This window comes from Rattus norvegicus, chromosome 3, assembly GCF_021556685.1.
Source record: "Rattus norvegicus strain SHRSP/BbbUtx chromosome 3, alternate assembly SHRSP_T2T, whole genome shotgun sequence".
Lineage (NCBI taxonomy): Eukaryota > Metazoa > Chordata > Mammalia > Rodentia > Muridae > Rattus > Rattus norvegicus.
Window position 1 is genome coordinate 8,515,053 of NC_141536.1, and position 288,358 is coordinate 8,803,410.

Genomic DNA, 288,358 nt, shown 5'->3' on the forward strand with positions numbered 1-288,358 from the left:
TTAGTGGAAGCAGCGGGGAGAGTCTTTGGAGACCCCGATACTGCTATGCCCCTGATTAAACAGTTGGTCTAGGGACAGTGCACAAAGGAATGTCGAGCCGCTATCACTCCTTACAAGAACAAGGGACTTGAAGCTTGGATGAAGGTCTGTAGAGAAATAGGGGGACCTTTGACTAATGCTGGACTTGCGGCTGCTGTTATGCAGATGACGCAGAGAAAAGGAGGAAGCTCAGGACCGTGTTTTAAGTGTGGTAAACAGGGGCACCTAAAAAGGCACCTAAAATGTCCAGAAAGGAGAAGTCTAGTCAGCACAGGAAGTGGCCAATGGCCAAGGCAACCAGGGCTGTGCCCCAAGTGCAAAAAGGGGAACCATTGGGCTAATGAGTGCTGCTCGGTAAAAGACATCAATGAGCCTCTTAGCTCAGGTTTTGGTGGAGCATGTCCAAAAAATGGACAGCGGGGCCCACGACCCCAGGGCCCACAAATATATGGGGCAGTCGAGAATCAGGATGTAGAACAGAGCCACAAGAGATGTCTGTCCCTTCGCCATCCGAGGGGCCAAGGAGAGCTACTAAGGGCTCCACAGGACTGGACCTCCGCTCCACCGCCAGACTCATACTAACTCCTCGGATGGGGGTCCAGTTGATAGAAACTGATTTAAAAGGACCTCTTGAGCCTGGCACAGTAGGGTTACTTATAGGGAGATCATCTACAGCTTTAAGAGGACTGCATGTCCATCCAGGAGTTATTGACCCAGATTATACTGGGGTAGTCAAGATCATGGTAGAATCACTGAAAGGGATTACTGCCATTTTTTCTGGGGACAGAATAGCCCAACTATTACTTTTACCTAGCCTTCATGAAAGATTTGCAGCCCAGTCTAGAGAGAGGGGAGAGAAGGGTTTCTGTTCCACAGGCTCCGACCTTACATTTTTAGCCTTGGGTTTAGACCAATGCCCAGTAATGGAGCTAAGGGTATATGGTAAAAGGATCCTAGGACTGTTGGATACAGGGGCCGATAGAAGTATAATAGCTAAGAAAGATTGGCCCTCTGGGTGGTCAGTACAGGCCTCATCTCAAACATTACAAGGTCTCGGTTATGCAAGAGCTCCTGATATGAGTGCAAGACAACTGAGTTGGAGAGATCAGGAAGGGCATTCAGGAGTTATGCAACTCTATGTGTTGGATTTGCCCATTTCCCTTTGGGGGAGAGATTTGCTGAAAGATATGGGTTTCAAATTGACCACTGAGTATTCTGAAACTTTACAAAAGATTATGAAAAATATGGGCTATTTTCCCGGTAAAGGAATAGGGAAATACCTGCAGGGTAGGACTAGCCCTATAACTGCCCAACAGAGAAAAAGGAATCAGGACCTGGGTTTTTCCTAGGGGCCGCTGAGGAAGGCATTCCCATTACCTGGAAGACAGGGGAGCCAGTGTGGGTTCCTCAGTGGCCACTTTCCTCTGAGAAGCTTGCTGCAGCTAAAGCCCTGGTAGATAAACAGCTGGCTATGAAGCATATAAAACCATCAGTGTCACCTTGGAATACCCCAATATTTGTGGTTAAAAAGAAGTCAGGGAAATTGAGACTGTTGCATGATTTACGAGTTATTAATCAACCGATGCAAATCATGGGCCCAGTGCAACGCAGGCTTCCTCTTTTATCCTCTCTGCCAGCCTGTTGGCCTGTTGTAGTGATTGATATAAAAGATTGCTTTTTCTCCATACCTCTTTGTCCAAGGGATAGTGAAAGATTTACTTTTACTGTTCCATCACGCAATCATGAAGAACCTGATCAAAGATATGAATGGGTGGTTTTACCACAAGGTATGGCCAATAGCCCTACTATGTGTCAACTTTTTGTGGGCAATGCCATTGCCGCTTTAAGACAGAAGTTTCCTGCGCTGAGATGCGTCCATTTTATGGATGATATCCTTTTAACTGCAAAAAATGAAGAGATTGAGCTCTCTGCTCCCAAACCCCGTGGGAGAGAGACCTCACCGCCTGATCAAGTGGGCACTCCTGAGGCTGCAGAGCGGAGGAGACCACCAACACTGCCCACCCCTGCCCACATCCCTGGCCCAAGAGGCAACTGTATAAGGCCTCTGGGTTCCCGTAGGGGAGGGCCCGGGAGCGGCAGGACCCCTGCGCCTGAGACACTGCCGGAACCTGAAGGAAACAGACCGGATAAACAGTTCTCTGCACCCAAATCCCGTGGGAGGGAGAGCTGAACCTTCAGAGAGGCAGACACGCCTGGGAAACCAGAAGAGACTGCACTCTGTGCACATCCAGGCGCCAGAGGAAAACACCAAACGCCATCTGGAACCCTGGTGCACGGAGGCTCCTGGAAAGAGCGGCGCAGATCTTCCCGGTTGCTGCCACAGCGGAGAGGACTTAGGCAGTACCCCACGAGCAAACTTGAGCCTTGGAACTGCAGGTAGGACCAACTTCTCCCCTGCAAGAAACCTGCCTGGTGAACTCAGGACACACAGAGGCAAAATTCCTCTAAGGCCGGGCACTTCCTGTGTTTACCGGAAGTCCCACACCGGCGGATCCCGGACCGCAGCAGCTCTCTGCTCCCAAACCCCGTGGGAGAGAGACCTCACCGCCTGATCAAGTGGGCACTCCTGAGGCTGCAGAGCAGAGGAGACCACCAACACTGCCCACCCCTGCCCACATCCCTGGCCCAAGAGGCAACTGTATAAGGCCTCTGGGTTCCCATAGGGGAGGGCCCGGGAGCGGCAGGACCCCTGCGTCTGAGACACTGCCGGAACCTGAAGGAAACAGACCGGATAAACAGTTCTCTGCACCCAAATCCCGTGGGAGGGAGAGCTGAACCTTCAGACAGGCGGACACGCCTGGGAAACCAGAAGAGACTGCACTCTGTGCACATCCAGGCGCCAGAGGAAAACACCAAACGTCATCTGAAACCCTGGTGCACGGAGGCTCCCGGAAGGAGCGGCACAGATTTTCCCGGTTGCTGCCACAGCGGAGAGGACTTAGGCAGCACCCCACGAGCAAACTTGAGCCTTGGAACCACAGGTAGGACCAACTTTTCCCCTGCAAGAAACCTGCCTGGTGAACTCAAGACACAGGCCCACAGGAACAGCTGAAGACCTGTAGAGAGGAAAAACTACACGCCCGAAAGCAGAACACTCTGTCCCCATAACTGGCTGAAAGAAAACAGGAAAACAGGTCTACAGCACTCCTGACACACAGGTTATAGGACAGTCTAGCCACTGTCAGAAATAGCAGAACAAAGTAACACTAGAGATAATCTGATGGCGAGAGGCAAGCGCAGGAACCCAAGCAACAGAAACCAAGACTACATGGCAACATCGGAGCCCAATTCTCCCACCAAAGCAAACACGGAATATCCAAACACACCAGAAAAGCAAGACCTAGTTTCAAAATCATATTTGATCATGATGCTGGAGGACTTCAAGAAAGACATAAAGAACTCCCTTAGAGAACAAGTAGAAGCCTACAGAGAGGAATCGCAAAAATCCCTGAAAGAATTCCAGGAAAACACAATCAAACAGTTGAAGGAATTAAAAATGGAAATAGAAGCAATCAAGAAAGAACACATGGAAACAACCCTGGACATAGAAAATCAAAAGAAAAGACAAGGAACTGTATATACAAGCTTCACCAACAGAATTCAAGAGATGGAAGAGAGAATCTCAGGAGCAGAAGATTCCATAGAAATCATTGACTCAACTGTCAAAGATAATGTAAAGCAGAAAAAGCTACTGGTCCAAAACATACAGGAAATTCAGGACTCAATGAGAAGATCAAACCTAAGGATAATAGGTATAGAAGAGAGTGAAGACTCCCAGCTCAAAGGACCAGTAAATATCTTCAACAAAATCATAGAAGAAAACTTCCCTAACCTAAAAAAGGAGATACCCATAGGCATACAAGAAGCCTACAGAACTCCAAATAGATTGGACCAGAAAAGAAACACCTCCCGTCACATAATTGTCAAAACACCAAACGCACAAAATAAAGAAAGAATATTAAAAGCAGTAAGGGAAAAAGGTCAAGTAACATATAAAGGCAGACCTATCAGAATCACACCAGACTTTTCGCCAGAAACTATGAAGGCCAGAAGATCCTGGACAGATGTCATACAGACCCTAAGAGAACACAAATGCCAGCCCAGGTTACTGTATCCTGCAAAACTCTCAATTAACATAGATGGAGAAACCAAGATATTCCATGACAAAACCAAATTTACACAATATCTTTCTACAAGTCCAGCACTACAAAGGATAATAAAGGGTAAAGCCCAACATAAGGAGGCAAGCTATACCCTAGAAGCAAGAAACTAATCATCTTGGCAACAAAACAAAGAGAATGAAAGCACACAAACATAATCTCACTTCCAAATATGAATATAACGGGAAGCAATAATCACTATTCCTTAATATCTCTCAATATCAATGGCCTCAACTCCCCAATAAAAAGACATAGATTAACAAACTGGATACGCAACGAGGACCCTGCATTCTGCTGCCTACAGGAAACACACCTCAGAGACAAAGACAGACATTACCTCAGAGTGAAAGGCTGGAAAACAATTTTCCAAGCAAATGGTCAGAAGAAGCAAGCTGGAGTAGCCATTCTAATATCAAATAAAATCAATTTTCAACTAAAAGTCATCAAAAAAGATAAGGAAGGACACTTCATATTCATCAAAGGAAAAATCAACCAAGATGAACTCTCAATCCTAAATATCTATGCCCCAAATAAAAAGGCACCTACATATGTAAAAGAAACCTTACTAAAGCTCAAAACACACATTGCACCTCACACAATAATAGTGGGAGATTTCAACACCCCACTCTCATCAATGGACAGATCATGGAAACAGAAATTAAACAGAGATGTAGACAGACTAAGAGAAGTCATGAGCCAAATGGACTTAACGGATATTTATAGAACATTCTATCCTAAAGCAAAAGGATATACCTTCTTCTCAGCTCCTCATGGTACTTTCTCCAAAATTGACCATATAATTGGTAAAAAAACGGGCCTCAACAGGTACAGAAAGATAGAAATAATCCCATGCGTGCTATCGGACCACCACGGCCTAAAACTGGTCTTCAATAACAATAAGGGAAGAATGCCCACATATACGTGGAAATTGAACAATGCTCTACTCAATGATAACCTGGTCAAGGAAGAAATAAAGAAAGAAATTAAAAACTTTTTAGAATTTAATGAAAATGAAGGTACAACATACCCAAAGTTATGGGACACAATGAAAGCTGTGCTAAGAGGAAAACTCATAGCGCTGAGTGCCTGCAGAAAGAAACAGGAAAGAGCATATGTCAGCAGCTTGACAGCACACCTAAAAGCTCTAGAACAAAAAGAAGCAAATACACCCAGGAGGAGTAGAAGGCAAGAAATAATCAAACTCAGAGCTGAAATCAACCAAGTAGAAACAAAAAGGACCATAGAAAGAATCAACAGAACCAAAAGTTGGTTCTTTGAGAAAATCAACAAGATAGGTAAACCCTTAGCCAGACTAACGAGAGGACACAGAGAGTGCGTCCAAATTAACAAAATCAGAAATGAAAAGGGAGACATAACTACAGATTCAGAGGAAATTCAAAAAATCATCAGATCTTACTATAAAAACCTATATTCAACAAAACTTGAAAATCTTCAGGAAATGGACAATTTCCTAGACAGATACCAGGTATCGAAGTTAAATCACGAACAGATAAACCAGTTAAACAACCCCATAACTCCTAAGGAAATAGAAGCAGTCATTAAAGGTCTCCCAACCAAAAAGAGCCCAGGTCCAGACGGGTTTAGTGCAGAATTCTATCAAACCTTCATAGAAGACCTTATACCAATATTATCCAAACTATTCCACAAAATTGAAACAGATGGAGCCCTACTGAATTCCTTCTATGAAGCCACAATTACTCTTATACCTAAACCACACAAAGACCCAACAAAGAAAGAGAACTTCAGACCAATTTCCCTTATGAATATCGACGCAAAAATACTCAATAAAATTCTGGCAAACCGAATTCAAGAGCACATCAAAACAATCATCCACCATGATCAAGTAGGCTTCATCCCAGGCATGCAGGGATGGTTTAATATAAGGAAAACCATCAACGTGATCCATCATATAAACAAACTGAAAGAACAGAACCACATGATCATTTCATTAGATGCTGAGAAAGCATTTGACAAAATTCAACACCCCTTCATGATAAAAGTCCTGGAAAGAATAGGTATCCAAGGCCCATACCTAAACATAGTAAAAGCCATATACAGCAAACCAGTTGCTAACATTAAACTAAATGGAGAGAAACTTGAAGCAATCCCACTAAAATCAGGGACTAGACAAGGCTGCCCACTCTCTCCCTACTTATTCAATATAGTTCTTGAAGTTCTAGCCAGAGCAATCAGACAACAAAAGGAGATCCAGGGGATACAGATCGGAAAAGAAGAGGTCAAAATATCACTATTTGCAGACGACATGATAGTATATTTAAGTGATCCCAAAAGTTCCACCAGAGAACTACTAAAGCTGATAAACAACTTCAGCAAAGTGGCTGGGTATAAAATTAACTCAAATAAATCAGTTGCCTTCCTCTATACAAAAGAGAAACAAGCCGAGAAAGAAATTAGGGAAACGACACCCTTCATAATAGACCCAAATAATATAAAGTACCTCGGTGTGACTTTAACCAAGCAAGTAAAAGATCTGTACAATAAGAACTTCAAGACACTGAGGAAAGAAATTGAAGAAGACCTCAGAAGATGGAAAGATCTCCCATGCTCATGGATTGGCAGGATTAATATAGTAAAAATGGCCATTTTACCAAAAGCAATCTACAGATTCAATGCAATCCCCATCAAAATACCAATCCAATTCTTCAAAGAGTTAGACAGAACAATTTGCAAATTCATCTGGAATAACAAAAAACCCAGGATAGCTAAAGCTATCCTCAACAATAAGAGGACTTCAGGGGAAATCACTATCCCTGAACTCAAGCAGTATTACAGAGCAATAGTGATAAAAACTGCATGGTATTGGTACAGAGACAGACAGATAGACCAATGGAATAGAATTGAAGACCCAGAAATGAACCCACACACCTATGGTCACTTGATTTTTGACAAAGGAGCCAAAACCATCCAATGGAAAAAAGATAGCATTTTCAGCAAATGGTGCTGGTTCAACTGGAGGGCAACATGTAGAAGAATGCAGATCGATCCATGCTTATCACCCTGTACAAAGCTTAAGTCCAAGTGGATCAAGGACCTCCACATCAAACCAGACACACTCAAACTAATAGAAGAAAAACTAGGGAAGCATCTGGAACACATGGGCACTGGAAAAAATTTCCTGAACAAAACACCAATGGCTTATGCTCTAAGATCAAGAATCGACAAATGGGATCTCATAAAACTGCAAAGCTTCTGTAAGGCAAAGGACACTGTGGTTAGGACAAAACGACAACCAACAGATTGGGAAAAGATCTTTACCAATCCTATAACAGATAGAGGCCTTATATCCAAAATATACAAAGAACTCAAGAAGTTAGACCGCAGGGAAACAAATAACCCTATTAAAAAATGGGGTTCAGAGCTGAACAAAGAATTCACAGCTGAGGAATGCCGAATGGCTGAGAAACACCTAAAGAAATGTTCAACATCTTTAGTCATAAGGGAAATGCAAATCAAAACAACCCTGAGATTTCACCTCACACCAGTGAGAATGGCTAAGATCAAAAACTCAGGTGACAGCAGATGCTGGCGAGGATGTGGAGAAAGAGGAACACTCCTCCATTGTTGGTGGGATTGCAGACTGGTAAAACCATTCTGGAAATCAGTCTGGAGGTTCCTCAGAAAATTGGACATTGAACTGCCTGAGGATCCAGCCATACCTCTCTTGGGCATATACCCAAAAGATGCCTCAACATATAAAAGAGACACGTGCTCCACTATGTTCATCGCAGCCTTATTTATAATAGCCAGAAACTGGAAAGAACCCAGATGCCCTTCAACAGAGGAATGGATACAGAAAATGTGGTACATCTACACAATGGAATATTACTCAGCTATCAAAAACAACGAGTTTATGAAATTCGTAGGCAAATGGTTGGAACTGGAAAATATCATCCTGAGTGAGCTAACCCACTCACAGAAAGACATACATGGTATGCACTCATTGATAAGTGGCTATTAGCCCAAATGCTTGAATTACCCTAGATCCCTAGAACAAACGAAACTCAAGACGGATGATCAAAATGTGAATGCTTCACTCCTTCTTTAAATGAGGAAAAAGAATACCCTTGGCAGGGAAGGGAGAGGCAAAGATTAAAACAGAGACTGAAGGAACACCCATTCAGAGCCTGCCCCACAGGTGGCCCATACATATACAGCCACCCAATTAGACAAGATGGATGAAGCAAAGAAGTGCAGACCGACAGGAGCCGGATGTAGATCGCTCCTGAGAGACACAGCCAGAATACAGCAAATACAGAGGCGAATGCCAGCAGCAAACTACTGAACTGAGAATAGGTCCCCCGTTGAAGGAATCAGAGAAAGAACTGGAAGAGCTTGAAGGTGCTCGAGACCCCAAAAGTACAACAATGTCAAGCAACCAGAGCTTCCAGGGACTAAGCCACTACCTAAAGACTATACATGGACTGACCCTGGACTCTGTCCCCATAGGTAGCAATGAATATCCTAGTAAGAGCACCAGTGGAAGGGGAAGCCCTGGGTCCTGCTAAGACTGAACCCCCAGTGAACTAGACTGGTGGGGGGAGGGCGGCAATGGGGGGAGGTTTGGGAGGGGAACACCCACAAGGAAGGGGAGGGGGGAGGGTGATGTCTGTCCGGAAACCGGGAAAGGGAATAACACTTGAAATGTATATAAGAAATACTCAAGATAATAAAAAAATAAAAATAAATAAAAAAAAATAAAAAAAAATAAAAAAAAAAGGAAAAAAAAATGAAGAGAGTTTGGATTTAGCATATGGAAATTTAGTTAAATTGCTAGAAGGTAAAGGATTGACTATTGCCCCTGAAAAGGTACAAAAGGGCAATCTTGTAAATTATTTAGGAGCAAAAGTAAGCCCTTATATCATTATCCCCCAGAAGGTTGAATTGAGGAAAGATAATCTTAAGACTCTTAATGATTTTCAAAAATTACTGGGAGATATTAATTGGGTCAGATGTTATTTAAAATTACCAAATTATGAATTAAAACCATTGTATAATACTTTAGTTGGGGATTTGGCCTTGGATTCTCCTAGACAATTGACTGATGAAGCAAGGGAAGCTTTAAAGAAGGTTGAAAAAGGATTACAAGGCGCAATTTTACATCGATGGAAGGAGGGTGCAGACATTGTGCTATGCATTCTAGCCACCTACATGCAGCCCACAGGATTGTTGTGGCAAGATGGCCCTCTGCTTTGGGTTTATCCCAGAGCTTCTCCAGCTAGATCAGTAGAGTATTATCCTACAGCAGTTGCACGATTAGCCCTGAATGGGATCCAACAGTGCATACAATATTTTGGTGTTTCCCCAACCTCGATCATAGTGCCCTATACAGGTCAGCAGATGAAGATCTTGTGTGGCACTGTGGATGATTGGGCTATATTATGCTGTGGATTCCATGGAGAGATAGATAATCATTATCCAAAACACCCTTTGCTATCCTTCTTTAAGGAACATCACATGATCTTTCCTAAGGTTACCTTCAGTGTTCCTATACAGGGGGCGCCAAACATTTTTACAGATGGATCAAAAAATGGCTGTGGAGTCTATATGATTGACCATCAAGAGCCAATTTTGTGTCAATATCAACTTGGCTCTCCACAAGTAATTGAACTCAAGATTGTGCTGAAATTTAATGTAATTTAAACTCAAGTGTTTAAAAATTGTTCTTTTGCCTTTAATTTGCTCTCTGATTCATCATATGTTGTTAATACAGTTAAGATATTAGAAGTGGCTGGCCCTACTAAAATTAGCAACACAGTATGCCAGCTGCTGAGGGAACTTCAGGAATTGATTTGGGAAAGAGGTTATAAGTTTTTTGTCCAACCTATTAGAGCTCATACAGGCTTGCCTGGTCCTCTCAGTGAGGGAAATGATCTTGTGGATAGATGTACCCAAATGGAGTTTATCTTCTTAAGCTCATCATTGGATCAAGCCCGACAGTTTCATCAACAATTTCATGTGCGTACTAAAACCTTACAGCAGAAGTTTCATCTGTCTCGAGCAGATGCTCGACAGATAGTTTTAGGATGTCAACAGTGTGTCACTTTTCACCATCCCCCTAGTGTAGGGGTTAATCCTAGGGGCCTCCTACCCCTAAAGATTTGGCAAATGGATGTAACTCACATATCTGGATTTGGGACTCCAAAATGCATTCATGTTTCTGTGGATACTTGTTCAGGTGTCATTCGTACTACCCCTATGAGTGGAGAAAAGGCACGCAATGTTATTGGATACTGCCCAGAAGCCTGGGCTGCTTGGGGAAAGCCTCAACATTTAAAAACTGATAATGGCCCAGCATACACTGCCCAATCTTTCAGATCCTTTTGTAAACAGATGGATGTTCAGTTGAGCCATGGCCTGCCTTATAATTCCCAAGGACAAGGTATTGTTGAGCGAGCTCATCGTACGCTAAAGGAATGCCTAATTAAACAAAAGGGGGGAATAGGCCATGGTAGAACCTCCAAGGAACAGATATCCTTTGCCCTTTTTACTCTTAATTTTTTTCTTTTCTTTTCTTTTTTTTATTATTAACTTGAGTATTTCTTATATATATTTTGAGTGTTATTCCCTTTCCCGGTATCCGGGCAAACATCCCCCACCCCCTCCCCTTCCTTATGGATGTTCCCCTCCCGACCCTCCCCCCATGCCGCCGTCCCCCCAACAGTCTAGTTCACTGGGGGTTCAGTCTTAGCAGGACCCAGGGCTTCCCCTTCCACTGGTGCTCTTACTAGGATATTCATTGCTACCTATGAGGTCAGAGTCCAGGGTCAGTCCATGTATAGTCTTTAGGTAGTGGCTTAGTCCCTGGAAGCTCTGGTTGCTTGGCATTGTTGTACCTATGGGGTCTTGAGCCCCTTCAAGCTCTTCCAGTTCTTTCTCTGATTCCTTCAACGGGGGTCCTATTCTCAGTTCAGTGGTTTGCTGCTGGCATACGCCTCTGTATTTGCTATATTCTGGCTGTGTCTCTCAGGAGAGATCTACATCCGGCTCCTGTTGGTCTGCACTTCTTTGCTTCATCCATCTGGTCTAATTGGATGGCTGTATATGTATGGGCCACATGTGGGGCAGGCTCCAAATGGGTGTTCCTTCTGTGTCTGTTTTAATCTTTGCCTCTCTATTCCCTGCCAAGGGTATTCTTGTTCCCCTTTTAAAGAAGGAGTGAAGCATTCACATTTTGATCATCCGTCTTGAGTTTCATTTGTTCTAGGCATCTAGGGTAATTCAAGCATTTGGGCTAATAGCCACTTATCAATGAGTGCATACCATGTATGTTTTTCTGTGATTGGGTTACCTCACTCAGGATGATATTTTCCAGTTCCAACCATTTGCCCACGAATTTCATAAAGTCATTGTTTTTGATAGCTGAGTAATATTCCATTGTGTAGATGTACCACATTTTCTGTATCCATTCCTCTGTTGAAGGGCATCTGGGTTCTTTCCAGCTTCTGGCTATTATAAATAAGGCTGCTATGAACATAGTGGAGCACGTGTCTTTTTTATATGTTGGGGCATCTTTTGGGTATATGCCCAAGAGAGGTATAGCTGGATCCTCAGGCAGTTCAATGTCCAATTTTCTGAGGAACCTCCAGACTGATTTCCAGAATGGTTTTACCAGTCTGCAACCCCACCAACAATGGAGGAGTGTTCCTCTTTCTCCGCATCCTCGCCAGCATTTGCTGTCACCTGAGTATTTGATCTTAGCCATTCTCACTGGTGTGAGGTGAAATCTCAGGGTTGTTTTGATTTGCATTTCCCTTATGACTAAAGATGTTGAACATTTCTTTAGGTGTTTCTCAGCCATTCGGCATTCCTCAGCTGTGAATTCTTTGTTTAGTTCTGAACCCCATTTTTTAATAGGGTTATTTGTCTCCCTGCGGTCTAACTTCTTGAGTTCTTTGTATATTTTGGATATAAGGCCTCTATCTGTTGTAGGATTGGTAAAGATCTTTTCCCAATCTGTTGGTTGCCGTTTTGTCCTAACCACAGTGTCCTTTGCCTTCCAGAAGCTTTGCAGTTTTATGAGATCCCATTTGTCGATTCTTGATCTTAGAGCATAAGCCATTGGTGTTTTGTTCAGGAAATTTTTTCCAGTGCCCATGTATTCCAGATGCTTCAGTAGTTTTTCTTCTATTAGTTTGAGTGTGTCTGGTTTGATGTGGAGGTCCTTGATCCACTTGGACGAAAGCTTTGTACAGGGTGATAAGCATGGATCGATCTGCATTCTTCTACATGTTGACCTCCAGTTGAACCAGCACCATTTGCTGAAAATGCTATCTTTTTTCCATTGGATGGTTTTGGCTCCTTTGTCAAAAATCAAGTGCCCATAGGTGTGTGGGTTCATTTCTGGGTCTTCAATTCTATTCCATTAGTCTATCTGTCTGTCTCTGTACCAATACCATGCAGTTTTTATCACTATTGCTCTGTAATACTGCTTGAGTTCCGGGATAGTGATTCTCCCTGAAGTCCTTTTATTGTTGAGGATAGTTTTAGCTATCCTGGGTTTTTTGTTATTCCAGATGAATTTGCAAATTGTTCTGTCTAACTCTTTGAAGAATTGGATTGGTATTTTGATGGGGATTGCATTGAATCTGTAGATCGCTTTTGGTAAAATGGCCATTTTTACTATATTGTTCCTGCCAATCCATGAGCATGGGAGATCTTTCCATCTTCTGAGGTCTTCTTCAATTTCTTTCTTCAGTGTCTTGAAGTTCTTATTGTACAAATCTTTTACTTGCTTGGTTAAAGTCACACTGAGGTCCTTTATATTATTTGGGTCTATTATGAAGGGTGTCATTTCCCTAATTTCTTTCTCGGCTTGTTTCTCTTTTGTGTAGAGGAAGGCTACTGATTTATTTGAGTTAATTTTATACCCAGCCACTTTGCTGAAGTTGTTTATCAGCTTTAGTAGTTCTCTGGTGGAACTTTTGGGATCACTTAAATATACTATCATATCATCTGCAATAGTGATATTTTGACTTCTTCTTTTCCAATCTATATCCCCTTGATCTCCTTTTGTTGTCTGATTGCTCTGGCTAGAACTTCAAGAACTATATTGAATAAGTAGGGAGAGAGTGGGCAGCCTTGTCTAGTCCCTGATTTTAGTGGGATTGCTTCAAGTTTCTCTCCATTTAGTTTAATGTTAGTGACTGGTTTGCTGTATATGGCTTTTACTTTGTTTAGGTATGGGCCTTGAATTCCTATTCTTTCCAGGACTTTTATCATGAAGGGGTGTTGAATTTTGTCAAATGCTTTCTCAGCATCTAATGAAATGATCATGTGGTTTTGTTCTTTCAGTTTGTTTATATAATGGATCACGTTGATAGTTTTCCATATATTAAACCATCCCTGCATGCCTGGGATGAAGCCTACTTGATCATGGTGGATGATTGTTTTGATGTGCTCTTGGATTCGGTTTGCCAGAATTTTATTGAGTATTTTTGCGTCGATATTCATAAGGGAAATTGGTCTGAAGTTCTCTTTCTTTGTTGTGTCTTTGTGTGGTTTAGGTATAAGAGTAATTGTGGCTTCATAGAAGGAATTCGGTAGTGCTCCATCTGTTTCAATTTTGTGGAATAGTTTGGATAATATTGTTATGAGGTGTTCTATGAAGTTCTGATAGAATTCTGCACTAAACCCGTCTGGACCTGGGCTCTTTTTGGTTGGGAGATCTTTAATGACTGCTTCTATTTCCTTAGGAGTTATGTGGTTGTTTAAATGGTTTATCTGTTCCTGATTTAACTTCGGTATCTGGTATCTGTCTAGGAAATTGTCCATTTCCTGCAGATTTTCAAGTTTTGTTGAATATAGGTTTTTATAGTAAGATCTGATGATTTTTTGAATTTCCTCTGCATCTGTATTTATGTCTCCCTTTTCATTTCTGATTTTGTTAATTTGGATACACTCTCTGTGTCCTCACGTTAGTCTGGCTAAGGGTTGATCTATCTTGTTGATTTTCTCAAAGAACCAACTTTTGGTCCTGTTGATTCTTTCTATGGTCCTTTTTGTTTCTACTTGCTTGATTTCAGCTTTGAGTTTGATTATTTCCTGCCTTCTACTCCTCCTAGGTGTATTTGCTTCTTTTTGTTCTAGAGCTTTGAGGTGTGCTGTCAAGCTGCTGACATATGCTCTTTCCTGTTTCTTTCTGCAGGCACTCAGAGCTATGAGTTTTCGTCTTAGCACAGCTTTCATTGTGTCCCATAAGTTTGGGTATGTTGTACCTTCATTTTCATTAAATTCTAAAAAGTCTTTAATTTCTTTCTTTATTTTTTCCTTGACCAGGTTATCATTGAGTAGAGCATTGTTCAATTTCCACGTATATGTGGGCATTCTTCCCTTATTGTTATTGAAGACCAATTTTAGGCCGTGGTGGCCTGATAGCACGCATGGGATTATTTCTATCTTTCTGTACCTGTTGAGGCCCATTTTTTGACCAATTATATGGTCAATTTTGGAGACAGTACCATGAGGAGCTGAGAAGAATGTATATCCTTTTGCTTTAGGATAGAATGTTCTATAAATATCTGTTAGGTCCATTTGGCTCATGACTTCTGTTAGTCTGTCTACGTCTCTGTTTAATTTCTGTTTCCATGATCTGTCCATTGATGATAGTGGGGTGTTGAAATCTCCTACTATTATTGTGTGAGGTGCAATGTGTGTTTTGAGCTTTAGTAAGATTTCTTTTACGCATATAGGTGCCCTTGTATTTGGGGCATAGATATTTAGGATTGAGAGTTCATCTTGGTGGATTTTTCCTTTGATGAATATGAAGTGTCCTTCCTTATCTTTTTTGATGAGTTTTAGTTGAAAATTGATTTTATTTGATATTAGAATGGCTACTCCAGCTTGCTTCTTCTGACCATTTGCTTGGAAAGTTGTTTTCCAGCCTTTCACTCTGAGGTAGTGTCTGTGTTTGTCTCTGAGGTGTGTTTCCTGTAGGCAGCAGAATGCAGGGTCCTCGTTGCGTATCCAGTTTGTTAATCTATATCTTTTTATTGGGGAGTTGAGGCCATTGATGTTGAGAGATATTAAGGAATAGTGATTATTGCTTCCTGTCGTATTCATATTTGGATGTGAGGTTATGTTTGTGTGCTTTTCTTCTCTTTGTTTTGTTGCCAAGACGATTAGTTCCTTGCTTCGTCTAGGGTATAGCTTGCCTCCTTATGTTGGGCTTTACCATTTATTATCCTTTGTAGTGCTGGATTTGTAGAAAGATATTGTGTAAATTTGGTTTTGTCATGGAATATCTTGGTTTCTCCATCTATGTTAATTGAGAGTTTTGCAGGATACAGTAACCTGGGCTGGCATTTGTGTTCTCTTAGGGTCTGTATGACATCAGTCCTGGATCTTCTGGCCTTCATAGTTTCTGGCGAAAAGTCTGGTGTGATTCTGTTAGGTCTGCCTTTATATGTTACTTGACCTTTTTCCCTTACTGCTTTTAATATTCTTTCTTTATTTTGTGTGTTTGGTGTTTTGACTATTATGAGACGGGAGGTGTTTCTTTTCTGGTCCAATCTATGTGGAGTTCTGTAGGCTTCTTGTATGCCTTTGGGTATCTCTTTCTTTAGGTTAGGGAAGTTTTCTTCTACGATTTTGTTGAAAATATTTACTGGTCTTTTGACCTGGGAGTCTTCACTGTCTTCTATACCTATTATCCTTAGGTTTGATCTTCTCATTGAGTCCTGGATTTTCTGTATGTTTTGGAGCAGTAGGTTTTTCTGCTTTACATTATCTTTGACAGTTGAGTCAATGATTTCTATGGAATCTTCTGCTCCTGAGATTCTCTCTTCCATCTCTTGTATTCTGTTGGTGAAGCTCGTATCTACAGCTCCTTGTCTCTTCTTTTGGTTTTCTATATCCATGGTTGTTTCCAAGTGTTCTTTCTTGATTGCTTCTATTTCCATTTTTAATTCCTCAACTGTTTGATTGTGTTTTCCTGGAATTCTTTCAGGGATTTTTGTGACTCCTCTCTATGGGCTTCTACTTGTTTATTTATGTTTTCCTGGAATTCTTTCAGGCATTTTTGTGATTCCTCTCTGTAGGCTTCTACTTGTTCTCTAAGGGAATTCTTCACGTCTTTCTTGAAGTCCTCCAGCATCATGATCAAATATGATTTTGAAACTAGATCTTGCTTTCCTGGTGTGTTTGGATATTCCGTGTTTGCTTTGGTGGGAGAATTGGGCTCCGATGTTGCCATGTAGTCTTGGTTTCTGTTGCTTGGGCTCCTGTGCTTGCCTCTTGCCATCAGATTATCTCTAGTGTTACTTTGTTCTGCTATTTCTGACAGTGGCTAGACTGTCCTATAAGTCTGTGTGTCAGGAGTGCTGTAGACCTGTTTTCCTGTTTTCTTTCAGCCAGTTATGGGAACAGAGTGTTCTGCCTTCGGGCGTGTAGTTTTTCCTATCTACAGGTCTTCAGCTGTTCCTGTGGGCCTGTGTCTTGACTTCACCAGGCAGGTCACTTGCAGCAGAAAAGTTGGTCTTACCTGTGGTTCCAAGGCTCAAGTTTGCTCGTGGGGTACTGCCTACGAGCTCTCCGGGGTGGCAGCAACTAGGAAGATCTGCGCCACCCTTTCCGGGAGCTTCCGTGCACCAGGGTTCCAGATGGCGTTTGGTGTTTTCCTCTGGCGTCAGAGATGTGTGCAGGGTGCAGTCTCTTCTGGTTTCCCCGGCGTGTCTGCCTCTCTGAAGGTTTAGCTCTCTTTCCCATGGGATTTGGGTGCAGAGAACTGTTTATCCGGTCTGTTCCTTCAGGTTCCGGCGGTGTCTCAGGCGCAGGGGTCCTGCCGCTCCTGGGCGCTCCCCCATGGGAACCCAGAGACGTTATACAGTTTCCTCTTGGGCCAGGGATGTGGGCAGGGGTGGGCAGTGTTGGTGGTTTCTTCTGCTCTGCAGCCTCAGGAGTGCCCACCTGACCAGGCGGTGAGGTCTCTCTCCCACGGGTTCTGGGAGCAGAGAGCTGCTGCGGGCCGGGATCCGCGGGTGTGGCACTCCTGGTAAACACAGGGAGTGCCCGGTCCTAGAGGAATTCTGCCTCTGTGTGTCCTGAGTTCACCAGGTAGGTCTCTTGCAGCAGAAAAGTTGGTCTTACCTGTGGTCCCGAGGCTCAAGTTTGCTCACGGGGTGCTGCTCACGAGCTCTCTGCGGCAGCAGCAACCAGGAAGATCTGCGCCACCGTTTCCGGGAGCTTCAGTGCACCAGGGTTCCAGATGGTGTTTGGTGTTTTCCTCTGGCGTCAGAGATGTGTGCAGAGTGCAGTCTCTTCTGGTTTCCCAGGCGTGTCTGCCTCTCTGAAGGTTTAGCTCTCCCTCCCATGGGATTTGGGTACAGAGAACTGTTTTCCGGTCTGTTACTCTTAATTTTTTAATTTTGGACGATGATGGCCTTTCTGCCGCTGACCGACATCAATGTCGGGTGGGCACGTTGAAAGGTTATGTGAAATGGAAAGATGTGATCACTGGCTTATGGCATGGGCCAGATTCTGTGTTGGCATGGGTGCTAGGGCCTGTTTGTGTGTTTCCTCAGGACTGGCAAGATCCATTGTGGGTCCCTGAAAGATTGACCAGGAGGTGCAACAAGAATGAAGATTCTGCTGTTGCTGACACTTCTTGGTGTGACCCAAGTGCTGGTCCAAACGAAGCCCCGGTGGGGGATACTATTGGTGTTCCTGAGACCCATGCCGATACATCATGACCGTTAAGCCCACTCCTTTAATTTGTCTAAACAGTTGTTAAGTTATCTTTTGGGTAATTGGACTGGAGAATTCGATTTCTTAATGGATCAGCTATGTGTAGCCATCGTGACCGTGAACTCCACACGTGCGGATGCTGGACTGGCTGTGGGATTGTCATCTTGGATTGCTGCTGCTATGAATCATCTGAGGGAGTGGGCGGGTATGGGAGCCCTAGCTGGACTCTTGCTGCTGGTCTCCCTAGTGAGCCTGTGGTGTTTGTGCAGGATGAGGTTCGTACAGAGGTGGCATGCGGCCATGGTCGTGCAGGCATTTGCAGTCATTGAGGCAGGACAGTCCCCCAAGACGTGGCTAACAGTCATGTAAGATATATAGCCACCCTTACTCTCCTGGGTCCCTGTTTCCCCTGGCATAGTCCATCGTCCCTGAGCATATCGAGTGACCCTACTCAGTGACAGGCAACTTCCCTTCTCACCTAAGACATGGAGCCTTGAGGAGGACAAGGTAATCCTACGATGGGTACACGAAAGGACGATCCTAAGACAGGGGGGTCGCCACGCTCAGTATATGCCAGTGTCGTCTGGGTGCCAATAAAACAAAAAGGGGGAACAGTAGGGAGCTTCGAGGTCCCGTGCCCCGGGGATGGCGCCATTTTCCGCCTTCTGCTCCTTGAGAAAAACAAGTCCTTATTTGGCTGTTCCTGCTTGGCCTGGTCGCTTCCGCATAGATACCTATCCACTATCCCCACATGGCTTGTTAGGATTGGCCAGCGCTAGCTATTTAAGTTTGGTGTGGGGATTCCCCGGGGTCAGAAGATTGTATCAAAGTTCCTGAGTAAAACTGCTTGAAGAAGACCTTCGCTGGTCGTGTCTTCCTTGCTGGTCGAGGTTGGGTGCGACAAGTATAGACTTTTGTTGTAGGATCTGATAATTTTTTGAATTTCCTCAGTTTCTTTTGTTATGTCTCCCTTTTCATTTCTGATTTTGTTAATTTGGATACCCTCTCTGTGTCCTCTCATTAGTCTAGCTAAGGGTTTATCTATCTTGTTGATTTTCTCAAGGAATCACCTCCTGATTTTGTTGATACTTTGTATAGTTCCTTTTGTTCCTACTAGGTTGATTTCAGACCTGAATTTGATTATTTCCTGCCTTCTACTCCTCTTTGGTGTATTTGCTTCTTTTTGTTATAGAGCTTTTAGGTGTTCCATCAAGTTGGTAATGTATGCTTTCTCAAATTTCTTTTTGGGGGCACTCAGAGCTATGAGTTTTCTTCTTATTACTGTTTTCATTGTGTCCCATAAGTTTGGTTATGTTGTGCCTTCATTTTCATTAAATTTTAAGAAGTCTTTAATTTCTTTATTTCTTCCTTGACCAAGTTGTTATTTGGTAGAGTGTTTTTCAGCTTCAATGTGTTGGTGGGTTTCTGTCTTTTTTGTTGTTATTGAAGACCACCCTTAGTCCCCGGTGATCTGATAGGATGAACAGAATTATTTCAGTCTTCTTGTATCTGTTGAGGCCTGTTTTGTGATTGATTATATGGTCAATTTTGGAGAAGGTACCATGAGGTGGTGGGAAGGAGGTATATTCTTTTGTTTTAGGATGAAATGTTCTATAGATATCTGTTAAATCCATTTGGTTTATAACCTCTGTTAGTTTCTCTATGTCTCTATTTAATTTCTGTGACCATGATTAGAGTTGAATGTTGAAATTTCCCACTGTCATTGTGTACTTTGAGATTTAGTAAGGTTTCTTTTATGAATGTGGGTGCCCTTGCATTGGCAGCATATATATTCAGGACAGAGTGTTCATCTTGGTGGATTTTTCCTTTGATGAATATGAAGTTTCCTTATTTATCCTTTTTTAATGACTTTTGGTTGAAAGTCGATTTTATTTGATATTAGAATGGTTACTGCAGCTTGGTTCTTGGGACCATTTGCTTGGGAAACTGTTTTTCCCATCTTTTAACTCTGAGGTGTGTTTTCCTGTATGCAGCAAAGTGCTATGTCCTCTTTACATATCCAGTCTGTCAGTCTATATCTTTTTATTGGGGAATTGAGTTCATTGATGTTAAGACTTATTAAGGAATAGTGATTGTTGTTTCCTGTTATTTTTGTTGTTAGAGGTGGAATTATGTTTGTATGGCTCTCTACTCTTGGTTTTGTTGCAAGGAAATCACTTTCTTGCTTTTTTTAGGGTGTACTTTCCCTCAGTGTGTTGGGGTTTTTCATGTATTATTCTTTGTAGGATTAGATTTGTATTAAGATATTGTGTAAATTTGGTTTTGTCATAGAATATCTTGGTTTCTCCATCTATGTTAATTGAGAGTTTTGCTGGATATAGTAGCCTGAGCTGGCATCTGTGATCTTTTAGGGTCTGTATGGTATCTGCCCAGGATCTTCTGGATTTCATAGTCTCTTATGAGAAGACTGGTATAACTCTTATAGGTCTGCCTTTATATGTTACTTGACCTTTTTACCGCACTGCTTTTAATATTCTGTCTTTGTTTTGTGCATTTGGTGTATTGATTCTTATTTGATGGGAGTTTTTTTTTTCTGGTCCAATCTATTTGGAGGTCTGTAGGTTTCTTGTATGTTTATGAGCATCTCTTTTTTTAGGTTAGGGAAGTTTTCTTGTATAATTTTGTTGAAGATATGTACTGGTCCTTTAAGTTAGGAGTCTTTGTTCTCTTTTATTATCATTAGATTTGATCTTCCATTTTGTTCTGGATTTCCTGGATGTTTTGGGTTAGAAGCTTTTTGTGTTTTACATTATCTTTGGCAGTTGTGTGAATGTTTTCTATGGTATCTTCTGCCCCTGAGATTCTCTTTTCTATCTTTTGTATTCTGTTGGTGATGCTTGCGGGGTCTTGTTGATGATGACTCCTGATCTATTTTCTAAGTTTTCTATCTCCAGGGTTGTCCCTTTTGTGAATTCATTACTGTTTCTTTTTCCATTTTTAGCTCCTGGATGGTTTTGTTCAATCCCTTCATCTGTTTGTTTGCATTTTTCTGTAATTCATTAAGGGCTTTTTCTTATTTACATATGTTGTTCTGTATTTTTTAAAGGGGATTATTTATGTCCTTCTTAAAGTCCTCTATCATCACCACGAGATGTGATTTTATTTTATTTTCCTTTTTTATACATATTTTTGGATATATTTCTTTATTTACATTTCTAATGTTATTCTCTTTCCTGGTTTTCTGTCCATAAGCCACCTATCCCCTCTCCCTCTCTCATAAAGGCATTCCTCCTCATCCATCCCCCCTTACCAACCCTCCACCCCACATTCCCCTGCCCTAGGGGTCCAACATTGGCTGGACCAAGGGTTTCCTCTTCCACTGGTGCCCAAAAAGTCTATCCTCTGCTACATATGCAGTTGGAGCCTTGGGTCAGTCTATGCATATTCTTTGGGTAGTGGTATAGTCCCTGGAAGCTCTGGTTGGTTGGCATTGTTGTTCTTATGGGATTGCAAGCCCCTTCACTTCTTTCAATCCTTTCTCTAATTCCTCCAACAAGGGTCCCGTTCTCAGTTAGGTGGTTTGCTGGTAGTCTTTGCTTCTGTATTTGACATGCCGTGGCTTTGTGTCTCAGGAGAGATTTCTATCCGGTTCCTGTCAGAATGTACTTTTTAGCTTCATCAATTTTATCTAGTTATGGTTGATACATGCATATCTATCTATCTATCTATCTATCTATCTATCTATCTATCTATCTATCTATCTATCTATCTATCTATCTATCTATCTGGGCCACATATGGGGCAGGCTCTGAATGGCCGTTCCTTCAGTCTCTGCTCTAAACTTTGCCTCCATTTCCCCTCCTATGGATATTTTGGTTCCCCCCCTTTTTTCCCATCTTTATTAAATTGAGTATTTCTTATTTACATTTTGATTGTTATTCTCCTTTCCTGTTTCTGGGCCAACATCCCCCTAACCTCTCCCCATCCCCTTCTGTATGGGTGTTCCCCTCCCCATCCTCCCCCCATTACGAGCCTCCCCCCTAAAAATCACGTTCACTGGGGGTTCAGTCTTGGCAGGACCAAGGGCTTCCCCTTCCACTGGTGCTCTTACTAGGATATTCATTGCTACCTATGTGGTTGGAGTCCAGGGTCAATCCATGTATAGTCTTTGGGTAGTGGCTTAGTCCCTGGAAGCTCTAGTTGCTTGGGATTGTTGTTCATATGGTGTCTCGAGCCCCTTCAAGCTCTTTCAGTCCTTTCTGTGATTCCTTCAAAGGGGGTCCCGTTCTCAGTTCAGTGGTTTGCTGCTGGCATTCGCCTCTGTATTTGCTGTATTCTGGCTGTGTCTCTCAGGAGCGATCTACATCCGACTCCTGTCGGTCTGCACTTCTTTGTTTCATCCATCTTGTCTAATTGGGTGGCTGTATATGTATGGGCCACATGTGGGGCAGGCTCTGAATGGGTGTTCCTTCTGCCTCTGTTCTAAACTTTGCCTCCCTATTCCCTGCCAAGGGAAACTACACTGTACCACATTTTCTGTATCCATTCCTCTGTTGAAGGGCATCTGGGTTCTTTCCAGCTTCTGGCTATTATAAATAAGGCTGCTATGAACATAGTGGAGCATGTGTCTTTGTTATATGTTGGGGCATCTTTTGGGTATATGCCCAAGAGAGGTATAGCTGGGTCCTTAGGTAGTTCAATGTCCAATTTTCTAAGGAACCTCCAGATTGATTTCCAGAATGGTTGTATCAGTCTGCAATCCCACCAACAATGGAGAAGTGTTCATCTTTCTCCTCATCCTCGCCAGCATTTGCTGTCACCTGAGTTTTTGATCTTAGCCATTCTCACTAGTGTGAGGTGAAATCTCAGAGTTGTTTTGATTTACATTTCCCTTATGACTAAAGATGTTGAACATTTCTTTAGGTGTTTCTCAGCCATTCGGCATTCCTCAGCTGTGAATTCTTTGTTTAGCTCTGCACCCCATTTTTAATAGGGTTATTTGTCTCCCTGCGGTCTAACTTCTTGAGTTCTTTGTATATTTTGGATATAAGGCCTCTATCTGTTGTAGGATTGGTAAAGATCTTTCCCCAATCTGTTGGTTGCCTTTTGTCCTAACAACAGTGTCTTTTGCCTTATAGAAGCTTTGCAGTTTTATGAGATCCCATTTGTCAATTCTTGATCTTAGAGCATAAGCCATTGGTGTTTCTTATCTGAAAGACTGGTTCAGGTCATTCAGTTATGTTCTCTGGACTGAGGTACCTGGCTTGGGATCAAATCATTTTGGTTAAAGTAACTCAGAGGAGGACCTCAGTTGTTTCATGGGCTACTGTGGGTGTAAGATTCTGATTCAGAGTTTACTGCTTTAGTTTTCAAAATTTTTTTGAGTAGCAGTAGCCAACACAGCTTTTAAAGAAGTGGGTCATCCTGTGGCTACAGGGTCCAAATATTTGGACAGGTGTGTCACAAGGCATTTCCATGGCCCAAAGTTTGGGTAAAAACCCTCTTGTTTTTTTTTTTTTTGTGGACAGATGGAAAGATTTTGAGACATTTCGTAGTGCTGGGAACAGAGACAATGCCAGAGAGCTATTTTTAAAGATTCAAATACCTTTGATGTAGTCTCAGTGCAGATTAGGGTTCAACCACTTTTTGTGTTGGTGGGTAGAGGCCTTGCTATTTTCACAACTCTAGTATCCAGAGGCAGTGATACCTGGCAGTTCCTAAGAACGCTCAAACCTATCTTAGTCATTGGAGGTGAGATCTGAAGGACAGCAGTAATTCTACTCTGAGACAGGCTTCTTTGCCTCCATTCAACTGGTGGTTAAGATAGATAGCTTCTGATGTACAAAGTTGGGTTCCTTGGCTCACATTTTGTACTCCAAGGTCTTTGACTCTGGAAGCAGCCATTCAGTGGCCCTTGTGTAATATATTTTCCAGGAAAACTTTTCACAGAAGAGCAGGATGTCAGCAATTAGTATCTCATCAAACATCATTGGAGAAATTTTTTATATCTTTGCGGCAACCTTTTCCTTGTAACTTCCCTACTGTAACAACCCTCTGGATCTGTCCATTTAAAAGCAGAAATGAATTGATTCACCTCTGCCAGATGGGAGGCTGAAGAATGCATCTTTCAGGTCCAAGACAGTATAGACCTGCTTCTCTGGAAGAATTGGACTCCTGAGAATCAGAGGTCCCAAGTTTCTTTATAGGCAGGAGAGGTGTAATCCAGAGTGACTGACTGGGCACCAGGGTGCCTATGTCTTAAGCTGGGTAAAATGGACTGCAATTTCTCTCTTCATTTCCAGGGTATTGTTTAATCTGGAAAGAAGAAGGTCATCTGGTTAGTTGAACAATTAAATATAGGAGATCAGTGTTAGGGCAGTCCTGGGGCATTTGTTTCTTCCCATACCCCTGGAAATCTTCACTGCCAATCTGAGAGATAATCTAACTGTATCCTTCGAGTAAAGGCAGAACTTTCAGCCAGAGAATTTTCTTTTGACAGAGGGTAAGACACCAAAGTTTTGCTGGGTACCTGTAAGTCTGAGTCTCATTATCAGCAAAGGTGTCAGTAACTTTCAAAAGGTCCGTCTCAATCAGTTAACTGCTGTTAAACACTTTTTGAGCTATCTCCAGCAACTGGGACCTACTTATACCTTTAAAATATTCTAACTTTTATAATTCCTCTCTAATGTTTGGGGCTGACTGGGTGGCAAAGGAAATCTTTTAGAAGCTTTGCTTAATCCTTCTGAAAAAGATCTAGTATCAAAGTACATCCATAGTCAATATTGGATGGAAGAGGAAACCTGCTATTAGGGCTCCACTACCCGACAGATTCCTCTCTCCCAGCTGAGGAGTATGTTTTCTATCGTTTTCAGAGATTGTTGGTTTAGAGTTTCCCAATTACATGGATCATTGGCTAAGAAGTGGCATAAATCATGAAAGAGAAAGGAGTAAAACTTTTCGTTTTCCATGGGCTCAGCCAGGAGAAAATTTTCTCTTTCCCAGGGCTGCATAGAGCAGAGAGAAGACAGAGGGAGTGAGAGGCTTGGGGAACCACCCTCCTTACAGTGTGCATTCTGGCAGGAAGCCCCTCCCCACCTTCACAGAGGGACCATCTCTGACCAGGAGCAGGAGTCAAGCAACAAAGCAGACAAGTCCTCCTGTTTCCAGGGTGGAACAGTTTGAGGTTTGTTTTTCTTTTTTTGGAGGGAGGTGTCTCTGGGCAACCTGGGAGAGACAAATTTATTTGGGTCCCCAACAGGATGGGGCATAGGTTTTAAGACAGGGGTTCTCACAATAGAGAAAGCCACTATTCAGCACAGAGAAACAGAACTTACAGAAACACATAGAAGGGGGGGGGAGGGAGGAGGGAAGAGGGAGAGGGAGAGAGAACCAGGGGTCCGGCACATGTTCAGAGATGTCTCATTCGTCTTCCTGACCCTGGATGAGTGACAGTATCTGACCTCTCCTATGTGTTCCGGTAGAAGGCACCTTAATCAGACTTCCCTCCAGAGGTGACAGAGCAAGTGACCTCCTAATTTGTATCTTTTTGGGTGGAGGAGTCAGAACTCTCCAAAGCTTTAGGCAGAAATTGATAAAAGGAAGCCATGGGGACCTGGAAGGTCTCAAGTTGTTCACCCCAAGAAGTTCCCTAACAAACATTCTTCTGAGATCTAAGGGGCTCTGAGACACTTGGTGTCTTGAGGGCTAGTCCCTAGAATCATGGTGGGATTCCCAGAAATGCTGTGTGGTCATTAGAGAAGAGTGCTTGGAAATGGGTTTAAGCCAGTAGAAAGCCTTATTAGCTGGCAGGTGACAACACTGGGGTTTTGGGATCCCTGCCCAGCACTCAGACTTTCTCAGGGTTAACTTTTAAGCATAAAACCCATGTTCTAGGTTGACTTCAGTTAGCAAGAAGAGTTAGCCAGAAGCAGAACTACAGAAGCCATAAACTAGAAGTTGTACTTTCCCAGAACTATAGACTTTGATGGATTATGTCTTTCTTTTCCTTCTGAGGTAGTGATGTCTGTGTGCCTTTTATGGCCTGAATGGTCCTCCCATCATGGTCCATTGTGCTGAGATCTGGGGGCCTACTAAGGTCTGGTGACCCAGTAACATACACAGGCAAAGGAGTCATACATATAAAATCTAAAGTAAGTCTATGGAAAAATGGCCAGCCATGGTGGTACATGTCTTAAGTTTTAGCTCCTTGGAAGCTGAAGTATTTAGATCTCTGTGAGCTTGAGACCATCGGGTACAGATAGTAATTTTCAGGCCAGCTGAGACTACATAGTGAGTCTTTATCGCCCAAAATACCTCCAAACAACTGCCCCAACCCATGGGGCAGTTCCATGGGAAGATGAGGTGCAGAACCAGCTTGTTTCTTGGTCCTAGAAAATTAGAAAGTGCAAGCTATATGCATTGGTGGTGAGGGTCATATGATTGTGGGGTGTCTTGTCTTTTTTGGGGTTTATGCAGTTGTCACCTCTGAACTAAGAACCTGTTGTCCTCTGGAGCTATCTTCACAGAGGTAGCTTCCCTTCTGTACAACTGCGCCCTCTGCTGGAAGCAATTATCTTTGTATTCTGTGGGCTGTGAAGATTCTCTCACTCTTCTGATCCTCTATTCCAGGTGGGGCATCTACTACTTTATCAGGAGAGTAGGAGGCAACAGCAACACTGAAGCAGATTGAATGTATTCTGAGATGAATACAGTACTGAGTAGGTATGATACTGAGTATGTACAATACTGAATATTACAGTATTGAGTAGGTATGATACTGAGTGTGTACAGTACTGAATATGTACAGTACCGAGTAGGTATGATACTGAGTATGTACAGTACTGAGTAGATACAGTATGGAATAGATATAGCACTGGATAGGTACAGTAATGAGTGTTTACATCACTGAATGCGTACAGTACTGAGTATGCACTGTAACGAGTAGATACAGTGCTGATTAGATACAGCACGGAGGAGATAGAGTACTAAGTAGAGGCAGTACTGACTAGATATAGTACTGAACCTCAAAGAAGACCATGTTATCAGCACAAAGGAGATTTTGTTTGGCCCACAGGGATGAAGGGCAGGACAGGAGACAGAGGAAGAGGGAGAAGGGGACAGGAACAAGAGAGAGGGAAGAAAAGTGGCAAGGGAGAGGGGTAAGTGATATTTGCTCTGGGGGACAAAGGATTGTCTCTGGATAGAGAGGAGAAAGACATTTCCCCCATGTTAGGATCAGTTCTTTAAATTTAATTGGGTTTGCTAAATAGGCGAGCCAAAGGGGACTTAATTATTTATTTATTTATTTATTTATTTAGTGATTGATTTAAAATTTTTTTAATGAAATACTAAAATGATTTTTAAAATAGTCTTCCATATGGTGCACATTTGGTATACAGACATAAATATAGGCAAAACAACCATACATGTAAAACAATTAAATGATCTTTTTTCTTTTAATTGGATTTTTAATTTGCATTTCAATGTTATTCACTTTCCTGGTTTCCCAGACATAAGCCCCTTATCGCATATCCCTCTCCCTTCTTCTATAAGGGTGTTCCCTTCCCCAACACTCCTTTCAACACCCCCCACATTCCTCTACACTGGGGGGTCCAGCCGTGGCAGGATCAAGGAAGGGCTTCTCCTTCCATTGGTGTCCAATAGGCCATCCTCTGCTACATATGCGTCTGGAGCCAAGGGTTTGTCCATGTGAAGGCTTTGGGTAGAGGTTTTATCCCTGGGAGCTCTGGTGGGATGGCATTGTTGTACTTATGGGGTTGCAAGCCCCTTCAGCTCTTTTAATCCTTTCTCTAATTCCTCCAATGGGGATATCATTCTCAGTTCAATGGTTTGCTGCTAGCATTTGCCTCTGTATTTGACATGCTCTGGCCGTGCCTCTCAAGAGACAGCTATGTCTGTATCCTGTCAGCTTGCACTTCTTAACTTCATCAATCTAATCTAGTTTTGGTGCAGATATATGGGCCACATGTGGGGCAGACTCTGAATGGCTGTTACTTCAGTCTCTGCTCCAAACTTTGCCACCACATCCCCTCCTATGAATATTTTTGTTCCCCCTTTTAAGAAGGAGTGAAGCAGCCACATTTTGGTCATCCTTCTTCTCGAGCTTCATGTGGTCTGTGGATTGTATCTTGGGTAATTTGAGCTTTTGGGTTAATATCCACTTATCAATGAGTGCATACTATGTATGTTTTTCTATGATTGGGTTACTTCACTCAGGAAGATATTTTCTAGTTCAATTCATCTGCCTATGAATTTCAGGAAGTCATTGTTTTTAACAGCTGTATACTACCCCATTGTGTATATATACCACATTTTCTGTATCCATTCCTCTGTTGAAGGGCATCTGGGTTCTTTCCAGCTTCTGGCTATTATAAATAAGGCTGTTATGAACATGGTGGAGCATGTGTCCTTGTTGTATGTTGGAGCATCTTTTGGGTATATGCCCAAGAGAGGTATAGCTGGGTCCTCAGGTATTTCAATGTCCAATTTTCTGAGGAACCTCCAGACTGATTTCCAGACTGATTGTACCAGTTTGCAATCCCACCAACAATGGAGGAGTGTTCCTCTTTCTCCACATCCTCGCCAGCATCTGTTGTCATCTGAGCTTTTCATCTTAGCCATTCTGGCTGGTATGAAGTGGAATCTCAGGGTTGTTTTGATTTGCATTTCCCTGGTGAATAGAATGTTGAATATTTATTTAGGTGCTTCTCAGTCATTCGATATTTCTCAGCTGAGAGTTTTGTTTAGCTCTATACCTCATTTTTAAATAGGGTTATTTGGCTCTCTGGAGTCTAACTTCTTGAGTTCTTTGTATATTTTGGATATTAGCCCTCTAACAGATGTAGGATGGGTAAAGATCTTTTCCCAATCTGTTGGTTGAAGTTGTGTCCTAATGACAGTGTCCTTTGTCTTACAGAAGCTTTGTAGTTTTATGAGGTCCCATTTGTCTATTCTTGATCTTAGAGCATAAGCCATTCGTGATTTGTTCAGGAAATTTTCCCCAGTGCCCATGTATTCGAGACTCTTCCCCACTTTTTCTTCTATTAGTTTTAGTGTACTTCGTTTTATGTGGAGGTCCTTGATCCACTTGGACTTGAGCTTTGTACGGAATGGTAAGGATGGATGGATTTGCATTCTTCATGCTGACCTCCAGTTGAACTAGCTCCATTCATTGAAAATGCTATCTTTTTTCTACTGGATGGTTTTAGGTCCTTTGTCAAAGATAAAGGGACCATAGGTGTATGTGTTCATTTCTGGGTCTTCAATTCTATTCCATTGATCTATCTGCCTGTCTCTGTACCAATACCATTACAGATTTTATCATTATTGCTCTGTAATACTTCCTGAGGTCAGGGATAGTCATTCCCCCAGAAGTTCTTTTATTGTTGAAGATACCTTTCACTATCTTGGGTTTTTGGTTATTCCAAATGAATTTGCAAAATGCTTTTTCTAACTCTATGAAGAATTGAGTTGGAATATTGATGGGGATTGCATTGAATCTGTAGATTGCTTTTGCCAAAGTGACTATTTTTACTACATTAATCCTGCCAATCCATGAAATGGCAGGTCTTTCCATCTTCTGAGATGTTTTTCAATTTCTTTCTTCAGAGATTTGAAGTTCTCATCATACAGATCTTTCACTCACTTGGTTAGAGTCACACTCAGTTATTTTATGTTATTTGTGACTATTGTGAAGGGTGTCATTTCCCTAATTTCTTTCTCAGCTTGTTTATCCTTTGAGTAGAGGAAGGCTACTGATTTGTTTGAGTTAGTTTTCTACCCATCCATTTTGCTGAAGTTGTTTATCAGGTTAAGTAGTTCTCTGGTGGAACTTTTGGGGTCACTTAAGCATACTATCATATCATCTGTAAATAGTGACATTGATTTCTTCCCTTCCAATTTGTGTCCCTTTGACCTTCTTTTGTTTTCTGATTGCTCTGGCTAGGACTTCGAGTACTATATTGAATAAGTAGGGAGAGAGTGGGCAGCCGTGTCTAGTCCCTGATTTTAGTGGGATTGCTTCAAGTTTCTCTCCCCTTAATTTGATATTAGCTACTGGTTTGCTGTATATTGCTTTTACTATGTTTAAATATGGGCCTTAAATTTCTGATCTTTCCAGGAATTTTATCATGAAGGGGTGTTGAATTTTGTCAAATGCTTTCTCAGCTTTCTCACATGAAATGATCATGTTTTTTTTTAATCTTTGAGTTTGTTTATATAATGGATTACGTTGATGGATTTACATATATTAAACCATCCCTGCATCACTGGGATGAAGCCTACTTGATCATGATGGATGATTGTTTTGATGTGCTCTTGGATTCGGTTTGCCAGAATTTTGTTGAGTATTTTTGCATCGATATTCATAAGGGAAATTGGTCTGAAGTTCTCTTTCTTTGTTGGGTCTTTGTGTGGTTTAGGTATAAGAGCAATTGTGGCTTCATAGAAAGAATTTGGTAGTGCTCTGTTTGTTTCTATTTTGTGGAGTAGTTTGGACAGTATTGGTTTGACGTGTTCTATGAAGGTCTGATAGAATTCTGCACTAAACCCATCTGATCCTGTGCTCTTTTTGGTTGGTAGACTTTTAATAACTGTTTCTATTTCTTTAGGTGTTATGGAGTTGTTTAAATGGCTTATTTGTTCCTGATTTAACATTGGTACCAGATATGTGTCTAGGAAATTGTCCATTTCCTGCAGATTTTCAAGTTTTGTTGAATAAAGGCTTTTATAGTAAGATCTGATGATTTTTTTTGAATTTCTTCTGAATCTGTAGTTAAGTCTCCCTTTTCATTTCTGATTTTGTTAATTTGGACACACTCTCTGTGTCCTCTCATTAGTCTGGCTAAGGGTTTATCTATCTTGTTGATTATCTCAAAGATCCAGCTACTAATTTTGTTGATTCTTTGTTTAGTCCTTTTTTTCCTACTTGGTTGATTTCAGCCTTGAGTTTGATCATTTCCTGCCTTCTACTCCTCTTGGGTCTATTATTTCTTTTTGTTCTAGAGCTTTTAGGTGTGCTGTCAGGCTGCTGATATATGCTCTCTCCTGTTTCTTTCTGCAGGCACTCAGAGCTATGAGTTTTCCTCTTAGCACCACTTTCATTGTGTCCCATAAATTTGGGTATGTTGTATCTTCATTTACATTAAATTTGAAGAAATCTTTAATTTCTTTCTTTCTTCCTTGACCAAATTGTCATTGATTCAAGCATTGCTCAACTTACATGGATATGTGGGCTTTCTGTCATTATTGTTGTTATTAAAGACCAGTCTTAATCCATGGTGGTCTGATAGGATGGATGGGATTATTTGTGTCTTCCTGTATCTATTGAAGCCTGTTTTTTGACCAAGTATATGGTCTATTTTGGAGAAGGCACCATGAGGTGCTGAGAAGAAGGTATATCCTTTTATTTTTGTGTTGGAATATTCTATAAATATCTGTTAAATCCCTTTGGTTCGTAACTTCTGTTAGTTTCTTTATGTCTCTGTTTAATTTCTGTTTCCATGATCTGTTCATCGATGAGAGTGGGATGTTGAAATATCCTACTATTATTGTGTGAGGTGCAATGTATGATCTGAGCTTTAGTGAAATTAATTCTTTTATGAATGTAGGTACCCTTGCATTTGGAGCATAGATATTTAGGATTGAGAGTTCATCTTGGTGGATTTTTCCTTTGATGAACGTGAAGTTTCCTTCCTTATCTTTTTTTTATGACATTTGGTTAAAAGTCAATTTTATTCGATATTAGAATGGCAACTCCAGCTTGTTTCTTTGGGCTATTTGCTTGGAAAGTTGTTTTCTAACCATTTACTCTGAGGTAGATTGTCTTTGTCTCTGAGGTGTGTTTCTTGTATGCAGCAAAACGCTGGATCCTCTTCACATATCCAGTGTGTTAGTCTATGTCATTTTATTGGGAAATTGAGTCCATTGATTTTGAGAGATATTAAGGAATGGTGATTGTTGCTTCCTGCTATTTTTGTTGTTAGAGGTGGAATTATGTTTGTGTGTTTCTCTTTTGGTTTCATTGCTAGGAATTTATATTCTTGCTTTCTGTATGGCATAGTTTCTGTCCTTGTGTGGGAGTTTTCTATCTATTATCCTTTGTAGGGCTGGATTTGTGGAAAGATATTGTGTAAATTTAGTTTTGTAATGGAGTATCTTGGCTTCTCCATCTATGTTAATTTAGAGGTTTCCTGGATACAGTAGCCTGGGTTGGCATTTGTTTTCTCTTAGGGTCTGTTTGACATCTGTCCAAGATCTTATGGCTTTCATAGTCTCTGTTGAGAAGTCTGATGTAATTTTGATAGTTCTGCCTTCATGTGTTACTTGACCTTTTTCCCTCACTTCTTTTAATATTCTTTCTGTGTTTTGTGCATTTGGTGTTTTAACTATTATGTGACTGGAGAAATTTATTTTATGTTCCAATCTATTTGAAGTTCTGTAGACTTCTTGTGTGTTTATGGGCATCTCTTTCTTTAGGTTAGGGAAGTTTTCTTCTATAATTTTGTTGAAGATATTTACTGGCCCTTTAAGTTGGGAGTCTTCACTCTCTTATATACCTATTATCCTTAGACTTGATCTTCTCATTGAGTTCTGGATTTCCTGACGTTTTGGCTTAGGTGCTTTTTGCTTTTAGCATTTTGTTTGACTATCATGACAATGTTTTCTCTGGTATCTTCTTCCTGTGAGATTCTCTGTTTTATCTCTTGTATTCTGTTGGTGATGTTTGCATCTATGACACCTGATCTCTTTCCTTGGTTTTCTGCCTCCAGGGTTTTCTTCCTTTTTGCTTTCTTTTGTTTCTATTTCCATTTTTAAATCATGGATGGTGTTGTTCAATTCATTTACCTGTTTGGTTTTGTTTGCCTCTAATTCTTCAAAGGATTTTTTTTTTTTGTGTTTCTTCTTTAAGGGCTTATACTTTTTTTTTACTTGTGTTGTCTTATACCTCTTTAAGGGCGTTATTTGTGTTGTTCTTAAAGTCCTCTGTTATCATCATAGATATGATATAAATCCAAATCTTGCTTTTACCATGTTTTTGCATATCCAGTATTTGCTTTGGTGGTAGACCTGGGCTTTGATGATGCCAATTAGTCTTGATTTCTATTACTTAGTTTCTTGCACTTGCCTCTCACCATCAGGTTATCTCTGGTGTTAGCTTGTCTTGTCTCTGACAGTGGCTTGACCCTCCTGTAGGCCTGTGTTTCAGCACTCCTGTAGACCTACTTTCTTTTTTTTTTTCTTTTCTTTTTTTAGGAGCTGGGGACCGAACTCAGGGCCTTGTGCTTGCTAGGCAAGCACTCTACCACTGAGCTAAATCCCCAACCCCCGACCTACTTTCTTTTAGCTGGATCTAGGCACAGAGAGCTGCTCTGGAATTTTGTGAGCTGATGACTCCAGGTGGGTTTCTTGGCCTAGAATAGTCCGTCTTACCTCTGCTCTCATGTGTATAGGCACTCCAGATGACTGGCTTTCATCTCTTGTTGTGAGCAGAATCCCAAAGTGTCCTTCTGTTGACTGCTCCAGATGGCACAGATTGACTAGGCAGTTCCCTCTTATCTCAGGAATGTGGGCAGAAAATAATTGTCTCCTCTGAGTTCTCAGGATTGTCTTCACTTCTGAGGGTTCAGCTCTCTCCCCCATGGGATTTGGGTGCAGGGAACTGTGGGACTGGTTCAGTTCAGTTCCAGGCACAGGCAGAAACCAGCAGGTTCCTGCTACTGACTGCTCCTATATTCCTGTATCCAGAGACCACTATGCAGGTTCCTCTTGGGCCAGCAATGTGAGCAGAAGTGGGCAGAAGTGGAAATCTCCCCTGAGCTCTTAGGATTGTCTTCTGGGAGTTCAGCTCTCTCCCCCATGGAATTTCAGTGCAGGGAGCTGTGGGACCAGTTCAGTTCAGTTGCCATGTCTTAAATAATCTTTAAAATGGGCTTCCACGTGGCCTTTTAAAAAATTGGATATTTAAAAATTTGCATTTCAAATGTTATTCTCTTTCCCAGTTTCCTGTTCATAAACCCCCTTTCCAAGCCCCTCCCTTTCTTCTATGAGGATGTTCCCCCTCCCTAAGACACCCACCCCTTTCCACTTCCCCACCCTGACACTCCCCTACATTGGGGAGTCAACCCTTGGCAGGACCAAGGGCTTCCCCTCCAAAGGGGACTTTTGGTTGCTGGACTTCAATATTTTGCTAGCTGGACCTTGTTAGTTAGCCTCAGGAAGAGGAAGAGGAAGAGGCCAACTAGGGAATAGAACCACAGGTATGTTTTTCATTTGAAATTTCCTACATGTCTTAGGGTTTCACTGATGTGAACAGATACCATGATAAAGACAACTCTTACAAAAACCATTTAATTGGGGCTGGTTTACAGGTTTAAGGATTCAGTCCAGTATCATCAAGGTGGGAGAATGGCAGTGTACAGCATAGGACAGGTGGTGCTGAGAGCTCTACATCTTCATCTGAAGGCCACTGTGAGGAGATTCACATTCAGGCAGTGAGGATGAGAGTATTAAAACCCACACCCACAGTGACACAGCTACTCCAACAAGGCCACACCTCCTAATAGTGCCACTGCCTGGGCCAAGCATATACAAACCATCACACCACACTTATTAGTTACTGAAGTCAACCTTGAAATCTCTAAGGAGACTTGCAAATCCAAATAAAATAGGGATGCTTATACATAGCAGAAGCTAGATAAGTTACAAAGTGACAGGAACAATTAAATGTTAACCTGAGCAACATCGAGAGAGTAATTATTTGTCAGCTTGATATTAATAAATCTGAAGACTTTATTTCAAGGGAAAGTTCAACATATGCAAATTAAAAATGTATCACATAACATAAATTGATTTAAAGATAAAAATAAAAGTGATCATCTCAATAGATCCAGAAGGCATTGACAAAATGCTTCATGTCTTCATGATAAGAATTTTAGAGAGAGTAGGATTAGATAGAATAAACCCCAATATAATAAAAGCTGAATGAGAAACCAATAGTCAAAGCCATTCTAATTGGAGAAAAATTAAAGCAATTGCAATTTGACTCAGGAATGAGACAGGAGTGACCACTAGTCCCACTCATTTTCAAGTTATGCTTGAAGCACAAGCTGGGGCTTTCTTTAGGAGTGTAATCTAAAGGCTTTCAGCAAGGAAGATGGAATGGGGAGAAGGGAAGACCTTACAGAGCCATGATCAAGTGGACAAGTGTCCCTTCAGAACACAAATGGACACAGTATTGAGTTAATACAGTACTGAGGAGGACAAAGTAGTGAGTAGATACAGCACTGAAGTGGACACAGTACTGAGAAGTTACCATACTGAGTAGATACAGGACTGAGTAGATACAGGCAGAGGACTAGACTCTATACTTTCAAAACCTCCTGAACCTTAACTCTGATGTTGCAGGGATGCAGCTAAGGGTACCATGTACGCTTCTGGAACTCTCCAATTCCTGGGCTCTATAATGCTGTATAGATAGTTCCAGAACTGAATCCTGCGGTGGCCTTGGGCTCAGAGTTAAGTCTAGGTTTATACTCATGTGATGAGAACTGTCCATGGCTCCCCCTCTGTGGGATAATCTTCACTTATGCACTTCCCAGTTTAAGCCTAGTTTCTCGTTGCACATAACAGTTGGTTTGTCAATGTCTGGCTCTCCTGTTCTCCATAATGGAGGCCTCATTCTTGTGCATGCTCCTTGATTCAGACCCTGTGATTTCTCACTTTTAAACAAGAGTCTTCAAAAGATGGCACCTAGCCATGGCCTTCTTGTCAGAGTGGCAGTGTGGGGCTTCCCTCCACCACTGACCTGAAAACTGGAGGAATCACTGTCTCACCAAAACTCCAAACTAGATTTGAGGCTTGTGAGGACTGCAGGTCTCTCCTAAGGGGAGGACTCCTGACCTTCATCTGGCTTGCCTTTTGGAAGTGGTTTCTGTTTCCTCTCCTTTGCCAGTGTGTTGCCTGGATGAGGCTCATCAGCTTTCTTTTCCCTTAGTAGGTCTTCCCCTCAAGCCCCACACTGACTCCCTGTCATTTTTCTGTAGCCTTTCATGAGTTTTCATTGTGCTTTCTATGCTTTTTTAAAAATTCTGACTCTCAGTCATTGGCTCACACCAAAGAAACCTGCCATATCATATGGACAGCTCCACTTCCTCCTCTTTCTATACTGTGGGACCTCAGCCCATGATACATTGCACAGGGAAGAGTGCAGATAGAGTTTTAAAGCAGCATGAAATACAAATGGCCTCCAGGTTACTCTTGGTCCTTGGAAATCTCATAAGCTGTGCCTCCCCTGACCACATTTTAAAAAATATTCATGGTCTTCCAAACTTTGACCAAAATGGGCCACCAAACACCGTGTACATCATTCTAAGGATTCTGTAGTTCATATCTTCACTCTCTTCCACCCTTTTCACTCAAATTAGTTCCAAAGCCCTTCAAATTACATGGTCAGGCTGATCATGAGGACTTGTCATGTTTCCATTGAGTTCTAGCCAGGTGGAACCATACAATGAACACCCAGTGCCTTGAGATTTGGACTTGCTGAATTGACTCTTTGTAAGAGCCAAGTAAGGAACAAACTGAGTAAACTGTTTGATTAACCTGTCAGGCAAGGACTTCCTGGATCCTGTGGCTTACCTTTCAGAAAAACCTTCTCCAACAGATCCCTGCACCCAATCCCATGGGGGTGTGTGTGGAGAACTAGACCTTCAGAGGGGCAGACACCCCTGGGAAACCAGAGGAGACTACTTTCTGCCCACATTCCTGACTCAAGAAGAAAACACCTAGCACCGTCCGGGCCCCCTGCACACAGGGACCTGGGAGAAGTAAGGGCAAGACCTTTCTGGTTCCTGCCCCCAGGGAGAGGTGAAAGCCAGTGGACAGGAACGACTACACGCTTGAGAACCGAACATTCTGATCCCATAACTGGCTGAAAGAAAAACAGGAAAACAGGTCTACAGCAGTGTGGACACACAGGCCTACAGGATGGTCAAGCCACTGTCAGAAACAGTTAAGACAAACTAACACCAGAGACAGCCTGATGGCGAGAGGCAAGCACAGTAACCCAAGCAACAGAAATCAAGACTACTTAGCATCACCAGAGCCTAATTCTCCCACCAAAGCAAACACTTGATAGCCAAACACACCAGAAAAGCAAGATCTAGATTTAAAATCACATTTTATCATGATGATGGAGGACTTTAAGAAGGTCATAAATAACTCCCTTAAGGAAATACAGGACAACAGAAGTAAACAACTAGAAGCCTTTAAAGAAGAAACACAAAAATCCCTTAAATAACTACTCGAAGAAACAACAAAACAGGAGAAAGATATGAACAAAACCATCCAGGAATTAAAAATGGAAATAGAAACAATAAAGCACAAAAGGAGACAACCCTGGAAATAGAAAACCTAGGGAAGAGATCAGGAGTCATAGATGTGAGCAACACCAACAGAATACAAGAGATAGAAGAGAGAATCTCAGGAGCAGAAGATACCATAGAAAAGTGACACAACTGTCAAAGATAATAGAAAATGGAAAAAGCTCCCAGCCCAAAACATACAGGAAATCCAGGACACAATGAAAAGATCAAACCTAAGGATAATAGGTATAGAAGTGAGTGAAGACTCCCAGCTTAAAGGGTCAGTAAATATCTTCAACAAAATCATAGAAGAAACTTAGAACAGAGACTGAAAGGAATGTCTATTCAGAGCCTGCCCTACATGTGGCCCATACATATACAGCCACCAAACTAGATAAGATGGATGAAGCTAAGAAGTGCAGGCTGACAGGAACTGAATGTAGTTCTCTTCTGAGAGACACAGCCAGAATATGTCAAATACAGAGATGAATGCCAGCAGCAAACCACTGAACTGAGAACGGGATCCCCATTAAAGGAATCAGAGAAAGGACTGAAAGAGCTGAAGGGGCTTGAGACCCCATAAGAACAACAGTGCCAACCAACCAGAGCTTCCAGGGACTAAGCCACTACCCATAGACTATATATGGACTGGCCCTTGGTTCCAAATTCATAGGTAGCAATGTGTACCTTTTAGGGGCACCAATGGAAGAGGAAGCCCTTTGTTCTGCCAAGGCTCGACCCCCAGTGTATGGGCTTGTTGGGGAGGGGTGATAATGGGGTTGATGGTGAAGTGAACACTCATATAGAAGGGGAATGGGAAGGTTTAGGCAGATGTTGGCCTGGAAACTGGGAAAGGGAATAACATTTGAAATGTAAATAAGAAATACCAAATTTAATAAAAATGGAAGAAAAAAACCTTCTCCAGTGTCTCAAAAGTTCCTAGGGTGAGAGGTTTTCCATGTATAGAATATGGCAAGGTGTGCAAAGTACCCACTGTTTTCTCAGGTTCCATGAACCCTGGCATCTAAAGAGACCCAACAAAACCAGAAAAGTATCTCAGTTTAATGTCACAGTTTAGGTCACTGATTATTCTGGGTTATATTTTAAAAATTTTTTTCTCCATCTTTATTAAATTAGGTATTTCTTATTTACATTTCAATTGCTATTCCCTTTCCTGGTTTCCAGGCCAACATCCCCCTAGCTCCTCCCCCTCCCCTTCTATATGGGTGTTCCCCTCCCCATCCTCCCCATTATCGCCCTCCCCCCAATAATCCCATTCACTGGGGGTTCAGTCGTGGCAGGACCAAGGGCTTCCACTTCCACTGGTGCCCTTGCTAGGCTAGTCATTGCAACCTATGAGGTTGGAGCCCAGGGTCAGTCCATGTATAGTCTTTGGGTAGTGGCTTAGTCTTTGGTTGGCATTGTTGTTCATCTGGGGTCTCAAGCTCCTTCAAGCTCTTCCAATCTTTTCTCTGATTCCTTCAATGGGGGTCCCGTTCTCAGTTCAGTGGTTTGCTGATGGCATTTGCCTATGTATTTGCTGTATTCTGGCTGTGTCTCTCAGGAGAGATCTACATCTGGTCCCTGTCGGCCTGCACTTCTTTGTTTCATCCATCTTATCTAGTTTGGTGGCTGTATATGTATGGGCCACATGTGGGGCTCTGAATGGGCGTTCCTTCAGCCTCTGTTCTAACTTTGCCTCCCTATCCCCTCCCAAGGGTATTCTTGTTCCCTTTTTAAAGAAGGAGTGAAGCATTTGCATTTTGGTCATCCTTCTTGAGTTTCATGTGTTCTGTGCATCTAGGGTAATTCAAGCATTTGGGCTAATAGCCACTTATCAATGAGTGCATACCCTGTGTGTTTTTCTGTGATTGGGTTACAGGATGATATTTTCCAGTTCCATCCATTTGCCTATGAATTTCATAAAGTCATTGTTTTTGATAGCTGAGTAATATTCCATTGTGTAGATGTACCACATTTTCTATATCCATTCCTCTGTTGAAGGGCATCTGGGTTCTTTCCAGCCTCTGGCTATTATAAATAAGGCTGCTATGAACATAGTGGAGCACGTATCTTTGTTATATGTTGGGACATATTTTGGGTATATACTCAAGAGAGGTATAACTGGGTCCTCAGGTAGTTCAATGTCCAATTTTCTGAGAAACCTCCAGACTGATTTCCAGAATGGTTATACCAGTGTGCAATTCTAAGGGAGTTCTTTATGTGTTTCTTGAAGTCCTCCATCATCACGATCAAATGTGATTTTAAATCTAGATCTTGCTTCCCTGCTGTGTTTGGATATTCAGTGTTGGTTTTGGTGGGAGAATTGGGCTCCGATGATGCCATGTAGTCTTGGTTCCTGTTGCTTGCGTTCCTGCGCTTACCTCTCGCTATCAGGTTGTCCCTGGTGTTACCTTGTTCTGCTATTTCTGACAGTGGCTAGACTGTCCTATAGGCCTGTGTGTCAGGAGTGCTGTAGACCTGTTTTCCTGTTTTCTTTCAGCCAGTTATGGGAACAGAGTGTTCTGCTTTCAAGCGTGTAGTCTTTCCTGTCTATTGGTCTTCAGCGGTTCCTGTAGGCCTGTGTCCTGAGTCCACCAGGCAGTTCACTTGGAGCAGAAAAGTTGGTCTTACCTGTGGTCCCGTGGGTGAAGTTGGTCCTGGGGGGCTGCTTTTGCGCTCTCCGTGAGGGTGGCAACCAGGAGGGTCTGTGCCACCTTTTCCCAGGGCCCTGTGCCACAGTGTCCCAGATGGCGTTAGGTTTTTTCCCTGGAGTCAGAAATGTGGGCAGATGTAATCTCTTCTGGCTTCCCAGGTGTATCTGCCCCTCTGAAGGTTTAGTTTTCTCTCTCACAGGATTTGGGTGCAGGAAGCTTTCGACAAGGTTCCTTCAGGTCCGGGCAGTGTCTGGACCGCAGGGACCTGCTGCTTGAGTGCCCCTATCATCCGGTTCCCAGAGGCCCTATACAGTTTTCTCTTGTGTCAGGGATGTGGGCAGGGGTAGGCAGTAGTGGTGGTCTCTCCTGCTCTGCAGTCTCAGGAATGCCCACCTGTCTGTGCGGTGAGCTCTCTCTCCCCTACTGGTATCTTTTTCTGTACCTGCCTTGGCATCCCAGAACAGAGGTGGCAGTCAGTGTTCATGAACTTGTCCTTCAAGGAGCTCATAGGAGTCCAGGCCAGTTTTGCTGAGAAGGGGAAGAAGGAAGCCAAGGAGAGGAGTCTTCATGTTTCTGAGTGGCTAGTAATATTCAGGGTGGGAGAGAAGGGGTGATGGGAGGGAGGGTTGGGCAGGATCTCCAGCCCTCAGCTTGTCAAGTCAAAATAATTTTGTTAGAAAAGAATAGTCTTAGTGTTGCACAAAGCAAAATTAATTCTGCAAGAGAATTTTTTTCTAGAAGTGTGTGCTACCTGGAGCAAGTACACGGGAGTACAAAGTCCACTTAATTTTTACTCTAGCTCCAGTGGTGACCATGCCTCACCTCACTTGTGGGCCTGGACCTTACAATCCAATGATGTTGTCTAATTCCTAACAAAGGGTAAGAGTGTGAAAGAATCAACAGAACTGCACACCAGAATTTTACAAGACGGGGGAGGTTAAGGATGGAGTATTGACTCTAGATGGTTCATCACCTTAGATTGAAATAACTCATTTATTACTCCCCATCTTTTCTTCCTGTGGTAAAATACATAAGACAAAACTATTATAGTAACCATTTTTCATTTCTCCAAAACAAAGAAAATAGATTTTTTCTTATTTCTCTGTATGATGTGTACACATGGGTGTGTATGAAAGGTTCAGAGGGCAACTCTATGGAGATGCATCTCTCCAAACTCATAGGTTCTGGAACTCAGACTCAAGTCAAGCATATGCAGGACGGCTCTTTTTATTGAGCTATCTCACTGGCCAGTCTGAACAATTTTCAGTGCAAATCTTGGTGTCTTTAGACATATTTATATTAAGTGGGACCTCACCATAGTTTATTTGCCACATTGAGTTTGGGGTATGGAGGAAGCTCTAGGGAGGGTCTCTGAGACCTGAAATGTACCATGCTCTTATGTAGTGCTGCCAGTCTGTCATATTTTCATGGTAGGGCCTAGGATAGTTCAGCTTTAGGGTTGTATATTTGGATAAGCTCAGGGTGCAGGTGAGTTACCCCAGGAGTGCATTGGTGTTGTCGAGAGTCAGGGGAGCAAAAATAATGGAAAAGAATGATCAGGGAAGCAAAATCAGAGGAGTGTGGAGGGCTGGATGCCCGTGGGAGCCAGCCTATTCTCCACTGGGTCAGTCATGGTTGGTGGGTAAACTCTAAGAGGACAGAAGTTTGGAAAGTTGTGAAGTATATACAAGCTCATTATTTGCTTTGATCATGTTAGAAACTACTAGAATACCAAATGTAGCAAAACAGAGTGACCCAGCATTTTTAAGCTGTAATGTAGTCCAGGTAAGTAAAGCATGTGGCACCAGGCAGAAGGGAAGTGGAAGGAGCCACAAGGACACAAAAAAGGGGTGTGGTGTGGACATTACTGAATCCAATAATAATGGTTTTTGTTATAGGAACCCAAAAGCATATAAAGAAGTAATGTTTGAGGCATTGAAAAGGACCATAAATTATCGTTTTCTGTATTTGAATTGATCATTTACATCCTTTTCTTATGTGATAGGAAAGTAAGTTAATATATGGGGTAATAGACCTTCAGAATTGAGATGGCAAATTTTTACATCTTTTGAGGCTAAGGCAAGGCTCACTTAATGCTGAATGTCTGTAGGAAGTACATGTGTGTCCAAAATATGAAGGAATACAATTAAGTTACAGTCAGCTTTTGTTAGTTCAATATTTTGAAAAGTGTTATCAATTGTAGTATCAATTGTACATGTCATAAACTGAGCATCAAGAAAACACAGAGAGGTTAAATTAATCATTCCCCGAGGAAAGAAATTTCCACTGATCTCCTTGTAGAGGGTCCTAATTATTAGAGATAGGTGGAAGCATGGTAAACGTTTTTTTAATCCTAAAAGGCTAAAGAAGTATATATGTGGTTCTTTAAATCTCTCAGTATAAGAGGGTAATCTGTAGGAGTGACTTTTCTTTTTCTTTTTCTTTTTTTCTTTATTTTTATTTTTTTTTAGTTTACTTTAAATTTTTTTTTATTAACTTGAGTATTTCTTATATACATTTCGAGTGTTATTCCCTTTCCCGGTTTCCGGGCAAAAATCCCCCTCCCCCCTCCCCCCTCCCCTTCCTTATGGGTATTCCCCTCCCAACCCTCCCCCCATTGCCGCCCTCCCCCCAACAGTCTAGTTCACTGGGGGTTCAGTCTTAGCAGGACCCAGGGCTTCCCCTTCCACTGGTGCTCTTACTAGGATATTCATTGCTACCTATGAGGTCAGAGTCCAGGGTCAGTCCATGTATAGTCTTTAGGTAGTGGCTTAGTCCCTGGAAGCTCTGGTTGCTTGGCATTGTTGTACCTATGGGGTCTCGAGCCCCTTCAGGCTCTTCCAGTTCTTTCTCTGATTCCTTCAACGGGGGTTCTATTCTCAGTTCAGTGGTTTGCTGCTGGCATTCCCCTCTGTATTTGCTGTATTCTGGCTGTGTCTCTCAGGAGCGATCTACATCCGGCTCCTGTCGGTCTGCACTTCTTTGTTTCATCCATCTTGTCTAATTGGGTGGCTGTATATGTATGGGCCACATGTGGGGCAGGCTCTGAATGGGTGTTACTTCAGTCTCTGTTTTAATCTTTGCCTCTCTCTTCCCTGCCAAGGGTATTCTTGTTCCCCTTTTAAAGAAGGCGTGAAACATTCACATTTTGATCATCTGTCTTGAGTTTCATTTGTTCTAGGCATCTAGGGTAATTCAAGCATTTGGGCTAATAGCCACTTATCAATGAATGCATACCATGTATGTCTTTCTGTGATTGGGTTAGCTCACTCAGAATGATATTTTCCAGTTCCAACCATTTCCCTACAAATTTCATAAAGCCGTTGTTTTTGATAGCTGAGTAATATTCCATTGTGTAGATGTACCACATTTTCTGTATCCATTCCTCTGTTGAAGGGCATCTGGGTTCTTTCCAGCTTCTGGCTATTATAAATAAGGCTGCAATGAACATAGTGGAGCACGTGTCTTTTTTATATGTTGGGGCATCTTTTGGGTATATGCTGGATCCTCAGGCAGTTCAATGTCCAATTTTCTGAGGAACCTCCAGACTGATTTCCAGAATGGTTGTACCAGTCTGCAATCCCACCAACAATGGAGGAGTGTTCCTCTTTCTCCGCATCCTCGCCAGCATCTGCTGTCACCTGAGTTTTTGATCTTAGCCATTCTCACTGGTGTGAGGTGAAATCTCAGGGTTGTTTTGATTTGCATTTCCCTTATGACTAAAGATGTTGAACATTTCTTTAGGTGTTTCTCAGCCATTCGGCATTCCTCAGCTGTGAATTGTTTGTTTAGCTCTGAACCCCATTTTTTAATAGGGTTATTTGTCTCCCTGCGGTCTAACTTCTTGAGTTCTTTGTATATTTTGGATATAAGGCCTCTATCTGTTGTAGGATTGGTAAAGATCTTTTCCCAATCTGTTGGTTGCCGTTTTGTCCTAACCACAGTGTCCTTTGCCTTACAGAAGCTTTGCAGTTTTATGAGATCCCATATGTTGATTCTTGATCTTAGAGCATAAGCCATTGGTGTTTTGTTCAGGAAATTTTTTCCAGTGCCCATGTGTTCCAGATACTTCCCTTGTTTTTCTTCTATTAGTTTGAGTGTGTCTGGTTTGATGTGGAGGTCCTTGATCCACTTGGACTTAAGCTTTGTACAGGGTGATAAGCATGGATCGATCTGCATTCTTCTACATATTGACCTGCAGTTGAACCAGCACCATTTGCTGAAAATGCTATCTTTTTTCCATTGGATGGTTTTGGCTCCTTTGTCAAAAATCAAGTGACCATAGGTGTGTGGGTTCATTTCTGGGTCTTCAATTCTATTCCATTGGTCTATCTGTCTGTCTCTGTACCAATACCATGCAGTTTTTATCACTATTGCTCTGTAATACTGCTTGAGTTCAGGGATAGTGATTCCCCCTGAAGTCCTTTTATTGTTGAGGATAGCTTTAGCTATCCTGGGTTTTTTGTTATTCCAGATGAATTTGCAAATTGTTCTGTCTAACTCTTTGAAGAATTGGATTGGTATTTTGATGGGGATTGCATTGAATCTGTAGATCGCTTTTGGTAAAATGGCCATTTTTACTATATTGATCCTGCCAATCCATGAGCATGGGAGATCTTTCCATCTTCTAAGGTCTTCTTCAATTTCTTTCTTCAGTGTCTTGAAGTTCTTATTGTACAAATCTTTTACTTGCTTGGTTAAAGTCACACCGAGGTACTTTATATTATTTGGGTCTATTATGAAGGGTGTCGTTTCCCTAATTTCTTTCTCGGCTTGTTTCTCTTTTGTGTAGAGGAAGGCTACTGATTTATTTGAGTTAATTTTATACCCAGCCACTTTGCTGAAGTTGTTTATCAGCTTTAGTAGTTCTCTGGTGGAACTTTTGGGATCACTTAAATATACTATCATATCATCTGCAAATAGTGATATTTTGACCTCTTCTTTTCCGATCTGTATCCCCTTGACCTCCTTTTGTTGTCTGATTGCTCTGGCTAGAACTTCAAGAACTATATTGAATAAGTAGGGAGAGAGTGGGCAGCCTTGTCTAGTCCCTGATTTTAGTGGGATTGCTTCAAGTTTCTCTCCATTTAGTTTAATGTTAGCAACTGGTTTGCTGTATATGGCTTTTACTATGTTTAGGTATGGGCCTTGAATTCCTATTCTTTCCAGGACTTTTATCATGAAGGGGTGTTGAATTTTGTCAAATGCTTTCTCAGCATCTAATGAAATGATCATGTGGTTCTGTTCTTTCAGTTTGTTTATATGATGGATCACGTTGATGGTTTTCCGTATATTAAACCATCCCTGCATGCCTGGGATGAAGCCTACTTGATCATGGTGGATGATTGTTTTGATGTGCTCTTGGATTCGGTTTGCCAGAATTTTATTGAGTATTTTTGCATCGATATCCATAAGGGAAATTGGTCTGAAGTTCTCTTTCTTTGTTGTGTCTTTGTGTGGTTTAGGTATAAGAGTAATTGTGGCTTCATAGAAGGAATTTGGTAGTGATCCATCTGTTTCAATTTTGTGGAATAGTTTGGATAATATTGGTATGAGGTCTTCTATGAAGTTCTGATAGAATTCTGCACTAAACCCATCTGGACCTGGGCTCTTTTTGGTTGGGAGAGCTTTAATGACTGCTTCTATTTCCTTAGGAGTTATGGTGTTGTTTAACTGGTTTATCTGTTCCTGATGTAACTTCGGTACCTGGTATCTGTCTAGGAAATTGTCCATTTCCTGCAGATTTTCAAGTTTTGTTGAATATAGGCTTTTATAGTAAGATCTGATGATTTTCTGAATTTCCTCTGAATCTGTAGTTATGTCGCCCTTTTCATTTCTGATTTTATTAATTTGGACACACTCTCTGTGTCCTCTCGTTAGTCTGGCTAAGGGTTTATCTATCTTGTTGATTTTCTCAAAGAACCAACTTTTGGTTCTGTTGATTCTTTCTGTGGTCCTTTTTGTTTCTACTTGGTTGATTTCAGCTCTGAGTTTGATTATTTCCTGCCTTCTACTCCTCCTGGGTGTATTTGCTTCTTTTTGTTCTAGAGCTTTTAGGTGTGCTGTCAAGCTGCTGACATATGCTCTTTCCTGTTTCTTTCTGGAGGCACTCAGCGCTATGAATTTTCCTCTTAGCACAGCTTTCATTGTATCCCATAAGTTTGGGTATGTTGTACCTTCATTTTCATTAAATTCTAAAAAGTCTTTAATTTCTTTCTTTATTTCTTCCTTGACCAGGTTATCATTGAGTAGAGCATTGTTCAATTTCCACGTATATGTGGGCATTCTTCCCTTATTGTTATTGAAGACCAGTTTTAGGCCGTGGTGGCCTGATAGCACGCATGGGATTATTTCTATCTTTCTGTACCTGTTGAGGACCGTTTTTTGACCAATTATATGGTCAATTTTGGAGAAAGTACCATGAGGAGCTGAGAAGAAGGTATATCCTTTTGCTTTAGGATAGAATGTTCTATAAATATCCGTTAAGTCCATTTGGCTCATGACTTCTGTTAGTCTGTCTACGTCTCTGTTTAATTTCTGTTTCCATGATCTGTCCATTGATGAGAGTGGGTTGTTGAAATCTCCCACTATTATTGTATGAGGTGCAATGTGTGTTTTGAGCTTTAGTAAGGTTTCTTTTACGTATGTAGGTGCCCTTGTATTTGGGGCATAGATATCTAGGATTGAGAGTTCATCTTGGTGGATTTTTCCTTTGATGAATATGAAGTGTCCTTCCTTATCTTTTTTGATGACTTTTAGTTGGAAATTGATTTTATCTGATATTAGAATGGCTACTCCAGCTTGCTTCTTCTGACCATTTGCTTGGAAAGTTGTTTTCCAGCCTTTCACTCTGAGGTAGTGTCTGTCTTTGTCTCTGAGGTGTGTTTCCTGTAGGCAGCAGAATGCAGGGTCCTCGTTGCGTATCCAGTTTGTCAATCTATGTCTTTTTATTGGGGAGTTGAGGCCATTGATGTTGAGAGATATTAAGGAATAGTGATTATTGCTTCCTGTCGTATTCATATTTGGATGTGAGGTTATGTTTGTGTGCTTTTCTTCTCTTTGTTTTGTTGCCAAGACGATTAGTTTCTTGCAGAATAGCTTGCCTCCTTATGTTGGGCTTTACCATTTATTATCCTTTGTAGTGCTGGATTTGTAGAAAGATATTGTGTAAATTTGGTTTTGTCATGGAATATCTTGGTTTCTCCATCTATGTTAATTGAGAGTTTTGCAGGATACAGTAACCTGGGCTGGCATTTGTGTTCTCTTAGGGTCTGTATGACATCTGTCCAGGATCTTCTGGCCTTCATAGTTTCTGGCGAAAAGTCTGGTGTGATTCTGATAGGTCTGCCTTTATATGTTACTTGACCTTTTCCCCTTACTGCTTTTAATATTCTTTTCTTTATTTTGTGCGTTTGGTGTTTTGACTATTATGAGACGGGAGGTGCTTCTTTTCTGGTCCAATCTATTTGGAGTTCTGTAGGCTTCTTGTATGCCTATGGGTATCTCTTTTTTTAGGTTAGGGAAGTTTTCTTCTATGATTTTGTTGAAGATATTTACTGGTCCTTTGAGCTGGGAGTCTTCACTGTCTTCTATACCTATTATCCTTAAGTTTGACCTTCTCATTGAGTCCTGGATTTCCTGTATGTTTTGGACCAGTAGCTTTTTGTGCTTTACATTATCTTTGACAGTTGAGTCAATGATTTCTATGGAATCTTCTGCTCCTGAGATTCTCTCTTCCATCTCCTGTATTTTGTTGGTGAAGCTTGTATCTACAGCTCCTTGTCTCTTCTTTTGGTTTTCTATATCCATGGTTGTTTCCAAGTGTTCTTTCTTGATTGCTTCTATTTCCATTTTTAATTCCTTCAACTGTTTGATTGTGTTTTCCTGGAATTCTTTCAGGGATTTTTGTGACTCCTCTCTATGGGCTTCTACTTGTTTATTTATGATTTCCTGGAATTCTTTCAGGGATTTTTGTGACTCCTCTCTATGGGCTTCTACTTGTTTAATTATGTTTTCCTGGAATTCTTTCAGGCATTTTTGTGATTCCTCTCTGTAGGCTTCTACTTGTTCTCTAAGGGAGTTCTTCACGTCTTTCTTGAATTCCTCCAGCATCATGATCAAATATGATTTTGAAACTAGATCTTGCTTTTCTGGTGTGTTTGGATATTCCATGTTTGTTTTGGTGGGAGAATTGGGCTCCGATGGTGCCATGTAGTCTTGGTTTCTCTTGCTTGGGTTCCTGCGCTTGCCTCTCGCCATCAGATTATCTCTAGTGTTACTTTGTTCTGCCATTTCTGACAGTGGCTAGAATGCCCTATAAGCCTGTGTGTCAGGAGTGCTGTAGACCTGTTTTCCTGTTTTCTTTCAGCCTGTTATGGCGACAGAGTGTTCTGCTTTCGGGCGTGTAGTTTTCCCTCTTTACAGGTCTTCAGCTGTTCCTGTGGGCTTGTGTCTTGAGTTCACCAGACAGGTCTCTTGCAGCAGAAAAGTTGGTCTTACCTGTGGTCCCGAGGCTCAAGTTTGCTCGCGGGGTGCTGCCCAAGAGCTCTCCGCGGCAGCAGCATCCAGGAAGATCTGTGCCGCCGTTTCCGGGAGCTTCAGTGCACCAGGGTTCCAGATGGCGTTTGGTGTTTTCCTCTGGCGTCAGAGATGTGTGCAGAGTGCAGTCTCTTCTGGTTTCCCAGGCGTGTCTGCCTCTCTGAGGGTTTAGCTCTCCCTCCCACGGGATTTGGGTGCAGAGAACTGTTTATCCGGTCTGTTTCCTTCAGGTTCCGGCGGTGTCTCAGAGGCAGCGGTCCTGCCACTCCTGGGCCCTCCCCCACGGGAACCCAGAGGCCTTATACAGTTTCCTCTTGGGCCAGGGATGTGGGCAGGGGTGGGCAGTGTTGGTGTTCTCTTCCGCTCTGCAGCCTCAGGAGTGCTCACCTGACCAGGCGGTCGGGTCTCTCTCCCGCGGTGTCTGGGAGCAGAGAGCTGCTCCGGGCAGGGATCCGCGGGTGTGGGACTTCCCTCTTTTTTTCTTTATTAACTTGAGTATTTCTTATTTACATTTCGATTGTTATTCTCTTTCCCGGTTTCCGGGCCAACATCTCCCTAGCCCCTCCCCCCTTCTATATGGGTGTTCCCCTCCCCATCCTCCCCCCATTACCAATCTCCCCCCAACAATCACGTTCACTGGGGGTTCAGTCTTGGCAGGACCAAGGGCTTCCCCTTCCACTGATGCTCTTTCTAGGCTATTCATTGCTACCTATGAGGTCAGAGTCCAGGGTCAGTCCATGTATAGTCTTTAGGTAGTGGCTTAGTATCTGGAAGCTCTGGTTGGTTGGCATTGTTGTTCATATGGGGTCTTGAGCCACTTCGAGCTCTTCCAGTTCTTTCTCTGATTCCTTCAACGGGGGTCCTATTCTCAGTTCAGTGGTTTGCTGCTGGCATACGCCTATGTATTTGCTGTATTCTGGCTGTGTCTCTCAGGAGAGATCTACATCCGGCTCCTGTCGGCCTGCACTTCTTTGCTTCATCCAACTTGTCTAATTGGATGGCTGTATATGTATGGGCCACATGTGGGGCAGGCTCTGAATGGGTGTTCCTTCTGCCTCTGTTTTAATCTTTGCCTCCCTATTCCCTGCCAATGGTATTCTTGTTCCCCTTTTAAAGAAGGAGTGATGCATTCTTTGATCATCTGTCTTGAGTTTCATGTGTTCTGTGCATCTAGGGTAATTCAAGCATTTGGGCTAATAGCCACTTATCAATGAGTGCATACCCTGTGTGTTTTTCTGTGATTGGGTTACCTCACACAGGATGATATTTTCCAGGTCTATCCATTTGCCTATGAATTTCAGAAAGTCATTGTTTTTGATAGCTGAGTAATATTCCATTGTGTAGATGTACCACATTTTCTATATCCATTCCTCTGTTGAAGGTCATCTGGGTTCTTTCCAGCTTCTGGCTATTATAAATAAGGCTGCTATGAACATAGTGGAACATGTGTCTTTTTTTATATGTTGGGGCATCTTTTGGCTATATGCCCAAGAGAGGTATAGCTGGGTCCTCAGGTAGTTCAATGTCCAATTTTCTGAGAAACCTCCAGACTGATTTCCAGAATGGTTGTACCAGTCTGCAATTGTAATGGCTGTTTTTGAGCAAGATCTGATTGAAAACAACTTATGTGCTGCATGCAAGTCTTGTGGCAAGTCTCATTTTTCTTATCCTCTTGTTTTGTTAAATATAGGAGTATTTCAAGGACCACTGGAGAGTTCTCTATGACTCACATTCAATTGTTGTTATAGCAATACTTTAAGATGCTCCAGTTTCATCTTTTGTTGGTCACTGATCAACGCAAATTGGGGAATGAGTTAGCTCTGTAGTAGGAAAAGCATTACCTACTATGTTGTCGCATTACCAGAGAACCTTCCTATAAATTTGGAAATCCTAAACCAAAATGACAATTTTAACCCAAAAAAATTTCATGATGTGATACTAAACCATCTTCATTTCCCCAAACCTTAGGGGCTTAGGTACCTTAATGGTATTAGAAAAGACAGTAATTTACACTTGAGACAACACATCTCATTACCCATATATTCACAGGAACATCTGCCACAAACAGGTGTATAGACTCTGTATGTCCTTTCTGACTTCTCTATTTTACCGTCTTAGAAACCTTTGTTTTCACCCAGTTGAGGAGCAAATCAATCAAAATGGAGGACAGTGACTGAGTAGGTAATTTTTGTAGTTAAAAAGTAGAAGCAATAATAATATACTCACTAGTATTGGTAAGATCAGACAAGGTTTCATCACTTGAGTCAAGAGTTAAAGAGGGCTGGTTCTTGTAATGTGCTGTGAGCACCTGACATGACACCTCCCTGTACCTCCAGCCCATGAAATCCTCAATCTATTCTTCTTTGGTTCACAGCAACAGAAGGTAGTAACAGCAATTGAGGAATGGACTGTCCATAATCAATAGACAGCATTCCTCTCGAAGATAATTAGTACCCTAACTCCCCAGTATAATCTTCATCATCTGTACCAGGAATAGTAGCAACTCCCTTTAAATTTGTCCTACCTTCCCTTAAACATAATTTCACTCTGCTGGGCAAATAAGTCCCCAAATTCCTGTGGGAATGTAAGTTATACCCATTGTACTTGTGAGGACCACATTATCAGCTGCTGGCAGGTCTGATGCTGCACTCCCTGAGGTTGTTGCTAGGAGAGATGAAACATACAATTGCCTACTATATATGCCCCCTGAGTTGTTGGTAACCAGTTATTTCTGGTGCTACAGGTATAGACCAAAGGAGTTGTCGATCTTTATCAAACATGTTCTTCACTGATTAGCCACAAGTGCATATTTTGACATGTTAAAATTACCATTAGCATGTCAGGGAGCCACTTAGGCATCTCTGCAGTCCTTCTGAAGGAGTCCTGGTTTCCACATCTAAAGCAAACTGGTCTAGCAAGTCTCAGTGTTTGCAGATAATGGACAACACTTTTTTTCTGTTGTCTGAACAACCACCAATCTTTTAACTGTTTTTCTAAGGCAACCAAGAAAGTCAGAAAAAAGACACTGAAAGTCCAAGTATTATTTTAAGGGTGGTATAGGGACGTTTCAGGCGGTTCTTGCCATGCTCATAGTGCAGACAGTAAAATTTGTTTTGTTCTTAAATGAGGCAGTTGTTAATAAGTAGTCATGGTGGCTGTAGCAGCTGTTTGCAGATGGGATAGACCCTAAGGTGGGGTGGTCTCTGGATAGCCTTTCCCTGAGTCTCTGCTCCATTTTTGTCCCTGAATTTCCTTTAGACAGCAACAATTCTGGGTTAAAAATTTTGAGATGGATGGGTCGTCCCATCGCTCAGCTGGGGACCATTTCTATCTACTGGAAGTGGTCTCTTCACGTTCTATCTTCCCTGTTGGGTATTTTGCCTAATGTCATTTCCATTGGGTCCTGGGAGCCTCTTGCTTTCCTGGGGTCTGGGATTTTCCAGTGGTTTCTCCCATCTCCCTTTCCCCCCACAACTGCTACATATTTCTATTCATTCTCCTGATCCTCTTGGCTTCTCTCCTGTCTTTTCCCATACATGATTTTGCTCCCCTTTCCCTTCATCTCCCTCCCTCCCAGGTCCCTCCCTCCCACTACCTTCCATGATTATTTTGGTCCCTCTTCTAAGTAGAATTGAAGCATCTACACTTTGGTTTTCCTTCTTTAATGCTTCATGTGGTCTGTGAGTTTTATTGTGGCTGTTCTGGGTTTTTGGGCTACTATCCACTGATCAGTGAGTACATACCATGTTTGTCTTTTTGGGTCTGGGTTATCTCACTCAGGATGTTATTTTCTCATTCTATCCATTTGCCTAAGAATTTCATGTAGTCATTGTTTTATACAATAGTACTCCATTGCATAAATGCACCCCATTTTCTGTATCCATTCTTCTATTGAGGGACATCTGGGTTCTTTCCAGCTTCTACCTACTATAAATAAGTATGCTATGAAAATAGTGGAGTATGTGTCCTTGTTATATGTTGGAACATCTTTTGGGTATATGCTCAGGAATGGTATAGCTGGGTCTTCAGGTAGAACCATTTCCAATTTTCTGAGGAACCACCAGATTGTTTTCCAAAGTGATTGTACCAGCTCACAATCTCCCCCAGCAATGGAGGAATGTTCCTTTTACTCCACATCCTCACCAGCATCTACTGTCACCTGAGCTTTTGGTCTCAACCATTCTGACTGGTGTGAGGTGGAATCTCAGGGTTGTTTTGACTTGCATTTCTTGATGACTAAGGATGTTGAACATTTCTTTAGGTACTTCGTGGCCATTTGATATTGTGCCAGTTGAGAATTCTTTGCTCAGCTATATACTCCACTTTTAATAGGATTATTTGGGTCTCTGGAGTCTAACTCCTTGAGTTCTTTGTATCTTTTGGCTGGCAGTGTTTTGCTTGTTTGTTTTGCACGTGGTTATTATGTAGATCTATCACTGTCATTTCTCCACTGTATGAGCCTCACTCCTTTGCTAAAGATCACTGGACTGATCATGTCTGTAGTTCTAATTCTGGGCTCTCTATTGTATTCCACTGACCTATTTGTATAGAATTTCAAATACCACGCTCCCTCGAGTAATGTGATTCCTCAGGCTTTATCCCTCATCACTGTGTTGGCTGTCCTGGGGGCTTTTAGACCCCCATAAAAGTTTAAAATAGTTTTTTATTGAGATAGAGTCTCTTATCTCAGCTTGGACTCACTAGGTAGGTAAGGATGACATGTCTCCAACTGCAAAGTGCTGGGATCAAACTCTGACATTGTGTATGCTAGAAAGCTATTCCCCCAACCAAGACAAATTTCTAGCTTCAAAATAGCCTTTTATATATTTACAAAATAAACTGTTAAGGTTTTGATGGTGTTCTATTGATTCTATAATGAAGGCTGGGACAGGTAGTTATCTTCACAGCTTTGAGTCTTCCTGTATGTAAAATGTGATCTCTCTCTCTCTCTCTCTCTCTCTCTCTCTCTCTCTCTCTCTCTCTCTCTCTAATGGGCCAAGTGATAGGAGGAGGGAGAGTGGAACCATGAGATTTGCTTGGATGCTATTCAGTTCTCTGGAGAGCAGGACAGCACACTCTCAACCAGTTAGTAGAAGCCTGAGAAGTGGGTGGGAAAGAAGTGACAGTTGGTGGTGAGATATGCTGTGACCCTAAGGATCCAGGTTCTTTTGTAGTAATTCTAATTACAGTGTAATTCTATATGACTTCATGTCCAAATTTATGGGAGGATGAAGGCAGTTGCCTGATAGTGATTTTATGACAGGGAAGTAAGAAACATGAATTCAACCATTAATCAAGATATGGGGGCACCAAATTGCATCCTGATCAACTCTGTTGCCTCCAGGTGATTCTGTTCTCATCAGTTAAAGGTGGATCAGAAAAACACCTGGAAGCAGAGGTATGAAGATGTCTCCAACAGGCCTGGAAGCACCAACTGGAATGGGGCACCTACTTCACTAGGTTCCCTGGTCAGCCATCTCTCCTCTCCTCAGGATCTTACGTCACTGCTCTGGTTGACCAGAGGACAAAGCTGAGGTCTCCAACTGTGGGCACCTCAGAGTTGTGCAGGTGCATCCTGAGAATTGTAGAAAGTAGTTGGCTGTGAGTGTGAAGAGTTACTCCAGGAGCTGAGGATACTTTGGCAGCAACTGCTCAGAATGGGATGGTATTAATAGGCAGCGGATGGGGTTGTCCCAAGACTGAGGCTAGGAGGGTCAGAGGTTCATGGCATCACCCAAGGCCTCCTGGCCACGAACTAGAATTCTGACTGTGCAACCTGAATCTTAGGTTGTGTGGGCATTGGAAGGTCTGGCTTCCAGGGCACTTCCTCCCCAGCCAGCATCCACTCCAACTGCTGTTATTAGAGTTGGTATCAGCCCCTGGAAACATCATTCCCAAGTCAGGTACATCACTGTGGATCATGACCTGGCTACAGAACAATGGACCGTCACTAAAGTCTGTGATATCCACTAAGGAGAAGACTGAAGTGGCTTGGAGACTTATGATGTTGTTTTGTGGGACTACATTTCCTCCTGCTCTTTCACGGGATATATATCTATAAATGAATCTCCCTTTAAGAGCAAATGCCAATTTGCCGTAAATGTCTCACAGCTCTCAGCCACCACTACAGACCTTTCTTCCTTCACTTTCCAAATGAAACAGGTTGGCTTTTATGCGCTGCTGGGTTGTACTTTTGTTTGTCTATTTGGCAGATGGATCAGTCCATGACATTCTGTATCTTGGTGTCCCTGTTCACCCAGTACCGGCTTATAGTGGTTCAGTAGGGAGAAAATACACACATGTACCAACACAGGCCTTCCTTTGTTCGTCTTCAAGGAAAGGCAGGCAATTCTCCTCCCCACACACTTCATAATAAGCTTAGTGTTACTAACAGGAGGAACCACTCCAGACACCACTGGTACAGTAACTTCTGACATTAGCTTAAAAAATTTTAGATGCTAAATAACCCAGGATCTGTCTATATTAGAAAAAATCAATTGCCAAGCTAGAACAGGTGGCTTTGTTAGCTGAGGTGGATTACAGTTTGGGGGAGTGCTGGAACTGCCCTAAGCACACCAAAGATGTCTTTTTTAAATTTTATTTTTCTTGGATATTTTATGTATTTACATTTCAAATATTATCCCCTTCTCCTCCTTTCCTGCACTCCCTCTCTCTGTTTTTATGAGGATGCTCCCACTCCAACCTACCCACTCCAACCTCAACACTCTGGCATTAACTTACATTGGAGAAGCAAGCCATTACAGGACCAAGGGCTTTTCCTCACATTGATGCTGGACAATCTGGACATATGGCTGGAGACATGGGTCCCTCCATGTTTACTCATGGGTTGGTGAATTAGTCCCTGGGAGCTCTGGGGGGGGTCAGGTTGGTTGATATTGTTGTTATTCCTATAGTGATGCAAACCCTTTCAGTTCCTTCAGTCTTTTCTCTACATCCTCTATTGGAGTCCTCTTGTTCAGTCCAATGGTTAGCTGCAACCATCGTCATCTGTATTAGTATGGCTCTGGCAGAGACTCTCATGGGATACCCATATCTGGCTCCTCCTAGCAAGAACATCTTGGCATCAGCAATATTGACTGGGTTTGGTGGCTGCAAATGGGATGGATCCCCAGGTGGGGCAGTCTCTGGATGACCTTTTCTTCAGTCCCTGCCTCACTCTTTGTCCCTGTATTTCCTCCCCTGATTATATTGTCCCCCCTTCTAAGAAGGAACAAGGCATCCACATTTTGGTCTTCCTTCTTGGATTTTATATAATATGTGAATTTTTTCTTAGGTATTCCAAGCTTTTGGGCTAGTATCCATTTATCAGTGAGAACATACCATTTGTGTTCTTTTGTAACTGGGTTACCTCACTCAGGATGATATTTTCTAGTTCCATCCATTTGCCTAAGAATTTCATGTAGTCATTGTTTTTGATAGCTGAGTAGTACTCCATTGTGTAAATGTATAACGTTTTCTGTATCCATTACTCTGTTGAAGGGCATCTGGGTTCTTTCCAGCTTCTGGCTATTATAATTAAGGCTGCTAAGAACATAGTGGAGTATGTGTCAATGTTATATGTTGGAGCATCTTTTGGGTATATGCAGTAGAGTGGTATAGCTGGCTCCTCAGGTAGTACTATGTCAAATTTTCTGAGGATCCTCCAGACTGATTGCTAGAGTGTTTGTCCCAGCTTGCAATCCCACCAAAAATGGAGGAGTGTTCCTCTTTCTCCACATCCTCACCAGCATCTATTGTCACCTGAAATTTTGATCTAAGCCATTCTGACTGGTGTGAGGTGGTATCTCAGGATTGTTTTGATTTGCATTTCCCTGAAGCCTAAGGATGTTGAACATTTCTTTAGGTGCTTCTCAGCCATTCGATATTCCTCAGCTGAGAATTCTTTGCTTAGCTTTGTATCCTATTGGTCTATAACAATTTTCTTTCTTTCTTCCTTTCTTTCTTTCTTTCTTTCTTTCTTTCTTTCTTTCTTTCTTTCTTTCTTTCTTTCTCTTTCCTTTTCTTTCTTTCTTTCTTTCTTTCTTTCTTTCTTTCTTTCTTTCTTCCTTCCTTCCTTCCTTCCTTCCTTCCTTCCTTCCTTTCTTTCTTTCTTTCTTTCTTTCTTTCTTTCTTTCTTTCTTTCTTGGAGCTGGGGACCGAACCCAGGGCCTTCAGCTTGCTAGGCAAGCACTCTACTACTGAGCTAAATCCCCAACCCCAGTAATTTTATTGTAACAGAGAAAACCAGGAACGTCTACATGATTAGAGCAGATGGTGGTTATCTTTCCCAGGGGCTGATTCTGAGCTGGGCTAGTAGCACACAAACCCCAGAATACCTCCTTCTGATCCTTCCCTGCATATCTGACTCATGTGAAGAGAGGCTGTGCAGCCAGGATGAATGAAGATGTCCAGCTGAGCAGAGACCCCACCCCCATAGGAGCCAATCAATCACTGAAGAGGACACTGAAATCAAGGGCAGGGTCCCACTCTCCATGGCTCTTTGCTGAGAGAGAAGGCCATGGCATGAGCAGAAAAACTATGTTCTTTATTCTTAGATAACTCCTGATAGGATGATATTGATGGTCAACTGAGCAGTAGAATGGGATGAAACTCTAGACTACAAAACAGCAATGACAAGAAGAGGCAGGCAGACAAGACACTACATCTTCTACTGTCCCTGTTGATGTGGCAGCAGACCTGTTGGTTTTTGTAAAGCATAGTTTCCATAATGTGGTCTGCTGACACAGTTGCTCCACACCACGAGGACAAACTTGACAACTGCTAATGACAGAACTAGCTATTTTTCTCTTACAGAGAGGCTCTACCGGGGTCCACAGGGCAACCCCTGACACCATCTGAGGCTTCAGGTAAAGCTTCTGACCTATTCCGATGCCGTGGCTGACAGCTTTTCGGTGCTGTGATTTTCTTGCATGTGTAAACTTTCAGAAAAGCTGGAGACAAAAGGATGAGGGAGAGTTTCGTTTAGAGCTGATGAAATTCGAAGTTCTAGATACCAGCCTTGGGAGCCTCTGCCCTACCTCTTTTCTGAGGAACATGTTCAATCACCAAGCGTTATGCACCATGGTTGAAAACAGGATCTATCACCACCATTCACCCTCCCTCACTCTGCACTTGACTCTCACAAGAGCAAAGGCTGAAGGGAAAGTGGTCTCTGTTTCCTTGCACCTGGTGATTACTTGGTTACCTGGTGAATGGCAGGGCAAGGTAGCCCACATTGTCAGAGGTGACCCCTGCCATGGAGATTCGGCCATCCTTTGTCATGTAGACTGAGAACTCCTTGGTCAGCCGCTCCACCTGCTCAGGCTTTAGGCCGGTGAAGCAGAACATGCCAATCCAGTTGGTGATGTGCTGCCAGTTGTGGGACAAGCCCTCTTTCTTCAGGTTGGAGACCAACTGGGTCCTCATGCTGATGTGATCAGCCATGCCTTTCACCTCTTGCAACCATTGCTTTTGCAAATCTGGAGAAGTCAGGATGGTTGCAGCAATCCAGGCTCCATTGAGACGTGGGTTGGAGTACAAGGGGCGGGTCAGGATCTTCAGCTGTGACTCCACCTTTTGGCTTCTTCTGCGTCTTTGCAGACCATGGTGAAGGCTCCCACATGCTCACCGTACAGGCCCATGTTCTTGGCATACGACTGGCAGAGGCAGACATTGATGCTCTGCTCGGTGAAGTGCTGCACGGCCCAGGAGTCCTTATCACCATCACCACTGGCAAAACCTTGGTAGGCCATGTCAAAGAATGCAGAGAGTTTCTTTTCTTCACTACCGACGCCATTTCCTTCTTCTGCTTTGGACGCAAGTCCACACCCATGGGGTTGTGACCACAGGTGTGCAGAATGAGAACATTCTGCTCTGGGATTTTTGATATATCTTCTAAGGCTCTGGAGAAGTCAAAGCCGCAAGTCTTGGGGTCATAGTATCGATAACCTTGTAGCTGCATGCTGGCATCCCTGAAGATGGGTGTGTGGTTTCCCCAGGATGGTTTGGGCAGAAAGACATCTCGGCTGAACTTAAAAAATCTTTGCAGAAAACTGGCTCCAACCCTTAAGGCTCCAGTCCCGGAAATGGTCTGCACAGTAACAAACTGGCCGCTTTTCAACACTTCATTTTTCTTGTCCACGGCCAGTTCTGCAGAAGCCTTACAAAATTCAGCCAGTCCCCAGATGGGTAGGTATTCTTTGTCCAAATTTTTTCCAGCAATCTGAGCCTCTGCCTTCCGAACACTGGGGAGCACGTAAGGCTTCCCGTTATCATCCTGGTAGGCACCAACTCCCAGGTTCATCTTTTTGCTGTTGGTATCTCTCTTGAAGGCTTCGGTCACTCCCAGGATGGGATCTGGAGGTCCCATTTCAACATGGGTCCACCAGGAGCTGTCTCTGGCAGAGGCTGCAGCGGTAAGGTCTGGGTGAAAGGCAGCAGCCATCCCGGAGAGGACGCGACCAGAGTGCAGGAGGGCCATGGTGGGTGGTAAGACGGCAGTGGGTGGTGATAGAGCGGAGATCAGGGAAAGCGTGTATCCCATTTTTAAATAGGATTATTTGATTCTCTGGAGTCTAACTTCTTGAGTTCTTTGTATTGGGTATTAGCCCTCTATCGGATTGGCAAAAGCCTTTTCCGAATCTGTTGGTTGCCTTTTCTTCCCTACTGACAGTGTCCTTTGATATACAGAAGCTTTGCAATTTGATGAGGTCCCATTTGTCGATTCTTGTTCTTAGAGCATAAGCCAATGGCGTTCTGTTCAGGAAATTTCCCTGTGCCCTTGTGTTCAAAGTTCTTGCCCAATTTCTCTTAGATTAGTTTCAGTGTATCTGGTTTTATGTGGAGGTTCTTGATCCATTTGGACTTGAGCTTTGTACAGGGTGATAAGAATGGGTCGATATCCATTCTTCTACATGCTGACCTCCAGTTGAACCAGCACCATTTGTTGAAAATGTTGTCTTTTTTCCCCATCAATACTTTTAGCTCTTTGTGAAAGATCAAGTGACCATAGGTGTATGAGTTCATTTTTGAGTCTTCAGTTCTCTTCTACTGATATACCTGCCTGTCTCTGTGCCAACACCAATGCAGTTTTTATCACTATTGCTCTGTAATACTTAAGGTCAGGAATGGTGATTTCCCCCAGAAGTTCTTTTATTGTTGAGAATAGTTTTTGCTATCCTGGGTTTTTGCTTTTCCAAATGAATCTGCAAATTGCTCTTTCTAATTCTATGAAGAATTGAGTGGGCATTTTGATGGGGATTGCATTGAATCTGTAGATTGCATTGGGCAATTTGGACTATATTAATCCTGTCAATCCATGAGAATGGGAGATCTTTCCATCTTCTGAGATCTTCAATTTCTTTTTTCAGAGACTTGAAGTTCTTGTCATACAGATCTTTCACTTACTTGGTTAGAATCACACCAAGATGTTTTATATTATTTGTGGCTATTGTGAAGGATGTCATTTCCCTAATTTCTTTCTCGGCCTGTTTATCGTTTGAGTAAAAGAAGGCTACTGATTTGTTTGAGTTAATTATATTTTCAGTTACTTTGCTGAAGCTGTTTATCAGGTTTAGTTGTTCTCTGGTGGAATTTTTGGGGTCACTTAAGTAAACTATCATATCATCTGCAAATAGTGATATTTTTCTTTCCAATTTGTATCCCTTTGTCCTCTTTTTGTTGTCTAATTACTTTGTCTAGCACTTCAAATACTATATTGAGTAAGTAGGGAGAGAGTGGGCAGCCTTATCTAGTGCCAGATTTTAGTGGGATTGCTTCAAGTTTCTCTCCATTTAGTTTGATGTTGGCTACTGGTTTGCTGTGTATTGATTTTACTATGTTTAGGTATGTGCCTTCAAATGCTTACTCAGCATCTAATGAAATGATCGTGTGTTTTTTCCCCTGTACTTTGTTTATATAGTGGATTACATTGATAGATTTCTGTATATGAAGCATTCTTGCATCCCTGGGATGAAGCCTACTTTACAGGGTGAATGACCATTTTTTTAAAGAATTTTATTGGGTATTTTTGCATCAATATTAATTAGAGAAATTGGTCTGAAGTTCTCTTTGTAGGGTCTTTGTGCCATTTAGGTATAAGCATAATTGCATCTTGAAAGAATGAATTGGGTAGTGTTCCATCTGCTTCTATCTAATAGAATAGTTTAAAGGGTATTGATATTAGGGTTTATTTGAAGGTTTGATAGAATTCTGCACTAAACCCATCTGGCCCAGAGTTTTTTTGGTTAGGAGACTTTCGATGACTGTTTCTGTTTCTTTAGGGGTTATGGGTCTTTTTAGATGATTTATGTGATCCTGATTTAACTTTGGTATATGATATCTGTCTAGAAAATTGCCCATTTCATACAGATTTTCCAGTCTTGTTGAGTATAGACTTCTGTAGTAGGATGTGGTGATTCTTTTAATTTCCTCAGTTCCTGTAGTTATGTCTCCCTTTTCATTTCTGATTTTGTTAGTTTGGATACCATCTCTGAACCCTCTGGTTAGTCTGGCTAAGGGTTTATCTATCTTGTTGATTTTCTCAAAGAACCAATCGTGGTTTTGTTGATTCTTTGTATAGTTCTTTGTTTTTACTTGGTTGATTTCAGCCCTGAGTTTGAGTATTTCCTGCCTTCTACTCCTCTTGTGTGGATTTGGTTCTTTTTGTTCTAGAGCTTTCAGGTGTGCTCTCAGGATGCTAGTGTATGGTCTCTCCAATTCTTTTTGGAGGCACTCAGGCTTAAGAGTTTTCCTCTTACTACTATCTCATTGTGTCCCATAAGTTCGGATATGTTGTCCCTTAATTTTCATTAAATTTTAAAAAGTCTTTAATTTCTTTATTTCTTCCTTGACCAAGTTGTTATTGGGTAGAGTGTTTTTCAACTTCCATGTGTATGTGGGCTTTCTGTTGCTTTTGTTGTTATTGAAGAACAGCCTTACTTCATGGGCATCTGAATGGATCCATGGGATGTTTTCCATCTTCTTATATCTGTTGAGGCCTGTTTTGTGACCAATTATGTGGTCAATCTTTGAGAAGGTTTTATGAGGTGCTGAGAAGAAGGTTGAAATATTCTATACATATCTGTTAAATCCACTTGATTCATAACTTTTGTTAGTTTCACTGTGTCTGTTTAGTTTTTGTTTCTGTGATCTGTCCATTGATGAGAGTTGTGTGTTGAAGTCTTCTACCATTATTGTGTGTGGTGCAATGTATGCTTTAAGCTTGAATAAAGTTTCTTTTATGAATGTGGGTTCCCTTGCATTTGGAGCATAGATATTCAGAATTGAGAGTTCATCCTGGTAGATTTTTCCTTTGATGAGTATTGTTGGGCCTACCTTGGGATGTTTCCTTTTCCCCCTTGCTGAGCCTTTTAGCCTGCTATAGCAACAAGTTGTTTACACCCTTGGCAGCTGCCCTTGGCCCCTGATTTGGGGCTGGGACTTTCCAGGGCACCCTTCCTCCCCACCGAGCCTTCCAGCTTGTTGTTGTTAAGTTGTTTATGCCCCTGATTTTCACCTGCCTTGTTGTTTTTCCTCGGCTTTTGCCTTGGGTATATAAAGAGATCTCAGTAAAGCCTTGGTGGCACTCTCTGAAAACGGGTGACCTGTGTACATGTTTTCTTTCAATCCCGCAGACCTATGCCCAATATTCACACACTGGAAGCACAGGCGTTGTCAGAATATGAAGTGTCCTTCTTTATCTTTTTGATAACTTTTGGATGAATGTTGATTTTATTTGATATTAGAATGTCTACTCCAGCTTATTTCTTGGGACCATTTTCTTGGAATAATTTTCCCAGGCTTTAATCTTATGTAGTGTCTGTCTTTGTCACTGAGGTGCATTTCCTGTATGCAGCAAAATGCTGGGTCCTCTTTACATATCCAGTCTGTTAGCCTATGTCTTTTTATTGGGTTATTGAGTCCACTGATGTTAAGAGACATTAAGGAATAGCATTTTTTTCCTCTTATTTTTGTTGCTAGAGGTGGAATTATGTTTTGTTGCTATCTTTTTTGGAGTTTGTTGCAAGATTACTTTCTAGCTTCTTCTAGGGTTTAGTTTCCCGCCTTGTGTTGGAGTTTTCCATCTATTATCATTTTTAGGCCTGGTTTTGCGGAAAGATTTTGTGTAAATTTGGTTTTGTCATGGAATACCTTGGTTTCTCCATCTATGGTAATTGAGAGTTTTGCTGAATATAGTACCCTGGGCTGTCATTTGTGTTCTCTTAGGGTCTTTATGGCATCTTCCCAAGGTGTTCTGGATTTCATAGTCTCTGTTGAGAAGTCTGGTGAGATAGGTCTGTCTGTCTTTATATGTTAGTTGACCTTTCCCCCTCCTGCTTTTAATATTCCTTATTTGTTTTGTGCATTTGGTGTATTGACTCATGTGATGGGAGGAATTTCTTTTCTGGTCCAATTTGTTTGGAGTTCTGTAGGCTATATGTATGCTAATGGGCATCTCTTTCTTTAGGTTAGGGAATTTTTTTCTATAATTTCATTGAATATATTTATTAGCTCTTTAATTTGGGAATCTTTGCTGTCTTCTACACCTATTATTCGTAGGTTTGGTCTTCTCATTGGGTCCTGGATTTTCTGGATGTTTTGGGTTAGGAGTTTTTTGCTTTTAGCATTTTTCTTTGACCACTGTGACAATGTTTTCTATGGTATCTTCTGCCCCTGATATTCTCTCAATCTCTTGTATTCTGTTGGTGATGCTAGTTTCTGTGAATTTTGATCTCTTTCTTATGTTTTCTATTTCCAGGGTTGTCTCCCTTTATTCTTTATTGCTGCCATTTTCATTTTAAAATCTCAGATGCTTTTGTTCAATTCCTTCACTTGTTTGGTTGTGTTTTCCTGTAATTCTTTAAGGGATTTTTGTGTTTCCTCTTTAAGGGCTTCTACTTTTTTATCTGTGTTGTTTTGTGTTTCTTTAAGGTAGTTATTTATGTCCTTCTTAAAGTCCTCTATCATCATCATGAGATGTGATTTTAAATCCAAATCTTGTTTTTCCAGTGTGTTGGGATATCCAGGATATGTTGGTGGGAGAACTGGGTTCTGATGATGTCAAGTAGTTTTGGTTTCTGTTGCTTAGGTTCTTGGTGCTTGCTTCTCACCATCTGGTTATCTCTGACATTATTTGTTCTTCCTGTCTCTGACTAGAGCTGACTTGTCCTTCCTTTGGACCTGTGAGCCTGTGAGCCTGTGAGCCTGTGAGCCTGTGAGCCTGTGAGCCTGTGAGCCTGTGAGCCTGTGAGCCTGTGAGCCTGTGAGCCTGTGACCTTTGCAGTGAGAGTTCTCCTGGCACACAAGTTCTCTATGGGCAGTTTTTGGGCCAGAGATCTGTGGAACAGTCCCAGCTCTGGGCAGAGATGGATTTTGAAAGGGTCCTGTCCCAGGGTGCCCTATGGCTCCTAAGCTCTGTGCACTCCCGAAGGGTTTCTCTTTGGATAGTCAATGGAGAGAAAGTGGGGTCCCACCTGTGGCCTGTGGGCTTAGGAGGGAGAGTGCTCTTGGCAGACCAGTTCTCTGACAGCAGGTTTTGTTTCTGAATTTGTGGGACCACTCCAGCTCCGGCTTACAAGGTTACTTAATGTCTTTAGGGGAAAGTTGTTCTTTGCAAACATTTTGGCAATCATTAGCTATAACTTGGATGTGCTCCTTAAAAACTCTTCCATTCAGAAAAGGAGAAGCCTGGTGATCATTAAGTCCCAATATGAACAGGTATCTAGCACACTGTCAAAGATTAAATGCAGGGCGCAACTCAAGGAAGGAATGTAACGGCTAATGTTATGTTTAAAAATGTAAAATTTCTTTGCTTAACAGACCTCTAAGACAAAATTAGCTTTCAAATGTTACAGCTGTTGAGGGCTGATTCTTGTGATTGCTTAGTATTAAATAGTTTAACAAAACTGTTGTTCATACAGAGCAATAGATTTTAAAGTCAACCTCTGTTTCTTCTCCTGTAATCAAAAGCTTGTTTTGCAGGACATGACCTTCTGCTTGCATAAGAACAGAATGTAACTTTGTGTTCTTTGCCTTTGTAAACACCGTACTTAGGAGGCTTTGAGCTACATCCAAGAATCCAGAGACCCACATGTAGAGCTGGGACTAGGATATGAATAAAAGCCTTTTCTTTGCTAAACTTTATTAATGATCAGACTGATGAATGTTTGAATCAATTCAGAGCATAGCACTTGGAGTAGGAGTTTTCCATCTAGTTGAGTGCTTCTCAACCTTGCTAAAGATTTGACCTTTTGATACAGTTCCTCCTTTTGTGTGACTCCCAAACTTGTTACTTTACAAATAATTTGCTACGCATATAAATTATAGTGTAAATATAAAATTACAAGGTGTGGAAAGTATCACTAACCTGGGGGTTGTTTAGTGGATGTGCATTCAAGGTTCTTAGGGTGGGGAAATGATGCCATTTTGGAGTCAAAAGAAGTTGGGCTGGTGACACAGGTTCCATGTTCAGTGCTGGACATACTTGGGTGTGTTGCTGCATGCCTGAGATCACTGCATTTAGGAAGTGGAAGCAGACAAGGGTCAAGACTGTCCTAGAGAGTGTGTTCAGGCCAGCCTGTCAAACATGACACCATGAAGGAATGATAGAGATGGAGAAATGTGATAGGAGAGATGAGAGAATGGATAGAGATGAGAGGGAGAGGAAGGAGAGATGGGAGAGAGGAGGAAAAGGGAAGAGAGGTGGAAGGGAGAAAGAATAGGAAAGAGGGAAAGAGGAAGGAGAAAGATGAGAGAGAATCCCTAAAACAGGTGAGGAGAACTTGTGATAGGGTTGCTAGCTTATGAAGGAACCTAAGCTGAAATTGACATTGGCAACTGATTTGGGGACCAGAGCAAAAACAGGCTAGAGCATAACAGCACAGAGAAGCATCTATAGTCCCTGTGATAATGAAGTGTGGATTAGATACTGCCTGTGTCCTTATGGATACCTTCTGAGGATACCTGGTTCCTGTAGACACATCTGGGTAAAGCTGAAGTGTGCCAGAGTTCTTTCCCGCCCACAGGTGTTCAGAGCTGGGTATTGTCTCTCCTGAGGGTGAGTTTGCTGTGTGCCTGAGATCTTGGCTGTGCTGACCAACTTGCTGTGCAGAAGAAGAATCATTCTGGGCTGCGCCATGGACCTCAGAGGTGAACTGAGGGGTGATAAGGGGGCTGGCTGTGGGTACCCTCCATTGGTTGCTAACCATCTGGTTCTATTTATTGCTGCTGGGATGGGTCAGTGGCTCAGAGTCTCCAGGACCAGGTCAGCTGAGCTGACAGGAATCCTGAGGGTTCCTGGATCTGTGTATTTTGCATGTGTAGTGATCAGAGTTGGGTAAGTGTGGCAGGTTATTCCATGCTCACAGTGCAGCCACTGAAATGTTTGTCAAATGAGGGCACTGACAAGAAGCAGTAGTGTCAGTGGTTCCCCTGAGAGAGCACACTTACCAGCAGGGTGCTAAATGAGGGAAGCATGCAGCAAGGCTCTTCCCTCGATCCTTCTATATCTGGCCCACTTCAGGAAGCTGTGGTCCACCCAGTTAATACTTCTTGGAACCGCCTTCCAGAGATGTCTTAGTTGATTCTCAATCTTACCATGATGACAATGTTTAACTGCCACATTCACGTTGGCAGGTTTTATGTGGCTGAATTTTATAAATTCCTTATGTACTTTGGATGATAGTCCTTCATCAGGTAATGGCATTTGCGATCAGTTTATGTTTTATTTTTTCTTTGAACCTTTGTTATAGCAGAAAAATACTAATTTTAAGGAAGAGTAGCTTTAATCATGTCTTTCATGTGTCTGTTTTTAGTGTTGTGTCTAAAAGATCATCACCAAAAACTCTCATGATCTCCATTTCTTCCTGAGTTGATTCTCTAGTAACTGATTTGCATTCAAGTGTCTGAGCTGCACTGAATTAACGTTTATGAGGGTTAGGTAATATCTTCCTTGTTTGTTTTGCATGTGAATGTTCAAGGTACCCAACATTGACATTTCTCCACTCTATTGGTCTCATTTCTTTGCTAAAGTGGACTCACATCTGTGGGTTTATTTCTCTGATCTCTTTCCCACTTTCACTGACCTATTTGTCTAGACCTTCAAAGACCGTGCTCCTCCAGGTAGTGAGTCCTCAGACTTTATCCCTCATCACTGTGTTGGCTGTCCTGGGAGCTTTGCTTCTTCACATAAAATTTAAAATAAGTCTTTTGTTGAGACAAAGTGTCTTATCTCTGGCTGATGTTAGACTTACCTGGTAGTCAAGGATGATCTTGAAATTTTGACTTTCCTGCCTTCAGCTGCAAAGTTTCAGGGTCAATCTCTGGCTGTGGGTATGTTAGGAAAGTCACTTTACAAGTGGAAACAAATGCCCTGTTCTTTTTTTTTTTTTTTTTTTTTATATTAACTTGAGTATTTCTTATATACATTTCGAGTGTTATTTCCTTTCCCGGTATCCGGGCAAACATCCCCCTCCCCCCTCCCCTTCCTTATGGGTGTTCCCCTCCCAACCCTCCCCCCATTGCCGCCCTCCCCCCACCAGTCTAGTTCACTGGGGGTTCAGTCTTAGCAGGACACAGGGCTACCCCTTCCACTGGTGCTCTTACTAGGATATTCATTGCTACCTATGAGGTCAGAGTCCAGGGTCAGTCCATGTATAGTCTTTAGGTAGTGGCTTAGTCCCTGGAAGCTCTGGTTGCTTGGCATTGTTGTACATATGGGGTCTCGAGCCCCTTCAAGCTCTTCCAGTTCTTTCTCTGATTCCTTCAACGGGGGTCCTATTCTCAGTTCAGTGGTTTGCTGCTGGCATACGCCTCTGTATTTGCTGTATTCTGGCTGTGTCTCTCAGGAGCGATCTACATCCGGCTCCTGTCGGTCTGCACTTCTTTGCTTCATCCATCTTGTCTAATTGGGTGGCTGTATATGTATGGACAAATGCCCTGTTCTAAATCAGCCTTTTGATACTAAAACAACTCCCTAGGACATTTTATAGTGCTCTATTGACTTTATATGGAAGGCTGGGATGTGTAGGTATCTTCATAGTTTTGAATTTTCCTGCATATAAACCATGGTGCCTCCCTCCTAAGGGAGCCAAGTGGTGGGAGGAGGGAGAATAGAACCTTGGGATTTGCTTGGATGTTTTCCATTTCCCAGGAGCCCAGACCACATACCTTTGAAGCAGGTAGTTATATCCAGAGGAGTAATTAGGACAGATGTGAATGTTGATGGTGAGATATGCTATGGCCCTAAGACTCCAGGTTTCTGACACACAAGAGTACTGAAGAGCAACCTAAGTCTGAGTCCCTGGAGCTCATCCCTAACAGAGTGGGATGTTCAAGTTTTACAGCAAGTACATGACAGAGGAACAAGAAGTGTGAATTAAAATTTAATCAAGTTTTGGGGGCACCAAACTCCAATCTGATTGACCCTGTCACCTCAGGGTGACTCTGGTCTCACATACTACAAGTGAATTAGGGGAACACTGCCAAGAAACAGAAGTGGAAAGAGGTCTAGAACAGGCCTGGAAGCACTAGCTAGAATAGGACATCTCCTGGCAGCATGGTCCTTGTGCACTCACTCCTCCTACCTGCAAGGTATGATATCCCTGCTAGCCAACAGGTCCTATCAGCCAGAGGACATATTCTAGGTCTTGGGATAGGACTGAGGGGCTGATGATGCAGAGGGTGCTGCACCTGGAGTTGTAGTGTATAACCAACTGCTTGGACCTCACAGGGAGCTAAGTCTCTAGGTAGGAACTGCTCAGGATGCTGTGGGGTGATACTAATAAGGGAAGGGCAGGTACATGTCCCTAAGTGAGTGTGTGCCCCAGGACAATGATCTGGATTCCATAGGCAGGGAAGAAAATGGCTTCTCAGCACCAGCCTGGGCCTCTGGTGCAGTCACCTTGGATTCCCTCTTGGAACTTGGTCATTAGGAGGATTGAGGTATCAGAAGATCTGTATTCTTAGATGTGTCACCTCCTTGACTACACCCTTGGGGGACAGTTACTTGGATGCTATAGTGGAGAAGTGAGGCTCAACTTGGAGCAGGTACAGCAGAGTGATGGAGGACATTCTATTCTGTGAGTAACCTCATCTGAGCAGCCATATGCAGGACCATCTGCTTTCCTGAAGATTCTAGGCCTTAGGCACAGCTGATCTTCTCCATGCTTCCCTCTCTTTTCTACTCCTGCTGTGTGGGAGCAGAGTCATAGGCAGTCTCCTGGAAGAGGGGTGTTTGCAGGGAAATGGGAGTTACACAAAGAAAGGGAGATGGACACAGGACATCCCTTCAGGTAGAGTGAGGACCTGCCCCTGCCCAAGGTGTATCAGGCAATTCTTTAAACAGTTTATCTCTTTGAGCACTCGACGTAGCTCCATTACACCTTCCACTGCTTCTGTTCTCTGACATGGGGCATTTTGTATTTCTCCTTGTCTAGCTGCTCCATCTCATTATAGATCTGCATAAGTCATTACTAATAGTCACACCACCCAGTCAATACTAGCCTTTATTGTAATCTCCTGTTCTACATCAGCAATCCAAAACACTTCAACTGGACAAGGGCTGAAAGCAACCACATTCTTTGCCAAAATATCTCAAGAATGGTCCACAGGCCATTCCCCTCTGAAACAAGTTTATACCACTCTCAGCTGCTGTCTTCTATGCTCCTACTTAGATCCATGTTAGCCCCCCTGTGAAGAGTTCAACCACTTTTCTAGCCCAAAGTTGCAGAGTTCACATTCTTCAAACAAGCAGCATGCTCAGGCCTGTCACAGCAAAACCCTGTTCCCTGGTGTCAACTTCTGTCTTAGTCACTGTTCTATTCCTGTGGAGAGATACCATGACCTTAGCAATTATTACAAAAGGAAGCATTTGACTGGGGCTTGCAGTTCCAGATGCTTATAGTCCATTATCATCATGGTGACACACATGGCATTGAAGCAGTATCTGAGAGCTACATCCTCATCCCTAGGCAGCATCAGAGTATGAAAGAGAGAGAGAGAGAGAGAGAGAGAGAGAGAGAGAGAGAGAGAGAGAGAGAGAGGAGAAAGAGATTGGGCCTGATATTTGCCTTTGAAACCTTAAAGCCCACCCCCAGTGACACAGCCACTCCAACAAGGCCACACCTACTCTAATGAAGCCTCACCTTCTAAATCTTCTCAAATAGTGCCCCTCCCTGGTGATTAAGCATTCAGATATGTGAGTCTACGTGGGTCATTCTTATTCAAACTACCACAGTCCAGTTTCCCAAATAAGATTTTTTTTTACGCCTATAGAATCCTGTCCTCTCAGCTTATATCCACAGCCTTATAGGGTGATAGGGGCACTTCGTTTTTATTTCAAGGAATAAGGCATTGTCATTCTATGCTGGGTGGGTGGTGCTGGACAGATGATGGAATGTTGGCGAAAACCCAAGCAACCAACAAACAACCCCTAACCCCAATTTATACAATATGGAGTCACTCAGAGCAGGACACACATGATTCCAACAGTCGCAGTGTTAGTGCTCAGTCAGCAAAGCTGTCCTTAGGCACACTGATGTGTCAGTAGGCCCTTGTGTTTTGAAGGGGTGAGGTGCTCCCTTGTTGCTATGGTAAGGTTTGGAGAGACACAGTGGGAAGGGTAAATGGAGCTGTGAGGAATGCTTTCCTAGGCTCTTCTCTGTCCTTTATCCCTGCACCCAGTCCTTCATTTATTCTTTTCCTTCTCAATATATCTTAATAGTTATTATATGTCGCACCCACCTCGTCCGGCAAGGAAGATGCAACACCGTTGGATTCTTCTCAACAGCCTTTATTGCAGGACCACCTCTGCTGATACAGGGACTTCAAGCAGCAAAAGCGCTCGCCTTATATAGACAGCAGGTTGAGGCTATGCTAATTGTCCTTCAGGGATTGGCGGAGCACGAATCACCTCATTAGCATGGTACCACTCCCTCATTAGCATATTACTGGCCAACTGATGCCAGGTGCAAAACCTGCGCATGCGCAGTACTGTTGTTCACCACAGGAGGGCGCCCTACATCTCCCCCTTTTTTGTTTAATAAAATGACTGGTCTAGATCTGGGTGTCACGTCAATCTTGTCATTGCTCCTGTCTTAGGTCGTTCTCATCCAAACTCGGCCTTATCCGTCATAGGGTTACCCTATCACCACTGGGCCCCATGTCTTAGGTTGGTCCGAGCTCGAGGAAAGTTGCCTGTCTCATGACTCCACATGACAGTGACAAAAATGATCTAGGGCGAACTCTTAATCTTTCAAAGAGGCCAGCCATATGTTGGGAGAAGCACCCTTTTTAATGGCGGTCATAGCCTGGTAAACAACCACTTTGTGTCTGGCATGTTCTCTTTTTAAACGGCCAATAAGCCAGAGACATACTCCGCATCCCAGGAGGACAATAGCTCCCCAGGCAAACATGCCCGCCCACTCCTTAAAAAGGGAGAAAGCATTGGTAATCCATGAGGTAAAATCTTCAACTGTGATGGGGTCCAACCTAGTGCTGTTGAGGACAGCAATCTGCATCAGCAATTGTCTTTTTTCTTTTTTTTTTTCTTTTTTTTGGAGCTGAGGACCGAACCCAGGGCCTTGCGCTTGCTAGGCAAATGCTCTACCACTGAGTTAAATCCCCAACCCCTGTCTTCATAGTTGCTCTGTTTTCATGGACCAGTTTCCTTTCAGATAATTAGAGATTTCTTTGCTCTGTTGAAAATGCTGAGAAAAGTTAGCTCGCAAAGAAATAATGCATAAACTCTAAAGGAGGAAACACAGGACAGCTGCGTCATATGATACAGTGCTTCAATTTGTTCTTGAACCAAATCCATCCTTTCATTAGCTAATAGAAAGCCAGATGCCAAATGGGTACATTGCTCACATTAGAGCTTATATTATATTGAATATTGAAATGTGGCTCTACACAACCAAACGCAGGGCAGGGAAGAGTTCTTAACAATAAAACATAAGGTATGTGACAGAGAAAAGTTAATGGCGGCATACTGTTGGGGCATTTCTCCATCTGTCACTATACAGGGAACATCACACAAACAGGAGGTTTAGAAAAGTTGGCAAAACAGTAGAATTGCTATGAACTGGCATGGGTACTGGCCAGGGTTTGGCAATAGCCCACAAGATGAGTGAATCAACCTGGATTACCATTCCCAGTAATAGTGGGGTTCGTAGTCTCATCTTCAGGAAGAGCAGAAGGCAATCTTCGAGTCAATCGCTCAGGTACCCAAATTGGATTTTCTTGATTCTGCGGAAAAACACAAACAACTCCCCTAGATGTCGAAATCACGGGATCTGGGCCACGCCATTCACCAGTTAATACATCCTTCCACTTTACTTCTGCATTAGTCATAGGTGTAGTAGCAGCATGGCAATCTGAGGCAGAGCGGCCATGCGCATCCAAAATTAAAAAAATTTAGAGTAAAAAGAGCTAAAGAAAGTTGTTCTTTTGGTGTTCAGCCGCTGGCAATTCCCTTTTTTTGTTTTTGTATAAGCTCTGTTAAGGCACGATGCGCTCTTTCCACAATTCCTTGACCCTGGGGATTGTATGGTAATCCTGTAGTATTACCGACCTACATTGTCTGGCAAAATGCCTGAAAGGACTTTGCTGTGTAGGCAGGCCTGTCATGAGACTATCAGGCTTTCCCCAGGCTGCCCATGCCTCTAAGCAATGACTAATGACATTATGAGCCTTTTCACCAGTCATCAGAGTAGTGTGTATAATACCGGAACAGGTATCAACAGAAACATGAGCATATTTTAAATTTCCAAATTGAGATATGTGTGTGACATCCATCTGCCAAAGTTTTAGCGGGATCAGACCACGAGGGTTAATCCCCACATGAGGAGGGTGGTGAAATTAAACACAATTCTGGCAATGTAACACCACATCACGAGCTGTAACCCTAGAGATGTTAAATTTTTGTTGAAGAGTAAATGCAGGAACATGAAACTTTTGATGAAATTCTCTAGCGAGATCAACCAGAGCTGCATGAAAAATAAACTCTCTACGAGTACTAGCATCCACCAGGGCGTTATTACTGGTCATGGGATCAGGCAAATTAGTATGGGCTCGAATATGTTGTATGAAAAATTTATTTTTTCTGGGCCAAATCAAATTTTGTAATTCTAAAAGAATTTGACATACGGTACTACTCGACCGAATTGGCCCTGCAATTTCAAGTGAGCGCACAGCATTAACTACATAAGCAGAGTCAGAAATTAAATTAAAAGAATCATGAAATCTTTTAAAAACTTCCAATACAATTTTACATTTCGTAATTTGGGGGGTGCCTGGACTGTATTGAATTAATACTGGTTCTTGAGAATTTACCATATAGGCACCTACACCTGTTTTGGAGCCATCTGTATAAATATTTAATGCTCCCGACAAAGGCTCTGAGGCAGTGACCTTGGGAAAAATCACTGGATGTTCAGTAAAAAATTGTAGCGAAGGATCCTTAGGATAATGATTGTCAAACTCTCCATCAAAACTACAGCGTAATATGGCCCAATCATCCATCAAGGCACACAACGTTTCCATCTGAGCTGTTGTATATGGCACAATAACTTTCTTGGGTGAAATACCAAAATGCTGAATACAAGATTTTATGCCTAACACAGCAAGCTGTGCAACAGCAGAAGGGTAATATTCAAGGGTCTTATTAGGAGAAATATGGGGATAAATCCAAAGAAGCGGTCCCTGTTGCCATAGCACTCCTGTAGGCTGACGAAAGGCTCTCAGTATACACAAAAGGAGATCTTCCTTTTCCTTGTACCTTCCTAGCACTGTCTCTTCCAGTCCCCCTTCCACTCTCCTCAAGGATAATCGTGCTTCCCTGGTTAAAGCACGGGGTAAAGTAAACTGAGAATTCCCTTTCAGGATCTCATACAGTGGTTGCAAATCTACATTGGGCATTTTAGTATAGGGTCGAATCCAATTTATGCTTCCTAGTAATTTTTGAAAGTCATTTAATGTTTTTAAATGATCTTTTCGTAATTCAATTTTCTGAGGGAAAATACTATGAGAAGTGATTTTAGTTCCTATATACTCCCTTGGCCATAATTCAAGATTTCTTTGTTCTGTTGAGAAAAGTTAGCTTGAAAGCAAAATATAACCTTAGCCAGATTGGTGGGGCATTTTGACCATAGGGGCAGGAACTGGGTGCTGAGGGGATAGGATGAAAGGCACTCCCCATGTTCTCCTGAATAAATTTTTCAGGTGGTCTACCTCTATCAAATCTGATCAGTATGACTCTGTGAGGTTTCCAGAGCCTAATCACATACCTAGCAATAGCCTCAACTTGAGCCACTACAAAAGCTTCACTGACCCCATTTTTATCTCTGCCTTCTCTCTGTTCCTTTTATCTCCTTTTCTTTTCTTTTTTTCTTTCGAGACCTTTTCTCCCTCCGACATACTTTCTTGTTGCTCTGCAAGGACCCTCTGACCTGTCCTAATGGCTTCCTCACATCGTTTATCCTCTAAGCAGGCAGGGACCATTCGCCAAAGAGGTTTTGGTCCGGGTTTAAGCTTGCCCTCTGTGGCTTCTCTATCCCACACAAAGAAAAAAAGAAACAAAATCACAAGCCCTACCCACAAAGGATCAATTGGAAACAACATTGCTGTAGTTCACAAACCTTCCGGCCTCTATACCAAGGCTTTCACCTTCACAAACCTTTCGGCCTCTATACCAAGGCTTTCATCTTCTCTGCTCACCTCCAGAGAACCTTATTGTCCCTTATCCGGGAACTTTCTTTCATCTTCTCTGCTTACCTCCAGAGAACTTTATTCATCGTCTCTGCTTACCTCCAGAGAACTTTATCTTCCCTTATCCGGCAATTTGCTGACGTCGCCGTCCTGAATCTGAAAAGTTCTGAATCCTCGAGAATGTCCTCGGTTCCCTGTACGGTCCACCAGTTGTCATGCCCACCTCATCCGGCAAGGAAGACGCAACACTGTTGGATTCTTCTCAACAGCCTTTATTGCAGGACCACCTCTGCTGATACAGGGACTTCAAGCAGCAAAAGCGCTCGCCTTATATAGACAGCAGGTTGAGGCTATGCTAATTGTCCTAGGGATTGGCGGAGCACGAATCACCTCATTAGCATGGTACCACTCCCTCATTAACATATTACTGGCCAACTGATGCCAGGTGCAAAACCTGCGCATGTGCAACACTGTTGTTCACCACAGGAGGGCGTCCTACAATTATATGTAGAGTATACATTTTGATAACCTTTGACGTCTGTGACACTCTCAAGGTTCTTCATGATAAGGTTCCTCAGTACTTCAGGTCCTTTGCCCTCATGTCAGAGACTAGTCATTTTAAGCATTCTGAAATCTCCAAAGGACCTAGGACCATACACTTGAATCTTAACAGATCAGAATCTTGTCCATATCTGGAGCAGACATCTTGATATATGACATCAATACAAATGTCTTAAAGATAAAATGTTCAGGTTATTTTAGGAATGTGATAAATTAGTTCCTGTTCTTAGGTTAATCACATTGTTTGATCCCTTTCTTCTTAGTGAAATTTGTTGAACACTGACCCATATCAGCCAGCCAGGGACCAAGAATTATGCCTACCACATTGAGCAGGAATAGGATGTAAGCTTGGAGACATGAGTCTTCATGTAAATGAGAGTCCTGGTGTGTGGGAATCTGATAATTAGTGTTCCATAAGATGATTCACTTCTGGAGAGGTCTAACTCCAGAATCTAATGCAGTTTGCTGAGAGGTAGATAGGACTCCCACGAAAGAATGTAAGCCTGGGTGTGAGATGCAGTGGTGGCTGGTGAGCTGTTTGGACATGGCTGCTGTGTGGAATGGCTTCTTAGAAACTTCTGGCTTCTGGAGAACTGAAAAAAATCAGAAATTATGTAAAGTGACTGCATATTGGATCTGCTTGACAAGAACATATATTGAACATCTTGGAAGTGATCATGTCATGAGTAGACCTGCTTGTCCAGAGCCTGACTGAACACACTTATACATTACGGACAAGATAAGGCTGCCCACTCTCTCACTATCTATACAATATAGTACTCAAAGTTCTAACTAGAGTAGACAATAAAAGGAGATCAAGAGGTTACAATTTGAAAATGAAGCAACCAAGGCATCACTATTTGCAGATGATATGATAGTCTACATAAATAACTCTCCAAAATTTTACCAGAGAACTCCTACAGCTGATGAATAACTTCTGCAAAGTGGTTGGATATAAAATTAATTCAAACCATAGCTTTTCTTTATACATAGGATAAACAGGCTGAGAAAGAAATTAGGGAAATACCACCCTTTACAGTAGCTACAAATAATATAAAATATCTTGGTGCAACTCTAACTAAGCAAGTGAAAGATCTGTGTGACAAGAACTTCAAGTGCCTGAAGAAAGAAATTGAAGAAGAACTCAGAAGATGGAAAGATCTCCCATGTTCATGGATTGGTAGGATTAACATAGTCAAAATGGCCATCTTATCAAAGCAATCTACCGATTCAATGCAATCTCCATCAAAATTCCAGCATAATTCTTCACAAATATGGAAAGGACAATTCTCAGCTTCATATGAAAAACAAAAATGATAGGATAGCCAAAAAATCTGAATAAAAGAATTTCTTGGGGGAATCATCACCCCTGAGCTCAAGCTGTACTACAGAGCAATAATTATAGAAACTGCATGGCATTGGTACAGGAACTGTCAGATCGATCAATGGAATAGAATTGAAGACCTAAAAATGAACCCATACACCCATGAGCAGTTGATCTTTTATAAAGAAGCCAAAACCATCAGTGAAAAACAGACAACATCTTCAACAAATGCTGCTGTACGGTCAGTCTGCATGTAGAACAATGCAAATTGACCTACATTTATCACTTTGTACAAAGCTCAAGACCAAGTGAATCAAAGACCTCAACATAAAATCAGATACACTGTTGAAATTAATTAATAAATCCTGGTTCGGGGTTCTCTATCCACCTCAGTGGTTAATTGTACCGAATGAAAGGCACACACACATCCTTTATGTTTTAATATACCTTAGTCAGCACAGTACCTGAGCCACTCACTATTTAACTTCCATGTGTTTAATCTACCTGTTGCCAATAATCCAAAGTTATTACTTACTAAAGAGTTCATCTTGCTAGATTTTTCCTTTGATGAATATGAAGTGTCCTTCCTTATCTTTTTGATAACTTTTGCCTGAAAGTCAATTTTATTTGATATTAGAATGGCTACTCCAGCTTGTTACTTAGGACTATTTGTTTGGAAAATTGTTTTCTAATATTTGTCTTTTAGGTATTTGACACGGAGGTATGTTTCCTGTATGCAACAAAATTCTTGGTTCTCTTTACATATTCAGTCTGTTTGTCTATGTCTTTTTATTGGAGAGTTGAGTAAATTGATGTTAAGAGTTATTAAGGAATAGTGATTGTTGTTTCCTCTTATATTGTTAGAAGTGGAATCATGTTTGTTTTGCTCTCTTCTTTTGGGTTCATTGCCAGGAGATTAATTTTTTGCTTTTTCTAGGGTGTAGTTTCCCTCCTTGTGTAGTGTTTTCCATCTATTATCTTTGTAAGGCTGAACTTGTGGAAAGATATTGTGTAAATTTGACTTTGTCTTCAAATATCTTGGTTTCTCCTTCTATGTTAATTGAGTTTTGCTGGATATAGTAGTCTGGGCTGGCATTTGTGTTCTCTTAGGTTTTGTATGACATCTGCCCAGGATCTTCTACCTTTCATAGTTTTGGGTGAGAAGTCAGGTGTAATTTTGATAGGCCTGCCTTTATATACTACTGATCTTTTCCCCTTACTGCTTTTAATATTCTTTCTCTGTTTTGTGGATTTGGTGTTTTGACTATTATATAACGGGAGGAATTTCTCTTCTGGTCCAATCTACTTGGAGCTCTGTAGGCTTATTGTATGTTTATTGGCATCTCTTTCTTTAGGTTGGGGAAGTTTTCTTCTATAATTTTGTTGAAGATATTTACTGGCCCTTTAAGTTGGGGATCTTTTTTTGTTCTCCTCTTTTTTTCTTCTTTTCTTTTTTTAGGTTTGTCCTTCTCATTGTATCCTGATTTCCTGGATGGATGTTTTGGGTTAAGATCTTCTTGCATTTTACATTTCCTTTGATGGTTGTGTTAATATTTTCTATGGTATCTTCTGCTCCTGCCATTCTCTGTTGTATTCTGTTGGTGATGCTTGCATCTATGACATCTGATGTCTTTTCTGGATTTTCTATATCCAGGTTTGTCTCCCTTCATGATTCTTTATTGTTTTTACTTCCATTTTTAGATCCTGGATGGTTTTGTTCAATTCCTTCTTTTGTTTGTTTGTGTTTTCCTGTAATTCTTTAGGGGATTTTTGTGTTTCCTCTTTAAGGGCTTCTACTTGCTTACTTGTGTTGTCCTGTGTTTCTTTAAGGGAGTTATTTATGTCCTTCTTAAAGTCCTCTATCATCATTATGAGATGTGATTTTAAATCCAAGTCTTGCTTTTCCAGTGTTTTTGGATTTCCAGTATTTGCTTTGGTGGGAAAACTGAGCTCTGATGATGCCAATTAGTCTTTTTTTTTTTTTTTTTTTTGCTTACGTTTCTCCCCTTACCTCTAGCCATCTGGTTTGTCTGTTGTTTGCTGGTCTTGGTCTTGCTGTCTCTGACAGTGTTTTGACCCTCCTGTAAGCCTGTGTCAGCATTCCTGAAAACCAGACTTCTTGTATGATATGGGTACAGAGCGTTGTCTTCCTGGGTCAACTCCAGGTGCAGGCAGAAACCAGGAGGCTCCTGGGTTTATCTGTCCTGAGGTCTCCACATGGGTCCCTCGAGGCAGAAGTGGTGGTCTTACCTCTGCTCTCAGGTATGCCAGAGTTCCTGGCCAGTGGATTTCATCTCTGAGGGCATGCAGAGACAGGAAGAATACTCTCTTTTACTGCTCCTAGGTTCCTGTGTCCAGAGTGATCTAGGTGGGTTCCTTTTGGGCCATCTTGTGGGCAGAAGTGGTGTTCTCTTCTGAGCTCTCAGGACTGTCCACATTTCTAAGAGTGCAGCTCTCTCCACCCCCATGGGATTTATGTTTCAAGGGCTGTGGGACCAGATCAGCTCTGATTAGCTGATTTTTAAGTTGGGAGGGCAACGTAGAAAAATTTCTGCATACTAAAATGTCATCCATATAATGACATATGTCGAGTCTTTTGTCTATTGGGTTTCACTGCCTCCTTGTAAATGGATGGACTGTCAGCCATTTCCTGAAGGAGAGGAGTTCATTCATATTGTGAGGCTGGACCAGAGTTGTTAATGGGGGCTACTGAGGACACAAAGTGCTCACCAGTCTTGGAGATGGAGAGGGATGGAAAACATCAATCTTTTGTGTCCATTGCCCACAGGGGGACATTGGCAGGGATTACTGAGACATCTGGCAGCCACTCCTGGAGAGAGCACAGACTCACATGATTTTAATATTCCTCAAATCTTGTACTAGTTTTATTCCCCCAAGCTCTTTTTTCTTTCATTTTTATTAAATTGGGTATTTCTTGTTTACATTTCAAATGCTATTCCCTTTCCCGGTTTCCTGTCCATCAGCCTCCTAACTCCTCCCCCTCTCCTTCTATATAGATGTTCCTCTCCCCATCCACCCCATTACCACCCCCCAACAACTCCCTACACTGGGGGGGGTCCAACCTTGGCAGGACCAAGGACTCCCCTTCCACTGGTGACTCAACAAGGCTATTCACTGCTATTTATGAGGTTGGAGCGCAGGGTCGGTCCATGTATAGTCTTTGGGTAGTGGTTTAGTTCCTGGAAGCTCTGGTTGGTTGATATTGTTGTTCTTATGGGGTCACAAGCCCCCTCAGCTCCTTCAGGGTGTTCAATGGACTGTGGGAAGTGCTGATATGTTGTAGTAGAAACTGTTCTTTCACCTGTTGTGTGAGGGCTTTAACTTTCTCACTTGAGACAGGCCAGGTCTCCATTCAAATACCTTCACTGGAGAGCCAACTAAGACAAAGGGTATCAAATTTAACAGCTTCCATTAGACTTGGGGGTATTTGGAGTGGGGGTTAGAATTTCCCTATGTATAGCACTCTCTGGATGTATTGTCATCCATTTTGATGTAATCTTTCTGATTGGGTGGTAAGTACTGCCTTTAGGGCTTGTAATATATGTCTCCCCAGAATACTGGTGGCTAATTGAGCTATTTGGGGGGCATATTGAACCAGTAGCTCCATCAGTGTCCTCCCACCTGTAGACCTGTTTGGTGATAAATCCATGAGAGGAACCCCTATGCCTAGAAGCTGGAGCCCAGGAATTAGTTGCCAGCCTTATGGAATCTCTTGTCTCAAAATTTTCCAGTATCAAAAGGCAGTTAAATGGCTTGTTATCTATTTTGATGGTTATTTTGGGGTTATATTTTGCACCTACAAGGCTTCTATGCGATCAGTTATCCTCTTACTGTTGGGGCTGAGTACTGTTTCTTCTTAAGTTTAAAGGCTTCCATGGTTTGGCATCTTTATTATATAGGGAGGTATGACTTCTTCTCCAGTGGAACCCTTTCTGACACTGGGGACAGACTCTCTTAGGGGTATTGGGATCCTTTATGGGAAGGGGTTTTTGTGGCCATTAATTTCTCCAGTATCCTGTCTTTCCACATTTAAAGCAAATTCCTTCTGTTTTCATTGCTGCTAATAAAGTCTGATCCACAGAAGTATTTTGGTGTGACATTGTTCCTATACCCTGGTTTGCCACAACCTATCTATCATAATGTTCCTCCTGGAGACCCTGGCAGGATAGGCTGGATTCAGAAGTCATATTTCCAAGACAATGTTTTTAAGAAGGAGATCTCTGGCTATGGGGTTGTGAAATTTTTTGTTCTAGGATTAAGTTCTGAGAATAAAATCAAATAGGAGTCCCCCTGGCTTTTGATGAAGACAGAGTAGAGAGGAGACAGGGTCTTATGATCCTGAGGGTTGGGGTGAGCCTGTCCCATAGAGGCAAATCTATATTCATAGTAATCTGCCTGCTCTGCTCCAGTGGAAAAATCTCCCTGGCCATAGATTTCATTAAATTCTGATGATATGTCAACCTGGTCTTTATTTTGCCTGACTTTTTGGAGGCATTCATCTCAAAATAGGGACTCCCAGTGTAAAAACATTGGCCCAGGCAGGGAGGAGCAGCAAACATCTCTCCAATTTTTGGGTGTGTTTAAGTTTGCAATAAGGGTTTGTAGGAGAGATTTTTGTCTAGGGTGCATGAATATCATCCTCCTTTACTGCCTGCCTGAATTGTTTTAAGTATGAATCTTGGAATGTAAAACAAAATCATAGAAGAAAACTTCCCTAACCTAAAGAAAGAGATGCCCATAAACATACAAGAAGCCTACAGAACTCCAAATAGATTGGACCAGAAAAGAAACTCCTTCTGTCACATAATAGTCAAAACACCAAATGCACAAAACAAAAAAGAATACTAAAAGCAGTAAGGGAAAAATGTCAAGTAACATATAAAGACAGACCTACCAGAATTACCCCAGACTTCTCATCGGAGACTATGAAAGCCAGAAGAATCTGGACAGATGTCATATATACCCTAAGAGAACAAAAACACTAGGTCAGGTTACTGTATCCAGCAAAACTCTCAATAAACACAGATGGAGAAACCAAGATATTTCATGAAAAACCCAAATTTACACAATGTCTTTCTACAAATCCAACCATGCAAAAGATAATAAATGGTAAAGCCCAACAAAAGGAAGCAAGCTACACCCTAAAAAAGCAAGAAACTAATCTTTTTGCAACAAAACAAAGAGAAGAGAAGCACACAAACATAATCTCAACTCCAAATATGAAGATAACAGGAAGCAACAATCACTATTCCTTAATATCTCTAAACATCAATGAACTTAATCCTCCAGTAAAAAGACACAGATTAACAAACTGGATACATAAGGAAGAACCAGCATTTTGCTGCCTATACCAAATGCACCTCAGAGATAAAGACAGACATTAACTCAGAGTAAAAGGCTGGAAAACAACTTTCCAAGGAAATGGTCTGAAGAAGCAAGATAGAGTAGCCATTCTAATATTGAATAAAATCGATTTTCAACCAAAAGTCACCAAAAAAATATAAGGAAGGACACTTCATATTCATCAAAGAAAAAAATCCACCAAGATGAACTCTCAATCCTAAATATCTATGCTCCAAATACAAGGGCACCTACACACATAAAAGAAACCTAACTAAAGGTCAAAGCACACATTGCACCTAATACAATAATAGTACGGGATTTCAACACCCCACTCTCATCAATGGACAGATCATGGAAACAGAAATTAAACAGAGACATAGACAGACTAACAGAAGTTATGAACCAAATGGAATTAACAGATATTTTTAGAACATTCTATCCTAAAACAAAATGATACACCTTCTTCTAACCACCCCATGGTACTTTCTCCAAAACTGACCATATAATTGGTCAAAAAACAGGTCTCAACAGATACAGAACGTTAGAAATAATCTCATGCGTCCTATCAGACCACCACAGGCTAAATCTAGTCTTCAATAACAAAAAGGAAAGGACTCCCTCATGTACATGGAAGTTGAACAGTGCTCTACTCAATGATAACCTGGTTAAGGAAGAAATAAAGAAAGAAATTAAAGATTTCTTATAATTTAATGAAAATGAAGGTACAACATACCCAAACTTATGGGACACCACAAAAGCTTTGCTAAGAGGAAAACTCATAGCACTCATAGGAGTGCTAGCAGAAAGAAACAGGAGAGATCATATATTAACAGCTTGACAGCACACCTAAAAGCTCTAGAACAGAAAGGAATAATAGACCCAAGAGGAGTAGAAGGCAGGAAACAAGCAAACTGAGGGTGGAAATCAACCAAGTAGAAACAAAAAGGAGTATACAAAGAATCAACAGAACCAAAAGCTGGTTCTTTGAGAAAATCAACAAGATAGATAAACCCTTAGCCAGACTTACCAGCGGACACCGAGAGTGTGTCCAAATTAACAAAATCAAATGAAAAGGGAGGCATAAGAACAGACACAGAGGAAATTTAAAAAAATCGTCTGATTCAGTGACAAAAGCCTATATTCAAAAAACTTGAAAATCTGGAGGAAATGTACAATTTCCTAGACAGATACCAGGTACTGAAGTTAAATCAGGAACAGATATACCATCTATACAACCCCATAACTCCTAAAGAAATAGAAGCAGTCATTAAAAGTCTTCCAGCCAAAAAGAGCCCTGGTCCACATGGGTTCAGTGTAGAATTCTATCAGACCTTCATAGAAGACCTCATTCCAATAATATCTAAACTATTCCACAAAATTGAAACGGAGAGAGCACTACTGAATTCCTTCTTAGAATTGTCCTTCTATGAAGCCACAATTACTCTTATACGTAAACCCCAGAAAGACCCAACAAAGAAAGAGAACTTCAGACCAATTTCCCTTATGAATATCGACTCAAAAAACTCAATAAAATTCTTGTAAACTGAACACAAGAACACAGCAAAACAATCATCCTTCATGTTCAAGTAGGTTTCATTCCAGGTATGCAGGGATGGTTTAATATATGGAAAACCATCAATGTAATCTACTATATAAACAAACTGAAGCATAAAATCCACATGATCATTTCACTAGTTGCTGAGAGAGCATTTGACAAAATTCAATACCCCTTCATGATAAAAGTTGTGGAAAGAACAGGCATTCAAGGCCCATATGTAAACATAGTAAAAGCCATATACAGCAAACCAGTAGCTAACATTATAATAAATGGAGAGAAACTTGAAGCAATCCCACTAAAATCAGGGACTAGACAAGGCTGCTCACTCTCTCCCTACTTATTCAATGTAGTTCTCGAAGTCCTAGATAGAGCAATCAGACAACAAAAGGAGATCAAGGGGATACAGATTGGAAAGGAAGAAGTCAAAATATCACTATTTGCAGGTGATATGATAGTATGTATAAGTGACCCCAAAAGTTCCACCAGAGAACTAATAAACCTGATAAACACCGTCACTAAAGTGTTTGTGTATAAAATTAACTGAAGTAAATCAGTAGCCTTCCCCTACACAAAAGAGAAACAAGCTGAAAAAGAAATTAGGGAAACGACACCCTTCCTAATAGTACCAAATAATATAAAATACCTCGGTGTTACTTTAACCAAGCAAGTGAAAGATCTGTATGATAAGAACTTCAAGCCTCTGAAGAAAGAAATTGAAGAAGATCTCAGAAGATGGAAAAATCTCCCATGCTCAGGGATTGGCAGGATTAATATAGTAAAAGTGGCCATTTTACCAAAAGTGATCTACAGATTCAGTGCAATCCCCATCAAAATTCCAATCGAATTCTCCAGAGAGTTAGACAGAACAATTTGCAAATTCATCTGGAATAACAAAAAACCCAGGATAGCTAAAACTATCCTCAACAATAAAAGGAGTTCCGGGGGAATCACTATCCCTGAACTCAAGCAGTATTACAGAGCAATAGTGATAAAAACTGTATGGTATTGGTACAGAGACAGGCAGATAGACCAGTGGAATAGAATTGAAGACCCAGAAATGAACCCACACACCTATGGTCACTTGATTTTTGACAAAAGAGCCAAAACCATCCAATGGAAAAAAGATAGCATTTTCAGCACATGGTGTTGGTTCAACTGGAGGTCAGCATGTCGAAGAATGCAGATCGATCCATGCTTTTCACCCTGTACAGAGCTTAAGTCCAAGTGGATCAAGGACCTCCACATCAAACCATATACACTCAAACTAATAGAGGAAAAAGTGCGGAAGAATCTCGAAGACATGGGCACTGGAGAAATTTTCCTGAACAAAACACCATTGGCTTATGCTCTAAGATCAAGAATTGACAAATGGGATCTTATTAAACTACAAAGCTTCTGCAACGACACTGTTGTTAGGAGAAAACAGCAACCAACAGATTGGGAAATATCTTTACCAATCTTACAACTGATAGAAGGCTTATATCCAAAATATACAAAGAGCTCACGAAGTTAGACCGCAGGGAGACAAATAACCCTATTAAAAATGGGGTTCAGAGCTAAGCAAAGAATTCAGAGCTGAGAAATATCGAATGGCTCTGAAGCACCTAAAGAAATGTTCAACATCTTTCATCATAAGGGAAATGCAAATCAATACAACCCTGAGATTCCACCTCACACCAATCAGAATGGCTAAGATAAAAAATGCTGGTGACAGCAGATGCCGTCAAGGATGTGGAGAAAGAGGAACACTCCTCCATTTTTGGTAGGATTGCAGACTGGTACAACCATTCTGGAAATCAGTCTGGAGGTTCCCCAGAAAATTGGACATTGCAATACCTGAGGACCGAGCTATACCTCTCTTGGGCATCTACCCAAAAGATGCTCCAGCATACAACAAAGACACATGCTCCACTCTGTTCATAGCAGCCTTATTCGCCAGAAGCTGGAAAGAATCCAGATGCCCTTCAGCAGAGGAATGGATACAGAATATGTGGTACATCTACACAATGGAATACCACTCTGCTATCAAAAATAATGACTTAATGAAATTCATAGGCAAATGGATGGAACTGGAAAATATCATCCTGAGTGAGATAACCCAATTACAGAAAAATACACATGGTATGCACTCACTGATAAGTGGATATTAGCCCAAAAGCTCAAATTACCCAAGATGCCTAGAACACATGAAACTCAAGACGGATGACCAAAATGCGAATGCTTCACTCTTTCTTTTAAAGGGGAACAAGTATACCCTTGGCAGGGAATAGGGAGGCAAAGTTTAGAACAGAGGCAGAAGGAACACCCATTCAGAACCTGCCCCACATGTGGCCCATACATATACAGCCACCCAATTAGACAAGGGGGATGAAGCAAAGAAGTGCAGACCGACAGGAACCGGATGTAGATCTCTCCTGAGAGACACACCCAGAATACAGAAAATACATAGGCGAATGCCAGCAGCAAACCACTGAACTGAGAACAGGACCCCATTGAAGGAATCAGAGAAAGAACTGGAAGAGCTTGAAGGGGCTCGAGACCCCTTATGAACAACAATGCAAGCAACCAGAGCTTCCAGGGGCTAAGCCACCACCCAAAGACTATACATGGACTGACCCTGGACTCTGACCTCATAGGTAGCAATGAATAGCCTAGTAAGGGGACCAGTGGAAGGGGAAGCCCTTGGCCCTGCCAAGGCTGGACTCCCAGTGAACAGAATTGTTGGGGGGGAGGGCGATAACGGGGGGAGGATCGGGAGGGGAACACCCACATATAAGCGGAGAGAGAGGGGTTAGAGGGATGTTGGCCTGTAAACCGGGAAAAGGAATAACATTTGAAATGTAAATAAGAAATACCCAGTTTAATAAAGGTGGAAAAAATTACAAAAGAAAAGAGAGAAACTTCCAAAACTAAAAGGTAATTTGGTACCTTTTAGGAACAGCTTTGCTATACTGAGTTTGCGTTTCAACGTTTGTTCTCACTTCTGGAGACTGTCTTAACAGGTAAGACCATTTGTTCCTGTAGAAGGCCCAAGTTTTATTTCCCAGAAACTGCATTGTAGTTTACAGTCACCTGTAACTCTGGTTATAGATTCAATGTCCTCTTAAGTTCCTTTGGACACCATGCATATGTATAGTGCACAGTTGTACATGTAAATAAAACACCCACACCATAAAATGAACACACATTTTAAAAAGAACTTATAAAAAATAAACTTTGGACTCTTAGCTGAACAACTTTATGAGGTCACACCCTCCCAGGATCTCCTCCTTTAACACCCTCCACATCAGTCTCCTTTTCTTATCATTATACCCATGTTCTTCTATCCCCTTCTCGAGAACCCATCTCCCTTCTTCTATCCTCTTCCTATGAGAACCCTTCACTTTAACTAGAGTATTAGATTGAAAAATATGAATCAGTCTTTACCCTGATTCTGAGTATAGTACTCTGGCCCCTGATGCTCATGCCATTTTGAAGGAAGAGTAAAGGCTCTGTACAGAAAAGTTCTCCCGAGTTGAATATAGTCCTGGAAGTCTGTGTCTTCAGATACTGTCTATCATTCACCTGTGTTGCAGTGATGCATAGGGGTTCCAGGAATGCAATGCCATTATTATTTGAGGGTGAAGCTACACTTTAGAAGGCAGCAGGGATGTTTGTGATGCTGCAGAGAAGGAAGGGGCCAACCAACATGGATGCAGATTAATTAAAATTGGCTTTTGCCTGCAGAGCAATTTAGGGTTTTATTGTACCATGCAGACCAATGGAAAGTTTTTAAGGGATTTCGTGTCACCTTGAAAGTGAAACATTAGCTACTGTGGTCTCTCTTGCCTTTGGAAGAAAATAAAGAAATTCTACAATCCCAGAAGTTGTTAGGGCTTGCCTGTGCATCTCTGAGGTAACCCAGGAGGAGGTATGATCAGTCATAACCTTGTTCACCTATCACAAAGAGGAGAAAATTCCCAGAAGACTGGTAATTAGACTTTACACAGGTGCTGTCATGAGGAGGTTATAACACACTGTAGAATTGCTGGTGCATTTTTAGGGTGCACTGAGGCCTGTCTCACCTAGACCAAAAGACTCACAAATTTGTCAAAACCCTTTTTAAAGATGTTATACTGGGGCTGGAGAGGTGGGTCAAAGGTTAAGAGCACTGACTGCTTTTCCAGAGTCCTGAGTTCAATTGCCTGCAACCACATGGTGGTTCACAACCATCTGTAATGGGATCTGATGATCTTCTGGTGTCTGAAGACAGCTACAGTGTACTCACATACATAAAATAAATAATTTTTTTTAAAAGAAGAAGTTATTCCCCACTGTGGATTCCATGAATCACTTTAAAATGATGGTGGGCATACCTTTTTCTTTAAAGTAAGCCAAGAGATCTCATAGGCATTGGGCATAACCTACTATTAGTACAACTTTAGTCTTTGAAAAATGTATACTGGACAAACTTACCTATGAAGATTCCCCCTGGCTAAAAATATCCAGAAACCCTAGGGGGTTGTTTATGATAGCTTCACGTTGTTTTATTATAAATTAGAATCAGGCCATACATGATATCACATGCCTTTAATCCCAGCATTTTGCAGGTAGAGGCAGGTTGATCCTTTTAAATTTCAGGACAGCTATTGGATAGGTTAAGTTTCATATTAAGTTCCATACCAACTATGGCTACACAAAGATGTCTGGCACCAAAAGACAAACAAAACTCTTAAAGGTATTTCAGCCCCTGACTGTAAACCTTTGGAGCTATGATAATAGCCAAGAAATTGTGTGTTAATGCAGTTCTGGGGGAGAACTCCCATCAGTTCTCGTGAGATGAGAGAGCCCTTCCTAGACCCTCTGGAGTCTGCTCACGGTAGTTAAGCTGCAGGGCCATGCCTAGTGGACTCACCCTATGACAGGAAACAGCCCTCTTTGAGTCTTTACACCCTCACATTTATACCCAAGGAAATTAAAACATGAAACTTCTGCAAGTTCTAAGTTTGATTATGAGTCTATCTGTCACAGCCTTACTTCTTGCGTTAAGCAGTTCCTTCCAGGTTCTCTGAGTGCGGTCACACACACTCATTGACTACAACTCTTCATTGTTTCCTTCTCTTCTTCCCCAGAGTTTCTTTTTCAGAATCGTCTTTTGAGTGCTCATGTGTGTGTGTGTGTGTGTGTGTGTGCGTGTGTGTGTGTGTGTGTGTGCGCGCGCAGGCATGTGTACATGCACACACGTACATGTGTTTTTGAGTGCATGATCCTAGTTTCAGTGCTTGAGGGTGGCAGATATATCAGTTCTCCTGGAGCTGGTGTTGTAGGCAGTTGTGAGCTGGCAAACATGGCTGCTGGCAACTGAAGTCTGGGCCTCTACAGGAGCTGTGAATTTTCTTAGTTGCTGAGCCATCTCCCCACTCCTTAACTGGTTAGATTTTGTCATCTTGACTCAAATTAGACTCACCTGGGAAGACAGAACCTCAGTTGAGAAATTGCCTCCATCAGATTGCGCTGCAGGCATTTTCTTTTAAAAAATATTTTAGTACGTATGTACGTACGTATGTATGTATGTATGTATGTATGTATGTATGTATGTATGTATGCATATGTATTTACTTATGATACTGCCCTATTTGCTTGTATGCCTGCATGACAAAAGAAGCTATCAGATTCCATTATAGGTGGCTGTGAGCCACCATGTGGGTGATAGGAATTGAATTTTGAACTTCTGGAAAAACAGCCAGTGCTCATAAATGCAGAGCCATCTCTCCAGGTCTGCAGGCATTTTCTTGATTGTTGTTTGATGTGGGGTGTCCCAGCCTACTATGGGCAGGACTGCACATTGGTATGTGGTCCTTGGTTGTTTAAGAAAGCGCTTAGAATGAGCAAAGGTGAGCAAGCTGGTAAACAGTGCTCCTGTCTATAATACCTGTGTGAATTCCTGTCTTGGCTTTCCTTGATGATGAACTCTAATCTATAAGATGTAATAAACCCTTTTCTCTCTAAACGAGTTTTGGTCAGTATTTTGCCACAGCAACAAAAAGCAAAGTAGAAGAAGCCTAATTAATCTTTAAAACATTTCTTTGACTATCTAATACCTCCAAATAGTCAGCCATGAAAATATATATACAAGTAAGTTATATTGTAGAGACCGAGCAGGTTGTATTTAAGAATATAAACACACACATGTATAGCATATATACATATGTATATATTCATAAGTTTCATATATACACACATCAATATAATCTCTACATACATCTATACATCTATGTATATATATGTGTGTTGTATACATATATATTTATACACATGTGTATATGTATATATGTTGTGTGTGTGCATGTGCATGAAAAAAGAGGCCACAAATATAAGGAGGGTTATGTAGGATCATTTGGCAAGAGAAGAGAGAAGGGGGAAATTATATTAAACATCTCATAAAATAAAATAGGTTGTAATAATTTTTTTTTTGGTGCTGGAGAGATGGGTTAGAGGTCAAGAACACTGTCTGCTCTTCCAGAGGACCCAGGTTTGATACCCAACACCTACATGGTTGTATTCAACTGTCTGTATGTGCAGTTCCAGGGACCCCAAGGCCCTTTTCTGGTCTCCAGGACATGCATGGTTTACAGGTAATACACAAACATATATTTAGCCAAATCATTCATACACATAAATAATAAAATAGTCACTTTTCTTTTATTCATATTGAAATAGAAAACTTTATTGTTTATAATTTTATGTGAATAGGTGTTTGCCTTCGTGTATGTCTGTATATTTTGTGCATGTATTTTGCCCTCAGGGTCACTGGATACTCTGCGACTTGAGTTACAGACAGTTGAGAGACACCTTGTAGGTATGGGAATTGAACCTGAGTCCTCTGGAAGAGCAGCCAGTGCTCTCTACCCCTTACCTATTTTTTGAGATAGGATATTTCTTTGGCCTGGAGCTCACTGACTAGGCTGGGTTGATTGCTCAGGATATCCCAAAGATATTTCATCTCTGCTGCCTCAGGACTGGAGTTGCCTGAATGGATGTCTTCCATGTGTCCTAGGGATTGACCTGTGATCCCCATGCTTGCATAGCCAGTACTTCACAAACTGAGCTTCCCTGCATTTCTTTTGTGTTAAAACATTCTAAGTATATAACCTAGGTATGTGTTTGAGGATTTATTTTTTCCTATTAATTGCAGTAAATCATGTATATACCTTGAGCATAACTCCTTTCTTTCCTAGACCCAACAGTATATTAGTGAAGTTAGTAAAAGTAAACACTAGATTTGGGGAAGAATATCATTTCTAGTATCCCAGTTGAATTCCTCTCCCTACAAGTCTAGTATCCCAGTCCAGTTCCCCTCTCTACAAGAACAGGGCTGAATTCAATTCCTATAGCTCACTGAGGAGGAGCAACAAGATTCAGCTACATGCCAAGCAGTCAAATATAAATTCCATGTGGCCCATACACATCATTAACTAAGACACAGGAAGGGTTTGTCATCAACAGAAACCAACTGTTAAACATGAAACTGAACCAAACACATTATGTGACGTTCAGTAGCAGTTTCCTCTGAAATGAAACATCTTTTTTCTCTAGGAGGGAGGGGAAGGCACCTGAGACTAAGGTTGCAGACGAACATTACATGTCTGGAGAAGGAGACTCGGAAGTTTCTTAAAGGCCCCTGTGCTGCTAGCGAGCAAGTCTGGAGCAAGAGTTAGGTGGAAATATGCCCAGACCCTGACAATCTTCTCAGGAGAGTGGCAGGAGTTAAGACTGTTTTCTCCTTGCTCTGGTTCTGCATGCTTTTGTGCACACAGCCTCTATGACTCCCACCTCTGTTACCCTTGAGGTAGCTGTGTAGCTTGTTGACCAAATAATAGGCTTGACTTCTCTCTATATGACAACATGTCCAGCAATCACCTATAATTCCTCTTCATGCAAAGAACCTTTTCCTGGATCTTGATATCAACTAATAATATACCCTCACCCTGAAAACCCTCTACCCACTTTTTAAGTTTCTATAATTTTCTAGTTAACTGCTGATAAGGAAGAACCATTTCACTGAAAACTGTCTTGGAGAAGGTCTTTTAACTCTCCAGCACTCAAGCCTGGATAGATCCTGTCAACCTACCCTGCCTAGATAATCTTTGCTCATTTCACCAGCTGTATGTGCAATGGTGCCTGGATATCCAGAGGGCAGAAGGAAGACAAGACCAGCAGACCCCTAACTTCTTTTTGAAAGGCACAAATACCTTGTGATTGTTGAACTGCCTGCAAACTGAAGAGAGCTCCAGAGTTGTAGCTTTTGGCGTTACCAGCATGGTGGGGATGAATCTTTTGGTGATATAGCTCCTGTTTATTGAATCATTCCTGTTCCTAGAAGTAACTAAGCCCTCATGAATACTCTGGCTAGTAACCCCAATGAGACCTCATTACCTAGTTGGGCTTTGCTCTAATCATGATATCATTCTTAATCATGTGTTCCCTTTCTGGGGTGAGAAGACAAAAATATTGCATCTCCTTACAAAAAAATTCTTTTACACATCATTTGACTTTATTTCATAAATTCTTTAGGGCTTTGCAAATAGTCACAGAGGTAAAGAATTGGGGCAAGAGACAAGGCTCAGTGACTAAGAGCACTTAGAGCTCTATTTTTTATTTTCATTTTTTATTTATTCGCTTAACCTATTTCTGTCCCCACTCTGGCCCTCCAGGTTCTACATTTCCTCCCCACTCCACCTTCCCTTCTCTACTGAGAGAGTGTAGGTTACTTCTGGTTTTCCCCCGACCCTGGCACATCATATCTCTATAGGGTTGGGCACTTCTTTTCACACTGATGCCAGACAAGATAGCCGAGTTAGGGCAATGAATTCCACAGACAGGCAACAGCATTAGAGATAGCCCCTGCTCACATGAAGACTGAGCAGCACATCTGCTACATATGTGTGTGGGGTCTAGGTCCAGCCCATGTATGCTCTAGTAGTTTGTATTGGTAGTTCAATTTCTGAGAGCCCTGTTGTCTTCCTTAGGAGCTCCTATCCCCTTTGGTGTCCTCAATCCATCCCCCTAGTTCTTCCATAAGAGCTCCCAAGCTCCATCTAATGTTTTGCTGTGGGTCTCTATATTTTGCTTAGTCAGCTCCTGGGTGGAGCCTCTCAGTAGACAGCCATGCTTGACTCCTGTCTGCAAGCATAACAGGTCATCCTTAATAGTGTCAGGGATTACTGCATGCCCAATGGGATGGCTCTCTAGTTGGGCTGGTTACTACTTGGCCATTACCTCAGTCTTTGCTCCATCTTCACTCCTGCATTTCTTGCAAACAGGATACATTTTGGGTCAAAAGTTTTCTGGGTGGGTTGGTGTTCATATCCCTCTACTGGGGTCCCTGCCTAGCAACAGGATTTGGACACCTGAGGTTCCATATGCCCACTGAAGAGTCTCAGTTAAGGTCACCACTATTGATTCCTTGGAGCCTCCTCTAACCAGGTCTTTGGTCTGTCTCTGAGATGCAAACCCTATCCCTAGCTGCAGATTTCCATTCATGGACATGTGGCCATCCCCTGTCTCTGCCCACACCTGCTCCTAAAAGCCCTCATTCCCAGCCTCATCCCTTCTTTCACTTTGTTACCTCCCTCTATCTGCCTCCTAAAAGTATTTTGTTTCCCTTTATGAGTGAGAATCAAGCATCCTTGATTGGGTCTTCTATCTTGTTTACCTTTTTGGGTTTGTACAGTGTAGCACTGGTATCTTATTTTATGGCCAACTTACATTAATAAGTGAGAGCATACCATGTATGTCGTTTTGGGTCTGTGTTTCCTCACTCATGATATTTCCAAATTTCACTCATTTATCTGCCAAATTCATGATGTCTTTGCTGTTAGTGGCTGAATATTATTCTATTGTATAGATGTACCACATTTCTTTATCCATTCTTCAGTTGAGGAATATCTAGGTTGTTTTCAATTTCTGGCTATTATGGATAAAGCTGCTATGAACATAGTTGATCAATGTCTCTGTGGTATAATCAGACATCTTTGGATATATGCCCAGGAGTGGTATAGTTGGATTCTGAGGTAGAATTATTCTCAGTTTTCAGAGAAACCACCAAATTGTTTTCCAAAGTGGTTGTACAAGCTTACACTCCCACCAGCAATGAAAGCAGGTTTTTCTTGCTCCACATCCTCAGCAGCATGTGCTATCACATGACTTTTCCATTTTGTTTTAAATATTCTCTGGTACTTGGAAGTAGGACACCTTACCTTCTTCTATTCTTGATATATTCTTAGGTTAGTTCTTTCCATGGTATTCCAGATTTCCTGGGTATTTTGTAACAGGACTCTTTTAGATTTAACATTTTCTTTGACTGATGTATCAATTTCCTCTATTGTGTCATTTATGCCTGAGATTCTGTCTTCCATATCTTGTATGTGTTTGTGATTCCTTTGTATCATGTTCTTGTTCTTGTCTCTAGATTTTCCACCTCCGGGATTCTCTCAGTTTGTGTTTTCTTTGTTGCTTCCATTTTCCTTTTCAGGTCTTGAGTTGCTTTATTTATTTCCTTTACCTGTTTAATTGTATTTTTCTGTATCTATTTAAGGGTTTTATTTTATTTTTCCATTTGAAGGCCTCTACTTTTCTGATTGTATTTTCCTGTATTTCTTTAAAGGATTTATTTATTTCCTCTTTAAAGGACTGTATCATCTTTGTAAGATTGGATTTAAAGTCATTTTCTTGTGCTTCCCTTGTGTTAGGATATCCAGGGCTTACTGTAGTAGAAGGAGTATAGCTGTCCTCTGAAGTTGACATATCGCTCTGGATTTTGTTGATTGTGTTTTTTGGGGGCCATTAGCCATCTGGGTGGCTTTAGTCCCTGAATTTTCCTGTTGCAGTAGGTATTGAGAGGAGGCCTATCTTCAATGATTTCATGTGGCAGACCTCTGATGGGTATCCTTTGGCTATTTGGCAGGTCTGTTGAATGTGTTGTTTATTAGGTGACTCCAGGCAGCTGGGGATGTTCCAGAAGACACAGATGGATGTTGGAAAGCTATCTAACCTTTATGCTTCTGGATCATCAGTTCTGATGAGGCTGGACAAAGAGGTAGCTGGATAATGGAGGTCTGGTGTGAATAGTAGGCTGATCAGGGAAGTTTAAGGTGCAGGTTTCCTTCAGAGTTCTATCAGAATGAGAATTAAAGATCAAGCTGGTGCTGCTGGAATAGGAATTAGCCAGAGGAACCAAGAGAGCAGAGGTTGGTACCAAAGATCTGATTAAGTCATTGTTGCTCTCTTTAGGATTCTTTTCTGTCCATGCCAAGAACTTTTAATTACCCCTGATCAATTAACATAAAAACGTGTTTTCCTATAGCTAGACTTTAGTTTCCTTTAACTCATGAGATATAAGTCTAAGCCTCTCCAATTTTGTATTACCACTCCTCAAGGGAATCTAACTCTTTTTCTAATCCTTCTAGGTCCTGATCATCCTGTCTATTTAGTTTGGAAAGCATCAGAAGTGGCACATTATTTAAACCATTAGTGGATGCCCACTAAGTAGTCTCAGGTGCTTGGTAATATTGCTGTTATCCAGATGACTTAACTCATAAAGCAGAATAGCAGGCATCAGGATAAGGAGAAATGCTTAGGTTAAAGGTTTTGAATATTAGATAAGTCTGGCCCCTTATAAGTCCTCTAACACTAATTCAGAGTGCCCCCCAAAACTGTATCTTGATGGTTAATGGACTGGCAGTCTGGTTAGTTCCTCTCCCATGTAGCATCAGGCTGTGTGTAAGCATAACCAGTAATCCCCTTGACAATTTCTGACTCTTAACAATTAACTCTATCTCCAGGGTTCTTTCTTGTGGCACTGGGACTGATTCTCCAGGTTCTCCCAGTTTTCCAAAGGCCAGAATATTTTTCAAGAATATTTTTAGTTTTGTGGCTGTTGGATTACATTTTTACTTTTGTATTCTTTGGGAGGGATTTTATTTGCATATTTTAATCTGTGATTTTTATAATGAAAGCTTTGTTTTACAGTACATTCTTTTGCAATGTAAACTCTCTTGTTCCCGTCAATTAGGGGGCCCTAATTCATGGCATGCACAGAATTATATATATTCTATATTTCTATCTCAAAAATTATAACATCTTTCCTTTCCTCCATACAACCAGACACTCAAAGTAGGCATTAATAAGCAAAGGTCAAAATGGAATATGGGTTGCTGGTCTGTAGCCATATTAGCTATCACCTCCTCTGTATCTGTCTTCCTCAGTTGTCAGGTTGAGGCATGAAGGTAGTGGGGGTTGGACAATTACCCTATTTTCATACCAAATAAAAGTGACAGGAGAAGGTAGTGAGGCAGAAAATAGAAGGGACCTGAATCTCCATGAATCCTTAATTTTAATCAGTCCATAGACTGGAGACAGTCCATTTGGGACCATCCATGGCTTCTTGCTTCTTGGCCTAGGTATGGTGGAGCTATAGTATAATTCCAGCTACCTTCATAGCCATAGAAGTCAAGAGAATATGTATGTAGAGAGGATCCTTTCTAAGTTATTTCCTGTACACCATTGGCTATATGTTTGACTCCAAAAGTATCACCAGACTCAAAGGAAGTGAAACTAATGGTATACTTAGAGGTCCACAACACACACACACACAAACACACACACACACACACACACACACACACACACACACACACACACACACACACACTATAAATAGGCTTTTTGGAGAACTGCAGGGCCTGTCGTGACTTGATATATGAATGGCTAGAGAGCTTTGCCAACTCTGATCTCTGGTTGGGATATTAACAGTTGTACTTTGGGAAGTAGTTGGGAAGGTTGGTTTTTCCAAACATAATCTCAGAGTGGGTAAATCCTATCCTATAAGGAGAGCAGTTGGCATAAAGTTAGATTCTAATGAGAGTTTTTTTTTTAGAATTTCTTTTAATGCTCTATATTTAAAATTATTATTATTTATATTTCCCTAGTTAATCTTCTTGTTCCCAACTTCTTTAATACCCTTTTCTCCCTTTGGTTTAAATAACAAAAGTTTATTTTCCCAAAACTCTAAAGTCTGAACATTCCAATATTAAGAGCCAGCAGAGTTGGTTGTGGAATTACTGTCTTTTGTATTTTTTGTAAGTTCATAATTGTTATATTTGGTTATAAGTTCAAACAAATTATTTTAATCATTGTCAAAGTGCTAAATCTCAAATTTACTTATGAATATTTACTTGTTTTTTTCTAGTGCACATATAATTATGGCATCAGTTTCTTTTAATGCTCTATATTTAAATTTAAAATTATTTATAGTTAAAATTATTATTAATACCTGCCCAGAACTCTGATATCTATATGCACAATGAAGGTTTCACTCTATGTCTAAGCACATTTTTGGCTATGAGAGCCATTGTTAGACTCATTGCTAAGGGGAGGCCTGGTGTTGAGTCACACAGTCATTATACATTAGCCACCATTGTAGTGTTCCTCAGAGGAGGCCACTAGCCCTGTCCTGAGGTGTTATGGGTATGATTCTGATCCCTAGTTAACTTAATCATTTCTCTCTTAGTAGTAGTGGGACAGCTCTTAGACCTGTTGGTCATCCTGGTGCTCCAGGGTCTAGTCAGGTATATCAGAAGATGTTTCCATGGCCTTAAAGTTTTGATGAAACCTCCCTTGTCTTTCGTTTTGTGGACAAACAGATTAAAAGGTTTTGAGACATCTGTAAGTGCCAGGATAGAAGCAAGTAAGATCTAATTTTAAAACTTTAAATTTCTTCGGTTTGGTTTGGACTCAGTCCAGATTAGGGTTCAGTGTCCCTTTTTGTTGACGTGTAGAGGCCTTGTTATTTCTCAAAACTCTAATATCCAGAGGTAGTGATATGTAGCTGCACCTAGGAACTCTCAAACTTCAGTTTTTGGAGTTAGGATATGAAGGATGGAAGCAATCCTAATGAGACAGGATTCTTTTGCCTCCCTTCAGCTGGTAGTTAAGGTAGGTAGAGTCTGATGCACAAAATTGGGTTTCTTTACCTGACATTTTGGAGCCCAAGTTCTGTAACTCTGGCAATAGCACTTCAGTGGTCCTTTTATAATGTATTTTCCAGGAAAACCTTTTACAGAAGATCAGGAGTTTAGCACTTAATATCTCTTCAAACAGCATTGGGGAATTTTTAAATCTTCAGGGATACCTTTTCCATATAAATTACCTGATGTAACCTTCCTCTGGGTTTGTCCATTTAAAAGCAAAGATGGGTTGTTTTACTCTGTCAATGGGAGGCTGAAAAATGCATCTTTCCAGTCCCGAATTGTACACTTGTTTCTGTGGAAGAAATGGGCTTATGAAAATCAGAGGTGCAAAGTTTCTTCATAAGCAGGAGTGGTGTATTCCCAGGTGACTGGCAGGGCACTGGAGAAAGTGTTCAGATAAGGGTTTAAGCCAATAGAAAGCCTTAGCTTGCAGGTGATGACATTGGGTGTTCAGGATCCCTGTGCAATGCCAAGTCTTTTCTTGGGGTGAGCTTTTAAATACAAAAGAACATGCTCTGGGCTGACATACTTCAGCTAACAAGAACAGTTAGCCAGAAGCAGAACTACAGAATCCAAAAAGGAAAGGCTAGTAGATGTAAAGACTTTTGTAGAACTATGAACTTTGATGAATTAGGTCTTTGTTTTCTTTTTGGCAGATAGTGGTGTCTGTATGCTGAGTTTTATGGCCTGAATACTAGTCCCTACATGGAGTCAGTTATGCCAAAGTCTAGGGGCTTACTATGGTCTGGGACCCCAATAACATATACACAAGCAAAAGAGTCATATACATGAAATTATAATATAATGTAAATGTAAGTAAAAATGGCCAGGCATGGTGGTACATGTCTTTAATTTCAGCTGAAGGCCAAAGAATGTAGATTTCTACAAAGTGAATTTCTACAAAGTGAATTTCAGGCCAGCCAAAGCTACCTAGTGAAACTTTGTCTCCCATAATACTCCCAAACAAACAAACAAACAAACCCCACACACAAAGAATGATTGCAGAACCAGATTGTTTGGGGACCCTAGAGAATTAGAAATTAAAAGCTATACGCATTTGTGGTAAGCGCTATATGATTCTGTGGTGTCTTGTATTTTCTGTGGTTTAGGTTAATGCTATGTATGAACAGACCAAGAGTCTGATATCTCCAGAGCTCTATTCACAGAGGTTGCTTCTCTTTGGTACATATGGGACATCTGCTGGACGCATTCTCTGGGCTGTGCAGATTCCTTCACCCTCTGGACCGTTCCCTGATCTTACCCCTATTCTATGTGGGGCATCTTCTTCATCAGCAGTGTGGGAAAAAAAAACCACAACATTTCTGAAAGTGCCACCATTATCTCAGAAGCCAGACCTCAAGACACCTAAGGTATCAGAGCCTCTTGGAGCAAAGATGAGTGTATTTGTCAGAGGATTTCTAGGGGAGGGCAGCTTAGAAAGTCACCTGGTCTGTCATCTCTGGAGGTAAGTCTGGTTAAGGTGTCTTCTATTTGGACACATAGGAGAAGTCGCATACCAGCACTGATCCAGTGTCCTGGAACCAAGTGAGACATCCTTAATTCCCTGTCTGTTCCAGTAGATGAACACATGCTAGCCACTGCTGGTTGTCTTTAATATATGTCTTTCTGTATGTCTGTCTGTGTGTCTTTCTATGTGTTTCTATAAGATCTGTTTCTTTGTACTGAATCAGGACTTTCTCTGGTGTGAGAACCCCCTGGCTTAAAACCTATGATCCCTCTGTTGGTGACACAAGTAATTTTGTCTCTCTCAGGTTTCCCACAGAAACCTCCCACCACAAAAAGAAAAACAAACTTGCACCTTTCCCACCCTGGAAGCAGGAGAGGTGGTTTCTTTTGTTGCTTGACTCCTGCTCTTGCTCAGAGATGGTCTCTGTGTGAAGATGGGAAGGCCCTGGATTGCTCATCCAGAGCTCTCTGTCATCTAAGGAGAATGCACACAGGGAGAAGAAAATAGTCCCCCAAGCCTCTCATTTGGTTTGTCCTCTCCATGCATGCTCTATGAAGCCCTGGGGAAAGAGAAAGTTCTCCCTGACTGAGCCTTTAGAAAAACATTAACTTCCACTCCTTTCTTTTCATAATTAATGTCACTTTCTTAACCAATGATTATATTTCTGTATAATTGGAAAGCTTTAGACTGGCCATTCTCTGAAAACCCACTCCTGGGCTGGGAGAGAGAAATCACTGTCAGACAGTGCAACCTAAATAACAGGTTTCCATTCTGTCCGGTACTGACAGTGAATTAGATTCAATACTAAAATGAATACAGAGCTGAGTAGATACAGCAGTGAGTAGATACAGCACTGAGTGCATACAGCACTGAATAGATAAAACAGTGAGTAGGTACAGTACTGAGAAGACACAGTACTAATTAGATGCATCACTGAGTAGATACAGTACTGAATAAGTACACTACTGAAGCGGATACAGTATTGAGTAGATACAGCACTGAAGCTAACACAGTACTGAGTAGATAGAGTACTTGTAAGGAACCTCAAAGTAGCTGCAGGTCACCACAAGACCATGTTCTAAGCACAAAGGTGTCATTTTGCTCCATAGGGCAAAAGGGGCAGAAAACGAGGCACAAAGACAAGACACAGCAGAAGAGGAAGAGGGGAGAAAAGTGGCAAGGGAAAGGGGTCAGGAATATTTGCCCTGGGGGACAAAGGATTGTCTCTGAATAGAGAGGAGACATCCTCATGTTAAGACAAGGTGTTTAATTTTAGTTGGGTTATGTTAATTAGGTGAGAAAAAGAGGGTATTTGATTGCTGGACTTCAGCTCTTTGATATATGAACATAATCTAAAGGTTTTTAGCAAGAGAGAGGGAATGAGGGAGAAGAGAAAGCCCTGCCCAAACAATAATCACACGGACCAGTGTTCCTTCAGTGCAGAAGTGAACACAGTACTGAGTCAGACACAGTACTGAGTAAATACAGTACTGCAGTGAACAGAGTACTGAGTAGATAAAGTAATGAATAGGTACAATACTGAAGGGGACACAGTAATGAAAAGATACAACACTGAAGTGGACAAAGTACTGAGAAGATGTAGTACTGAGTAAATACAGTACTGAAGTGGACACAGTACTGAGTAAATACAGTACTGATGCGAACACAATACTGAATAGATAAAGTACAATACTGAAGGGGACACAGTAATGAAAAGATACAGCACTGAAGTGGACATAGTACTGAGAAGATATAGTACTGAGTAAATACAGTACTGAAGTAGATACAGTGCTGAGTGGATAAAATACAGAGTAGTTACAGGACTGAGGTGAATAAAGGTAGAGGACTGGACTCTATACTTTTAAACCACCCCAAGTCTTAACTCTTTTGCCGGAGGATACAGATATTAACATCATGCATAACTCTAGAACTTTACAGCTCCTGGGCTCTACAATGCCAGATAGATAGTTCCAGAACTATCTCTGTGCTGGTCTTGGGCTCAGGGTTAAGTGTAGGTTTATCCTCATGTGATGAGATCTGTCCATGGCTCCCCCTCTGTGGAATAATCACCACCCATGCACTTCCAAGCTTAAGTCTAGTTTCTTGTTGCACACAACAGTTGGCTTGTTTTCCATAATGGAGGCCCCATTCTTGTGCATGCTCCTTCTTGTGCAACCCAAGGGCTGCTCACTTTTTAACAAGAGTCTTCACTCAAGAAGGCACCTAGTCATGGCTTTCTAGTCAGAGTAGCAATGTGGGACTTCCCTCCACCACCTACCTGAAAACCAATTACTGTTTCACCTAAAACCCCAAGCTGGATTTGAATTTATGGGGACTAGAGGCCTCTCCTGAGGGCAGAACTATGGACCCTCATCCTGTTTGCCTTTAGGAAGTGATTTTTGTTTTCTCTCCCCCTGCAAGTGGGCTGCTCAGCTTGCTTTTCCCTTAGTACACCTTCCTCTCACTCCCACCCCAACCAATGAGTTTCTTCCTGTACAATTTCATGAATTTCTGCAACCCTTTCTATGTGTTTCTTGGGGAAAAGTATGGGGTTTTTTGTTGTTAAATTTGGACTTTCTCATTTACTGATGTGCACAGAGGAAGCCTGCAATGTGCCATATCACATGAACATCTCAACTTCCTCAATTTTCCAGTGTGGGAGCCCAGCCCATTAAATGTATTGGGAAGAATATATTGGAGCAGCATGCAACTTAAGTGGCCTCCAGGCTTGTCTTGGTCCTCTGAAACCTCCTAAGCTGGGCCTCCACTGGCCACATTTCTCTCTGAATTTTTGGTTTTCCAATCTTTAATCAAAATGGCCCATCAAACTCTGTACAGCAACCTACTGATTCTATGGTCCACATCTCCAGTGTTTTCAACTTTTCTCACTCAACTTATTTCCAAAGACCTTAAAATCCCAAGGTCACATTGATCATAAACATTTATAATATTTTCTTTGAGTTCTTGCCAGATGGAGAGATATAATGAAAACCCAGGGACTTGTCTTGGGCTTGCTGCACAGACTCCTTTCAAAAGCCAAGTGAGGAACAAAACCAGAAAACTATGTTTGATTAATCTGTCTGGCAAGGACTTCCTGGAAACTGTGACTAGCCTTTGATAATAACCTTCTCCACTCACAATTTCTAAGAACCCTGGAATCTAAAAAGAGAACCAACCAGATCAGAAAGAACATCACAGTTTATCTTCCAGTTCAGGTCACTGATTTTTCTGACTTGTGTTTTATGCATGCTGATGGCATATGTGACATAAAGGATTCTTCATCTGGCTTCTGCTGTTGTACTTGGCCAGAGACCTCTGAGTATCATCTCTGTTCTGTGGATTTCACATTATGCCTCAGACAGAGGCTGTGACATTGAGTAGATGCTAGGGAGTAGCACAGGGACCTCTATTTCTTCCTTACTGAGTATCCCATCTACCCATGAAAGAACCCACAGATGAACAAATGTTTTCCACATATTGGGCTGGGTAGATTGAGAGTGGAGACTAGAGAGAAGATGATGCCTTGTTGTGTAGTCTAGTGAAGGGGGCCATAGGGCAGGGTTTCTGACTCCTCTTTCCTTTGCTTGTATTTTCTGTGCTGTCTGGGGAAAGCCTGCACTGGAAGTACATATTGTGGGCCAGTGAGAGGCAGCTTTACTCTGAGATGCACAGTGCTCCATCCAGATTGAGGAACACAGCTGGAAGTGCTTGTTCCAGCTAAGATCAGAAGTCATGCTCATGAAGACCTGGGTCACAACAGCCTGTTTTTATGCCTCTCTTTTCCAATTCCTTCAAAATCCTGGAATGTCAGACGTGCCCATGACCAGGAGTTTTTCATCTGTGGTGACTAGCACAGTGTAGAAAATATCACTGTCCAGTGAGTTATAAAGAAGATGTGCATTAAAGGTTTTCAGTGAGGGGAAATTATGCCATGTTGTAGTCTTAGTCAGGAGAAGGAGGGCTGGGGACATGGGGTACCATCCCCAATGCTAGATAAACTTCGGCAGTGCTGCATGCCTAAGATCACAGCATTTGGGAGGTGGGAGCAGATGAGGGCCAAAACTGTCCTAGAGAGCGTGTTCAGGCCAACATGGGATACATGACACCCTACAAAGTGTGCAATGAAGAAATGGGGTGAGATTCATGAGAGAAAGGACCAAGGTGAGAAGAGGAAGAGGAAAAAGAGGAGAGGTAGAAGAGATGAGAGAAAGGCAGGAGAGAAAAGAGAAAGAAGGGAGAAACAGAGAGACAAAGGGATGAATAAAAGAGCGAGGGATAAAAGAAAGAAAAATGAGAGAGAGTACCCTAAAACAAAACAGTCAGGTGACAAGAGCTTGTGGGAGGGTTGCTACCTAGGAAGGAATCTAAGGTGAAGAGGGCAGTGGGAACAGATTTGGGAAGCATAGCAATGTTCAGCTAGAGCATGACAGCACAGCAAAGTACCCACAATTGATGGGACGTGAGGTATCATTAGATACTGCCTGTATCTTTGGGGATTCCTGTCTGAGGACACCTGGTTCTGGTAGACAAACGTGGGCAAAACAGATGTCTGTCAGAATTCTTCCCAGCACACAGGATGTTCAAGACTGGGTATCGTCTCTCCTGATGGTGGTTCCTGCTATGTGCTGTGTTCTGGACTGTGCCTATTGAACTGCTATATAGAAAGGGGACAATCCTGGGCTTTGCCATGGACCTCAGTGGTGAGCTGCGAGGTGAGGAGGGGGCTGGCTGTATGTAACCCATTGATTCCTCACCATCTAGTTAAGTATTTATTGATCATAGAGCCACAAGTTCAGGGGCAGCAGGGCCAGGGCAGCTGGGTCCTGGAGTCCCTAGTGTTACTAGATCTGTGTGTTTGTGCATGTGTCCTGGTGAAGAGTGAGTAAGTTGGAAAATGTTTAGGGTCAGCTGGAAAGTCCTCATTTGACTATGCAAAGCTGAAGTGGAAGGACACTGAATGCAAATGACATTTCTGTCCCTTTATTGGGCCTCTTTTTTTCTACTGGCCTTGGCATTCCAGGACACAAGTGGTTGTGGACCTGGATTTTCAGGAGGTCAGTGGAGTCCAGGCCACTTGTGCAGAGAAGTGGAGAAAGGAAGCCATGGGGAGGAATCTCCAGGCTTTCCAGTGACCAGTAATCCTCCAGGGCTGGACAGATGGTGTGATAGAAGGGAGGGTGGGGCTGAACCTCCAGCTCTTAGCTGCTCATGTCAGGATCACTTTTGTTAGAAAAAATATTCTTGAATGTTTTTCCAGAAATGTGTGCTACCTGTGAAGAATACAAGGGAGTACAAAGTCCACTTTACTTTACTTTACTTTAGCTCCAGTTGTGACTGTGTTTCACCCCACCTGTGGGCCTGGACCTTACAATTTGATGCCATTGTCTAATTCCTAATCAGCACAATGGCTCTGGGCATGATAGACTCCACAGGCATGACCACCAGAGTTTTAGAAAGTTGGGAAGTTATGAAGTATTGACTCTTGATGACTAACTACATTAGATAGGAAAAACTCATTTATCACTCTCCACCCTGTGGCAAAATACATAAAACTACATTATCATTTTAACCATTTTTCTTTTCTCCTAAACAAAGAAATTAGATTTTTCTTATTTACTTTTATGTGTAATGTGTACATGAGTATGTGTAAAGGGTTCAGAAGGCAACTCTGTGGCGGCATTTCTCTCCTAACTCATGGGTTCTGGATCTCAGACTCAAGTTGTTAAGCATATGCAGGAAGGCTCTTCCTACTGAGCCATCTTACTGGCCAATCTGAACAATTTTAAATGGAAAGATTTAAACACATTCACACAAAGTGGAACCGCACCATAGTTTACTTGGCTCAATTTTGGGTGGGGAGGAAGTTCAGTGCTTCTAAATCAGGGATGGTCAGTGAGGCCCAACAGGCACCATGCTCTGATGTGGGTGCTTGCAGCTTTCTCATACTTTCATGGATCAGGGTGATTTAGTTTTTGGATGCAAATTTGGATGAGGTTGAGGCTCGGTCCAAAAAAATCTGTGCTTGAAACCTATGGGTTGGGCAGCCGGGGTGAAGGTGGGATGCCCCAGAGTGCTCTGGAGGAAGGGGAACAAAAGAAGCACCAGGTCAGTAAAATCAGAGGAGTGTGGAGGGCTGGATGCCCCTGGGCACCAGTTTGTACTCCACTGGGTCAGTCATGGTTGGTGGGTAAACTCTAAGAGGACAGAAGTTTGGAAAGTTTGGAAAGTATATACAGGTTTATAATTTGTTTTGATCACTTGAGAAACTACTAGATCAGCAAATGTACCAAGACACAGTGACCTGGCATTTGCTGAGTTGTAGCTCAGATACATAGAAATTATGAGGCACCAGGCAAAAGGGAAAAGGAAGGAGCTGTAGGAACAACAAAAAAGGTGTGCTGTGGCCTTGTAGAATCTTATCACTGGGGTGATGATCTAAGATTTATCCTGTAAAAGAGGATAAGTTTTTGTTATGGAATACAAAAGACATGTAAATAAGTACTTGGGAGGTATCAATAAATTCCTGGATTCCATATCTGAGTTGACCATTTACATTCCTTTTCTTATGTGATATGGAAGTAAGTTAAAAAGAGGTAATAAAGAATTTCAGACCTGACTGACTTGCATAGTAGTACCTCATGGGGAAGGTGGAGAAACAGGGAAATAAACTGGAAAACATTTAAAGATTTATTTTTATTTCAAAAAAAGGGGGGTAATAAAACTTTCAGATTAACATGCCAAACTTGTTTATCTTTTGAAGCTATGTAAAACCTGAACGCCTGTAGGAAATACAGGTATACTTAAAATATAAAGATATAATTAAGTCACAGTCAACTTTTTTAGTTTAATATTTTAAAAAGCTTTTTCACTCATTACACATGGCATGAGACTTAGCAGTGAGGATACCCATTAAGATTAGTTTAATCATTCCCCGAAGTAAGAAATTTCCATTGATCCATGTAAAGATTACTTATTGTTAACTATAGGCAGAGAAATGATAAACTTTTCTTATCATGATAGGCTAAAGTAATACTTAAAAACAGTTGTTTAAATCTTGTATGATAAAGGCTACTCCATAGAAGTGGCTGTGGATGAGGAAGACTTGGTTACAAAGGCCTCATAGGCTGCATGCAGGAGTTGTAGCAACTGCCATTTTACTGTTCCTCTTGCTATGGTGAAAATAGGAGGATTCAAAGAACCGTTTTTTATAACCTACATTGACTTTTTGCTATAGCAATACATTAAGATGTTACATTTCCTTCTTTTGTTGTTCACTGTTCAACACAAATTGGGGAATCAGTAAACCCTATGGTAGGAAAAGCACACATCTAAGTTGCATTACCAGGGAAGAATTTCTATAAGTTTGGAAACCCTAAACCAAATAGAGCATTTTAACTCCAAGTTTCAAGATGTGACAGTAAATAATCCTCATTTTTTCCCTAATCTTGGGAGCTTAGGTACCTTAATCTTACAGTCATATATTCACAGGAATGCCTGTGCCAAACAGCTATATAGGTTTTGCATGACTTTTATAACCTCTCTATTTTACCATCTCAGAAACCTTTTGTTTTTTAGACTAGCTGGTAATCAAAACTAATCAAAATAGAGGATGGTGACTGAGTAGACTATTTTTGTGGCCAAAAGTAAAAGTAATAAAAACATCAGCACCAGTATTGATAAGACCAGACAAAGTTTCATCACCTAAGTTGTTCCCCGGCACTGTGCTGTGAACACATGATATGACAATTTTCTGTACTTGGAATTCTCATTCTAAACTTCTGTGGTTCAAAATGTAGCAGCAGTTGTTGAAGAATAGAATGGTGTCAGTAGACACCAGTCCTTTTGCTGTGTCCTGGATTCCCACATTGAAAGCAAACTGTCCTAGCTGGTCTCAGTGTTTACTCATAATGTACGAAACTTGATTTTGTTGGCTTAGCTAACACATGTCTTTTTACTGCTTTCATAAGGCAAAGAAAGTCAATAAGAGATTCTGAAAAGTCCAGTATTGTTTTGAGTCTGAATAGGTTTCAGGCAGGTTTTGACATACTCACAGTGCAACCACAGAAATGTAAATTTTTTTCACATCAGACTCTTGACAACAAGCAGTGATGAAGGTTGTGGCAGCCACAAAAGAGGCACCCTTAACTATAAGAAACTAAGGATTGCAGCAAGGCTCTTCTCTGGAACCCTTTCTATCTGGGGTACTTCATGGAGGTGTTGTCCACTCAGTTAATTCTTTCTGGAAATGCCTTATCCAGATATGTGTCTTAGTTGATTCTAGATCTTGTCAAGGTGCCAGATAAGTTTAACTACCATGGTAGGGTTGGCAGGTTTTAAATGGTTGGATTTTGTGAATTCATTATGTACTTTGGATGATACTCTTTCATCAGATAATGTCTTTTGCATTCAGTTCATGGCTTGTCTTTTATTTGCCCCCTTGTTAGAGCAGAAAAGTATAATTTTAAGGAAAGTTAGTGCTTAGTCATTTCTTTCATGTATTTGCATTTGGTGTTGTATATAAAAAGTCATAGTAAAACTCTCATGGTCTCCATTTCCTCCTGAGCTATCCTCTAGTAACTGAATTACATGTAATTATGTGAGCTCCACTGAATTAACTTTTATGGAAGCTGGGCAGTGTCTTATTTGTTTGGCATGTGGATGTTAAACGGATCTGACACTCATTTCTCCACTTCTATAGACTCACTTCTTTGCTTAAGGAGTGGACTGATGAAATGTGCGGATCTATTCCTTAGCTTCCTATTTGGCTCCACTGACTATTTTTCTAGTTTTTCAAATACCATGCTGCCTCAGGTAGAATGAACTTTGGGCATTTTCTGTTATCACTGTTTTGGCTATCCTGGGGGATTTTAGTTACCCACAGAAAATTTAAATTCATTTATTTTTGTGCAGACACGGTGTCTTATCTTGAGCTGATACTAGACTCACTAAGTAGCCAAGAATGATCTTGAAATATTGATTTTCCTGCCTCCACCTACAGAGTGCTGAGATCAAACTCTGACTTTGAGCATGTTAGGAAAGCTACTCTATCAATCAAGATATATTCCCAGCTCTAAATTAGTCTTTTGTAGTCATAAAATAACTTTCTAGGGCTTTGATGGTTGTCTACCTACTATATCAAAGGCTGGGACAAGCAAGTATCTCCACAGCTTTGAGTCTTTCTGTATATAAAGTGTGATCTCTCTCTCCAAATGGGCCAAGTGATTGGAGGAGGGCGACTGAAGCCTTGGTATTTATTTGGTTGGTTTCCAGTTCTCTGGAAAGCAGGCCATATCTCAATCAGTTAATAGAAGAGTGAGGAACGGTTATGGGAGAAGTGACAGTTGATAGTGAGATATATTATGGCTGTAAGTCTCCAGGTTTCTGACACATAGTGTACTTCAATGTAATGCAAATCCAAGGCCATGAATCCTATGCCAAACAGAAGTGGGAAGATGAAAACATACCTGACACAGATCAGATGACAGGGAATAAGAAAATGAATTCAAACATTAATCAAAGTATGGGGGCACCAAAGTCCATCCTGCTCAACTCTGTTGCATCCAGGTTAGCAGAGGTGTGAAAATGTTCCTAACAGGCCTGGAAGCACCAACTGGAATGGGGGCACCTACTTCACTAGGTTCCTTGGTCACTCATCTCTCCTCTCCTCAGGATTTTATGTTGCTGATTGGCTCAGAGGCACCATCAAACATAGGAGAAAGCTGAGGTCTCCATTTGTAGGCTCTCCACAGTTGTTTAGGTGCATCCTGAGAATTTGAGTTGTAGGGAGTAGTTGGCTATGAGTGTGAAGTGTTACAACAGGGTCTGTGTACCTAGGGTCCGGGGGTACCTGGAAGAGAATGGGGGACAAGAGACACGAAGAAGGACGCCAAGACAAGAGTCTGATCAAGGCGACAATTTTATTTTTCTCCAAGGCTGAATTTATACCATAGCATGGGTAGCAGAGGGAGGGGGAAAGTAAGAAACATTTACTCAGGCCGAGGACACAATATTTGTGTGGTCAGGGAGTAGGCTGATGTTGACAGGTTGTCAGAAAGGTCACAGGTTTGTCATATTATTAGTCAACAGGACAACTTTATCATATTATTATTTTTCTTGACCACCAGATTTGTATTAGTCTTCTGCAGCTGGTTGGGGATTTTTCATGAACTTAGTCATACTTAATTTTAACATCAACAATGGAGGGCTTCAAGGGCATCGCTCCCAACAGGTCTGAGGATGATTCAGCAGCAACCTCTTAGAATGGGATGGTATTAATAGGTGGGGAATAGGGTTGTCCCTACATTGAAGGTGGGAGGGGCAGAGGTTCATGGCACCAGCCAAGGCTTCCTGGCCATTGAGCTGGGGTTCTGATGGTGGAACCTGTGTCTTAGGTTACATGGGCATTAGGAAGTCTGGCTTCCAGTGCATTTACTTACCAGCCAGCAAGCCACTCCAACTGCTGTTATGGGAGTTGGTGTCTTCCCATGGAAATTTAATTTCCAAGTCAAGCACATCACTGCAGATTATGACCTGGCTACAGAAAAATGGACCATCACCAAAGTCTGTGAAATCTACTAAAGATAAAACTGAAGTGGGTTGGAAACTAATGATGTTTTGTGGGACTATATTTCCTCCTGCTCTTTCATGGGATATATATCTATTAAGAAGTCTCCCTATAAGAGCAAATGCCAATTTGTCATAAATGTCTAACAGTTGTCAGCCACCACTACGGAGGTAGACCTTTGTCTTTCTCCACTTCCCAATTGAAACTGTTTGGTTTTTAATGTGCTGGCAGGTTGTGCTATTTGGCAGATGCATCAGCCCATGACATTCTGTATCTTGGTGTCCCTGTTTCCCAAGTAATTATTTATGGCGCTGCAGTAGGGAGAAAATACATGCATGTACCAACACAGGGTCTTCCTTTGCTCATCTTCAAGGAAAGATAAGCATTTCTCCTCCCCACACACTTCATAATCAGCTTAGTGTTAATAACAGGAGGACCCATTTCAGACACCACTGGTACAGTAATGTCTGACATTAACTTCAAAAACCTCAGATTCCAAATAACCCAGGATCTATCTATATTAGAAAAAAATAGATTGCCAAGCTAGAACAGGTGGCCGTGTTAGCTGAGGTGGATTTACAGTTTGGGAGAGTGTTGGACCTGCCCTAAACGGCACAAGGAGGTTACTTTACGTCTTTAGGGGAAAGTTGTTCTATGCAAACAGTTTGGAAATCATTAGCTATAATGTATGTGTTCTGGAAAAAAACCCTCCCATTCAGAAAGGAAAAAGGCCCTATAGGGAAAAACAAAAAGTTCCTGTTCTCATTCTCAGACATTGCCTAGCTAGTAACTCTGCTGTCAGACATTGTAAGGCCCTTCCCTTGTGCCTGGGAATTGGCTACTGCACCATCAATGCATTAACTTGATCTGTAAAATCCCTCTGAGGAGCTATTGCACTGGTGATCATTAAGTCCCAATATGAACAGGTACCCAGTACAGAATCAAGGATTAGATGCAGGGCACAACTCAAGGAGGGAATGTAATGGCTAATGTTATGTTTAAAAGTTCAAATTTTCGGTGTACAAGAGGTCTTTAAAGCGAAATTGAATTCCAAATGTTATGAGCTGTTGAGGGTTGATTCTTATACTTGCTTAGTCTTGTACAATTTTATCAAAACTGTTGTTCATGTAGAGTAATAGATTTTAAAGTCAACCTCTGTTTCTTTTCCTGTAATCAAAAGCTTGTTTTTCAAGACAGGACCTTCTGCTTGCATAAGAACAGAATGTAACTTTGTGTTCTTTACCTTTGTAAACACCATACTTAGGAGGCTGTGAGCTACATCCAAGAATCCAGAGACCCACATGTAGAGCTGGGACTAGGATATGAATAAAAGCCAATTTTTTGCTAAACTTTATTAATGATCACAGTAGTGAATGTCTGAATGACCCCAGAACATAGCACTAGGACTAAGAGTTTTTCATCTAATGGAGTGCTTTTTCAACTTTGCTAAATATTTGACCTTTTAATACAGTTTCTCATCTTGTGTGACCTCCAAACGTAAAATTATTTTCTTTCTACTTTACTAATAATTTACTACTCATATGAATTATATTGTAAATATTTTGGAGAGAGGTTTGCTAAAGGAATCTAAATTACAAGGTGTAGAAAGTATCACTAACCCGTGGCTTGTATAGTGGATGTGCATTCAAGGTTTTTAGTGTGGAACAATGATGCCATGTTGGAGTCAGGAGACAGAGGGCTGTCGACATAGGTTTCATCTCTAGTGCTGGACATACTTGGGGGTGGTGCTGCATGCCTGAGATCACAGAATTTGGGAAGTGGAAGCAGACAAGGGTCAAGACTGTTCTAAAGAATGTTTTCAGGCCAGCCTGGGAAGCATGACACCATGAAGCAATGGTAGAGATGAAGAAATGGGGTAAGAGAGATAAGAGGGTGGATAGAGATGAAAGGGAGGAAAAGGAGAGAGGAGAGGGAAGAGAGGTAGAAGGGAGAAAGACTAGGAAAGAGGGAAAGAGGAAGGAAGAGAGAGAGAGAGAGAGAGAGAGAGAGAGAGGAGGGAGGGAGGAAGGGAGGGGGAGAGGGAGGGAGGGAGGGGGAGAGAGAGAGGGGGAGAGAGAGAGAGGAGAGAGGAAGGGAGGGGGAGAGAGAGAGGGAGAGAGAGGGAGAGAGAGAGAGAGAGAGAGAGAGAGAGAGAGAGAGCCCCTAAAACAGAACAGTCGGGTGAGGAGAACTTGTGGGGGTGTTGCTAGCTTAGGAAGGAACCTAAGCTGAAATAAACATTGGGGACTGAATTGAGGACCGCAGCAAAGACAGGCTAGAGCATAACTTTACAATATAACCTGCAGTCCCTGTGTTAATAAGGTGTGGATTAGATACGGCCTGCATCCTTGGGGATACCTTCTGAGGATTCCTGGTTCCTGTAGGCACACCCAGGTAAATGTGTAGTGTGCCAGAGTTCTTCCCCACCCACAGGTGTTCAGAGCTGTGATTGTCTGTCCTGAGTGTGAGTCTGCTATGTGCCTGAGGTCTTGGCTGTGCTGTCCAACTTACTGCGCAGAAGAGGAACCATCCCGTGCCTTGCCATGGACCTCAGAGGTGAACTGAGGGGTGATAGGGGGCTGGCTACAGGTACCCTCCATTGATTGTTAACCAGCTGGGTTTGGGTTCCTTGCTGCTGGGTTGGGCTAGTGACTCAGTCTCCAGGACCAGACCAGCTGAGCTGACAGGAACCCTGAGGGTCCCTGGATCTGTGTGTTTGTACATGTGTAGTGACAAGAGGTGGGTAAGTGGGGCAGTTTATGCCATGCCACTGAAATGTTTCTCAGATGAGGGCATTGACAAGAAACAATGGTGGCAGTGGTTCCCCTGAGAGTGCACACTTACCAGAAAGAAGCTAAGTGAGGAAACGCATGCTCTTCCTGGACACCTCTATATCTGGGCTACCTTTTGTCCACCCAGTTAATACTTCCGGGAAATGCCTTCCCAAAGATGACTTAGTTGATTTTAGATTTTACCCTTTAGACTGTGAAGTTTAAGCACCACATTCAGGTTGGTAGGATTTATGTGGATGGATTTTATGAAGTCCATTTGGATGTTGGATTATAGTCCTTTATCAAATAATGTGTTTTGCAACCAGTACATTTCTTGTTTTTTTCTTTGCATTTATTATAGCAGAAAAATATTAATTCTAAAATAGGTAGCTTTAATTTTGTCTTCCATGTTCTGTTCTTTGTGTTGTATCTAAAAGGTCATCACCAAAACTCCCATGGTCTCCATTTCCTCCCAAGGTAGCCTATAGTAAGTGATTTGCATTTGAGTCTGTGAGCTGTGTGGAATTAACATTTATGAAGGCAGACCAGTGTCATACCTCTTTGTTTTGCATGATCATATTCAAGGAATCCAGTACAATCATGTATTCATTTTTTGGGTGGATGTATTTCTGTCTATTTCTGGGCTCTCTTTTCTGCTCCACCGTCCTGTTTGTGCAGTCTTTCAAATACCATGACACCTCAGCTGTGAGGCCCCAGACTTTATCCCTCCTCTTTGTGTTGGCTGTCCAGGGGACTTTGCTTCCCCCATATAAAATATAAAATTAGCCTTTTGTTCAGATGGAATGTCTTATCTCAGGCTGATGTAGAATTTATTAGGTCCTCAAAGATGATCTTGAAATCTTGACTTTCCTACCTTCAGCTGCAAATTGCCTGAATCAATCTCTTGCTGTGGGTAGAATAGGAAATCCACTTTACAAATGGAAACAAATGCCCAGTTCTAAATCAACCTTCTGATATTTAACAAAACAACTTGCTAGGATTTTTATAGTGCTTTATTGACTCTATATCGAAGGCTGAGATGGGGAGGTATCTTCACAGCCTTGAGTCTTCCTGCATATAAACTGTGGTGTCTCCCTCCTAAAGGCCCAAGTGATGTGAGGAGGGAGAATGGAACTATGGGAGAATGGAACTTGGCTGTTTTTCAGTTCCGTGGGGAGTGGACCAGCTAGCTCTCAACCAGGTACTGAAAGCCTATGGAGTTGCTAGGAGAGAAGTGAAGGTCGATGGTGAGATATGCTGGGGCCAAAAGGCTCCAGGTTTCTGGCACACAGTATATTTCTTCTTCTTCTTTTTATTTCTATGCCATGCAATACTGTGTCCATGGAGCCCATGCCTAGCAGAATGTGAGGATCAAGGCTTACGGCCATTACATGACAGAGGAGTAAGAAGGATGAATTAAATATTAATGAAGTTGTGGGGGGCACTAAACTCCATTCTGATCAACCCTGTCACCACCCCTAGGTGACTCTGTTCTCACCTACTACAAGTGAATTAGGAAAACACTTACAAGAAGCAGAAGTGGGAAGAGGTCTGGAACAGGCCTGGAAGCACTAGCTAGAATAGGACACCTGCTGGCAGCATGGTCCTTGTGCACTCACTCCTCCTACCTGCAAGGCATGGTGTCCCTGCCAGCCTACAGGCCCTATCAACCAGAGGACATATTCTAGGTCTTGGGACAGGACTGTGGGGCTGGTGATGCGGAGGGTGCTGCTCAGTCCTGCAACTAGAGTTTTAGTGCATAACCAACTGCTCGGATCTTGGAGAGAGCTAAGTTTCTAGATAGGAACTGCTCAGGATACTCTGGGTGAGACTAATGAGAAAAGGGCATGTGTGTGTGTTTGTGCCCAGAATAATGGTCTGGATCCCATAGGCAGGGAAGGAGGGGGCTTCTCAGCACCAGCCTGGTCCTATGGAGCAACCACCTTGGGTTTCCTTTTGGACCTTGGTCATTAGAAAGCTGTGGGCATCAGAGGATCTGTTTCTTGATGTATCCCTCCCAGCCTGCATCCTTGGGGAACACTGGACTTGGATGTTGCAGTGAAGAAGTGCGTCTCAAGCTAGAGTAGGTGCATCAGAGCGATAACAGAGATGCCACTGTGTGAGTGACCTCATGTGGGCAGTCATGCAGCACTGTCTGCTTCCCTTAAGGTTCTAGGCCTCAGGTACAGTTGATCTTCTTCATGCTCCTCTCTCTTTTCTTCTTCCACCTGGGTGGAAGCAGAGTCACAGGCAGCCTCCTGGACAAGGTGGTATCTGCAGGGAACTGGGAGCTACACAAAGAAAGGGAGAGGAACACAAGACATCCCTTCAGGTAGGGTGAGGACCTGCCCCTGCCCAAGGTGTATCAGGCAATTCTTCAAACAGTTTATCTCTTTGAGCACTTGACTTAGCTCCATTAATCCTTCCACTACTCCTGTTCTCCTAACATGGGGCATTTTGTATTTCTCCTTGTCCAGCTTCTACTTTTCATTATAGATATGCATTAGGGATTACTAAATCAATACTAGGCTGTCTTGTAATGTCCTATTATTCTACACCAGTAATCCAAATTGCTTCAACTGGACAAGGGCTGAAAACAGCCACATTCTTTGCCAAAATATCTCAAGAATGGTCCACAGGCCATTCCCCAATATTCTGCCCCTCTGAAACTTGAACTGGGCCTTCATAGTTTATATCACTCTCAGTTGCTGTCTTCCGTGCTCCTACTCAGATCCACATTAACCCGCCCCCTGTAAAGAGTCCAACCACTTTTCTAGTCCAAAGTTTCAGAGTTCTCATTCTTCCAATAAGCACCAGGATCAAGCCTGTCACAGCAATACCCTGTTCCCCGGTGTCAACTTCTGTCTTAGTCACTGTTCTATTCCTGTGAAGAGATACTGTGACCATAGCAACTCTTATAAAAGAACGCATTTCATTGGGGGCTTCAGAGCCTTATAGTCCATTATCACCATGGTGACACCCGTGGCACTGGAGCAGTATCTGAGGGCTACATCCTCATGCCTAGGCAGTATGAGAGAGAGAAAGAGAGAGAGAAAGAGAGAGAGAGAGAGAGAGAGAGAGAGAGAGAGAGAGAGAGAGAGAGAGAGAAATTGGACCTTAAATGGGATTTTGAACCCTTAAATCCCATATCTAGTGACACACATCCTCCAATAAGGCCACACCTACTCTAATGGGAGCACTCCTCCTAAATGTTCTCAAATAATGCCCCTCCATGGTGACTAAGCATTCAAATGTATGAGTCTATTTGGGTCATTCTTATCTAAACTACCCCAGTTCATTTTCACAGATATGATTTTAATATTCACATATGTCCCTCTACTCTCAACTCAGACCCATACCCTTGTAGGGTGATAGGGTAACTTCTTTCTTATCTTGAGGAATAGGATTTTATCATTTTTGTTGGATGGGTGGTGCTGGACAGATGATGGAACCTCTTATGGCAAAGCATAGGCTGAAAAAATACTGACATACAATATGGAGTCACTCAGAGCAGGACACAGTCCTGCTGATTCCAACAGTCAGAGTGTTAGTGCTCAGTCAGCCATGGTATCCTTAGGCTCACTGATATCTCAGTACCGCTTTAGAGTGTGAAGGGGTGAGGAGCTCCCGTGTTGCTATGGGAAAGGTTTTGGAGAGGTGGTAAGAGTGAATGGGGTTGGCGTGACATAACTTCACTCCCTGCTCCTGTCATTGGGAATGCTTTCCTAGGCTCTTCTCTGTCTTTTCTTTATCCTTCAACCCTGTCCTTCACTTGTCACCTTTTTTCCTTTCAATATATGTTAACAGTTATTATACAGTAAAGCATATAGAGTATACAATTTGATAACCATTGATGTCTTTGACCGGGTTTTCAGTCAAGATAAGGAACAAACCAGTTTCTCAGTTCCTATGGCCTCAGGTCAGAGACTAGTTGTTTTAGGTGTTCTTGGATATGCACAGGACCTGGTACTCTGCAGTGGATATCCATTCCCTTCAGACACCAGTTCAGGATCTGGCCCATGTCAAGAGAAGACATCATGACATTTGACATCAAGACAAATGGTTTAAAAATTAACGTGTTCAGGTTATTTGAAACACTTGTCCATAAGCCACTCCCATTGTTTAATTTTATTTTTTTATTGGATATATTTCTTTATTTACATTTCAAATGTTATTCCCTTTCCTGGTTACCTGTCCATAAGTCCCCTATCCTCTTGGCCTCCTCCATAAGGGTATTTCCCCCTCCCATCAACACCACCTTACAATGCCTCCCGACATTCCCCTGCACTGTAGGTCCAACATAGGCAGGACCAAGGACTGGTGCCTCAACAAGTCTATTCACTACTACATATGTAGTTGGAGCCAAAGGTCAGTTCATGTAAAGACTTTGGGTAGTTGTTTAGTCCCTGGAAGCTCTGATTGGTTGGCATTGTTGATCTTATAGTGTTGTAAACCCCTTTAGCTCTTTCAATTCTTCCTCTATTTCACCCAAAGGGGGTCCTGCTCTCAATTCAGTGGTTTGCTGCGAGTGAATCTCTGTATTTGACATGCTCTGGTTGTCTCTCAGGAGAGATCTAAATCCGGTCCCTTTCAGAATGCACTTCTTTTTTTTCTCTCCATCTTTATTAACTTGGGTATTTCTTGTTTACACTTCAAATATTATTCCCTTTCCCAGTTTCCTGTCCATTAGCCCCCTAACCCCTCTCCTTTCCCTTCTATATGGGTGTTTCCCCTCCCCAACCACCACCCATTACAACCCCAAACAATCCCCTACACTGAGGGTCCAGCCTTGGCAGGACCAAGGGCTTCCCCTTCCACTGGTGCCCCAACAAAGCTATTCACTGCTACCTATGCAGTTGGAGCTCAGGGTCAGTCCATGTATAGTCTTTTTTTTAATCTTTATTAACTTGAGTATTTCTTATTTACATTTTTTTTATTAACTTGAGTATTTCTTATATACATTTCGAGTGTTATTCCCTTTCCCGGTTTCCGGGCAAACATCCCCCTCCCCCCTCCCCTTCCTTATGGGTGTTCCCCTCCCAACCCTCCCACCATTGCCGCCCTCCCCCCATAGACTAGTTCACTGGGGGTTCAGTCTTAGCAGGACCCAGGGCTTCCCCTTCCACTGGTGCTCTTACTAGTATATTCATTGCTACCTATGGGGTCAGAGTCCAGGGTCAGTCCATGTATAGTCTTTAGGTAGTGGCTTAGTCCCTGGAAGCTCTGGTTGCTTGGCATTGTTGTACTTTTGGGGTCTCGAGCCCCTTCAAGCTCTTCCAGTTCTTTCTCTGATTCCTTCAATAGGGGACCTATTCTCAGTTCAGTGGTTTGCTGCTGGCATTCGCCTCTGTATTTGCTGTATTCTGGCTGTGTCTCTCAGGAGCGATCTACATCCGGCTCCTGTCGGTCTGCACTTCTTTGCTTCATCCATCTAGTCCAATTGGGTGGCTGTATATGTATGGGCCAAATGTGGGACAGGCTCTGAATGTGTGTTCCTTCAGTCTCTGTTTTAATCTTTGCCTCTCCCTTCCCTGCCAAGGGTATTCTTTTTCCTCATTTAAAGAAGGAGTGAAGCATTCACATTTTGATCATCCGTCTTGAGTTTCGTTTGTTCTAGCGATCTAGGGTAATTCAAGCATTTGGGCTAATAGCCACTTATCAATGAGTGCATACCATGTATGTCTTTCTGTGATTGGGTTAGTTCACTCAGGATGATATTTTCCAGTTCCAACCATTTGCCTACGAATTTCATAAACTCGTTGTTTTTGATAGCTGAGTAATATTCCATTGTGTAGACGTACCACATTTTCTGTATCCATTCCTCTGTTGAAGGGCATCTGGGTTCTTTCCATTTTCTGGCTATTATAAATAAGGCTGCGATGAACATAGTGGAGCACGTGTCTCTTTTATATGTTGAGGCATCTTTTGGGTATATGCCCAAGAGAGGTATAGCTGGATCCTCAGGCAGTTCAATGTCCAATTTTCTGAGGAACCTCCAGACTGATTTCCAGAATGGTTTTACCAGTCTGCAATCCCACCAACAATGGAGGAGTGTTCCTCTTTCTCCACATCCTCGCCAGCATCTGCTGTCACCTGAGTTTTTGATCTTAGCCAATCGCACTGGTGTGAGGTGAAATCTCAGGGTTGTTTTGATTTGCATTTCCCTTATGACTAAAGATGTTGAACATTTCTTTAGGTGTTTCTCAGCCATTTGGCATTCCTCAGCTGTGAATTCTTTGTTAAGCTCTGAACCCCATTTTTTAATAGGGTTGTTTGTTTCCCTGCGGTCTAACTTCTTGAGTTCTTTGTATATTTTGGATATAAGGCCTCTATCTGTTGTAGGGTTGGTAAAGATCTTTTCCCAATCTGTTGGTTGCCGTTTTGTCCTAACCACAGTGTCCTTTGCCTTACAGAAGCTTTGCAGTTTTATGAGATCCCATTTGTCAATTCTTGATCTTAGAGCATAAGCCATTGGTGTTTTGTTCAGGAAATTTTTTCCAGTGCCCATGTGTTCCAGATGCTTCCCTAGTTTTTCTTCTATTAGTTTGAGTGTGTCTGGTTTGATGTGGAGGTCCTTGATCCACTTGGACTTAAGCTTTGTACAGGGTGATAAGCATGGATCGATCTGCATTCTTCTACATGTTGCCCCCCAGTTGAACCAGCACCATTTGCTGAAAATGCTATCTTTTTTCCATTGGATGGTTTTGGCTCCTTTGTCAAAAATCAAGTGACCATAGGTGTGTGGGTTCATTTCTGGGTCTTCAATTCTATTCCATTGGTCTATCTGTCTGTCTCTGTACCAATACCATGCAGTTTTTATCACTATTGCTCTGTAATACTGCTTGAGTTCAGGGATAGTGATTCCCCCTGAAGTCCTTTTATTGTTGAGGATAGCTTTAGCTATCCTGGGTTTTTTGTTATTCCAGATGAATTTGCAAATTGTTCTGTCTAACTCTTTGAAGAATTGGATTGGTATTTTGATGGGGATTGCATTGAATCTGTAGATTGCTTTTGGTAAAATGGCCATTTTTACTATATTAATCCTGCCAATCCATGAGCATGGGAGATCTTTCCATCTTCTGAGGTCTTCTTCAATTTCTTTCTTCAGTGTCTTGAAGTTCTTATTGTACAGATCTTTTACTTGCTTGGTTAAATTCACACCGAGGTACTTTATATTATTTGGGTCTATTATGAAGGGTGTCGTTTCCCTAATTTCTTTCTCGGCTTGTTTCTCTTTTGTATAGAGGAAGGCAACTGATTTATTTGAGTTAATTTTATACCCAGCCACTTTGCTGAAGTTGTTTATCAGCTTTAGTAGTTCTCTGGTGGAACTTTTGGGATCACTTAAATATACTATCATATCATCTGCAAATAGTGATATTTTGACCTCTTCTTTTCCGATCTGTATCCCTTTGATCTCCTTTTGTTGTCTGATTGCTCTGGCTAGAACTTCAAGAACTATATTGAATAAGTAGGGAGAGAGTGGGCAGCCTTGTCTACTCCCTGATTTTAGTGGGATTGCTTCAAGTTTCTCTCCATTTAGTTTAATGTTAGCAACTGGTTTGCTGTATATGGCTTTTACTATGTTTAGGTATGGGCCTTGAATTCCTATTCTTTCCAGGACTTTTATCATGAAGGGGTGTTGAATTTTGTCAAATGCTTTCTCAGCATCTAATGAAATGATCATGTGGTTCTGTTCTTTCAGTTTGTTTATATAATGGATCACGTTGATGGTTTTCCGTATATTAAACCATCCCTGCATGCCTGGGATGAAGCCTACTTGATCATGGTGGATGATTGTTTTGATGTGCTCTTGAATTCGGTTTGCCAGAATTTTATTGAGTATTTTTGCGTCGATATTCATAAGGGAAATTGGTCTGAAGTTCTCTTTCTTTGTTGTGTCTTTGTGTGGTTTAGGTATAAGAGTAATTGTAGCTTCGTAGAAGGAATTCGGTAGGGCTCCATCTGTTTCAATTTTGTGGAATAGTTTGGATAATATTGGTATGAGGTCTTCTATGAAGGTTTGATAGAATTCTGCACTAAACCCATCTGGACCTGGGCTCTTTTTGGTTGGGAGACCTTTAATGACTGCTTCTATTTCCTTAGGAGTTATGGGGTTGTTTAACTGGTTTATCTGTTCCTGATTTAACTTTGATACCTGGTATCTGTCTAGGAAATTGTCCATTTCCTGAAGATTTTCAAATTTTGTTGAATATAGGTTTTTATAGTAAGATCTGATGATTTTTTGAATTTCCTCTGAATCTGTAGTTATGTCTCCCTTTTCATTTCTGATTTTGTTAATTTGGACGCACTCTCTGTGTCCTCTCGTTAGTCTGGCTAAGGGTTTATCTATCTTGTTGATTTTCTCAAAGAACCAACTTTTGGTCCTGTTGATTCTTTCTATGGTCCTTTTTGTTTCTACTTGGTTGATTTCAGCTCTGAGTTTGATTATTTCCTGCCTTCTACTCCTCCTGGGTGTATTTGCTTCTTTTTGTTCTAGAGCTTTTAGGTGTGCTGTCAAGCTGCTGACATATGCTCTTTCCTGTTTCTTTCTGCAGGCACTCAACGCTATGAGTTTTCCTCTTAGCACAGCTTTCATTGTGTCCCATAAGTTTGAGTATGTTGTATCTTCATTTTCATTAAATTCTAAAAAGTTTTTAATTTCTTTCTTTATTTCTTCCTTGACCAGGTTATCATTGAGTAGAGCATTGTTCAATTTCCACGTATATGTGGGCATTCTTCCCTTATTGTTATTGAAGACCAGTTTTAGGCCGTGGTGGTCCGATAGCACGCATGGGATTATTTCTATCTTTCTGTACTTGTTGAGGCCCGTTTTTTGACCAATTATATGGTCAATTTTGGAGAAAGTACCATGAGGAGCTGAGAAGAAGGTATATCCTTTTGCTTTAGGATAGAATGTTCTATAAATATCCGTTAAGTCCATTTGGCTCATGACTTCTCTTAGTCTGTCGACATCACTGTTTAATTTCTGTTTCCATGATCTGTCCATTGATGAGAGTGGGGTGTTAAAATCTCCCACTATTATTGTGTGAGGTGCAATGTGTGTTTTGAGCTTTAGTAAGGTTTCTTTTACGTATGTAGGTGCCCTTGTATTTGGGGCATAGATATTTAGGATTGAGAGTTCATCTTGGTGGATTTTTCCTTTGATGAATATGAAGTGTCCTTCCTTATCTTTTTTGATGACTTTTAGTTGGAAATTGATTTTATTTGATATTAGAATGGCTACTCCAGCTTGCTTCTTCTGACCATTTGCTTGGAAAGTTGTTTTCCAGCCTTTCACTCTGAGGTAGTGTCTGTCTTTGTCTCTGAGGTGTGTTTCCTGTAGGCAGCAGAATGCAGGGTCCTCGTTGCGTATCCAGTTTGTTAATCTATGTCTTTTTATTGGGGAGTTGAGGCCATTGATATTGAGAGATATTAAGGAATAGTGATTATTGTTTCCCTTTATATTCATATTTGGATGTGAGGTTATGTTTGTGTGCTTTCATTCTCTTTGTTTTGTTGCCAAGACGATTAGTTTCTTGCTTCTTCTAGGGTATAGCTTGCCTCCTTATGTTGGGCTTTATCATTTATTATCCTTTGTAGTGCTGGATTTGTAGAAAGATATTGTGTAAATTTGGTTTTGTCATGGAATATCTTGGTTTCTCCATCAATGTTAATTGAGAGTTTTGCTGGATACAGTAACCTGGGCTGGCATTTGTGTTCTCTTAGGGTCTGTATGACATCAGTCCAGGATCTTCTGGCCTTCATAGTTTCTGGCGAGAAGTCTGGTGTGATTCTGATAGGTCTCCCTTTATATGTTACTTGACCTTTTTCCCTTACTGCTTTTAATATTCTTTCTTTATTTTGTGCGTTTGGTGTTTTGACAATTATGTGACGGGAGGTGTTTCTTTTCTGGTCCAATCTATTTGGAGTTCTGTAGGCTTCTTGTATGCCTATGGGTATCTCTTTTTTTAGGTTAGGGAAGTTTTCTTCTATGATTTTGTTGAAAATATTTACTGGTCCTTTGAGCTGGGAGTCTTCACTCTCTTCTATACCTATTATCCTTAGGTTTGATCTTCTCATTGAGTCCTGGATTTCCTGTATGTTTTGGACCAGTAGCTTTTTCCGCTTTACATTATCTTTGACAGTTGAGTCAATGATTTCTATGGAATCTTCTGCTCCTGAGATTCTCTCTTCCATCTCTTGTATTCTGTTGGTGAAGCTTGTATCTACAGCTCCTTGTCTCTTCTTTTGGTTTTCTATATCCAGGGTTGTTTCCATGTGTTCTTTCTTGATTGCTTCTATTTCCATTTTTAATTCCTTCATCTGTTTGATTGTGTTTTCCTGGAATTCTTTCAGGGATTTTTGCCATTCCTCTCTGTAGGCTTCAACTTGTTTATTAATGATTTCCTGTGTTTCCCTAAGTGTGTTCATGTCTTTCTTGAAGTCCTCCAGCATCATGATCAAATATGATTTTGAAACTAGATCTTGCTTTTCTGGTGTGTTTGGATATTCCATGTTTGTTTTGGTGGGAGAATTGGGCTCCGATGATGGCATGCAGTCTTGGTTTCTGTTGCTTGGGTTCCTGCGCTTGCCTCTCGCCATCAGATTATCTCTAGTGTTACTTTGTTCTGCTATTTCTGACAGTGGGTAGACTGACCTATAAGCCTGTGTGTCAGGATTGCTGTAGACCTGTTTTCCTCTCTTTCAGTCAGTTATGGGGACAGTGTGTTCTGCTTTCGGGCGTGTAGTTTTTCCTCTCTACAGGTCTTCAGCTGTTCCTGTGGGCCTGTGTCTTGAGTTCACCAGGCAGCTTTCTTGCAGCAGAAAATTTGGTCTTACCTGTGGTCCCGAGGCTCAGGTTCGCTCGTGGGGTGCTGCCCAGGGGCTCTCTGCATTGGCAGCAACCAGGAAGACCTGTGCCGCCCCTTCCGGGAGCTTCAGTGCACCAGGGTTCCAGATGGTCTTTGGCTTTTTCCTCTGGCGTCCGAGATGTGTGTGCAGGGAGCAGTCTCTTCTGGTTTCCCAGGCTTGTCTGCCTCTCTGAAGGTTTAGCTCTCCCTCCCACGGGATTTGGGTGCAGAGAACTGTTTATCCGGTCTGTTTCTTTCAGGATCCGGCGGTGTCTCAGGCGCAGAAGTCCTGCTGCTCCTGGGCCCTCCCCCACGGGAGCCCAGAGGCCTTATACAGTTTCCTCTTGGGCCAGGGATGTGGGCAGGGGTGAGCAGTGTTGGTGGTCTCTTCCGCTCTGCAGCCTCAGGAGTGCCCACCTGACCAGGCGGTTGGGTCTCTCTCTCACCGGGTCTGGGAGCAGAGAGCTGCTGCGGGCCGGGATCTTATTTACATTTTGATTATTATTCCCTTTCCTGGTTTCCGGGCCAACATCCCCCTAACCCCTCCCCCTCCCCTTCTATATTGGTGTTCCCCTCCCCATCCTCCCCCCATTACCACCCTCCCCCAACAATCACGTTCACTGGGGGTTCAGTCTTGGCAGGACCAAGGGCCAGAGTTTTTGATCTTAGCCACTCTGACTGGTGTGAGGTGGAATCTCAGGATTGTTTTGATTTGCATTTCCCTTATGACTAAAGATTTTGAACATTTCTTTAGGTGCTTCTCAGCCATTCGGCATTCCTCAGCTGGGAATTCTTTGTTTAGCTCTGAACTCCATTTTCTAATAGGGTTATTTGACTCCCTGCAGTCTAACTTCTTGAATTCTTTGTATATTTTGGATATAAGCCCTCTATCAGTTGTAGGTTTGGTAAAGATCTTTTCCCAATCTCTTGGTTGCTGTTTTGTCCTAACAGTAGTGTCCTTTGCCTTACAGAACTTTTCTAGCTTTATGAGATCCCATTTGTCCATTCTTGACGTTAGAACATAAGCCATTGGTGTGTTCTTCAGGAAATTTTCTCCAGTGCCCATGTGTTCGTGATGCGTACCCACTTTTTCTTCTATTAGGTTGAGTGTATCTGGTTTGATGTGGAGGTCCTTGATCCACTTGGACTTTAGCTTTGTACAGGGTTTTAAGAATGGATCAATCTACTGCCTGAGGATCCAGCTATACCTCTCTTGGGTATAGACCCAAAAGATGCCCCAACATATAAAAAAGACACGTGCTCCACTATGTTCATCGCAGCCTTATTTATAATAGCCAGAAGCTGGAAAGAACCCAGATGCCCTTCAACAGAGGAATGGATACAGAAAATGTGGTACATCTACACAATGGAATATTACTCAGCTATCAAAAACAACGAGTGTATGAAATTCGTAGGCAAATGGTTGGAACTGGAAAATATCATCCTGAGTGAGGTAACCCAATCACAGAAAGACATACATGGTATGCACTCACTGATAAGTGGCTATTAGCCCAAATGCTTGAATTACCCTAGATGCCTAGAACAAATGAAACTCAAGACGGATGATCAAAATGTGAATGCTTCACTCCTTCTTTAAAAGCGGAACAAGAATACCCTTGGCAGGGAAGAGAGAGGCAAAGATTAAAACAGACACAGAAGGAACACCCATTCAGAGCCTGCCCCACATGTGGCCCATACATATACAGCCATCCAATTAGACAATATGGATGAAGCAAAGAAGTGCAGGCTGATAGGAGCTGGATGTAGATCGCTCCTGAGAGACACAGTCAGAATAGAGCAAATACAGAGGCGAATGCCAGCAGCAAACCACTGAACTGAGAACAGGACCCCCGTTGAAGGAATCAGAGAAAGAACTGGAAGAGCTTGAAGGGGCTCGAGACCCCATATGAACAACAATGCCAAGCAACCAGAGCTTCCAGGGACTAAGCCACTACCTAAAGACTATACATGGACTGACCCTGGACTCTGACCTCATAGGTAGCAATGAATATCCTAGTAAGAGCACCAGTGGAAGGGGAAGCCCTGGGTCCTGCTAAGACTGAACCCCCAGTGAACTAGATTGTTGGGGGGAGGGTGGCAATGGGGGGAGGATGGGGAGGGGAACACCCATACAGAAGGGGAGGGGGAGGGATTAGGGGGATGTTTGCCCGGAAACCGGGAAAGGGAATAACACTCGAAATGTAAATAAGAAATACTCAAGTTAATAATAATAATAATAATAAAAAGAATGGATCAATCTGCATTCTTCTGCATGCTGACCTCTAAAGTGTGATTTTTAATCTAAATCTTACTTTTTCAGTGTGTTTGGATATCCAATGTTTTCTTTGGTGGAAAATTGCGCTCTGATGACGGCAAGTAGTCTTGGTTTATCTTGCTTAGGTTCCTATGCTTGCCTCTCACCACGTCTCTGGTGTTAGATGTCTTACTGTTTCTGACAGTGGCTTGACCCTCCTGTAGGCCTCTGTGTCAGCACTCCTGTAGAACTGTTTTCCTGTTTTCTTTCAGCAGTTTCTGGGAACAGGTGCTTTTCTTCCAGGTGTGTAGGCACTCCTGGTGACTGTCTTTCAGCTCTTGGTGCAGGCAGGAATCTGGCGGATCCTGCCCCTGACCTCTCTTAGATCCTTGTGCCCAGGGGGCACAGCTGGCACTAGGGAATTTCCTCTTGGTACAGAAATGTGGGCAGAGGGTAGTCTCCTCTGATTTCTCAGGAGTGTCTGCACTTCTGAGGTTCCAGATCCCTCCCCCACGAATTTAGGTGCAGGGAGCTGTTTGACTAGTTCAGTTCAGTTCTGGGCACAAACCAGAACCACAGCTACCTGCACCAAAATATATTCCTGTGTCCAGAGGCACTATGCAGTTTCCTCTTGGTCCACGGATACAGGCAAAGGTTGGCAGAAGTGGCAGTCTGTCCTGAGGTCTCAGAATGTTCCGCCCTTCTGGGTGTTCAGCTCTCTGCCCCAGGGGATTTGGGTGCAGGGAGCTGTGGGATGGGCTCAGTTATGTTTAATATCTATTCGCAGTGAAATTTGTTGAACACTCTTTGGTATGAGCAAGCTAGACACCAGGAAGTATGCCTGCCACAGTGAGCAGGAATAGGACATAGGCTTGGAGACACCAGTCTCCAGGTAAGTATGAGACCTGGTGTGTGGGAATCTAGGATATAAGTGTGCCATGAGAAGAACAATTGTAGGGAAGTCCCTGCTCCAGACACTGGTGCAGTGTGCTTGGAGGTATAGAGGAATTTCACCAGAGAATGTAAGCCTGGGGTTTACACACAGTGATGGCTGGTGAGTTGTTGGGCATGGGTGCTATGTGGAATAGCTTCTTAAAAAGCGCTAGCTCCTGAAAAGCTGACCAACTTAGAGTTCTGGGAAGTGGCTGCTTGTTGGATATTCATCTCTGCACTAGGTGTCCTCAGTACTTGACAAGAATGCTTATTGAATATTGTGCAAGCAATCATGTTGTGAGGAGCCTGATTTTCCAGAGCCTGTCTGAACACACTTAGCAACTCTTCATTCCATGTAGAAGTAGTGATTCATGCTTGGCCATAGTTAAAAAATCACAATAGCATATCCTTGGCTAGTCTGCTACCAATGACCCCTTAGATAGGAGTGAGCTTCATGAAACCAATTTACCCTCAAGGCATGGATTTTTAGTCAATGCTTTATTTTTAAAAAGGTGTGTGTGTGTGTGTGTGTGTGTGTGTATGAGTGTCAGTACAGAGTACATAAGTGGGCATTATGTATCCTCCTTTTATCTGTCTTAATGGATTCCTTTGAGGTAGGATCTTTTTCTGAACCTGAGGCTCTGTTGGAAGCCAACAAGCCTCAATGATTCTCAAAAAATTCACGAAGGACCCTGTGGTACGTCTCGATATGCTCATGCTATAGAAGCAGGCAGACAAAAGGGCACATGTGTCTTGTGCCTCCTATGTAGATGAGGAAAGAAATGTCAGGACATAGACAACAAAGGGAGTTTTTTTCAATGTTTATCAAACAATATATAAAATGAGCATTTTTTGATGTAAATTATACCTCAAAAAAGGTTTTTAGGTGCTTGGTGGTGGTCCACATCTTTAATCCCAGTCCTCAGGAGGCAGAGGCACAGAGCAAGTTCCAGGCTACACAGAAAAAACCAGTCTGAAAAAAAAAACCAAAGAATTTACTTTCATTTGTATTTTTAATTTATGTGTACATGTATTTGGTCTGCATACTTATCTGTGTACCATATGTTTTCAGTGTTCATGGAGGCCCAAAGAGGGCATTGAATGCTCTGGAACTAGTGGTGATGACAGTTGTGAGCCAACAGGTAGATGTTTAACACTGGTTTTCTGAAATGTCAGTTAGTACTCTTGCATGTTATCCCATCATTTTTACCCTCAAATTAAAAGAAGTATTTATTTCAAAATTGAATAAATATTACTTTCATTTGGATTTCTCTACAGCTAAGCTAGTAAATGTCCAAATTTGGAGGAGAACATAACAAGAACAAATAAGATCAAATGTCACTTTCTCATTGTTTCTAGAGTGTTTTAGAAATCCCATTGTGGGAGGATTTGGAGGCAAGGAGAGAAAACATAGGACTACATTCACTACAAATGAGTTCAGTGGGTAAAGGTCCTTGATGCCAAACTTGAAGACCTGAGTTCAATTGCTAGAACCCACATCACACATAATAAAAGTGATCCAACCCTCACAAGTTGTCCCCTGACCTCTACATGTGCTCTGTAACATCAAGAGTGCACACATATACAACTAAATAAATACACGAAATGTTTAAAAATATACCACATCAGGTAGGTGAAAATGGAAAGTTATCTGGTTGGGACAGGAAGAGGTAAGCATTTTTAGACATTCTTTAAAATATATCATGTGAGTGTGGGTGTGCTGTGATGGTCAGAGGATATCCATGGGTACCCATACTTGCCTTTCACCTTGTTTGAGACAGAGTCTCCTGTGTTGTTCCTCACTGTATATTCTGTCACATGAGCTTTCATGGATTTCCCCATCTCTCCCTCCCATTGCATCATAGATGTGCTGAGATTACAGATGTCTGTCTTTTACACAGGCTCTGGGGATATGAACTGAGGTTCTCATGTTTGTATGGCTATGGCAAAAGTTTTAGCCACTGTGTTCTTTCACCAGAGCTTAGATTTTTAGATGTATGTTATTAGGAAATTTTGGACTTAATTATAAGAAAATATATTTTCTAGAGACATAAAAATCATCTGAGGCATTAGGGACATAAGTCATTGGTGGAATACTTGCTTATTACATGTCAACCCTGGGTTTCAACCCCAGCAGGAGGAAAATTCACTAGAAAAGACAATTTTCTGTCCCTGTGGATCTAAGTATATGGGATAGTGGAGGAGCTTGTTCTAGCCTCCTGTGATGGAGCCAACAATGATCCTAAGGTATTCCTTTTGGTTTTCAGTTTACCCTGAGAAGGAATGCTCAGTGGCCTGAGAGTATGAGGGCCCAAGGAGACACCAGGGATCTAGGGGAGCAGCTGGAGTCATGATCTGGAAGGGAGTGTTCAGTGGGGCTTTAGCTCCAGCCCACATTGGGGCTGCCTGACATTGAGTGGTTGCTGAAGGATACAGGATGACCTCTGAATCTCAGGACAAGCCTGGAGGGGAGTCAGGCCTAAGAAGCTGGTGAGTAACTAGATCCTTTGGTGCTGTTTTTCAGGAAGACCGAAATGCTACTCACTTCACCTTGGAATCCTTCCCTTCATTGTGCTTGTCTTAGTCTTCTTTGGGTAAGAAGGACACAGGCTGGTAAGAATGGGCTAAAGTTCTGATGGGGACACTGAGCTGTGTGCATCCCTACTATAATAGCAGTAATGAGGATGCTCTTGGCTCAGTACCCACAGTGGCATGTCCAGATTTTGTTGCCAATATAGTGAAGCCTCTGATTCCACAAAAGGTGTTTGTAGCTAGACACCCAGTTATTTGGCTCTAGCTGTGATGGTTGGTCTGGGGAAGGTAAGATGGTCAAACTTGAGGCAAGAATTCAGCTATCTATGTATGCAGATGGTCTGCAAATCCACACAGAGCAAAGACACTGCCGTGTCTCCTGGGCCTGTTTAGACACAGGCAGGAAATATTCTCTGATGTTGCCTTGGGTTGTAGGTACCTAACACAGAGTAGGGGCTGTATGCAACTTCTACGGGTGTTCACATGCAGGTCTTGTTCCAAGGGCCCTTGCTACCACTTCTTCTTTCTATAGGGTGAGCATGTTTAGACCTGTCACCTGGCCTTTGGTCTCCACTGGGAACTTCTGTGCTCACTCTTCTGGGCACAGTGGTACATTTGGAGGGTGGGGCAGAGAGCTGGTCAGGTCTGTCATGATCAGTTATCCCCATGCCTATCCTTCCCACAGCTATGGATTCCTGAGCCACAGAATCCAGGAATTCAGGAACCCAGGAGGTGAGACTTGGTGAGTGAGCATTGAAAAGTGTACATGTCTATTAGTGTTTGTTATATATGTGTCACACTAGTGCATGTGTTAGGTAGATGGGTTACTGGCTGAATGAGCATTCTGCTGTATGCTGCCTTGTGGCTTCTGACTGTATTTCTACATGGATGATTCTAGTCTTTCTCCAGGTCCTCACCGCAGCCTCAGATGCTCCCTGCTGTCTTTAAAGGGCATGTACGCTCTTGGGCTTTTGCCTCATCTTCCTTTCTATATATACATAAGCAACTCTAAGAGCAGGTTCTGCTCCCCACACACCTCTCCAGCAGCCTGCTGAGTGCAATGTCTTTTCCCTTCCAGATACAAGTTGGAGACCCTCTCCATCCCTACCTTTCCAGATCCCATCAGTCTGTCTTTTGGGAAGGCATCCCCTGATTTTGCTCTGCTTTCCTAGTTCTGTTGTGGGCTTGTTTCAGTCACACAGGCTTATATGTCTGTCTCAATCCTAATTTCCTTCTAGTATCTAGTGATTCTTTAGAACAAAAGGTAGGAATAGTTGGATCCTGCCTGTGGATCCATCCACCCTAGCAGCCTACCCTGTGTTCCTGTATAAGCCATTTATGCTTTTGAGCTAGGGCTCTGGCCTTGATCTTTGACTATGTTGTATTTCTCACTAGACTACACAACCTCTTACCCATTCTTTGTTCCCACTAGTTTCTTCTTGTGTTACCTTTTCATGACTATACAGAATGCTGTCACACCCTCATTTTTGTTAGGAGACAGTCACACCTTTGATGACTCTGTCTTCAGAGGCTCCTATGATTGGATATACATAGAGAGGTGTGTTTCCCTAGAGATCTCACACATTTCTTGTGGTTGAGTGTGTCTCTAGGCAGAAGCTCCATCTCTGGGCCCTTTCTGTGTAGGTTAAACTACTATTCATCCTGGATAGAAGGTTCTAGACCAGTAATCTATTAAATGTTATCTTTGGATCCCAGAAGCTGTGTTTGAAGTCATCCACTATCATTGCTATTTTAGGTTAAGGGTAGGAATAGACTGCATTTCATGATGGGAAGGGGATGGCAGTCTGCAGTGTTCTGGAACTCCTTTTCTGCTCAGAATCCAGTCAAGAGTATCTTGTGAATGTGGGACAGTAAACTTTGACTGTTGTGTTTGACATTTGTGCCTATGGTGTAGCTGTGTTTGACTTTTGTGTTGTGGGCATAATGCCTGGGGAAATCGCTATGGTGCTGTTCTTTAATTTTAGCAGATATACTCTACTCTCAGGCACCACTGTGCCCTTCCACCAGGGTCTGTGTTCCTGAACCCTAATACTTCTTGGTATAAGCATGCCTCCTGTGTTCTTTTTCTGCAGCATGGCTACCAGGCAGACGGATGTCCAGAAAGTTGTAAGTGTGCCAAGGTATCTGGCCCTCACATGGTGCTCTCAAATCCTGCATTAGAGGTTTGGCTGTGTGTGTGTGTGTGTGTGTGTGTGTGTGTGTGTGTGTGTGTGTGTACCATGAGCAACTGGGAATTTCCTTCCTGCACCTGAAATGGAGCATATAACTCTCTACTAACTGCATGCCATTTGGCTTTTAAATAACCAGGATAGCTCAACTGGTACAGAGCCAAGTTTACATGTGTTCACCACCATTCTCAGAGCAACATACATCACTCATGAGTTAGCATTCTCACCATTGCAAGAGTCCAGTGCAGCAAGCAAATTCATGTTGTGGTGCAGCCATCAGCACTACCCACTTTCAGAATATTTCATCCTGTAAACTGTGCCCATTAAACACTAACTCCTACTAGGTGTTCTGGCACCAACCTTGCCTCTTCTGTGCTGTTCTCTGATCATGGCCAGTCAATAGTAGTGCTTCCAAGGGCTGGGTCCTGAAGAGTGCCTGCAAGACTCACCCAATAAGATGTCAAAAGGCTTCATCCTTGAGCAGAAATTTCCTGTGTTGATTTTTTTAGATGATTTATTTTCATTTTATGTGTATGAGTATTTTGGTTGCATGTGTGTCTGGGTGCTGCATTTGTTCTTGTGCACAAAGAAGCCAGAAAAGGGCCTCAGTTCCCTAGTCCTGGACTAGGACCACTCCCTGTTTTGAATTTCCATATGGGTGCTTGGAGCTAAATCTAGTGTTTCTGCAAGAGTAACCTGGGCTCCTAGTGCTGAGCATCATTCTACCCTGCTGTCTGTTTTACAAACCATCATAGGGCATGAAGCTTACTAGCAGAAGTAGTTCTTCTGCCATGGGGCTTGGCATCCTGTGCAGTGACAACCCACTGCCATACAGTGAGCCAGGAGTTTTGTGGAAAACACTTTGCACTTTTGATGGAAATGTTGCCTGACCAAGACAGAAAGCCAAGATGCTGTGTGCCACTAGCAAGGAGCTGCAGGCCCAGGTGGGATGTCAGTATATACCAGGAAAGACATACGCAATCTTGTGAATTAAAGTAGTCTTTAGACATCACAGCTAAGGCTGTGGGATGGGGTGTCATAATTTCCTCTTTCTATCTATGTCAAGTAAGACTGTGATCTTCCTGCTTTAGTTCATTATCGGATCCCAGGATCATGGGTTTTTATTCTCAATAGAGACTTGCATATAATGACCTTACTGTCAACTTAAATCTTGTTTTATATTGTTTTTCTTTCAGGATGGCCTATCCACAGCCGAACGTGCTAGCACCCACGTGAGTAGAGTTAGTCCCTGCATGCGTAGACCAGAAGTTGTAAAGCACTAAAGGGTGATTTGCTTGCCTTAGTGGAATAGTTCATTGGCACACCTGAGGCCCTGAGTCAGTCTCCAGCACTGGATAAAACTTAACTCACAAAAACCAAAGACATAATTGTAATTCTCATTGATATCACTTTACCAACACTTTCAGCATCTTAAGGGTATTTGATTAAGTATATGGCACTGAGAATCTCCTTTTACATTTGGGCTTCTGGCCCATGCTTCCTGTCTCTGTCATCAGGAATTTTTAAGAGATGTGGTGAGTGTGGTGATACTAAAATTCAGTTGCTTTCATGGCTGGGGTGAGGGGTTATAATAGCTTGTCATGATGGCATGCACCATCCCAGCAGTGTTTATAGAGGGAAGAGAAAAGTGGATCTAGGCAACTTTCTGGAAAGGCTAGCCAATTAGTGAGCTTCAGATCAATGAAGCAACCAAGTCTGAAGAAAATCAAAGATGTATTCAAATGACACCCAAAGTCATTGAGAGCTGCTTCTGCTTGGCCCAGGTCCTCTGGGAGGGTGATCAGCCCTGGAGGAAGGTGAGGGTTTGGAATCTGAGAAGGGATCCTGCAGGCATGTTTGGTCACATGTTGCCCTTGGATCTCTCCTCATGTAGTAGGAATGATGTTCTTGTCTTCACTCCTTGGCTGGCTCCCATCATCTGGGAGGGGACCTTCAACATCGACATACTGAATGAGCAGTTCAAGCTTCAGAATACCACAATTGGACTGACTGTGTTTGCCATCAAAAAGTAAGCAGCTAGTGTTGGAGAGATGGCTAGTGGGTAACACACTTGCAGCAAGGGCAGAAGGAACTGAGTTTGATCCCTAATGCCCTTATACTAGCTTGGCATGGTGGCATGTACCTGTAATTCCAGCGGTGGGGGTAGAGAGAAGAGAAAAGTGGATCCAAGTCACTTTCTGGATAGACCTGCCAATTAGTGGGCTTCAGAGTCAATGAAACAACCATGTCTGAAGAACAAAAAAGGATGAATGACAGAAGTCACCCTTGGCCCAAGTCAACCCCTGGCCTCTACATAAATACATAGAAAAGTAAATACACACACACACACACACACACACACACACACACACACACACACAGTCACACTCACGCAAGCTCATGTATAAATATATACACACAATGGTCAGGGTGGCAGCACAGGCATACCAAGCTCCAAGCTTCTTGTATTTAAGATGCAGTGGGTGTTAGGTTTGTTCAGCAAATCATCTTCCTGAGCTTGAGTGTACTCACAGGTGAGTAAATGAAGATCTTCCTCTTTCCTGAACCCAAGGCCAGCTTACCCTTACCTCTATGTTCTCAGCCAGGTGCCATTTGAATCCTTCACACTTAAGGTGGATCTGTAAATAGAATTCCAGGGGCTTTTCTTTTTTTTTTTCCTTTTTTTCTTTTTATTTATTTAATACTTAATAATAATTCTTTGGTTTCCGGGCAAACATCCCCCTCCCCCCTCCCCTTCCTTATGGGTGTTCCCCTCCCAACCCTCCCCCCATTGCCGCCCTCCCCCCATAGTCTAGTTCACTGGGGGTTCAGTCTTAGCAGGACCCAGGGCTTCCCCTTCCACTGGTGCTCTTACTAGGATATTCATTGCTACCTATGAGGTCAGAGCCCAGGGTCAGTCCATGTATAGTCTTTAGGTAGTGGCTTAGTCCCTGGAAGCTCTGGTTGCTTGGCATTGTTGTACATATGGGGTCTCGAGCCCCTTCAAGCTCTTCCAGTTCTTTCTCTGATTCCTTCAACGGGGGTCCTATTCTCAGGTCAGTGGTTTGCTGCTGGCATTCGCCTCTGTATTTGCTGTATTCTGGCTGTGTCTCTCAGGAGCGATCTACATCCGGCTCCTGTCGGTCTGCACTTCTTTGCTTCATCCATCTTGTCTAATTGGGTGGCTGTATATGTATGGGCCACATGTGGGGCAGGCTCTGAATGGGAGTTCCTTCAGTCTCTGTTTTAATCTTTGCCTCTCCCTTCCCTGCCAAGGGTATTCTTGTTCCCCTTTTAGAGAAGGAATGAAGCATTCACATTTTGATCATCCGTCTTGAGTTTCATTTGTTCTAGGCATCTAGGGTAATTCAAACATTTAGGCTAATAGCCACTTATCAATGAGTGCATACCATGTATGTCTTTCTGTGATTGGGTTAGCTCACTCAGGATGATATTTTCCAGTTCCAACCATTTGCCTACGAATTTCATAAAGCCATTGTTTTTGATAGCTGAGTAATATTCCATTGTGTAGATGTACCACATTTTCTGTATCCATTCCTCTGTTGAAGGGCATCTGGGTTCTTTCCAGCTTCTGGCTATTATAAATAAGGCTGCGATGAACATAGTGGAGCACGTGTCTTTTTTATATGTTGGGGCGTCTTTTGGGTATATACCCAAGAGAGGTATAGCTGGATCCTCAGGCAGTTCAATGTCCAATTTTCTGAGGAACCTCCAGACTGATTTCCAGAATGGTTGTACCAGTCTGCAATCCCACCAACAATGGAGGAGTGTTCCTCTTTCTCCGCATCCTCGCCAGCATCTGCTGTCACCTGAGTTTTTGATCTTAGCCATTCTCACTGGTGTGAGGTGAAATCTCAGGGTTGTTTTGATTTGCATTTCCCTTATGACTAAAGATGTTGAACATTTCTTTAGGTGTTTCTCAGCCATTCGGCATTCCTCAGCTGTGAACCCCATTTTTAATAGGGTTCTTTGTTTAGCTCTGAACCCCATTTTTTAATAGGGTTATTTGTCTCCCTGCGGTCTAACTTCTTGAGTTCTTTGTATATTTTGGATATAAGGCCTCTATCTGTTGTAGGATTGGTAAAGATCTTTTCCCAATCTGTTGGTTGCCGATTTGTCCTAACCACAGTGTCCTTTGCCTTACAGAAGCTTTGCAGTTTTATGAGATCCCATTTGTCGATTCTTGATCTTAGAGCATAAGCTATTGGTGTTTTGTTCAGGAAATTTTTTCCAGTGCCCATGTGTTCCAGATGCTTCCCTAGTTTTTCTTCTATTAGTTTGAGTGTATCAGGTTTGATGTGGAGGTCCTTGATCCACTTGGACTTAAGCTTTGTACAGGGTGATAAGCATGGATCAATCTGCATTCTTCTACATGTTGACCTCCAGTTGAACCAGCACCATTTGCTGAAAATGCTATCTTTTTTCCATTGGATGGTTTTGGCTCCTTTGTCAAAAATCAAGTGACCATAGGTGTGTGGGTTCATTTCTGGGTCTTCAATTCTATTCCATTGGTCTATCTGTCTGTCTCTGTACCAATACCATGCAATTTTTATCACTATTGCTCTGTAATACTGCTTGAGTTCAGGGATAGTGATTCCCCCTGAAGTCCTTTTATTGTTGAGGATAGTTTTAGCTATCCTGGTTTTTTTGTTATTCCAGATGAATTTGCAAATTGTTCTGTCTAACTCTTTGAAGAATTGGATTGGTATTTTGATGGGGATTGCATTGAATCTGTAGATCGCTTTTGGTAAAATGGCCATTTTTACTATATTAATCCTGCCAATCCATGAGCATGGGAGATCTTTCCATCTTCTGAGGTCTTCTTCAATTTCTTTCTTCAGTGTCTTGAAGTTCTTATTGTACAGATCTTTTACTTGCTTGGTTAAAGTCACACCGAGGTACTTTATATTATTTGGGTCTATTATGAAGGGTGTCGTTTCCCTAATTTCTTTCTCGGCTTGTTTCCCTTTTGTGTAGAGGAAGGCTACTGATTTATTTGAGTTAATTTTATACCCAGCCACTTTGCTGAAGTTGTTTATCAGCTTTAGTATTTCTCTGGTGGAACTTTTGGGATCACTTAAATAAACTATCATATCATCTGCAAATAGTGATATTTTGACTTCTTCTTTTCCGATCTGTATCCCAGGGGCTTTTCTTAGCCACCTTTACTCTCAAATTACTGTAGGGTGTTTTAAAGACACTGACACTTAATTTTTATTAACAACCTGAAAGCACTAAGCTGGGCTGTCCCTGAACTATTCTAACCAGATTATTTGGCTCATATACAGCCAAATGCTCCACTACTTGTTACTTGCCATCTCTTGTTGCACCGGCTCTGCTACATGTGTGTCCTCATGTCTTCTCTCTCATCAAAATTTCATGGTGAACCCTCTTGATTGAGTCACATGGTCTCTGCACCTTCTTGTCTGTTCATCTTTCTTCTTCTTAAGACCCCAGACAGCAATTGGAGGTCCTTTCCTGTTCTCTTCTCCTGCCCAGCGATTGTCTGATCAGCTCATTCTTTAACCAATCATGTGATTGAAAACTATTTTTACATACCATTGAAACTATAGATGGTTGACCGAGCCATAGTCTGGATTGCAACCAGATGACTGGAAAGAGAAATCAGCCTCTGAATACACAGTCCAAACCCCCCTCCCCTTCCCCAACACGTATCATCATCTCCAAGGTTGTCAGGGAGGAACAAGTTGCAAGCAGATCTGTGGTCACTGGTGTCTTCAGATGCAGGATACATGGATAGGAAGGGTTGGTACTGTGACACCCTTAGATTTTGAGTCAGGCTGACTTTAGAGCACAGGCAAGAAACATGCCCTGTTGGAAGATGTGAAAAGCAGGATGGTGCTTTTACTGCGTGGAGGGCTGTGGGGATGAAGAGAAGCCATTTGTGCTGCTTGTATATGAGAAGGGCTTTGTGCTTCCCTGCAGTGCTGGGTGAGGTCTGTGATGAATAACTCTGAGGCCTTTGTATCAGTCAGACTTAAGAGAGGTTAGAGACTTACCCGGAGAAATATTAGGTAACCTGAAAATGCCTGTGGCCCCTAGCAAGAGAGTCCTTCATAGTAAGAAGACATAAACAACTCTTTCTGGGTGCTGCTGGGTAAATGAGCAAGAGACCTGCCAGGTGTAGGTAGGAGCTTTGTTTATTAGAAGAAAGCCTCTGAGGGGAGTAGCTGGGAGCCCCATGGTGGCCTTTGCCCAGGGATAACTGCCACTTGCCTATTTCTGCCACTGAAGTGGGTAGGGCTTTGTACATTTTCCAGGTGAAACATTTCCCTGTTTCCATGGTGGAGACATGGGGCACTGGACATGATCAAGGGAGTGGCAGCCATCTGAAGGAAATGAAAACTTCTTGGGTTTGGAGATGACTTAGAACCTGGGTTATAAGCCTTTTGTACTTGGACCTGAGGGTTTGGTTTAAGCTTGCCTTTCTTTCTAGGGTACCTGACTTTCCTGCCTTCTCTACTCTGTGAGACTGATTCATGCTTTGGTGGGGTTCATGTGGAATGATTCTTAGGGATATAAGTGAGTTATTGAGCGCCTTGTCTCCAGGAACCTTCAATTCTCTGATGAGGAAGTCTGGGATATAGAGACCTTTTGCTTTACTGAGATAGGGTGCTGTACAGTAAACAAAAGAGGGGTGCAGGTGCCAGACCCATAAAAATCCATCCAATTTCTACAAGGGTTTAAAAGTGGAACTGTATGAGTATAGGCTCTGCTCATGTCAAGGCAAAAGTGTAAGGTGTGAAATGTCATAGGATGGGGATGTAATTATTGGGGTAGGGTGACAGATTCATGGAGAGATGGTCTGCTGAGAAGTTGCCAAGACAAGAGATACCTGTAGGGAATCTGCCTGGGCTGGAGTTAGCCCTGCTGCCTGGCTGAAAGCTCCCAGGACTCTTTATCAGCTTTCCATGATAAGATGGGTTGCTGATGTTGCACCCTTCTGCAGAAAAGCAGGGTGAAGCTAGGTACAGCCTGAAGACTGAGCAGGATAGCTATAAAGTGGAAGGATCAAAGGATAGCCATGGTTTCCAGAGTCTGTACCTATGTACCATTAATTTTTGTTTTAGCTGTGTTAAATCTCTCCATACACCCTTGTCCTCCCTCACAGGTATGTGGTGTTCCTGAAACTCTTCCTGGAGACAGCAGAGCAGCACTTCATGGTGGGACACAAGGTCATCTATTATGTATTCACTGACCGGCCATCTGATGTGCCACAGGTGCCCCTGGGCGCAGGACGGAGGCTGGTGGTGCTAACTGTGCGCAACTACACCCGCTGGCAGGACGTGTCCATGCACAGGATGGAGGTGATCAGCCACTTCTCAGAGCAGCGCTTTCAGCATGAGGTGGACTACCTGGTGTGTGCAGATGTGGACATGAAGTTCAGGGACCACGTGGGTGTGGAGATTCTCTCAGCACTCTTTGGCACCCTGCATCCTGGCTTCTACCGTAGCCGACGAGAGTCCTTTACCTATGAGCGCCGGCCACAGTCCCAGGCCTACATCCCCTGGGACCAGGGTGACTTTTACTATATGGGAGCCTTCTTTGGGGGGTCAGTGGTGGAGGTGCACCATCTCACCAAGGCCTGCCACCAGGCTATGCTGGAGGACCAGGCCAATGGCATTGAGGCCGTGTGGCATGACGAGAGCCATCTGAACAAGTACCTGCTATACCATAAGCCGACAAAGGTGCTGTCCCCAGAGTACATGTGGGACCAGCAGCTGCTGGGCTGGCCCTCCATCATGAAGAAGCTGAGATATGTGGCCGTGCCCAAGAACCATCAGGCGATCAGGAACTGATAACTGAATCCCTGTTGGAGAGGCCATACCTGTAGCCAGTCTGTGGAAGGATTTGAGAGACATTGCTTACTGTCACCCTCTATTTCACCTCAGAGTCCAGCAGAGCCCAGAACCACTTGGCTTACCACATATTGAGTCCCTAGTGTGTCAACCACCTTCATCTCCCATGTATCTCCTTGTATTTAATGAGCTGGTAGAGCCTTTAAAACATGGGAGAAACTGTCATGCAGTTACCTGGTGGCCCTTGCATCCTCAGTTTGGGTTGTTCCTTCCTCTTCTGTGAGGATTGACAGAGGGCTAGTGCCCATAGCAACAGACAGGAAGGCAGAGAGAGTCATCCTAAAGGCACCAGATGTTCTTATCTCATGTTCAGCTCTGATGGGGCCAAGCAGCACCTTGTGCCCAGTGCCTCTCCTCATGTTAGGCTTATCTGTTAATGGCTAGTTATTCTTTCCTTGGAATAAATGTATCTCTACATGATTAGGGTTATTTTAAATTTTCTTTCCTTTTTATTGTTTTAACAAATTTGGGATTGAGTCCATGGCATCATGGATACTAGCTTGGTATGCTGCCTCTGAGGTGCATTCCCTGTCTTGACTCTATCTTAGAGACATTTACTGACTGAATTTTCTGAGAATTAGGTCTACCACACTCCTTTTGCACTCTAGTTTTCATTTAAAATTTCCAATATAAGGGATCATTACTTTTTTCCTTTTGTAGTGTCAGAAATTAACTCAGTTCTCAGCCCCAAATTTTACATTTTTGGTGGAGTAGCATTGGGGTATTGTTTGCTTTTTATTGACAGAAAGCCTCTAATAGTTCCCAGTTTCAGCCTATGTGCCAAGGATGGCCCTGAATTCCTCATACTCCTGCCTCTAACTCCAGAATCCTGAGGTTACACACATGCCACCACACCTAGATCTGGTGTTCTTCAATTTTTTTATTTTCCTTTTTTCATTAATTTATTCATTCACTTTATATCCCAATTGCACATCTCTAGGTCTAGGTGCATCCTTTCCAAAGTGAGGCACTAGAAGGCAGCCCAGTTAGGGAATCAGGATCCAAAGACAGTCAACAATTTCTTAAATCCTAATTTATCTTGTTCCCAAATGGTTTCTGGGCCCTAAAGCCTCTTGTGTCTTTGGCTGGTTTTCCACTTTTACATTTGAGATTGTTTTTGTGTGTGAGAGTATCCCTTTGTATCTCTGGCTGGTCTGAAATTTGCCACCAGGCCAGGACAGTCTGGACCTCAAAGAGATTCATCTCTCTCTGCCTCTCACCATGCATAGCTATGATATTTTTCTCTATCACACGCAGGTGAACATTGGGTTATTTGGGCTTATATTCCAGCATTTATTTAATCTTCTGAATCTTGACAGCCTATGTAGGTGCTCTTTGCCTAGTTCTGGACACTCCTGGGACTTGACTTCTTATCACACCCTTTATTTCTCAGCAATTAGGAGCCACTGTGTGGTTGCTGGCAATTAAACTCAGGAGCTCTGGAAGAGCAGATAGTGCTCCTTTGAGCCACCTTTCCAGCAGCAATTATGAATTAGCCAACCACATCAGTTCTGAGGTTCAGGTTCTTCCAAAGGCATAAGGCACAGTCATGACCTGTTTTGTTTATTAGGTTTTACTGCTCTGAACAGACACCATGACCAAGGCATGTCTTATAAAGGACAACATTTAATTGGGATGGCTTACAGGGTTAGCGGTTCAGTCTATTATCATCATGGCAGGAAGGATGGCGCATATAGGCAGGCATGGCACTGGGAGAGCTGAGCATCATCTGAAGGCTGCTAGCAGATTTCTGACTACCAGGTAGCTAGGACAAGGGTATTAAACCCAAACACACAAGACCACACCTACTCCAACAAGGGCACACCTCCCAACAGTGCCACTCCCTTGGGCAAGCATATACAAACCATCACATTCCACTCCCTGGCCCCCTAGGCTTGTTCAAACATATGAGTCTATGGGGACCATACCCAAGCATAGAATAATGCAAAATTCATTTAGTCCAACTTCCAAAGCCCCATGAGTCTTTAGCTGTTTCAACAATGTTAAAAGTCCAAAGTTCAAAGGTCTCTTCTGAGATTCATCTAATCACTTAACTGTAATCCCAAAGCAAGCCAGGAAACCAGCTGGGCAAACTCCAAATTCTACATCTCCATGTCTGATATCAAAGTGGTCTTCAGATCTCCAACTCCTTTTTTTTAATTTTTGTTGACTGAAACAAACTTCTCTCTCCTGGGTTGGTTTCACTTCCTGTTAGCAGCTTTCCTCAGCAGATAGCACAGGGCTCTGGAATCTCAAACATCTTGTAGTCTCCAAGGCAACTTCAGGGTTACAGCTTCATTTTCAATGTACAGGACCTGCATATTATCTTTTGGGCTCCCAAAAGGGCTAGCATCACTTCTCCAGCTCTGCCCTCTGTAGCACTCTAAGCTTAGGTTGATCCACTGCACTGCTGCTGCTGTTCTTGATGATCATCCTATGGTACTGGTATTTCCAATACACTGAGGTCTTCAACTGCAACTATGCTTCAGCAATAGCCTCTCATAGGCTTTCTTTATGGTGCTAAGCCTCAACTCTTTTGCATGACTCCTTTAGTCCTAGGCTGTCAACTGCAACTGTGGCTGCACTTTCACCAATAGCCTTTCATCACCTCTCACAGTGCCAAGCCTCAGCTCTTTTTCATGACTCCCTTATGCCTTCAAAACCAATACCACCTGGGTGACTCTTATACATTATCAAGTATGGTTACTGCAGTAGGTACTACCTTGGTTACCTCTGGAACACAGCTTCTTTAGGCTCTCACAAAACACTTCCCAGAAGATTTCACCTCAGTGATCACCCCTAATTTTTTAGCTCTAGCTAAACAACATCAATTGTCCCAGTAGTCCCTTCTATTCTGGACCCTAAAGCTAGGACCACGTGTCCAAAGCTGCTGAGTTCTGCTGCTTGCTGGGGCTAGAACATTGCCCCCTTATTCTATTACATTATCACTAGCTTTCTGCTTTCCAACTCCTTCACTGCCTAAGCTTGTCTATCTTGGAAATTATGGCATAGACTGACTTGGAACTCAAGGGATCTGTATGCCTGTCTCCTAAGCACTGGGATTATAAAGGTGTGGTCCACTAAGCTTGCATTTAAGTTTTTCTTCACCTAGAACTTGCTCTGTTCTAGGATGGCCTTGAACTCATATATCTGCTTGTCTTTGCTTCCTAGAATTAAAGGCTTGTATGGATCTAAACTCAGCTGGGTGGGATCTTGCCCCAAGGTCACTAGTCCTTTAATTTAATTTAATATCTTTGAATACAGGATTCAGCTCCATTTCACTTCCTGGTGTCCCTTTAACACTCAAACTATATATTTTGTTGTTTTTTTCCTTTCTCAGTTTGCTACATTTGTTCAAAACATTCTTCATCAGACTTAACAAAAGAACAGTGTCTCTATTGGCCTTTTTTGATACTTCCTTTGTCAATACAATTAATATAAGTATCTTTGCCTTAGCCTTAAGCAGTCTCTTCAGACAATGGCAAATTGCAGGCACACTCTTCACCAAAACATCACATAAAACAGTCTCTTGTCCTCATATTAAAGTTCTTCTCCACTGAAAACTTTTGGGCCAGCAGGCTTACACGTTCAATTGACCCTCAACCTCTTCCATATTCCTACTATGTTGGCCCATTAAGCTCCACTTAAACATTCCATGACTTTCCAAATGCAAATTCCCCAAATCCACATTCTGTCAAACAAAAGCATGGTTAGGCCTATCATAGCAATACCCCACTCCTGGTACCAACTTCCATTTTAGGATTTTACTGCTGTGAATTGACACCATGACCAAGGCAAGTCTTAATTGGGCTGGTTTACAGGTTCAGAGGTTCAGTCTGTCATCATCATGGAACATGGCAGCATCCAGGGAGGCATGGCACTGGTGGAGCTGAGAGTTCTACATCTTCATCTGAAGACTGCTTTGGCCCAGAATATATGACATATTTTTCTATGAAACAGGAATCCTGAAGGCTTTGACAACCTGTCTTGGCTGTCACTTCCCTTCATGTCCTGTCTGTGAAACTGTGAAAGGTGGCCTGGTCCCCAGTTGAGTTAATGCTAGAAGCCCTGGAGACTCTGAAGGGAAGGTAGGAGCTTTGCCTGCTCCTGCGCACCAGGCCCCTGTCACTAGCCACAGCACTCCCATAGATTTGTGGCCATCAGTCACTTAAGGGCAATGCATCAAGCCCCTCCTCATCTAGATGAGGAAAAGGATGTGACCAGTGGTCATATAGGCTCAAAACAGGAATTGCCATTCTAATAAGGTACACAGAGGCCTGAAGGGCTTAACCAATAAGCTTTCCTTCCCAGACATTTCCTCCCTGCAAAAGATTTCATCTCAAGACCACCCTGAGAAGTGGGGTATCCACTTTCGACCATGACAATAAATGCTTTAAAATCATGAGCTGCCTCTTTTCATCCAGATCTCCTTTGGGAAGACACAGAGATAGCCTTTGCCTACAGAGCTGTTGTCTAATCTCCTGTAAAAGGTCCCTCTGCACTCCTAGCCACCCCCCACCCCAAGACTGCTAAGCCAAGGACTATCCCTATGGGAATAGCCAGAGATCCCCTGTTCCCTCCCTGGGGGGAATCGATCCAGCCACGTGCCAAGATTCTATTATCAGCTCATCTCTGACATTAAGTGGCTCCTGAATAGATGACATAGATGTCCAAAAGCCTGGGACCTCTATGACCTCAGCCTCTTCACAGGCTTAGGGATTCCCAAGCCAGCTCCAGCTGTCCTACACCTCAGACTATGTTTCCCCACTACTGGAGTGGTTATCCTGGTGCTTTGCTACAGCCCACACCTGTTTCACTGGCAGTGTGGGATAAGCATAGTCAACCTTCCTGTGTCCAGCCTCCCTGAGTGCCCACACCCCGTGGCAGTGGACATGGGACCACTGTTTGCACCGCATTTGGTCAGCAGTTGAAGCAATGGCAGTTTTTGCCTGGTGGTTAGATTTCATTTAAGGAAACTCCATATGGAGGTTCTTTGATGCTCATCATCTTTTTTTTTTAAGTAGAAGGAGCTGACATGTCTCACTGTCAAAGAACCCTTTATTAACAAAATACCTTCAAATGTCATATTATGTAGATCACTGAGGTTTTTGAAGCCATTTACCTACAGTGTATCTCTGTATAGGGAAATGTTGCTTGTTTCTAGATATCTACTATCTATTTAACTTTGAAAACATATACAGGAAACTAAAGGATGCTTATTTTAGTGATTAACTAAACTCATATCTAACATGACCATAAATTTGATAGACTAATAATTTGATTTATTAATTAACCAAAATAGTTTATAATAGCAGGTTCAACAATTAGAACTTCACTTTATATTTTAAAATAAGTTGCATAAATACAGTACCTTAAACAATATTTGAAACATAATACAGTATATTGTAACAAAATATAACTTATATTTGTACCTAAAGTTTAAGGTACAATATCTTAAACAATAGCTGAAACACAATACAGTATGTTATAACAAAAACATATTAATAAAATTTCTATATTAATTAATAAAATTTTATATTAATAAAATATGCAAAAATTCCTACCAATATAAAAGTATTTGGCTTGTTGATGTTCTTTAGCCTCCCAGGAGGCCTGCTCTAACCCTGGGCACACAGCCCCACCTGCCTCTCAGGAGTCCTGCTCCAATTGGGAACACTCAGGCCAGCTAACACCAGAGACAGCCAGATAGTGAAAGCAAGCACAAGAACATAATCAACACAAGTCAACAAAACATGGTACCATCAGAACCCAGCTCTCCTACTACAGCAAACCTTGAGTATGAAGATTAAGATTGTGATTTGAAATACTATCTGATGATGAAGGCCTTTAAAGAAGATATGAATAATTCTCTCAAAGAAATATAGGAATATTGGTATTCTGAAGGTCCCAAGTGAGGATGCCTCAGTCCCACTTGGGAAGGAGAAGAAAGCAATCATGAGGGGGAAGAGGGAAAGAGGGACCTGGGAGGGAAAAGAGACAGGGAAGGGAAGAGGGAAAAAAGATCAGTTACTGGGTGGGGGAAATGGTCTAAAGCCCTGAGGACAGCATAAAGAATAGAAACAGGCAACCTCAGGAGATAGTCTCAGGAGAGGTTGGAGGGGGACTCTCCAGTATATACCAAAAAACCTGGGAGTTGAGAGACTCTCAGGACTCAGAGGGAGGGACATTATATGAAATGCCCCACACTGGGGAGAGGGAACTTGTAGAGTCCACCTCCAGTTGAAAGACAGGGCATCAAGTGAGGGATGGGATTAATATCCCACAGGCAGAACTCTGACCCATAATTGTTTCTGTCTGGAAGGACTTCAGGGATGGAAATGGAGAGGAATATGAGAAAAAGAAGGTCCAGCAATAGGCCCAAAGTGGGATGTAGCTCAAGGGGAGGCCCCAAGGCCTGACACTATTACTGAGGCTCTGGAGCAATTGCCGAAAGGGACTTATCATGACTGCCCTCCAAAAGACCCAACAAACAGTTGAAAGAGTCAGATGGAGATATTTGCATTCAAACAATGGACAGAAGCTGCTGATTACTGTGGTTGAATTAGGGAAAAGCTTTAAGAAGCTGAGGAGGAGGGTGTTCCTGTAGGAGGAACAGCAGTCTCAACTAGCCTGGACCCCTGAGATCAGACACTGGACAACCAACCAGGCAGCATACATCAGCTGATATGAGGACCCAACACATATACAGTAGAGAATTGCTGGGTCTGGGTTCAGTCAGAGAAGATGCACCTAATCCTCAAGAGACTGGAGGCCCCAGGGAGTTTAGAGGTCTGGTGGGATGGGGGTTTGGGGGAGTGGGGACATCCTTGTGGAGACAGCGGTTGGGAAGGAGGTATGGTATGTGGAACAGTTGGAGGGTGGACCAGGAGGGGAATAAATTCTGGAGTGTAAAAAACAAATGAAATTTTTAAACAATGAAAAATTATAGAAAAACAGTCAAACAGGTAGAAGCCCTCAAGAAACAAATAAATCCCTTAAGGAGATACAGGAAAACACAATCAAAAAAGGTGAAGGAAATGAATAAAACAGTTGAAGACCTAAAAATGGAAACAGAAACAGTAAGAAATCACAAAGGGAGGTAACCCTGGAGATGGAAAATCTCTAAAGAGATATACAATAGAATACAAGAGATGGAAGAGAGAATCTCAGGCATAGAAGATACCATAGAAGATAACAACACATTGGCCAAAGAAAAATCAAATGAATCTTTCTCTGGCTTTGTACAAAGACTAACTACATCTCTAAATAAAGCAATATCAGATCCAAATGCTAGAAAATTTTTAACTAAATCTTTAGCCTTTGAATTTGCTAATGCTGAATGCAAAAAGTCTATTTGACATGAAAGAGGAAGATCTGCACCTTTTAATGAATGTGTTAAAACTATTGTGGATTTAGAATCTAATGTTCACATTTCAGTTATGATTGTACAAACAATTACAGGAGATATAAAAATACAAAGTTCCCATTGCTGTGGCTGTGAAAGATTAGGTCATTCTCTAAAGGACTGTTGACAAACAGTTCCTTAGGATTCAGGGATAAAGGTTTCTCTGAAATGTTTAAGACAGAGATTATGAATAGAGGTCATCCAAAGACTATTAGAGTCAATTCCTTAATGTCAGAAAACTGACTAACAACACAAGCCATTTTTTCCTGTCTACTAAGGAAAGACAGTTGTGAAAGACAACTAGAAACAGCAATGTCTTTTTTAATGCTGAAAATGCATCATTGTGGGCACAAAAAGAACATTGGCAGAGAGTTTGCAGTCATTTTTAGGGGGAAAACTAACAATAAGTATCCCCAGAATAAGTAATTTCATTTTATAAAAAGAACTAATTTGATTCTCTCTAAATAGTAAAAGGGTTACCAATTTTTGGAGGCCCTCCACTATATACTGATGCAAATAAATCAGGAAATCCAGATTATTAAGTCTTAGAAAAGAAAGTGGCTCCCATCCCTTATGATTCAGGTTAAAAAAATCAGAGTTGTAATTATGTATATTACTGTTTTCCTATTATTTATTCATTTGCATACCACATGCTGCCTTCTCCCAGTCCCCTCTCACAGAATCCCTCCCCTGACCCCATATCAGTTTCTCCTTCCTCCTCTGAGAGGATGAGCCACATCCTGAGTTAGGCCCACACCGGCCCATTATGTTTCTACCATATACTCTCACACAGAGGGCAGAGGAGGCACCTTTGCTGTGGAATGGATACTACAATCAGGGTACAGTTGTATAGGACAGTTTTAACTCCAGTTGTTGGGGAACCTACAGGGAGACTAAGCTGCACACCTGCTATGTATGTTTCAGGGCCTTAGTGTGGCCCATGCACGCTCTTTGCTTGGTGACTCAGTCTCTGAAGGCTGCAAGTAGTCTAGGTTAGTTGAATCTATTGGTGTCATTTTTGAATATGCTGTCCTTTTTCCACTGGATGGTTTGGATTCATTGTCAAAAATCAGGTGACCATAGGTGTGTGGGTTTAATTCTGGGTCTTCAATTATATTCCATTGATCTATCTGTTTTTGACCAATACCATGCTGTTTTTTAAATCACCATTTCTCTGTAGTACAGCTTGAGGTGAAGGATGGTGATTCCCCCAGATGTTTTCTTATTGTTGAAAATAGTTCTCACTATCCTGGGATGTTGTTGTTCCAGATGAACTTGCGAATTGCTTTTTCTGTCTCTGTGAAGAATTGAGTTGGAATTTTGATAGGGATTGCATTGAATCTGTAGATTGCTTTTGCTAAGATGGCCATTTATAGTATATTAATCATGCAAATCCATGAGCATGGGAGATCTTTTGATCTTCTGAGGCTTCTTTAATTTCTTCATTCAGAGACTTGAGGTCCTTGTCATTACAGATCTTTCACTTGCTTGGTTAGAGTCATACCAAGATACTTCATATTACTTGTGAGTATTGTGAAGAGTGTTATTTCCCTAATTTCTTTCTCAGTCCATTTATTCTTTGAGTAGAAGAAAGATACTGATTTATTTGTGTTAATTTTATACTCAGCTACATTGCTGAAGTCGTTTGTCAGCTGTAGTTCTATTCGCATATCATCTGCAAATAGTGATATCTTGACTTCTTTCTAATTTGAATCCCTTTGTCCTCCTTTTGTTGTCTAATTCCTCTGGCTAGAACTTCAAGTACTATATTGAATAGATAGTAAGAGCATGGGCAGCTTTGTCTTTTCCTTGATTTTAGGGAGATTGCTTCAAGTGTTTCTCCATTGGATGTTGGCTACTGGTTTACGGTATATTGCTTTTACTATGCTTAGGTTTGGGTCTTGAATTCCAGATATTTCCAAGAATTTTAACATGAATGGGTGTTGTATTTTGTTAAATGTTTTCTCAGCATCTAATGAGATGTTCATGTGCTTTTTTAAAATTAAGTTTGCTTATATAGTGGGTTACATTGATAGATTTCTGTATATTGACTCATCCCTGCATTCTCGGGATGAAGCCTATGTGATCACGTTGAATGATCATTTTGATGTGCTCTTGGATGTGGTTTCAATAATTTTATTGTGTATTTTTCATCAATATTCATAAGGGAAATTGATACGAAGTCCTCTTTGTTTGTTGGCTTTTTTGTGCGGTTTAGGTGTATCAGTGTAATTGTGGCTTCATAGAATGAAATAGGTAGTGTTCCTTCTGCTTCTATTTTGTAGAATAGTTTGAAAAATATTAGTATTAGGTTTTCTTTTAAGGTCTGATAGAATTTTGCACTAAAACCATCTGGCCCTGAGCCTTTTTTGTTTGAATGACTTTTAATGACTGTTTTTATTACTTTAGGGGTTATGGGATTGTTTAGGTGGTTTATCTGATCCTGATTTAACTTTGGCACCTAGTATCTATCTAGAAAATCATCCATTTCATTGATATTTTCCAGTTTTTTATGAGTATAGGCTTTTGTCATAAGATCTGATTATTTTTTAATTTATTTAATTTTCAATTTTATGTATTTCTGATTTTGTTAATTTGGATACTGTCTCTGTGCCCTCTAGTTATTCTGACTAAGGGTTTATCTATCTTGTTGGTTATCTCAAAGAACCAGCTCCTGGTTTTTTTTTTTTATTAACTTGAGTATTTCTTATATACATTTCGAGTGTTTTTCCCTTTCCCGGTTTCCGGGCAAACATCCCCCTCCCCCCTCCCCTTCTTTATGGGTGTTCCCCTCCCAACCCTCCCCCCATTGCCGCCCTCCCCCCAACAGTCTAGTTCACTGGGGGTTCAGTCTTAGCAGGACCCAGGGCTTCCCCTTCCACTGGTGATCTTACTAGGATATTCATTGCTACCTATGGGGTCAGAGTCCAGGGTCAGTCCATGTATAGTCTTTAAGTAGTGGCTTAGTCCCTGGAAGCTCTGGATGCTTGGCATTGTTGTTCATATGGGGTCTCGAGCTCCTTCAAGCTCTTCCAGTTCTTTCTCTGATTCCTTCAACGGGGGTCCCGTTCTCAGTTCAGTGGTTTGCTGCTGGCATTCGCCTCTGTATTTGCTGTATTCTGGCTGTGTCTCTCAGGAGCGATCTACATCCGGCTCCTGTCGGTCTGCACTTCTTTGCTTCATCCATCTTGTCTAATTGGGTGGCTGTATATGTATGGGCCACATGTGGGGCAGGCTCTGAATGGGTGTTACTTCAGTCTCTGTTTTAATCTTTGCCTCTCCCTTCCCTGCCAAGGGTATTCTTTTTCCTCATGTAAAGAAGGAGTGAAGCATTCACATTTTGATCATCCTTCTTGAGTTTCGTTTGTTCTAGGGATCTAGGGTAATTCAAGCATTTGGGCTAATAGCCACTTATCAATGAGTGCATACCATGTATGTCTTTCTGTGATTGGGTTAGCTCACTCAGGATGATATTTTCCAGTTCCAACCATTTGCCTACGAATTTCATAAACTCGTTGTTTTTGATAGCTGAGTAATACTCCATTGTGTAGATGTACCACATTTTCTGTATCCATTCCTCTGTTGAAGGGCATCTGGGTTCTTTCCAGCTTCTGGCTATTATAAATAAGGCTGCGATGAACATAGTGGAGCACGTGTCTTTTTTATATGTTGGGGCATCTTTTGGGTATATGCCCAAGAGAGGTATAGCTGGATCCTCAGGCAGTTCAATGTCCAATTTTCTGAGGAACCTCCAGACTGATTTCCAGAATGGTTTTACCAGTCTGCAATCCCACCAACAATGAAGGAGTGTTCCTCTTTCTCCACATCCTCGCCAGCATCTGCTGTCACCTGAGTTTTTGATCTTAGCCATTCTCAATGGTGTGAGGTGAAATCTCAGGGTTGTTTTGATTTGCGTTTCCCTTATGACTAAAGATGTTGAACATTTCTTTAGGTGTTTCTCAGCCATTCGGCATTCCTCAGCTGTGAATTCTTTGTTTAGCTCTGAACCCCATTTTTAATAGGGTTATTTGTTTCCCTGCGGTCTAACTTCTTGAGTTCTTTGTATATTTTGGATATAAGTCCTCTATCTGTTGTAGGATTGGTAAAGATCTTTTCCCAATCTGTTGGTTGCCGTTTTGTCCTAACCACAGTGTCCTTTGCCTTACAGAAGCTTTGCAGTTTTATGAGATCCCATTTGTCGATTATTGATCTTAGAGCGTAAGCCATTGGTGTTTTGTTCAGGAAATTTTTTCCAGTGCCCATGTGTTCCAGATGCTTCCCTAGTTTTTCTTCTATTAGTTTGAGTGTGTCTGGTTTGATGTGGAGGTCCTTGATCCACTTGGACTTAAGCTTTGTACAGGGTGATAAGCATGGATCGATCTGCATTATTCTACATGTTGCCCTCCAGTTGAACCAGCACCATTTGCTGAAAATGCTATCTTTTTTCGATTGGATGGTTTTGGCTCCTTTGTCAAAAATCAAGTGACCATAGGTGTGTGGGTTCATTTCTGGGTCTTCAATTCTATTCCATTGGTCTATCTGTCTGTCTCTGTACCAATACCATGCAGTTTTTATCACTATTGCTCTATAATATTGCTTGAGTTCAGGGATAGTGATTCCCCCTGAAGTCCTTTTATTGTTGAGGATAGCTTTAGCTATCCTGGGTTTTTTGTTATTCCAGATGAATTTGCAAATTGTTCTGTCTAACTCTTTGAAGAATTGGATTGGTATTTTGATGGGGATTGCATTGAATCTGTAGATTGCTTTTGGTAAAATGGCCATTTTTACTATATTAATCCTCCCAATCCATGAGCATGGGAGATCTTTCCATCTTCTGAGGTCTTCTTCAATTTCCTTCTTCAGTGTCTTGAAGTTCTTATTGTACAGATCTTTTACTTGCTTGGTTAAAGTCACACCGAGGTACTTTATATTATTTGGGTCTATTATGAAGGGTGTTGTTTCCCTAATTTCTTTCTCGGCTTGTTTCTCTTTTGTATAGAGGAAGGCAACAGATTTATTTGAGTTAATTTTATACCCAGCCACTTTGCTGAAGTTGTTTATCAGCTTTAGTAGTTCTCTGGTGGAACTTTTGGGATCACTTAAATATACTATCATATCAACTGCAAATAGTGATATTTTGACCTCTTCTTTTCCGATCTGTATCCCCTTGACCTCCTTTTGTTGTCTGATTGCTCTGGCTAGAACTTCAAGAACTATATTGAATAAGTAGGGAGAGAGTGGGCAGCCTTGTCTAGTCCCTGATTTTAGTGGGATTGCTTCAAGTTTCTCTCCATTTAGTTTAATGTTAGCAACTGGTTTGCTGTATATGGCTTTTACTATGTTCAGGTATGGGCCTTGAATTCCTATTCTTTCCAGGACTTTTATCATGAAGGGGTGTTGAATTTTGTCAAATGCTTTCTCAGCATCTAATGAAATGATCATGTGGTTTTGTTCTTTCAGTTTGTTTATATAATGGATCACGTTGATGGTTTTCCGTATATTAAACCATCCCTGCATGCCTGGGATGAAGCCTACTTGATCATGGCGGATGATTGTTTTGATGTGCTCTTGAATTCGGTTTGCCACAATTTTATTGAGTATTTTTGCGTCGATATTCATAAGGGAAATTGGTCTGAAGTTCTCTTTCTTTGTTGGGTCTTTGTGTGGTTTAGGTATAAGAGTAATTGTGGCTTCGTAGAAGGTATTCGGTAGTGATCAATCTGTTTCAATTTTGTGGAATAGTTTGGATAATATTGGTATGAGGTCTTCTATGAAGGTTTGATAGAATTCTGCACTAAACCCGTCTGGACCTGGGCTCTTTTTGGTTGGGAGACCTTTAATGACTGCTTCTATTTCCTTAGGAGATATGGGGTTGTTTAACTGGTTTATCTGTTCCTGATTTAACTTTGATACCTGGTATCTGTCTAGGAAATTGTCCATTTCCTGAAGATTTTCAAGTTTTGTTGAATATAGGTTTTTATAGTAAGATCTGATGATTTTTTGAATTTCCTCTTAATCTGTAGTTATGTCTCCCTTTTCATTTCTGATTTTGTTAATTTGGACGCACTCTCTGTGTCCTCTCGTTAGTCTGGCTAAGGGTTTATCTATCTTGTTGATTTTCTCAAAGAACCAACTTTTGGTTCTGTTGATTCTTTCTATGGTCCTTTTTGTTTCTACTTGGTTGATTTCAGCTCTGAGTTTGATTATTTCCTGCCTTCTACTCCTCCTGGGTGTATTTGCTTCTTTTTGTTCTAGAGCTTTTAGGTGTGCTGTCAAGCTGCTGACATATGCTCTTTCCTGTTTCTTTCTGCAGGCACTCAGCGCTATGAGTTTTCCTCTTAGCACAGCTTTCATCGTGTCCCATAAGTTTGGGTATGTTTTACCTTCATTTTCATTAAATTCTAAAAAGTTTTTAATTTCTTTCTTTATTTCTTCCTTGACCAGGTTATCATTGAGTAGAGCATTGTTCAATTTCCACGTATATGTGGGCATTCTTCCCTTATTGTTATTGAAGACCAGTTTTAGGCCGTGGTGGTCCGATAGCACGCATGGGATTATTTCTATCTTTTTGTACCTGTTGAGGCCCGTTTTTTGACCAATTATATGGTCAATTTTGGAGAAAGTACCATGAGGAGCTGAGAAGAAGGTATATCCTTTTGCTTTAGGATAGAATGTTCTATAAATATCTGTTAAGTCCATTTGGCTCATGACTTCTCTTAGTCTGTCGACATCACTGTTTAATTTCTGTTTCCATGATCTGTCCATTGATGAGAGTGGGGTGTTGAAATCTCCTACTATTATTGTGTGAGGTGCAATGTGTGTTTTGAGCTTTAGTAAGGTTTCTTTTATGTATGTAGGTGCCCTTGTATTTGGGGCATAGATATTTAGGATTGAGAGTTCATCTTGGTGGATTTTTCCTTTGATGAATATAAAGTGTTCTTCCTTATCTTTTTTGATGTCTTTATTTGAAAATTGATTTTATTTGATATTAGAATGGCTACTCCAGTTTGCTTATTCAGACCATTTGCTTGGAAAGTTGTTTTTCAGTCTTTCACTCTGAGGTAGTGTCTGTCTTTGTCTCTGAGGTGTGTTTCCTGTAGGCAGCAGAATGCAGGGTCCTCGTTGCGTATCCAGTTTGTTAATATATTTCTTTTTATTGGGGAGTTGAGGCCATTGATGTTGAGAGATATTAAGGAATAGTGAATATTGCTTCCCGTTATATTCATATTTGGATGTGAGGTTATGTTTGTGTGCTTTCATTCTCTTTGTTTTGTTGCCAAGACGATTAGTTTCTTGCTTCTTCTAGGGTATAGCTTGCCTCCTTATGTTGGGCTTTACCAGTTATTATCCTTTGTATTGCTGGATTTGTAGAAAGATATTGTGTAAATTTGGTTTTGTCATGGAATATCTTGGTTTCTCCATCTATGTTAATTGAGAGTTTTGCAGGATACAGTAACCTGGGCTGGCATTTGTGTTCTCTTAGGGTCTGTATGACATCTGTCCAGGATCTTCTGGCCTTCATAGTTTCTGGCGAGAAGTCTGGTGTGATTCTGATAGGTCTGCCTTTATATGTTACGTGACCTTTTTCCCTTACTGCTTTTAATATTCTTTCTTTATTTTGTGCGTTTGGTGTTTTGACAATTATGTGACGGGAGGTGTTTCTTTTCTGGTCCAATCTATTTGGAGTTCTGTAGGCTTCTTGTATGTCTATGGGTATCTCTTTTTTTAGGTTAGGGAAGTTTTCTTCTATGATTTTGTTGAAGATATTTACTGGTCCTTTGAGCTGGGAGTCTTCACTCTCTTCTATACCTAGTATCCTTAGGTTTGATCTTCTCATTGAGTCCTGGATTTCCTGTATGTTTTGGACCAGTAGCTTTTTCCGCTTTACATTATCTTTGACAGTTGAGTCAATGATTTCTATGGAATCTTCTGCTCCTGAGATTCTCTCTTCCATCTCTTGTATTCTGTTGGTGAAGCTTGTATCTACAGCTCCTTGTCTCTTCTTTTGGTTTTCTATATCCAGGGTTGTTTCCATGTGTTCTTTCTTGATTGCTTCTATTTCCATTTTTAATTCCTTCAACTGTTTGATTTTGTTTTCCTGGAATTCTTTCAGGGATTTTTGCGATTCCTCTCTGTAGGCTTCTACTTGTTTATTAATGTTTTCCTGTGTTTCCCTAAGGGAGTTCTTCACGTCTTTCTTGAAGTCCTCCAGCATCATGATCAAATATGATTTTTGAAACTAGATCTTGCTTTTCTGGTGTGTTTGGATATTCCATGTTTGTTTTGGTGGGAGAATTGGGCTCCGATGATGCCATGTAGTCTTGGTTTCTGTTGCTTGGGTTCCTGCGCTTGCCTCTCGCCATCAGATTATCTCTAGTGTTACTTTGTTCTGCTATTTCTGACAGTGGCTAGACTGTCCTATAAGCCTGTGTGTCAGGAGTGCTGTAGACCTGTTTTCCTCTCTTTCAGTCAGTTATGGGGACAGAGTGTTCTGCTTTCGGGCATGTAGTTTTTCCTCTCTACAGGTCTTCAGCTGTTCCTGTGGGCCTGTGTCTTGAGTTCACCAGGCAGCTTTCTTGCAGCAGAAAAGTTGGTCTTACCTGTGGTCCCGAGGCTCAAGTTCGCTCGTGGGGTGCTGCCCATGGGCTCTCTGCAGCGGCAGCAACCAGGAAGATATGCGCCGCCCCTTCCGGGAGCTTCAGTGCACCAGGGTTCCAGATGGCCTTTGGTGTTTTCCTCTGGCGTCCGAGATGTGTGTGCAGAGAGCAGTCTCTTCTGGTTTCCCAGGCTTGTCTGCCTCTCTGAAGGTTTAGCTCTCCCTCCCACGGGATTTGGGTGCAGAGAACTGTTTATCCAGTCTGTTTCCTTCAGGTTCCAGCGGTGTCTCAGGCAGGGGTCCTGCCGCTCCTGGGCCCTCCCCCACGGGAGCCCAGAGGCCTTATACAGTTTCCTCTTGGGCCAGGGATGTGGGCAGGGGTGGGCAGTGTTGGTGGTCTCTTCCGCTCTGCAGCCTCAGGAGTGCCCACCTGACCAGGTGGTTGGGTCTCTCTCTCACCAAAAAAGGAAATTTTTAAGCCTGTAAAAAACTGTCCCTCCCGAGGTGCTCATCACAGCATGGTTACCTCGGATCCCAAAGTGCCAAAAGAGAACCTGGCAGGGATCCACAGAGCAGGGAGAGTTACACTTCCAAGCCAGCCATTTGTCTTGGAGAAGCAGAACAATACCTACTTCCCAGCTCCCCAGCTCCGCGTGCGGAGCGCGGGCGCCTGAACCGGGCGGACCCAGCTCCTGGTTTTGATGATTATTCATATAGTTCTCTTTAATTCTACTGATTAATTTCAGCCTTGAGTCTGGTTATTTCTGGCCATCTGCTCCTCTTGGCTGTATTTGCTTCTTTTTTCTAGAGCTTTCAGATGTGCTGTTATGCTGCTAGATTATGCATTCACCAGTTTTCTTTATGGAGACACTCAGAGCTATGAATTTTACTCTTAGCATTGTTTTCATTGTGTCCCATTAGTTTGGCTATGTTGTGCCTTCATTTTCTTTAATCCTATAATGTCTTTAATTTCTTTTCTGGTTAGAGTTATCATTGAGTGGAGAGTCATTCAGTTTCCATGTATATGTGGATTTATGTTGATTTTGTTGTTATTAAAGACCAGTTTTGGCAGTCCAGACACTTGCCGGACCTGAAGGGAATGGGTCAAGAGTTCTCTGCACCCAAATCCCGTGTGAGGGAGAGCTAAACCTTCAGAGGGACAGGAAGCCAGAAGAAACTACACTCTGCCAACATTTCTGACTCCAGAGAAAAAGACCTAATGCCATCTGGGACCCCGGTGCATGGGGGCTCCGGCAAAAGGTGGCGCAGACCCTCCAGGTTGCTGCCCTCACCAAGAGCTTAAAAGCAACCCCCAATGAGCAACTTGAGCCATGGGACCACAGGTAAGACCAACTTTTCTGACCAAGCGACCTGCCTGGTGGACTCAGGACACAGGCCCACAGGAAGAGCTGAAGAACAGTAGACAGGAAAGGCCACATGCCTGAAAGCAGAACACTCTGTTCCCATAACTGGCTGAAAGAAAACAGGAAAACAGGTCTACAGCAATCCTGACACACAGGCCTATAGGACAGTCTAGCCACCATCAGAAATAGCAGAACAAAGTAACACCAGAGAAAACCTGATGGTGAGAGGCAAGCGCAGGAACCGAAGCAACAGAAACAAGACTACACGGCATCATCAGAGCCCAATTCTCCCACCAAAGCAAACATTGAATATCCAAACACCAGAAAAGCATGATCTAGATTTAAAATCACATTTGATCATGATGCTGGAGGACTTCAAGAAAGACATGAAGAACTCCCTTAGAGAAACGCAGGAAAATATAAATAAACAAGTAGAAGCCTGTAGAGAGGAATCACAAAAATCCCTGAAAGAATTCCAGGGAAATACAATGAAACAGTTGACAGAATTAAAAATGGAAATAGAAGCAATAAAGAAAGGACACAGGGAAACAACCCTGGATATAGAAAACCAAAGGAAGAGACAAGGAGCTGTAGACACAAGCATCACCAACAGAATACAAGAGATAGAAGAGAGAATCTCAGGAGCAGAAGATTCCATAGAAATCATTGACACAACTGTCAAAGATAATGTAAAGCGGAAAAAGCTACTGGCCCAAAACATACAGGAAATCCAGGACACTATGAGAAGATCAAACCTAAGAATAATAGGTATAGAAGAGAGTGAAGACTCCCAGCTCAAAGGACCAGTAAATATCTTCAACAAAATCATAGAAGAAAACTTCCCTAATCTAAAGAAAGAGATGCCCATAAACATACAAGAAGCCTACAGAACTCCAAATAAATTGGACCAGAAAAGAAACTCCTCCTGTCACATAAGAGTGAAAACACCAAATGCACAAAATAAAGAAAGAATATTAAAAGCAGTAAGGGAAAAGGGTAAAGTAACATATAATGGAAGACTTATCAGAACCACACCAGGCTTCTCACCAGAGACTATGAAAGCCAAAAGACCCCGGACAGATGTCATACAGACCCCAAGAGAACACAAATGCCAGCCCAGGTTACTCTATCCTGCAAAACTCTCAATTAACATCGATGGAGAAACCAAGATATTCCATGACAAAACCAAATTTACACAATATCTTTCTACAAATCCAGCACTACAAAGGATAATAAAGGGTAAAGCCCAACATAAGGAGGCAAGCTATACCCTAGAAGAAGCAAGAAACTAATCATCTTGGCAACAAAACAAAAAGAAGAAAAGCACACAAACATAATCTCACATCCAAATATGAATATACCAGGAAGCAATAATCACTATTCCTTAATATCTCTCAACATCAATGGTCTCAACTCTCCAATAAAAAGACATAGATTAACAAACTGGATACACAATGAGGACCCTGCATTCTGCTGCCTACAGGAAACACACCTCAGAGACAAAGACAGACACTACCTCAGAGTGAAAGGCTGGAAAACAACTTTCCAAGCAAATGGTCAGAAGAAGCAAACTGGAGTAGCCATTCTAATATCTAATAAAATCGATTTTCAATTAAAAGTCATCAAAAAAGATAAGGAAGATCATTTTATATTCATCAAAGGAAAAATCCACCAAGATGAACTCTCAATCTTAAATATCTATTCTCCAAATAAAAGGGCACCTACATACATAAAAGAAACCTTACTAAAGCTCAAAGCACACATTGCACCTCACACAATAATAGTAAGAGATTTCAACACCCCACTCTCATCAATGGACAGATCATGGAAACAGAAATTAAACAGAGACATAGACAGACTAAGAGAAGTCATGAACCAAATGGACTTAACAGATATTTAAAGAACATTCTATCCTAAAACAAAAGGATATACCTTCTTCTCACCACCTCATGGTGCTTTCTCCAAAATTGACCATATAATTGGTCATAAAACAGGCCTCAACAGATACAGAAAGATAGAAGTAATCCCAGCAGAGGAATGGATACAGAAAATGTGGTGCATCTACACAATGGAATATTATTCAGCTATCAAAAACAATGACTTTATGAAATTCATAGGCAAATGGATGGAACTGGAAAATATTATCCTGAATGAGGTAACCCAATCACAGAAAAACACACATGGTATGTTAATAGCCCAAATGCTTGAATTACCCTAGATACAGAACACATGAAACTCTAAAAGGATGACTAAAACGTGAATGCTTCACTCCTTCTAAAGAAGGGGAACAAGAATATCCTTGGGAGGGAATACGGAGGCAAAGTTTAGAACAGAGGCAGAAGGAACAGGCATTCAGAGCCTGCCCCACATGTGGCCCATACATATACAGCCACCCAATTAGACAAGATGGATGAAGCAAAGAAGTGCAGGCTGACAGGAACCAGATGTAGATCTCTCCTGAGAGACACACCCAGAATACAGCAAATACATAGGTGAATGCCAGCAGCAATCCACTGAACTGAGATTGGGACCCCCGTTGAAGGAATCAGAGAAAGGTCTGGAAGAGCTTGAATGGGCTCAAGACCTCATATGAACAACAATGCCAACCAAGCAGCTCTTCCAGGGACTAAGCCACTACCCAAAGACTATACATGGACTGACCCTGGGCTCCAACCACATAGGTAGCAATGAATAGCCTAGTAAGAGCACCAGTGAAATGGGAAGCCCTTTGTCCTGCTAAGACTGAACCCCCAGTGAACGTGATTGTTGGGGGGAGGGTGGTAATGGGGGGAGGATGGGGAGGGGAAGCCCCTATTGAAGGGGAGCAGGAGGGGTTAGGGGAATGTTGGCCTGGAAACCGGGAAGGGGAATTATAATCGAAATGTAAATAAGAAATACTCAAGTTAATAAAGTTAAAAAAAAGTCCAGTTTTGGTGAATGGTGATTTGATAGGATTCATGGGATTATTTCAATCTTCTTGTATTGGTTGAAGCTTGTTTTCTAACTGATTATATTGTCAATTTTGGAGAAGATATGATGTCCTGAGAAGAAGGTATATTCTTTTGTTTTGGGTGAAATGTTGTATAGATATCTGTTAAATTCATTTGGTTCATAACTTCTCTTAGTTTCATTGTGTCTCTGTTTCATTTCTGTTTCCATTATCTGTTCATTGGTGAGATGGGAAATTTATGTCTCCCACTATTATAGTGTGAGGTACAATGTGTGCTTTGTACTGTAGCAAAATTTCTTTTAAAAACATGGGTGCCCTTGCATTTGGAGCATAGATGTTCAGAATTGAGAGTTCATCTTGGTAGATTTTTTGTTGGTTATGAAGTGTCCTTCCTCATTTTTTGATAACTTTTGTTTGAATGTCGACTTTATTTGATATTACAATGACTGCTCCAATTTGCTTCTTGGGACCATTTGCTTGGAACATTTTCCAGCCTTTAATCTGAGGTAGTGTCTGCATTTGTCACTGAGGTATGTTTCTTGTATGCAGCAAAATGTGGGTCCTGTTAATGTATCCAGTCTGTCAGCCTATATGTTTTTATTGGGGAACTTAGTCCATTGATCTTAAGAGATATTAAGGACCAATGATTGTTGCTTCATGCGATTTGTTTGTTACAGATGGAATTATGTGTGGTTATTTTTTGTGGGGTTTGTTATGAGGAGATTAATTACTTGCTTTTCCTTGGGTGTAGTTTCCCTCCTTGTGTTGGAGTTTTCCATCTACTGTCCTTTGTAAGGCTGGATTTGTGGAAAGATATTGTTTAAATTTTGTTTTGTTAAGAAATGTCTTGGTTTCTTCATCTATAGTAACTGAGAGTTTTTTGGGGGGTATAGTAGCCTGTGCTGGTATTTTTGTTTTCTTGGGGTCTGTGTGACATCTGCCCAGTATCTTCTAGCTTTTAGAATCTATCGAGAAGTCTGGTGTAAGATAGGTCTGCCTTATATATTTCTTTACTTTTTCCTTTATGACTTTTAATACTCTTTCTTTGTTCTGGGAATTTGGTGTTTTCATTATGAGTGACAAGAGGAATTTCTTTTTTGGTCAAATCTATTTGGTGTTCTGTAGTCTTCTTGTTTTAGTTTTTAGTTTTTTGTTTTTGTTTTTCTGGACATCTCTTTCTTTAGGCTAGGGAAGTTTTCTTTTATAATTTTGTTGATATTTACTGGCCCTTTGAGTTGACAATGTTTGCTCTCTTCTATTACTATTATTGTTATATTTGGTCTTTTTATTGTGTCCTATACTTCCTGTATATTTTGGCTTGGGATCTTTTTGCATTTTGCAGTTTCTTTGACTGTTGTGTCGACGTTTTTCTTTTATTGTATCTTCTACACCAGAGAGTATCTCTTCTATCTCTTGTATTCTGTTTGTGATGCTTACATCTATGACCCCTAATCTCTTTTCTGGATTTTCTATCTCAGAGTTTATCTCCCTTTGTGATTTCTTTATTGGTTCTATTTCCATTTTTAGATCATGGATGGTTTTATTTCAATTCCTTCACCTGTTTGGTTGTGTTTTCCTGTGTTTCTTTAAGGGATTCATGTGTTTTCTCTGTAATGGCTTCTACCTGTTTACCTGTGTTCTCCTGTATTTCTTTAAGGGAGCTAATTAAGTCCTTTTTAAAGTTCTCTGTCATCATCATGAGATGTGATTTTCTATCGGAATATTGCTTTTCAGGTGTGTTGTGGTATCCAGGACTTGCTGTGGTGAGAAAACTGGATTCTGAAGATGCCAATTAACATTAGTTTCTGTTGCTTATGCTATAACTGGAGCTTTTCCTCCTGTGAGCCTGTGAGCTTGGGTGTGCCAACACTCCTGGGGGACAAGTTTTCTCTGGGCAAAATTGAGGTGCGGCAGGCTGTGGCACAGGATTAGCTCCTAGGCACTGGAGGATCCTGTTCATGGCTTCACTGAGGTTCTTGGGTTCACTGTTAAACATTTTTAAAAGTGTTTCTGAGTCATTTAAGATTTCTTTGTTGAGAATTCTGTTTAGTTCTGTCCCCATTTTTAATTGGGATATTTGTTTTGTTGGACTCTAACCGCGTGGATTTTTTACATATTTTGGATATTAGCCCTCAGTCAGATGTAGGATTAGTGAAGAACTTTTAGCAAACTATAGACTGTCACTCTGTTCTACTGAGAGTGTTCGTTGCCTTACCCCCTTTTAAAATTCAGTTTCATGGGGTCCTATTTATCAAATGTTGGTCTTAGAATCTGAGCCAGCAGAATTCTGCTCAGGAAATTGTTTCTTGCATCATTGCATTCAAGGCTCTTTCTCATATTCTCTTCTACTAGACTCATTGTATCTGGTTTCATGTTGATGTCCTTGATCCACTTGTATTTGAGTTTTCTTCGGGGTGACGTATATATATATCTATTTCCATTCTTTCACAGGTCCACATTCCATTAGAACAGCACCATTTGTTGAATAAGTTTTCTTTTTTCTACTGTGTGGGTTTTTTTTTTGCTTCTTTGTCAATAATCAAGTGCCCATAGGTGTGTGAGTATATTTCTTGGTCTTTGATTCTGTTCCATTGGATACATGACCTTTGACAAAGAAGCCAAAAATATACAATGGAAAAAAAGAAAGCATCTTTAATAAATTGATACTGGTTTAACTGGCAGTGTGTAGGTAGAAAAATGAAATTAGGTCCACATTTATCACTTTGCACAAAGCTCAAGTCCAAGTTGATCAAGAACATCCAGGTAAAACCAGATATACTGAATCTAAGAGAAGAGAAATTCGGAAAGAACCTCAAACTCATTGGCACACGAAGAAATTTCCTAAACAACTCCAATGGCCCAGGCTCTAAGATCAATAATTGATAAATGGGACCTCATAAAACTAAAATGCTTCCGTAATGCAATGGACATAGTCATAGGACAAGTTGGTAACCTACAGATTGGGAGATATCTTCACTAACCCCACATTTGATAGAAAATTAACAAACAGAAGGGCCCACATGAGGATGCTTCAATCCCACTTTGAAGAGAGAAGAAAACAATCATGGCAGCAGAGGAAGAGAAGGATCTGGGTGGAAGAGGAGGTGGAGGGCAAACTGGGAACATCGTCAGGTATGGGGGGAAGACAGGACAGAAACCATGAGGGCCACCAGAATAAATGGAAATATGCAATCTCTGGGAGTAGAAGTTTGGGGGCCCTTTTAGAATGTACCAGAGACCTGGGAACTGAGAGACTCCCAGGACTCAGAGGAAGGAAATGCCCAACAGTGGGGAGAGGGAACTTGTAGAGTCCACTTCCAGAAAAAAGACAGGGCATCAAGAGGAGGGATGGGGTTGTCACCCCACAGTCAAAAACTCTGACCCAGAACTGTTCCTGTCTAAAATAACTATAGGGACAAAATGGAAAAGAGACTGAGGAGGTCTAGTAACTGGCCCACCTTAGATCTAGCTCAAGTGGGTACTATTACTGATGCTATAATGTGCCTTTAGATAGGAGCCTACCATGACTCTCCTCCAAGAGGCCCAACAAGCAGTTGAATCGGACAGATGCAGATACTTATACTCAACCACTGTATTGAAGTTGGAGACCCCTGTGGTTGAATTAGGGAAAGTCTGGAAGAAGCTGAGAAGGATAGTAACCCCATAGGAAGACCAGCAATCTCAACTAACACAGATCCCTGAGATCTCTCAGACACTGAGCCAGAAACCAGGCAGCATACAAAAGCTGATTTGGGGCCCTGAATGCATATACAGCACATAATCGCCTAGTCTGGCCTCAGGGAGAGAACATGCTCATAACCTTCAAGAGATGAGGCCCCAGGGAGTGGGTAGGCTTGATGGGGCCATCCTAATAGAGATAGAGGGAAGGAGGAATGAGGTGAGTAACCTGGAGGGGGCATCAACTGAATTGTCAAAAAAAGTAATAAAAAATTTAAAAAATAAATAAGAAAAGGCACCAGGGGCTATGTTTTATGGTGTTGTCTTATTAAACTCATGCTGAGACCACTGCCTCTTCTCTCAGCCCATGATCTTCTAACAACTCTTTTTATTCCACAGAAATAACTTTTCAGAGCTAAAACCATCCAATGGAAAAAAGATAGCATTTTCAACAGATGGTGCTGTTTCATCTGGAGGTCAGCATGTAGAAGAATGCAAATCAATCCATTCTTATCACCCTGAACCACACTTAAGTCCAAGTGGATCAAGGACCTCCACATCAAACCAGATACACTCGAACTAATAGAATAAAAAGTTGCTAAGAGTCTCGACCACATGGGCACTGGGGATAATTTTCTAAATAAAACAAAAATGCTGAAAGATCAAGAATCAACAAATGGGACTTCATAAAATTTCAAAGCTTCTGTAAGGCAAAGGACACTGTCATTAGGGCAAAACAGCAATGAACAGATTGGGAAAGGATCTTTAACAATCCTACATCTGATAGAGGGATAGATAATATCTAAAATATACAAAGAACTCAAGAAATTAGACTCCAGAGAGGCAGATAACCCTATGAAAATGAGGTACAGAGCTAAACAAAGAATGCTCAACTGAGGAATATTGAATGGCTGAGAAGCACCTAAGAAATGTTCAACATCCTTAATCATCAGGGAAATGCAAATCAAACCCCCCCCTGAGATTCCACCTCACACCAGTCAGAATGGCTAAGATAAAAGTCATGTGACAGAAGACGCTGACAAGGATGTTGAGAAAGAGGAATACGCCTCCATTGTTGGTGGAATTGCAAACTGGTACAACTACTATGCAAGTCAGTGTGGAGTTTCCTCAGAAATTTGGACATTCCAATACTCGAAGACCCTGTTATACCTCTCCTGGGCGTATACCCAAAATATGTTCCAACATACAACATCATATGCTCCACTATGTTCATAGCAGCCTTATTTATAATAGCCAGAAGCTGGAAAGAACCCAAATGTCCTTCAACAGAGCAATGGATTCAACAAATGTGGTACATCTACACAATGGAGTATTACTCTCCTATCAAAAACATTGACTTCATGAAATTCTTAGGCAAATGGAATGAACTAGAAAATACCATCCTGAGTGAGGTAACCCAATCCCAAAACATTCCCACACACTCACTTATGAGTGGATATTAGCACAAAAGCTCCAATTACCCAAGATGCAATCCCTGGACCACATGAAGCTCAAGAAGGATGATCAAAATGTGGATGCTTCACTCCTCCTTAAAGGGGAAAGAAAAACATCAACAGGATGGGATATGGAGGCAAAGTTTAGAGCAGAGACTGAAGGGATGGCCATTCAGAGCCTGCCCCACATGTGATCCCTATATATACAGTCACAAAAACTAGATAAGTTTGATGAAGAAGTGCATGCTGACAAGAGCCAGATATAGATCTCTTCTGAGAGATACAACTAGTGCATGTCAAATACAGAGTTGAATGCTAGCAACAAATCACTGAACTGAGAACAGTTCAGTTCCCCCTTTGGTGGAATTAGAGGAAGGATTGAAAGAGCTGAAGGAGTTTTCAATCCCATTAGAAAAACAATGCTAACCAACCAGAGAGAGCTTCCATGGACTAAACCACTACCCAAAGTCTATACATGGACTGATCCAGGGCTCCAACTTCATATGTAGCAGAGAATAGTCTTGTTCAGGCAACAGTGTAAGGAGAAGTCCTTGGTACTGCCAAGGTTGGACTCTCAGTGTAGGTCAATGTTTGGGGGTTGGTAGGAGGGGGTGTATGGGGGGAAACACCCTTATGTGGTAGGGGGAGGGGATAGGGGGCTTATGAACAGGAAACCAAGAAAGGGAATAATTTGAAATGTAAATAAAGAGATATATACAATAAAAATAAACTTAATATATAATTTGTTATAAAAAAATCAGTCAGGGAAAACAGTCAAGTAACACATAAAAGCTGACCTATAAGAATCGCACCAAACTTCTCAACAGAGACTATGAAAGCCAGAAGATCCTGGACAGATGTCATACAGAACATAAGAGAAGATAAATGCCAGCCAAGGCTAGTATATCCAGCAAAACTCTCAAGAGAGATGGTGAAACTGAGATATTCCATGACAAAACCAAATTTACAGAATACTTTTCCAAAAATTCAGCCGTACAAAGGTTAATAACAGAGAACTCCAAAACAATTACGGAAACTACACCCTAGAAAAAAGCAAGAATGTAACATTCTTGCAACAAACCCAAAAGAAGAGAGTCACACAAGCATAATTTCACTTCTAAGAACAAAAATAACAGGAAACAAAAATCAAAAGCTGGTTCTTTGAGAAAATCAACAAGATTGATAAACCCTTAGCAAGACTAACCAGAGGGCACAGAAAAGAGTATCCAAATTAACAAAATCAGAAATGAAAAGGGAGACATAACAACAAAATCTGAGGAAATTCAAAAAATCATCAGATCCTTCTACAAAAGCCAAAACTGGGGATCCAGCCAATATACATACAGCCACCAAACGTAGATAATATTTCTGATGCCAAGAAGTGCATGCTGACAGGTGTCTGATATGGCTGTCTACCAGAGTATGTCAAATACAGAGAGAGACTTCATAGCCAGCCATTGAACAGAGAATGGGGTCCCCATTAGAGGAGTTAGAGAAAGGATTGAAGGAGCTGAAGGGGTTTGCAACCCCATAAGAATAACAAAACCAACCAACCAGAGCTCCCAGGGACTAAACCTCCATCTGAAAAATAATATATTTTTACATGAAAGTTATTCTTATAATAAACAAGTAATAAAGCAAGAAAAATATTAAATATTTCTCAGGGATCATGACTGTATAAAGGAAAACAGAAAAGACAGACTTCAAGATAGGGTAGTATTGAGTGTATGACACCGTTATTTCTGTTAATTCTTCTGACTGGGAGTCAATCATTTCTTCTTTATATATGGATGTCCAAAACTCTAGGTACCATGGGAGACAAATTGCCTGCCTCTCATTGTGTGATTTGGTGTAACTTTCAGCACCTGTTCTATAACTTCACACTGTGCTCTATTTCTGTTAATGAGCTTTCCTTTCTATCTCAAGGTGAATTCCAGCTACAAAGCAGCTCATGAAATCATTAGAGCCTTTGTCCTGAAAACATGAAAGATTTTTCCTTCAGGGTAAGCTCAGTTACCCCACTGCCATATTTCTGTTCTCATTTCCTTTCTTTCTTTCTTTCTTTCTTTCTTTCTTTCTTTCTTTCTTTCTTTCTTTCTTTCTTTCTTTCTTTCTTTCCTTCTTCCTTCCTTCCTTTCTTTCTTTCTTTCTGTCTGTCATTTTTCACTTTTTATTGGATTCTTTATTTACATTTCAAATGTTATCCCCTTTCCCTGTTCCCCATTCATAAACCCCCAATACCATCTCCCTTCCCCCTTCTTCTATGAGAGTGTTCCCCCACCCATCCTCCCACCCCTTCCAAACTCCCTGCACTGACATTCCCTTACACTGGGTTGGGGTCAAGCCTTGGCAGGACCAAGTGTTTCTCCTCTCATTGATGCCCAACAAGGTCATCATCTGCTACATATGCAGCTGGAGCCATAGATCTGTTCATGTGTGTACTCTTATTGTGCTTCTCAAGCAATCGATATTCCTCAGCTGAGAATTCGTTGTTTAGAACTGTACTCCATTTTTGATAGGGTTATTTGATTCTCTGGAGTCTAACTTTTGAGTTCTTCGTATATATTGGATATTAGCGCACTATTGAATGTAGGATTGCTGAAGATCTTTTCCCAGTCTCTTGATTGCCATTTTGTTGTAACGACAGTGTCCTTTACCTTACAGAATCTTTGCAATTTTATTAAGTCCCATTTGTTAATTCTTTATCTTAGAGCATAAGCTATCTGTGTTCTGTTCAGGAAATTTTCCCCAGTGCCCATGTGTTCAAGGCTCTTCCCCACTATTAGTTCTTCTATTAGTTTGAGTGTGTCCGGTTTAATGTGGGGGTCCTTGATCCACATGGACTTGAGCTTTGTAGAGGGTGATAATAGTAAATCGACTTGCATTTTTCTACATACCGATTTAGGTTCCTTGTCCAGAGAGCTATAGGCAGGTTCCTCTTGGGCCAGGAATGTGAGCAGTAGTGGTGATCTCCCCCAAGATCTCAGGATTGTCCAAACTTCTGAGAGTCCAGCTCTTCCCCATGGGATTTGGGTAGAGAGAGATCTGGGACCAGGTCACCTCCGGGTGCAGAGGGAGACGTTTTCCTGATCCAAACCATTTGGAGATCTGTAGGCTTCTTGTATGTTTATGAGCATCTCCCTCTTTAGGTTAGGAGTCTTCTATAATTTTGTTGAAGATATTTACTGGCCTTTTGAAATGGGAATCTTCAATCTCTTTTACACCTATTACCTTTAGATTGGGTCTTCTCGTTGTGTCCTGGATTTCCTGGATATTTTGGGTTAGGAGCCTTTGTGTTTTGCATTTTCTTTGACTGTTGTGTCTAAGTTTTCTATGGTTTCTTCTGCCCTTGAGATTCTCTCTTCTATCTTTTGTATTCTGTTAGTTATTCTTGCATCTGTGACTTCTGATCTCTTCCCTAAGTTTTCTATCTCCTGGGTTTTCTCCCTTTGTGATTTCTTTATTGTTTCTATTTCCATTTTTAGATCCTGGATGGTTTTGTTCAATTCCTTTACCTGTTTGTTTGTGTTTTCCTGCAATTTTTTAAGGGAGTTTTTGTTTCTTCTTTAACGGCTATTTCTTTTACCTGTGTTGCCCTATATTTATTTAAGGGAGTTATTTATGTCCTTCTTAAAGTCCTCTAACTTTATCATGAGATATGATTTTAAATTAAAATCTTGCTTTTTTGGTGTGTTGGGATATCCAGTATTTGTTTTGGTGGGAGAATTGGGCTCTGATGATACCAAGTAGTTTTGGTTTCTGTTGCTTAGGCACCTGTACTTGCCTTTTGCCATCTGGTTATCTCTGGTGTTAACTTTTCTTGCTCTTGACAGTGGCTTGACCCTCCTCTAAGCCTGTGTGTCAGCACTCCTGGAGACTGGCTTTCTCCCATCAGGATCTGGGTACAGAGAGCTGTGTCACAGGGTAACCTCTGGGTGCAGGTGGAAACCAGAAGAATCCTGTTCCAGTCTGCTCCTAAGTTCCTGTGTCCAGAGGGTTCCAGGTGGGTTCCTCTTGGACCAGCAATGTGAGCCAAAGTGGTGGTCTCTCCTGTGCTCTCCGGATTTTCTACACTTCTGAGATTCCCGCTCTCTCCCTACAGGATCTGGATACAGAAAACTATGGGACCTGTTCAACTCTTCGTGCAGGCAAAAACTGGAAGCATACTGTCCTAGACTGCTCCTTGGTTCCTGTGTACTGAAGACTACAGGAGGGTCTCTCAGAGCAGAATTCGTGTTCTTGCTTCTGCTCTCAGGTATGTCAGCACTCCTTGAGACAGGCTTTCAGCTCTGGGTACAGGCAGAGACCAGAAGTATCCTTTCCCTGAGTGCTCCTACCTTCCTGTGTCCAGGGGCTTCAGGCATGCTCCTCTTGGGCCAGGAATGCGAGCAGAAGTGGTGGTCTTCCCTCTGCTCTCATGATTCTCCCCACTTCTGAGAATCCAGCTCTCTTTCCTGCAGGATCTGGGTACAGAGATCTCATTTTTCCACCTCCTCCTCCTCCTCCTCCTCCTCTTCCCATCCTCCTTCCCCTCTTCCTCTTCCTCCCACCCTCCTCCTCCTCCCCATTCTTCTCCTTCTTCATAACATGCCTTAGTCGGCCCTTACGACTCTTTTATTATGTTGGGTCAATCAGATATGCAATCTTGTGCTTTCTCAGAACCTAGTAAAGGAAAGAGATGAGGAGCTAGAAAAAAAACACAGAAAGGCCCTGAACTCTGTGTTCTCCTGGTGCTGTTCCTGACCAAAGTCATGAAAATTTTGGAGGTAGAATAAGTAGTCTGAGTAATGACACAGAAGAAAAATTATGTTTGAAAGTATAGATTGCATCACCCTGTTATGGGGGGAAAAGACAACTAACCCATCTCTAGGACTCAGACAGAGGTAGGAGTTCTTGACTGTGGATTTTTACTTACCAATTTATTTTGTCAGTTTCTGAGTTCTTTCAGAATTTCTAATTCTAACAAAAGCATCAGGCAGATTAATGTGCTCAGATGAAGCACTGCTCTATTCAGAGACCTGAGGATTGCTGAGAAGGACCTTTAGGACTGATGAGATTTCTAAGAGGTTGTGTTTAGTACCTTATTTGTGTGTGTGTGTGTGTGTGTGTGTGTGTGTGTGTGTGTGTATGTGTGTGTGTGTGTGTTAGTTTTTTTTGATATGTAATAGTCCTGAGACATTCATCCATGTTCCCATATCCTGTCATTGATTAATAGAGGTGTCAGATGGCAACTCTTTTATGTGTTTACTTGAGAAGTTCAGGACCCTCTGTACAAAATGAGTCCTGGTTCTGAGGCTTGTGTTTAGGCCACATTGTGGTCATCCCTCTAGGTACACCTCCAGCTCACTGAACTGCCCATAATGACTGCAGAGCCACCAAATTCTTTCTCTAATCAGGTAGCTGAGCTGCTGCTGCTGCTCACTATTTAGGCAATCCATGCTTGGAGAGCTAATTTCACCAGTCCTTTCCATATGAAATGCCTGGTCTTCATTCTGCCTCTTCTCCACAAAAGTAGAAAAGCTATCTGAAATCTCATCTTTGTCCTGAGTCTTATGCACAGGAGAAAATAAGGTCAAGGGTTTATGGATCCTAGGAGTCAGGACCAAGGGGAGGCAGATACTGAAGTAGTGTGAAGCTCATGTACTTACATCCATAAGGACATTGTGTAAAGATTGGGATAGGAACTTTACTGAGCACTTATTGGTTTTGTGAGAACATTGATGATTTAGATGATTGGAGGACAATCTATGACTGCTGGGTGGAAGCAGGTACTGAATTTCCAGTTCATGCGACAGATGAGTGAGGTGACTGTGACCATCAATGATCCCATAGTCTGTGGGTCTTGGTAACTGGTTTACTCTGAGCTCTGTCTCTCTCATTCTCTGATTGATTCTCCTCAGTTCTTTATTAAAGACCCCAACAAGGACACAGGGAGAAGTCACTTCCAGAAATCTAATATCATTGGAGATCCTTGTTTTAGGTGCCTTGCTTTGCCTGAAAATTTGGAGAGGATCCAACTGATCTGTGATCAGTTCTCCTATTGTCCTTGTAGTACCTTGGATCCCACAAGTCTGCACTAAAATCATGCTCAAGCTCCTCCTAGCCTGTGACTTTTCTCTATCCTGGGAACAATTTTCCTGACTTTTCTTAACCATGAATCCTGGCTTAGGTGTTATGATTTCTCCTCTAACTTCTATGAAAGGGTATATCACTCACTGGGCTGGAAGCTTGCCTATTTCTACAAAGAAGAAGACTACCTCAGTAACACAATTTATATTTGTCATTAATGCTATTGGGAAGTTGAGATTCAGGATGATTATGTGAGTGTGCATATTCAGGCAGATACATCTGCGTTTGACTATATCATCTTCACCCTATTCTTCTCACACACTTCCTAATCTCAGCTAGGACTTTTGTTGTGACATGAATCCTTTGGAGTTGTCTGGGCAACTCACCAGGTGTCTTTGGTAATTACAGGACTGATGTTTACAGGGACATTGAGCTAAACATAAGTGTAAATGGACTGTGATCATTTTTGCCCAAGGACTAGCTAATTCTCTTAAAGATATCTTTGGTTTCTGTGCCAGTGAAGAAGGGGCATATGACATTTCAAGGTCCTGTCCTTTGGGTGGTGTGGTGTCTTTGGAGACACATTTGGTGATCCAAAGTATATGTGTGTGCATAGTGTGTTTGATATGACTTGATGTTTTTCATGTACAAAGTTGTCCTGAAAGAGGGTCTGGATTCCTCACCATTTCTACACCAATGTGTTTCAATCTTCTCCTAGAGTGACTTGAAGCACATAAGACAGGAAAGTACACTAATGAGAGTCATTTTCTTTCTGTTTTCAGGACACCAATGGGATGTGTTTTGTTCAAGCTGAATCTGGATGATTTTTCTAATATAACCTTTATTTTCAAGCATGTAAATATACACACATGCATGTCTGCTTTTTCAAAGAGACTTCTAAAAGACCCAATGAAAATATGGCTCACTTGTGTCCACAGGATCAAAGCACTACATATGCATCTATTTCCTGATCATATAGGATTTGGCCTTGGAAAACCACAAGGATAACTTTAAATATTCTACCTGCATAATAATGATCCCCAAGTACTCATCAGTTTTTGAGAATTGCCCATGAATTTGTGAGGAAATGTGTCCAGTGTGGGAGATTGTTTCTTCCTATCTCATATAATCAAATTTCTACTTTGGAACAATTCCTGCTACACTGGGGATCTTTGGGAGGATGATTTGCAAGCTCTTGTGCTTTCTTCCCCTCACCTATCACATGGCAAGTCCTGATGCCCATGTCCCCATCTATTCTCAACTCACACATTTATGATGTTTTCTTCTAATTTTCTGTCTTTGTTATGCTTTGTTCTTCTTGGAACAGACATCTAGTGAAATCCCATGTTGCTGGAATCACTAGGCCCATTCTTGTCCTGGTAGCAGGTTTGGGGTCCTGGTCCTTACTCCTACTGAACATCCTATTGCACTTCACAGGCTTCTCTCTGATCGGTCATGTCTGAGGTTCTGAAGTCATGGCCACGTGCTTATTTAAGAGAAAGAGAAAGGGTAAACAGCTGAACAGACAGTCAATTTATAGAGTTGCACAGTGCTGTGGGATAGAGACAACAACTCATGATTTTTCTCTGCCTTTCCTTCAAAAAACTTAAAGATTATTGAGAAGTAAAGGAGGTCAAAAAATAGGCAAGTGTAGTGATAGGTTGTCAGTCACATCCTGTGAAAAGCAAGAGCCATAGTCAAGTGTCCCACTCCATCATCATTCTCATTGGTCTGGTCTGGACACTAAGATCACATAGAGTTTTGGGTCCATGGTCACCAGTGTTGAGACATGACTACCACTTGTCGTGGCCCCCAAACTCTGATATTTTCTTGATTATCATTAACCTTATACCTCTGAGTAGACATCATTCTTTTTGATGTTCTCCTGACCTGCTGTTCCAAGAATGCTTCCCAAATGTTTTTCATAGTGCTAACTTCTTTCCACTTTCTAATTCATCCATGCTACAGATTTTTCTGTTTTTTTCCCCATGCCCACAAGGGTGGATCGGCACCCATTTTACTCATTTGGTTTTCTCAGGATGTCACGGCACAGAGTTTGCAGACCTTAAGAGAAATGCCTTCTGGCTCTATCTTCACATCATGACCAACACTCCAATCACCAGGTGCTACTCACACCTTCTGTGTGTTGCTCATTTTTTTCTGACCTTCATATTCTTAATCAAATATCACTGTTGGCTCTGAAGCATGTAATGGCAAATGGCACCCTTTGTCTATATAAGTATTCAAGGGAAGTGATGGACTACTCAGGAGTATGCTTGGATATCTGGGCCTGGATGTGTGGCTCTAGAGAACAATCATGTCATGAATGGGGAGAAACAGTGGTCCATTTCCCCCTATGCTGCACTTGGTGTCAAACTCAGCACTTGCCTTTAGAACATGGTATATTCTGTGTCTAGCTTGTGACTGTGCATTGAATTTTCCATGTGTCCTCTCCTCTACACGGCTTGTGGATGAGATCCTTCTGGTCAGAAACTTTTGCAAAGAAACCAACTAAGACTTCCAGCCTATTGTAAATCCATCTGCAGAGGATACACTTGTTCCAAAACCACATGCAAACATAATTTCATCCTGACTCTTCCTATCTGGCTCTTCTCTTCCATAAACATTGAGCTGGGTCACTCTATCCCTACCCTGAGTTTTCTCAGGTCTTAGATGACCCAAGAGCAACCGTAGTGGCCTGCTTGTATCATGATTTCCTCATTTCCTAAGTATTTACTTTCCTTCCCTATTTGGAATGTCTACTTGCAACCACACTATCAATATATGTATTTTACCAGTCATTCTCTGATTGCAAACATTCTGTGTGATTGTATAAGATAAAAGCCTGAACTGAAGAGACATCTTTGACACTCCTTGTGGAAGAAACTCTTGCCTCTTTACTAACTACATAGGGAGGAAATAGCACAGGTTACAGTGAGATAGGCTTAATTTGGCTTTGTTGTTCTGTATTAATGAGTGTGTCTAGTGTTCTAGCCCTTTTATTATTTTTCTCTTAGCATGTAGAAGGCAAATTACATGGAGAATTATTTAATATCTCTAAGAAATATCTCTCTTTATTTCAAAGGCATGAAGGGGCAAACATTAGCTGATCCCAAAAGCAATATGCAGGAAAGGGAATATCTAAATCCAGTGTCTTACAGTTTAGACAATGGAAGAGAAGTGTTTCTTATCCTCCCCACAGAAGTTGAGAGAGGCCATGTCCTTTTTACCCACAACAATATTCTTTTTCTGGGAACATTATTCAAATATAAAATGAAACCAGCTTCTGCATGGATCATTTTGCCAGATTCCTAGGAAACAAGAAACTTTGAAAACATGAGACAGAATATGTTGGGAAGAGACTTTTGAGAAGAATAATGTAGGCCATTTCACCATGACATGAGGAGTGTACTATGAAAGGTCAGCCCATATGCCCTTTGTCCCTAAACAGGACCAGCTAAAGCTTAGTAGGGACAGTGTATGTGGTCCCTGTAGAGGAAAGAATAGGTAGGACTCCAGATGATCTAGGATGAAGATTTTCCCGAGCTGGGATCCAAAAGAAGTACATTTTATGGTGGACATAGACATAGCACAAGAGCATTTCTAGGGATTCTGCTCTCCAACTTTTCCACACAGAGTTTCTTGGGCATGTTGGGTTCAGTTGTTTCTGTCCATCTAATGGTTCTTGTGTTAGGTGTTCTTAGGAGTCATGAGCACACACTACTTGCTCTATAAGGCTATAATTGATATTCTTAAGTACAGTTAATTAAAGTCCAATGACGTGGGGACAGGTTTCTGTAAAGATATGACTAAGAAGTCTCATCCAAAATAGAGAAAAATTCTCATTGGCTTCATGGCTGAAGTGCCCTGTTCAGATGACACTCTTTATTATTATCATGTTATAGATCTAGGTGACCACAGGCAACCTGAGCATGATGCTTGCAGTATCAGCTTGAAGTTTAATGACATGGCTACCTTTTTCTGGGTTGGTAAATAGAAGATTATTGTTAGAAGACTACAAAATAGAAACAAACTAACCACACATATAAATATACCACATATATATTTTGTGCTAACTTTTAAATTTGGGTAAGTAAGTGTAAAATAAATGTTATAACCTCACTGTGTCAACACACTCCACATCTCTCCATTTCCCTCCCACTACACATAAAGTCTTTGAGTGGCCTATAGTTTAATTTCTGTTTCTTCTACCCTATCTCCACATAGCCTATGGCATCTTTCTCTCACTTTCCTCCCCTCCAGTCTGTTCCTAACCCAGCCAATCTACCTTTGGCTCTTCTAGTCTCTACTCATGTTCCTTTCTTCTCAGTTCTCTTCTACTTCTTATTTTATGGTTCATTTCCTTTACTTCCTTCAATTATAGTTCAATGTTTGCTTTGTGTAGCTGACTTGGGCAATTCTATTGAATTTCCTAACCTTTTGTCTCCTTAGTTGCTCTCCACCTTGTTCCATTTGGGGTTTCCTCATGACAGGTGCCAGTTTGTAATAATATATGATTAGGTAATTGGGAATAAAAGACACAGTAGACTGAGCAGAGATGGTTAATACAATGAACAGTAAACAACCCAAGTGTAAGGAGAGCTAGAGCCACTAGCAACTGGTTGCAGGAGGTCACTGATGGAACACATTTTGTGGAGATTTCACTTACACTTTGCTACTTCTAACATGGTGGCAAATGTTACATTCTGGGGTCTTAGACAAGTTACTTGTTGATTTTGGTTTTGTTTTTAGATTCATTGGATCCTTTCACTGAGACAATCACACCATTCCTACACAGGGTCTTTTTTCTTCTTTTACATCTCTGTCTTTGATTCTCTTTTCCATCCTCACTGATCCAGTTGAAAATTACAATGTGATTCTTTTCTCATCATTAGAAGCACACACTGATTTCTGCTGCAATGACAAACAACTGACCCAATCAATGTTGGGAAAGAAAGGGGTTTATTTTTTTCTTACAACTTACAGGTCACAATCAATGACAGAAGAAAGCCAAGGCTGGAAGTCCAGGCATGCCACTGGAGGTGAGAATCAGAACAGAAGCCGTGGAATGAGGAATGCTGCTCACTGACTTGCTCTCTGCACAGCCTTCTTTAGTATGTTATCCAGGACCAACTGCTGATGGGTGCTGCCTCCAAAAATGATTTGTGTTCATTCACATCATGTGTTAATCAGCAACATGCTGCTTCACAGATTTTGTTATAAACCAGTCTCATGGGGGAAATACCACACTTGATATTTCTTCATCTCTGAGAAGTATAGGTTTGTGTCAAGCTTACATAAAAGCAAAGTAACACAATGGATTACACATCAATTTGATTCACAATCACATCATTTCTCATTTATTTCCAAGCTGTGAGGTTGATGTTAATACTGAAATAAGTTTAAATCCCAGAGTATCCAAAAATTCTAACACTAAAATTATTAAATTAATTTTAAAACTCTAATGTCTTCTTCAAAGTCCAATGAATCTCAAATGTGGATTCTAACAAAAACAGACAAACAGAACCTCCAAAATACAAGATACTCCTCAAAGAGAGAAATATTTCTTGCCCTAGAAGAGAAAAAATGGGCATCCTTGTGCCCTAGGCTCTACGGGGCTTACACAGGTAGTGGCACTTCTTTGTCTTTGCTCTTTACAGAACAAATACCTCATTTTATAGGCTTAGGCCAGTCTCCTTCTCATACATACTGCTATTTCTCAGGAGTGATTATATATGGCATTGGTGTCTTCAATGTTTTGGTGTCTGAAACTATACTGCCACCAATGGCCTCTGACCTCTATTCAGCTATTCCAGCCTTGCAACATAACTCCAAGTCTCAGATTCTCTCCAAGACTTCTCCATCCCTTCAAAACCAGAATTATGTTGGGAACTGGAGAGATGGCTCAGTGGTTAAGTACCCTTGATACTCTTATGGAGGACTGGTGACTGATTCCCAATCAGCCAATGGTTTTTCAAGACCAAAGTTCCAATGCCACCACAATCTGCTCCCAAAAACATTGTTAACTCTGTTACAGCAATTCCTTCTCCCGGAACCAAGTAAAGTATGATAAACATGGTTAATTTTCTGTTTCTCTCATAAAACACAAAGACCATGGCAAATTAGAAAAGGAAGGGTATAATTGGGATTTATATCTCAGAGGGATATGTGTCCTGATGGGCTCTCAACATCATAGCAGCAAGGTTGACAGCAGTCTACTGTGGTGACAGGAAGGGCCTAGACCTCATATCACAAACTACGGCAAAAAGCATAGCTCACAAAATTTAAATGCATTGTGGCTTTTGAAATTGGAAGGGACAGGAGATATCTTATCTGGCATTAATGGAAGGGAAGGCCATTGGTTGTGTAGAGGCTTGATGTCCCAGCATAGGGGGATGTTAGAGCAGTGAGGTAGGAGTAGGTGGAGGAGCACCCTCATAGAAGCAAAAGAAAGGGTGAGAGGGAGGGTGGAATGGGGGATCCGTGGAGGGAAACTGGGAAAGTGGATATTATTTGAAATATAAATGAATAAAATGATTAATAAAAAAATGAAAATAATCCAAATCTTGTCCTGGTGTGACACATTTCTATATGCAAGGCCATACCCCTTAACATTTACATGAATAGAGCCACAACCTTGGGGCCAAGTGCCGAACTATTAGAGCCTATGAGAGTCATTGTTGCTCAAACTTCCATATAAAATTAAAAACAAAGTCCAGGAAAATAGACAAAGATGCAAAGATCATGAAAACTATGCCATCCAGACAACACTGACTCAGTTTACCTCTTAGAGAAATCTAGGATAGAACCTGAAAGATACATGCATGTGTGTATGCGAGCCCCTCCCCATGCACGCATGCATGCACAGAGAAAGAGAGAGAGAGAGAGAGAGAGAGAGAGAGAGAGAGAGAGAGAGAGAGAGAGAAGGAAGGAAGGAATTCAGAAACAGAATTTTTAAAAATCTTTTTGTCATTATTAGTTAAAAATATTGATGAATGAATCTAATGTAGATGAATGTTGACTAAAAGTCAGTTTACATCTGAGGTTCTCATTGAACTCTTGGTCCTCCTGCCTCTCTTTCCTAACTGATGGGATTAAAGGGTGAGTACAGCAAGATACCAGGTTCCTCTTATCCTCTTAGTGACTTCTTTTATTTACTGAGTGTTCTAATACAGGACACATCTGGGCCTGATCACAAAGTGCTATTGAAACAGTGAGAAGCAAGAATCACTAGAAACAGGAAAAAATCAGTATGCCTGGCCCTGACTTCAACAAACACCAGGAATCAATAGTGTTGGTCATCAGCATCTTCAAAGATCCTCCACGTCTTTTACTCACCACTGTTCTTCAAATTGACTTTATTCTGGAACTGAACACTCAGAGTGGTCTGTGTATTGCCTCAAAAACAATGCATTGTACAGGGAAATAGTCTCTGGTCCCCACAATGCAGTCAATATTCCAATAATTACTGTTATTCATCTAAGAACTGCTACCCATTTATTTGCAATGCACCTCAGTCCAAGACAACACCCTTTCTGGCCTGGTGCTATTGGCTGAGCTATCAAGACCTTCCTATATATAAATGCCACATAACATGTTCCCTACACTAAGGAACCTAGGACTTTGAAGCACCTAAAAGTTCATCATGATGGGGTTCATATTCAAGGGCAGTGAAAGATGTTTCCAGAAGTGGCGAGGCAGGAGTTGGAGGACTTTGTAAGAACCACCACCAGAATGAAATGGATCCACCCAGAGAAATGCCTTAGGTTATAGAACACTGTGGATAGGCCATCCTTTTTCCTACCTTACCATCTCTTCATGTTATCTACTCTCTGCTGACCCCATCCACTTGTATTCTTCTTTTTTACTCCTGAGAACATCTATTATCTGAGGTCTCTACATCATGCCCTGCCTCAGTCACATGGGGCTGATGGCAAGCCCTTCCTTACCAAGGATTATCTCATCACTTTTCCTTTTCAATCTCTGAATATAGTTGACAGATAGGAGCTCACTGGGACATAGAGAAAGACAAGTGGGTGATAGGAATACAGAAGATTCTCATCAGACTGTACATGAGATTCATGATTTGTCAATAACCTATGGCTCTTCATTTTTATTGTTTTGTTTTTTGAATTTTGTTTGCTTGCTTTTGGTTAAGATGGAATTACATATAGCATTGCCATAAATGCTTTCATCAGTGATCCACACAGTGGCATAAATGTTATATGATTTCAATCAACAAAGCAACAAACAGAAAAATCCTTGTCATTCCAGACATGGAGACTCCACTTTGTCATTATTCATTGCTTCTAAAGAGCACAGGCTCCACCTTTTCTCCTTTTGAGATGACAAACTTCCTGCTCAGTAGCATCTTGCATGCTGGTGTCAAAACCTAGGTCATCAGAGTTTATCAGCAAGAGCCACAGCCTGTCAGAGAGTGCTCATTAATTTTGATTATAGATATGTGGAACTGTTCCTTCTGGGTTCACAATGGCACAAAGACACCATTGTAGGTCCAAGACCTGTCTCCAGAGCCTTGACCAGTTTTCTCAGATTAGGATAGTGAAGGCAAAGAAATGGAGATTGAGGAAGAAAGAGACAGAGTTCCTATTGAGGAAGAAGCTGGCCTGAGTCAGTAGAAATTCAGCTTGTTCATGAAGTTTGCATGCAGGAGGGCCTTAGTCTTTTTGTGTTCATCTTTTTCTTCTTATTCAAAAAGATTGAGACTTTTGATGACCTTGTTGGGGTATCAGTTTTCAGAAATATATGAGAATAAACTTAGGCCATACAGTATAGAAGAGGGCTCAATTATGCATGATATGCTGGGGTTCTACCAGTTTCTAAAGGAGGTCCCCAAATGCCCAACACAGCAAAAGATGTAACACTCTTACATATTTCTTAATGAACACATACATAATCTTGATTCCCTGAGTTGTAGCTAGAGCTTTTCCAATATCAGGATAAAACTTTATACATGGGCATCAAGGCCCTTCTTCTCAAAAACTTAGAGTGTAACAGAGGAGAAACATTTGGGCAGAGCTGAAGAAGTGAGATGCCTGAGAGTAAGAAGCATTCTACTAGAGCACTGGCAGCACTGCGTGCATATAGTGCAGCAGTTCAGGTGACTGTGGCCTTGAGTGTGACTTGTAGCCTCTTCAGTTGACCTGAAGCTGTGACCCTACACTTGCCTATTTTTGGCCTTCTAAGCATGAGAAACAGTCAGTTGGGATCCCAAAACATAGTCTGGGCTCTGGAAGTCAGAAGGATTATGCATTGTGGAGAAGCCAAGTCCTTTCCTGAGTGGTAGAGAAGGTATCTAAGGAAGCTATGACTGTGTTAAGCATGAGAGAAAGGCTGATGATGGCAAGTGGATAAAGGCAGCCCTCCTTTTCTGGCCCAGAATGCAAACTGTGTTCCCATCTCAAACCTGAGTCATTCAGTTTCTCTGGGCTCCTTCATGAGTAGTACAATGCCATTGTAGATCTTTTGTCTCGAGGTGGTAGTGAAAGACAAAGAGGTCCTAAATGCAAAAATATTCACCCCTATGACAAATGTAGATTTGGCCATGACAAATGGCCAAGAAGGGTGTGGCCAGTGTCATTTTGGCCATAAAGGGCATACTCTGAGGAGCCAACACAGTGCCATTGTGTCATGCTTGTTGCTGGCTTTGTATGAGAGCACACAGTCTGAACATGAAGAGCCTACTCCTGACTGTCATACTTTTCAGTCTAGTGGCGATTCTACAAAGCCATGATGATCTTCCCTTCCTCTCAGAAGAAGAGAAAGTGAGGCATGGAGGAGTGGGGAACAGTTTTTTTTTGTGGGAGGTTTGAGTGTTGGACAGTGCCTGAGTACCAGAGCTAGTACTCCTGAAGTTTTCAGTCTTCTGAGTCTGAGCAGAGAGTGCTGTTCTTCAGCACACAGAGCCTCCTGGTCCACAGACTTGGACCAGAGAATGGTTCCTGGACAGGACCTCTATGTGTTTTTCCTGGAATCCTGTTTTCAGCCTTTGGAGACAGTCAAATTAAATTAAAATGGACTACCATATGTAATTCTAGCCTAATTGTAAAGGGCATGGTCTGGGACAGTGGACACTCAGGGGAGCATCCTATGCCAAGTGATATGTGTATAGGCTGTACACTTGTAGGCAAACTAAGTAAGACTTGGGGCTGAAGTATGGGCTCAGAAGTCTGTCTGCTCCAGCTTTCAGGTGTCTGGTTCATAAAGGCCACAGTGAATCAAAGGAGAAAGGAGGAGGAGAAAACTCTGGTTGTATTCCCTATCAGGTTGACATGCCCAGAAGAAGGAACCTTGGAGCTCAGGCACACTCTTATGTGAGTATCCCCCATGCATCTTTTCATCTTTGTTCCTCTCCTCTATGTTTTGGTTATTGATGACAGAACAAGTCATTCCTTGAGGGACCATAGTCTTAGCATGCTGAAATTTAGGAGTAGTTAATATGGGATTTCAGAGGTCATTGTGCTAAGTCTGAGGAACCAAGTCACCAGAGTGAAGTACAGATTTGTTGAGAAAGAAACTGCTGGTCGGTTTCCTGTTTTCCAGATCTGAGGGAGAATGCATTAAGCTAGGAGTTCGTATGCAGAGAACAGAGGAGCCTGGTCAATACAGTTCCTGTGAGTCTGTGTCTCATTTTCTCCTCCTTTTGCTGTCATAACCTTCTCTAATCAACACTGCTTAAGAGAAAATAGGTTTTATTTAGGTCTCACATCAAGGCACAGTCCATAATGGTTAGGCATTCCAGGCAGCTGGAGAAGGAAGCATCTACTCATAGGAATAAGTGAACATTCAAGTTACTGCTCAGATAGTTTTCACAACTTTACAAAGTCCAGGATCTGCTGCCCAAACAATGTTCCTGCCCACAATTAAGATGAATCTTCCACAATAAACTAACATAATTAATATCATACCCATTGTTATAGTCAACTGAATATTTCTAATGTGATTTTAGATTATGTGGACTTCTTAGCCAACATAGTACCCCCTGAATGCATGTGAAGCAAAGCAAGACTATTGGTTGGAGTGCTCCTGGTCTGCTTATTTTTCATGAAGGTCTATCAGTTAATTCCCAGGTGTTTTCAGAAATCACAGTCAAGTTCACAGAAGAGACCATGCTTCCCTCTAGATATTACTGTCCACTGTCCAATAGGGATTCTGAAGCTTAGGTTTTAGGAAACAGACCAGGGTAGCTGCTAGGAGGCTAGTCAGCCACAACCTTCATCTTCCCTGACACCTATGGTCATGTCTATATAGCTGGGGATAACAGCTTTCCATGAGGAACCTATATCTTGTAATGATGTCATGGGAAGTCTTTGAGTTAGCTATATGGTTGCTCATGGATTGTTGTTGAAACCTTGTAGACTGTTACTTAGTGTGGGGTGAATGTTCTCAGAAAATTTCTCTTTAATCTGCAGTTTTGGGCCATAATCTCTTCTACATCTATGAAGTTCCAGTGAAGGACCACTACATCATATACACCGAAAGCCATCCATTTCGGAAAATATCCCAAACAGGACACCTCATAGGTGAGAAATATCAGAGATCCAACCTCCTGCTTATGACCATTAGCTATTTGAATGCCCAGCAACTATATATAGGCACTGGGAAGTCTAAAGCCACAGCCATGTCCTTTAGCAGTTGTGCATAAGGCACCATGTGGTCAGTATAAATGCTTTAAAATGGTAAGCCGTAGTCTGTGCAGAATTTCCAGTGACATGATCGAATGTGGCCTTGAGCACTGAACAATAGGACAGAAATTTATTGACTTAGTACATACCATGTCTTGGAGGCCTCAGCTTTCATGGCAGGAAGTTCTCAATAATGGCTATGTCCTAAATAAAAAACTCTATAGGCAATGACACCCTCCTTCCAGGAGCAGGAGACAGAATTATTAGTTTCCATGACTGTGACATTTCTTGGGTGCTTAAGATATCACCTATAGGTTTTGTCATACTGTGTGTCCTTATATGTTAGCTATATACACGTCCAGTTGACAAGCTTCCCTACCACCATCCATTTTGCACTTCCACATTGATTCTAAAGTCTCCTCTCTTGTTCCCTTATGCTTCAGATTGAATACTCTTGTTCTGTGCAGTCTTCTTGTCTTTCTGTCAGTGGATTCTAATAGGGATGTGTAGTTATTCTCTTTTTGATTATCTGGCCTTTGCTCACAGGAAAGTATCCAGAAGAAAAACTGGAGGCCTTGGAAGTATTTAAGGAATTCATACAGCACAAAGGATTTCTCCAAGAAAACATCATTGTGCCTGAGCAGAGGGGTAAGAGGATGCTCTGTTTGGCTTATTCTCATGCCCTCCTTATTTTTCTCATGATACAGGGATTGTTGTATAACCACGTGTCTTCCTGTACAAGCAGGGCACTTTTTGTGATCTTAATCATTGGGCCATCCAAAGTTCAGGTGTAATCTGAGCCTTCAACCTAGACACTTCCTTATTTTTGATATTTTTTCTTGCTTTTACAGAACGGTGTATTCCCATACATGACAGTGGTAAGTAACCCTCTGAAGATACACTGAGAGAACTCACATTTCTCTGTTCCATGGTGAATGTTTCTGTTTTTAACCCATCTCCCAACATCACACTTAAGAGGGAATGTACTTAGCCAGGAAGCAGTTACCAATCTAGGAGGTGTCCTCAAACATAATTGCCTGGAATTCTGTCATTCATTTTCATTGAGTTCTTTCTATAGAGTGGTCTAATTTCATGCCTTAGGTACCTACACAACTGATTAGGGATATAAAAGGTCAAGGAAGTTAGGATACTTCTGTGGCCCGTGTATTCTCAGGATGGAATTCCCAAAGATTCAATTGAAGGAAGATCTTTAATAGGCATGTATCTCCTAAGTAGCTACTCTCTGCCATGAAACGGGGAGGGATCTCTCAATTGTGTGCTTCACTCTGTCACAGCACTCCAGGACCACAACTGCTGAGACAGATTTGCCAGTAGGACACGGCCATGACCTCAGTAGACTACTCTTCTTCCTGGACAACACTTCACTGAGCTGCATTTTCCTAACCTGAGTCCCACTCCTTTCTTAAATTGTGTGACCCGCTCGACTTCATAACCTTCTGATTTATCTTTTAATCCTTGCTTTAAAACCCATCTGAATCCAATAAAAATTTTAGCAGTTTTTCTGGGTTCAGCTTGTATGTGTCAGTCCTTCTTAGTTCAAAAGACTAAGGAGATATTGGAATTAGCAGATATGAGACACCCAGTAGCTTGTCGTCCAATAGTCCTCTAGAGCTATGTAATATTTTGGAAGTTGAAGTGATGTTCAGCCAATATCAAATAGCTCCAGAAAATGTCTGATACTGGATGAGGAGAATTTGTGTAGCCACTCAGTTGAGTAAGACTGGAAGATGGCATCAGGGTTGCAAATATACTCAGGACTCAACAAAGATATTATTGCATTCAGGAAATTCAGGAAGGTCACCTGGAAGTGACCTATCTTTGAATCACCTAGGAGCAGTGACAGGCACAGAGTAGGGAAGATTGCCAGATCTTCCTCATCATGCTCCAGAAAGGCAGGCATACGTGCAGAACCCAGGGTAATTTTACTCACATTGGCTTTTCTGTAATTGCTCAGTATCTGAGGTCTGTGTTGAAACTGCCCCAGGCATATGCTGGGAGCATAGTGATAGAGGGCTGTGTCAGTACTTTGAATGATTAAGATAGACCCAGAAAGTGCCTATCTCAGTGGAAAATGGATTCCTGGAGGATAAGTGTACAACATTATTTTTTCCTGAGAAGCTACAAAGGCTCTCATGGAACCATTAGCAATTCCCCTGCAGTCCAACTCCCACCCTTACCTTTTGCCCTTTCCTTGCCTCTCACCACTGGAACTGGTTGGTCACCTAGAAATGTAATCAACTCCTCGGGTATCTGCTAGAGCCTGATACAGCAGGAGCAAGTAAAAGAGAAATGATAGCCAGAAAATTATAAAATTGACGGACACTGTGTGGGTCTCTAGTACAAAAGATCCAATTGTGTTACAGAATGATCAAGACCTCCATGTAAGAGTATAAGAAAGAAATGAAAGTATTTTACTGAATTTGGGATAAAAAGTGAGTTTCGTAGTATCAAAGCACAGGATGAAAATGTTCACATGCAAAATAGATAAGACTAAACTTCAGTAGATATCAATCTTTTAAAGTTAGTATTTGTGCCAGATAGAGTAATGTACACATTTAATCTAAGCACTTGGGAAAAGAGTCAGGAAGATCTCTGTTAGTTTGAGACTAGTCTGGTCTGTGGGGGAGTTTCAGGACAGTCAGAACAATCTAGGGAGACTGTATCTCAAAACAAACAACCGAAAATACAAAGTTTGTCCAATATAGGTTTTTTAAAATTCAAAATTTATTTTGATGAATTTCATTGCATGTTTCCATTCCATGTATTTTGCATTTTAGTCTGTTTACATGCATAGTTTTGTCACCCAGATCTGTCTCTGATTCACAAGCATATCATCTTCTTAATTTGACCTACAAAGGTGCCTCTGATTATCCCCTGGATCCTGTGCTATGTTGTATGACTTTCTTGGAGATAATGTTGGTATCTATTCATTCTAGACTGTGTAAAAACAATAAACAAATAATCTGTTTCACCCATGTCTAGCCAGCTTGTTCATAGAATTTACTAGGATAGTGTGAGAAGATAGTTTGAGAGTTTGCATGATTCAGGAGGCTGTATTATCAAAAGCACCTTGGACATTGGTGATACCTCATTCAAGCTGAGTACTTTGGTCTCCCTCCAATAATTCTATGCAGCTCTACCAAAGACTCTGCTGTTTCCTTGCATTGTTAACTGTTCATATCATCTTGGTGATAGGGAAAGGTTATGAATCATATAAATTTATGCATGTTGAGAACCTCCTGTAATTCTCTCCACAATGGAATATTTAAATCCAAATGAAATAGATACATATCACTCAACCAAATCCTATAGCGGTTACATTCTTTCTGCTATCTTCTCTGAAATTCACTAAGCCTTGGTAGGAGGTAGAATAGAAGACACATTCTCTTTTGTATATAGTAACAGTTACATGTTCTAAATAATTTGGTCATCTATTCTCAGGCCAAACTTCTGACTCTGATAACTTTGTCCTCATAATGGGTTATCTCAGAATGAGTGAATGCACATTCAGTTCTCTCCTACAGAAATTATTACCTTATGTCAGAATTACTACCTTCCTCTCCCTGACTCTAAAAGAAGTTATGAGTCAGGGTATTGACTGAAATTCCCAGCAGTCTGGATCTTTAATTTATCCTCATATTTATGCCATACAACAGGTCCAAAGAAAACAGTGCAATCAGCCCAGTGTGGATAGAGGGTTCGTGCAGGTGAGATGGGAGGGTATGGCAGCCAGTATAGGATAAATGTACTTTTCAGAGGCTAGTTACACAAAGGAACTATGGTGATCATGCTGCTGTTCCTGACTATAAGATTGACATCAATCATTCTGGTGCAGGCAGGCTACATTAATTTTGTTGAGTATGCCATAACACACAAGGTGAGATCCCTGGAGGACTGAAAGTGGGAACTAGATTTTCAGGATGGGGTGAGAGACTGAGTTTGTTGATGAACTTTGCTGGGCTACCTTTAATGCCCTAGTGTCTGCCCTCCAACATGGAATTTCTTGTTCTTTGCTAGGTTGATGTTACCCAAACACAGAAAGATATATTATGGAGACACATGTCTGTCCATTCTGCCACACAGACATACATTGCCTCACTCTGTTAGCTATGGCTTCCCAAGGACCTCCTTTTAACCTTACAGAAATTATAATTCATGATTTCTGTGGCTCAGGGATTGCACTATTAGAGTTAATTTTTTGGAGAACATTGATGACTCCAATCCTTAGTATGTAGTCCCTGAAGTATAAAGAAGCAGGATCTGGACACCAGAATTAAGACACACCCAGGTAGGGTAAATATGGTCATCAGTGACCCATAATCAGGGGATGTGGTGATATTGGTCATGCATGACCAGTCACTCCTGACTTCCGCCCCTTTTGCACCCAGCCTTAAACTGCAGGTGACTTTTTTCTATTCCTTTTGAGTGATTGTGCAGGGTCATGGCCTTGTTCACTCCTAGGTACAGAGTATCCCAGGAGTTTCTTGCCTTAACTTGCCGAAGACAGCATTCCAATGATTCAGAGGGTCTGGCCATGACAAAGGCCACTAGTGATCTTCTGAGATGCATCCCAAACATTTCCTTCCTCTGTTACAACTTTGGCTACAGCCTGAAACCCCTTTGCATGACTCCCTTTCCCTTATGCCTTCATCAGCAGTGGTTTACCCAATGTAGCTTTTAGGAAACTGATACATAATTTGTTATACAGGAAACATTCCACTTTTGGAAGCAAATCTGAGAAGCACACTTCTGCTCTTGACCTTGGCCAAGACCAGAATTGGCTACTTGCTCATCTTGTAGGTATCTTCCCTCACTCTGTCTGCTTGGCTTTTGGATGCATGGTTTCCTCACCCTCACCACACACATGTTAACTTCTGCTACATGGAGGATATAACTATGAAGTTCTCGAAGTCCCACACCTGCGGATTCCGGCCCGCAGCAGCTCTCTGCTCCCAAACCTCGTGGGAGAGAGACCTCACCGCCTGGTCAGGTGGGCACTCCTGAGGCTGCAGAGCAGAGGAGACCACCAACACTGCCCACCCCTGCCCACATCCCTGGCCCAAGAGGAAACTGTATAAGGCCTCTGGGTTCCCGTAGGGGAGGGCCCAGGAGCGGCAGGACCCCTGCGCCTGAGACACCGCCGGAACCTGAAGGAAACAGACCCGATAAACAGTTCTCTGCACCCAAATCCCGTGGGAGGGAGAGCTAAACCTACAGAGACGCAGACACGCCTGGGAAGCCAGAAGAGACTGCACTCTGCACACATCCAGACTCCAGAGGAAAACACCAAACGCCATCTGGAACCCTGGTGCACGAGGCTCCCGGAAAGAGCGGCACAGATCTCCTCGGTTGCTGTAGCCGTGGAGAGGACTTAGGCAGTACCCCACGAGCACACTTGAGCCTCGGAACCTCAGGTAGGACCAACTTTTCCCCTGCAAGTGACCTGCCTGGTGAACTCAAGACACAGGCCCACAGGAACAGCTGAAGACCTGTAGAGAGGAAAAACTACACGCCCGAAAGCAGAACACTCTGTCCCCATAACTGGCTGAAAGAAAACAGGAAAACAGGTCTACAGCACTCCTGACACACAGGCTTATAGGACAGTCTAGCCACTGTCAGAAATAGCAGAACAAAGTAACACTACAGATAATCTGATGGCGGGAGGCAAGCGCAGGAACCCAAGCAACAGAAACCAAGACTACATAGCATCATCAGAGCCCAATTCTCCCACCAAAATATACATGGAATATCCAAACACACCAGAAAAGCAAGACCTAGTTTCAAAATCATATTTGATCATGATGCTGGAGGACTTCAAGAAAGACGTGAAGAACTCCCTTAGAGAACAAGTAGAAGCCTACAGAGAGGAATCGCAAAAATGCCTGAAAGAATTCCAGGAAAACACAATCAAACAGTTGAAGGAATTAAAAATGGAAATAGAAGCAATCAAGAAAGAACACATGGAAACAACCCTGGATATAGAAAACCAAAAGAAGAGACAAGGAGCTGTAGATAGAAGCCTCACCAACAGAATACAAGAGATGGAAGAGAGAATTTCGGGAGCAGAAGATTCCCTAGAAATCATTGACTCAACTGTCAAAGATAATGTAAAGCGGAAAAAGCTACTGGTCCAAAACATACAGGAAATCCAGGACTCAACGAGAAGATCAAACCTAAGGATAATAGGTATAGAAGAGAGTGAAGACTCCCAGCTCAAAGGACCAGTAAATATCTTCAACAAAATCATAGAAGAAAACTTCCCTAACCTAAAAAAAGAGATACCCATAGGCATACAAGAAGCCTACAGAACTCCAAATAGATTGGACCAGAAAAGAAACACCTCCCGTCACATAATAGTCAAACCACCAAATGCACAAAATAAAGAAAGAATATTAAAAGCAGTAAGGGAAAAAGGTCAAGTAACATATAAAGGCAGACCTATCAGAATCACACCAGACTTTTCGCCAGAATCTATTAAGGCCAGAAGATCCTGGACAGATGTCATACAGACCCTAAGAGAACACAAATGCCAGCCCAGGTTACTGTATCCTGCAAAACTCTCAATTAACATAGATGGAGAAACCAAGATATTCCATGACAAAACCAAATTTACACAATATCTTTCTACAAATCCAGCACTACAAAGGATAATAAAGGGTAAAGCCCAACATAAGGAGGCAAGCTATACCCTAGAAGAAGCAAGAAACTAATCGTCTTGGCAACAAAACAAAGATAGGAAAAGCACACAAACATAACCTCACATCCAAATATGAATATAACAGGAAGCAATAATCACTATTCCTTAATATCTCTCAACATCAATGGCCTCAACTCCCCAATAAAAAGACATAGATTAACAAACTGGATACGCAACGAGGACCCTGCATTCTGCTGCCTACAGGAAACACACCTCAGAGACAAAGACAGACACTACCTCAGAGTGAAAGGCTGGAAAACAACTTTCCAAGCAAATGGTCAGAAGAAGCAAGCTGGAGTAGCCATTCTAATATCAAATAAAATCAATTTTCAACTAAAAGTCATCAAAAAAGATAAGGAAGGACACTTCATATTCATCAAAGGAAAAATCCACCAAGATGAACTCTCAATCCTAAATATCTATGCCCCAAATACAAGGGCACCTACATACGTAAAAGAAACCTTACTAAAGCTCAAAACACACATTGCACCTCACACAATAATAGTGGGAGACTTCAACACCCCACTCTCATCAATGGACAGATCATGGAAACAGAAATTACACAGAGACGTAGACAGACTAAGAGAAGTCATGAGCCAAATGGACTTAACAGATATTTATAGAACATTCTATCCTAAAGCAAAAGGATATACCTTCTTCTCAGCTCCTCATGGTACTTTCTCCAAAATTGACCATATAGTTGGTCAAAAAACGGGCCTCAACAGGTACAGAAAGATAGAAATAATCCCATGCATGCTATCAGATCACCACGGCCTAAAACTGGTCTTCAATAACAATAAGGGAAGAATGCCCACATATATGTGGAAATTGAACAATGCTCTACTCAATAATAACCTAGTCAAGGAAGAAATAAAGAAAGAAATTAAAAACTTTTTAGAATTTAATGAAAATGAAGGTACAACATACCCAAACTTATGGGACACAATGAAAGCTGTGCTAAGAGGAAAACTCATAGCGCTGTGTGCCTGCAGAAAGAAACAGGAAAGAGCATATGTCAGCAGCTTGACAGCACACCTAAAAGCTCTAGAGCAAAAAGAAGCAAATACACCCAGGAGGAGTAGAAGGCAGGAAATAATCAAACTCAGAGCTGAAATCAACCAACTAGAAACAAAAAGGACCATAGAAAGAATCAACAGAACCAAAAGTTGGTTCTTTGAGAAAATCAACAAGATAGATAAACCCTTAGCCAGACTAACGAGAGGACCCAGAGAGTGTGTCCAAATTAACAAAATCAGAAATGAAAAGGGAGACATAACTACAGATTCAGAGAAAATTCAAAAAATCATCAGATCTTACTATAAAAGCCTATATTCAACAAAACTTGAAAATCTACAGGAAATGGACAATTTCCTAGACAAATATCAGGTACCGAAGTTAAATCAGGAACAGATAAACCAGTTAAACAACCCCATAACTCCTAAGGAAATAGAAGCAGTCATTAAAGGTCTCCCAACCAATAAGAGCCCAGGTCCAGATGGGTTTAGTGCAGAATTCTATCAAACCTTCATAGAAGACCTCATACCAATATTATCCAAACTATTCCACAAAATTGAAACAGATGGAGCACTACCGAATTCCTTCTATGAAGCCACAATTACTCTTATACCTAAACCACACAAAGACCCAACAAAGAAAGAGAACTTCAGACCAATTTCCCTTATGAATATCGACGCAAAAATACCCAATAAAATTCTGGCAAACCGAATCCAAGAGCCCATCAAAACAATCATCCACCATGATCAAGTAGGCTTCATCCCAGGCATGCAGGGATGGTTTAATATACGGAAAACCATCAACGTGATCCATTATATAAACAAACTGAAAGAACAAAACCACATGATCATTTCATTAGATGCTGAGAAAGCATTTGACAAAATTCAACACCCCTTCATGATAAAAGTCCTGGAAAGAATAGGAATTCAAGGCCCATACCTGAACATAGTAAAAGCCATATACAGCAAACCAGTTGCTAACATTAAACTAAATGGAGAGAAACTTGAAGCAATCCCACTAAAATCAGGGACTAGACAAGGCTGCCCACTCTCTCCCTACTTATTCAATATAGTTCTTGAAGTTCTAGCCAGAGCAATCAGACAACAAAAGGAGGTCAAGGGGATACAGATCGGAAAAGAAGAAGTCAAAATATTACTATTTGCAGGTGATATGATAGTCTATTTAAGTGATCCCAAAAGTTCCACCAGAGAACTACTAAAGCTGATAAACAACTTCAGCAAAGTGGCTGGGTATAAAATTAACTCAAACAAATCAGTAGCCTTCCTCTACACAAAAGAGAAACAAGCCGAGAAAGAAATTAGGGAAACGACACCCTTCATAATAGACCCAAATAATATAAAGTACCTCGGTGTGACTTTAACCAAGCAAGTAAAAGATCTGTACAATAAGAACTTCAAGACTCTGAAGAAAGAAACTGAAGAAGACCTCAGAAGATGGAAAGATCTCCCATGCTCATGGATTGGCAGGATTAATATAGTAAAAATGGCCATTTTACCAAAAGCGATCTACAGATTCAATGCAATCCCCATCAAAATACCAATCCAATTCTTCAATGAGTTAGACAGAACAATTTGCAAATTCATCTGGAATAACAAAAAACCCAGGATAGCTAAAACTATCCTCAACAATAAAAGGACTTCAGGGGAAATTACTATCCCTGAACTCAAGCAGTATTACAGAGCAATAGTGATAAAAACTGCATGGTATTGGTACAGAGACAGACAGATAGACCAATGGAATAGAATTGAAGACCCAGAAATGAACCCACACACCTATGGTCACTTGACTTTTGACAAAGGAGCCAAAATCATCCAATGGAAAAAAGATAGCATTTTCAGCAAATGGTGCTGGTTCAACTGGAGGTCAACATGTAGAAGAATGCAGATTGATCCATGCTTATCCCCCTGTACAAAGCTTAAGTCCAAATGGATCAAGGACCTCCACATCAAACCTGATACACTCAAACTAATAGAAGAAAAACTAGGGAAGCATCTGGAACACATGGGAACTGGAAAAAATTTCCTGAACAAAACACCAATGGCTTATGCTCTAAGATCAAGAATCGACAAATGGGATCTCATCAAAACTGCAAAGCTTCTGTAAGGCAAAGGACACTGTGGTTAGGACAAATCGGCAACCAACAGATTGGGAAAAGATCTTTACCAATCCTATAACAGATAGAGGCCTTATATTCAAAATATACAAAGAACTCAAGAAGTTAGACCGCAGGGAGACAAATAACCCTATTAAAAAATGGGGTTCAGAGCTAAACAAAGAATTCACAGCTGAGGAATGCAGAATGGCTGAGAAACACCTAAAGAAATGTTCAACATCTTTAGTCATAAGGGAAATGCAAATCAAAACAACCCTGAGATTTCACCTCACACCAGTGAGAATGGCTAAGATCAAAAACTCAGGTGACAGCAGATGCTGGCGAGGATGCGGAGAAAGAGGAACACTCCTCCATTGTTGGTGGGATTGCAGACTGGTACAACCATTCTGGAAATCAGTCTGGAGGTTCCTCAGAAAATTGGACATTGAACTGCCTGAGGATCCAGCTATACCTCTCTTGGGCATATACCCAAAAAATGCGCCAACATATAAAAAAGACACGTGCTCCACTATGTTCATCGCAGCCTTATTTATAATAGCCAGAAGCTGGAAAGAACCCAGATGCCCTTCAACAGAGGAATGGATACAGAAAATGTGGTACATCTACACAATGGAATATTACTCAGCTATCAAAAACAACGGCTTTATGAAATTCGTAGGCAAATGGTTGGAACTGGAAAATATCATCCTGAGTGAGCTAACCCAAACACAGAAAGACATACATGGTATGCACTCACTGATAAGTGGCTATTAGCCCAAATGCTTGAATTACCCTAGATACCTAGAACAAATGAAAGTCAAGACGGATGATCAAAATGTGAATGCTTCACTCCTTCTCTAAAAGGGGAACAAGAATACCCTTGGCAGGGAAGAGAGAGGCAAAGATTAAAACAGAGACTGATGGAACTCCCATTCAGAGCCTGCCCCACATGTGGCCCATACATATACAGCCACCCAATTAGACAAGATGGATGAAGCAAAGAAGTGCAGACCGACAGGAGCCGGATGTAGATCTCTCCTGAGAGACACAGCCAGAATACAGCAAATACAGAGGCGAATGCCAGCAGCAAACCACTGAACTGAGAATAGGACCCCCGTTGAAGGAATCAGAGAAAGAACTGGAAGAGCTTGAAGGGGCTCGAGACCCCATATGAACAACAATGCCAAGCAACCAGAGCTTCCAGGGACTAAGCCACTACCTAAAGACTATACATGGACTGACCCTGGACTCTGACCTCATAGGTAGCAATGAATATCCTAGTAAGAGCAGCAGTGGAAGGGGAAGCCCTGGGTCCTGCTAAGACTGAACCCCCAGTGAACTAGACTGTTGGGGGGAGGGCGGCAATGGGGGGAGGGTTGGGAGGGGAACACCCATAAGGAAGGGGAGGGGGGAGGGGGATGTTTGCCCGGAAACCAAAGAATTATTATTAAGTATTAAATAAATTAAAAAAAACACATTTGTAAAAAAAAAAAAAACTATGAAGTTCTCTTTTCTTGTCTGGAGAACATGTCCAACATGTCCAGTAACTTTTGTAACTGCAGGAACACTAAGGTTAGCACAAGAGGTCCAGATTCCTACACAATGCACTCTATACTGCTACACCCTGGGGAAGAGAGGGACATAAAAGCACACAGCTGGTTGTTCTTGGAGAAATCAATGTGGACACTGCTTATTTCTGTTTAGGGAGGAGTCACTGATTCTTCAGGATTTCACTGGGTTCTGAGGTCCGGGAGGAGCCTGGGGGAATTATGAGCATATTCATCTTGGAGATGTCCTTGGAGAAAACTTTCTAAGGGCATTGCCTGGCCTCCTTATGGAAAGTGGTCAGGGGTGTGCTCATTGGAAGACTTACTGAACTCAGAATATGGTATGATTCAGATAGTCATCAGATATGCAGCTGTTCTTATCAGTAATTTCCATAATAGGGTTACATGGAAAACAAAGAATAAAAACAAAGTGTTTGTGAAACCTGGGACTGCTGTATGTATTGGAGGGAAGGTGTCTTTTTCAGGGTTTCTATTCCTGCACACACATCATGACCAAGAAGCAAGTTGGGGAAGAAAGGGTTCATTCAGCCTACACTTCCATGTTGCTTCTCATCACCAAAGTAAGTCAGGACTGGAACTCAAGCAGGTCAGGAACCAGGAGCTGATGCAGAGGCCATGGAGGGATGTTATACTGGTTTGTTTCCCATGGCTTGCTCAGCTTGCTCTCTTATAGAACCCAAGACTAACAGCCCAGGGATGGCACTACCCACAATGGACTGGGTCCTCCCTGCTTGATCATTAGTTGAGAAAATGCCTTATAGGTGGGTCTCATGGAGGCATTTCCTCAATGGAGGCTCCTTTCTCTGTGATAACTTCACCTTGTGTCAAGTTGACACATAAAATCAGCCAGTACAGAAAGGCTGAGCTCACCTCATGTTTGGATACTGGAAATGGAAGCAGGTAAGGACAGGGCATGTGTGAAGGTGAAAACCATGCTTTTGTCCTGTGTCCATGAAACCCATTGTATTGTTGTGCTCAAGATGGCCTTCAATGAACCAAAAAGTCATACCCTGCTACTTAACTCTCTGTAAGAATTTATATTTACATTGTTCTATCTCTTTTGTTCCAGAGTCTGTTGAAGAAAACCTGACATCACAGTATTCATGTTTTTTTTAGACAGGGATGTGGCACTGCATAGGTATAGTCTTCCTTGGAGGGTATTGCTTACTTAAATGAAAAGCCAATGTTTTACACCAGAAGATGGCAATGATCACAGGTGGATCCTGTCTCACCTGAGTTTTCTGGTGTTGGCATGGCATTTGGGACACTGTACTGACTCAGTTGTTATTTCCTGCTCCCCTACTTTTAGTCTTGACTGGGTTTGTTACTGTGATTCATGGCTATTTGTGAGAGGTATTTGTTATACCCTCCATCCTCATCATTCATACAACTACTTGTGGTGTCTAAGATCCACGTTTCCCCAAACCTCCCATCCTCATGCCTTTTTTTCTCTCCTCATCACCCTTGATGAAGTTGTGCATGTATGTAGCTGGAATCCTTTGACACTGGGTATATTGTGTGTCCACTGGGGATGTGCGGTATTATTACTGTAGCAGGAACAGGGTCCCTCCATCCAGTTCTATGAGGCCAGGGCCCTGTTCAACACCGTGTTGTTCACAGAATGTTTTCATTTGCTCACATTGTTCTGATGTCTTGAAGTCCACAGCTCACCACAAATTTAAAAGGAAAGGAAGTGACAGATAGGTAAAGGTAGGCTCAGTTAGAACAAAACACGTAATTTCTCTAGGTCTTTCATTCAGACAGTTTACAGCCTATATAAAGACTAGACAAAGGGGTATTGGCTTTGTGGCTAGGAGTACTTAGTCTACAAGTAAGAGGGCCTGAAGTCCAAACCCCAGCACTTATATGCAAATAAAGCTCATCTGAGCATGTCTCTTACACAAGCACATCTCTAGAGCCTTTGCTTGCCACAAAGTAGGACCCCTCAAAGGGTTGTCATGTTTAAAGACTTTCAAGAGAGTAATATGGACAGAATTATCACTGTTCTGTGAATGGTGCATGAGCCTACACAATTACATGTACACATACACATGCACACACACACACACATTCACACACAGATGCACAAATACAGGTAGGCTGGCATACATGCATGTATACACACACAGAGACAGACAGACACACACACACATTTTTATGTACTCAGGAACACTGAAGAAGAGTCAGAATTTGAACATATATAGATTTATCTGAGAGATAGAACAGTAACTTCCTGGAGAAGGCAGTCTCTTCGTCTAAGTTAACAAGCTATCTCTATTGTCAAAGGAGTGATGTATACTCTGGTACACCTGCTCCCCTACCTTTAGACGTCGACTGGGGATTTTACTGTGATTCATGATAATTTGAGTGAGACATTTGATATTCCTCATATCTTCAGCTTTCAGATGAACTCTTGTGATTATAAAACCCATGTCTGAACCCAATCCTGAGCCCATGGACTCATGGAATGTATGTGACACAAATTTCTTCTCTGCCACCTGAACACCTGTTCTACACCAACACCAACACCTGAGACATTTTCCATACTGACCTCTTCACTACACTTCAAAACAGTCCCAGCACTACTCTGGCACTCTCTTCCCAGTACCCATCCTTTCAGGGTCTCACACTAACCATCTCTCATGCTCTACTCAGGCATTCTTGTTTATCTTCCCTTCTTTCTCCTGCCCTCAACCACATCAGTCTCTGGACCCATGTAATTTTAACAGGTGCCTTGTTGGTGTATCAGCCTAACATGCAGACCTAAACATAAACACCTACTGATGCCCACTAGATGCAATTCATACTGTGAACAAAGACAGGGACAATGGTGCTGTCTAGATCCTGTTGAGTTCTCTAGTTTCCCAACTGCATTGCCGATATGAAATATCAACATGGAAAAGGAGAGCAAGAGTCCTCCTCCCACATGCATTTTGGTGACAGGGTATAAACGACTAAAGTCCTCATTGTATGATGGTGTCCTGCTAATGGGAACTGACTGAGAGGAACAGAGCAAAGATAGAAGTATAATCATGGCAGTCCAGAAAACTCCCGGACCTGAAGGGAACCGGTCAACAGTTCTCTGCACGCAAATCCCATGGGAGAGAGAGCTAAACCTTCAGACGGGCAGACATGCATGGAAAGCCAGAAGAGACTACACTCTGCCCACATTTCTGACTCCAGATGAAAACACCTAACCCCATCTGGGACCCCAGTGCACGTGGGCCCTGGGAAAAGGCGGCACAGGCCCTCCTGGTTGCCGCCCTCACAGAGAGTTCAAAAGCAGCCCCCCAGGAGCAATCTTCAGCCTCAGGACCACAGGTAAGACCAACTTTTCTGTTCCAAGTGACCTGCCTGGCGGACTCAGGACAGAGGCCAACAGGAACAGCTGAAGACCAGTAGACAGGAAAGACTACAAGCCCGAAAGCAGAACACTCTGTTCCCATAACTGGGTGAAAGAAAACAGGAAAACAGGTCTACAGCACTCCTGACACACAGGCTTATAGGACAGTCTAGGCACTGTCAGAAATAGAAGAACAAGGTAACACCAGAGGCAACCTGATGGTGAGAGGCAAGTGCAGGAACCCAAGCAACAGAAACCAAGACTACATGGCATCATTGGAGCCCAATTCTCCCACCAAAGCAAACACTGAATATCCAAACACACCAGAAAAGCAAGATCTAGATTTAAAATCACATTTGATCATGATGCTGGAGGACTTCAAGAAAGACATGAAGAACTCCCTTAGAGAAACGCAGGAAAACATAAATAAACAAGAAGAAGCCTATAGAGAGGAATCACAAAAATCCCTGGAAGAATTCTAGGAAAACACAATCAAACAGTTGAAGGAATTAAAAATGGAAATAGAAGCAATAAAGGAAGGACACAGGGAAACAACCCTGGATATAGAAAACCAAAGGAAGACACAAGGAGCCGTAGATGCAAGCATCACCAACAGAATACAAGAGATAGAAGAGAGAATCTCAGGAGCAGAAGATTCCATAGATATCATCGACACAACAGTCAAAGAAAATGTAAAACGGAAAAAGCTACTGATCCAAAACATACAGGAAATCCAAGACTCAATGAGAAGATCAAACCTAAGGATAAGAGGTATAGAAGAGAGTGAAGACTCCCAGCTCAAAGGACCAGTAAATATCTTCAACAAAATCATAGAAGAAAACTACCCTAACCTAAAGAAAGAGATGCCCATAAGCATACAAGAAGCCTACAGAACTCCAAATAGATTGGACCAGAAAAGAAACACCTCCTGTCACATAAGAGTTAAAACACCAAATGCACAAAATAAAGAAAGAATATTAAAAGCAGTAAGGGAAAAAGGTCAAGTAACATATATAGGCAGACATATCAGAATCACACCAGACTTCTCACCAGAGACTATGAAAGCCAGAAGATCCCGGACAGATATCATACAGACCTAAGAGAACACAAATTCCAGCCCAGGTTATTGTATCCTGCAAAACTCTCAATTAACATAGATGGAGAAACCAAGATATTCCATGACAAAACCAAATTTACACAATATCTTTCTACAAATCCAGCACTACAAAGGATAATAAAGGGTAAAGCCCAACATAAGGAGGCAAGCTATACCCTAGAAAAAGCAAGAAACTAATCGCCTTGGCAACAAAACAAAAAGAAGAAAAGCACACAAACATAATCTCACATCCAAATATGAATATACCAGGAAGCAATAATCACTATTCCTTAATATCTCTCAACATCAATGGCCTCAACTCCCCAATAAAAAGACATAGATTAACAAACTAGATATGCAATGAGCACCCTGCATTCTGCTGCCTACAGGAAACACACCTCAGAGACAAAGACAGACACTACCTCAGAGTGAAAGGCTGGAAAACAACTTTCCAAGCAAATGGTCTGAAGAAGCAAGCTGGATTAGCCATCCTAAAATCGAATAAAATCGATTTTCAACTAAAAGTCATCAAAAAAGATAAGGAAGGTCACTTTATATTCATCAAAGGAAAAATCCACCAAGATGAACTCTCAATCCTAAATGTCTATGCTCCAAATACAAGGACACCTACATACACAAAAGAAACCTTACTAAAGCTCAAAACACACATTGCACCTCACACAATAATAGTAGGAGATTTCAACACCCCACTCTCATCAATGGACAGATCATGGATACAGAAATTAAACAGAGACATAGACAGACTAAGAGAAATCATGAACCAAATGGACTTAACAGATATTTATTGAACATTTTATCCTAAAACAAAAGGATATACCTTCTTCTCACCACCTCATGGTATGTTGTCACAACCAACCTCAACCAGCAAGGAAGACATGACCAGAGGAGAATTTCTTCAAGCAGTTTATTCAGGAACCTAGATACAGTCTTCTACTACTACTACTCCGGGGAACGCCGGTTGGGTACATCAGCTTAAGTACCCAACGCCAACCAACCCCAACGTGCCACGTGGGTCATGCCGATAGGCTGTCACTATGCAGAAGCTAGCAGGCCAGGCAGGCATCCGTCAGGAGGGTGGATGGTGGAAGGTGGAAACCAGCGCCATCTTTGAGGCGCAGCACATCGCAGCTCCCTACAGTTTCCCCTTTTTGTTTAATTAATCAAGCAGGCAAAGGCACCGCTGATCGTGGCGACCCCGCCCCCCCCCCCCCCCCCCCCCCGTCTTAGGATCATCCCTTCATTAAACCCGTCTTAGGACAGCTCGTCACACACAAGGTTCCATGCCTTAGGTAGAAGGGAATTTGCCTGTCACTGGGCAGGGTCACTCACACATACTCAGGGATGAGGTGCAACTAGGTCTTCTGAATGACCGTAAGCCAGGCTTGAGGGGACTCTCCTGCTTCAATGGCTGCAAATGCCTGTACCACCATAGCTGCGTGTTGCCTCTGGACAAACCTCATTCTACAGAGACACCACAGGCTCACTAGGGAGACCAGCAGCAAGAGTCCAGCTAGGGCTCCCATACCCGCCCACTCCCTCAGATGATTCATAGCAGTCCAGGATGACAATCCAGTCGCCAGTCCAGCATCCGCATGTGTGGAGTTCACAGTCACGATGGCTACACGTAGCTGATCCATTAAGAAATCGAATTCTCCAGTCCAATTACCCAGAAGATAACTTGACAACTGTTTAGACAGATTAGCTGCATGTGTAAAATTTTCATACTGAATAGTGGTCACACATAGGCCAGAGTATCTCCACTGGCAACCTAGCAGTGCAAGCTGCCACAGTGTGTCAATTTGCTTTTGTACCAGGTCAATTCTATGATTGACTACCATCAGGTCACCTTTAAGTTGAGCATTAATGCCCGCCTGCACATCAAGAGCATGTGCCACATTGGAAGACAAATTATTCAACGTATGGGCTGTCTGCATGGAATGACTCATAGCTATGGCAGCAGTGATGCTGAAATCCCCTTTTTGTCTAAATTGAGTTATAGCATGGGGGGCATCCATAGGAACTAGAACCCATCTGGGCATACGAGCAACCACAGCGATAGCAAACTTTTCTGCATCCCAATATTGTGTATAAATACAGGTATTATTAGAGCACACCAAAGCCTCCTGAAACTCCTGACTAGCATTACTAACAATACACACAAAAGGAAGATAAACACATACAGAAGTGGGCTTAAAGGTCATGGCGTATCGGCATGGGTCTCGGGAACACTGACAGTATCCCCCACCGGGGCTCCGTTTGGACCAGCACTTGGGTCACACTGAGAAGTATCAGCAACAGCAGGATCTTCATTCTTGCTGCACCTCCTGGTCAATCTCTCTGGGACCCACAATGGATCTTGCCGGTCCTGGGGAAACACACAAACAGACCCTCTCGCCCACGCCAGCACAGGATCTGGCCCATGCCATAAGCCAGTGAGCACATCTTTCCACTTCACATAACCTTTCAACGTGCCCACCCAACACTGATGTCGGTCAGCGGCAGAAAGGCCATCATCATCCATAATCAAAAAATTAAGAGTAAAAAGGGCTAAGGATATCTGTTCCTTAGGAGTTCTGCCATGGCCTATTCCCCCTTTTTGTTTAATTACACATTCCTTCAAAGTGTGATGTGCTCGCTCAACAATACCTTGACCTTGGGGATTATAAGGCAGGCCATGGCTCAACTGCACATCCATCTGTTTGCAAAAGGATTTGAAAGAGTGGGCAGTGTACTCTGGGACATTATCAGTTTTCAAGTGTTGGGGCTTTCCCCAAGCAGCCCAGGCTTCTAGGCAGTGTCCAATAACATTGCGTGCCTTTTCTCCACTTAAAGGTGTCACATGAATAACACCTGAGCAAGTATCTATTGAAACATGGATATACTTCAGAGTTCCAAATCCAGATATGTGCGTTACGTCCATTTGCCAAATCTTTAGGGGCAAGAGGCCTCTAGGATTAACCTCTACACTAGGGGGATGGTGAAAAGTGATACACTGTTGACATCCTAAAACTATCTGTTGAGCATCTGCTCGCGACAGATGAAACTTCTGCTGTAAGGTTTTGGTAGGCACATGAAATTGTTGATGAAACTGTCAGGCCTGATCCAATGATGAGCTTAAGAAGATATACTCCATTCAGGTACATCGATCCACAAGAACATTTCCCTCACTTAGAGGACCAGGCAAGCCTGTATGAGCTCTGATATGCTGGACAAAAAACTTGTGATCTCTTCCCCAGATCAATTCCTGAAGTTCCCTCAATAGCTGGCATACCGTACTGCTAATTTTAATAGGGCCAGCCACTTCTAATATCTTAACTTCATTAACAACATATGATGAATCAGAGAGCAAATTAAAGGCAAAAGAACAATTTTAAAACACTTCCAGCACAATCTTGAGTTCAATTACTTGTGGAGAGCCAGGTTGATATTGACACAAAATTGGCTCTTGATGGTCAACCATATAGGCTCCACAGCCAGTTTTGGATCCATCTTTAAAAATGTTTGGGGCCACCTGTATGGGAACATTGGAGGTAACCTTAGGAAAAATTACGGGATGTTCCTTAAAAAATGATAGCAAAGGATGTTTTGGATAATGATTATCTATCTTTCCATGGAATCCACAGAGTAATATGGCCCAATCATCCACAGTGCCACATAAGATCTTTATCTGCTGACTTGTATAGGGCACTATAATCGAGGTAGGGGACACACCAAAGAATTGAGTGCATTGTTGGATCCCATTCAGGGTTAATTCTGCAACGGCTGTAGGATAGTACTCTACTGATCTAGCTGGAGAAGCCTTGGGATAAACCCAAAGCAGAGGGCCATCTTGCCACAACAATCCTGTGGGCTGCATGTAGGTGGCTAGAATGCATAATATGATGTCTGCACCCTCCTTCTGTCGATGTAAACTGGCACATTGTAATCTTTTTTCAACCTTCTTTAAAGTTTCCCTTGCTTCATCAGTCAATTGTCTAGGAGCATCCAAGGCCGAATCCCCAGCCAAAATATTATACAATGGTTTTAATTCATAATTTGGTAATTTTAAATAACATCTGACCCAATTAATATCTCCTAGTAATTTTTGAAAATCATTAAGAGTCTTAAGATTATCTTTCCTCAATTCAACCTTCTGGGGGATAATGGTATAAGGACTTACTTTTGCTCCTAAATAATTTACAAGATTGCCCTTTTGTACCTTTTCAGGGGCAATAAATAAACCCTTACCCTCTAATAATTTAACTTCATTTATCTGTGTATAAACTTCCCCAGGGAAACCTGTCTGCTGATTAGCAAAACGCCCTTGCCCTAACAACATGTCTCTGTCCCAGGCTGCCAGCCCACCTCCTGCCGCTAAATTGGCAGCAGCCTGTTCATTAGCATATTCAATTAGAAAAGCTCTCCAATCTAGATACTGCCCTGGGCTGAGGCATGCTTGCGCCAGGTAGGTCCAATCATTAGGAGTCATGCAAAATCTGTGCAGAGCCTCTATCTGAGCAATAGTAAAGGAGGCAGTGATACCATATATTCTCACTGACTCAGCCAAGGGTTTAATCACCTTGAAATCAAGAGGCTCATGATATCTTTGTTGATTAGCATCCACATAGACAGGATAGGCCTATTGCAGCTCAGTACGAACTGCTCTCCAGGGCAGAATGTACTACCCGAAACTCTACTTCCTCCCTCTACAATATTGCAGGGAGGAGAAGCCAAGGGGAACCATCCAGGAGGTTCTTCTGCCATTTTAGGCTTTTTCCTTTTCTTCTTCTGTCTATTCCTTAGAGACTATTTCCGCATTTGATCTATCAACTCTTGTAACTCTTCTTCTGAATGTGTTTCGTCTGTTTCCTCCTCTGTTTCTGTCTTTTCTGAGTTTGTCTTCTTTGCGCTTCCCTGCTTTTCTGACCTCTCCTCTTGAAGCATTTCTAGGGCAGCTTGCCCCTTCTCTATAGCTGCCTGGTAACATTTTCGGTCCTCAAAGCAACTATGCACTAAGCGCCACACTGGATGGACCCCAGGTCTTAGAGTCCCCTGTTCCCAGGCAAAATCAAGGTCTTTCCCTAATTTTTCCCAACTCGCCACAGTAAGATTACCAGAGACTGCGAACCAGGGTGCAATGGTATTGCATTCGCTCAAGAATCTCTCTATGGTAGGCATACGAGAAGCCTACAGAACTCCAAATAGATTGGACCAGAAAAGAAAATCCTCCCGTCACATAATAGTCAAAACACCAAACACACAAAATAAAGAAAGAATATTAAGAGCAGTAAGGGAAAAAAGGTCAAGTAACATATGAAGGCAGACCTATCAGAATCACACCAGACTTTTCACCAGAAACTATGAAAGCCAGAAGATCCTGGACAGATGTCATACAGACCCTAAGAGAACACAAATGCCAGCCCAGGTTGCTGTATCCTGCAAAACTCTCAATTAACATAGATGGAGAAACCAAGATATTCCATGACAAAACCAAATTTACACAATATCTTTCTACAAATCCAGCACTACAAAGGATAATAAATGGTAAAGCCCAACATAAGGAGGCAAGCTATACCCTAGAAGAAGCAAGAAACTAATTGTCTTGGCAACAAAACAAAGAAAAAGCACACAAACATAACCTCATATCCAAATATGAATATACCAGGAAGCAATAATCACTATTCCTTAATATCTCTCAACATCAATGGCCTCAACTCCCCAATAAAAAGACATAGATTGACAAACTGGATATGCAACGAGGACCCTGCATTCTGTTGCCTACAGCAAACACACCTCAGAGACAAAGACAGACACTACCTCAGAGTGAAAGGCTGGAAAACAACTTTCCAAGCAAATAGTCGGAAGAAGCAAGCTGGAGTAGCCATTCTAATATCAAATAAAATCAATTTTCAACTAAAATTCATCAAAAAAGATAAGGAAGGACACTTCCTATCCATCAAAGGGAAAATCCACCAAGATGAACTCTCAATCCTAAATATCTATACCCCAAATACAAGGGCACCTACATATGTAAAAGAAACCTTACTAAACCTCAAAACAAACATTGCACCTCACACAATAATAGTAGGAGATTTCAACAGCCCACTCTCATCAATGGACAGATCATGGAAACAGAAATTAAACAGAGACGTAGACAGACTAAGGGAAGTCATGAGCCAAATGGACTTAACAGATATTTATAGAACATTCTATCCTAAAGCAAAAGGATATACCTTCTTCTCAGCTCCTCATGGTACTGTCTCCAATATTGACCATATAATTGGTCAAAAAACAGGCCTCAACAGGTACAGAAAGATAGAAATAATCCCATGCATGCTATCAGACTACCACGGCCTAAAGCTGGTCTTCAATAACAATAAGGGAAGAATGCCCACATATACGTGGAAGTTGAACAATGCTCTATTCAATGATAACCTGGTCAAGGAAGAAATAAAGAAATAAATTAAAGACTTTTTAGAATTTAATGAAAATTAAGGTACAACATACCCAAACTTATGGGACACAATGAAAGCTGTGCTAAGAGGAAAACTCATAGCGCTGAGTGCCTGCAGAAAGAAACAGGAGAGAGCATATGTCAGCAGCTTGACAGCACACCTAAAAGCTCTAGAACAAAAAGAAGCAAATACACCCAGGAGGAGTAGAAGGCAGGAAATAATCAAACTCAGAGCTGAAATCAACCAAGTAGAAATAAAAAGGACCATACAAAGAATCAACAGAACCAAAAGTTGGTTCTTTGAGAAAATCAACAAGATAGATAAACCCTTAGCCAGACTAACGAGAGGACACAGAGAGTATGTCCAAATTAACAAAATCAGAAATGAAAAGGGAGACATAACTACAGATTCAGAGGAAATTCAAAAAATCATCAGATCTTACTATAAAAGCCTATATTCAAGAAAACTTGAAAATCTGCAGGAAATGGACAATTTCCTAGACAGATACAAGGTACTGAAGTTAAATCAGGAACAGATAAATCAGTTAAACAACCCCATAACTCCTAAGGAAACAGAAGCAGTCATTAAAGGTCTCCCAACCAAAAAGAGCCCAGGTCCAGACAGGTTTAGTGCAGACTTCTATCAGGCCTTCATAGAAGACCTCATACCAATATTATCCAAACTATTCCACAAAATTGAAACAGATGGAGCACTACCGAATTCCTTCTATGAAGCCACAATTACTCTTATACCTAAACCACACAAAGACCCAACAAAGAAAGAGAACTTCAGACCAATTTCCCTTAGGAATATCGACGCAAAAATACTCAATAAAATTCTGGCAAACCGAATCCAAGAGCACATCAAAACAATCATCCACCATGATCAAGTAGGCTTCATCCCAGGCATGCAGGGATGGTTTAATATACGGAAAACCATCAACATGATCCATTATATAAACAAACTGAAAGAACAAAACCACATGATCATTTCATTAGACGCTGAGAAAGCATTTGACAAAATTCAACACCCCTTCATGATAAAAGTCCTGGAAAGAATAGGAATTCAAGGCCCATACCTAAACATAGTAAAAGCCATATACAGCAAACCAGTTGCTAACATTAAACTAAATGGAGAGAAACTTGAAGCAATCCCACTAAAATCAGGGACTAGACAAGGCTGCCCACTCTCTCCCTACTTATTCAATATAGTTCTTGAACTTCTAGCCAGAGCAATCAGACAACAAAAGGAGGTCAAGGGGATACAGATCAGAAAAGAAGTTAAAATATCACTATTTGCAGATAATATGATAGTATATTTAAGTGATCCCAAAAGCTCCACTAGAGAACTACTAAAGTTGATAAACAACTTCAGCAAAGTGGCTGGGTATAAAATTAACTCAAATAAATCAGTAGCCTTCCTCTACACAAAAGAGAAACAAGCCAAGAAAGAAATTAGGGAAACGACACCCTTCATAATAGACCCAAATAATATAAAGTACCTCGGTGTGACTTTAACCAAGCAAGTAAAAGATTTGTACAATAAGAACTTCAAGACTCTGAAGAAAGAAATTGAAGAAGACCTCAGAAGAGGGAAAGATCTCCCATGCTCATGGATTGGCAAGATTAATATAGTAAAAATCGTCATTTTACCAAAAGCGATCTACAGATTCAATGCAATCCCCATCAAAACACCAATCCAATTCTTCAAAGAGTTAGACAGAACAATTTGCAAATTCATCTGGAATAACAAAAAACCCAGGATAGCTAAAACTATCCTCAACAATAAAAGGACTTCAGGGGGAATCACTATCCCTGAACTCAAGCAGTATTATAGAGCAATAGTGATAAAAAAAACCTGCATGGTATGTACAGAGACAGAAAGATGGACCAATGGAATAAAATTGAAGACCCAGAAAGGAAGACACACCTATGGTCACTTGATTTTTGACAAAGGGGCCAAAACCATGCAATGGAAAAAGATAGCCTTTTCAGCAAATGGTGCTGGTTCAACTGGAGGTCAACAATAGAAGAATGCAGATCGATCCATGCTTATCACCCTGTACAAAGCTTAAGTCCAAGTGGATCAAGGACCTCCACATCAAACCAGATACACTCAAACTAATAGAAGAAAAAGTGGGGAAGCATCTCAAACACATGAGCACTGGAGAAAATTTCCTGAACAAAACACCAATGGCTTATGCTCTAAGATCAAGAATCGACAAATGGGATCTCATAAAACTGCAAAGCTTCTGTAAGGAAAAGGACACTGTGGTTAGGACAAAATGGAAACCAACAGATTGGGAAAAGATCTTTACCAATCCTACAACTGATAGAGGGCTTATATCCAAAATATACAAAGAACTCAAGAAGTTAGACCACAGGGAGACAAATAACCCTATTTAAAAATGGGGTTCAGAGCTAAACAAAGAATTCACAGCTGAGGAATGCAGAATGGCTGAGAAACACCTAAACAAATGTTCAACATCTTTAATCATAAGGGAAATACAAATCAAAACAACCCTGAGATTTCACCTCACACCAGTGAGAATGGCTAAGATCAAAAACTCAGGTGACAGCAAATGCTGGCGAGGATGTGGAGAATGACGAACACTCCTCCATTGTTGGTGGGATTGCAGACTGGTACAACCATTCTGGAAATCAGTCTGGAAGTTCCTCAGGAAATTGGACATTGAACTACCTGAGGACCCAGCTATACCTCTCTTGGGTGTATACCCAAATGATGCCCCAACATATATCAAAGACACATGCTCCACTATGTTCATAGCTGCCTTATTTATAATAGCCATAAGCTGGAAAGAACCCAGATGCCCTTCAACAGAGGAATGGATACAGAAAATGTGGTACATCTACACAATGGAATATTACTCAGCTATCAAAAACAATGCCTTTATGAAATTCATAGGCAAATGGTTGGAACTGGAAAATATCATCCTCAGTGAGGTAACCCAATCACAGAAAAACACACATGGTATGCACTCATTGGTAAGTGGATATTAGCCCAAATGCTTGAATTATCCTAGATGCACTGAACACATCAAATTCAAGAAGGATGACCTAAATGTGAATGCTCCACTCCTTCTTTAAAAGGGGAACAAGAATGCCCTGGGCAGGGAATAGGGAGGCAATGTTTAGAACAGAGGCAGAAGGAACACCCATTTAGAGCGTGTCCCACATGTGTGCCATACATATGCAGCCACCAAACTAGACAAGATGGATGAAGCAAAGAAATGCAGACCGACAGTAACTGGATGTAGATCTCTCCTGAGAGACAAACCCAGAATACAGCAAATACATAGGCGAATGCCAGCAGCAAACCACTGAACTGAGATTGTGACCCCAGTTGAAGGAATCAGAGAAAGTGCTGGAAGAGCTTTAAGGGGCTTGAGACCCCATATGAACAACCATGCCAACCAACCAGAGCTTCCAGGACTAAGCCACTACCCAAAGACTATACATGGAATGACCCTGGGCTCCAACCTCATATGTAGCAATGAATAGCCTAGTAAGAGCACCAGTGGAAGGGGAAGCCCTTGGTCCTGCCAAGACTGAACCCCCAGTGAACGTGATTGTTGGGGGGAGGGTGATAATGGGGGAGGTTGGGGAGGGGAAGCCCATATAGAAGGGGGGGTTGGGGGATGTTGGCCCGCAAACCACGAAGGGGAATAACAATCGAAATGTAAATAAAAAATAGTCAAGTTAATGAAGATTAAAAAAAAAATGTCCAGTAATGAGTAGCAGAATTAGAAAAAAAAGGTTAGTCTTTCATTGGTGGATACCTCCACTTCTCACTTCATGCCACCCAAGATGTCAAACTGAGCTGTATTTCTAGAAGTCCTGCAGCAAAGTAGGTGAAGGTGTCATTGAGTTCAGGATTTGCCTGTGGACAAAATTTTGCATCTGTCCACTTCCTGCCAAGTATGGAAAGCTTGGAACCTTCCTACATAAGGAGCCATTAGAGAGAGACCCACTGGGTACTCCAGTTACACAGGAGATCTATGTGCTTAGATGTTACTTGTCCCAAGCAAGATGTAAACTTCATTCCCTCTTGATTGTTCCTATGTGTCTGGCATCCTTCTCAGAGATTTGGTATAAAAGCCCTGTCAGTTATTTGAATCTACCTATGTCATAGAAGACCCTAAAGGGACTTGACAGAGACTTGTCTATAGTGAGAGTCCTTTCCACCCACTTCTTGACATCCTCACATGGCCTGCAAGTCGCCATTAGCACACAGTGGGCCCAATGTTGCTGGTTGACTCCAAAGTACTTTTGAGCCAAAAAACACTGAGAACAAGTATCATCACTAACACTTCTTATGATGATAATAAGAAAACTTTTGCTGACTTTCTTTTCCTTCTATTTATAATTTCTGTAAGGCTATGACAATTCCCTTCAATCTCAATTACTTTCTGGGTATAAATTATTTTCTGGGTCTAAAAATAGATTTCTATGAACTGAGCAAAGTATCCTAGTACACAGATGAATCCATATGGAGAACATGCAGAAACCTGACTTTGAGACCTTACTCCCATTTCAGCAGCAAGCAGTCGTCTGCTTTCAGTAAAGATCACAGAAAGCTCCTTCCTCTGTGTGTCAAGAATGATTAATTTGGCTCCAGCCCTTTGGTAATCAATCAGGTGCAGAGATGTGCTCAATCTTGACCTTGATTGTCAGGAAGAAAGGGCTTCATATTTACAGTTCTCCATGAAGATGGCATGCCATGCTACTGGGGCTCAGCTTTCGACAGGTGTAGAGGGAAACAGGGGCAGGAGCCTGCAAGTTAGGCAGTGATGGGGGAAATGTTCAGGAATATCACAGGAATGCAGGTGTATGCTGTACTATGTATATCACTGCAAGAACTCAAGTTCTGAGTATTACCTTCAGGTTCTGTTTCAGTTGATGTATGGTGGCCCTGGTGTGAGGCCCTAGAGCAAGATGGCTGTAGCCTCTGTGCATGTCAGTGTTGTTTCTTGCTATTGAGGTCTTTACTCTCTGCAAATACTTGTAGTCACATTCTGCAAGATCAAAGAGGCCCAAAATAGAACATTATACTACAAACTTGTGTCCAAACCAGACAGACAGACAATAGAATACCATTCCGCATTTTCATCAAAGATACAAAATCCAATGTCCAGTTTTAAATATAATAATCTTTTCTGATAAGGTTCTTCACGTGTATAATGCAGCTGTATTCTTCTTGGACTGTCTTCCCAAACTCTATGAAATCAGGAGGCTTTGAAAAATAACTCAAATGAACTTGAATTTGGACTGTGGATCAGCTTTTTGAAGGCTAGGCCATTATGACATGACATAAGTGCTGAAAATAGTCAGTTGATCTTTCCCCTGTCACTTTTGCAATGCCAGGCAATGATTGTTAATGACTGGAAATAAGTTTTCTGGAGGAGGGAAGAGAAGAGCGGGAGATGGAGGGATCAACTGCAAGATGAACATGTCCATGGGTGAATGTTCATATGAAACCTGCCCATGGAGTGCTTAGGAATCACAGACATGACAAATCTCTCTCACAAGTGTCTGGGGTCAAAGGAGACAAGCTTTCCTTGAGCTTCTATTGTGTTTTTTGTGATTTTTTCCTATGGATATGTATACAAAATTTTACACAATCAAGATAGGTCATAGTGATATAACAATGTAGAATTTCATCAACATTTAACATGGTAACCAGTGAGTACAAAGTTTGTTTTCAATATATGAATACAGCTTTACTTATGGGAAAATGCTTGACCCCAAACCAGCAGTATCCCTGAAAAGTCTCACCACTGTTGATGCCAATGCCCCTGCTTCAGTTAACCATTAACACTCTATATATTCTAAAGTACTCCTAATATGAAGAGGCTATATGTAGCCTGGGGATGAATTACACACAGCAGGTGGGAGTAACTGGAAACTCAGATGAGTATATGATGATGTCACTTCCTTTTGTGAGGGTCCCTGGGCAGAATTGATCCTGATAACTTCTTGAGTATGCACAGCCACTGTTAACAATGAGGATGAGTGCTTTGCTCCACAAAAAAAGACCTGTTTAGGAGCTCTGCACTCTTTCTGATGTGCAGGAAGCAGAATGTTAGTCTATTATTCTGGATCCTTAGCATGACAGAGCTACATAGGCTCCATGAGCCTCCCAGAAGTTCATCCACTCAAGAGCCTGATACTCAAATACCATTGTACCCTACATCTGGGGTGAAACTACTGGTGTTTGGTGTCTATAGGTATTGGATCCATGGGTGAAAGCCTTGACTTGTTCTGTGAATATCCCTATACATTAGTCTATACTGTGAAGCCAGGCTGATTTTGCTCCACTGAGAAAACACAGATAATAGGATGTAGACACTGACATGTTGGATCATGCTCATAACAACCCTTAATAGAGGGAAGCAGGCCTTGCATCCAGAAAAGTTTTACCTGAGCCTGGCTATGAGAACATGATTCTTTGAACAGATTTCCCTGGGGAGGTAGCAGATATGTTAGGCTGAGTTCTTTGCTGTGAAAACTCACTGGAGTTCTTTCCTGGATCAGGTTGTGTTATAAGAGGGAATGCTCTTTAGGGGCCATCCTCACAGTGACCTTATGTAAATGTGAGGTTCTTTGTGGATTGTAGAGTAAAGGAAGCTTTGGAAACTGGGTTGAAGTTTTGTTTGACATTGTGACAGGATGGAGGTGAGCTGAATCTAAGAGCCATTGGTTATGCAGCTGGTTTATTACCCTTTACGTGTGTTGACTACATTGTGGTGTTCTGGAGTACAATGTCTCTTATTCTGGTGCAATCAAAGCTGGTATCTGGCTCTAGATCTTAAGAACAAACCAAGGCTGTGGTAGGGTTGGATTCACAAGCTTCTAGGAATACAGAGGAATGACTAACCCTCCTCTAGTTGTCTCCATAAAGCTAGTACAACATTTCATGTTTACAATTATATTTCATCATCTCCAACATCCATATCTTAGTAACACAACTTCTGTGTTAACAGACATTTTGACTAAACCAGAGTTATCTATGCACATTAATGCACATAATTGAGTTATTATGCACATGTAATGTAATCAATAAATACACTTTTAGGAATTGTAAAAAGTAATGTTAAAAGTATTAATGTTGTTATTGGGTATACTTCTCCCACTAGACTGTAAAAACATCTAGTGTAACAGTCTGTCCATAGGACACTTAATTTCCTGCCCTGCAATTAAATAATTACCATGCAAGCTGACCAGCCCTTCTTAAGTCCCCACTTCTATTTGCCCACTTCAAGGTGCAGGCATTCAAAGCTGAAAGCTCAGTCTTCCTGGCTGTGAATGTGACAAGAACTCCTTGAAGTCCAAAGAAAAGACTACAGGGCATGCAGGGCAGTGTCAGAAAGTATAGCCAGGCAGCAGTTTGTGTAGCTGTAAAGACGATAGAGCAATAGGATATCTGAAAGCAAGAATGGGTGGGGTTCAGCCCCAAATGAGTACTCAGCTCTCCTGCAGAAATACTGAGATCTTGACGAAGTGTGAGAAAGAACCTGAAAGCTGCAGTGGAAGCTGGATAAAACCACTATGAAGATTCCAGCCCATTGACTCTTCCCTGATTTTGTTATATTTCCACATACTGTTTGTTTGTATGTTCCACTTGTTCTTTTTGTCTAAAACACTGAGCTGTGTCTTGACCATGACAATACAAACCTGTTGCCTTCATTTTATTCACAGTAAAAGGGATAATGCCACTATGGCCCACAAATCACAACTGTTTGCTTTACCCTCTCCATACTGGTCTGCGATGATTTTCTTCTCCCTATCTCCCTCCAGTTTGTCCTTTCACAGCCAAGCTCCATCTGCTTCTTCTAGGCATCACTGAGTACTTCTTCTTCCTAGAGTACTCTTTAATTTCACTCATTAACAGATCAATTTCTTCACCATCTTCAATTAGATATTTAAATTTCCCTTTTTTTCAGATGACTCTGACCATTCCATCAAATCCATTGTCCCTATAGTCGTTGTCCTCCTTGTTTCATTTGAGCCTTCCTCTTTCCATGTGCCACAATGTGATAATATGCAATTAAGTAATCAGAAGACTGGAACAAACAGTAGAATGACCAGGGATAGTTAATACAATGGACACTTAACAATCCAAGTGTAAGAAGAGCTACAGACAGTCACTGAGGGTTGCAGGAGGTCACTAAGGAAAACACTTTTGCTTTAGGATACCTTCCACATAGCTAGTTACATCAGGGTGTTAGGAAGGTGTTACAACAAGGAATCTTGGCTAAGTCAGTTGTCAGTTTTGTTTTTGTTTTTAGACTCATTGGACCCTTCTCCAGAGACAATCACACCATTCCCATATTTATTTCTCTAAATCTCTATATCTTTCATTCTTCTAACACTAGTTAAAATAGTTTCTATAGTTGAAAATTTCTGTATTGCATCACATATATACAGGGAAAATAGTCATCCACTTGTTCTAGGGGCTCCATAGAGTACAGTATTGCACAGTACAAATGACAGAGTCTGCAGATCTTTTTGTAAAAACTCTTCGAGAGCATAAGGGGAAGATTTTTCTAACAGCTCTCCCTAAAAGTCTTGTTAAATGACTTTCCAACACTGATTGATTGACATGATGAAGAATTTTTCTACTTCAATTGGTAAAATGATGGGTTGTTTTTAAAGATGGAATATAATGGGGACAAGGCTAGCTTAACACACTGTATGGATCCAAGGCTAGCACTGAATTCTTGATCTTTTTGCCTCTGCCTTCCAAGTGTTGGAATTAAGCACTGCCTCTCCAGGCTGCTTTTAGACAATTAGAAACTACCTAAATTAGCCATAGCAATTCACAATACATCTGGGCTCAAGCAAAGTATGCCACTGGGAACACAGAAAAGAGGGGTGGTATACACACCAAAAGTGGGAGCAGTAGTCACTGTGACAGACACTCTCTTCAAAAACGGTGACAGGAACAAGGGCTGGTCATCATCCACTATAATTATGTCCATCTCTTGTGCTGACCTACTTATTCTTCAAAATGAGTTTATTCTATAACTTAGCATTCAGATTTATATAAAACAAGTTCTATAATAACTGAGGGATAGATAATTAGTTAAGAGAATGTATAGCTCTTATAAAAAAACCTGGTATTCATTCACAGTATATGGGAGTTCATAACTCTGTGTAACTACAGTACAGAGGGACATGATTCCCTTTTCTGATCCCGTGTCTACCTGGCAATCATGTGGGGGCACATACATACATGTTGGTAAAAGACTGATACATATAAAATAAATACATCTAGAAAGACTATAATAATTGTGTCTATGGGAACAACCTCTAGTACACACATTGCAAGTGATCTACAGGGTGTTATTTATATTCATATCAGACTACACATCAAGAGTTTCATATTCTTTTTGTTCTAGCTAATTTCACATCAACTGACACAAGCCAGAGTTATTTGGGAAGAGGAAACTTCAACTGAGAAAATGAATCACAACTGTGGACTGTCAAGAAGCCTGTGGTGTATTTTCTTAACTCTTGGTTGATGTGGGAGAGTCTAGTTAATTATGGGCAATGTCACCTCTGGATTGTTGGTGCTAAAAGAAAACAAGCTGAACAAATATTAAGGAGCAGGTTGGAAAGTAGAACTTCCACATTGCCTTAACCTCAGTTCCTGCCCTGACTTCTCTGGATGATTGTAGTAGGAATTTATATTCTTTATTCCTAATGAACCAATAAACAATACAAATAAAACACATATAAAATGAACATAAAAGAGACACAATCCATCTGTTTTATTTACAAGCCATATGCCTAGATTGGGCAGATCTAGGGCTTATCCTCTAGCTATAAATCTCCTCGTTACTTGCTGTTTCTCCTGGCTGCACTGTTTAGGTCCATGGTGGCTTCCTTCTCCTCTGTCTTCCTCTCTCCCCTCTCTCCTTCTAACTGCAACCCCCTCTCTCAAACTTCCATTTCCATCTTTCAGCCTTCATTGTCCAATCACAGGTTCTTGCCTGTGATTGACCAGTTAAATTGGGAAGAACTTTCAAGTGACAACCCTTGAGTTAATGAGAATCTATCGTTTGTCAGAGGCAACCACATCTTGAAAAACCAGTATTAATATTAAAATACAAGCAGCATCAGACTAATCTACTACAAATGATGGCTTGTGAACTGTAAACAAACCCTTTTCTACCCAAGTTAGTTTATGACATGGTGTTTTACTGCATCCATACAAACATAAATAGGACATATAGTTATAGTCAGTTTGCTATTGACTGGTGGTGTTTTGGTTCTATTAATTGCTCTCTTTGCTGTAGATATGTAACACAGGGATGTAACACACTATAACACACTGTCATACTACAACTTCTGTGAAGTTTTCTGTTTTGTTTTTGTTCTTTTGGTTTTTGTTTGTTGCATATTTTGGGGGGAGGTTGCAAGGGCAAAGGTGATTATGAAAGGGCAGGGAGATGAGGAGAACTGGGATACATAATTTGAAACTCACAGAGAATCAATAAAAATGCTGTAAAGTCTATTTGATAATGCTTTGTTGGGAGCAATGCCCTTGAAACCCTCTATTATTGATGTTAATATTATGGTTAGAGTTAAGTATGACTGGGTTAATGGAAAATCCCTAGCCAGCTGCAGAAGACTAATACAAATCTGGTGGTCAGGATGAATAATGATATGATAAAGTTCTGACCTTGCTGAGAAATACATCTGATGTCAAGATGCCCAATGTGATGACCTATATCCTTTCTGGAAAACCAACATCCTGCTGACTAATAGATATGACAAACTTGTAACCTTTCTAACATCCTGTTAACGTCAGCCGATTGTCTGACCACAAGAGAGCTGTGTCCTTGGCCTGTGTAAATGTTTCCCACTTACCCCCTCCCTCTGTTACCCCTGCTATGGTATAAATTCAGCTTTAGGAAAAAGTAAAATTGTCATCTTGATTAAACTCTTGGCGTCCTTCTTCTCAACTCTTGTCCCCCATTGGCAATGCTTGGTAAAGTTCAGATTATGTCCTTTTCAGTGGGGTACCTTGAAATTAATAAAATATAGAATGTGTGATCAATCTGAGATTAAAATTCAAGAGTTGGGAAGCACATGTCAAAAAGCAATAAAAACCAGAGTTCTGGAGCTTGAAATTCATTCAGAAACTGCCACCAGAAAGAAAGGATAAGCATAGAGAGATATGCCTCAGAATATAGGAACAACATGGTCCCAGAAATCTTTCCTACCACTGAAGATATAGCCACAGCTGACCGTAGCCAACTGTTCTGTTCACCCCTGAGAGTATCTACTATCAGTAGACTTTACTTGCTGTCCTCGCAGGTGTCCTCCCAGGACTTCCTGCAACCCCCTTCCTCTCCATCTCCTCATGGGGCCTTTCATCACTTTAATATAACATGTGACTATGAGTTTAACAGCAGAACTTGGTAGTACTCAGTCATCTGAGTGATGGGGTAGTCGTGTAGATATTGGAAAACATCTGTAGAGTGTAGAAGTTGATGTTTATATTGCACACAAGATCCATGGCTCCACACCTCATCTGTCAACCATCTGCTTGTGGCTCTTATGGTTTTGTTATAGGAAGAATTACACAGAATACTGCCATCAGTGCTGACATCAGTGATCAGAATAATGTGGAAGGTATAGATGATATGCTCTGCAGCACAAGTACAGAGTCTTTGTCACCTTCAGTGCAGAGACTCTAGGCTGCTCACTGATCTCTTTTTCTAAAGAGCACTGGCTCCACTCATCACCCTGGGTGTATAAAAGTTCCTGATCTACAGCAGCTTTTAGAACTGGTTCATAGCATCTCCTCAGGAAAACCCAAGGCTTGTCATATAGTACTTATTAACATTGTTTATAGATTCCTGAAGCTGTCCAGGATGAGACTACAGAGGCACAAACCGTGCCTCTGTAGGAGTATAACCTCTATCCAGAGCACAAGTCAGATATGTCTGAAAACGTCAGGATGGTAGTGACAAAATGGATCCTGCTGGATAAGGAGCTAGCTGAGATACAGCAAGAAGATAAGGTGGCTAAGACAGCTCAATTGTGGGCTCTGGGTCATGGTGGCTCTCTGGACTCTGTGTGTTACTTTTGCTTTGTCATTCAAATGAAATTATATGCAAGGTCTTCTTGATTGCTTGCCAGTTGTCAAACAGTTGGTAGTTCTGGGGTTGTAGGGGTTTATAAAGTTGCACAACTGTGGGTTCACATCAGACCAAATGTAGAAGAAGACTGAGTTATATCAATGGAGCACAAGGGTTCTGCAGAGGGCCATGCAGGAGGAATTACAAATGCTGCCCATGATCCTTAGTGTGTCATGGCCCCAGGGACTATGTGTCCTGAGGACTTTGTGCTGCTGTGAGGCTCTGCTCTGCTCACAGTCCTTAAATTCCTCACATCTAAGAATTATATGGAAACTTTATTGGGCTTCCAGTCATTCACTGGAAAGTATCTCTGGCACTTACAGTAATAATGTTTGATCCCTTTCAGGCATTGTTGCTGGAGCAGATTAATTAATCAATCATCATATTAGGAAAGAACTTAAGAGATGTAGATTATCATCAATGACTACCACCCTTAGAAAACATTTGAAAAATAAAGTTGTTAGTGAAGGTAAATTTAGATGTTTTTATTTCTGATTCTGATGTAAAATAGTCATATGGAACAATTTGAAATCAGAAAGGCACACAGTTATTAGCTAAGCTAAGGATCTTTTATGTTCAGGGAACAAGAACTGATGTGACTCTCACTGAAGCTGGACTGGGGATAACTAATTACTTTTACCCATTTTTGCCCTCAGATTCCTGATATAATTTGTCAAGAGTTGCTGATGATTAGATATGCATTTTGAGAATTTCATATAGATATGACTGATTCTTATAAAAAAGTTTGGATTTGTGATTCTTTTAGGATTCTTAAGTGAACTTTTAAAGATATGTAATAAAATAGTTACTTCTTTCTTTGCAACCACAAAATGCTGCCTGCCAGTAAGAGAAATTGACTGAGAAAAATTGCTCTGCTTGTTTACACTTCGTTAATCTATAACAAGTTGCTCAGTTACAAATCTACATGGGTTTTGGAGAACAATTCATTTTCTTTGCCTGTACTTTGTAATGCTATTTCTTGTAATGGAATTGGAGAACATACTGCTTTTTCTCAATCATTTATTAGAAAAAAATCTAAAATAGAAAACCATTGTAATTTTATAATCCTTGGAAGATTTTTCTGGAATATATGAAATATGGATGAAAGAATAAAGTTGGAACATTGTTCCCCCCATCCATCAACTATGTGTATATGCAAGGTTTGTGGATATGTTGGTTTGAAGAATATTCCTTCCACCCATCAACTCTCTCTCTCTCTCTCTCTCTCTCTCTCTCTCTCTCTCTCTCTCTATCTATCTCCCTCTCTCCATATCCACATATATATATATATATGTGTGTGTGTGTGTGTGTGTGTGTGTAAAGTTTGTCTGGGTATATGTTGGAGCTTGCTCCATCCACCAATTTTGTGTATGTATGTATGTATGTATGTATGTATGTATGTATGTATGTATATATGTATGTATGTATGTATGTATGAAATGTTTGGAACCTGTTTGCTGTATCGTTACTCTAACCAGTCTTTGGGTGAAGGTGTATATATCTGTCTATAGTTTTGTATTATATATGTATGCATGTATATATGTATGTATGTTAATATGCATTTATGTTAGTAGGTATGAAGTTATTTGACTCTGCCTTTTGTTTCAACCATTTAGTGTGTGTGTGTATGTGTGTGTGTGTGTGTGTGTGTGTGTGTGCGTTCTTGAATTTTCTTTTTTTTTTATTAACTTGAGTATTTCTTATATACACTTTGGGTGTTATTCCCTTTCCCGGTTTCCGGGCAAACATCCCCCTCCCCCCTCCCCTTCTTTATAGGTGTTCCCCTCCCAATCCTCCCCCCCTTGCCGCCCTCCCCCCAACAATCTAGTTCACTGGGGGTTCAGTCTTAGCAGGACCCAGGGCTTCCCCTTCCACTGGTGCTCTTACTAGGATATTCATTGCTACCTATGAGGTCAGAGTCCAGGGTCAGTCCATGTATAGTCTTTAGGTAGTGGCTTATTCCCTGGAAGTTCTGGTTGCTTGGCATTGTTGTACATATGGGGTCTCGAGCCCCTTCAAGCTCTTCCAGTTCTTTCTCTGATTCCTTCAACGGGGGTCCTATTCGCAATTCAGTGGTTTGCTGCTGGCATACGCCTCTGTGTTTGCTGTATTCTGGCTGGGTCTCTCGGGAGAGATCTACATCCGTCTCCTGTCGGCCTGCACTTCTTTGCTTCATCCATCTTGTCTAATTGGATGGCTGTATATGCATGGGCCACATGTGGGGCAGACTCTGAATGGGTGTTCCTTCAGTCTCTGTTTTAATCGTTGCCTCTCTACTCCCTGCCAAGGGTATTCTTGTTCCCCTTTTAAAGAAGGAGTGAAGCATTCACATTTTGATCATCCGTCTTCAGTTTCATTTGTTCTAGGCATCTAGTGTAATTCAAGCATTTGGGCTAATAGCCACTTATCAATGAGTGCATACCATGTGTGTTTTTCTGTGATTGGGTTAGCTCACTCAGGATGATATTTTCCAGTTCCAACCATTTGCCTACGAATTTCATAAAGTCATTGTTTTTGATAGCTGAGTAATATTCCATTGTGTAGATGTACCACATTTTCTGTATCCATTCCTCTGTTGAAGGGCATCTGGGTTATTTCCAGCTTCTGGCTATTATAAAAAAGGCTGCGATGAACATAGTGGAGCATGTGTCTTTTTTATATGTTGGGGCATCTTTTGGGTATATGCCCAAGAGAGGTATAGCTGGATCCTCAGGCAGTTCAATGTCCAATTTTCTGAGGAACCTCCAGACTGATTTCCAGAATGGTTGTACCAGTCTGCAATCCCACCAACAATGGAGGAGTGTTGCTCTTTCTCCGCATCCTCGCCAGCATCTGCTGTCACCTGAGTTTTTGATCTTAACCATTCTCACTGGTGTGAAGTGAAATCTCAGGGTTGTTTTGATTTGCAATTCCCCTATGACTAAAGATGTTGAACATTTCTTTAGGTGTTTCTCCGCCATTCGGCATTCCTCAGCTATGAATTCTTTGTTTAGCTCTGAACCCCATTTTTTAATAGGGTTATTGGTCTCCCTGTGGTCTAACTTCTTCAGTTCTTTGTATATTTTGGATATAAGGCCTCTATCTGTTGTAGGATTGGTAAAGATCTTTTCCCAATCTGTTGGTTGCCGTTTTGTCCTAACCACAGTGTCCTTTGCCTTACAGAAGCTTTGCAGTTTTATGAGATCCCATTTGTCGATTCTTGATCTTAGAGCATAAGCCATTGGTGTTTTGTTCAGGAAATTTTCTCCAGTGCCCATGTGTTCCAGATGCTTCCCTAGTTTTTCTTCTATTAGTTTGAGTGTATCTGGTTTGATGTGGAGGTCCTTGATCCACTTGGACTTAAGCTTTGTACAGGGTGACAAGCATGGTTCGATCTGCATTCTTCTATTGTTGACCTCCAGTTGAACCAGCACCATTTGCTGAAAATGCTATCTTTTTTCCATTTGATGGTTTTGGCTCCTTTGTCAAAAATCAAATGCCCATAGGAGTGTGAGTTCATTTCTGGGTCTTCAATTCTGTTCCATTGGTCTATCTGTCTGTCTCTGTACCAATACCATGCAGTTTTTATCACTATTGCTCTGTAATACTGCTTGAGTTCAGGGATAGTGATTCCCCCTGAAGTCCTTTTATTGTTGAGGTTAGTTTTAGCTATCCTGGGTTTTTTGTTATTCCAGATGAATTTGCAAATTGTTCTGTCGAACTCTTTGAAGAATTGGATTGGTGTTTTGATGGCGATTGCATTGAATCTGTAGATCGCTTTTGGTAAAAGGGCCATTTTTACTATATTAATCCTCCCAATCCATGAGCATGGGAGATCTTTCCATCTTCTGAGGTCTTCGTCAATTTCTTTCTTCAGAGTCTTGAAGTTCTTATTGTACAAATCTTTTACTTGCTTGGTGTAAGTCACACCGAAGTACTTCATATTATTTGGGTCTATTATGCAGGGTGTCGTTTCCCTAATTTCTTTCTTGGCTTGTTTCTCTTTTGTGTAGAGGAAGGCTACTGATTTATTTGAGTTAATTTTATACCCAGCCACTTTGCTGAAGTTGTTTATCAGCTTTCGTAGTTCTCTGGTGGAACGTGGGATCACTTAAATATACTATCATATCATCTGCAAATAGTGATATTTTGACTTCTTCGTTTCCGATCTGTATCCCCTTGACCTCCTTTTGTTGTCTGATTGCTCTGGCTAGAACTTCAAAACTATATTGAATAAGTAGGGAGAGAGTGGCAGCCTTGTCTAGTCCCTGATTTTAGTGGGATTGCTTCAAGTTTCTCTCCATTTAGTTTAATGTTAGCAACTGATTTGTTGTATATGGCTTTTACTATGTTTAGGTATGGGCCTTGAATTCCTATTCTTTCCAGGACTTTTATCATGAAGGGGTGTTGAATTTTGTCAAATGCTTTCTCAGCATCTAATGAAATGATCATGTGGTTTTGTTCTTTCAGTTTGTTTATATAATGGATCACGTTGATGGTTTTCCGTATATTAAACCATCCCTGCATGCCTGGGATGAAGCCTACTTGATCATGGTGGATGATTGTTTTGATGGGCTCTTGGATTCGGTTTGCCAGAATTTTATTGGGTATTTTTGCGTCGATATTCATAAGGGAAATTGGTCTGAAGTTCTCTTTCTTTGTTGGGTCTTTGTGTGGTTTAGGTATAAGAGTAATTGTGGCTTCATAGAAGGAATTCGGTAGTGCTCCATCTGTTTCAATTTTGTGGAATAGTTTGGATAATACGAGGTCTTCTATGAAGGTCTGATAGAATTCGGCACTAAACCCGTCTGGACCTGGGCTCTTTTTGGTTGGGAGACGTTTAATGACTGGTTCTATTTCCTTAGGAGTTATGGGGTTGTTTAACTGGTTTATCTGTTCCTGATTTAACTTCGGTACCTGGTATCTGTCTAGGAAATTGTCCATTTCCTGCAGATTTTCAGGTTTTGTTGAATATAGGTTTTTATAGTAAGATCTGATGATTTTTTGCATTTCCTCTGCATCTGTAGTTATGTCTCCCTTTTCATTTCTGATTTTGTTAATTTGGATACACTCTCTGTGTCCTCTCAGTAGTCTGGCTAAGGGTTTATCTATCTTGTTGATTTTCTCAAAGAACCAACTTTTGGTTCTGTTGATTCTTTCTATGGTCCTTTTTGTTCCTACTTGGTTGATTTCAGCTCTGAGTTTGGTTATTTCCTGCCTTCTACTCCTCCTGGGTGTATCTGCTTCTTTTTGTTCTAGAGCTTTTAGGTGTGCTGTCAAGCTGCTGACATATGCTCTTTCCTGTTTCTTTCTGCAGGCACTCAGCGCTGAGTTTTCCTCCTAGCACAGCTTTCATTGTGTCCCATAAGTTTGGGTATGTTGTACCTTCATTTTCATTAAATTCTAAAAAGTCTTTAATTTATTTCTTTATTTCTTCCCTGACCAGGTTATCATTGAATAGAGCATTGTTCAACTTCCACGTATATGTGGGCATTCTTCCCTTATTGTTATTGAAGACCAGCTTTAGGCCGTGGTAGTCTGATAGCATGCATGGGATTATTTCTATCTTTCTGTACCTGTTGAGGCCTGTTTTTTGACCAATTATATGGTCAATATTGGAGAAAGTACCATGAGGAGCTGAGAAGAAGGTATATCCTTTTGCTTTAGGATAGAATGTTCTGTAAATATCTGTTAAGTCCATTTGGCTCATGACTTCTCTTAGTCTGTCTACGTCTCTGTTTAATTTCTGTTTCCATGATCTGTCCATTGATGAGAGTGGGGTGTTGAAGTCTCCCACTATTATTGTGTGAGGTGCAATGTGTGTTTTGAGCTTTAGTAAGGTTTCTTTTATGTATGTAGGTGCCCTTGTATTTGGGGCATAGATATTTAGGATTGAGAGTTCATCTTGGTGGATTTTTCCTTTGATGAACATGAAGTGTCCTTCCTTATGGTTTTTGATGACTTTTAGTTGAAAATTGATTTTATTTGATATTAGAATGGCTACTCCAGCTTGCTTCTTCTGACCATTTGCTTGGAAAGTTGTTTTCCAGCCTTTCACTCTGAGGTAGTGTCTGTCTTTGTCTCTGAGGTGTGTTTCCTGTAGGCAGCAGAATGCAGGGTCCTCGTTGCATATCCAGTTTGTTAATCTATGTGCTATTATTGGGGAGTTGAGGCCATTGATGTTGAGAGATATTAAGGAATAGTGATTATTGCTTCCTGTTTATTCATATTTGGATGTGAGGTTATGTTTGTGTGCTTTTCTTCTCTTTGTTTTGTTGCCAAGACGATTAGTTTCTTGCTTCTTCTAGGGTATAGCTTGCCTCCTTATGTTGGGCTTTACCATTTATTATCCTTTGTAGTGCTGGATTTGTAGAAAGATATTGTGTAAATTTGGTTTTGTCATGGAATATCTTGGTTTCTCCATCTATGTTAATTGAAAGTTTTGCAGGATACAGTAACCTGGGCTGGCATTTGTGTTCTCTTAGGGTCTGTATGATATCTGTCCAGGATCTTCTGGCTTTCATAGTTTCTGGCGAAAAGTCTGGTGTAATTCTGATAGGTCTGCCTTTATATGTTACTTGACCTTTTTCCCTTACTGCTTTTAATATTCTTTCTTTATTTTGTGCGTTTGGTGTTTTGACTATTATGTGATGGGAGGTGTTTCTTTTCTGGTCCAATCTATTTGGAGTTCTGTAGGCTTCTTGTATGCCTATGGGTATCTCTTTTTTTAGGTAGGGAAGTTTTCTTCTATGATTTTGTTGAAGATATTTACTGGTCCTTTGAGCTGGGAGTCTTCACTCTCTTCTATACCTATTATCCTTAGGTTTGATCTTCTCATTGAGTCCTGGATTTCTTGTATGTTTTGGACCAGTTGTTTTTTCTGCTTTACATTATCTTTGACAGTTGAGTCAATGATTTCTATGGAATCTTCTGCTCCTGAGATTCTCTCTTCCATCTCTTGTAGTCTGTTGGTGAAGCTCATATCTACAGCTTCTTGTCCCTTCTTTTGGTTTTCTATATCCAGGGTTGTTTCCATGTGTTCTTTCTTGATTGCTTCTATTTCCATTTTTAATTCCTTCAACTGTTTGATTGTGTTTTCCTGAGATTATTGTGACTCCTCTCTGTAGGTTTCTACTTGTTTATTTATGATTTCCTGGAATTCTTTCAGGGATTTTTGTGACTCCTCTCTATGGGCTTCTACTTGTTTAATTATGATTTCCTGGAATTGTTTCAGGGATTTTTGCGAATCCTCTCTGTAGGCTTCTACTTCTTCTCTAAGGGAGTTCTTCATGTCTTTCTTGAAGTCCTCCAGCATCATGATCAAATATGATTTTGAAACTAGATCTTGCTTTTCTGGTGTGTTTGGAAATTCCGTGTTTGCTTTGGTGGGAGAATTGGGCTCCGATGATGCCATGTAGTCTTGGTTTCTGTTGCTTGCGTTCCTGCGCTTGCCTCTCGCTATCAGATTATCTCTAGTGTTAGTTTGTTCTGCTATTTCTGACAGTGGCTAGACTGTCCTATAAGCCTGTGTGTCAGGAGTGCTGTAGACCTGTTTTCCTGTTTTCTTTCAGCCAGTTAAGGGGACAGAGTGTTCTGCTTTCAGGCGTGTAGTTTTTCCTATCTACAGGTCTTCAGCTGTTCCTGTGGGCCTGTGTCTGGTGTTCACCAGGCAGGTCACTTGCAGCAGAAAAGTTGGTCTTACCTGTGGTCCCAAGGCTCAAGTTTGCTAGTGGGGTGCTGTCTACGAGCTCTCCGCGGCGGCAGCATCCAGGAAGATCTGCGCCGCTCTTTCCGGGAGCCTCCGTGCACCAGGGTTCCAGATGGCGTTTGGTGTTTTCCTCTGGCGTCAGAGATGTGTGCAGAGTGCAGTCTCTTCTGGTTTCCCAGGCGTGTCTGCCTCTCTGTAGGTTTAGCTCTCCCTCCCACAGGATTTGGGTGCAGAGAACTGTTTATCTGGTCTGTTCCTTCAGGTTCCGGCGGTGTCTGAGGCGCAGGGGTCCTTCCGCTCCTGGGCCCTCCCCCACGGGAACCCAGAGGCTGTATACAGTTTCCTTTTGGGCCAGGGATGTGGGCAGGGGTGGGCACTGTTGGTGGTCTCTTCTGCTCTGCAGCCTCAGGAGTGCCCACCTGACCAGGCGGTGAGGTCTCTCTCCCACGGGGTCTGGGAGCAGAGAGCTGCTGCGGGCTGGGATCCGCGGGTTTGGGACTCCCTGTTCGTGAATTTTCTATCTTTCCTTCTTTTTCTTGCTAGCTCCAAGGAGTTCAAAGAGTTCATAATTTTTCTGTAACCACAAGCAATGCTAGCCATGGTAAATTATACTTTGTTCCCTCAGAAAAATTCTGCAGAGTATCTTCTCTATTCACTGGCTGCATCTGTCAGCAGTCCTTGTAGGTATCTAGATCCACTCCTGTCAGTGGCACTAAGCAATGATCACCAATTGTTTACTGCCTCAGTTTACCATCTAGTGTCACAGTTTCTCCAAGGTTCCATTTTTCCTATTATAAGTTTCTAAGATTATAAACACATCAGAGTACCCAAGTTTCATTGTTCAATTTGAAACCCTGAGCCTTAGTGTAGAAACTCCCATTAGTAGACACCGATTGGTAGCTGCTTTATGTGGCTAGAACCTTTATATTTTCTGGAATAAAGAGTGATTTATAAAAGTTAAGTCCGTACTCTTTAGAAGCTGTGTATATATTGAGTATATCAATGGGTGATAGTTACAGCTGAAAAGAAGGAGAGGGATGAGACTCTGTAGATTCAGACATGCTCTAAGACAGCACAGCTCTCTGGTATAAAGAGTGAAGCTCTGTAGGTGACTGTGGTTTCTAGTGTGGTTATGTGTCCCCTCCCTCTCAGAGCAGTTAAAGTCCAGGATCTCCAGAGCTGTCAACATGATTCTGACACACAAACTATTTCCCTGCTCACAACTGGACCAGGTCCTCCAGTAGCAGAGGGCAATGTCAGGAGATCCCAATGCCTTCTTCCACGAGCAATTGTAGAATTGTGTGATTAAGAAGTATAGTCCCCTTTTTCTCAGCTTTCATGGTAGAGAAGCTGGCTTCAAAAAGAGATGGTCAAGGCAGCTATGGGTGGCTGGAGGGAAAGTGGTTATTGGAGAAAAAGTAGGAAGAGGCCAGGGCCACCCCTTCACATCTGCCCCAATTACTAATGCAGTGTGTTCTGTGTATGTGTCACCCTTGTGGAGCACAGACAATGCAGGACATTTTGTATTTACCTACGGTTGGCAGAGAATGATTACAAGATATCAGCACAATAACCTCCAGCCCTATGATGAACATGCATTCATCTATGATGGAAGAGGTTATTGACATCTCTCATCATAAAGGGCATTTTCTGATGAGGCAGCACAGTCTCATTTTGAATCACCTAGGTGATCTGACTTATCTAGAGGACAGAAGTTGAAGATGAAGGACCTGCTCCTACTGTCTCACTCATTTGCTTGCTATCCTATAGAAGTAGGATGACATGTACTTCCTCTTAGAAGACAAGAAAGGATGGTGAACAGGGTTAATTGGAGGCTTAACTGTTGTCCTGTGCCTAAGGACTGGAACTTGCACTCATAAACATTTAATTACTCTGAGTCAGACTTCTGAAATTCTAACCCTATCTGGAGTATAATCTGCTCTTTACTGCTCTGTTGTTCTTACTGCTTTTCTACTATCTGGAATATGGAAGTTTCCTAGTTATAGTGACACAGGAACCACAAAGTTTCTAAGTGGTGGACCTTCATTCAGTGTAATGGCCTCTGGGAACCCACACATCCTGTCTAACTGGAACATGGGTTTTCAGGCACACATTAAGAAACACAGAACTGGGGAGCGGGCACATCCCATCTCAGGGGCTGTAAGTTGGATTCTGAAGTGTTTCTTCAGTCTCTTGCCAATATACTGGAGCCTAGGGGAGAATGTGTCTTTGACTGGAGTATCCTCAGAGCAATTTCTGTTATAGGTCTCAGAGACCTGGTGCAAAAGTGCCACAGTCAATGATCTGAATACCACACAGCTGAGACCTATGTAAGAATTAAAGTTCATAGTAAGGATGCAGAACAAGGAAAACATGGTGGTTACTTTCATAAGTATCACCATCATGAATCCTCCCAGCATTCCCTCCCCTTCTCTTCTATGCTTTGGGTGTTGATGACAAGCAGATTCTTCCTCTGAGAGTACTCCATCCCAGCAAATATCTGAAATTGCAGTTGGGGTTGATATGGCATTTGGAGGTTATTGAATCACCATGCAAGTTGAGTAGAGGTCAGTTGTGGGTTCTGAAAGAGGCTGCTGGTGTTTGCTGTTAAATTGGTAAGTGTATCCAGGTTAAATTCCTGATCGAGAAAACAGAGAAGCCTGGCCAGTACACAGCCTGTGAGTCCCTGAGTGAATTTCTTCTGTTTCTCTGATAAAATCCCAAGTCCAAATTTATTAGGGAAAGTAGGTTTATTTTGCCTCACTGTTCAAAGCAGTGCCAACCATAGCAGGGAATTCAAGGTAGATTGTGCTTGAAGCAGCTGTATACATTACATCTACTGCCAGAAGAAGAGAATGAGGGATGAAGGAAAATTAACTGGCTTGCTCCATTTTAAACGGTTCAGGCTCTGTCACCCAGTGGATAGCCCCACCAGAGACAATGTAGTTCTTGTCACATCAACTATCATAATTAAGATGTGTCACAACATTGACAAATGCACAACCCTCAGGAGATTCTTGCTTGTCAAAATAAGCGAAGAATGTTGGGGGGTACCTGGAAGAGAATGGGGGACAAGAGACACGAAGAAGGACACCAAGAGTCTGATCAAGGCGACAATTTTATTTTTCCCCAAGGCTGAATTTATACTATAACATGAGTAACCGGGGGGCGGGGGGAGTAAGAAACATTTACGCAGGCCAAGGACACAGTGTTCATGTGATCAGGGAATAGGCTGATGTTTACAGGTTGTCAGAAAGGTCACAGGTTTGTCATATCTATTAGTCAGCAGGATGTTGGCTTTTCAGAAAGGTTACAGGTCATCACATTGGGTATCTTGATGCATCATATTATTATTCATTTTGACCACCAGATTTATATTAGTCTTATGCAGCTGGCTGGGGATTTTCCATGAACCCAGTCATACTTAATTCTAACCATAATAATAACCATAATAATGGAGGGCTTCAAGGGCATTGCTCCCAACAAAATAGATGTTTAATCTTAAGTGTTATAGTATCTTAGGCTGCATGGGATCCTATATTCCTGTGCTTTGAACATCCATGTGGTGCTGAGCTTCAAAAAAGGCTAGCCAGTTAACTCTGAGGGAAATTTATAGAGGTCACAGGCTAGCTTGCCAAAGGGAACATGCTTATGTCTCTCTGGTTCTGTCCCTTGAGCCATAGGTAAATCTGCTGCTCAGTGGCCATGTTTTCACTACAGCATCCATCTTCCCACCCACATGTTGGTCCTGTAATGAGATTATCACAAGCTGAGAGTTCATGGGTTATTGATATCACATCGGTCACAATCGCTTTGGGCTCACATATTGGATATCTATTTATCAGATATTTATATAATGATTCCTAACTCTAGCCAAATTAGAGTTATGTAGTAGCAATGGAATAATCTTATGGTACCATAAATGAAAAAATGTTTAGAAGTGTCATAGCATTAGGAAGGTTGAGAGCCATTACTCTAAGCATTTTCTTAGTGTGGGTCAGAATGATATCTCTGGAAGCAAACACAACAGACTCATTTTCCCTATTCATCTTCAGTGTGGGATATATTACTCACATACTTATATGAACTGTTGGTAATAGACCACTATGTCTTCTATAGTGAATGAAAGTTATTTGAGTGGAAAGTCTATGTGGGAGACCCTGGTCACACCATTTCCTGTATGGTCTCTGCAAGCAGAAGCTGGAGGACACACAATATTTACAGTTTATAGGCTGTGAACACAGGGTACTGCATATGCAGTGGTACTTTGAATTCTTCCTTTTCAATTTGCATTCACTTGATGACCTTTCGTTGTCTTATTTCTCTAGGTAAAACTTCACATACTATGTTGAATATATAAGGACAGTGATAACCTGGACCTTTAAATCTGTACATAGTCTAGGTATCAACCCCTGACTCTACTTTAGTTAGTGAAGATTTAACTGCACTCTATGTTCTCTCTTTCCTCCTTCCCCATTTATTTTTATTAATTATTTTTTATTTACACATTCCAGGCTTACTTGCGAATTAACTTTCTTTCTTTCTCTTTCTCTCTCTCTCTCTCTTTCTTTCTTTCTTTCTTTCCTTCATGTTAAATGGGAAATACTTGTTTATTCATTTATTTTATTTTTTAATTTTATTTTTTGGATACTTTATGTATTTACATTTCAAATGTTATTTCCTCCCTCCCCTCTCCCATACCCCTTGTCCCTCCCCCTTATTCTATGAGAATGCTCCCACTCCCACCCACCCACCCATCCAAACTCAATGCCCTGCCATTATCTTACATTGAGGAAATGAGACTTCACAGGAACAAGGGCTTTTCCTCCTATTGATGCTGGACATTCTCTTCTACATATATGGCTGGAGTCATGGGTCCCTCCACATGTACTAATGGGTTGGTGGTTTATTCCCTGGGAGCTCTGGTGGGGTCTGGTTAATTGATATTGTTATTCTTCCCATGGTGTTGCAAACCCCTTCAGCTCCTTCAGTCTTTTCTCTAACTCCTACATTGGAGTCCCCCTGTTCAGTCTAATGGTTAGGGGCAACCATCCTCATCTGTATCAGTGGGTCTCTGGCAGAGACTCTCAGGAGACACCCAAATATGTCTCCTGTCAGCAAGCACTTCTTGTCATCAACAATAGTGTCTGGGTTTGGTGCCTGCATATAAGATGGATCCCCAGGTAGGCAATCTTTGGATGACCTTTTCTTCAGTCCCTGCTCCACTTTTTGTCCCTGTATTTCTTCCCATGAGTATTTGTTCTTCCTTCTAAGAAGGAATGAAACATCCACATTTTGGTCTTCCTTCTTGGTCTTCATATGACCTCTGAATTTTTTCCTAGGTATTCCAAGTTTTTGAGCTAATATCTACTTATTAGTGAGTACATAGTATGTGTGTTCTTTCATGATTGGGTTAACTAACTCAGGATGGTATTTTATAGTTCCATTCATTTGCCTAAGAATTTCATGTTGTCATTGTTTTTAATACCCAAATAGTACTCCATTGGTAGATGTACCACATTTTCTGTATCCATTCCTCTGTTGAAGGGCATCTGGGTTCTTTCCAGGTTCTGGCTATTATGAATAAGGCTGCTATGAACATAGTGGAGCATGTGTCCTTGTTGCATTTTGGAGCATCTTTGTGGTATATGCCCAGGAGTGGTATAGCTGGGTCCTCATAGTACTATCTACTGTACTATGTCCAATTCTCTGAGGAGCCACCACAGAGACTGATTTCCAGAATGGTTGTATCAGCTTGCATTCCTACCAACAATGGAGGAGTGTTCCTGTTTCTCCTTATCCTTGTCAGCATCTGTTGTTACCTGAGGTTTTGATATTAGCCATTCTGACATGTATGAGGTAGTAGTTCAGTGTTGTTTTGATTTGAATTTCCCTGATGATTAAGGATTTTAAACATTTCTTTAGGTGCTTCTCAGCCATTTCATTACTCCTCGGTTGAAAATTCTTTATCTCTGTACCCCATTTTAATAGGATTATTTGATTCTCTGATTATCATTCAAATAGTCAAGAGAATGCATCTTGACTATTATGAGATGACCTAGATTTTTCCTGTAGTAATTATATCAATTCCAAATTCCATATCATAACATTTATGCTCCAAGCTCACCTAGAGGAGCTGAACTGTGAACCATGAAGACTAACTTAGAAGATAGTACAAAGACTGGTGAAAACTCACATGGGCATCTAGGGCAAGGAAGGTGTACTGAGAACTCTGACCAGGGAAGCATCCCTGGCATGAAGGGCAGATAAAGAGCAATTACCTGAACCACCATTTAAGAAGTTGCAGAGAGAAAATAGTGATGGGGTACCAGATAGAGAAAGGCAGCACTCACTGGGACTCACAACAGAGAGAGAATGCACTGCACGTAAAGAAATACTGAACTCTCTCATGGATGATAGGCATCTGCAGAAGGGCACTTGGAAAGTGCTGTAAGAAAGGTGCTTATCTTAGTAGGAGGTAATGTGTAAGACAGAGAGAAAGACTGTTGACCATAAAGAATCCAGAGGAACATGAAAGATGAATTAAAAGGATACTTGTCACAATAGCAAGTACTAAGTAGTAGGAAAGAGCCAGCCATACACTAAGCTTTCAAACTATGACTTTTGTAGCCCACCTTCCTTGGGTTGTTGAAGAGTGGCAGCCCTAATGTATTTCTATAGCACCCTTTCCTTTACTCTCTACCTGAGCATCCCAGCAGACCTCTTCAATGGTTCTCAGGTTGTTTGTTCTGCTAGCTGTGATCCTCATCCCCAATATCCCTGGTGGCTTCCTTTTCTGATGTTGCCTGAGGCTATTCTATGGCCTTAATACCTTTGCACTGTTCAAGTTCCCCCTTTGAGATGTCCAGGGCTGAGTCATACCCACACACATCTGGTTTATTACAGGAAAGCTCCAGTTAAGGTGTTTTGAGAAATATTGGAGTATACTCATGATGGAAAATGGTACCTAAGCCTGGTTATCTTTAGTAGAGCATCAATACTGTTCTGTGGCTTCTCAAATAAGCAGATGCCCCTTGGAACACAGTTGTCTCCAGAACTTCAGGCTCCACTCAGAGTGCATTTATTGCACTAAGGTTCCAGTCATCCTTTGAGTAGGGAAGTCCAAAAGGAATGCTGGCATGTCACCTGCCATTCACAGAACAGTATGAGTTAACTTATAGCTTGCTAGTTTCACACTTCCAGGATCATCATGATGAAGACCCCAGCTTCTTCAAGAAATCACATTGTCCATTGCCTTCAAATAGTAGGATCTTGACAGTTGGATAAAGCACATCTCTGTTAAGGTACAAGTAAATCCTGATGGAGGGACCACTTGTCTTGTATTCTACTGCCCTAGATTTTACTCTGGTCTTCTAGGTATAGATATCTGGGCATAGCAAAAAACTGAATCATTGTGGTTTTTCCATTGCAGACTCTGGTCTGGTCCCTCTATTAAGGGGATTGGAGGTCAATAGGCCACCAAAATGACTATCAGACCTGTTCATTTTCAGGACTTGAATTGCAATCAAGTATCTTTTACACCTGCTGTGGCTGATGGTCCCCTAATCTTTGGAGAAGAAATATTGTGGGAGACATTGGTGTTGACCTTACTATGGATGGTGGTGCCTCTTTTGATAATGTTATGCAACATGTCCAACTGGATTGCACAGGTTACAATGTCAGGGATCACTCCCAATTCTAATGTCCACTACCCACCCAGCAGCAATTGACATCAAGGTACCTGACTCTATAATATTGGCCTGCTGTCCAAAGCTGATATCTGGGTGGACCAATGGCCCATTTTGAAATATAAGCTTTCTGCTCTCAAGAAACTGGTCTTGGAACAATTAGCTTTAGGTCATTTGGCACCCTCTACCATTTTGTCATTAAAAAGAAGTCAAGGAATATAGGCTTCTATAGGATATGAGAGCCATTAATGAACATATGAAAAAAATGGGAACTACACTAGTGGAACTGCCTTGTCTTAGCGCTATCTCACCCTAGTACTATGTAATGATCCTAGATATTAAAGACTGTTTTTTTCAGGTCCCCCTGGCTCCCCAAACAGAGTCTCTATCACTAGCCCTCTTCCTATTCTTCTCTGGAATGGTGGGATTCCCCGTGTATCCCCATACCGTTGTGTATCAAGTCTCTGCAGGGTTATGCACATCCTCTCCCTGTGTAGCCAGACAAGGTAGCCCTATGTGCTGGGGTCCTCAGTCTAGCCCTGGTATGCTTTTTTTGGTTGGTAGCTCACTCTCTGAGAGTTGCCAACTCTCAAAGATAGTTGACAATGTTGGTCTTCCTCTGGAGTTCAATTCTTGCCCAAACTCTTTCAGAAGAGTCCCTGACCTCCATTCAATGTTTCTATGTGGGTATCAGCATCTGTTTCAACCATCTGCAGTGAAGACCTTCTCAGATAGTTATGTGAGTATATCAACCATAACTGAGTACTGTGAATAGTATCCAGGATTGATGCTTCACTATGGAATGTTTCTCAATTTGGGCTGGTTATTGTTTGACTATTCCTCTAGTCTCTGATACATCTTTGTCCCTGCATTGCTTTTAGATAGGACAAATTTTGGGTAAAGTTTTTGTGGGTGGTTTGTTGTCCTTATTACTTCACGGGAGGTCCCATCACTGTCAGGCATCTCAACTAAGGTAATCTTGCAACAATATCAGAAAAATGAAAGAATTATGAATCATTGAAACAAAGGGGCAAAAATCTGAGTTGCATAGTTCAGATTTATTTTTCAGAAGTATCACATATATCTGTAGAAATCATTAATTTTAATTTTAGTGGTCATATGTTTACCACATTAGAAGTGGGATCTGGACAAATATGGCCCATCAGTGCAGCACACCAAAGTATCAAGCCATAGCCAAGTTTATTCAGAGAATATTACAATTTAAACTCTGAGTGTTACAAGGACACAGATTAGTAAAATGTATAATCACAAGAGCAAACCATATGTGGCAAAACATGTTTATTCATAGAGGTATATAAACAAATTGCAACAATCAATTATAATGAATAATTTGTACTAACCTCACTCCTATCTACTGAGAGGTGTACTAAAGCAACATTGAAGAACTATGTTTTGGTTTTGAAGTAATTGATGTCACAAGATTCTTGTTTTGGATCCTTAGCATTTTCTCACAGAATCTAGAATTTCCTTAGATGTATCCCTTCTTGGAGCTGTCCCCACATCTCCCTCTTTTCTATTTTTTAATGGTAGAATACCCAGAATGGTTTTGGTTTCACATGCTGTAGATAAACTAATTGTCATTTGATGCATTGGTATTATACAAGCAAACCACAACAAAATGAGTAATGTTAGAACAGCGAAAACTTAGTGTATGATATTCTGCCATCAGAAACAGGTATTCAAACTATATTCAGTGCTATTGGTTTCATTATGATATTGACCAGAAAATCTAAAGAATAGTCTGAAACGACAACCATGTGTTATCTTGTAGTACATATTTGTACTTTAGTAGGAACACAAGTGTTATGATGTCCTATGCAAATGGGAAGTGATAAAAAACACTGTTCCTTCCTCAAATGAACGAATGAGTCCAGGAATAAATGCAAAGTCCTTAGTAAAGGTAACAGGAGCTGGGTCCATTCAATCTATAAGTTGAAGCAAAAGAAGATGAAAAACACAAGACTAATACACATTGTAGATGCACAGAAAAAAGCAGCTAACATCACCAGAAAGAGATTCCCATGTGACATAGGACTCTGTGTGTTTCTTGGTGTATAAGGCCCTAACTTGTTCCCATGGGCAGAATCAATATCTGTTAATGTGATCTATATTTCTCTTTGCCTTTAGCTAGGAATTTGCTATCTTTTTTGTGATGTACAATGTCTCTTTGACCTCCACTTTCATCCCTGATTGTCCAGGACTGGAGGAAACAAAAAGGAATCCATAATATTATAGTGGATCCATCTGAAATTACAGATGCATTCCCCTTCTTAATTTTCTTCTAAAAAAGTAAAAGTAGGGAAAGTTAGTACATCAGCATGTTTACTTCATTCTACAATAAACCAGCATTGTTAACAATCAGTAATAAAGAAAGAGTGGAAGTAGGTTTAAACATATGTAGTTCCTGTAGTAATTAAAACAGCAGAATATGAACGTGAAATTAATGTGGTTCTGTTGATGGACATAATACTACAACACAAGCAGAATCTGAAACAATATTTATAAGTTTATGATTATTATGATGAATCAAAAGAGCGAGTTTCTCCTGTTGGGCTGAGGAAAACGAAGTATTAATAGAATTATAAATATCTGGACCATTATGGGAAGCAGGAAAATGGTACTTGTCTTAAAAAATGCCATTTTTTAGACTCCATTCACACTCTCTAAGCAACAATAATTACCCAAAATGTAATGCCTCTTTGTAACAACAGAAAGAATGAAGGAATTGCTTGGTTGATCAAAAAACTTATGTTCAATGTCACTTGATGATGATAGAACACTTGCAAAAGTCCTAATCTCTAAGCTGTGTTTGGTAAGAACACATATGGCTCAGATGCTTGTGGGTTTTATGCTTATACACTCTGCTTCATCCTGTACTTGGAGGTATCAGAGAAAACAAGGCTGCAGAATCATCTATTGGTGCTGAACAATCAGCAACTCTTCTTATGTGATGGAAATCATAAAAGATAATATTTTTCAGGAGCCTGCTGGTGCTTTCTTTCCCCTTCCTCATGGCACACAATGAACATGATGTGATATCATGAGTTTTTCATATACTCTTAGGTAAACCATCAATAATATAATTATCTGCTTGTGGAATGGGAGAAGACTGGATGATTTTTATAATCACGAATTTAATTAGTATGAAAATATGCGATAACTTGACAGTTGGATAGTGATTTTCTACACTTCAGTAGTAATTTGCAAAGTTAATTTGAAAATCCAGAGTTCTGTAATATACTTAAAATATTATTGTTATTTAAGTGTAATGTAATAGAATAATTCATATAATTGTGGGTATTCTGTTCTCCCTGACTTACTAATTGAGAAGGAATAATAAGGTAAGTAGTAATTTATGACTTATGATGTGAATAAATCCATTCCAGAGGTATCCTTCTTGTTTTATAATACCCATAGGAGAAAATATGGTGGTATGGAAAATAAGTTCAAAGGAAGTCAAAGATCCACAGGATACTCAGATATGTCTTTCATCTGCTTTCAAATATGTGTAATGCATTTCTTGACTCTTGACATAATATATGATGACTAGCTAACAACATCCTTCTTTCTAGAGTTTTAAATACTTTGTTTAGGGCATTAATTTTGCTGAAATTGCACTGGAAATAGCAAGCACACCTCAGAAGGCCTGGGAGGATTTGGAAAACCAATTCTATTTCACAGCCCTTCCTTATCTTTCTTAGTTTATAGAGTTAGCACTTTCATGGCTTTATAAAACATCATCAGAAAGTAGAGGAAATGTGCAATTAGATGGAATATTTAAATTTCATCACTTCAGGGTAATATTCAACAATAAAGGATACTCATTTAAAAGATTTCAGTCTACAGTGGGAGAGGATATATCTATAGAGACTTGTGGGTTGATACCACATTCTCAGAGTATAAGCAAAGAGTGAAAGTGAGAGAGACTCTGAAGGAGGGTGGGAGGAAGGACAGCATTTGGGATTTAAATAAATAAATTAATTAAAAATAAAAGTTTCTGGAAAAGAAGCTGAAGGAGTTTTCACTAGTTTTGAAAGTTTCTGGCTAACTTTCATCTCCAGTGTGTGCAAACTACCTCAGGCTCTATCAGGCACTTGAAATGGACTAATTCCTTTCAGAATGACCTATTATCCTCAGCAATAATCACATAAAGTAGCAAGGACAAGATGTGAGGACGGGAAGTGAAGAGTCTTGAATTTGGGAAGAATCCACAGCCTATCAGAAAAATGGTTCTATTTGCTCATTCCAAAGGAATCTAGGTCCCAATCAGATGGCAGTTTCTGGGTACATGGCAACTTTTCCCTCATGGTGACCTCAGATTCCTATGAGGCAGTGTTTACACAGACATTGAACATATGGAAACCAGGATGGTGTGTAAAGTGATTAAAAAACAGTCTTGCTTGAGTGGAGATGATGGGGTATTTAGTAGGGTTCTTCACCCCTGCTACTTCTGCTAGATCACTTACTGCTGAGACCACACAGAATTTCTTGAATTCACCACTGGAGCAGTATCCCTACAGAAATCTGTACACAGCTAAATCTATAATACCCTCTCCCAAGTCTCAAAGACCTCCACATAAAGGCATACACTCAAACTAATAGAAGAAAAAGAGGGAAGAGCCTCAAACACATGGGTACTGGGGAAAATTTCCTGAACAATACACTAATGCCTTATGCTCTAAGATCAAGAATCAACAAATGGGACCTCATAAAACTGCCAAACTTTTGTAAGACAAAGGACACTGTTATTAGTACCAAACAGCAATCAGCAATTGGGAAAAGGTCTTTACCAATTCCACATCCTATAGAGGGCTAATATTTAATATATACAGAGAACTCAAGAAGTTAGACTCCACAGAGCCAAATAACCCTATTAAAATGGGGTACAGAGCTGAAGAAATAATTCTCAGCTGAGGAATATTGAATGGCCAAGAAGTACCTAAAGCAATGTTCAACATTTTTAGTCATCAGGGAAATGCAAATCAAGCAACCCTGAGAGTCCACCTCACACTGGTCAGAATGGTTAAGATTTATCGTAGGGTCATAATAAGAGCTGAGAGAAACCAGATTGTCAACATAACCTTGGCAACATGTACTTGCAATGGTTAGAGAGCCTGCAGGTTTGCCTGCACTTTTATATGCTAATAAAGCCAAGAGTTACTGATTTTTTTGTGGTGATTCTTTTGGCGTTAACAATAGAAATGTAAATGCTATAGTGATTCTCATTCATGCTGCAGTATGCAACATAAATCTACTGATGAAATTCTACCTGGAAATGTTTGTAAATTCTGTGCTACATTGGATCTGAAGTTTCTTTTTTACATAATCTTTGCCTTCCATGATTAATTGGAGCTTATATTGAATGGATGGAAATACACTTTAAGATCTTGAGCATTTTCTAAAGAAAGGCACAATTATACAATGATATTCAATGAATGTCTTGCACAATTGGAAAGGTATCTGAAATATACTAGGAGAACTGAATTGCAGGGGATGCATATTATACAGAGAATGAAAGCTCAGTTGAGTGATTATTTCTCATTTTTTACTAAACAACAATAATTCTCAATAAAAATTTCTTTTAAACAATTGTGTTCATGTTGATAGATTACCACTATTCCCTCAATTACAGAGGGAAACTATTTTTTTATTTCAATTGGTATTGCTTATTGTATAGATTCCTTGATGACCAAATAACTGAGAAGATATAACTTACTATATATGAAAGAAAACATTTCTTCTATGCCACATCCTATATAGGATCAGTCAACTTCAGAGAAGGGTGAGCAGAAAGAATAAGAGCTATAGGAAGGGTTTGAGTTCTATGTTCGTATTTCTTTCAGATTGAAATATTCCATTTGGAGAGAATTACACAAACTCAAAGGAAATGTACATGATTCATTACCTTTCCATGTCAAAGAGCAATAATCAATGCAATTATAATAAGTAATCAATGCAAGGAAAGAGGAAAGTCTTTGGAAGAGCTGCCTAGAACTGGTGGAGAAAGATCAAGCTACTTAGCTTTCATGAAGTGCCACAAAAGGCCAAATAACAATGCCTGTGCTATCATGGTACCAAGAACTGGGCATAGGTCTGCAGGATTTAAGAAAAAGACACATACTCAGGTCATTTGTGTTACAAGAATGCCCAAGCTTTACTGAGGTTCATAGAATATATACCCCAAGTCCACCCAGTGGAAAATTTTAGAAAGCACAGTGGAAGAACAGGTTTACAACCTCAGGAGAAAAACAGGAACAAAAAACAGGAATTGACTCAATGATGTTATCACCCAGGTGTTACCGCCCAGGTGTTGCCACCCAAGTGTTACTGCCCAGTTGCCAAACAAAAAGGTCACAGTATTCCTTTGTTAGGAATAAAAGCTTCCACATGCATCAGCAAGGCTCAGCAGGGGGTAAACTCTGAGGGCACCCAGGAGAGTTCAACAAGCCCCCCTTTTATATTTTTTAAAGTAGTGCCTGTCTTAGAACACTTTGGGTAAACCAATCACCTTGCCCATCTTTGAGAATCTCTGCCAGTCTCAGAGCCCTGTCTTTGGTAGGCATTGGTCACAAAGAGTTGCCCGTCTTTGGCTAACTATTTCTCATAAAGCCTGAGCCAGATTTGGGCAGAGGAATTGGCTCCTGCCAAGGAGACCAACACCTGCTTAGTCAATACCCGGGACTGGGAGTGCTGTTTGTGAATGTGATAAGAAGCAAAAGGTCAACTACTGCAGCACCAAGAGCCATAACACTGAGGGCCATTGTAAGGTTTCACACAAACATGTGAAAATAAGAGGTCAAGCTGTTCCTGTAAATGCACTCACTGTTGATTTAAATTTAGAATTACCGATTGTCAGTAACTTCTTCTGAACATTTATTTACTGTGATTGTCTTAACATCAGATTAGGTGAGGGCAATCCCAGACACTGTAATTGCAGTGGCTGCAGCAGCAACAGCTGCTACAATAGCAATAGAAGGTGCCAAAACCTTTCCCATGATGGTTCAAGATCAGCTGACCCTATACCGAACGACTGGCAGGCAACAGAACTATGCCTGAGATCCACACAACCAGGGCAGAGTTCTTTGGTCCCCAGCAGCTTCACACAGATGGCATTCCTGTGAAGAATAATCAAGACTATCTCTAGCATAGTACTATTCAGTAACACAAGGATCATCAATCTATTGTTCCAAACGTATAAATCTTCTTGAATACTCAAAACATTAACATTTTTGTTAAATGATTAACAAAAGTAACTGTCTTAACTTTTTGGGTCAAAGTAATAGAGTTATTAATTAAATAGAATAGCTATACCACTATACCAGCAATAATCAAACCCACTATCCTATAGTTTCTGCTTAAAGCCTGACTCACTTCTTCCAATGTAAGCCTTTTTCAGAATATTAAGGTCCTATAATACTCACAAGGAATAAAACAAAAGCTGGTATATGCCAGATTTCAATACAGCAACAAAATTAGAATGTGTACAATCAATATAACTTACATTAAATATTGTAGAAGAAACAAAAGTAATTTTAACATGACCAATAAATAAAAGATTAGGAGTTTTAACACATGTACTAATATTTGCTCAAAATCCAGATCCTGTATCAATTTTATCCACTGCAAATGTAACTTCATACAAGGCAGCTGTGAATTTTTAAATGTCTCTGAAAATGTCCAGAACCAGTCTTCCAAATGAAAACTGTTATTTCCAATATTGGATTGATTTTGAGACAAGTCCACAATTAAGTAAGAATAACTGGTCACATTAAAGGAAAGAGAAGAGTCATTATAACTTCTCTTATTTGATTAATGTTCTGAAGGCAGTTTCCACAGTCTCCATGTTCTCTGTCCCACAAGGTCTAAAAGTTTGAAGCAAGGCAGCTTGTCCAATATGGGATATAGGCAAGCAAAGGTGGGTCAGGAACATATGTCCAATACAGCTTCTCAGTCACCATTGTCAGGGCACTCAGCAAGCTCATAGGTCAAATCATTTTTTGTTCCAGCATCAGCATGTCTCACCAGCTACTCTGGCAGCTAGCACACTCCTGCAGAATCCTGCAGAAAAAACACAAGCATGCCCACTTCCCCATACTAAATACCTGAACAGGATCATGCCATATGTCAGTAAGTGGATCCTTCCATTTCACCTAGGCATAAATATGTCTAGTGGTAGGGTGCCATAGACATTCAGAGAGTTCCTTGCCATCCAAATTTTAAATTTTAAACTAAAAAGATCATTATTTAAATAATTGTGTGTTATACAGGGATATAACTCACTTTTTTATTTGTGAAGAATATTGTTTTAAAGTTTCTCAAAATCTTGTTCTTGAGAATTGTAAGAAATCTCATAATATGGGTAATATTAAATTGTTGACAAAATATCTCAAATGCTTGACTGCAATATCCAATTAGAAAAACAATGTAGGCAATGGCTAGTTACATTTTTAATTGTTTTTCCTGTTAAAGAAGTTGTAGGAAGCCTGAAAAGGTGTCAATAGTCACATGTATATATCTTAATTTTCTAAAATCAGGAATGTGAGTAATATCTATTTGTAATAATTGATTAGGTTTAAGTCCTCAAGAATTAACAACATTATGTGACATAGGAAGAAATTGAGGACGTTGAGGACTTGTATTTACAATTTGACTTGAATATTCTCTAGAAATACCAAATTATTTTTTCCAGTTATTACAGTTTTGAGGATGTAAAGAATGAGATTGTTTGGCTAATTGTTCATATGTAAGGCCTATAATATGCCTAGTATACACATCTGCTGTGGCATTTTCCTCACTAAGGGGTCCAGGCAATCCAGTCTGAGATCTTAAATGGCCTATAAAAGAACAGTATATTCTCTTTTTTTTTATTAACTTGAGTATTTCTTATACATATTTCGAGTATTATTCCCTTTCCCGGTTTCCGGGCAAACATCCCCCTAATCCCTCCCCCTCCCCTTCTTTATGGGTGTTCCCCTCCCCACCCTCCCCCAATTGCCACTCTCCCCCCAACAATCTAGTTCACTGGGGTTTAGTCTTAGCAGGACCCAGGGCTTCCCCTTCCACTGGTGCTCTTACTAGGATATTCATTGCTACCTATGAGGTCAGAGTCCAGGGTCAGTCCATGTATAGTCTTTAGGTAGTGGCTTATTCCCTGGAAGTTCTGGTTGCTTGGCATTGTTGTACATATGGGGTCTTGAGTCCCTTCAAGCTCTTCCAGTTCTTTCTCTGATTCCTTCAATGGGGGTCCTATTCTCAGTTCAGTGGTTTGCTGCTGGCATTCGCCCCTGTATTTGCTGTATTCTGGCTGTGTCTCTCAGGAGCGATCTACATCCAGCTCCTGTCGGCCTGCACTTCTTTGCTTCATCCACCTTGTCTAATTGGATGGCTGCATATGTATGGGCCACATGTAGGGCAGGCTCTGAATGGGTGTTCCTTGTGTGTCTGTTATAATCTTTGCCTCTCTATTCCCTGCCAAGAGTATTCTTGTTCCCCTTTTAAAGAAGGAGTGAAGCATTCATATTTTGATCATCCATCTTGAGTCTCATTTGTTCTAGGCATCTAGGGTAATTCAAGCATTTGGACTAATAGCCACTTATCAATGAGTGCATACCATGTGTGTTTTTCTGTGATTGGGTTACCTCACTCAGGATGATATTTTCCAGTTCCAACCATTTGCCTACGAATTTCATAAAGTCATTGTTTTTGATAGCTGAGTAATATTCCATTGTGTAGATGTACCACATTTTCTGTATCCATTCCTCTGTTGAAGGGCATCTGAGTTCTTTCCAGCTTCTGGCTATTATAAATAAGGCTGCAATGAACATAGTGGAGCACGTGTCTTTTTTATATGTTGGGGCATCTTGTGGGTATATGCCCAAGAGAGGTATAGCTGGATCCTCAGGCAGTTCAATGTCCAATTATCTGAGGAACCTCCAGACTGATTTCCAGAATGGTTGTACCAGTCTGCAATCCCACCAACAATGGAGGAGTGTTCCTCTTTCTCCGCATCCTCGCCAGCATCTGCTGTCACCTGAGTTTTTGATCTTGGCCATTCTCACTGTGTGAGGTGAAATCTCAGGGTTGTTTTGATTTGCATTTCCCTTATGACTAAAGATGTTGAACATTTCTTTAGGTGTTTCTCAGCCATTCGGCATTCCTCAGCTGTGAATTCTTTGTTTAGCTCTGAACCCCATTTTTAATAGGGTTATTTGTCTCCCAGCGGTCTAACTTCTTGAGTTCTTTGTATATTTTGGATATAAGGCCTCTATCTGTTGTAGGATTGGTAAAAATCTTTTCCCAATCTGTTGGTTGCCATTTTGTCCTAACCACAGTGTCCTTTGCCTTACAGAAGCTTTGCAGTTTTATGAGATCCCATTTGTTGATTCTTGATCTTAGAGCATAAGCCATTGGTGTTTTGTTCAGGAAATTTTCTCCAGTGCCCATGTGTTCCAGATGCTTCCCTGGTTTTTCTTCTATTAGTTTGAGTGTATCTGGTTTGATGTGGAGGTCCTTGATCCACTTGGACTTAAGCTTTGTACAGGGTGATAAGCATGGCTCGATCTGCATTCTTCTGCATGTTGACCTCCAGTTGAACCAGCACCATTTGCTGAAAATGCTGTCTTTTTTCCATTGGATGGTTTTGGCTCCTTGGTCAAAAATCAAGTGCCCATAGGTGTGTGGGTTCATTTCTGGGTCTTCAATTCTGTTCCATTGGTCTATCTGTCTGTCTCTGTACCAATACCATGCAGTTTTTCTCACTATTGCTCTGTAATACTGCTTGAGTTCAGGGATAGTGATTCCCCCTGACATCCTTTTATTGTTGAGGATAGTTTTAGCTATCCTGGGTTTTTTGTTATTCCAGATGAATTTGCAAATTGTTCTGTCTAACTCTTTGAAGAATTGGATTGGTATTTTGATGGGTATTGCATTGAATCTGTAGATCGCTTTTGGTAAAATGGCCATTTTTACTATATTAATCCTGCCAATCCATGAGCATGGGAGATCTTTCCATCTTCTGAGGACTTCTTCAATTTCTTTCTTCAGAGTCTTGAAGTTCTTATTGTACAAATCTTTTACTTGCTTGGTTAAAGTCACACCGAGGTACTTTATATTATTTGGGTCTCTTATGAAGGGTGTCGTTTCCCTAATTTCTTTCTCGGCTTGTTTCTCTTTTGTGTAGAGGAAGGCTACTGATTTATTTCAGTTAATTTTATACCCAGCCACTTTGCTGAAGGTGTTTATCAGGTTTAGTAATTCTCTGGTGGAACTTTTGGGATCACTTAAATAAACTATAATATCATTTGCAAATAGTGATATTTTGACTTCTTCTTTTCCGATCTGTATCCCCTTGACCTCCGTTTGTTGTCTGATTGCTCTGGGTAGAACTTCAAGAACTATATTGAATAAGTAGGGAGAGAGTGGGCAGCCTTGTCTAGTCCCTGATTTTAGTGGGATTGCTTCAAGTTTCTCTCCATTTAGTTTAATGTTAGCAACTGGTTTGGTGTATATGGCTTTTACTATGTTTATGTATGGGCTTGAATTCCTATTCTTTCCAGGACTTTTATCATGAAGGGGTGTTGAATTTTGTCAAATGCTTTCTCAGCATCTAATGAAATGATCATGCGATTTTGTTCTTTCAGTTTGTTTATATAATGGATCACGTTGATGATTTTCCATATATTAAACCATCCCTGCATGCCTGGGATGAAGCCTACTTGATCATGGTGGATGATTGTTTTGATGTGCTCTTGGATTCGTTTTGCCCGAATTTTATTGAGTATGTTTGCGTCGATATTCATAAGGGAAATTGGTCTGAAGTTCTCTTTCTTTGTTGGGTCTTTGTGTGGTTTAGGTATAAGAGTAATTGTGGCTTCATAGAAGGAATTCGGTAGTGCTCCATCTGTTTCAATTTTGTGGAATAGTTTGGATAATACGAGGTCTTCTATGAAGGTCTGATAGAATTCTGCACTAAACCCGTCTGGACCTGGGCTCTTTTTGGTTGGGAGACCTTTAATGACTGCTTCTATTTCCTTAGGAGTTATGGGGTTGTTTAACTGATTTATCTGTTCCTGATTGAACTTTGGTACCTGGTATCTGTCTAGGAAATTGTCCATTTCCTGCAGATTTTCAAGTTTTCTTGAATATAGGCTTTTATAGTAAGATATGATGATTTTTTGAACTTCCTCTGAATCTGTAGTTATGTCTCCATTTTCATTTCCGATTTTGTTAATTTGGACACACTCTCTGTGTCCTCTCATTAGTCTGGCTAAGGGTTTATCTATCTTGTTGATTGTCTCAAAGAACCAACTTTTGGTTCTGTTGGTTCTTTCTATGCTCCTTTTTGTTTCTACTTGGTTGATTTCAGCTCTGAGTTTGATTATTTCCTGCCTTCTACTCCTCCTGGGTGTACTTGCTTCTTTTTGTTCTAGAGCTTTTAGGTGTGCTGTCAAGCTGCTGACATATGCTCTCTCCTGTTTCTTTCTGCAGGCACTCAGCGCTATGTGTTTTCCTCTTAGCACAGCTTTCACTGTGTCCCATAAGTTTGGGTATGTCATACCTTCATTTTCATTAAATTCTAAAAAGTCTTTAATTTCTTTCTTTATTTCTTCCTTGACCAGGTTATCATTGAGTAGAGCATTGTTCAACTTCCACGTATATGTGGGCATTCTTCCCTTATTGTTATTGAAGACCAGTTTTAGGCCGTGGTGGTCCGATAGCACGCATGGGATTATTTCTATCTTTCTGTACTTGTTGAGGCCCGTTTTTTGACCAATTATATGGTCAATTTTGGAGAAAGTACCATGAGGAGCTGAGAAGAAGGTATATCCTTTTGCTTTAGGATAGAATGTTCTATAAATATCTGTTAAGTCCATTTGGCTCATGACTTCTCTTAGTCTGTCTACGTCTCTGTTTAATTTCTGTTTCCATGATCTGTCCATTGATGAGAGTGGGGTGTTGAAATCTCCTACTATTATTGTCTGAGGTGTAATGTGTGTTTTGAGCTTTAGTAAGGTTTCTTTTATGCATGTAGGTGCCCTTGTATTTGGGGCATAGATATTTAGGACTGAGAGTTCATCTTGGTGGATTTTTCCTTTGATGAACATGAAGTGTCCTTCCTTATCTTTTTTGATGACTTTTAGTTGAAAATTGATTTTATTCAATATTAGAATGGCTACTCCAGCTTGCTTCTTCTGACCATTTGCTTGGAAAGTTGTTTTCCAGTCTTTCACTCTGAGGTAGTGTCTGTCTTTGTCTCTGAGGTGTGTTTCCTGTAGGCAGCAGAATGCAGGGTCCTCGTTGCATATCCAGTTTGTTAATCTATGTCTTTTTATTGGGGAGTTGAGGCCATTGATGTTGAGAGATATTAAGGAATAGTGATTATTGCTTCCTGTTATATTCATACTTATATATGAGGTTATGTTTGTGTGCTTTTCTTCTCTTTGTTTTGTTATCAAGACAATTAGTTTCTTGCTTCTTCTAGGGTATAGCTTGCCTACTTATGTTTGGCTTTACCATTTATTATCCTTTGTAGTGCTGGATTTGTAGAAAGATATTGTGCATATTTGGTTTTGTCATGGAATATCTTGGTTTCTCCATCTATGTTAATTGAGAGTTTTGCAGGATACAGTAACCTGGGCTGGCATTTGTGTTCTCTTTGAGTCTGTATGACATCTGTCCAGGATCTTCTGGCTTTCATAGTTTCTGGCGAAAAGTCTGGTGTGATTCTGATAGGTCTGACTTTATATGTTACTTGACCTTTTTCCCTTACTGCTTTTAATATTCTTTCTTTATTTTGTGCATTTGGTGTTTTGACTATTATGTGATGGGAGGTGTTTCTTTTCTGGTCCAATCTATTTGGAGTTCTGTAGGCTTCTTGTATGCCTATGGGTATCTCTTTTTTTAGGTTAGGGAAGTTTTCTTCTATGATTTTGTTGAAGATATTTACTGGTCCTTTGAGCTGGGAGTCTTCACTCTCTTCTATATCTATTATCCTTAGGTTTGATCTTCTCATTGAGTCCTGGATTTCCTGTATGTTTTGGACCAGTAGCTTTTTCCGCTTTACATTATCTTTGACAGTTGAGTCAATGATTTCTATGGAATCTTCTGCTCCTGCGATTCTCTCTTCCATCTCTTGTATTCTGTTGGTGAAGGTCGTATCTACAGCTCCTGTCTCTTCTTTTGGTTTTCTATATCCAGGGTTGTTTCCATGTATTCTTTCTTGATTGCTTCTATTTCCATTTTTAATTCCTTCAACTGTTTGATTGTGTTTTCCTGGAATTCTTTTAGGGATTTTTGCGATTCCTCTCTGTAGGTATCTACTTGTTTATTAATGTTTTCCTGTGTTTCTCTAAGGTAGTTTTTCATGTCTTTCTTGAAGTCCTCCAGCATCATGATCAAATAAGGTTTTGAAACTAGATCTTGCTTTTCTGGTGTGTTTGGATATTCAGTGTTTGGTTTGGTGGGAGAATTGGGCTCCAATGATGCCATGTAGTCTTGGTTTCTGTTGCTTGGGTTTCTGCGCTTGCCTCTTGCCATCAGATTATCTCTAGTGTTACTTTCTTCTGCTATTTCTGACAGTGGCTAGACTTTCCTATAAGCCTGTGTGTCAGGAGTGCTGTAGACCTGTTTTCCTGTTTTCTTTCAGCCAGTTATGGGGACAGAGTGTTCTGCTTTCGGGCGTGTAGTTTTTCCTATCTACAGGTCTTCAGCTGTTCCTGTGGGCCTGTGTCTTGAGTTCACCAGGCAGGTCACTTGCAGCAGAAAAGTTGGTCTTACCTGTAGTCCCGAGGCTCAAGTTTGCTCATGGGGTGCTGCCTAGGAGCTCTCAGCGGCGGCAGCATCCAGGAAGATTTGCGCCGTCCTTTCCAGGAGCTTCCATGCACCAGGGTTCCAGATGGCGTTTGGTGTTTTCCTCTGGTGTCAGAGATGTGTGCAGAGTGCAGTCTCTTCTGGTTTCCCAGGCGTGTCTCAGTATATTCTCTTAAATCAATTGTATTAGCATAAATAATTGTAAAATTTGAGGGTTAGCAGTATCTAAAAGAAGAAAAAAAATTAATAAATTGCAAACCATAAGGTACATACTGGCTATCAATATACAAATTGAAAGCTTGATTTCAACCTTTTAAAAACAGTGGCTATCGCACATAATTTAATAATCTATGCTGAAGCAGGGGGGAAACTCAAGAGAGTATGTTTCCTTCTCATTAGATGAGCCATTTATAAATGTAGGAAGCATATTTTCTCTGTGCTACATGCATACATTTACAGAAATACAAAGCATGTATAGAAGAAAATTACTAATTTTGCCTGAAAAGTTTATACATGTAATAGGCCAAATTATCAGTATTCTGTAATAACAAATTTAGTTGTTGTTTGGAATAAGGTATAGATATTTCATCAGGTTCTTAAGACATTCTTATATGATTCTATCCTATGATTCTGTATTAACACAATAACAGCTTCACCTCACTTGAGGATATCAAACAAAGGCTTAAGTCCTCCTTTGGTGAACTTAATGTGAGGTTTAAGCCAATTAACATATCTTAGAAGATTTTAAAAATAATTTAAAGTAAACTATCTTTTCTTACTTGGATTTTCTCTGTCACAATTTGTTTAGGATGTAACTGATGTCCCAAATATTGAAAAGGCCATTGTCTTTGAATCTTGTCTGGAGCAACAACTACTCCAAATATTCAAAGCTCATTTTAAGAGCAAAGACTTGTAGTAAAACTCCTTCAGAGGGATCAACTAATAAAATATCTATATAATGAGTAATATACACTGGAAGATTGAAAGTCCTATCTTCTTGTATTGAAGCAGTGACAATTTTTTTTACATAATTAGGACTATTAGCCATTCTTATGTAAAACTTCCCAATGATATCAGTTCATTGGCTCCCCAAAATTACAAGCAAGCTCACTAAATGCAAAGGAACAGTATAAGAACAATCCTCTAAATCTATAATAATCCTATATGTATTTCTTGAATGGAGTAAGCAAACAGGCTGTAATGTTCTTACAAGTTGTAGAGCCTCATCAACCCTTTGTAAATCCTGCAACAATCTCTACCTGTTTGATTTTTTTCTTAACTACAAATATGTGTGAGTTAGAATCCTAAGCCTGTAATCGAACTGTAAACTGCAGCCAATGGAACACTGGCAATATTTAACCACAATCTTTAAGTTTCCCTTGTCATACCAGAGCACAGCCACAACATTGGAGAGCAAAACTCAACCTCCAACAATCTAGTCTCTAAAATCCAGTCTCTCCAAAACACCAAGTCCATCCGTCATGTTACAAAGTTTGACAGCCAATTCCTGCATTTGAATGTGTGACAGTGCAGCCTCCAATACCTCAAAGAAATACTTACCTAAATATTATCTTTTATAAGTCTGGTTTTTAGGATAAGATCTACATAAAATATTACCCAAGTTAGAGCTATCTTTAGAGACCTAAAAGATAGGTTGGCTCATGCCACATGTTGTCTAGAATGACACCATTCAAATTATCAGTTTTTAAGCCAACTTTCTATTACCAATGTTATAAATCTTTAACCCTACCCAATAACTTAAAAGCAAATAATCTATAACCAAGACACGTAGAGCATATTTATACATTTTAAACCAATCAGGAACCATTCAAAAAATGAGGTGGCTACACATATCTTTAATATTTAGACCAAACTCAATTCTTACTTTTTCTAGCTGCAATTTTAAAAGAAGCATCTTGTCACCTGCTAAATCCAATAATCACGGTCAGAGATTTTTCTAAGAAAAACAGCCATTGGCTCCCTTACCATTGAAGCTGAGAAGCTGTAGGCCCCTTTAGGATCAGCTTGTGCAGACACTCAGCCCCTAGCGGGCTTCTCCAGCTGACCTAAACTCCTAGCTACAGGTGCAGGACTCCAAAGGCCAATTGAAACTGTTTATTTATTCTTTTTTTTGAAACAAGTTAAAACTAAATCAAGGGATGAACAACCAGCAGATAAAGTTTTAACCATTTTTTCTTTTAAATACGAAACACAGAACAACATTCAGTTGACAAAACAAAAAACACATAAACTGACAGACATGGACAGCCTGGTGCACCAAGGACAGACAATTGACATAGAGGGAGAGAACTACATGGTGTCCCACCAAAGGGACCCAGATATCCTACTTATGGAACCCAGAATCATAAATAAGCATTTTTCCAATAAGAGCCAGCAAGGAGGCAGAATGTCTCTGACCTCCTTCTGTCCCTAGGAGAGCTCCAAAAAAGCTTATGCTCATTTTCCTTCTCTTTTGCCAAAGAATCCCTGGAGAGTCTGGGAGGACTGTTTCTCTCAAACCCATTGTCTCTCATGTCTAGGCTGTAAACTATCTCTAGTCAGGGTCCAAAGACTAAAAGCATCTATGAGAATTGACTTCACTTCTCTAGATTTTAGCATAACTCTGAAAGAACACATACACAAAAACACTTTACTATTACCTTGTCCCTTTTTACAAGGTTTAGTCACTGCTGGCTCAAATCTTTACTTTCCTTTGCACATGCTTTCAATTCCTGTGGTGTCCTTCAAAGCCTACCACTTACTGGGGCTCCAATGTCGTGGTGCCATTCAGTCAATACTTTCCTTCCACTTCGTCGGTCAGCTTCTGGAACAATCCTGTCAGGGACTCCTCTCTTTCCCGATCTCAGTGGGACCTCTACTTAACAGCGCCTGTGCTGTCATGGTACTGAGAACCAGGCATAGGCCTGCAAGATTTAAGAAAAACACACACACTCAGGTCATTCATGTTAAGCGATTGCCCAAGCTTTACTGAGGTTAACAGAATATATACCCCAAGTCCACTGGAAATTCTAGGAAGCACAGTGGAAGAATAGGTTAACCCCCTCAGGAAAAAACAAAAACCAGGAACAAACAAACAGGAATTGATTCAATGATGTTATCTCCTGGGCGCTACTGCCCAGGTGTTACCATCCAAATGTTACTGCCCAGGTGCCAAACAGAAAGGTCCAGATGTTCCTCTGTTAGGAAAACAAAAGCTTCCACATGCATAGGCAAGGTTCAGCAGGGGGCAAATACTGAGGGAGCCCAGGAGGGTCCAACAGCCAAAGGAGTTTTGATGGTATAGTCTTCTGAGTAACTCACAATCTTCAAACTGGCCTCTCACATTGTCCTAAGAAATTCAGTGGGTCTGCTCTCAAAAATTGGGTTAAACGGATTCTTTCATATTGTCATTGCACAGTCTGAGGTGCATAGATAGTCAAATTATTGCCAGAAAATTTTATACTGTGTTGTACAGGTTTCAGTGGATAATCTTAAAACCCCTTGGAAGTCAAATTGCAAGTACAACGTGGCCACAAATATAACCACAGAGAAAAATTTAAATGTCAAAGCTATACTGAAAATACAAATTAAAATGTATCAAGCATGGAGTGGAAACATCATTTGAAACCCATTAGAAAAAAATCCCAATGAAAAAAACTAACTATATTGGACAAATACTAAGTTTGGAGTTACTTCTTTTGAGACAGGGGTCTCTTTGTATTCCTACCTGTTCTGGAATTCCCCATGTGTACACAACTAGTTGCAAACTCTGCAAGACCTTTCTGCCTATTTTTCCATGTCCCGAGATTAAAAGTACGTATTACCAGGCTCAAGCACTAACTTTTAAAACTTCAGTTAAGTCAAATATATTTTGCGTATAAGATTTTTACCTTATGCTTTGATACTGTGAAATTCACTTTGTATCCTTAGCTATGTAAGGATACTTTTTATATTCTTGCATGAAAGCCATTGTTCAACCCATAATATGCTTGGATCTCATACAGCAGACATACACATAGTGTTAATCATCTCTATAATTTTCTGGCTGTCCTTTCTCCACAAATTTTTCCTGCTTCCTCAGGCTGCAGCAGTGATATGAGGAGTTCACTCCATCACTTTGGGATGACCAGGTCCAGACAGATTAAAGCGGGGGTGAGGGGAGAACAGGTGAGGTTGGGAGTTCGACAAATGGGTTACTCCTAATGCTTATCTGAGAGGATTGCAGCTTCTCAGAGGATTCTCCAGGAATCCATGATCAAATTAGGTAGGCAAGTTTTGTGACTATCATGAACATTCAAAATATGGGCCTAGCCCTTCATAACTGTCCCTGGGGAACATGCTTGACTTATGCTTGAGGACATCTGGAGTGGTCACTGATTTCTGGAAGGTTCCTTCTGGAGGATGAAAGCAGGGTCAAAAATAGATAGGAAGATTAACCCCAGAACAGATGAATATGAGTTCTCTCAGTGTTCCTTCAGAGGAACACTTATCAATGTCATGTATACAAACACAGCATTCCATATGTGAAGAAAAATGTCAAATATAAAAGGGTATCCAGGGTGAAGACCAAGAGCACACCAGCAGCTTGGATGGCCACATGATTTACATAAAGAAAACAAGCGCTGGTAAAGAAAGACGTGTGGTTACACAAAGGTACTCATATCCTGGGTCAAACAAGGGGACATGGGTGAGGAGTAGAGAAGAGTATCCTCATATCACTCTGCTCCAGCACATGATATTTTCTTGGAGACTTTGTGTGTGTGAGTGTGTGTGTGTGTGTGTGTGTGTGTGTATGTGTGTGAGTGTGTATGTGTGTGTGTGTGTGTGTGTGTGTGTGTCTGTGTGTGTGTGTGTTGTATGAATTTCTTAAATACTTCCAAGTCCTCTGGGTCTTTCTTTGGGACAATTTCCTGTGAGTAGCAGCCTGATAAGCAGAGAGTGCTTAGCAATACAGATCGTTTGGAAGCCAGTGACAGACACAAAGACAAATATACTGCCCAGAACTAGAACCTTCTTGAAGAAAATGGAAGTAAGTGGTGAGAAAACTTTAGAGTGAACATTGAAGTGTGATATTGATGATTTCCCAAAATGTGCACAGGAAGTGGGTATCCATGATACATAGGGCCATAATATGAGTGAACATACAGGTGACATCCTCAGCAGTCAAGTAATGTTACAATCTAACCAGGAAGGAGCTGTTTCAAGGTCACTAGGCTGCCTCCAGTCTGTAGGAGACATTGCCCATAAAAGGTCTCTTTTAGAACACAGCCTGAAACGAGATCTGCCTGGTATGAAATCTGAGAACCGAGGAAGTGACAAATAATAAATTACTGGCTGGAACTTCTGACCTATTGTTATTGCTCAATTCCATATCTGCCAATATCCTGGGAAGTTCAACATGCTAAGCTTGTACTCACCTTTAAAAGTTAATTAGATATTACAGAATGGAAGACTTGCCTGGTGAAGTGAAATTAAGAGCTAGGGAGAATTGGTTTCTCAGCAAAGCTGAGCTGAGCCATGTGCTCCCTCACAAGCCACACAGGTTTGAATAAAAGGTGCATATCTGCTGGCAGGGATTTACCATAGACACTTCTCAAAGGCCTCTGGCTGCCTCAGAGAGTTTGAACCCAGAGGTATGGAAGCCCCTGCTGTATAAACAGATGGGCTGCTCAGAAGGAAGACATTGGTAGACAGTTGAGTGTGCTCACCTCCAACAAGCAGATAAAGAGAGGATAAAAATAAATTAAATTTGATTTACTTGTTTTTAAGGATAGGAGGGAATATAATGGTAATTGAGTGTTTTTAAGTACACATGGAATAAAGAAATTCAAGTCTTAAACTCATATACGGGAAACAAAGGCACAGAGATAGGAAGAGTAGAATTAATGAGAAAAATGCTTTGAAAGAAATTTGGAAAAAGTACTCCGCTCCTTTGAACATGGTCTACACAGGAATTCTGGAATTGCTTAGCCTGGTATGACAAATTTATAGCCTAAAATACACTCATAGTGTAAATAGAAGTGAATTTGATTGATGTTAAATACATAGGAAAGGATAAGAAGTTAAATAGGAAAGGATATTATTCCACAGAAGGGAAAATTTAACTATATGTAGATGAATAAATAAATTGAGAGTTTTGATTTGAATTGCAGGTCAAGAGCAGGAGATAGGGAGAATCACCTTATCATATAAATAGTAGAAACTTAGGTCTTGATCACGTATAAGAACAAGCAAAAGATAGTGAAGGAACACTGTTTCAACAAATAATATTTGTTTAGATTGCTTTAATTACTTTGAATTGTTTTAATTATCAAAATGTGTATGGTTATAAGTTTGGTGGTAATGATGTTAAAAATCATGTAGGAGGCGCTGGAGAGATGGCTCAGTGGTTAAGAGCCCTGACTGCTCTTCCAGCAGTCCTGAGTTCAATTCCCAGCAACCACATGGTGGCTCACAGCCATCTGTAAAGAGATCTGATGCCCTCTTCTGGTGTGTCTGAAGACAGCTACAGTGTACTTATATATAATAAATGAATAAATCTTTAAAAAAAATCCTGTAGGAGAAAGGTTATACTACTAATTTGAAACTGTCTGTACCTTTGATGATTTTGGGTTACTGGAACAAGGACATGCTACTTTAGGAGAGATACAGAATTTGTGCTAATAGGAAAGAAGAAAGGGCTTTAGACCCCTTCCAGAGTGATATAGACAAAATACAACAGGGGGAGATCCTCTATAGATCTTGGCTACAGAAAAGAAATTTTCAAGAACGTCAAACAGGACAGGTAAATTGAATTGCTGATTCCTCCAAACAGGAGCATCCCAGTAACTGGCTTAGACATAAAAAAGTCTCTAGCCAAAACTTTGTATAAAAATAGAAAATAAATCTTGTTGGTTATGGGATCATTATGATACATTATGCCATCCTTCACATAGCATTAATGAAGATTTATTATCTTTGGTTATTGATCAAATTAGCACATAAAAGGAGAGTTGTCTTTGACCTGCTCAAACAAGGTGCAAAAAATTCATCTTTAACTGATCTGTGCTCCTTGCATAATCCATACAACTATCTTAATATTACTAAAATTTTGGTTGCAAGATTCATATATTAAAGAATGTACACTCTAACAAGATTTTTTCATCAAGGCACTGAAATGACCTGCTCTTCAAGTTACCTGCCTGCCAAAATAGCGGGTTTAAGATTAATTGTTGATAAAGACAGATCCAGTCAGAACTTCAGTCAAGTCCTGAGCCTTCCAAGCAGAGAAACTGGATAACAGATGCTAAGATTAGCTTTCTTAAGTCTAACAATGTTTCTTATTTTCCTTCCCCTCCCACTGTTTTAAAATTTTTGTCGCCACTATTTATCAGGAAGAAGTTGTGGAGAGTCATCATCTCAATCCCTTGTGTTTGGGTGGTTGGTTATGCATATTTTATACATTATACATAGGTTATCATTTTAAGGGGTAATTTGGAAATGGTCATAATTTTGAACAGGGAGGAAATAGATGGTATGGATTATTAAATTCTTAAACAAATCATTGTTTAGCCACAATCTTACATTATTAGAAATCTTTATAATTGATGCAAAATTGAAGCTATAATTTCTTACATTAGTACAGAATTTATATATTGATAAAGATTTAGGGTTTTCAATGGTATAAATCTTTGTGTATTGATAAAAAATTTGAAATTATTTTTGTTACGCTTATATAGGCATTGTGCCCTATGCACCTCATTTAAGAATACAAAGTTTTAGCCCAGTCCTTCTATAGCTGCTATTACAAAATGTCTAAGATGGTTAATTAATGCAAGTTAAGGGCCAGATAGTAAACTCATGGTTATATTAGATTCTGATTTAATTATACTAAAGTGTTTTTAATATTATTCAAACAGAAATAGCTAATAGTAGTCAAGGTTTAACACTTCAGATATTTTCATATTTGAAATATTTTATTTGTTTTTTATCTTTATTAACTTGAGTCTTTCTTATTTACATTTCAATTGTTATTCCCCTTCATGGTTTCCAGGCTAACATCACCCTAAGCCCTTCCCCTCCCCTTCTATATGTGCTTCCCCTCTCCACCCTCCTCCCATTACCACCCTCCCCCCAACAATCACGTTCGCTGGGAGTTCAGTCTTGGCAGGACCAAGGGCTTCCCCTTCCACCGGTGCTCTTACTAGGCTATTCATTGCTACCTATGAGGTTGGAGCCCAGGGTCAGTCCATGTATAGTCTTTGGGTAGTGGCTTAGTCCCTGGAAGCTCTGGTTGGTTGGCATTGTTGTTCATATGAGGTCTCGAGTCCCTTCAAGCTCTTCCAGTCCTTTCTCGGATTCCTTCAACGGGGGTCCCGTTCTCAGTTCAGTGGATTGCTGCTGACATTCGCCTATGTATTTGCTGTATTCTGGCTGTGTCTCTCAGGAGAGATCTACATCTGGTTCCTGTCGGCCTGCACTTCTTTGCTTCATCCATCTTATCTAATTGGGTGGCTGTATATGTATGGGCCACATGTGGGGCAGGCTCTGAATGGGTGTTCCTTCTGCCTCTGTTCTAAACTTTGCTTCCCTATTTCCTCCCAAGGGTATTCTTGTTCCCCTTTTAAAGAAGGAGTGAAACAATGGCATTTTGGTCATCCTTCTTGAGTTTCATGTGTTCTGTGCATCTAGGGTAATTCAAACATTTAGGCTAATAGCCACTTACCAATGAGTGCATACCATGTGTGTTTTTCTGTGATTGGGTTACCTCACTCAGGATGGTATTTTCCAGTTCCATCCCTTTGCCTATGAATTTCATAGTCATTTTTTGAGAGCTGAGTAATATTCCATTTTGTAGATGTACCACATTTTCTGTATCCATTCCTCTGTTGAAGGGCATCGGGGTTCTTTCCAGCTTCTGGCTATTTTAAATAAGGCTGCTATGAACATAGTGGAGCATAGTGTCTTTGTTATATGTTCGGGCATCGTTTGGGTATATGTTGAAGAGTGGGATAGCTGGGTCCTCAGGTAGTTCAATGTCCAATTTTCTGAGGAACCTCCAGACTGATTTCCAGAGTGGTTGTACCAGTCTGCAATCCCACCAACAATGGAGGAGTGTTCCTCTTGCTCCACATCCTCGCCAGCATCTGCTGTCACCTGAGTTTTTGATCTTAGCCATTCTGACTGGTGTGAAGTGGAATCTCAGGGTTGTTTTGATTTGCATTTCCCTGATGACTAGGGATACTGAACATTTCTTTAGGTAATTCTCAGCCATTCAGCATTATTCAGCTGTGAATTCTTTGTTTAGCTCTGAACCCCATTTTTTAATAGGGTTGTTTGTCTCCCTGCAGTCTAACTTCTTGAGTTCTTTGTATATTTTGGATATAAGCCCTCTATCAGTTGTAGGATTGGTAAAGATCTTTTCCCAATCTTTTGGTTGCCATCTTGTCCTAACTGCCTTACAGAAGCTTTGCAGTTTTATGAGATCCCCTTTGTCGATTGTTGATCTTAGAGCATAAGCCATTGGTGTTTTGTTCAGGAAATTTTCTCCAGTGGCCATGTGTTCAAGATGCTTCCCCACTTTTTCTTCTATTAGTTTGAGTGTTTCGGGTTTTATGTAGAGGTCCTTGATCCACTTGGACTTAAGCTTTGTACAGGGTGATGAGCATGGATTGATATGCATTCTTCTACATACTGATCTCCAGTTGAACCAGCGCCATTTGCTGAAAATGACATTTTTTCCATTGGATGGCTTTGGTTCCTTTGTCAAAAATCAAGTGACCATAGGTATATGGGTTCATTTCTGGGTCTTCAATTCTGTTCCACTGGTCTATCTGTCTGTCTCTGTACCAATACCATGCAGTTTTTATCACTATTGCTCTCTAATACTGCTTGAGTTCAGGGATAGTGAGTCCCCCCAGAAGTCCTTTTACTGTTGAGGATAGTTTTAGCTATCCTGGCTTTTTTGTTATTCCAGATGAATTTGCAAACTGTTCTGTCTAACTCTCTGAAGAATTGGATTGGTATTTTGATGGGGATTGCACTGTATTTGTTGATCGCTTTTGGTAAAATGTCCATTTTTACTATATTAATCCTGCCAATCGATGAACATGGGAGATATTTCTATCTTCTGAGGTCTTCCTCAATTTCTTTCTTCAGAGGCTTGAAAGTTCTTAACATGCAGTTCTTTTACTTGCTTGGTTAAAGTCACACCAAGTTATTTTATATTATTTGGGACTATTATGAAGGGTGTTGTTTCCCTAATTTCTTTCTTGCCTTGTTTCTCTTTTGTGTAGAGGAAGGCTACTGATTTCTTTGAGTTAATTTTATATCCAGCCACTTTGCTGAAGGTGTTTATCAGGTTTAGTAGTTCTCTGGTGGAACTTTCGGGATACTTAAATATACTATCATAGCATCTGCAATAATGATCTTTTGACTTCTTCTTTTCCGATCTGTATCCCCTTGATCTCCTTTTGTTGTCTGATTGCTCTGGCTAGAACTTCAAGAACTATATTGAATAAGTAGGGAGAGAGTGGCAGCCTTGTCTAGTCCCTGATTTTAGTGGGATTGCTTCAAGATTCTCTCCATTTAGTTTAATGTTAGCTACAGGTTTGCTGTATATGGCTTTTACTATGTTTAGATATGGGCCTTGAATTCCTATTCTTTCCAGGACTTTTATCATGAAGGAGTGTTGAATTTTGTCAAATGCTTTCTCAGCATCTAATGAAATGATCTTGTGGTTTTGTTCTTTCAGTTTGTTCATATAATGGATTTCGTTGATGGTTTTTCCATATATTAAACCATCCCTGCATGCCTGGGATGAAGCCTATTGATCATGGTGGATGATTGCTTTGATGTGCTCTTGGATTCAATTTGCCAGAATTTTTTTGAGTATTTTTGTGTCAATATTCATAAGGGAAATTGGTCTGAAATTCTCTTTCTTTGTTGGGCCTCTGTGTTGTTTAGGTATAAGAGTAATTGTGGCTTCATAGAAGGAATTCAGTAGCGCTCCATATGTTTCAATTTTGTGGAATAGTTTGGAAAGTATTGGTATGAGGTCTTCTATGAAGGTCTGATAGAATTCTGCACTGAACCCATTTGGACCTGGGCTCTTTTTGGTTGGGAGACCTTTAATGACTGCTTCTATTTCATTAGGAGTTATGGGGTTGTTTAACTGGTTTATCTGTTCCTGATTTAACTTCGGTACCTTGTATCTGTCTAGGAAATTGTCCATTTCCTGCAGATTTTCAAGTTTTGTTGAATATAGGCTTTTTTAGTAGGATCTGATGTTTTTTTGAATTTCCTCTGAATCTGTAGTTATGTCTCCCTTTTCATTTCTGATTTTGTTAATTTGGACACGGTCTCTGTGTCCTCTCGTTAGTCTGGCTAAGGGTTTATCTATCTTGTTGACTTCCTCAAAGAACCAACTTTTGATTCTGTTGATTCTTTCTATGGTCCTTTTTGTTTCTACTTGGTTGATTTCAGCTCTGAGTTTGATTATTTCCTGCCTTCTACTCCTCCTGGGTGTATTTGCTTCTTTTTGTTCTAGAGCTTTTAGGTGTGCTGTCAAGCTGCTGACATATGCTCTCTCCTGTTTCTTTCTGCAGGCACTCAGCGCTATGAGTTTTCCTCTTAGCACAGCTTTCATTGTGTCCCATAAGTTTGGGTATGTTGTACCTTCATTTTCATTAAATTCTAAAAAGTCTTTAATTTATTTCTTTATTTCTTCCTTCACCAGGCTATTATTGAGTAGAGCATTGTTCAACTTCCACGTATATGTGGGCATTCTTCCCTTATTGTTATTGAAGATCAGCTTTAGCCCGTGGTGGTCTGATAGGACGCATGGGATTATTTCTATCTTTCTGTATCTGCTGAGGCCTGTTTTATGACCAATTTTATGGTCAATTTTGGAGAAAGTACCATGAGGTGGTTAGAAGAATGTATCCTTTTCTTTTAGGATAGAATATTCTATAAATATCTGTTAAGTCCATTTGGTTCATGACTTTTCTTAGTCTGTCTATGTCTCTGTTTAATTTCTGTTTCCATGATCTGTCCATTGATGAGAGTGGGGTGTTGAAATCTCTTACTATTATTGTGTGAGGTGCAATGTGTGCTTTGGGCTTTATTAAGGTTTCTTTTATATATGTAGGTGCCCTTGTATTTGGAACATAGATATTTAGGATTGAGAGTTCATCTTTGTGGATTTTTCCTTTGATGAATATGAAGTGTCCTTCCTTATCTTTTTTTATGACTTTTAATTGAAAATCCATTTCATTCAATATTAGAATGGCTACTCCAGCTTGCTTCTTCTGACCATTTGCTTGGAAAGTTGTTTTCCAGCCTTTCACTCTGATGTAGTGTCTATCTTTGTCTCTGAGGTGTGTTTCCTGTAGGCAGCAGAATGCTGGGTTCTCATTGCATATCCAGTTTGTTAATCTATGTCTTTCTATTGTGGAGTTGAGACCATTGATGTAGAGAGAGAGTAAGGAATAGTGATTATATTTTATGTAGTCTTCAAAAACAGCAGAAATCTACAGACTGTGACATTTAATGCTATTTCATTATGAAAAATCATTTGACAATGAGACATGTCTGCTTCTGACAGTACCCCACTCACAGTTAAAAGAAGATATTGAGCATCATTACCTCCAGGAGGAGGTGCTTAATGTGTCCAGGTAGACACTGAGCAATAATAGCCCTAATTTATCTGCAGAGAAAGAATATTGTCCAGGAAAGGACATACCTGTGCATCAGTCTTAGCTCTGCCAACACAGAGTAAGATAGTTTTTCATATTTCCTGTTTCACATAAGGTCTACCAGATTGTATTGGGCCTGAAGGCTGAAGACAGATACTCCAATGTTATAAGAAAATAAGGGGCTTTCCAGGCAGCCAATTGTCTCCAAATTGCATAATTTTGGAAACAAATCCTATTGCTTCCTACATATTCAGGTAATAATTCATTTTTGGGTCTCTGACATGGTTGAAGACTAAGGATGTTTTCCAGGTGATACTGCAAGCTAAAATAAAAAAAATAGTTCAGGTATAGAATTGTAAATTTTTAAGTTGAGATAGACAGTTCAGTAATGTATCTAAATTGGTAAAATTTGTGGACTGGATGATATTAGTGTATATCATACCTTATAGTTCACATAACTGTTATAATTATGTTTAATGTACATCTGAGAGAAAAGACCTTTTTAATGGACGAAAAGGGTGAGATGTTGTGAATTGGTTCTAATCCTATTTGTGTTAATTGAGCTCCCAAAATCACATGAAAATCTACACGTACAGAAGCTGAGGGTTACTGCCCCCAGTTGGCTCTAATTGGTAAATAAATTTGCCAGTGGCTAATGGCTGGGTAGGGAGGCAGATGTGGGACTTTAGATTTCCTGGGCAAGGGACCATAGAATGAAGGAGGTTTAAGAATTGGCATGATGGAGAAGCAGAAGGATCAGACTTGAGAGCTGTAGAAGAGAAAGCATCTAGCCATGAAAGAGTCAAGGAATTGGCCACCTCCCTAATTTGATATAGGCTAGCAAGAGTTTCCCAGGCATTGAGCAGTTTAGGCATATTAAAATCAAGGCTGTGTGTGTGTGTGTGTGTGTGTGTGTGTGTGTGTGTGTGTGTGTGTGTGTGTTTCATTCATGCATCCAAAATCTTTGAGCAGGTGTAGAGGAGGTGTACCCACCCACTTTGGGATTCAGAGAGGATTAAAATACTACCACTACAGCAAACCACTCCTTCCTAATTCAGAGCATGTACACTAACTACGTCATTCTTACAAAGTACTACTAGAAGGACACTGAAGGAGCTTTCAACTTCTCAGTTCAAGGAGTAGATAGTGCATATTCAAATTGATGTGGTGGTAGAAGGCATGGCTAGCATGAAAGGTCCAAGGTTCCTCACCCATGAGGTATCCCACATGATTTTTTTCTCAATCGGAAGGCTTTTATTGTATCATATGTAGTATTCCTTCCCTGGAAGCTCATAGAGGTGAAAAAGTTTATGGCCCAAATCTGCAGATTATAGAGAAATGTGTTTGTAGCATCTTTTTCAAAGTCAACATTTAGACCACATTGTAGAAGGGTCTTGAATGTTTCAAAAGTATTCCACCCAGTATGAGCACCCAGGCAGCTAGCTCAAGTTCTTATGTGGCCTTATCACAAGACAAAGGTTTCTCCTGAAAAGGTATCATCCACAGCTATGAAGTCAGGAATATGGATGTCATGGAGGTGAAAGTTTTGCCTGACTGGTCTTTAAGTAGCTACCCTAGCCTCATTCCTAAATGCTAAGCTTCAGTTTCTTTATTGAACAGTGGCAAGCATGGCTTTAACTTGTTTTTGATTTCTTACGTCACCTATGAGTTATCTGAGTAGGTCTTCCTGAAAAGTGAAGGACAGATAAACTCCAACACAAAAGTTTTTTTTGCAAGAGATAGTCACAAGCAGTCAAGGGTACCATGTTCACTAATAACTTGTCATAATTGGAATCACATGGAAGATGTTTGGCTGGCTGTGACAATGATATGATACAATTATGTTAATTTTGTGGAAGAATCTTCTTAATTGTGGGCAGGAACATTGTGTGGGTAGGAGATCTTTGCAAAGTTTTGAAATCCATCTAAGCACTAGCATGAGAGCATTCATTTGATATCTTCTGACTATGAGCATATTATGAGCTGATGCTTTATGTTAAAACTGCCTGGAATGCCCCAACATTGTGAATTGTATGTTCTATTGTGAGCTAAATCAAACCATTTTAGGCAGTGTGTATTAGAGTAGTTTATCCCAGCACCAGATGAAAACCTCTGAGACAGGGGATCACAGGCACCATAATGACCAGGCTCCTCTTTCTCCACATATAAAATCTTACCTTAATGCCCAGACCTGAAGACCTGGATAACAGAAAACTGGCCTATAGCCTCTTTCTGAATACATGCATGTGATCCACTGGGGCCACCTGGTCCTTTGGCCTTAATACAATAATGGCCCCTGACATCCCTTATCAACCTCTCCTAAGCTTTACAATGGTAAGACTAGGGCCCACCAAAGGAAGGGGCATTTTAGTCTGTAATATCAAAACCACAGATAGAGCAGAGATGATGCAGTTGAAATGATGTATGGCAATACTTATATGGTAATGAACCTGACATACAAGGTTCTTTTTCCAGGCATGACAGTAAATGAGGGAACACTACCTCATGTCTCCAGTCTGTCACTATTTACTCACTGTGGTCTTTATGAACTAGAAACCTTAAAGCCTATAACAGACTGAGTCCAGAGCCCACACTTGTCTAGCCCCAAATCTCCATTAGATATACCATGGCTGTGGGTATGAAGCCTGAATGTGTGTGAAGACCTGGGCCCAAGATTCATCTCTACATTTGGTGAGGTTCCCACTTTTCAACCACATTCATGTTACAGATAAGCTACAACTACATTGTAAGGTCTAGTAGAAGCACAATGTGTCTGTCTACAATGGTAAAATGACACATAGGATTCTAGGAACCAACACATAAAGTCCTGCCAACTGAGGTTTTCTGGTTTTCAAAAACCATTCTCTGGTCCAACTCTATGGACTTGTAGGCTCCAATGTGCCTACAATCAGCAATACAGCAATCTTTGCTCAGACTCAAACTGAAACCCTCATGAGTGCTAGCTCTGGTCCTTGGGCACTGAGTATCAATCGAGCCTTCCAAATACACCTAACCACCAGCCCTCCCTACCTCTCTTTTCTTTTGAGAGGAAGAGCAGGTCATCCTGACCCTGTAGAATAGCCACCAAGAGAAACAATGTGTCAGTCAAGAATTGGCTCTTCATATTAAGGCTATATGCTCTCAGAAGAATCAAGTCACTGCCGTGACACAAAAAAGCTGTATTGGCTCCTCAGAGGGTGACCTTTATGACCACAAATGACATTGGTAACATCCTTCCTGGGTATCTGTTATGATGATATTCACATTCATCATAGGGGTGAATTTTGTTGCTTTTGGAACCTATTGGTCAGTCACTGTCACATCCGGACAGAAGACCTGCCATGTGTGTACCAACCAATGGTGGTACTTATAAAAGATTCCAGAGAGGATGTGTGTGTGTGGTAGGAACACATTCTTAAATCTGGGCCAATAAGGTAGGGTTTAATTCACTCCTTTGCCATCACTATCCTCTATCTAATCTTTCAGGCAGCCATGGCTACCTAAGTCACATTCTCTGAAAGGTCATTTATTGGCTTCTCTTACACAGGAAAGAACTTGGTTTCTCCACCATTCACAGTCCTGCTTTTTTCCAGAGCCCATATTTTGTGCTGGGATCCTACCTCATTAATGTTCTTACTTGACAGGCCCACACCAGATGTGGGTATGGTTATTGTGTGATCATTCCAGATCATCTGAAATCTCACATCCAAGCCACACACCTCTAAGCCCATACTACCTGAACTGCATTCTGTACCTTGGGCTAAGTGTGCTCTCTTATAGCAGTTTTTTACCCTCAAGTGTCTCACTTTCACCTTTATGAAAAAGTTACCTTCTCTGTTACATTATAAGCTCCTGAGAATTAGGGCTTTGAGGTCTGTGTGTCACAATTTTATCCTGAAGCCAGAAAATCTGTCAGGGAGTCATGATTATGTATTCTATAAAGGATATGTTAGGGTGTCCCACCGGTGTGAGCTCAGGGACATAAACTTTGACTGAGGATTTTGGAGTCTCTGCTGTTTTGAGCATATGATTGTCAACTGAAAGGACTGGTGGAGGCCTTCACCCTCTTCACAATTGAGTCCCCTTACATACCTTATGGTCTAAGTTACCCTCTTTTGTGTCTGAACACTGACAGACCACCAAAGTGACCCCAAATCTAATTGCCCTTGAATAAAAATGGCAGAAGAACAAGGAGGCCTTGGCCCTCCTTCATTTAGACTCCATGTATAAGTTGCCCTGCCTCACCAAAAAGGACTCTGCCTCCTTCCTCCCTATTCTGTACTTCTTGGCCCTCAATGTCCTGAGCTGAGAGCCAGCTGGCAGATATTCTGGAGACGGGTACTGGTCCTACAATGGCATCTTTATCTGTATGAGTGCCACATATCCACAAACAATATTAATGAAAATTCTTTAACAAGTCTTGGATCTTGCTGACATGCTCATATAACCTATGCTTTGACCCCAGCATGCAAGATGATACTAAGCAGGAAGTCTGTCACCCTAAAAATCAAAAGAGTTGGGGATTCTGATCTTGTGATCCAAAGAATAATGAGGGGTTAGAGTCTCCTTCTGTGGGGTGCCAAGGATTTTTCTATTTATTGTTTTGTTGGTTGAAATCAAATAGCATACAATTTAATTTGTCTGTCACCGAGGGAAGCATTTACAACAGTGCTATATGTAAATCCCTTGTAGTCTAAAATGCAAAGAGAACAAGAGCTGCAGGTAATTGACACTTAATGAATCACATGTCTAGTATAACGGGAAGTCTCTGCACTCCTATTACCTACCTTTCTCTCTGTCCCAGTGAGCTGACTTCAGCCAACTATGTTCAGAGACATAAAAGATAAAGGGATGAGAGAATCTATAAAGAGTTGGTGAGTCATGGCTTACAGTCAGTCCCATGTGACTGAGGCAGGGTATAATGTAGAGATTTCAGGTGGTAGATGTTCTCAGCAGTTAAAACAAGAGGTGGCTGTGATCAATCCAGGGTAGACAACATAAAAATATGTAAGGTAGGAAAATGTGTGCCCTGTGACAGTGTTTCATAGCCTAAGGCATTTCTCTGAGTGCTACCATTTCGTTCTGGTGGTATTTCTTAAAGATTCCCACATGTTCACAGCGCCTGGTCCTGCCACTTTTCATGGCATCCTTTACTACCCTTGAATGTGAACCTCAACATGGTCACCTTTTAGATGCTGCTGAATCCTAGGTGCCTCACTGCAGACTACGATTTTACATGGCATTTATAGATAGACATCTTAGTGGCTTAACCAAGAATATCAGGCCAAAAACTGTGCAGGCTGGGATGAGTTGCATTGAAAATCAGTAACTCTGGAATATCAGCTACATATTGGTTACTAGATACTTTTTCTCAATAGTCTACCTTGATTTTGAGACCATAAGTGGATTATTCTGGATGCTTCATTCCAGAATAAAGATGATCTGAACCATGAGTGGTCAGTACAAGAAGTAGAGGACCCTTGAAGATGCTGATGACCAACACTTTTGGTTCCCTTGTGCTTTTGAAACAGGTCCAGGCACACTGATTCATGTATTACTGCCTCCAGTGCTGATTGATGCTTCTTTTTGTGTACAATATACTATAGCAAGGCCAAGATGTGTCCTGTGCTAGAAAACACAGTTAATACAGCAATTACTAATAGGAAAACCGGGTGTAACACACACACCTTAATCCCATCATTTGTGAGGTAGAGACAGGAAGATCAATAATTCAGTGAGATCCTACTATGCAAACTGAGTTTAGCTTAATTAAATTGTTTCCAAAAATTTCTTTGAAGAATAATGAAAAAGTTGTGAGACTGTTCTTTCTTCATAGCTCTTTTTCTCTTTCACCGTGTCTCTGTTCCTTTCTCTGTCTCACTGTCTCTTTGTCTCTCTGCCTCTCCTTCGCCACCCCTCTGTCTCTATCTCTGTCTCTCTTTCCGTCTATCTGTCTCTGTCTCTGTCTCTGTCTCTGTCTCTCTCTCTCTCTGTGTGTGTGTGTGTGTGTGTGTGTGTGTGTGTGTGTGTGTGTGTGTGTCCTCATCCCTCTCTCCCCCTTTTTTCTCTCAGGAATACTGAAGCAGTCGCCCACACTGCTCAGATTCTGGATGGCAAGCTTTACCTGTTCTTTGCATTGTGATTTCCTTGTTTTTCTGAATTTTTTTCATTGTATGGATACTTGTGTGACAATGGCCATCATAGCCTTGGGTGTTTTGGATACTTAGTTCCCAGTTTGTGGACCTTTTGTATAAGTGTAAGAGTTATGGTATTCATGGAAGTATGTCACTGAGGGTCAGGCTTTTTTATTTTAAAAGTCACATGGAATTTTTAATTTGCTAGCTATGGTTTCTGTTATGGTTTGAAATGTGCTTTTGGCCATTTCTATTATCATGGTGCCCTGCTTTAAAAACTCCTTGCCGTGATGGTGGGAAACCATCAGGACCCTTATCCCCCTGAAACTGTAAGTCCAAAGGAGTCCTTTTCTTCCATAGGTTGCCTGAGTCTTGGTGTTTTAATCACAGAAGTAGAATAGCAATTAATATAGATTCTGGTACCAGGAAATGAAAATTCCTGTGACACATTTGTTCTTGTGTTTTGATATGGATTGTGTTAGCATTGGAACCTTAGTCTGAAAAAGCTATTGGCTAATCAGAACTCCACGCTTCTCTTGTGAGAGATGGGAAGAAAAGACTTCTGAGAACATAATGGAGGACTCCCTTGTGAAGATTCAGAGGGAAACAAAGACCTGTGTCATTTTGTGGTGTACAGAAGTAATAATCCATTGTGTATGGCAAGCTAGAGCTGAAGAATAGCTTTGATTAGTCAGGTACTGACACTGGTGATGTGAAAGCACAGCATTATTTTGATAGACCATGCTGGTTACTGGAGTTGATAAAGTGGTAGTGATTGAGAAGAGACTTGATTTATTGAGGTACAGTCTTCTGGGTGTATTTCCTTGATGTAAGCACATGGTAGTTGTCATTCAGATAGGGAAAGGCTGGATATCATGATTTTATCAGAACATTATAAAGTATAATTATTTCCCCATATAGTTATTGGTTTATACACTTTTATTATATCTATTCATTTAATTTTATATGTGAGGGGTTTTCCTGTGTGTCTGTGTACCATATAAGTTTTGGTGTCAACAGTGATGAGGAGATGTCATAAAATCCCCTGGAAATGAAACTATAGATGTATTTTAACTACCTTGTGGGTACTGGTTATCAATGATCAGTCCTCTCTAAGATCAAGTATTCTTAATCACTGAGCCAGCCTGCCTCACTGTGATCTATGACTTCAACATTTTCTTTCTCAGTAGTATTTGGAAGGCAGGAGTGTTGTCTATTCTACACATGCCCAGATTGACTGATACTTTATTCTGTGACATTGTTTCTGGGATGCCCCCCTATGAAGACGTGTGAATGCAAAAAATACCTCTGTCCTTATATAAGATGACACTCAACACTTGTCCTCTGCCTTCACCTGATTACCACAAAACTGGGACACACTATACTGTCATACGTGTGCCAAAAGAAAGGGACTAGATTTATTGAATGGTAGCATGGGGAAGGGATCCAGGCATTGGGGTCTGACCAATCTTAGCAAAAGGAAGGCGTTCAAGTTCAGAAGGCAGCAGTTGTCAGCCTCTGTTTGCTGATTCTTCTCTGCAGAGCGTCTTCCATGCACCAGGATTCTCAGATCACTCACAAGATTCTATTTGGAGAAACAAAAGGAGACAGACAGAACTAAAAAATATTTCTGTGAACATGTCTTACATGGAAAGAGGAAATGAGAAACAGTTCAATTTCTACCATCACAAGGAGGGTTGAAGATGTCTGTTCTGTTCAGGCCTGTATTCAACACAAATTTTTCATACAACTTCAGAGATTGTGGATTTACAACCAGAGAACGACCTGTAGGATACATAAAGTGATAGTGTGTGGGACTGCAAGACCCCAGTCCAAGTAGCAGAGCAAAATTAAGTCTTAGTAAGTGAGGGATTATTGCTACATCAGGCCACCAAGATACTTCTTGGATTGCCTAGAAAGTAAGAAGGCTAAAGCCAGGGATAATGCGGACCCAGATCAAAGTTCCAGTAAGATTCCAGCCAGGTGAGAGGAGTCAGGAAAGAATTATGTTTGCTTTGGTGTGGAACAAGTATCTTTTCAGAGTATGGGTCTGGAGTAGGGGTAGAAGTCTTAGTTGATTTGTTCACTAAGTTTTCTGAGCAGAAGAATCTCACTCACATGGCCATGAGGAGTAGAGAATACATGAAGAATCTAATGCACAGGCAGAAACAGGATTACAATCTACACCCTCTCCTAAAGAGAAATGAGTTTAACACCCTCTCCTTAAAGAGAAATGCTCTCATCATAAGGGGAGCAAGGGAGAGGTCCACCAGTGACTGGCCCCGTTCATGTGCTCATTTTGGTCTAGAACACTCCAGCCATGTCCACACCTGAGAACATATCCTGCGTATCTCACTCCTGCCCCAAATACTTACATAGAAAGATAATCCCACTTGTACTTACATGCTACAGGGCCAACAGTGATATTTTATGCAGAAGCTGAGGGTTAGAAAAAAGAAGTAAGATACAGAAGGCCTTACAGAACCAAGGATTTGAAGTCTTGATCTTGAAGATAGGGACAGAAGGTATTTTTCCTAATATATTTAAGCCCTGTTCTGTAACACCGGTGTGACTCTGTTTACATAACATGGCTATAGAGTATTCATTGAGGGTAAATGAAAAACATAATGGACAGAACAGTGTGCATGGAGTGTAGAAGGAAAGTTGAACTGTTGGGAGAGTTTCTAGGAGCAGAGTGGCTGCAGAACATCAAAAGAGGTGTGAAGTGTACCTAGAAATATGGAACTAAATGTGGAACCCAGGGTTTCAGTGCTTGAAGACTGTTATTAGTGGGGGTCATGACTCCATCCGTAACCAGTGACCTTAGAGGAAAAACACACCACTCTAGCCCCATGTCCAAAACAAATCTGTTATGAGGACAGAGTGGAACAATGGACCATGACAGCCAATTTTTTCTAGGATATGATGAAATAGACACTTGCCTATTTTTATTTTACCTGTTTTTCTCATTAAGCTTCAAATTTTCTTAAGGAAGAAGGGAGGATGATTGTGAATTTTTCTCAGTCCCCTAGCAGCATGCGAACCTATAAATTGACTATAAACATGTAGCTATTTTTCTTTCCCATCTCTTTTAAATTGGAACTGGGCTGTGAGTTCAGAACCTCAAACCTGACTGCTCAGCGAGGAGCATGTGAAATAGGATGGTCAGTAGGACCCAGGGTGCACACAACACCCATTATCCAGAAAACACCACAATCTCAGGATGAAGTCGGTGATACCTGAAGCAAGTGGTCTCACTAGATGTCTTTTCATAGGGACTAAAAGAAAAAAACAATGGAGGGAAGATAAAGTTTCAGGTTTAAGTAAGTGGAAACTAGACACAAATCTCAGACATGCACATGTGATGGCTGAGGAGAAGAAAGGACAAGAGCTCGCAAACCATTCTCTGATGAATTCCTAGTGCCAGAATTTGTCACCAGGTGGGAAGTATACTAATAATGGTAGGAAGAAGGAACCTACTCTGGACCCAGTGACTCACAACATCATGACCAATTCTCACAAACTCACACACCCATGAGCATTGTCATTATGTAGGTGGGGTGTTTAAAGTTGTCCTTGTAGTATGCCAGGGCAAAGTCTTCTGTGGTCAGAAAATAGATGCCAATGTAGTGCCTTGACCCTGTGGATACAGGATACAGATATGTCCATTGGGTTCATTTAGAAGTCTCTACAGAAAAGCAGAGGTATGGATGTGGGAACTTACATGCTTGAAACAAACCAGGGTGGTTTGCGAAGCCATCCACATACTGCTTGAATAAAACACATCCAATGGGTTTCCTACGATAGAGTAGAAAAGTGACTCACGTTATTGAACTTTCCTGTTTTACCCCCAGCTCATGTCATGTGCCAGATCAATACAAAAAAGTAACATTTCTCCCAACATACTTAGGTCTGGAAGTAATGCTTAGAACTCTGCTGGCCATGATCCTGTATGATCTTTGTGTGCTCCAAGTCACACCCAGAGAAGCATAAAGCACAACGGTGCAGAAATAATGAGTAGTGCACTCCTTTCTTCAGGAAATTGTCATATATGGAACACACTAGACCACACACTCTTCAAACGTACACCCTTAATCACCAAATATGTCTCCAAAGACACCTCTCAAATGACATGACCTTGGAGTGCCCCTCCTTGGTTTTTAACTATCATAGAAACCATGAAAATCTTGAGGGCATTAACTGGTGGTCCTTGAACAGAAATACTTATGTTCAGCAAACTGTCACTGAGAGCTTCATTCCTGTGGTTAGAGAAGACACATGGTGAGTTGCCTAGACAACCCAATAGGATTTCATGTTCAACCTGAGATTCAACCTGAGATTGAAAAAAGCATTTGTGAGAAGAATAAGGTGGAGATGATTTAGCCGAGAGCAGGTATATCTGCCAAAATATGCACACTCACATGATCTTCATCCTGAACTCCAACTTCCCAATAGCATTAATAACAAATTTAAAAGGTGGCAGTGGGCTGGACTTCTTCTTTGCAGGAATAGGCAAGTTTCCAGCCCAGCGAGTTATATACCACTTTCCTAGAAGCTAGAGAAAAAAATCATACTTAAGCCAGGATTTAGGGTCAAGAAAATTGTTTCTAGGCTACAGTCAAAGGGAGCAGAGGATACAAAGGGCTTGTGTGGCATTTTAGTACAGGCAGAAGGGAGCAGAGGTACTGGAAGGGCAGCAGGAGAGTGGATCATAATTGCGTCCTCTATAGCATTCTCAGACAAAGCCAGGGAACTAGCATGTGAATCTTTGGAAATATCAAGTTCTTGAAAGGGTCTCTAACTTTTGACCTAGTGGAAGTCCTAAACAAGGAACTGGGAAGAGTCACCCAGAGAATGAGGCATGATGTAGAGAGGACAAAGCTCAGAGTGGAGCAGTCATGACTGGAAGATTTCACCAAGCATCCACAGACTGTGGGATCATTAATAGCCACAATCACCTTACTCACCTGTCAATTGACCCAGCATTCCAGTACCTTTTCCCCACAGCAATCAGATATATTCATGCAAGAACCTAACTTATCAATGTTTTTTTAAAAACTATTAGTACTCAATAAAATCTCTGTCACTACCTTGACACAATGACCTCATAGATATTAGCACATGAGCTTTACATCACCTCAGCACCTGCCTCCTCTTGGTCCTGATTTCTGGGATCCACAAAATCTTGATGGACAAAATTCTTGACTGGTTCCTGTGCATGAGCACCCAGGACCAAAATGAAAGTTACAATGACTGACTTTTCTGACTTTGAGGAAGGCAAGCAGGATGAAGAAACAGCATTTCATAAGTAAAAGCCACGATAGAATTAAGTCACCAGGACTAGGTTGCCAACATCATGAGGAGCAGCTGCCCAGCTCATTGATTGGAGAAAGGATGTGAGGTCTCTGAGTTGAATGTGCAGCCTTGAAGGATATTCCAATGAGCTGGAGTTGTAACTACATAATAGCCATATGTTGCCTAAACACCAGCCCCAGATTAGGGCTCATTTGATACTGATACTCTTTGGTTTCCAGGACAAACATATAAACAGATGGAAAAGGCACAGCCAGGCACCTCTATTCATCATTGCTAGTGTGGAAGCATGGCTGGACCTCTCATAAACCTTTCATCTTCTCAATAAGACATGCCATAAGTTACTAAGCACAACATTTTGGGACAAAAAAATCTTTCCTGACCTTCCCTCCCAACAATGCTCAGCCCTCCCCAAAGAGCAGTGTTACATCTGTACACATTCCTTTATATAGTAATTTTGTTGGAAACAAATTCTGGAAAGACTCAATTTTCTGGATTAGAAAGAAGGTTCCCAGGAGCCATGGAATGACAGAAGAGGCCCTTGTTACTGTGGCAGAGTGGTGCGCCAGATAACTGTATAAGCCATCCCTCTGTCTGTGGTTGCCACACCAAGTGGGGAGCTGAAAGATGATGATAAAAGCCATAGTCCAGCAGGAACCATGAGGAATGCTACATAATTATACATGTCCATATCATCAGTGACCTCAGATACTCACTAAGTCCAAGGTCATGACCCCAAAGCCCCAGATTCCACTCTTGGTATTCACAGGGCTCTCACCTTGTCAGTAGTAGCAGGAAATGTGCCAGCCCTGTAGGGAGCAGATTGAATTATTGAATCCCTTTGATTTGCTGATATTACAGGGAGTAGAGTCAGGGCTACAGTCAGCAAGAGCAGATTCATGATCACCATAATGTCTGTGCACTCCTTCCCTCCCTGTAGTATGTATATCCTGCACAGGCCAGTACCCAGCCTCACTGATCACAATGTCCATGTGGACTGACTGTAATGTTTTGTTTGGACCTTGGGTACATATGGTGCTGATTTCTGTATTTAGTCAGCTGGCTGAGTTAAACTCATTCTGAGGAAGCCTTGTCAGGAAATAGAATGTTATCAAAGTTGGAAGCACTACCTCAGAATTTGGAGCATGTGGATAATAAGGCTTGTGAGTTCCTACTGTTTCCAGGTCCAGATTATATTCCTACCCAAATAAGTCACAACACTTCCTCTCTCCTTCCAGAGATTCTAGCTCCAAACAAACCCACTGGCTCATCTCCATGCAGCATTTTGGATGCGAAACCCTGCTCCACATGTACAATCTCCAGAGGTTTCAGCTTTTGTTCATCTTCACCAAACTCTCTTTTGGGGGTACAGTCTTCCCTTCATGCTCAGAAGGACTCTAATACATTCCTAACTCTGATTTTCCTCCCTGAAGTTCCCATTCCAGACAGCAGCTGGACTTACAGAAATACTCCAAATTATACTTTACCTTTTCTCAGAGATGGTCATTGCTCTTAGTTCTGACAATAGAAGTTGGATCTTAAGATGGAGTGAAATATCCCAAGAAATTTCTATTCTTCCTGGGTCTATACTACAGCACATTGTAAACTCACCTCCTAGCTTCTGTGCAGATTTGGATATGTGTGTATGTGTGTTTATTACAAGTATATGTAGCTTTTTTGAAGCTGAAGGAAAAAGAGAGAAAAGGTCTGCATGTCAGACATAGTCAAGGCATGTCAGAGTCTGTTGGCAGATTGCCTGGCCTGCTGAAGCATAGAAAGATAAAATGAGATTCACTTCAGGCTCACCGGTAAGGGCTGAAGTTTCTTTTGACCTTGGTGGAAGGAACAGAGGTTTGGAGGATGGGAACAAATGTCTTGTGTACATTTTAGCAAATTGTTTTTGCTTCCCATGGCAATGTAGTATAAAAAGGCACTTGCTGCTGGAGTGGTATAGACCTGCAGCCTTCTTATGCCTGTCTCTTGCATCTTTTTCTATCTTTCCTATAATAATTCTCACTCCTCCCTCAGAAAACTGTTTGAATATGTACTGGTCAGACAGGTATATATGTGTGCTTGTGTTCCTGTGTAGTTCCTGTGCACACTTAAGTGTCTGAGAATCCATTTGTGTCTATCTTTGAACTTTGTTTTCTCTGCATGTATGCATGTGAGTGCATGTTATGTGCCTGGGTATATGTCTTTATATTTCTTATATACTTATACATATATATGAGTGTTTATGTGTGATTAAATGTGTGACTGTATATGTCCATGTGTGAACTCCTGGCATTGGGGGAGAATATTTTATATATGTTACCATTTGTTCAACAGCTGTACTATTGATGACACTTGTATATTTGTATCTCTGTGCATTCATGTGGCAGGGTCTGTGAGAATCAAAGTATATCTCTGTATGAGGATGTATGTATGGGTGTGAAAGCTTCCTGGATGTTGTTGGGAGAATCTAAAATAACTCTCAAAGACTACATACTTAAACATTTGGCCATTAGCTTGAAGCATTGTGTTGTGAAATCTAGAACCTGGGGCATTGTGCATTTCCACTAATGTGAAAACATTGTTTCACTCAATCCACACTGTTTCACAGAGCTGATAAGTTAGTAGTGATTGAGACGAGACCAGAATCATAGACAGAAAGTCTCTTGGAAGCATAACCTTAGGATCAGCACACAGAAGCTGTGGTCAAAAGGTGACAAAGTCTGCATTTTATGCTTTCATGTGAACATGGTAATGTGTAAGATTTTTCCACATGATATAGGGTTTATATAACTTTTCTTACATTTGTTCTTTTCATTTTTCATGAGAGGGTTTATCTGTAAGCACTTGCTGTCAAGTGAGATCAGGAGAGAAAACAAGGTTTCCTGGAAATGAAAATAGAGATTGTTTTGAACAACCATGTAGGTATTGGAAATCAATCTTATCCACTGCAAAACATCAAGGGTTCTTAACTCTTAAACCATCTCTCCCCTTTCCAAGGTGGTCCTCATTTTGAAAGTATGAAGAAAACATGAAGAGAATCTGAGGCTTGGCATCCTGTGGCTGGGCTGAAGCCCCTAAAGAGAGACCATAGGCTACTGGTAGGGGTGTAGTCTCAGTTGAAATGGAGACACTAGGGATTTGAAGACCCAACCCAAGTACCATGTGTAATCACTGTAAAAGAGCAGCAGTTATAAGATAGATGCTACCCTAAGACTAGAAAATGAGTTACTTCTTCTGTAGATGTCAGAGGTAGAAGTAGCACTATCTGTCCAGGCCTTTCAGAACCCAGAGAATTATAAGTGCATCCCAGATATGGAGCACTTTTGGACTGTTGAAGTTTGAGTGCTTCAATTTAGTTGTAACTGTGTCTCATTTTTTCAATTTTTGGGACAAGAAATATTTTACTGTTTTGGGGATTCCTTGTAGGAATCCACAGAGACCCAGAACTTGATAGTGACATTAGATTTTAAAAGACAATTTGAATTTTCACACTGTTGGAATTTTTGAATACTCAAGACTTAAAGTCATTTAAGTATTATATTTTAGTGTTAATATCAATGTGACAACATGGCAACACATGAAAAAGCAAAGTGATGTGTTCATTCAAGATGAAGGGTAGTCCATTGTGGGTTAAATTTCACGTGATGTTGACAGAAACATAGATGTCTCTGGGAAGAAAGAATATCAATTGTAGAATTTCCTCTGTCAGACTAGCCTGTAAACAAGGCTATGAGGCCATGTAATTGATTAAGAAATAATGTGGGAGGTCACAACTCAATGCTGGCTGTGCCAGCCCTCTGCATGTGGTCCTGGGAAGTATAATAAATCAGGCTGAAAAAGTCATGAGAGCAGGCCAGTGAGCAGGACTCCTCCCTACATGGCTTTTACTTCTATTGTTGCCTCCAAAACCATGTCTTGAGTTCCTGTCTTGTCTTCTTCTGTCATGGACCTGTTAGTTGTAACAAGAAATAAACCCTTTTCTCTCTCAACTTTGACTGGGTCAGTTTCTTTGGAAAATTGACAGAAATCAATCCATGATTACCATGATGAGCAAACACTGGTGGAGAGATATCTATCTGCCTGCATCAGCAATGCTGGGACAGAGAATCAAAGACATATATGTATAGGTAGAAGAAAGACCCTAAGTGTGTACAGTGTGATTGTCTTTGTTGAAGAATCCAATAAGTCAAAAGAAAATCAAACAAAAAAACAAAACCAAACCAGAACTGACAAGTAACACTTCTCCACAATGTTGAAACCAAAGTATAAAAGATCCCCACCACAAAATGGTTTCCACCACCAACCTCTTGAAGTCCTCTTTTAATACCTCTAGCTCTCTTTACATGTGTGTTGGTAAGTGGTCAGTGTCTTATCTAATACTCCTCAGTATAGTGTGTGTTCCATTCTTGGTTGCTAAATTATGTAATATTATAAGAGTAGGACATTCTATGAGGAAGCCCCAAGTGGAACAAGGTAGAAAGAAACCATGGAAACAAAGTTTGGTAGATTTAATGGAATTGCCCAAGTCAGATGCAGAAAGGATACATTGAAACATAATTGAAGAAAGTGAAGGAAAGGTCCCATAAAAGATGAAGAAGAGAAGAGGGCTCTAGGTGAGAGGAACATTCACTAGGGTCTGAAATAGCCAGAGAGAGCTTAGATGAGCCAGGGATAGACTGGTAGGGAGGGGATAGAGAGGCAGATGCCCTAGGCTAGATAGAAGAAACAACAATCAGCTATATGCCAAATTAAGGACTTTATTTTTATTGTGAGCAAAATGAGGAGATGGGAAGGATTGACACAATGAGGATGTAACATTAAGACTTCTATTTTGTATGTTGTCTTAGTTAGGGTTTTGCTGTTGTGAACAGAAACCATGACCAAGAAAACTCTTATAAAAAGTCATTATTTAATTGGGGCTGGCTTGAAAGCTCAGAGGTTCAGTCCAGTATCATGAAGGTAGGACCATGGTAGTATCCAGGCAGACATGGTGAAGGAGGTGCTGGAAGTTCTACATCTTCATCCAAAACAAGTCAAGGATCAGACTGCGTTCAAGCAGCTAGGAGGAAGGTCTCAAAGACCACCCACACAGTGAGACACTTACTCCATCATGGGTATACCTAATCCAGTGAAGTCACATCTCCTAATAGTGCCACTCCATGGACTAAGAATATTCCAACCACCAGTAGCCCCCATAGGCTTGTTCAAACACTCAAGTCTATAGTGGCGATACATAGCCATAGCATAATCCACATTACATTTAGACCAACTTCAAAAGTCTGCATAGTCTATCACAGTTTCATCAATGTTCAAGTGTCCAAAATTCAAAGTCTCTGCTGAGATTCATATAATCTCTTAACTGTGATCCCCTATAAAGTCAACATCAAAAAGCAGATTCCATAACTCCAATATCACAGGCTATACATTACCATTTCAAAACTTCATAGTAAGTAAATACTGGTTCAACACAGGCCCAAAAACCAGCTGGGCAAACTCTAAAATCTGCATCTCTATGTCTGATATCAAAGCACTCTAGAGATCTCCAACTGCTTCTAATTTGTTGACTCACAATCTCTTTTGGGGTGGTTCTATTCCCTGATAGGAGCTTTTCTCAGGAGGTAACCCATAGTTATGGCATTTTGATTATCTTGAGAACTCCAAGACAACTTCAACATCAAAGCTTCTTGTTCCAATGTCTGTGATCTACATATAATATTCTGGGCTCATACGGAGGGTTTGGCCACATCCAGCTCTACTCTCTATAGGACTGCAGGTTCTGGTTGACTCTATTGCATTTATGCTGTTCTTAGTAATCATCCCATGATACTGGTATTTCCATTGCACTGGACTTGTTTGCTGCAACTAGACTTCACCAATAGCTTTTCATAGGTGCCAAGACTTTGCCTGATCCCCTCAGTCCAGAGCCATCAACTGTAACTGAGGCTGCTCCTTCAACAATGGCCTACTCACAGTGCCAATCCTCAGCTGCTCTCCATGCCTACAAACCCAGGGTAATTTATACATAGCAAATCCAACTACATCATGAGGCACAATTGTGGCTATCTTGGTAACATGGCTTCTTTGGGCTTTCAAAAATACATCCCAGTTTTAACCTCAGTCATGCTTGATCATCATTAATTTATTAACTACAGCATCAATCATCTCAGTAGTACCTTCTATTTTGAACTCTAAAGCCAGAGCCACATGGCCAAGTTTAGTTGCTTGATGTGGCTGAAATATGGCCCCTTTGTACTATTACATTATCGCTATCTGTTTCTTAACTCCTTCACAACCTATGTCTTGTAGTCCTGGAATTTGGCCTGCAGTTGGCCTTGAACTCAGAGATCTTCATGGTTCTACCTCCTGGATGCTGGGACTAAAGGCATGTACACTATGCCTGGACATATGCTTCTCTCTATTTGGAATTTACTCTCTACCAGGTTACCCATGATCTTGGAGATCTGCTTTCCTATATCTATGGGATAAAAGGCTTGTACTATTATGCCTGGACCTAAGTTTTTCATGGCTACTATTCCTTAAGATCTAGGTATAAGGCCTGTGCCCTCCATTTCTGGATTGCTGTTAATTCCAGATTAAAACTCCAAATGAAAGCAACAACCAGATAATAAAAATACATTTAGTATTTAATTATTCCTTGTTCAAGGCGAATGCAAAAATAATAAGGCTACCTGGGTTATATCTTGTGCATTTATTCTTTGAATCAAACATTTTGTACTTTTCTTTTCAAAGCTTGTTCTTTTTTGACAAAAGGCTCTTCAAAAGAGTGAACTTTAGTAACAACACCACAGAATTTTTACCAGGCTGTTTTGAGACTTCCTTTGTCAAAGCAATTGATGTAAACTTCTCACCTTAGCCTTAGGGGTACTCTGGAAAATGGAAAGAACAGCTACATTCTTCACCAAAATATCAGACATACAGTCTCTTTACCACATATTAAAATTCTCCTCTGGGACCTCTAGAGCCAGGGTTCTACAAATCAAATCTCCCTCAGCAAAGTCTTCCATATTCCTACTGGTTTAGCCCATTAAGCTCCACTCAAGCATTTCCACTGCTTTCCATCTTTAAAGTCTTCAAGTCCTCATTCTTACAATCCAAAACATGATGAGGTTTATCACACAATACCCTAGATGTCTGTCTCAGTTAGGGTTCTATTGCTGGAAAGAGATACCATGACGAAGGCAACTCTTAGAGAGGATGACATTAAATTGGGGCTGGCTTACAGGTTCAGAGGTTCAGTCCATTATCATCAATGCAGAAACCATGGCAATATGCAGGCAGACATGGCACTGGAGGAGCTGAGAGTTCTACATCTTTTTCTGAAGACAATGAGTAGAAGACTGGCTTCTAGGTATCTAGGATGAGGGATTTAAAGCACACCCCCACAGTATAAACTTTCTCCAACAAGGGCACCCCTCCTTCAACAAGGCCAAATGTTCTATTAGTGCCACTCTCTGAGGCAAGCATATTCAAACCACCACACACTTCTTTCCCAAAATCTAAATGTTAGCCCACAAATTAATGAGTGTTGTTGTAGTATATTTATATTTGTGTGCATTATTTTGTTCGAATTTGTGTTTTTCTGACAATATTCTTCAATACCCCTACCCAGAAGAATGTGGAGAGGTCATTAAGACTCAAGCTAGGACTTCAGACAGCTGATCAACTGAAGAAGGCACTCTAGCCATGCAGCTAAGGAGAATTGTCCAACATACTGGAGTGAGACTTCTCAGGGATGAGTCAATATTGAGATTATTCATATCTTTTGAGAGACCTGACCCCATGTCATGAAAGTAAGCAAGATAGAGCTATTGTTACTTAAGAGTTTCTTCTAACTCTACCTAACGCTATAATTGGTTGTATTGAACAAGTTCCATATCTCATGTCTTCCAATGACACCTCATACAAGGGTCATTAAATGGATAGGAATACCTTGACCAATCATGCCTTAGAAACTCTATGTGGAACACTTGGAAAGCACAGCAACCTTTAAAATATCTTCTGTAATGCCTATGCCCACCATGATTAGGACATATCTTGAAGCTCAGCCCATGAAAATGTTAATCCTGAATCAACTGGCATCCTCCCTTCTCTTCCTTCCACAGACAGTGCATGCACTGTGGATGCCAAGCTATAGCTGGTCCTGTACAGGGATAGGGAAATGTGATAACATTTGGAATGTAAATACATTAATTATCCAATTTTTAAAAAGAGAAAAAACAAAAAGATCTGACTTTTTGTAACACAACTTTCAGGTCATGATGGCCTGGCCTTCAGTATCCTTCTCCACAGTTTGACCCCAAGATGTTCTGAATCGTGTATGTGAATAACAAGCCCACACAAAGAATACTTGTGGGGAAAGAAGAACATTTTCTCTGGCAAGTTCTGTGGAGGTGTAAGAAGGTCTTCCTTTATGGATGTTTGAATTTTATGACACTGGATTTTGTTTTCCCTATTCCTGCATATTGGTTGTGGGCTTAAGTCCACTTTTTTTCTTTTTAAATTCAGAACATGCCTTTCTTAGAGATGCTGAAGAATTCTACATATATTTTTGCCCTCTACATGCTAGGAGAAAAATAATTTGGCCAGAACACTAAATACATCCATTAAAAGAGACCAACATAGCCAATATTCTCTGGCCTCTCCATAATCTGTGACACACTCAACCTTGCCTGAGTAGTTAGTAGAAAGCAAGAAGTGCTCTCCATATTCTATAAGCCCAGCTTGCCAGTTACTGCAATCTGTGATCTTGTGTGTTCTGGAATGCCCCTCTATCAAGATGTGTGTGTGTGTGTGTGTGTGTGTGTCAGGGAGGCAGGAAGGGGTGGATGGATGGGTGGGTGTGTGAACACCCTCATAGAAGCAGGGGAAAGAGGTATGGGATAGGAGTTTTATGGATGGGAAACAGGAAAAACACTTTCCTTATCTAAGACAATGCTCAGCTTGTAAGGTGGCAGTACTGGCCTACTACCATCCAGTGCTATGAGGCAAGGACCCTACTCAACACCCTGTTGTTCACAAGATGCTGCTCTTTGCCCACATAGTTTTGATGTTTTGAAGTCTACAGTTCACTACCAATTTCAAAGGAAGGGAAGTAATAGATAAATGTTGAGGTAAATATTTAAAAAATGCAAGAACCTTTTTATCCTACGCTATCGCCAGCACCCATAGGACCATGTGGCACTGCATGGTATCTTTATCTCAGTGGCTCCACAATGCCTCCAATACTCTCACACCCAGGCAACCTATGAGCCATTCCAGTGTGGCACCCTGCCACGCTGGTCCCTACAGTCAGTTCCAGCACCCATGGGGCCATATGGAACTAACCATAATTTATCTCTGGTTAATATCTCTCCTGGTGGCTCTCTACTAGCTACACACATTCAGGTTCCAGCTGCCCAGTAAAATCAGAGCTATAGAAGTCCAGCATGAGCTGGCCTATCGTGACTCCCTATCACTCACTCTGCTCACTCTCCCAACTACTACCCAGTGCAATCAGGACTCAATAAACTGTAATTTATCAATTAGATAAGTATGTTAAATTCTAAATCTAATACATCTGCACAATAAACTTACAATCAATTGATAAAGATATAAACCACTTATTATAAGATAAATTGACCTATAGAAATCCATCCTTTAAGAAATAATCATAATGATCTGTATCTATGTAGAGATGCATTTATGTCTGCCTCCATGTTGTCTCTCCCCTCCTCTTCTGCTTCTCCCTCTCATTCTAAAACCTTTGTTCCCACCTCCTTTCCTTCTTGTCCAATGACAGGCCTCATTTTATCTTGTGTCTACCTTCAACTGCATAATGAAATCAACCTACAGATAAATGAAGGGATCTTCAGTATTAGCTCTGGCTAGTGCTGGGGAGAATAAATCTGTAAAATATCTATATATTTTGGTTTACAGCCTATAAAAAATCTAGACAAAGGAGGTGTTGCCATTGTGGCTAGGAGTACTTTATCTGAAAGTGTCAGAGCCTGAACTCCATCTACCAGCAATAATATGCAAATCAGGCAACAGCTGAGCATATCTGTTACCCAAGCATATCTCTAGAGCCTTTCCTAGCCAGCAAGCAGAACCTCTCAAAGGGAGCATCAGATTTAGAGCCTTGCAAGAGAGTAATGTCGAGAGACTTACCACTATTCTCTGAACAGTGTATGAGCATGCACAGATACAAACACACACACACACACACACACACACACACTCACATAAACACACAAACACACACACATTCATGCATAAGCATACACATATTCACATGCTTATCCATGTACTCAACACTAAAGAAAAATCAGAAATTAAGCATATATAGATTTCGCTGAGAGATAGAGCATTAACATTCTTAGATGGCAGTTTCCAGATGCAAGTTAATAAGCTGTCTCTGTTCTCACAGGAGTGATGTAGACACCTCTTTACCCATGGAGTGTATGTGACACCAAATTATTCTCTGCCATTTGGACATTTGACCTCCACCTGCCACCAACACCAATCCCTGTGACATTGTCTCCTTCCTGATCCCTGAAACTTTCCATACATTTCAAACACTACCAGTATTATCCTGGTACTCTGATCCTGGAATTTTTCCTCTCAAGGTCTCACACCAGGCTGTGTCTTACATTCTACTCCAGCACTCCTGTGCAGCTTCCCTTCTTTCCTTTGCCCTCAGCAACTTAAGGCTCTGCACCCATTAGATCTCAGCCTAGACATGGAGATATAAAGTGGGAAGAGCCTCGATGTCATGGGCATGGGGAGTTGGGGGAGGGCAGGAATTTTCCTAAACAGAACTCAAATGACTCAGGCTCTAAGATCAAGAATTGATAATGGGACCTGATGAAACTGAAAAGTGCTGTAAGGGAAAAAACATAGTGAATAGGACAAATTTGCAACATACAGATTAGGGAAAATTGTCACTAACCCCACATCTTATAAAGTGCTAATATCCAAAATATATAAATTATTCAAGAAACTAACCTCCAAAAGCCAAACAACCCAATCATAAAATGGAGTTTAGATCTAAGCAGAGAATTCAGAAAAGAGGAATCTTGAATGGCCAAGAAGCACTTAAAGACCTATCCAAAGTCCTTAGTGATCAGGGAAATGCAAATCAAAATGACACTGAGATCCCACCTTACACCATTCATAATGGCTAAGATCAAATACTTCAATGATAGCATATATTGGCAAGGAGGTGGAGAAAGAAGAACATTCTTCCATTGTTGGTGAGATTGCAAACTGATACAACTACTCTGGAAATCAATCTGAAGATTCCTCGCAGAATTAGAAATAGACCTACCTGAAGACCCAGCTATACCACTACTGGGAATAAGCCTAAAAGATGCCCCATATTGCTACAAGAGCAAATGCTTCACTATGTTCATAGCAACTTTATTTATAATAGCCAGAAGTTGGAAACAACTCAGATGTCCCACAACAGAAGAATGGATACAGAAAGTGTGATTCATTTACACAATGGAATACTATTCAGCTATTCAGAACAAGGACATCATGAGTTTTGCATGCAAATTGATGAAACTAGAAAGTATCATCCTGACTGAGGTATCTCAGTCCCAAAGATATGCATGATATGTACTCGCTAATAAGTGGTTATTAGTCAAGAAAGTACAGAATACCCAGGACACAATCCACAGAACTCAAGTAATTTATTAAGCCAAAGGGCCCAATCAAGTATGCTTCAATCCCACATGGGAGGAAGCAGAAAGCAGAGGACAGAGGGGGGGAGGGATCTGTGTGAAGCAGGGGAGCAGGAAAGGTGGCAGAAAGGGTGAACATGATCAGGTATTGGGGGACAGGAATGAAGTCCCAAGTGCCAGAAGAATGGATGGAAATATACAACCTTAGGAGTTTCGAGGTGGGGTGACCCTCTATAGTGTACCAGAGACCTGGGAGGTGAGAAAATCTTAAGACTCAAGGGAGGAACGTTAGATAAAATGCCAAACAGTAGGGAGAAGGAACTTGTAGAATCCAGTAGAAAGACAGGCATCAAATAGAGGGATGGGTTGACCCAGAATTGTTCCTGTCTAAAAGAATTGCAGGGACAAATATGGAGAGGAGACTGGCCCAAAATGGGACCTATTTCAAAGGAATTCTCCATGGCATTTGGAGACTATTACTGATGCCATCATTAATTACAGGCAGGAGCCTAGCCTGGCTTCCCTCTGAGAGGCCCAACAAGCAGCTGACTGAGACAGAAGCAGATGCTTACACCCATCCAATGGTCTAAAATTGGAATCCATGGGGTTGAATTAGGGAAAAGCTAGAAGAAGTTGATGAGGGTGACCCTATAGGAAGACCAGCAGTCTCAACAAACCTGAACCCCCAAGATCTCTCAGACACTGAGTCAGCAACCAGGCAGCATACAGCAACTGATATGAGGCCCCTTACACATATAGAGAAGAGGATGACCTGGTCTGGCCTCAGTGAAAGAAGATACCCTCAAAGAACTTTACAGAACATGATAGTCATAGAAGAGAACACACAGATTTTGCTTGTTATAAGCCTCAATGTCTTCCAGGATATTGTAACTGCTATGAAAAGAGCAACATTCATCAAAGGATTTCTTGTCCCAGAGAGATATACAACATACGTTTTGGGAAACGAACTGAGGGTCCTGTCAGCTCAAGGCCCCAGAGTAAACAAAACAATCTGTTTTTCTTTGGTCAGTCAGGAGCCACCAAGCAAGTAATAATATCAAAATTAAGTATCTCTTATCTTATGTATGCTACAGAAGGAAATACAGCTTTAGATATGGCCAAAGATACTTTTCTGACATTATCCCCAAAGGTTGAATATTATAAGTCATCCATTCCTGGTGTGTATGGTCCCTTACCTTTAGGGACACTGGGAATAATCTTGAGAAGAGGTGGATTAACTTCTCAAACATTTATTGTGCCTCCAGATAAAATAGAGATAAGAAGAAATAAATAAAATTATAACAAATGTAAAAATGGAGATGCAAATTGAAGCAACGGATAGAATTGTTCAGTGGTTGTTTTCTTTCTTTTTTTCTTCTTTTTCCCTCCATCTTTATTAATTTGGGTATTTCTTATTTACATTTCAATTGTTATTCCCTTTCCCGGTTTCCAGGCCAACATCCCCCTAGCCCCTCCCCCTCCCCTTCTATATGGGTGTTCCCCTCCCCATCCTCCCCCCATTACCACCCTCTCCCCAACAATCATGTTCACTGGGTTCTTGGCAGGACCAAGGGCTTCCACTTCCACTGGTGTTCTTACAAGTCTGTTCATTGCTACCTATGCAGTTGGAGCCCAGGGTCAGTCCACATATAGTCTTTGGGTAGTGGCTTAGTCCCTGGAAGCTCTGGTTGGTTGGCATTGTTGTTCATATGGGGTCTCAAGCCCCTTCAAGCTCTTCCAGTCCTTTCTCTGATTCCTTGAACGGGGGTCCCGTTCTCAGTTCAGTGGTTTGTTGCTGGCATTTGCCTACGTATTTGCCGTATTCTGGCTGTGTCTCTCAGAAGAGATGTACATCCGGTTCCTGTCTGCCTGCACTTCTTTGCTTCATCCATCTTATCTGGTCTTGTGGCCGTATATGTATGGGCCACATGAGGGGCAGGCTCTGAATGGGTGTTCCTTCAGCCTCTGTTCTAAACTTTGCCCCCCTATTCCCTGCCAAGGCTATTCATGTTCCCCTTTTAAAGAAGGACTGAAGCATTCGCATTTTGGTCATCCTTCTTGAGTTTCATGTTTTCTGTGCATCTAGGGTAATTTGAGCATTTGGACTAATATCCATTTATCAATGAGTGCATACCATGTGTGTTTTTCTGTGATTGGGTTACCTCACTCAGGATGATATTTTCCATAGTGGTTGTTTTCTTACATCTAGGGCAAGTCCACTTGAGTTGAATGTACAAGAACCTTTGGAAGCACTGGAAAATGTTTGTTCTTGCAAATAATTGTCCATGATCAGAAACACAATTCATAGTACAAATGAATGGAGTATACATAAAACGGTTGGTGGATACAGGTGCTGATGTTAGTAGACTTTGCCAACATCTTGGAATCCAGAATGGCTAATTCAGAAGGTTTGTAAACAATTTAAAGAAATTGGTAAATGATCATGAATAAGACAAAGTACCCAATGGATTACCTGCACGGGACCAAAAAGGTAAACAGGGAAGTTTAGGCCTCATGTGTCTAGAGTACCCATAAATTCATGGTGAAGGGATCTTTTACAATAATGGAATATTCAAGTTAATATTTCTGTAATTCTAGGCACAGAAATAAGTAAATTAGAGATGATACAGTACATGCTGTTTGGGAAGATATTGATATAAGTGATAGAGAACAGCCACAAGCTTTACCCAGGGTCAAAAAACAGGGTTTCACGATAATGAACTTCCAAATTTATAAAAGGGACCACTGATGACCTACCATTACCCTCTAAATGGTTATCATATAGACATGTTGAAAACAGCACTGACCTAAACCAAAAGAAAAATTGCAGGCACTTGTACAACTTGTACGAGAGCAGCTAGAGGTTCAACACATAGAAAAGCCTACCAGCCCATGGAATTCCCCTGTTGTGAAAAAGAAATCAGTGAAATGGAAAATGATAATGGATTTAAGAGTACTTAACAAAGTATTTCAACCAGTGGGCGCTTTATATCCTGGAATTCCTTTACTTTCTTTGTTACTGAAACCATAACCTATAATAGGATTTGACTCTGAAGGCTTTTTTTATGAAAAAGCAAGAGGTTTATTTTCCAGGGGGTTGGGGTTAACTTTCTATTAGTCCCTCAAGGTTAGTGACTAGAAGGTAACCCTGAATGGCTATTACAAGCAGTTTTATATGTTTTAGGGTCACAGGTTACATCAGCCAGATTACTGTTCAAATTGATTGTCTAAGCATATTGACCTTTAAATCTGTTGGCTAGCAAGCATCAGTCTGTGCACTGTAAGAATGGTCTACTCAAAAATGTTCCTGTGGGTGGAGAATGGAAATTGGCCCAGCCTTGAACAGAGGCAGGTAGATATAAGGCTGATGAAAACCTTTAGGATTCTATCTTCCCCCTTTTTCTTGTACAAGCTCCAATCTTGAGGCTAAACTGTGTTAACTAACTCATATTCTTCAGGTCCTGTCCTCAGGGTCTCATATTGTTGGATCAGAACCATCAGCTGAACTGCTCCTGGTCCCTCTTTTATGAAGGCTATAAGTTTGTTCAATATGAAGGGTCCAAATATCAACAATAGCAGGAGAACAATTAATGGTCCTAACAAGGTGGATATGAAGGTGGTTAACCAAGGGGAGATGTCAAAAAGGGAGTGATATCAATGAATGATTTTTACAACACACTTGCATAAACAAAATAGGGAAGGGTTTGCTTCCTCAATACCTGCTCTGAGCCATAATCATCCACTCAAGAGATACCACTAGAAGGTACTTCTTCAAGCAATGTTAAATAATTCAACTTCGTGTCAATATTTTGTGTAATGATAATTTAAAGTCATTTGTAAGCAATTTCCTCCATTATATCTATTATATGGATGACATTTGGTTGACTGATTTAAAAAAAAAAACATGTTTTAGAAAATATGCTTAAGTTAACGCAAAGAATTCTGCCATGATGGGGATTACAGATTGCCCGAGAAAAATACAAGAAAAGATTCACTGAATTTTTTGGGTTATAAAATCAGTAAATAAAATATTCAACTATAAAAGGTACAGATCCCAAGTGTTCAATTACAAACAAGTCTCAAAAATTAATGGGAGATATTAACTGGCTCGGGCTTACAATTGGATTGGGTACATACGAGTTAACTAATTTGTTTCAAACTTTATAAGGAGTTAAATTTCAACAGTTCAAGGTGTCTAGCAGCTGAAGCAGAGAGTTAACTCCTGTAGAACAAAGACTTCAAGAGACAGATGGAATTGATCCCAGACTTAGTTGTGTCCTGGTCATTTTACTGTCAATTCATTCTCCTACTAGGCTCAGTGTAAAAACTTGAAGACATATGTAGAAGAGATTTCTGAATTATTAAAGGTAGAATAAGGCTACATCAGATGTCAGGAGCAGTTCTGGCTGAAATTGAGTAGCTCTTACACATGCAGAGATTATGTCATTACAGGTGATCAATGAAGATTGACAAAAAGTTTGTAGTAACTACTTAGAGAAAAATTAATAACAAATTTTAAAAAGCAAATGTATATAGTTAAAGAATTAATTGTATTCTTCCATGTATTGTAAAAAGAACACCAATTCCAGTGGTATTGACCTTTCATTCTAATACAAACAAGACAGGTATGGCAGGTTATAAGTCAAATAAAATAAACAAGTTGGTCAAAAGTATGTATGCATTGTTTTAAAAGTAAAAAAAAATGCTATCCTTGTGTTAGTATTAGATTATCCTAAAGTTCTAAACATAATTGCTGATTCTTTATGTGGAGAGAGTAATTTTTCGTAAAGAGATTGCTGAATTTGTATCTGATAACTCAAAATTAACTTTTTTATCCATACAATTGTAACAGGCCATTATGAGTAGAAGTTACCCATTATATCTTACTCATATTCAGTCTCATACAGGTTTACCAGGCCCAGTAGTTCAATGAAATGATGAAATTGACCAAATACTAATAGGAAATGTGTTATAAGCCTCAAACTTTCATGACAAACAGTTTATAGAAAAAAACTTATGACTTGGCAACAGGCCAAAGAACTAATAAAAATTGTTCTATGTGTTCCCTATATAACCCAATTCTATTACCTGCTGGTAGAAACCCTAGGGGTACCAAAGTAAATGATTTCAGGAAAATGAACATTTTCCATTTTGCAAAATTTGGAAAAAAGGGTATATACTCCATACCATTGACATGTACTAAGGTCTTCAATGGGAAACTGCTTTAAGTTCTAAAAAGGCTGATTATATAATTACACACTTATTGGCAAATATGGTAATTATGGGGATACCTGCATAAATTAAAACTGATAATGCTTCCGTGTATATATCCAATAAAATGAAACAATATGTAATACTATATAAAGCATGTTACTGGTATATCACATAACCCCACAGGTCAACCAGTTATAGAAATATTCAATCAAACCCTAATAGAGATGCTTATTAAACAAAATGTCGAGTAAAAACTGCCAGTGACAGATTAAATAATGCCTTGTTAACTATAAATTTTCTTTTTGTTTTCTGAAACAGCTTTTAATTAAACAGCAAAGCAGAACTTGAATCCAATTTTAAATATTTGTAACAAGGTCAAAAAAGGGTTGCAAAATGTCTGCAATGTATGTATTACACAGCTATGTAGCTAACATCACCCAACAAGGCCTACATTAATACATTAGATTATTCCACAAGTCAAAGCAGCCCAGTCTAAGAGACACAAGTTCCATTAGAGAATCTCTCCTATTATAAAACCTTACTATTATTCCTGATATCAGCTCCTTATCAGTTCTTCAAACTAAGTAGTCGAATTTACAGAATTCTAGGAAATCAACTTAGATAAAATACTAAGATTAATAATTAACACATATACGAAACTCTTATATTCATGATTCTGATATTGATATACTCTCAATTAATTTTGCAGAAGTTCGTCTCTTGGGTACAAAGAAATCATGAGACCAAATTCTTAACTGGTCTCTCTTAACCCACTTATATTAGACTCAGTCCACCTTCATATATGTCCCAAAAATGCACTTATGGGCCAGAGGTGACACACATCTAGAGGAAAACACTGGGAGTTGGTTATTTCTGTTTATCCAGTTTCACTTCTCATTTTTTATCTTTATTTACTTGAATATTTCTTATTTGCATTTTGATTGCTATTCCCCCTCCAGTTTTCCAGGCCAACATCCCCCTAACCCCTCCCCCCTTCTATATGGGCTTCCCCTCTCAATCCTCCCCACCATTACCA

At 41.2% G+C, this 288,358-nt stretch overlaps 3 protein-coding genes, 2 long non-coding RNA genes and 1 pseudogene across 45 annotated transcripts; 2 read left to right on the top strand and 4 right to left on the bottom strand.

The window, feature by feature from the left end:
• Positions 1-16,839: 16,839 nt before the first annotated feature.
• Abo3 (histo-blood group ABO system transferase 3) lies at positions 16,840-142,867 on the top strand. 37 transcript variants are annotated; one of them, XM_087654324.1, is made up of 9 exons: positions 116,013-116,171; positions 124,977-125,028; positions 126,916-126,985; positions 128,368-128,437; positions 129,061-129,117; positions 130,469-130,516; positions 131,761-131,796; positions 132,459-132,593; positions 137,718-142,867. In XM_087654324.1, exons 1-9 carry the CDS (start codon positions 116,068-116,070, stop codon positions 138,403-138,405), a joined length of 1,260 nt encoding a protein of 419 aa, XP_087510450.1. In that variant the 5' UTR covers positions 116,013-116,067; the 3' UTR covers positions 138,406-142,867.
• Positions 47,349-70,303, bottom strand: LOC147995395 (uncharacterized). Its single transcript, XR_015683471.1, has 3 exons — positions 70,222-70,303; positions 66,732-66,804; positions 47,349-50,268 (listed from the first exon to the last, which is right to left on the bottom strand). It is a non-coding gene; the product is annotated as an uncharacterized LOC147995395 (long non-coding RNA).
• On the bottom strand, positions 57,674-58,999 carry Got2-ps5 (glutamic-oxaloacetic transaminase 2, pseudogene 5; annotated as a pseudogene).
• LOC147995396 (uncharacterized) lies at positions 77,527-86,013 on the bottom strand. The gene is made up of 3 exons (XR_015683472.1): positions 85,920-86,013; positions 80,985-81,054; positions 77,527-78,899 (listed from the first exon to the last, which is right to left on the bottom strand). It is a non-coding gene; the product is annotated as an uncharacterized LOC147995396 (long non-coding RNA).
• Positions 142,868-179,618: 36,751 nt separating the features above from the next.
• Positions 179,619-183,145, top strand: Lcn4 (lipocalin 4). Of its 2 annotated transcripts, none has more exon segments than NM_001431731.1 (7): positions 179,619-179,766; positions 180,185-180,315; positions 180,545-180,615; positions 181,414-181,524; positions 182,173-182,274; positions 182,478-182,504; positions 182,922-183,145. In NM_001431731.1, coding segments are annotated over 7 exon segments (579 nt in total). In that variant the 5' UTR covers positions 179,619-179,652; the 3' UTR covers positions 182,945-183,145.
• An 83,358-nt stretch (positions 183,146-266,503) lies between these two features.
• LOC134486061 (uncharacterized) lies at positions 266,504-273,306 on the bottom strand. 4 transcript variants are annotated; one of them, XM_087655091.1, is made up of 7 exons: positions 273,225-273,306; positions 271,209-271,239; positions 269,539-269,672; positions 268,842-268,915; positions 268,650-268,757; positions 266,801-266,902; positions 266,509-266,702 (listed from the first exon to the last, which is right to left on the bottom strand). In XM_087655091.1, coding segments are annotated over exons 1-7 (465 nt in total). In that variant the 5' UTR covers positions 273,227-273,306; the 3' UTR covers positions 266,509-266,688. The 4 variants fall into 4 exon arrangements, with proteins under 4 accessions (XP_087511216.1, XP_087511217.1, XP_087511220.1 ...); XM_087655090.1 differs by lacking the exon at positions 273,225-273,306 and having other exon boundaries at positions 266,504-266,702; positions 271,209-271,384; XM_087655094.1 differs by lacking the exon at positions 266,801-266,902.
• Positions 273,307-288,358: the final 15,052 nt, after the last annotated feature.

Bases quoted from the DNA above. Each gene is read 5' to 3' on its own strand.
- Abo3 (XM_087654324.1), top strand. From the start codon at position 116,068: ATGCCTCCCGACATTCCCCTGCACTGTAGGTCCAACATAGGCAGGACC. The intron at 116,172-124,976 runs GTCAGTTCATGT...TTACTTTTTCAG, and splicing joins ATATGTAGTTGGAGCCAAAG to TGTGTTTGGATATCCAATGT. The intron at 131,797-132,458 runs GTGAGTAGAGTT...CTCCTCATGTAG, and splicing joins CCGAACGTGCTAGCACCCAC to TAGGAATGATGTTCTTGTCT.
- Lcn4 (XM_087654428.1), top strand. From the start codon at position 179,674: ATGAAGAGCCTACTCCTGACTGTCATACTTTTCAGTCTAGTGGCGATT. The intron at 179,767-180,184 runs GTGAGGCATGGA...TGTCTGCTCCAG, and splicing joins TCCTCTCAGAAGAAGAGAAA to CTTTCAGGTGTCTGGTTCAT. The intron at 181,525-182,172 runs GTGAGAAATATC...CTTTGCTCACAG, and splicing joins CCAAACAGGACACCTCATAG to GAAAGTATCCAGAAGAAAAA.
- LOC134486061 (XM_087655090.1), bottom strand. From the start codon at position 271,340: ATGGTGATCATGAATCTGCTCTTGCTGACTGTAGCCCTGACTCTACTC. The intron at 268,916-269,538 runs GTGAGTGTGCAT...ACTCTATCGTAG, and splicing joins GAGTTCAGGATGAAGATCAT to GAAACCCATTGGATGTGTTT. The intron at 268,758-268,841 runs GTAAGTTCCCAC...CTGTATCCACAG, and splicing joins CCCTGGTTTGTTTCAAGCAT to GGTCAAGGCACTACATTGGC.